We start from the raw sequence: 288358 nt of genomic DNA, 5'->3' as shown, positions 1-288358 counted from the left end.
CACTTGCTGGCATTGGGGGAGCAATGCATACTGAAAGTAGGTGGGATATGGGGGTGATGAAAACCCACTTACAGTGGTATCCTCCCCACCCAAGAGGAAGTTTGAACACCATCAGATCATCCTGTCTCTTTGAAAAGGCTTGAGTTTAAATGTGGGATAGCCAGGTGCACAAAAGCTCAACCCTGCAGACTGCACAAGAGAACTTTTATTGGCTTTCAGACGAGTTCCCTGCTATTAACAACAGCAAGAACTGACAAAATCAAAAGTGACAAACAGAAAACGTAAATTAAACATAAGGAAATGGAATAAAATGGACCCCATGTCATCCTTTTTCAAATAATAATGCTCATAGTTGAAGATTCCTATGTCTGGGGTTATTAACTAAGGGCTTGTCCTTGCTGTATTTGTTTCATCAGAGATGAAGGAGCCTCAGTTGAGGAAATAGCTCCATGAGACCCAGCTGTAAAGCAGTTTTTCAATTAGTGGTCAATGGGCAGGAAGCAGGGTGGGGGTTGCTACTCTCGGGGTGGAGGTCCTGCATTATCTCTCTGTATATGTATAAAGATACTTGACTGAGCAAGCCAGGGAATGCAAGCCAGTATGCAGCACCCTTCAATGGCCAATGAGTCAACTGCCCTGTTTGAGTTCCTGCCCCATTCTTCCAGGAACGATGTAGAAGTACAAACCAACTAAACACTTTCCTCCCCAATTTGCTCTTTGGTCATAATGTTTCATTGCAGCAAATAGAAACCCTAATTAGGACAGGCCTTGATTGCTTCCTGAACAGGTGAAAAGCAGGGACACAAGGCCACCACTCCTACATATTACCTTAGAACACCTTGGTCAATTGTTCTAAGTCTTCCTGATGTGACCCTGCAATACAGTTCTTCATTTGTGGAGACCACACCCCAACGATAAAGTTATTTTGTTACTACTTCATAACTATGTTTGTTGCAGTTATTAATCTAATGCAAATACTTTGAATGCAGCCTTTAAAGATGTCCTAACCAGAGGATGAGAAGTCTTCCTATAACGTGGTTGGCATCTTCTCTGGCTGCCCACAGTTCCTTGGTGACTCTGGGATGAGAGAGTTCCCAGAGAGTACCACAGACACTAGTGTTCCCCTAGCACACCCATGCTATACTGTAATATTCCCGTCCCTTCAAACACTGTCCACCTCCTCTAGCAATGCAATCAATGAACAGGTGAATGGGGTCAGCTACACCTTACACAAGAACAGAGAAACAACCATGGGACACATTCCTTACACGATTTCTATCTTTAACTCCTACAGACCCAGTATCTCCCACTTCAGGCCTGCAGGGGTGGAGGGAACTAGGTACAAGTAAGTGTCTTCAAAACATCTGGCTCTTTTGAGTGGGAGCCTAGGCAGTTTGGATGCTCACCTTACAAGACCTGGATAGAGGTGGGTAGTCCTTGGGCTTCCCACAGGTCAGGGAACCCTGATTGCTCTTCAAGCTGATGAGGGAGGGGGACTTGATCGGGGGAGGGGGAGGGAAATGGGAAGCGGTTGCGGGGGGGAGGCAGAAATCCTTAATAAATAAATAAATTTAAAAAAAAAATCTGGCTCCTCTCTGCTGTAACCTTTCCACTATTAGGATCCTGAAAAACTCATAGAGACCCATTTCTGTTGCTAAGGTTGTTTGTGCATGATTGTACTCCCATCCCTTGCGAGGTGAGGACATGAAGATCTATCTCAAGGTTGTCCTCTGAGAGAAAGCAAGTTGGAGGCACCTGCTACACAGAGTAGAATCCAGCATTTTACGGGGAAAACCTTCTGTTAGTACTGAGCTTGCTTTTTAAAATGTTCCATTCATATTTCCCCTTTACCAAATTCCTCCCAACATCTACCTTCATTACCCACCAAACTGTGTAACTATTTTCTTCAGAACCACCCCCCACCATGAGAAAGAAGAAAAGGACTAAAACACAGAAACCTAGAAAGCAAACAAAACGGCCATGGTGTTTGCTTTGTGTTGGGGCATCCTGGTCAGGGATCGATTGCTGGGGTGTTACTGATATATTCTCTGCTTGAAAATGTTTTTATATGAGGCCTCACTAGACCTAGAGATCTAGATCTTCATGCCTCTGAATTCATACAGAAAGAATATTCATGTTTAACACCAAATCTAGATTGACTTGTTGCCTATTTTTGCCTTTCCATTTTTGTCATATGCTTTGAAAATTTTCTTCGTTTTATAACATTTATTTAAAAATTCCTTGCAAATAAACCACACTTACTCTTCCATTTTAGCAGGCTCAATGTATCTCAGCTCTTGTAGCCACTCCATTGAATTTTACAGTTCACTGTTGAATAATTTTATACATCCATCATCCAAATCAAACAGACTCAGAACTAGAAAAACCATTCACTCTAAGGCCTCATTCAGGACTCAGGTAGATCACTTAACTCAGTTTTCCCTACTCCCTTACATTCAGGCTTCCCTATTCGGTACTAAGCATTTTATTTGTTTTATTATATATGCATATGATTGACGAGTTCCAACAGTTAAGGGAGAATATTCATCATTCATTTTTTTGAGATTGTTCCACTCCAGTTTAACATCCTATCTCCAGGCCCATCCATTTGGCACGCAATGTCATAATTTTACATTTCTTAGAGATAAACAACATTACGAAAATTGCAGGAAATGGTTGTATTTTCATGATCCTTAAAGAAAAATAACAGCTTTCCCAATGCAAAAGAATTTCAGTATCAACCATGCTAATACTGTTGCTAGGAGATTTTTCAAAAGAAATAGCCACAAGGAAAATGCACTGGCGTATTGGATGAAGTCATTCATAAGTGCTTTTGTTTCTAGCTCTAGAACTAGCTCTAGAATATTTTTTTTGGGAAGACACCTCTCATTCATTGTCTTTAAAATCATTTTTGAAGAGGTAAAATCATTTATTGTTTGTTGTTTGGTTTCCTGTTTCTTAGTGAAACACCAATAATGAATGCAACGATTGAAAGAATACAATATTAGCCAAAGTACCATACGTACCTGGGTAGCAAGCAGGTTTCCTGACAGAGTTACATCGAAGTGGTTGGAGATGTGCCTCCATTGGACACGGAGCTTCTCTGGAGCTAATTCCTACCAAATGAACAACAGATGAAGGATAAGAGAGAAAAGCAGGTGAGCATTTGCAGCAGGGAAACCCACTGCCTATTTTATCTACAGTAGGCTCACATCTAATCAATTAAAAATCTTAAGTCAAAGTTTCAGGAGCCTGGGAAATGGACAGATTCGCCGCTCAGCAAGTTTAGCATTCGCTTACCACAAACAACTCTATGAACTGAGTCCCAGGAAGAGTGTGCGAACCTTCCAAGATTCCAACAATTTCAGTAAGTCTCTGTCCCTCAAACCAGGTCCTGTGTCAGATGGGGGAGGGGATGGTGGGGGTTACTAGTCTCTTAGTTTAAAGTGAAAAACCACTCACTGGGAGGATCTAGGCAAGCTGTCGAAATCCTAAACATCTGTGAGCACCCCAAAATTCAAGATGCTGGCTGACCCGCGAGGTCTTCTTAGGAGTGAGGTTCGCCAGGACCTTACCGAACCCGGAGCTTGCTTGCTTGCTTGCCGCGGCAGCCATGCTGTGGCTTTTTTCTGCTTTCGCGGCAAAGAGTTCCCTCCTGGGAAGGAGCGCCAGCAGCTAGTTGTTTCCCTAGGAGGACGGAGATTCAAGAATCAAAATTCTTTCCCCGTGTTTGCCAAGAAAAAAAAAAAGTAAGGAGAAAAATGGCTTGAAAATTTATTAAGCAAAAAATGGGATGCAGAGACTGTGAATTCATTTCCTGTGGTCTTGCTCCACCCAAAGGACGGGTGAGCTTTCCTAGTCAACCCTGCCTGCTTCAGGGCACTGGATTTAAGCTTGCGCAGTGAGGGCTCATCTTTACAGTCTGCACAGCAGGACCTTTTTGTTTTTCCGACAAGCTTGGTCAGTAAACCGGTTTCCAGGCAGAACTATCTCAAACTGCTTAGAGATTTGCATTCCTTGTTGGCTGACCAACTCTGAGGCTAATTCCTACTGAAGTCACAAGAGATGAAAAAGAATGCGTTTGCGATAGCTACTACCATTACCTATTTTATCTTCACCAGGCACACATCTAACCAATTTTAAAACATTTTATTTTAGGTCATATTTTTGGTATCGTTCCGCGACTTAACCCAGGCAGTCTCTCACAGGACGAGGATTTGCCAGAAACTTATCAAAATAGAAGCCTGTTGCTCCGGAGGCCTTACAGCAGGATCCATGGTTTTTGCAGAAAAGAGCTGCGTCTTGGGGAAAGAGCCTCAGGAGCTAGCTGCTATGTACAAGCATGCAGAAGCCCTAGGATTAATGATACTGTATCATGTCTGACAAAAAGGTAAGGGGAGAAAAGGGATTGAAAAACTTACCTCTTACATTACTAGATTATTTGTGCTCTTAAGAAATGGATGCCTTGAAGGAGCTTCAGGGGTGCAACACATTCTGCTCCTAGTGGTGACCATGCAGGGTGCCAGGTGAAATTGTCAGGATTCCTCTGTGCCTAAGGCCAGGTCCCCATTTGCTGGAATCGGGGGTGCATTGCATATTGACATCTGGAAGAAAATGCAGGTGATGAAAATTCATTTGCAATAAAGTCCTCCCATCCCAAGAGGGAGTTTGAACAGCAACAGACAACCTGTGCCTTTGAAAAGGCTTGGGTTTAAACTTGGGATAGCCAGGTGCACAAAAGCTCATCCCTGCAGACTGCACAAGAGAACTTTATTGACTTTCACACAGACAAGTTCACTTCTATTAAGAACATCAAGAGTCGACAAACTCAAAAGTGACAAACAGAAACTCTAAATTCATCAGCAGGGAATGGGAAAAAACAGACTCCATGTCTGTTTTCAAACTGTAACACCCACAGTTGAAGATTCCTATGTCTGTAGTTATTAATTAAGGGCTTGTACTTGCTGTGTTTGTATCAACTTGACACAAGACACAGTCATTAGAGATGAAGGAGCCTCACTTGAGGATATGCCACCATGAGACCCAGCTGTAAAGCCCTTTCTCAGTTAGTGATCAATGGGTGGTGCAATGCCTAAAGTGGTATTCCTGGATCCTAGAAGAAAGCTGACTGAGCAAGCGGGCTATGCAAACAAGTAAACAGTATTCATTCTTCAGTAGCCTCTGCATCAGCTCCTGCCCCCAGGTTCCTGCCCTTCTTGCGATCCTGTCCTGACTTTTCCTGTTGGGAGCTGAAAAGCTAATTGGAAGTATAAGCTGCATGAACTCCAACTTGAGTTGTAGTCATGGTGTTTCGTTAGAGCAATAGGAACCCTAACTAAGACAGGCCTTGACTGCTTCCTGTCCATGTGAAAATCGGGTACCCAGAACCTCATGACCTTTCCCTTGGGAATCCTTCCTGGTGGTTTAAAACCATCCTAATGCTGTGATCCAGTAAAAGAGCTCCTCATGTGAGTGGAAACCATGCCCCAACCATAAAACTATTTGTTGCTACTTTGTAACTGCAATATTGCTACTGTTCAAATTATAATATAGATATCTTATATGCAACCCTAAAGGGGTTGTGACCTAGAGGTTGAGAATCCTATCTCTAACGTGGTTGTAATCTTCTCTGGCTGCCCACCGTTCCTTGGTGACTCTGGGATGAGAGAGTTCCCAGAGAGTACCACAGACACTAGTGTTCCCCTAGCACACCCATGCTATACTGTAATATTTCCGTCCCTTCAAACACTGTCCACCTCCTCTAGCAATGCAATCAATGAACAGGTGAATGGGGTCAGCTACACCTTACACAAGAACAGAGAAACAACCATGGGACACATTCCTTACACGATTTCTATCTTTAACTCCTACAGACACAGTATCTCCCACTTCAGGCCTGCAGGGGTGGAGGGAACGAGGTACAAGTAAGTGTCTTCAAAACATCTGGCTCCTCTCTGCTGTAACCTTTCCACTATTAGGATCCTGAAAAACTCATACAGACCCATTTCTGTTGCTAAGGTTGTTTGTGCATGATTGCACTCCCATCCCTTGCGAGGTGAGGACATGAAGATCTATCTCAAGGTTGTCCTCTGAGAGAAAGCAAGTTGGAGGCACCTGCTACACAGAGTAGAATCCAGCATTTTACGGGGAAAACCTTCTGTTAGTACTGAGCTTGCTTTTTAAAATGTTCCATTCATATTTCCCCTTTCCCAAATTCCTCCCAACATCTACCTTCATTACCCACCAAACTGTGTAACTATTTTCTTCAGAACCACCCCCCCCCCATGAGAAAGAAGAAAAGGACTAAAACACAGAAACCTAGAAAGCAAACAATACGGCCACGGTGTTTGCTTTGTTTTGGGGCATCCTGGGCAGGGGTCTATTGCTGGGGTGTTACTGATATATTCTCCGCTTGAAAATGTTTTTATATGAGGCCTCACTAGACCTAGAGATCTAGATCTTCATGCCTCTGAATTCATACAGAAAGAATATTCATGTTTAACACCAAATCTAGATTGACTTGTTGCCTATTTTTGCCTTTCCATTTTTGTCATATGCTTTGAAAATTTTCTTCGTTTTATAACATTTATTTAAAAATTCCTTGCAAATAAACCACACTTACTCTTCCATTTTAGCAGGCTCAATGTATCTCAGCTCGTGTAGCCACCCCATTGAATTTTGCAGTTCACTCTTGAATAATTTTATATATCCATCATCCAAATCAAACAGACTCAGAACTAGAAAAACGATTCACTCTAAGGCCTCATTCAGGACTCAGGTAGATCACTTAACTCAGTTTTCCCTACTCCCTTATATTCAGACTTCCCTATTCGGTACTAAGCATTTTATTTGTTTCATTATATATGCATATTGTTGACGAGTTCCAACAGTTAAGGGAGAATATTCATCATTCATTTTTTTGAGATTGTTCCACTCCAGTTTAACATCCTATCTCCAGGCCCATCCATTTGGCATGCAACCTCTTAATTTTACGTTTCTTAGAGATAAACAACAATATGAAAATTGCAAGAAATGGTTGTATTTTCATGATCCTTAAAGAAAAATAACAGCTTTCCCAATGCAAAAGAATTTCAGTATCAACCATGCTAATACTATTGTTAGGAGATTTTTCAAAAGTAATAGCCACAGGGAAAATGCACTGGCATATTGGATGAAGTCGTTCGTAAATGCTTTTGTTTATAGCTCTAGAACTAGCTCTAGAATATTTTTTTGGGAAGACACCTCTCATTCATTGTCTTTAAAATCATTTTTGAAGAGGTAAAATCATTTATTGTTTGTTGTTTGGTTTCCTGTTTCTTAGTGAAACACCAATAATGAAAGCAACAATTGAAAGAATACAATATTAGCCAAAGTACCATACGTACCTGGGTAGCAAGCAGGTTTCCTGACAGAGTTACATCGAAGTGGTTGGAGATGTGCCTCCATTGGACACAGAGCTTCTCTGGAGCTAATTCCTACCAAATGAACAACAGATGAAGGATAAGAGAGAAAAGCAGGTGAGCATTTGCAGCAGGGAAACCCACTGCCTATTTTATCTACAGTAGGCTCACATCTAATCAATTAAAAATCTTAAGTCAAAGTTTCAGGAGCCTGGGAAATGGACAGATTCACCGCTCAGCAAGTTTAGCATTCGCTTACCACAAACAACTCTATGAACTGAGTCCCAGGAAGAGTGTGCGAACCTTCCAAGATTCCAACAATTTCAGTAAGTCTCTGTCCCTCAAACCAGGTCCTGTGCCAGATGGGGGAGGGGATGGTGGGGGTTACTAGTCTCTTAGTTTAAAGTGAAAAACCACTCACTGGGAGGATCTAGGCAAGCTGTCGAAATCCTAAACATCTGTGAGCACCCCAAAATTCAAGATGCTGGCTGACCCGCGAGGTCTTCTTAGTAGTGAGGTTCGCCAGGACCTTACCGAACCCGGAGCTTGCTTGCTTGCTTGCCGCGGCAGCCATGCTGTGGCTTTTTTCACTTTTGTGGCAGCATTTGTAATGTGTACCCCACTACCGACTTTATTTTCAGTAAGCTCACATCTAATCAATTTAAAAATCCTTCGTTGTGGGTCTTAATCTGAAGTCAAAGTTTCAGGAGCCTGGGAAACGGACAGATTCATGGCTCCGCAGGTTTACCGCGCTGGGCAGGAACAGTTGTATGAACTGAGTACCGGGAACAGGGTGTGTCAGTGCCTTCCAATTTTCCAAAAATTCCAGTGCATTTCTGTTCCTCTGACCAGGTCCTCTGGGGAGGGAGCAGTGTGGGTTACTTTTCTCTTAATAAAAATTGGAAAACCACTCACTAGGTGGATCTAGGCAAGCTGTCCAAATCGTAATCCTCGGAAAGCATCCCAAATTCAAGATGCTGGTTGACCAAAAAGCCCTAGGTCTTCTTAGGAGTGAGTTTCGCCAGGAGCTTACTGAACCCACAGCTTTCTTCCTTGCTATGGCAGCCATACTTCAGCTTTATTGCTTTTGCGGCAAAGAGCTGCCTCCTGGGAAAGAGCTTGCACAAGCTAGCTGCTTCTCTCGGAGCATGGAGATACCCTGGAATAAAAACTATTACCCCATGTTTAATGAATTAGTTATTTTTATTTTGTGTACATTTGTGTTTTCCTTGCAGGTATGTCCTACTGGATCCCCTGGAACTGGAGTTACTGACCGTTGTGAGTTGCCATGTGTGGGTGCTGGGAAATGAACCTGGATCCTTGTCTTCTGGAAGAATAAACAGCCAGTGCTGTCAACCTTGGAGCCATCTCTCCAGCTCAAAGCTTTCGTTTGTAAACATGATAGATGGATTTATTGATGGTAGAATGTATTTAAAATGCTCCATATCGGTATTTTTCTGTAACCCATATGTTTCTTTTCAGTACTAATTGCTGAAGAAATGAAGTCATACTTGTAATAATTTTTTAGCTCTTTTCTCCCCCCTCCCTTTCTCCCTTCATTCTTTCCTTCCTTCCTTCCTTCCTTCCTTCCTTCCTTCCTTCCTTCCTTCCTTCCTTCCTTCCTCCCTCCCTCCCTCCCTCCCTCCCTCCCTCCCTTTCTTCCTTCCTTTATTTTTTCTGTTTTTAGAGACAACGTTTCTTTCTGTAGCCCTGGGTGTCCTGAACTTTGTGCTGTAGACCATGCTAGCCTGAAACTCACAGATCTGTCTGCCTCTCCCTCCCAAGTGCTGGGATTAAATGTGTTCACCACCACTACCAGCTAACTTTTTCAATTGCCATGTGATAGTATATAGATTTATAAGGAAGACTGTGATATTTTGAGACAAGTATATGCAGTGGTAAGGTCAAATCAGGGTACAGACCATATTCACCACTTCAAATAATTTTAAATGTTTATTTATTTGGTGTGCACGTGTGCACATGCACCTGCCACCATGTGTGTTTGGGAGTTGGTTTTTTGCTGCCACCTTGTGGGACTAAAGCTGAAACTTATTTTATCAGGCTTGGTCACAAGTGTTTCTTCCTGCTAAGCCAGTTCTCATCTCAAATATTTGTTTATGTGTGTTAAGAATGTTAGAAAATCTTTTCTAGTGATTTTGAAATATGCAATGTATTGTTACCAATAGTTACCCTACTGTCCAAATGGTGTATTAGGATGCTAGATACTGTTCCTCCTATTGGGTCTGGAATATTACATCCTTGGACCTACCCCTGCTGAAGTCTCCAGGGCACTATTTTATTTTGGATTTGGATGATGCCACTTTTTAGCCTCCTCATAGAAGTGAGGCATGCAGGCACTCTTGGTAGTTCACATCTGAAGTTATGCTACTGTTTCATAGCTTTCGGGAAGCTATGAAAACCGTACCTCCTTTCCTGATCCCCAATTCCCTTTGCAGCAGTACTCACATGTGGAAATGTACCTGGATACACTTTCACAGCACCCTGTCCAGTGCAACACATGACTTGTGCTTTCAGTTATTTTAGAATTATTTTGTTTTATGTGTGTGAGTGTTTTACCTGCATGTATGGATATACTCTACATGTGCAAATACTACTTGCAAAGATTAAAATACGGTTTTGGATCCCCTGTCATTGGAGCTATGGGTGGTTGTGAGCCACCATGTGGGTGCTGTGTATAGAAATCTGAGCCCTCTGCAAAAGAAACTAGTACTTTCATTTGGTGAGTCATCTTTCCAGGTTGCACTGCCAAATTTTCATTTAGAGGTTTGATTCAGACCTGGGTTCCATTCCATCATTTCTCTCGGATGGCTTGTAATACAAATCACAGTTATACTTCATTTGGGGGACTGTTGGTTGAGATAGTTATCACTACACTGAAGCATTAAGACAGACTTGTCAAAAATGCTGACCATCTATATCCATACTTGTACACACACATGGAAAAACAGGGCAGTGGAGGAATAGCATCAGATGTACTAAACTATCCAAGACATGGGTGATGGAGGAAGTGCTATTCACATGTTTCATAGGATTGAGTTTAAAATCACGCACAGTGATAGTAGTTGTGTGTTGCTATGTGAAGGATGAAGGGCCTTTCCATGTTCATTCCTGATAAAACTGTTCCACTGGGTAAACATTTGACTCCCCCCATCCCAGTTGTAATGTACATGTCTACCTAAAAGACATTATATTTTGGCCTTTCAAAAACATAAAAAAAAACCTGTCTTTCTGAAATAGCCTAATGCCAAATAGCAATTTATGCTTTGGGACTTGGAAGGTGCATCCCTCTGGGAAGCAAATGTATTGGTGTTAATTTCATTGATTGATTTTCACTTGCTTGCTTTTGTTTCTAATTATGTTTTGTTTTCAAGACAGGGTTTCTCTGTGTAGCCCTGGCTGACCTCATACTCAGAGAACTCCCTACCTCTGCCCACCAAGTACTGGGACTAAAGGCATGCGCCACCATCACCTGGCCGCATTTCTTTGATTGTTACCACCAGCTTTTCTTGTTTCAGGCAGCAGATGTAGACTGGTAATTTCTACTTTGGTCATCTTGCTGGTTTCACTCCTGATTTGAAGATTTGAAAATCCATATACCAGCAAGTCAGTGCTAGCCTCTGAAATAGAGCATCTTTATTTAGCCCCTGGCAAAGGTAGGGAACTTTCATTTCTGATTGAAAGCCTACGTGGATGTAATGTCCATCAACATGGAAATTAACTATGAATCTAAGTAGAAGGGTGGGTAGAGTATCAAAGAAAAGGTTTCTTTGTCATGAAAAATGATAATTATTTTAGCTTCCCCAGAACTCAAACGTTATAAAGTCTCAAGACAGCCTTAAAATTTCTCCAAAATTTTTAGGCTTGTGCTGTCCTCTAGTGGCAACATTTGATAAGGCAAGATGCTATTGCCTTGGTGGAAAGATTGAAGTAGCTACTATGGCAAAATTCTTTAGCAAGATAATTTGGAAGTTTACTGTTTTTGAGATTGGGATATCCAAACTTAGGGTGTCAGCAGATTTTGTGTCTGGTGAGGCTTCTCTCTGTTTTGAAGCCAGCCCCTTCTTGCCATAGTGGAGAGGGTCAAAGGGGCTTTTCAAAGCTTTCGCCTACTTTCCCTTAGGGTACTATTCACACTCACAAGCATAGAACCCTCACACAGGCCCTGCAATCCTACTATGATAACCCTGTAGATTTAGTTTTCTTTGGGCAGTGCAAGGCAGTCATACCATAGCATCTCTTCATATACAGTAAGGGCTGTGGGGAAAGGGCTGTGCTTCAGTAGGAAAGTGTGGGTTAGAATGCACATTGAGTACAATGTTCTGGTTCTAGATATTATAATAGGACTCTCAAGAGAAGCAGCCAATAGGACACATGCTTCTGGGTCTGTTTGTTATAATGGATTATCATACATGGCTGTTTTCACTTGGCATTTACCAGCCTGGGACCTACTTACTTCGACAGCATTTCAATGTCTTAATTGCATGACAGAGAAGAGTAATGCTAAAATTCTTCAAGGGTACTAGAGATCCTGAGACGTTTGTTCTTCAGTCATCGCAGAAGCCATGTGTCTGGACCTTCTCAAGTGGGTGTAATTACAAATGACAGGTGCATTTGAACATTTTTAAAATTGGTTTTTATGTTTAACTTTGCGTGCACAGATGACACACCTGTGCAGGTGCTCTGGGAGGCCAGAAGAGGGGTAGGATCCTTCTGGAGGCAGAGTTAACAGGCAATTGTGAGGTGGCTGATGTGGGTGTGAGGAACTAAACTCTGGTCTTCTAGAAGAGTGGCAAGGACTCTTAATTGCTGAGTTATCTTCTCAATCTGTCTTTCCCCACATTTTTAACATTTTAACTTTCTTAAGCTTTTAATTTCCTGATTCTATAATAAACAAAGGCAAATTTGGCATTTGTAGCATTTTCTTTTCCTGCGGACCAACTCTGGCTTCATTATTTTCTTTTCCTTATTTTTTCCTCAACATAACATCCTTATTGATTATTTGTTAATTTCACACAATGCACCCCAATCAAACTAACTTCCAATTCGTCCTAGGTCCACTCTCGTACCCTGTGGCCTTCCCTCTGCATTCACTTTTAGCCAATCAAGAATTAAAAGCAGCTCCTTTAACCTTAAAATGTTAGCTCTTGCCAGTAAATTCAGAGTCCTGTTTCTTCTACCATTGCCCCATATCCTACATACTTAGTTTCCATTTCTACAAGTATTTCTCATCTTTTTCTGTAGATAGTAGAAATTTAAGTCATTCTTTTTCTTACCTTCTTTCTTTCTTTTTTAGTTTTTTGAGGCAGGGTTTCTCTGTCTCTGACAGCTTCGGTGCCTGTTCTGCAACTGACTCTTGTGGACCAGGCTGGCCTTGAATTCACAGAGATCTGCCTGCTTCTACCTCCCAAGTGCTGGGAATAAAGACATGCACCACCACTGCCCAGCTTCAAGTCATTCTTTTTTTAAAGACATGTGTGGGTTTTTTGTAATGAATCCAGGATAAACTTTTTGATCATCTGCAGATTTATTTATTCATTTGAGGCATGGCTTCAGGTTCCCCAGTCTGACCTTGAAATTTTCATGTACCTAACTGAAGATGATCTTGAACTCCTGATCCTGCTACCTCTACCATCTGAGTACAGAGATCCCAGGTGTGTGCCAGTGCTCTTTATTTATCGTTTGCCAAAGATTCATCCCAGGGCCCAGGCATACTAGGCAAGTACCCTATCAACTGAATTATATCTATTGCTCCAAGTTATTTTAGAGACAGGGTCTCATGTAGCCCAGGGGGCTTGCTTCAAACTCACTTTGGACCCACAGTTGACCTTGAACTTCTTATCCCCCTTGCCTTCACCTTCCAAGGGCTGAGGATAGAGATGTGTGCCATCTCCTTGTGGATGACTCTTCAAAATCCATCTTTAGTGGATTGTGATGACTTAAATCTAGTTCTAGATTCAGAAGCAGAAAGAAGTATTAGAGTTGAGTCCCCAAAGGATTTGCAAGGCACTGTGGTTAGGTCATTTCAGTTTCTTCTGGCAATTCATTTCCCATACAAGACTTAGACTCCTTAGGGTAGAATGTTTACTAAAACATCTAGCATACTTTCCTTGCTTAATATTGTTTATGCTAGTTGAAATTCTAATCTTATACTTACTATCTGTTTCTAGTATATATAGTTTTGTATTGGGTTTGAAACTCTTTTATTTAAGAAAAAGGGGAGGCGCTGTGGGAGTTTCTTCCATTCCTTCAGCCAATAGACTTTAAGATACCAGGTTACTTGGGTGTGGTCTCTTATACTCACTATACTATACTATACTATACTATACTATACTATACTATACTATACTATACTATACTTAAATGCAGCTGTAAAGCATGTGTGCTCTCATTCTTGCTTCTGGCTGCTAGACTCTGTTCCTGTTCCCCATTTGTACAGAGGTCTGTGATCTGTGAGTCTCCCCTAAATAAATAACCCTTTATTATACATAATTCTGAACTAGTGTGGGATTATTTTGTGTCTTCCACCATCACATCTGCATCCACATAAACCCTGAGAGAGCTTGGGAAGTAATTCTAGACACAAAAGAATATAGTTAAGAACAGCTTATTGATAGCAGCATATTCTCGGGTTGGCTCTGTTTGCTAGAGGAAAGCACATCTCATTTAAGAGAGACTTCCTGGCTCAGCTTTAGCTGCAAAAACCTGCAGCTCTTCTAAGAGGCCCTGCCACCAAACACTTAAATGGTGTTTATGAATTACTGACAGAATTCTCTATGGTGTTGTCAAGGACCTTGAGACACCATATAGTTGTGGCAAGAAACTTGGCTCTGGCCAGTACCTCTGCCATGAGGCTAGACTCTTAGAAAGCTAAAGAATGTGGCTGTCAAAGCCACAGGCTTTAATCCTAGCCATATAGCTTAGCAAATTAAAGACTCGTGTTGTCAGAAAAAGAGGGATATACAGTAAAGGTAGAGTCAAAGGCAAAGAAACCTCTAAATGTTTTACACTGCATTTAAAAAAGTATGTAGGCTTTAGGAGGAACAGAAAAAGGATAAAGTCCTTAAAAGAAAAAAGACCTTTAATCTCAACACTTGGGAGGCAGAGGCAGGTGAATCCCTGTGAGTTCAAGGACAACCTGGTCTACAGAGTGAGTGCCAGGAGAGCCAAAGATACACAGAGAAACCTAGCCTCAAAAAACATAACTTAAAAATAAAAATAAAAGAAATAGAGCTTAAAATAAAGCCATATAAAGATGTAAAATGCACAGATTCTGAATACTGTACATTACTGTGTTGTCTTTGAACTGTATGAATACCGAGGAAGGAACGAAAGCTGCTATATTTGATTATAAATGCTGCTGGATTAATCCAACACATATCTTTTGAAAATGCCTTGACTTCAAAATTTAAGTCAAAAGGTATGCTATTTTGGAGAATAGGTTTTTCTTTTGTTTCCATAGGAAATGAGATTCATTCTGGGTTAAGAAAAATCAGGTTTGACCAAGGAAGAAGAACTGAGAAATCTCAGAAAAGAGTCTATGGCTAGATGTCTGAGTTTTACATCCAGAAGAGCCTCAAGGCTGCTGGCTGAGATGATCAAGCCTCACAGAATAGTCCAGTCAGGACTTGATCATAATTCTAAATTTGCTTTAAGTCTCCATAAGATTATTGGCACCCCCAATCAGCAGGAAGTAGCCTGGAAAACTATGCCCACATTCCCCAAAAATAGATTATGGATATTTATCTTTGTTTAGAATATCGGTTTAGAATATCCATAACAATTATGAATAACAATTAGAATATCCATATTGTTATGGATAATGGTCAGTAGAAAAGCTAAACAAAGGAGATTCAATTCGGAGTTCTTGTTTTAAAAAATGGGAAGTGCTGTGGGACAATGGTCTGTACCCTGTTACTTGTATTTTAAATAGAGTTTCACCATGGTAATTCTCTGAGAGAGTCAAGTCTTCAGTTTCATCAGCATTTTACTATGCATTCTTATCCCAGCATCCATGATCCCACTTCTTCACAGTCTGTTTCCTTACTTCAACAGCAGACAGCCCATGAGAGAACTCTTAGAAGATCTGTATACATTCACATACAGATATCCACAAATACAGCCATATACTTAGAAGAAATTGGCTCACCTGAAGAGAGAAGCCAATATATTTGAAATGATGTACTTATTTATCTGGAGAGCCAGAAAATTATTGGTTCTAGCCTGTATACAAACGCGTGCGAATGGGAGAGGGAAACATATAGCTTCAGTTTGAAAGTCAGATTTCATACCCATGATGATCTGATGTTCCAGTTGGAAGGCTGGAGAAGAGTGGCATCTCAGCTCTAAGGCACACAAACAGGAGGAATTCCCCTTCACTGAATGTTTGTTATATCCAGGCTTTCAACTGGATTCTATGATGCCTGCCTTATGATGAAAGATGTTATGCTTTATACATGATTTTAATAGTCCTGTCTCTTGCCATGTGACATCATACATCACCTCAAGACTCAGTCAGCAAGAAGGCTCTCACCAAATATAGACTTCTGATCATCAGAACCATGATAAGTTTCCTTTCAAATTCAACAAGTTTGTGATATTTTGTTATTAGCAGTGGAAAATGAAATGATGACAGAGGGCAATAATCTCATTCCAGAATACTCTCACAGGTACACATCATGTTAGATCAAGCATCTTACACTTTATAGCCTTCCAATTGACAGATAAAATGAACCCTCACAGGGTGCTTTCCTTTTCTTCATTGCCCTTCAATTCTTTCACAGCTTTTATGTTCTGGACTACTTATAGTAATATCAAATCATTGTGGTTTATTGATGCTTCATCTCCAGCTTGTGGTATTGATGGCATCTTTAAGTGGCGATACTAGTGGGACAAAGATTTCTGGGGGGGACATGATCTTAAAGGGGATAATGAGACCCCAGCCTACATTCGTTTTTTTCTTTGTTTCCAGGCCACTGTCTTGCTTCACCACATCCTGTCTTTTCCATGTACTGTCACAGCACAGGCACAAAGACAGTGTTGACAATTGACCATGGACTGAAATCTCAAAGTCTGGGATGAATAAATCATTTTTTATTTTTTTAATTTCCATTTTTAAATTTATTTAATGTTAGGAATTATATATAATTATAAATATATATAAATATATATTATAAATTATAATTAAATATATATTTTTTCTCTTTTTACTTAAAAATTTCCACCCTTTCCATTTCCCTCCCCATCTCCCCATTCCCTTCCCCATTCCCTTCCCCCTCCCTCTCCAGTCCAAAGAGCAGTTAGGGTTCCCTGCCCTGTGGGAAGTACAAGGTCCTCCCCCCCTCCATCCAGGTCTAGGAGGTGAGCATACAAACAGACTATGCTCCCACAAAGCCAGTACATGCAGTAGGATCAAAACCCAGTGCCATTGTCCTTGGCTTCTCAGTCAGCCCTCCTAGTCCAACACGTTCAGAGAGTCCGGTTTGGTCATATGCTCCATCAGTCCCAGTCCAGCTTACTTTGGTGAGCTCCCATTAGATCAGCCCCACCATCTCAAGTGGGTGGGTGAGCGCATCCCTCACTGTCCTGACTTCCTTGATCATGTTCTCCCTCCTTCTGCTCCTCATTTGGACCTTGGGAATTCAGTACAGTGTTCCAATGTGGGTCTCTGTCTCTAGCTTCATCCATCGCCAGATGAAGGTTCTGTGATGATATGCAAGATATTCATCAGTATGGATATAGGATAGGGCCATTTCAGGCTCCCTCTCCTCAGCTGTCCAAGGATGTAGCTGGGGACATCTCCATGGACACCTGGGGACACTTCTAGAGTCATGTCTCTTGCCAACCCTAAAATGGTTTCCTTAATTAAGATATATACTTCCCTGCTTTCATATCCACCCTTCTTCCATCCCAACTGTCCCATTCCCCCAAGCTCTCACCATCCCCTTTCTCACTTTTTTCTCCCAATATCCCCTTACACCCCCACCTGCAAGTTTCCAATTTTTGCCTGGCAATCTTGTGTACTTCCAATATACAAGAGGATAACTCTATGTTTTTCTTTGGATACACCTTCTTATTTAGCTTTTCTAGAATCATGAATTATAGGCTCAATGTCCTTTATTTATGGCTAGAATCCACTTATGAATGAATACATACCATATTCATAATTTTGGGTCTGGGTTACCTCACTCAGGATAGTGTTTTCTATTTCCATCCATTTACATACAAAATTCAAGATGTCATTGTTTTTTACCGCTGAGTAATACTCTAATGCTTACATATTGCACACTTTCTTTATCAATTCTTCCATTGAGGGGCATCTAGGTTGTTTCCAGGTTCTGGCTATTGTAAATAATGCTGCTATGAACATAGTTGAACAAACGCTTTTGTAGTATGATAGGGCATCTCGTGGGTATATTCCCAAGACTGGTATTGTTGGATCCTGGGGCAGGTTGACCCCGAATTTCCTAAGAAACTGACACACCGATTTCCAAAGTGCTTGCACAAGTTTGTATTCCCACCAGCAATGGATGAGTGTTCTCCTTTCCTCCACAACCTCTCCAGCAGAGGCTACCATTGGTGTTTTTGATTTTAGCCATTCTGACTGGTGTAAGATGATATCTCAAAGTTGTTTTGGTTTGCATTTCCCTGATTGCTAAAGAGGTTGAGCATGACCTTAAGTGTCTTTTGGCCACTGAATTTCTTCTGTTGAGAATTCTCTGTTCGGTTCAGTGCCCCATTTTTTAATTGGGTTGATTAGCATTTTAAGGTCTAGTTTCTTGTGTTCTTTATATATTTTGGAAATCAGACCTTTGTCTGTTGCAGGGTTGGTGAAGATCTTCTCCCAGTCAGTAGGGAGCCTTTTTGTCTTAGTGACAGTGTCCTTTGCTTTACAGAAACTTCTCAGTTTTAGGAGGTCCAATTTATTCAATGTTGTCCTTATTGTCTGTGCTACAAGGTTATACGTAGGAAGTGGTCTCCTGTGCCCATGTGTTGCAGAGTACTTCCCACTTTCTCTTCTATCAGGTTCAGTGTGTTCAGATTGATATTGAGGTCTTTAATCCTTTTGGACTTGAGTTTTCTGCATGGTCATAGATATGGATCTATTTTCATTCTTCTACAGGTTGACATCCAGTTATGCCAGCACCATTTGTTGAAGATATTTTCTTTCTTCCATTGTATACTTTTAGCTTCTTTGTCGAAAATCAGGTATTCCTAGGTTTGTGTGTTAAAACCCGGGTTTTCTATTCTATTCCATTGTTCAACATCTCTGTTTTTGTGCCAATACCAAGCTGTTTTCATTACTGTAGCTCTGTAATAAGAGTTTGAAGTGAGGGATGATAATGCCACCAGAAGTACCTTTATTGTACCTTTATTATTTGGCTATCCTGGGTTTATTGTTTTTCCATATAATGTTGATTATTGTTCTCTCAAGGACTGTGAAGAATTTTGTTGGGATTTTGATGGGGATTGCATTGAATCTATAGATTGCTTTTGATAGAATTGCCCATTTTACTATGTTGATACTCCCAACCCAAGAGAAGGGAGATCCTTCCATTTTCTTGTATCCTCTTCAATTTCTTTCTTCAAAGATTTAAAGTTCCTGTCAAATAGATCTTTTGCTCCCTTGGTTAGAGTTACCCCAAGATACTTTATGCTATTTGTGGCTATCATGAAGAGTGATGCTTCTCTGATTTCCCTGTCTGTTTCTTTATCCTTTGTGTATAGAAGGGCAACTGATTTCTTGGAGTTGATCTTGTAACCTGCTACATCACTGAAGTTATATATCTACTGTAGAAGTTCTTTGGTAGAGTTATTGGGGTCACTAATGTACACTATCATATCATCTTTAAATAATGAAACTTTGACTTCTTCCTTTCCGATTCGAATCCCCCTGATCTCCTTCTGCTGTATTATTGATATTGCTAGAAATTCAAGCACTATATTGAAGAGGTATGGACAGAGTCGACAGCCCTGTTTTGTTCCTGATTTTAGTGGAATGGCTTTGAGTTTCTCTCCATTTAATTTAATGTTACCTGTTGGCTTGCTGTATATTGCTTTTATTGTATTTAGGTATGACCCTTGTATCCCTATTCTCTCCAAGACCTTTATCATAAAGGGGTGTTGAATTTTGTCGAATGCTTTTTCAGCATCTAATGAAATGATCATATGTTTTTTTCCTTCAGTTTATTTATATGATGGATTACATTGATAGATTTGTGTATGTTGAGCCAGCCCTGCCTTTCTGGGATGAAGCCTACTCAATTATAATGTATAATTTTTTGGATTTGTTCTTGGATTTAGTCTGCCAGTATTTTATCGAGAATTTTTGCATGGTTCATTGTATGGGCAGTAAATAAATGCAAAGGCAGATATTAAAGAATATATGTACAGTTTTAATGTTTAAACAAACTTACAGAACTGAGGTTTGTGCTCAGCCGTTTCACAGGAGGCAGGAAAAGGGAAAAAAGGGGAAGAGCCGCCTCCTGTGCACCCATTTATTGGTATGCATTCGCTTGAGGCAAACCCTGCCCCCTAAAGGGGCTGACTTAACCCTACCTCTCCCCCTTTTGTCTAAATAAGACAGAATCAAACCAAATATAACTATAAACAATAATAACAAATGATAAATATAACAAACAATATTGAGAACAAAAGTTTTGATAGACATTCTATCTCAAGGAGTCTAAATAATGTAGAGAGTAACTACAATTAAATAATCTTCAACTCCATCAAAGATCTGAGAAGGGAATAAATATTACTTAACAAATGAGAGATATCCAAAATGTGCAACAAATGACAGAGACAACTGACTACCTGGGCAATCACCCAAAGTCTCATTTGCAATGTCGAGTCAACCAACTTTGGCTAAGGCCTAATATAACTGACATACCATTATTAAATGCAAGGAACTTTCTTAGAATTATCCTACCCTGTCTTGGCAAGATAATACAATCCTGTTTCATATCTTAGTCAGTAGTTGAGGTATGGGCTTTTCTTAACCCAAAGGCCAGTTCTGCCAAGAAGGCAAGCTCCCAGTGGAGTGTCTTTGGTGCTCAACATTCTCTCAGGAGTAGAGTGGTGTTGCCAGGAGTAATTGTGTCTCGTTGGCACAGAATTCTAGGTTAGATTAAAGGCCATTTTCTACAGCTATTCAAAGAGCCTGAAGATTATACTAGCTATACTAAAAGGAATCTCTATGTATCTAAAAGACCTGATTAACCTAAAAATAAATATGACAAACATACCTATCTAATTTGAAAACTAAGAGAATAAACAACTGTGCAATATATGAAGACAATGATCTTCACCTGTAAACAATGTCATTACATATCAAATGTAAACAATGTTATTACATAAATAGTACCAGAGGTAGAAATGTACATTGTGATATGATAGATGTATCCATACAATATAAGCATACTCTTATACAAAAATAGAGATGGGAACACTCACATTCAATATTCAATATATTCAAGAAACAGTACCAATATAATTTTCTAAAAACAATAAGTCACAAATACCAATCATCTCATCAAACCAGTTAATCCCCCCCTTTTTTGAATATACCCCTAATTCCATGCAATATCTCCCCATTCCCTCAACCCTAAACCAACCACTATAAGATGTCCCTAACCCTGTGGGCAAACTCTGTTGGGAGAGGGGACGTCGTCCTCTTAGATTGCTTCTAGCTGACATGGGGGCAACATTCTTCTTAGGGGCCCCTGTGAAAGCAAATGATGGTAAAATTCCCAAATTTACCTTTGACTTAAGAAAATTATAACTAGTCTCTGAGCGTTTTGAGAAGGTCCGGCCAGAGAGTTGTCAAAAATGTGCATCATTCGAAATTGTCTCTTGCAGTTGGTACCAAAAAACAGGTCTAATATTAGCGCTTAAAAAAAATTTATGGCTCTTTTGGCACATGGCATCACCCAGTCCAGCCTGTCTGGGCACTGGGTCTGAGTCCTCGGGGCACCCAGGCGGGCTGCAGTTCCTTTGTTTCAGTGGCCTGCCTGCACCAAGCAGGGTAGGCGCTTTGTTTGCGAGCTGCCCAACCAGCACAGAGGCCTGATCCCTCAGCGCCAGGAGACCCAGCATTGGGGTGAGTTTCTGGCCTGCGGCGCCAGCCTGGAATGGGGAGCTCAGGGGTTCCTTGGCCCGGCTCTCTGCAGGGCCTCTACTCCCGGGATACTGCCTCATTCTTCCTAGCCCACCCAGCTTCCATCCAGAGCCCTCCCCACTTCGGCCCCACCACCCTCTTTTGGCACATAACATCAAGCAGCCCAGCCTGTCTGCGCACTGGGTCCAAATCCTCAGGGCACCCAAGCGGGCTGGAGTTCCTTTGTTTCTATGGCCTGCCTGCACCAAGCAGGGTAGGCGCTTTGTTTGCGAGCTGCCCAACCAGCATGGAGACCTGATCTCTCGGTGCCAGGAGAGCCAACATTGGGGAGAGCCAGCGTTGGGTAGGTAAGGAGACCTGATCTGGTAAAAGAAGATCCATAAGGGAGCATTTGGAAGAAGAAATGGACAGACGCCAAGGCAAGAATTCGCCCAACAAGCTGAAAAGTAACATGAAGCCACCAGAAACCAGCGACCTCACAACGGGAGGACATGAACACCTTAATCAAGAAGAAGTAGAAAAGATTGACTTCATGAAAGTGATTGACGCCCTTAAACAGCATGTAAAAAACGCCTTTATAGAAATGGATGAGAAATATAACAGAAAGTTTGAAGAATTGAATAAATCAGTGAATGATACCCTAAAAACCAAGGAAAAACAATCAAACAGATAATGAAACAGTTCAAGACTTGAAAACTGAAATGGAGGCAAAGAAGAAAACACAAACAGAGGGCAGGCTGGACATGGAAAATCTAGGTAAACGAATAGAGACTACAGAAACAAGCATAACCAGCAGAATACAAGAGATAGAAGAAAGACTCTCAGATTCTGAAGATACCATAGAGAAAATAAACACACTGATCAAAGAAAACAGCAAGTCCAACAAACTCTCATCACAAAACATTCAGGAAATATGGGACACAATAAAAAGACCAAACCTAAGAATAATAGGAGTAGAAGAAGGAGAAGTATTGCAGCTCAATGGTCCAGAAAATATATTAAATAAAATGATAGAAGAAAACTTTCCCAACCTAAAGAAAGATATACCTATGAAGGTGCAAGAAGCATACAGAACACCGAATAGGCTGGATCAAAAAAAAAAATCCCCTCGCCATATAATTATCAAAACACAAAGCATACAGAATAAGGAAAGAATATTAAGAGCTGCAAAGGAAAAAGGCCAAATTACTTATAAAGGTAAACCTATCAGACTTACACCTGACTTCTCCATGGAAACCATGAAAGCCAGAAGGTCCTGGAAAGATGTACTGCAGAAATTGAGAGACCATGGATGCAAGCCCAGAATACTATACCGAGCCAAGCTTTCATTCACTATAAATGGAGAACACAAAATTTTCCAGGATAAAAACAAATTTAAACAATACGCAGCCACAAATCCAGCCTTACAGAAAGTAACTGAAGGAAAATCACTAACCAAGGAGTCCAACAAGGACCACAATAACTCAGACATCTAGAGACCCTTCACCAACACAAATCAAAGAAGGGAAACACACGAACTCTACGATTAAAAAATAATGACCGGCGCTAATAACCACTGGTCATTAATATCACTTAATATCAATGGACTCAACTAACCTATAAAAAGGCACAGGCTAAGAGATTGGATACGAAAACAGGATCCAACATTCTGCTGTTTAAAAGAAACACACCTCAACCACAAAGACAGGCACCTACTCAGAGTAAAGGGATGGGAAAAGGCCTATCAAGCAAATGGACCTAAGAAACAAGCAGGTGTGGCCATACTAATCTCTAACAAAGTTGACTTCAAACTTAAATCAATCAGAAGAGATGGAGAGGGGCATTTTATACTCATAACAGGAACAGTTCATCAGGATGAAGTCTCAATCCTGAACATCTATGCCCCTAATATAAAAGCACCCACGTACATAAAAGAAACATTGCTAAAATTCAAGGCAGCCATCAAACCGCACACACTAATAGTAGGAGACTTCAACACTCCTTTCTCACCAATGGACAGGTCAATCAGACAGAAACCTAACAGAGAAATAAGAGAATTAATGGAGGTAATGAAGCAAATGGACTTAACAGACATCTATAGAACATTCCACCCAAATAGGAAAGAATATACCTTCTTCTCTGCAGCTCATGGAACCTTCTCGAAAATTGACCACATAGTCGGTAACAAAGCAAACATCCACAGTTACAAAAAAATATTAGTAACCACCTGTGTCTTATCAGATCACCATGGATTAAAGTTAGAATTCAACAACAATGCTACCCCCAGAAAGCCTACAAAGTCAAAGTCATGGAAACTGAACAGTCAACTACTGAACCATACCTGGATTAAGGAAGAAATAAAGAAAGAAATTAAAGTCTACCTTGAATTCAATGGAAATAAAGAAACAACATACTCAAACTTGTGGGACACTATGAAAGCAGTCCTAAGAGGAAAGTTCATAGCACTAAGTGCCCACTTAAAGAAAACAGAGAAAGCTCACATTGGAGACTTAACAGCCCACCTGAAAGCTCTAGAAAAAAAGAAGCAGACTCACCCAAGAGGAGTAGAAGAATGGAAATAATCAAACTGAGGGCTGAAATCAACAAAATATCAACACAGAAAACAATACAAAGAATCAATGAAACAAAAAGCTGGTTCCTGGAGAAAATCAACAAGATTGACAAACCCCTATCCAAACTAATCAAACGGCAGAGAGAGAATTTGCAAATTAATAAGATCAGAAATGAAAAGGGGGACATAACCACAGACACAGAGGAAATTCAGAGAATCATTAGATCTTACTACAAAAGCCTATATGCCACAAAACTGGAAAATGTAAAGGAAATGGATACTTTCTTAGATAAATATCATATACCAAAGTTAAATCAGGACCAGGTGAACAATCTAAATAAACCTGTTAGTCGCAAAGAATTAGAAGAGGTTATCAAAAACCTCCCTACCAAAAAAAGCCCAGGACCAGATGGTTTCAATGCGGAATTCTACCAGAACTTCCAAGAAGAGCTAATACCTATACTCCTTAATGTATTTCACAATATAGAAACAGAAGAGGCACTGCCAAATTACTTTTATGAAGCTACAGTTACTCTGATACCAAAACCACCCAGACTCAACCAAGAAAGAGAATTATAGACCAATCTCACTCATGAACATCGATGCAAAAATCCTCAACAAAATACTGGCAAACCGAATCCAAGAACACATTAGAAGAATTATCCATTATGATCAAGTAGGCTTCATCCCAGGGATGCAGGGCTGGATCAACATACGAAAATATATCAATGTAATCCATCATATAAATAAACTGAAAGAAAAAAACCATATGATCATCTCGTTAGATGCTGAAAAAGCATTTGACAAAATTCAACATCCCTTTATGATAAAAGTCTTGGAGAGATTAGGGATACAAGGGTCATACCTAAATATAATAAAAGCTATATACAGCAAGCCGACAGCTAACATCAAATTAAATGGAGAGAAACTCAAAGCCATCCCATTAAACTCAGGAACACGACAAGGCTGTCCACTCTCGCCATACCTCTTCAATATAGTGCTTGAAGTTCTAGCAATAGCAATAAGACAACATAAAGGGATCAAGGGGATTCGAATTGGAAAGGAAGAATTGAAACTTTCGTTATTTGCAGATGATATGATAGTGTACATAAGCGACCCCCAAAACTCCACCAAAGAACTTTTACAGCTGATAAACAGCTTTAGTAATGTGGCAGGATACAAGATCAACTCCAAAAAATCAGTCGCCCTCTTATACACAAAGTATATGGAAGCAGAGAGGGAATTCAGAGAAGCTTCACCTTTCACGATAGCCACAAACAGCATAAAATATCTTGGGGTAAATCTAACCAAGGAAGTGAAAGATCTATTTGACAAGAACTTTAAGGCATTGAAGAAAGAAACTGAGGAGTATACCAGAAAATGGAAGGACCTCCCTTGCTCTTGGATTGGGAGGATCAACATAGTAAAAATGGCAATTCTACCAAAGGCAATTTATAGATTCAATGCAATCCCCATCAAGGTCCCATCAAAATTCTTCACAGATCTTGAGAGGACAATAATCAACTTTATATGGAAAAACAAAAAACCCAGGATAGCCAAACAATCCTATACAATAAAGGATCTTCTGGAGGCATTACCATCCCTGACTTCAAACTCTATTATGGAGCTACAGTGATGAAAACAGTGTGGTACTGGCATAAAAACAGAAAAGTCGACCAATGGAATCGTATAGAAGACGCGAATTTTAACCCACAAACCTATGAACACCTCATTTTTGATAAAGGAGCCAAAAGTATACAATGGAAGAAAGAAAGCATCTTCAACAAATGGTGCTGGCATAACTGGACGTCAACCTGTAGAAGAATGAAAATATTTATCACCATGAACAAAACTCAAGTCCAAATGGAATAAAGACCTCACTATCAGTCAGAACACATTCAACCTGATAGAAGAGAAAGTGGGAAGTACCCTATATCAGATGGACACAGGAGATTGCTTCCTATGTGTAACCCCAACAGCTCAGACATTAAGGGCAACATTGAATAAATGGGACCTACTAAAACTGAGAAGCTTCTTTAAAGCAAAGGACACTGTCACCAAGACAAAAAGGCAACCTACTGACTGGGAGAAGATCTTCACCAACCCCACAACAGACAAAGGTCTGATCTCCAAAATATATAGAGAACTCAAGAAACTAGACTTTAAAATGCCAATTAACCCAATTAAAAAATGGGGCACTGAACTGAACAGAGAATTCTCAGCAGAGGAATTTCAAATGGCCAAAAGACACTTAAGGTCATGCTCAACCTCCTTAGCAATCAGGGAAATGCAAATCAAAACAACTTTGAGATATCATCTTACACCTGTCAGAATGGCTAAAATAAAAAACTCCAATGATAGCCTTTGCTGGAGAGGCTGTGGAGGAAGGGGTACCCTCATCAATTGCTGTTGGGAATGCAATCTTGTGCAACCACTTTGGAAATCAGTGTCTCAGTTTCTCAGGAAATTCGGGATCAACCTACCCCTGGACCCAGCAATACCACTCCTGGGAATATACCCAAGAGATGCCCTATCATATGACAAGAGCATTTGTTCAACTATGTTCATAGCAGCATTATTTGTAATAGCCAGAACCTGGAAACAACCTAGATGCTCTTCAATGGAAGAATGGATGAAGAAAGTGTGGAATATCTACACATTAGAGTACTATGCTGTGGTAAAATACAATGACTTCTCGAATTTTGCATGCAAATGGATGGAAATAGAAAACACTATCCTTATTGAGAACCTTCATCTGGTGATGGATGGAGATAGAGACAGAGACCCACACTGGAGCACTGGACTGAGCTCCCAAGGTCCCAATGAGGAGCAGAAGGAGGGAGAACATGAGCAAAGAAGTCAGGACCACGAGGCGTGCACCCACCCACTGAGACAGTGGAGCTGATCTATTGGGAGCTCACCAAGGCCAGCTGGACTGTGACTGAAAAAGCATGGGATAAAACTGGACTCTCTGAACATGGCGAACAATGAGAGCTGATGAGACGCCAAGGACAATGGCAAGGGGTTTTGATCCTACGTAATGTGCTGGCTTGGTGGGAGCCTAGCCAGTTTGGATGTTCACTGTTTCTTTTATTCACAGATATGTACAGCTGAACACAACCTTGAGGAAACATCAATGCTTGCATAACCACTTAGCCTGTTGGAAGATTGCTGTGAGATTTGCCTTAGACTCTCAAAGATTTCACATTGGGTATGTATGATTGCACTGGGAAAAATAGCTGGATGCTAGTGCAGTGCCATTCTACGAACTATGACTGGAGCCCTGTGAATAAAGACATTAGGGATTTCCCATTTTCTGAAGGTAGTCTCATAACTTCCCATTCTGAGAAGAGGTTCTCAGAACTCCCCTTTTTAAAAGAGACCTCATATATACTTTGTTTATTGAAGTTTTCATGAGAACTACCCTGAGTCAGACTGGGCCATCGTCCTTCCCTCCATTAAAAATGTGTACTTACACTTTATCCACCTGTACAAAGGAGACTAAGAAGCGCCTTTGACTCTAGGAAACTCATGCATTCCTTTTATTCACAAGGTGATATTAGAGACATTATTTTGAATAATACTGCATTCTACCTTGTAGGATTCTATCAAAAATCCTCAAACATTCCATTCTGTCTTTGAAGTACCTCCAAAATATGATTTAAACAAAAATGATTTAAACCATTTATATTTGGCACTGGTGGCTAGGGAACTGCATTGCTCTACTCTAGGTTGTAAGCTGTGGTCCTAACTGTAGAATTAGAAACTGAATCCTAAGCTATGTTTTTCAATCCAATCACTAGAAATCAATGGGCCCCATCATTGCTGCCCATACATGGACTATGAAGACAGCCTGAAAAAAGAGGAGACCTCGCTGTTGACAGCCATCCTGGCACATCGAAGAATGCTTTTCTTGATGCCTGAACTCTCCAAGACTCAATACAAGATGAGGAAGCTCTAAAGAGGAGTTGGAACCTGAAGTGCACTAATGGGACCTTCCTTCACAGAAATAGGTAATAAGGATATTCACCTTCAACAGGATGGTGCATGACATATATTCCCTCTGTGAAAGGGTTTTCCAATTTATTCCCTTGCCCTAAACAGGTCTCAAAATCTTCCCTTTCTCACAAAGGGCCAGTGCTTCCACTCTCCTCAAGTTATCTTATTCCTTTTACTTCAGTGATGAAAATGTCAGACCTCCCTCCTAGGACAAAGCCTACTGCAGACTTTCCCCATTTGTCTAAGGTGGTCTCAAGTATTCATTTTGTGGTAAAGACCCTTAAACTGTACCTTTGAAAAAAGAGGCCTCAGATTAAATATATTTGCCCATGTTCAGTTCAGTGTAGTGAAAAAGGGAACTATGATTACAAACTTCAACCACAAAAATTACAAAGATCCCATTTTTGACTAAAGGTGGCCGCGATATTCCACAGTGATGAATAATACCTCAGGATTGGTTTCCATGATCAAAGGGGTTGAAATCATTCATTCTGTATTTAATTGAGCTTCAGGTCTAGCCACTGACCCTGGGAGGCCCTAGGGCATCCCCTTCCTTTGTAGACACATTTCACTTGACCCTTGGACTCATATTATCTTAGTGCCAATCCCAGAAGCTAAGATTGCTAGGAAAACATATTTGTAACCATGGGACCTCCCAAGATTCGTGATTTAGATCAGAGGGAAAAATATAAAAAGCTAAAACTAATAATCATGCCATCGGCCTAGAATGTAGCTGTCAGAAATGCAAAATATTCCCATCTTTCATGTAAACAAAAACTGTGCTTATGTTTCCCAACTGCCTAAACCCAAATAATTACACAGAAAATGTATTAATTACTACACCACTTAACCTATTAGCTCAGGCTTCTTATTAACTAACACTTACGTCTTAAATTACCCATTTCTATTAATCTATATATCATCACATGGCTGTGGCCTACTGGAAAGTTTCTGGTGTACTTCTCCTTCAGGAACTACATGGCTTCTCCTGGACTCCACCTAATCTCTTTCTATATCTCTTCCAGCCTGGCTATATTCTGTCCTGCCATAGGTCAAAGCAGATTTATTCATTAACCAAAAAAAGAAAAACATATAAAGAAGTACATTCCACATCACTTACATTGATGGATAAGCACAGATTCATGCAACCCTGAGGAAACATCAAAGTTTACACACCCACTCATCATGTTGAAAGAGTGTTGTACTGTTTCTTGTACTCTTCCCAATAGTTGATGTAATATATGGATCATGGAAGCTGGGAACACAGTAGGAAGCAAATGATGCTGAACCAAATCACTCAAGATAAACTGGCACTTTCCCTTCAGCACAATGGGGTGATTGGATCTTGCTATATGGTCAAACATAGTCAGGCACTTTCTCTCTAAGCAACACAGTTCAGAATGTCCTCAGAAGCTTCCCCTCTGAATATGGGTTTCCCAAACTGTTCCTATTCTCAAGGCATCTCACACTGTGCCTTTTTGATGACTGGTTATAAGAAGATCCCTTTGATTAAAGTAGCTGTCAGGCCTTTCTGCTACTACAAATAACACCCAAGGCCTTCCCTCTCTGTCTAAGGAAATTCATAAGAATAACTGGTTTTTACTAAAGTCATCTCAGAATTTCCATTTTTCTCAAGGTGACTAGGATCAAAGTATCCTCAGATCATCCCCTATATGCATATGGGCCTCAGAATTATCCACATAATGGAGGACCTTAGATCTTTGCCCTCTAACTACGTCCACTATGAAAATACATGTGTGACTAAAGGGACTTCATCTTGCTCTGCTTTGAGGTGACAGAGCTTGAGACTTAGGTCATCTTTGCTTCATTAAAGTCACCAGAATGAAGAGGTCTCATCCTTCATGTACCCACCAATGTAGCTGATGAGAACTGGAGCCTGCCAATCATGACTGCTGAATGATGTTCAGATTATTGCCAGGCCTGCCGCAGTGTGCCTGAAGATGTGAATCTTCTAAACTGTGATGACATCCTTCCTCCACTGCACAAGGTAGATTAGGATGCTCCCTTTTGCCTAAGTGGTATGTGACTTTGTTTCTCTCTTTAAGTCTGCCGAAGTCTTCCATGCCTAACCAAAATCTATTTCTGTCAATTAGACTTCAAATGCACACTCTGTAACCAAGAGGGCCTGATATCTATCCTGCATGACTTAGGGGGCTAGGGAAGATCTGTACCTGCCCAAGGCCCCCAAAATTTCAAATTCCAATCAAAAAGGCCTTCAAAACTTACCCTTACTTAGCAAGGATCCAATCATTCCCTTTTTGATGAAGGAGGGCTCAGACTTTCCCTTTCTACTTAAATATGTTTCACCTCCAATACATCATCTGAGAGGGTCATCATTATCATCTTTTATTCCAGGACCATCAAATTACTGCCCTCTGGCCAAGAGGTCTGAAAATGTCTTTCTTTCATAGAGGACATTCAGAACGTCTAACTCAGCAGATCACAGCATCAGACACTCTTCAGAAATACTTGGTCTTTCCCCTCTATCTAGGGGGAAATAAAATTTTCTCCCAAAGCCCAAAATGGATTGAAATATGTCCTCTTTTGCCCAAGGATGACTCAGGCCTACCAGCTCTATTATGGAACCTATAGATCTTGTTCTCTCAAATATATATATATATATATATATATATATATATATATATATATATATCTGTTATATTCCCAACTGTCTAGGATTGCTTCCAACTTTCTTCCTGCTACGTATAATCTAAGACATTACCCTCTGAACAGAAGAGCCTCGGGCTTATCTTATCTGACCAATGGCTTCTTAGACTGAAAATAACCATCCAATCACTTGGAAACATGCAATGATTACTGCACAGAATTTCACAAGCCCACAAAAGGTATGGATAGTTTCAATACTGAAAAAGATTTGCAAGTTGATTAGGCTGGACCAGACCTTCCTCTGCTACCCAAAGGATTTACTTTATGCTTAATGGAAAATTGCCTTTCCTATTTCAATGAACATTGCCATAGACTACACCTCTGACAAATAGGTGTAGACCTTCACCTGTGCACAAAATGTCTCAGAAGTTCTAGGTATGGCCAGAGTGCATTAATATTTCTCATTATTCCCATGAATTCTGCCACATTACATTTTTGATGAAGGGTATAATAGTCCTTCTATTTCTGTCCCAAGTACCAAGGACCTGCCCCATCTTACATAGTGAGATTTAGACATTCACTTCAATAATGAGTGCCTCATGCCTGCCTTGTGTGATCAAGGAAATTTCACAGTTGATTCCATACCTATAACTTCTAATTTGGGTGTCTTGGAAAGTACTGTTCTGACTAAAGAGATCACAGAGCTCTCTGGACCGAGGTCTGTTGTGATAGGAGCAGCGGGCTGAGCTGTGTCCCATCACCCGGCTAGCTTTACCCAAAATAATTACACGGAAACTATTCTTTTAAACACTGCCTGGCCCATTAGTTCCCACCTCTTATTGGTTAGCTCTTACATATTGACCTAACCCATTTCTAATAATCTGTGTAGCCCATGAGCTGGCTTACCAGGAAAGCTCTTAACCTGCGTCTGTCTGGAGTGGGAGAATCATGGCGACTCCTTGACTCAGCTTCTTTCTCCCAGCATTCTGTTCTGTTTACTCCGCCTATCTAACTTTATGTCCTATTAAAGGTCCAAGGCAGTGTCTTTATTTAACCAATGAAACTAACACAAAACAGAAGACTCTCCCCAATCAGAGGTCCCTGAACACAAGAGCAGCAAGATGGGGATAACTCAGAATACTGTCTTCACTCTAGTCTCTTAGACAGAGAATTCTTGTCCTACATGAAGAGGAATTTGTGTATGGACCTATACCAGATGAAGAAACTGAGTCACAGACTTCTGTCATGCAGCCTCATAGAAGACTTTTAAGACTGCTGACATGCCTGACATGGACATTCAAAAAATATCTATTCTAGATTGTGATTTCAAGTTTGGTGCTGATGAAGAAGTCAGTGCCTGGGATTTGCTATAATTCTCAGGGTATCATTCAAGTTTTAGCTTCTGCCCAATAGGGTCACAGACATACGACCAAGGGAGGCTAAGATTATTCCACCTAGTCCTAGCAAGCTCCTGACTCCTCCTTCTAGTTTAGAGGGTCTTAGATCTTTCACCTGCCCCCAAAGTGGTAGCAGGAATTCTTCTTCTGCCCACTTATGCTTTCCCTGCCTACCTAAGTTATGCTTTGCTATAGGTCCAAAACAGTATCTTATTTATTAGTGGTGATCACAGCACACAGAGGGACTCCTACATGACGGATATGCTCCACCTACCCAAAGAAGTCTGAGAGTATCCTCTCTTTCTTACTGAAGTGGCCTTTAGACTATCCCCTCTCCCAAGTATACCCCCAAGTTTTGTCTTCTTACCAAAGGGTTTCAGACCTGCCTGCTCTACTACAGAGGTACAGTCCACCAACATACAAAGGGTTCTCAGATCTTCTGAATATGACCCTGTGGGAGTACACTTACTAGGTCCATATAATTGGGCCACATACTCTTCTGATGTGACTAAAGGAGTTTCAGTTTACTGCCTATGATTTACCAGACAGCCTCAGATCTACTCATTCTGCAAGTTGTCTTCCAATAGGCCCCTTTGTCTAAGGAGAGCCTCACACTCTTCTCCTCTGATTCAATGGCCTCAGACTTTCCCCCACCCAAACACGAGACCATAGAATATTTTTCTTCACATAATGACTTCTTCAGACATCCCAGGCTTAAAGTCTCCAATTCCTGGTGTAGCAAGTAGAGTCTAGAACTGAAGCTCACTGCCCCAAAGCTGAAATCAATATAATGTTATCACCATCATTCAAACCTAGATCTGAGCAGCTGAACATATGCTTGAGAAGGAGAACCAGATTGGGACTCGCATGCAGACTTTTGGAAAACACTCAGTCTGCTGCCTCACCTACCACACATCCACTACAGTGGATGGATGTTCAAGATGTTCTGATGAAGGGCTGTAGACTGATAAGATAGTTCCTGGAGTGTAATGTGCTCTCCTGCATGAGGTGGGCTGGGACTTTGATCTCATGTCAAGCAGTGGGTATGCTGATTTCCAACTTTACCCAATCCAATATGTTAGTCTACATCTACAATAAACCCCAGATTTCCATACTCTTCACAAGACACCCTCAAACATTTCCCCAATTACCCTGAGGTTCTCATATTTTCTCCAGTGCTCTTGTTTTCCCCCTTCTTCCCCATGCACCTTGGAATGTTTCTGACATCTCACCCCTGACCCTTTGATCGCTATTCATACATTTCTGACTTATGTGGGGGATATTAAAGGTCTGAATATGAGACCTTTGATAGTGCTCCCATTGACCAAGGGTGTCTCATACATTCTCTTTTCCTTTAGTGGAGTATTCAAACTCCACATCTGGCCAAGAGAACTTCAAATCTTCCTTTTCTGTTATTTATGGTGTCTATACTAACATGCTTATCCAAAGAGCCTCTGGTTTTACCTTCTGACCAAGCAACTGTCTGACATTCCCACTCTGCTCAAAGACACACGTACATGAGGTAGACAGAAGTCTTAGGCACACTCCTTCTAATCAATAACATTCTTCCCCTCAAGATTGAGGCCTCAGAGTTCAAGAGTAACAAGGAGAGTCTGGAAAACAGCCATTAGTCTTCAGGGCATTCATCAGAACATCAGAAGTGGACTTCTTCCAACCTTAGTGCCCTAAACAGGATGACTGGACACCAACCTGTGAGGTGGAAAAAGCAACAGACACTAGCCACACTCTTGCAATAATGTTCAGATTGCTGCATATCCTTCTGAAGATGCCACAGATGATATTGTTACTTTGTTGTCATTGTTGTTTTGATTGTTGTTCTCTTCTTGGTGTTATTGTTTTCTTTTAAGTTTAGAAGAGGGCAACTGAATATTTTCTTGGTAGGTTAATTATCTACTGGCCTTAAAATCTGGGAAACAATTGTGTAAATGCTTCATATGTTCTACTCTGTTTGGAAACCACAACGTATGTACATCTTCCATCTTTTTCTATCAAAGACATATTGCTATGTAATTCTATTTTACAAATGTACCATTTTAGCCTACATTTATGCGTGTGAAAAACTGTTTCCTGTGCTATGTTAAGCTTTTACACCTAATGGTTTATTTTTTCAAAAATTAACTTCATTTATTTATTTACTTTACATCCCAGATGCAACCTCCACCCTCCCCTCCTTGTCCTATTCCATCTCCCTCTGTTCCCACCCCCAATCCACTCCTTCTCTATTTCTGTTCAGGAAAGGACAGGTCTCCTATGGAAATCCACAAAATATAGCAAACAAAGTCGCAGTAAGACTAAGCACCTCCCATGCACCAAGGCAGGACAAGGTGACCCAGAATGAGGATTAGGTTTCCAAAGCCTGTAAAAGAGTTGGAGATAGTACCTGTTCCCATAGTTAGGAGTCCCACAGTAGGATCAAACCACACAACTGTAACACATAGGCAGAGAAAATTTCATTTGATGCCATTTAGAAGATCTTTTCCTATTGATGTGTCCTAAAATAATAGATTTTAGAGCTTAGGATGGATGACTTATTATCTTTAGCAGCATAAGTACATTCAGTGTCATTGCTATTAGATGATTATAAATATAAATTAGAAATACACAGCAATAATTGAAGCAATGATAAAATGTAAGGAAGAATTTCAGGATATAAGTACCCCAAAATAGCCAGAAACAAAGGAAATCCCAGTTACTAATAAAATCTATGTATATCAAATGGACATTGAACAAGAAACTTGGTGTTTTGTATAGGTTTTTTAGAAGAAATTGTAGTTTGAATATCCAATCTTTAATTTTTTTAGTTGAACAGTTCCTTTTAATTTTTATTAATTAGGTTTTTGCCATCCTGATCATATTTTCCCCTCCCTCATGCCTCTCCTTCTAGTCACTCACCCCAATCCCTCCCAAATTGGAGGTAGTAAACTGAACATAGTGTGGGTATGAGAAAGACAGCGAGATTTGGTGTTTATCATTACATCTGTCTCTGTGTTTATCATGTATATATGCATGTGTTAATGTATGTATGTATGTGTTTATGTATGTCTGTATGCATATATATATATATATATATATATATATATATATATTGTGCTGGCGAAGTTGCATGACATAAATAAAGAAATGACAAGTACAAGTTGTGATATCTTTTCTTTTCTTCTACCATGTGCATCTTGGGGATCTAACACAGTTTTTCTGGAAGAGCTGCAATTACCTCTGAGCCAAATCACCAATACTAATGCTGTGTTTAAAAGTTAAAGGAATATTTAAACTGTTATTATCATGAGTACATGATATCAAAACTATTGCCCCTGTTATTAATTGAATATGATGCTTAAATTCTTATGTAAGGATTGTGATCCAAAATGCTGTAGTATGGGAATTAGGACCTAATTGGAGGGGTGAATGCTTTGAAAACTCACTCTTGGGAGTGAATTATTACTGACATCAATGGAATAAGTTATGTTGCAAGGCAATTCCCCTCTGGATTTTTCTTTCAGTCTTTTGTCCTTCTGGTTTCTGCAACAGCCTTTGCCAGTATGCCAGACTCTAGTTCCGGTTTGAGTATTTTTATTAAATTTGTTTCTAGACAGTTTTTCAACTGTAAACAATCCATACTGGCCACTCCCACCTTCCAGCTCCCTATGACACCTGCTGCATCAAGCCCCTTGATAATCTTATAACACATTCATGATTACCATTGTCCTGTGACTCACTCAAGTTAACCAGGGCTTTCTGTGTGACCATGGGTTTATAGATGTCTCTCAGAGACTGGTCAACTCAGCAGTGGGTACGCAACTGAAGACAGAGAAAGTATTGAAGCTAGAAAATGTTTTTTTCATAACATTTTATCATATCTTCTAGTTTTTACATGCCATGGCCCCTCCTCCTACAATTTTCCCTGAGATTTGAAGGATGTTATAAGTGCTCTATTCAGAAATAAGCCCAATACAACCCAGACAGCATTTTCTGACTATGAAAATCTTTCTGATAAATGCCAGTCCTTTCTTATGAAAACTGAGATTAGTTTTTCTCTCTGGATACAAGCATGGCTTTGTGCAAGAAAATTTGCTTTAGGGTTAAACTGGGATGGAATGAGCTTGTCAACTCTGAGACCAAGTGGAACAATGGTGACATAGAAGCACTGAGAAGAACCAAAAAAGAGGGAGGGTGAGCATGAGGAGCATTGCATGGAGGAGAAAACTCATGGATGACAGAAAGAGCAGGTCTGACCAGAGTCTCAGAAGGGATAAGCTGGGGCAAAGATACTGTGTGCAGCTATCATGAGGAGGGACCAAAGGTATGATTTGATAATGAAGGTCTTGGGAGGAGAGGGGTGACATAGATCTCAAGGGCTGAAGGACTACTGGATGCTGTCCAGAAGAGAGGCTAGGAAGAGTTTTTGTACCTATGGAGCTTCATTTGTGTCCTGTCCTACAAAGACGTCTATTGAAGTAGCACTCTTTAAAGAAGTAACCCTTTGATTTTGTTTCTCTGATAAAGGTGGGCTTAGAACCAATGGAACCTCAAACTTTCCCATGTTAATAAAGGGTGATACAGAATCATTGATACTTAATTATTACTTCCAGCTGGCTATAGACTGTGGTAGAATAAATTTTCCTCTCATTGTTGATAAAAAAAATCTATGGGATGTTTGCTATGTATGATTTGGGCGGGCAGAGAGAATGCTGGGGCAAATAAAGGTGTTATCTGCGAGCTGATGGCCAGACACAGAGGGAGCAGAGTGCTTACAAAGTGAGGTAACAAGTCACGAACCATTAGGCAGCACATAGATTAATAGAAATTAATAGAAATAGGTTAATTAAAGCTTCTGAACTAGCTAAAAACACACCCAAGCGATTGACTAAGCATTTATAATTAATAAGAAGTAACTGTGTGGTTATTTGGGAAAAGTCCGACTTCAATACACAAACACATCTCCTTGCTGTAACTTTCTAAAGAATGATGTGATATCCAGATTCTACAAGCAGTCAACCTGTTGGAGCAAAAAAGTAGTCAGGAACACGACAAGGCTGTCCACTTTCGCCATACCTCTTCAATATAGTGCTGGAAGTTCTAGTAATAGCAATAAGACAACATAAAGGGATCAAGGGGATTCGAATTGGAAAGGAAGAATTGAAACTTTCGTTATTTGCAGATGATATGATAGTGTACATAAGCGACCCCCAAAACTCCACCAAAGAACTTTTACAGCTGATAAACAGCTTTAGTAATGTGGCAGGATACAAGATCAACTCCAAAAAATCAGTCGCCCTCTTATACACAAAGGATATGGAAGCAGAGAGGGAAATCAGAGAAGCTTCTCCATTCATGATAGCCACAAACAGCATAAAATATCTTGGGGTAAATCTAACCAAGGAAGTGAAAGATCTATTTGACAAGAACTTTAAGGCTTTGAAGAAAGAAATTGAAGAGGATACCAAAAAATGGATGGACATCCCTTGCTCTTGGATTGGGAGGATCAACATAGTAAAAATGGCAATTCTACCAAAGGCAATTTATAGATTCAATGCAATCCCCATCAAGATCCCATCAAAATTCTTCACAGATCTGGAGAGGACAATAATCAACTTTATATGGAAAAACAAAAAACCCAGGATAGCCAAAACAATCCTATACAATAAAGGATCTTCTGGAGGCATTACCATCCCTGACTTCAAACTCTATTACAGAGCTACAGTAATGAAAACAGGGTGGTACTGGCATAAAAACAGAGAAGTCGACCAATGGAATCGTATAGAAGACCAGGATTTTATCCCACAAACCTATGAACACCTCATTTTCGATAAAGGAGCTAAAAGTATACAATGGAAGAAAGAAAGCATCTTCAACAAATGGTGCTGGCACAACTGGATGTCAACCTGTAGAAGAATGAAAATAGACCCATATCTATCACCGTGCACAAAACTCAAGTACAAATGGATTAAAGACCTCAATATCAGCCTGAAAACACTGAACCTGATAGAAGAGAAAGTGTGAAATACCCTACAACAGATGGGCACAGGAGATTGCTTCCTATGTATAACCCCAGCAGCATAGACATTAAAGGCAACATTGAATAAATGGGACCTACTAAAACTGAGAAGCTTCTGTAAAGCAAAGGACACTGTCACTAAGACACAAAGGCAACCTACTGACTGGGAGAAGATCTTCACCAACCCCGCAACAGACAAAGGTCTGATCTCCAAAATATATAGAGAACTCAAGAAACTAGACTTTAAAATGCCAATTAACCCAATTAAAAATGGGGCACCGAACTGAACAGAGAATTCTCAACAGAAGAAGTTCAAATGGCCAAAAGACACTTAAGGTCGTGCTCATTTTCCTTAGCAATCAGGGAAATGCAAATCAAAACAACTTTGAGATATCATCTTACACCTGTCAGAATGGCTAAAGTCAAAAACACCAAGGATAGCCTTTGCTGGAGAGGCTGTGGAGGAAGGGGTACCCTCATCCATTGCTGGTGGGAATGCAATCTTGTGCAACCACTGTGGAAGTCAGTGTTACGGTTTCTCACGAAATTCGGGATCAACCTACCCCTGGACCCAGCAATACCACTCTTGGGAATTTACCCAAGAGATGCTCTATAACATGACAAAAGCATTTGTTCAACTATGTTCATAGCAGCATTATTTGTAATAGCCAGAACCTGGAAACAACCTAGATGCCCTTCAATGGAAGAATGGATGAAGAAAGTATGGAATATATACACACTAGAGTACTACGCTGCGGTAAAAAACAATGACTTCTCGAATTTTGCATGCAAATGGATGGAAATAGAAAACACTATCCTGAGTGAGGTATCCCAGACCCAAAAAGATGAACATGGGATGTACTCACTCATAATTGGTTTCTAGCCATAAATAGGGCTCACGGAGTCTACAATAGGTGAACCTAAAGAAGCTAAGTAAGAAGGTGAACCCAAGGAAAAACATATAGTTATCCTCTTGGATAAGGGAAGTAGACAAAATTGCCGGGGAGAAAATTGGGATCTTGGGGGTGGGGTGGGATGGGGGTAAGGGGAGATGGGGAGAGAAAAGGTAGAAGGGATGGAGGGGGGACATGGGGAAAAAGGAGGATCGGGATAAAGGAAGGTTGGATAGGGGAGCACGGAAGCACAATTCTTAGTTAAGGGACCCACTTTAGGGTGGGCAGGAGACTTGACCCTAGAGGGGCTCCCAGGTGCCCAAGCTGAGGTCCCCAGTTAGTTCCTTGGGCAGCTGAGGATAGGGAACCTGAAATGACCCTATCCTAGAGCAATACTGACGAATATCTTGCATATCATCCTATAACCTTCATCTGGTGATGGATGGAGATAGAGACAGAGACCCACACTGGAGCAATGGACTGAGATCCCAAGGTCCCAATGAGGAGCAGAAGGAGGGAGAACATGAGCAAAGAAGTCCGGACCACGAGGGGTGCACCCACCCATTGAGACAGTGGAGCTGATCTACTGGGAGCTCACCAAGGCCAGCTGGACTATTACCGAAAAAAATGGGATAAAACTGGACTCTCTGAACATGGCGAACAATGAGGGCTGATGAGACGCCAAGGATAACGGCACGCGGTTTTGATCCTAGGCAATGTGCTGGCTTGGTGGGAGCCTAGCCAGTTTGGATGTTCACCTTCCTAGATATGGACGGAGGGGGGAGGACCTAGGACTTACCACAGGGCAGGGAACCCTGACTGCTCTTTGGACTGGAGAGGGAGGGGAAGAGGAGTGGGGGGAAGGGGAGAGGGGTGGGAGGAGGGGGAGAAGAGTGGGAGGAGGGGGAGAAGAGTGGGAGGAGGGGGAGGGAAATGGGAGGCTGGGAGGAGGTGGAAATTTGTTTTTTTTATTCTCCTTTTATCAATAAAAAAATACCAATATGCAGTTCTTTGAATGACATAGGGAACTAATAAGGAAATGCAAAGATTGAGAGACTAATGTAAAGTTGTACAGACTGGGATATAGCTTAAACAGGAGATTCAGTTCTCAGCATAGTCACCCTGAATAGGATTAAATATTTAATGATATACAAATATATTATCAGTAACTATAAAAAAGTGAACAAAATAACTAACAGACCAACTTCATTAAGATGCATTAAAATTTTTATCAGTAATTTTACTTGGTGATGAGGACATGTAACTTCAGCTACTCTAGAGATAAATGCAGGAGGGAAGAAAGTTCAGAGCTAGCTTGAAATGCTTACACAGACCTAATCTCAAAACATTTTGTTCGAATTCAAAAGTGCTAGGGATGTAGTTCAAAATTACATCACTCCAGTAATAAACAAAAAACACACAGTTAAGTAAATAGAGAGATTGATAGATTCTTAATAAAGGACAACTATGTTTTTAATACCAGCACTTTGAAGGGAGGCAAAGGCAGATGGATGTCTTGAGTTCTAGGCCAGCCTGGTGTACATAGCCAACTCTGGGACAGCAAACACTACCAAAGGAACCCTGTCTCAAAAAGTAAAAAAAAATAAAAATAAAAATAGCCATTATAATTATCACTATCCCTTTCTTGTGATGATGGGATCTAAACCCAAAGCTCAACGCAGGCAGCAATTTCTGCTTGGAAAGAAGTGTGATGAACTCGATTATTATCACAATCATGAAATGATTTTTTCCAAACAGTTTTGCTTGTATGCCCAAAACACACACTCTTTGAGACTGATGTCACGCTCTGTTTCACATATGAAAATAATTTATGTTTTTGCAGATGAGATGCATGGATTTATCTCAGCTAATATGTGAATTTGCTAAAAGTAAGCATGAGGGTCTCTTTTCCCCCTCTAAACGATAAGATAATTTTTCTCTCACAGCATTCAGTGTGACAAAGAAAATGATACAGATTATTGAATTCTGCTCCAAGGTCTGTGCACTTGTGTTTTCTTTGAACATCAAGGCTTGAACTTAGGAATAGGTACTGACTATTTCATTTTCCTGCAAGGAAAGCTATGATACTTATATTTAAGAGCATACTTTTGCTGATACAGTTCAAGAATATCACTAAATAATTTTAAATAATGATGTCTGCCTCTATGCCACCATGTTCCCAACAAAGATGATAATGGACTAAAACTCGGAAAATCTAAACCACCCCGATAAATATTTTCTGTTATAAGAGGTGTTATGGTCATGGTGTCTCTTTGCAGCAATAGAAATCATAAACAAACCTGTTGGCATAGCTTAATTGAAATTATTCCATCTTGGGGATTGATGTTCTCCCAAGGAAGTACAGACTTTAGAAAAAAAAAATCTGGTGCCAGCTGGGTGAATCATCTCTTTAAGTTTTGTGGTTTGATGTTTCAAGAGATTCTGCCAGAACAATACAGGCTATTGCCATTGGTCTGGTTGCCTACCAGAACTTGAGGATTTGAGCCTATTGCTGGGCTGGAGAAATGACTAAGCAGTTAAGAGCAATCACTGTTCTTCCAAAACCCCCAGGCACAATTCCCAGGACTTGTAAGGCAACTCACATCCAACTGTGTCTAGAACTCCAAATCCATGGGCTCCAATGCCCTCTCTCATCCTCCTCTGGCCTCTCTGGACACTAGCAATGCATGAGGTATATATGCATATATTCATACATACATGCAAAGCATCCATAGGAGTGTGGAAGCACAAAACTTTAATCCTTATTAAAATTTATTTAAGTTGGTTTTTTCCGTAAATGCTTTCAAGTATCTTGAGGGTTAATTTCCCACGGTGTGGTTCCTACAGTACATCCTTTGTCTCACATAATGGAATCAAATAGTTTCTAAGCAAATCTCAAAGAAACCCACATGGCATTCCCAGACCCACAGATCCCCGCCCTTTTGAAACTCCTGGGAGGATCTGCTCTAGCTCTGTTATCCCCTGGGCTAGGTCAGCACTCAGAGGGATAGGATTACCCTTCTTCCTTTCCTATTTATCCTGATCTAAGCATAGGGAGAGTGTGGAGAAGGCATAGAATGGATGCTGCTGGCGGTTTCAGCCTTCCAAAAGTTTGAAATTGGAGCACAGGACAGTCCGGCCTCGACCAGGTAAGATTTCTGCATCATCCGCAGCCACCCTGTTGTGCCTGAGTGTGTGACCCTGAGCCTGGGACCTTGGGCCTTGGAGCTCACTGGGAAAGCTCCGGGGGCTGGTGGTGGAGGCACCACTTGGGTTGGCCTAGTTCCTGAGTTTGGAAACACTGAAGATTTGTGCACCGGGCAGCATCTGGAAAGCCTTGGTGGAAGGGCCTCCTGGGGAGCCTGGAATCACTTCCCTGGGTCAGAGGACACTGCTGGAAGCCTGAGAGGGCTCAAGGACCTGCACACTAAGCAGGGGTCCCTTTACTCTCCTCCTATGTACCTCCAGAGAAGCGTGGGTGCTGTGGTAGGATGCTCAAAGCCATTGATAAAGCCTGTCTAAGCAATTGTTAAAGTGTCGCTGCCCTGTGCATGGTTTTGTTCCCCAAACTTACTGGTAAGGACTTTTAATATGAGGGATCTTTCAGGGATAAAAAAAGGCAGCAAAAAACAAACAAAACAAACAAACACAAAACCCCTGCATTACTGTTGTTTACTGGGCAAAGCTGAACCTCAGCCGCTGTGTATATTCAATGGACAGAAGACTATTAAAAATATAAAAATGCATTTATGCATGTCCCTTGGCAAGTTCACACAAAATCAGGACCATTAACTTTTTTTTTTGGTTTTCTGAGACATGGTTGCGTTGTTGTGTAGCCTGGGTTGTATTGGAAATTGCTCTGTAGACCAGGCTGACCTCCAACTCAGAGATCCTTCTTCTTAAGTCTCTCGATTGCTGGGATGAAAGACATACACCAAAGGGCATTCACACTTTCACTGATCCAGATTCTAGACTCTAGGGTTTTATGAACTAGAGAAGAAATGAAATTATATTCCTGAATATTTTACAGCACTCATTAAGGATACCAGCACTTTGCTTGTCATAGAGTCACACGTTCCCAGGGATCTTAAAGAGGTAATGAAAATTAAATTTTAAAATTTTAGAAAAGAAATAATTTCAGATACCAAACTTTATAAGAATACATAATATGGCTAGGTTGAGGAAGTCTTATTGAAAAAAAATTGCCAAAATGCTAATTATTTGCAAATGACAGAATTGTCTGTATTTGTAGGTACTCCTGTATATCCTTGCATTTCTTGTTAATCATCCTGAATCAGTAATCTCCAAAGCTGAATTATTGAAAATTTACAATTTCTGAATAGATACATATCCTAGTTCCTACTTTATTTACCATTCTGAATATCATGTACACATTTGTCCATTTTACTCCACCATAGAAATACTTCTGCTTCCTCTATCGTCTAGAATGATAAAGAAAGAACTAATATAAAAAAGCAATAGAAAACAAGATAGATCTCCATTTCAGTTTTGCAACCCTATAAAGTTTATCAAGGTTTAGTCTTTGAACAAGGCTTAAAACTTGAAACATTCCATATACAGCCTTGTCTCTTAAGTTGGTGCATACTCCAAGCTGAAGCTTTGTCCCTATCACCCTCCTGCTTTCATTGGACCAATCGTGAGAAAACAGGTATTTCTAATATGTCCACAACTGCAAAATTGTTTGTGTAAATTATTTTATTTTTGAAACTTATGTGTGTGAGCAGAAGGTGTGTGTCCACTCAAAGTCTATGTAAATGGAGTGCCTAAGCCACTGTATTAATGGGAGAAGGAGGACATCTTTCTGAGTTGATTGCCATTTTCATCCTTGTCTGGCACAGGGTTTCTCTTGATTCTGTATTTGCAGAGCACAATCAAAACTAGCCAATCTATTTATTCTTAAATTTATTCAGAACCCTTTTTGGATTCCTGTTGCTTATAAAACAAAGGAAAGACACTATCCAAGGATATTAATTTTTAGAAACTAGTCTTAAGCCGAGAGAAACACAGGTGAGGGCAGAGTGTAGGGCTGTTGAGGATTGGGGGTATCTTATGTGTGCTAGTATTTTACCATGGAGGTTAGTGGGCAGAAACATTGTGCCTATGGACACCTGTTTCTGGTCCATGGGTTCAAAAGTGACCCATGACGAGAGCGGTTTATGGGAACGATCCAAAATTGGCAGTACTGTTGTTATGATTGGTCACACTGGCATTTCTAAATAGTCAGAGAAGGCCACCCAACACAGCCATAGGTCCCATATCTTGGTGTTTTGTCATACAGGTTGGTGGGCAGATGCACTTTGTCCACATTTCTTTTCCATAGGTCTGAGCCCATTGGGGGAGGGATATGAAGGCCCCTGGCCGGTGGTCTGTGGATACAACTGGAATGAGTCCCCTTGATGCCTAGGCCCTAGGATGGCGGGTAGTTTGGGCATGAAGTCCAAGGTTTCCTGTGGCTCTTCTCCTCTCCCATTGGTGCATGGGACCCAAGGGACTATGGGACTCTGTTGTGGGAGCTGTGGGTTGCATTCCTGCCACCCTGCTCCCAGCCGCCTGGCTAGCTTATACCCCAAAATAATGACACACAAATTGTATTCATTTAAGCACTGCCTGGCCCATTATATCTACCCTCTTCTCGGCTAACTCTTTCACCTGGACTAGCCCATTTCTAATAATGTGTGTAGCACCCCAAGGTGCGCTTACTGGGAAGATTCTAGCTTATGTCCATCCTGGGTCAGAGCTTCATCGAGTCTGCCCGGGAGAGGGGAGCATGGCGTCTGAGCTCACTTCCTCTTCCTCCCAGCATTCTGTTCTGTTTACTCCACCCACCTATGTTCTAACTAACCTATGAGGGCCAAGCAGTTTCTTTACTTTTTAACCCTTCCTCCATCAGGACTCAGGGCTCAGGTCAGCGAAACTGGAGACCTCATGAATGCACAGAGCTGCCTGCTCATTGCCTTGTGCCCATCCATCCCATTGTCGCCTTCTGCCAGGTGGGAAGCCAGTGCTGGGGCTGCGGCCCCACTCAGGTTGGTGGTGGTCTGCTCCAGGGCATCTGCGCATCTTCCTTCGGGGCCCTAATTCGCAGACTGGGTCCACCAGTCCCTAGGTGCTGCCCTAGGAGCTTGGGGTCAGCCTGGGAGGCAAGCCCCTTCTTGGCTGGCCACCTTGACCTGGAAGCTTGGTTTTTACCCAGGTTTAATTTAAGGTGTCAGCAGACCCAAGGCCAACCTGGCAGCCTTCGTGTTCACACAGGGAGACAGGGTCAAGGAAGGTGATGCTGGATCTATAACAGGGGTGGGGGCGGCTCTCAGAATACTCTGGCTGCACAGCTAGGTGGTGACCCTGTGCTCCATGTTCTCAAGTCCATAAATTGGAATTTGATTCTGAGGCTCCTCCCCCATGGTCCAGATTGGCATGCAGTGGTTGTAGTGGCCTGCAGGTTGGCGAGCAGAGTTCCCCTGGAAAAAAATGCTGAGCCTTGGGGGGCTGGCCTAAGCACAAAGCCCAGTGTCTCAAAGCAGTGTGGTGGAGAAGCCTTTGAGGTCCATGAAGCCCATCTCCGCACAGAACTCCTCCACCCCTCAGAGTCCACAGGCCCTTGGATCCCCTGCAGCAGGCCTAGACACCCATCTCTGGCCAGGCCTGGCCCAGTGGGTTGGTCTGCGGTAGCCAAGACGACTAACTGGGCTTGGCTTTTTATTTTTTTCTCTTTGGAAAGGGCGGAGGGAGTGTACCCGTGCTCCGCAACAGTTGGCATTCTCGGTGCACTACTGCCATTAAGCGGAATTGTTTTGCCAATCTTGCCAGCAGCTTACCTTGCTTCCTTGAACATGGAGGCGGGCTGGATAAAGGGCAGCTCCCCTAGTAGTGCCCCCAGTGCTACTAAGATGGTCCCCCACAGTTTCCTTGACTCACGAGAAGTGTGGGAGCAAGCCGGACCTAGGGCCCCTCTCCCCCGAGCACCACCGCCCTTGCTTTGCTGGGCACTGGGAGCATAGCTTCCCAGGTCCTGAGGCCGCCATGTCTGGCAGGATCAGAGAACCTCTCTGCAGGGGATTCTGCATTCTGGGCTGCCTCTGGGTTCCTTTGGCAACCTTGGGGTGCCCACCAGCCCACGTCCTGTGCACAGTCCCGCCCAGGGAAACTAGCTTTTGGCTCAGCCTCCCAAGCAGCCCACACAGCTCCTGACTGAAACCGCAAATACTGCCCAGAATCCCTGGTCAGGTGCTCAGGGTCTCAGGGCCAGGTAACCATTATGGCAAAATGTCTGTCATCCACATAACTCCCCCCTGCCATGCTCTCTCCTCCCTTTCTTCAGAGCCCTCCTTTCCTTTGCTTTCTCTGAGAAATGCCTTTTTCCTTGAGCGGACTGGGCTCACAATTCAGGGACTGGGACCTGCCAGAAGAGGTTTCTGATTCACAGCTAATTCCCCAGAAACCTACAAGGGATCTGAGGGACATCATCATGTACCACCTGCTTTTGCATACCTAGTGGGCACCAAGCTCAATTCTATGTGATGGCACAGGGTGAATCTGAGTAGGCATATCAGGGTGTAGAATGTAGGCTGCCCAAATGGGGCCAGACAAGCCTGTGGGTACCATCCAGACCAGGTTTCATTGCACTTGCCTCCCTGAAAAACCCCCTCTCTTTAAGAAGGGGCACCCATGGAGGCGGCATACATCTGCCTTCTCCTGCCGAGGACACCCTGAGTAACTCCCAGAGAGATGTCACAGTATCAAGGCATCCAAAAGCCCCTTCTCCTGCTCTGCGCTGTCCAGGCATCATCTCAGCTACAAGGATACTCAGAGAAAACTCTGAAATTAACAGAGGGTACCACATGGCCTCCTTGAACTTTAAACTCTTGTGTGTATGTGTGTGTGTGTGTGTGTGTGTGTGTGTGTGTGTTTGGTTTATAATTTATCCGTGGCCAGGAGACAAGTCCTGTGAGAGGCCATAAAAAGTGCCTCAGAGGTCACAGTGTGTAACAGCTCTGTTGGTAAGCTCAAGGTTAAGGGTGTATGGCACGTTGGCATGTAGGTGCAGACTTTTAAGGCTCCATCCTTCAGTTCCAGCTCATGTGGTCATAAGTATGGCGTGGTCCAGTAAATGGTGCATTTTTGTGGGTTCAGGGGGTGTCTGTACGTGTTCTTTGATGGATGAGAGTAGTTTGTGGGAACCATCTGAAAGAGGCAGTGCCATCATTATCATTGGTCACACTGGCATTTCTTGGAACTCAGAGCCGGCCCCCCAACACAGACATACATCCCTGCAACCAACCCCCACAACACACACACACACACACACACACACACACACACACACACACACTCCCTGAGGGCTCTATTTCTAGCCTCAGAGCAGATGCCTCCAGGAGGCTTGGTAGAGAGGGAGAGTTGGAAGAGCATAGACATGGTTGTCTCTAGGAGGTAGGGAGAAAGCTCATCTTTTAGGTGTCTTCATTGATGTTCTCGGAAGTGTGGAAGTGTGGAGGTGGGCCTCTGTGTGCCCACAAGGGTAGGTTTCCTTTTGGGCATGAAAAGCATTTCCCAAATGAACACAGTATATCACCTGGTGTCCAGACAGATCCAGCTTCTTAGGATATCACGGATGGGACTGTGCCCAGGTGCCATGGCTTGAATCATTTGAGATAATGGAGGAGGTGGAGGCAGAGTAGAGGATGGTAGGTAGATTCATAGGTAGAGATAAGTAGACCAGATTTGTACTTGGCACCTAGTCTCTGTCTCATTTCTTGATCATAATCTCTCATCTACACTAGTATCTTTCTAATATATATGATTTTGTGAAGAGAGAACATGGGTGTGCAGAAAATATATGTGTCAATACACAAACTTTGTTAGTGTCTGTGAACTCAAATATGAAAACTCCAAATCATGTCACAGTTTTGTCTTACAGTTTGATGAGAAATCATATTGCTTTCAATCATGCTTGAGTAAAAATACTTCCCAACATAGAGTAAGATAGGATTTCCTTTGGTTCATAACTTCACCAACATTTATAGTTGATATTCATTTAAATTTTGGTGGTATATTCTGAATGTGCATATGATTTCATCATTGTAGGGAAATGTGGTACACTAGTGGTGTTGGGATATCCTGAAGCCAGGATATACTTAGAGCCACAATAGGACAGGTCTGGAGGGGTGGAGCCACAATAGGACAGCTCTAGAGAGGGTGGAGCCTCAATAGGACAGTTCTGGGGTAAGAGAGTCACAATTGTACAGCTCTACAGGCTGGAGCAGCAATAGGACAGCTCAGCCCTGGAGGAAAGTTGTCCTGACCATCAGGAAGCCAAGTTACCTACAGAGTGAGTTCCAAGACAGCCAAATATACAGAGAGAAACTCTGTCTCAAAAAACCAAAAATAAAATTAAAAATAAAAAAATAGGTTTTAAAATAAAGTTACTTGAAGACAGAAAATACACAAAGAATCTGGATACTGTATGTTATCATGCTGTCTTTGAATTGTTTGATGGCTGAGGAAGGAACAACCACTGCTAAAAACATTTGATTTTAAATGCTGCTGTATTAATCCAACCTATGTAGTTTGAAAATGCCTTGATTTCAAAATTTAAATCAAAAATATGATACTTGAGAGAAGAGGTTTTGCTACTGTTTCCACAGAAAATGAGAGGCTGTGGATTCATTCTGGGTTAAGAAAAATCAGGTTTGCTCTCTCTCCCTAACCCACCCCAGTTTGCACCCAGGAACCTCCTCCCTTCTTCCTCCCTTTTGCTGGGTCACAGGATCTGCCAGCTCAGCCTGTTTGGGTGCTGGCACGGGGTGCTGAGGGCTACGGGTCTGGCAGGAATTGCTTTGCTTCAATAGCCTGTCTGCAGCAAGGTAGGCCCTTTGTTAGCGAGGTTGCTGGCCACCAACGGAACCTGATCCTGTTCCGGGGGACCCATCAGAGTGGTTGGTGAGTGTGCTCTTGACCCTCGGCAGGAGCCTGGAAAGAGAGCAGGGACATTCCCCGACCCCCTTCACTCCCTGGTCATTGAGCAGGGGTTGCTCCCCTCTGCTGGGGCCTCTTTCTTCATAACCCATCCCAGTTTGCATGCAGGAACCTCCTCCCTTCTTCCTCCCTTCTGCAGGGCCACGGGATCTGCCAGCTCAGCCTGTTTGGGTGCTGGCACAGGGTGTTGAGGGCAATGGGGCCAGTGGGAATTGCTTTGCTTCAATAGCCTGTCTGCAGCAAGGTAGGCCCTTTGTTAGCGAGGTTCCTGGCTACCAAGGGAACCTGATCCTGTTCCATAAGATCCATCGGATAGCATTTGAAGGAAGAGATGGGCAGGCGCCAAGGCAAGAATTCTTCTACCAATCTGAAAAACAACTTGAAAACACCAGAACCCAGTGATCAGACAGAAGGTCTGGAACACCCCAATCCAGAAGAAGGGGAAAAAACTGACATTATGAAAGAGATAGAGTCCCTTACACAGCATGTAAAAAACACCCTTATGGATGAGAAGTATAACAAAAAGTTTGAAGAAATGAATAAATACGTAAATGATACCCTGGTAAACCAAGAAAAAAAACAATCAAACAGGTAATGGAAACAGTTCAAGAATTGAAAACTGAAATGGAAGCAAGGAAGAAAACACAAACCGAGGGTTGACTGGATATGGAAAATCTAGGGCAATGAACAGAGACTACAGAAACAAGCATAACTAATAGAATACAAGAGATAGAAGAAAAAATGTCAGACTCTGAAGCCACCATTGAGAAAATAAACGCACTGATCAAAGAAAACAGCAAATCCAACAAATTATCATCACAAAACAGTCAGGAAATATGGGACAAAATAAAAAGACCAAATCTAAGAATAATAGGGATAGAAGAAGGAGAAGAATTACAGCTCAAAGGCCCAGAAAATTTATTTAACAAAATTATGAAAGAAAACTTTCCCAACATAAATAAAGATACTCCTATGAATATTCAAGAAGAATACAGAACACCAAATAGACTGGATAAAAAAATCCCCTTGTCATATAATAATTAAAACACAAAACATACAGATTAAAGAAAGAATATTAAGAGCTGCAAAGGAAAAAGTTCAAGTAACTTATAAATGTAAACCTATCAGACTTACACTGGACTTCTGTGTGGAAACCGTGAAAGCCAGAAGGTCCTGGATAGAGGTACTGCAGAAACTAATAGACCATGGATGCAAGCCCAGACTACTATACCCAGCCAAGCTATCATTCACTATCAATGGAGAAAAACAAATTATTCCAGGATAAGAACAAATTTAAACAATACATAGCCACAAACCCAGCCTTACAGAAAGTAATAAAAGGAAAATCACAACCCAAGGAATCCAGCATTGACAACACTGCTATAATAACTCAGACAAGTAGCGACCCTTCACCAGCACAACTCAAAGAAGGGAAACATACAAGCTCTATTACCAAAAAAAATAAAAAAAATAACAACCGGAGTCAACAACCACTGGTCATTAATATCACTTAATATCAATGGACTCAATTCACCTATAAAAAGGCACAGGCTAAGAGATTGGATACGAAAACAGGATCCAACATTCTGCTGTTTACAAGAAACACACCTCAAACACAAAGATAGACATCTACTCAGAGTAAAGGATTAGGAAAAGGTTTTTCAAGCAAATGGACCTAAGAAACAAGTGGGTGTGGCCATATTAATTTCTAACAAAACTGACTTCAAACTAAAATCAATCAGAAGAAATAGAGATGGTCATTTTATACTCATAATAGGAACAATTCATCAAGATGAAGTCTGAATCCTGAATATCTTTGCCCCTAATATAAAAGCACCCACTTATGTAAAAGAAACATTATTAGAACTCAAGGCAGACATCAAACCACACACACTAATAGTAGAAGACTTCAACACACCTCTCTCACCAATGGACAGAAACCTAATAGAAAAATATGAGAATTAATGGAGGTAATGAATCAAATGGACTTAACAGACATCTATAGAACATTCCACCCAAATAGGAAAGAATATACCTTCTTCTCTGCAGCTCATGGAACCTTCTCAATAATTGACCACATACTCAGTAACAAAGCAAACCTCCACAGATACAAAAAAAATTTAGTGACCACCTGTGTTTTATCGGATCACCATGGATTAAAGTTAGAATTCAACAATGAGGCTATCTCCAGAAAGCTGACAAACTTATGGAAACTGAACAGTCAACTGCTGAACCACATCTGGGTCAAGGAAGATGGACAATGAGGGTTGCTGAGAAGCCAAGGACAATGGCACTGAGTTTTGACCCTACTGCATGTCCTGGATTTGTGGGAGCCTTGCTGGTTTGGATGCTCACCTTCCTAGACCTGGATGGAGGTGGGAGGACCTTGGACCACCCACAGGGCAGGGAACCCTGACTACTCTTTGTACTCGAGAGGAAGAGGGAGGGGAATGGGGCATGGGGAGTGGGGGAGGGGGAGGGAAATGGGAGGTGGGGAGGAGGCAGAAATTTTTAATAAAAACATTTTAATTAAAAAAATAACTCCACTTTTTCTCTGAATATCTCTAAGAGGGGAAAAATACCATAGAGCCATTTCTCAAATAGTGTTATAAAATTATCCTGAATTATGCTTTTTAAAACGCTAATTAGCACACATGCAAAATTAGAGGGAATAAATATGTATTAGTTATGGTACTATAAATAAATAAACAAGCAAATAATAATTTCCTACCCCCAAAAAAGAAAAATCAGGTTTTTCATTAAGTAAGACTCCCTGAGAAATCTCGTATAGGAATGGATTGCCCAGATGTCTGAGTTCTACATCTAGAACAGCCTCAAGACTGCTGGCTGAGCTGATAAAGCCTCAATGAATATTCCAGTCAAGCCTTGCCCATGATTATAAAATTTATTTAGATCCCCATAATATTATCTGCACCCCAATCAGCAGGAAGTAGCCTATAAAACTATGCCCACATTCCCCCAATATGGATTATGGATGTTTGTCTTTGCTTCGATTGTTGGTTACAAGTTGTTTTAGATAATGGTCAGGAAAATAGCTATACAAAGAGGAGTAGATTCAGAGTTTTTTTTAAAGGGGGGAGTGCTATGGAATAATGGTCTTGTACCCTTTAAAGATTTGTCACCTGTATTGGTTTAAAAAATGCTTATTGGGTGATAGCCAGTCAAGAAGTATAGGCAGGGCTACCAGAGTAGAATTTTGAGAATAGAAAATGCTCAGTCTGCAGTTATCATCCAGACACAAAGAAAGCAAGAAAAGAATGCCTCACTGATAAAAGGTACCGAGTCATGTGGCTAACACAGACAAGAATTTTGGGTTAATTTAAGATGTAAGAATTAGTTAGTAAGAATCCTGAGCTGTTGCAAAGAGAGGCTGCTTGTTTATACCAGCCACCTGGCTGGCTTAGCACCAAAATATACAAACAGAAACTGCATTAATTAAAGCACTGCTTGGCCCATTAGCTCTGTTTTTTTATTGGCTAATTCTTACATCTTGATTTAATCTGTTTCTATTAATTTGTGTTTTGCCACATGGCAGTGGCTTACTGGGTAAAATTCCTAGTATCTGTCTCCAATGGCTCCATGGCAGCATTTTGTTTAATTTTCCCCGCCTACCTAAGCTCTGCCCTATCAACAGCCCAAAACAGTTTATTTATTAACTAATGAAAGCAACACAAAGACAGTAGGACCTCCTACACCACCTGAGCTAATAGGCCAACGAATTTATAATTAATTAAGACCTCTGTGTATTTTTTGCAATGAATGGCTCCTGGACTGGGCAAGACAGAAAATTCTGTCACACACACACACACACACACACACACACACACACACACACACACCCTGTGTGTTTCTGTGCTAATTTTCTTCCATAATTCAGGTTGCTATGCTTGGGTCCAGTTCTGGCCTGTGCTGGTAGATAAAATGCTTCAGGCAAACAGGTTTTTGTAAATTTGTATCACAAAAGTTGTGTGCCAGATGATGCATGAATAATAAAAACTTAAAGACAGATATTGGGGTTCCACCTGAAGACCAGAAAAACAAAGCAGCTAGCCACTGGCTCTTACCTCGACATCAATATGAAATGGCAATCCTACCTCCAGAAATCTGAGAATGAGTCTGTGTTTATGAGCTGGCTCTTCCTGTTTTATGTTCTTTTCTAAGTCTGGGATTAAAGTGCATCCCACTGGGATTAAAGGCATACACTGCCCAGTTCTTATGGCAAACTAGTGTAACTACTGGGATTAATGGTGTATGTTACCACTGCCTTGTAACACTGTAAGGCTGGCCAGTATGTCTGTTTTACTTTTCTGATCATCAAGCAAGCTTTATTTATCAAAATAAAGGGAAAAGCCAGGACATGCCATAAAAACAAGTCCCAATGCCTTTATCAATGGCTTCTCAGTCAGCCCCCATTGTCATCCACAATCAGAGAGTCCTGTTTCATCACATGCTCGTTCAGACCTGGTCCAACTGGATTTGGTGAGGACCCATTAGAACAGGCACACTGCCTCAGTTGGTGGACCAACCCACGTGGTCCCGACTTCTATGCTTGTCTTCTCCCTCCTTTTGTCCTTCAACTGGAGCTTGGGAGCTCAGTCCATTGCTCTGATGAGGATCTCTGTCTCTATATCTCCTTCCATCGCTGGACGAAGATTCTATGGTGATATTTGAGATAATCATCAGTGTGATAGTGGGCCAAGGGCAGTTCAGGCACCTCTCCTCTGCTGTCCAAGGTCCTAGCTGGGGACCTCCCCATGGACACCTGGGATCCCCTCTAGAGCCAAGTCTCTCACCAATCCTAAAATGGAGGTATCTTCTTCCCTGCTCCTATATCCACCCTTACTCAATCTTCACCCTCCCACCCCCCAAGCTCTTGCCAGTCCTTCCTTTCTCCCTCCCTCTCCCCCTCTCCCCTTCCCCCAACCTCCTTCCCACCCCTCTCCCCATCCCCATGCTCACAATTTTTGCCCGGCAGTTTGGATGCTCACCTTACTAGACCTGGATGGAGGTGGGTGGTCCTTGGACTTCCCACAGGGCAGGGAACCCTGATTGCTCTTTGGGCTGATGAGGGGGGGGCTTGATTCGGGGAGGGGGAGAGAAATGGGAGGCAGTGGCGGGAAAGAGACAGAAATCTTTAATAAATAAATAAATTAAAAAAACATAAAAAAGTAACATGGCGTGCTCAAGGGTGGCATTGCCTAAGTCATAGTGAAATTAAAGTACTGTATATTGTGTTGCAATAAAAGTAGCATTTGAAAAAAAAACCATCCTTGGTGGAGCTTAAATATGTGATTTACCCTATCCCTACACATTCTGTGGGAGATGGCAAATCCAGAACAGTTTAGATCAGCAGAAAATGGCTAATATGCATGCAAAATTAAAACAAATGTTGTGAGAGGCAGGTAAGAGTGACATGATTTGTTTACTTACCCTGGATAAATTTATGATTCAACACAGCTTCACCTGGATACATATCCTTTATTCATGAAATGTTTTTAAAATAATTTACAATTGCAACAGTTTCACCTTGATATGTTTTCTTTAAGTATTAAATATTTTTAAAATAAATTATGATCCAATACATTTCACCTTGATATGTTCCCTTTAAGTATTAATTGTTTTTTCTTGATCCCATAGACTGAATATGTAAGGTTTTTATGTTGTATCAAAATATAGTTAAAAAATACAGGCATGTAACTGATTTTTATTGTGAATGCATTGCAAGCAGATACAGGACTTTCAGAGAATTTATGTGTCTCTTGACTATTGTTCTTGATAATGCCTCATCTTACCTACTAAATTTTAGGTAGAAGATGCTGAAAGTTCTACATCATGAAATCTTCACTAAGATGTACCTGTGGGTACTTGACACCAGACACGACACTCTACCCTTTCCTGGATATGGTTTTGGAGGGTAGTTATTGAAACCAATGCTTCTATCCCCTAAGTTGTGTTAATCTTCTCTATTTAAGGCCGTGTTCTATCTTAGAGGAAACCATATGGATTTAACAGTGAGAAAAAGAATCTACACACATTACTCATGGAGTGGCTCAGTTTTTCTTTATTTCATACTCATTTACCAAGGATTACAAAAATGAACAGACAAACAAGACAAGGTACCTGCCACTCAGAGGCTGAATATTTCTTTGGCTTGTCTGTTTATCCAGAGTGTATTAGTGCACAGAAGGAAGTTGTTTACCCTCTTGGAACACATTTTATTTCCTTTGTTCTTTTTTTTTTTTGGTTTTTCGAGACGGTTTCTCTGTGGCTTTGGAGCCTGTCCTGGAACTAGCTCTGTAGACCAGGCTGGTCTCGAACTCACAGAGATCTGCCTACCTCTGCCTCCCGAGTGCTGGGATTAAAGGCGTGCGCCACCATCGCCCGGCTTAGTTCCTTTGTTCTTGGTACATGTTCTGTTCATGACAAAGTGGACTCTATGACATTCAGTCTCTTCTCAACAGAATTCAAGGTTTCCATGTTCAACCATCTTGGAGGCTTTCTATCACATCTGTTTGATATTTGCCTTCGGTCTTTGTACAAAATGACTGACATAATAGACTATAGTAAGGAAAAGAATTTTGTTTTCCGGATTTAGATGTTTCACCATGCTTGTTTCATTGCACTGATTTGGAACGTCAGCAAGGCAGAACATGGTAAAGAGCTTGTGGCAGGGAGGATCCTGACGGTTCATGAAGCATGGAACCAGAGAGAGCAGGAGCCTTAGTTCTTATACAACCTTCCAGAGTGGGACTATACTGATCTGCGTCCTTGAATTAGCCTGCTCTGAAGTTTCTACCACCTGACCTGGAGCCATTCTTGAACTAGCCTATTCAAAATTTCAATCACCTGCCATGAGCCATCAGCTTGCGTCTATCTTTTATTGTATTAGATTAGGAAAACATTTAGGAGAAATGCATAATTCTTCCTTCATGTTATATGTGATTCTGATAGAATGTTGTGCTGCCAATTTTCTATTAAAGTTTCCATAATTGCTATAATATTGCATAGCAAATATGTACATGAAAACCTTCATATTTGGCACTCCAAAATGTGATTACCATACAGAGGAAAGCATGTTTGTTCAAGATATTTTAGAAAAGAAGCATATAAATCCAACCAATTAGTAATGTATTTATGTTCTTAATGTGTTGAATTGGAAAACATTGCATTGCAAGGACATAGGAAAAGTGTATAAAATTTCATTTGTTCTTGTCACATGCTGATATATCAACACCATTGCATTTTCATTACTTACTAAGAAAAAGAAAGAAATAACCATGTAAGCTTTTCTCTAACTTCACCTTTATTTCTCCCAGCATTCAGTTTTGTTTTCTTCACCTAGCTATATTACACTATAGCTCTTCTATAGGCCCAAATCAGTTCCTTTATTAATTAATTAAAAATTTCCACCTCCTCCCTGTAGAGGGAGCTGCGGGCTGCTTCCTGTTGCCCAGCTCCCAGCCACCAGCTAGCTTTACCCGAAAAAATTACACAGAAGCTATATTCTTTTAAACACTGCCTGGCCCATTAGTTACAGCCTCTTCTTGGCTAACTCTCACATCTTGATTAACCCTTATTTAATAATCTGTGTAGCACCATGAGATGGTGACTTACCAGGAAGATTCTAGCCTACGTTCATCTTGGGTCGGAGCTTCATCGTGTCTGACCTCACTTCCCTTCTTCCCTGCATTCTGTTCGGTCTACTCCACCCATCTAATTTTCTGCCCTATCAAAAGCCAAGGTGGTTTCTTTATTAACCAATGACCTTCCCACATCATTTCCCCTTTTTCTATTTAAATAAAAAGGAAAGGCTTTCACTTTAACAGAGCAAAATTACATATAACAAAACAATTATCAAGCAAGAATTACAGTTACAATATTTATATCTACTTTATCTTTTATCATAACAATGGAAAACTATAACTATAACTATCTATCTATTCTTCAACTCCATCAAAGACTCCAGAAGGATATAATAGTAATATGAGAAGTAAACAACTTACAAAACTCTAGAAATCACAGAGACATCTCGCTGCCTGGACAGTTATCCAAAGTTCCTCTGTACCATTGAGGCACCCATCTTCATCCTACAGGCCCATAGTATCCAACAGACTTTTCCATGAAGCAGGCAATTTCAAAAGCAGTTCAGTCACTATCTGCTGTGTCCTGCAGAATGTCTCGCAGACTCTTTCATAATTCAGGAACCCTGAAAGACCATCTCAACTTTAGGCAAGTTCAGCAGTCTGCAGGTTCTTTGTGTCCAGCCTATGCATCAGTCCAGGCAAGAGCAGTTTCTTGCCCAAATGGCTAACCACCTCCATAAGGAGCCTCTTCGATGCCCATCATCCTTTTGAAGTACATTGGTGCTGCCAGGAGCAGACGTGTCTCATTGTCATGAAAAGCCCTAAGTTATTAAAACATTAAATGTCATATTCTGTAATATTTGAAAGATATGAAGAATGTCTATCTAAAATATATCTATGCACATCTAGAAAATCTAACTAACATGACTACAAGCTTGACTATTATTAATGATTATCCATTAACAACCTATATACATTACATTTTTACATGAACTACACAATCACAATACCTTAGTCAAGGTCAGAAATACATATAACAAGATTGTATTTAAATTTATATCAATAAAGTCAAATCTATAACAATGTAAATTATTCATATCTCTATCATATCCCACTTTAAATGTAAAAGAACATTTATAAACAATATTTGGGAATATGGGCACAGTTATTTGTCTCCAAACTGCTTCATGCTGAATGGGGGCACTGTTATTCAGGTCTTTCATGGTATAACCTGTGTGCTAGATTCATCTCAGTCGGTAGCTGAGTGAAGTAAGTTTTTGAAGGTGTTCACAGCAACCTTTTAGGAGGGCGTGCTCTATCATACAATATTGGATAGAAGAAATCCATAGGGTCTCATCCTCTGTGAAAACAAAATAAGAATCTCTTTTTCCAAAGTATCATATCCTTAGATACAAATTTTGAAGTCAAAGTATTTTCAACATATCTATGTTGGATTAGTTCAGGAGCATTTATAAACAAGTATCTTTTAGCAGCTGTTGCTCCTTCCTCAGCATTCAAACAATTCAAAGAGAGCATAATAGTATACAGCATAAAGATTCTCTGTGTATTTTCCATCTTTGAGAGGCTTTATTTTAACCTCCATTTCGTTTATTTTTACTTTTGCTTTTTGAGACAGGTTCTCTGTATATCTTTGTCCTGGAATAACTCTGTAGAACAGGCTGTCCTTGAACTCTCAGAGATCCTTCTGTATCTGCCTCCTAGACATTGGTATTAAAGGTGTGTCCTGGCACACCTTGAAGTCACAGAGGTCAATCAACCTCTGCCCCTTGAAGTCTCAGAGGTCAATCTACCTCTGCCTCCAAAGTGTTGTGATTAAAGGTGTGCACCACCACAACCAACTACTTTCTTTCTTTCTTTCTTTCTTTCTTTCTTTCTTTCTTTCTTTCTTTCTTTCTTTCTTTCTTCCTTTCTTTTACTTTAAGAACTTTAATTTTTAGCCTGAATATATTTTTAACATGCTGTAAACCATTTAGAAGTTTTCTTTGTCTTTGAATCTTTCTTTACTCTATATCTCTCTTTTTCTGACCACATGAGTCTTTATGGAGAGAATTTAAGATGTGGCTTTGCAAGCTAGATCCAGCCCATTCATTAGCTTTCCAGCCTCATGGTACCAGCTGTAGCCATTTTTATTGCCACATCTCTATGGCATTTCAACATCCCTGCCAGCAAGCAAGCTGCAGCATTCTGCTCACAGACCACAGTCAGTCGGCCTGCCTGCCTGAGTCAGAGTTTGCCCTGGCAGGACGGCCCAGAAAGCCAGCATTTTTAAATGGCGCAGCTTTTTTCCTGCTGTGGTTGAAAACCAAAAAGTATGCAGTCCACTTTTCATCAACACTGTTTAAGTGTTTCGTGGCAGGACCTCTTAAAAGAGCTGCAAGCTTTGCAAGTAAAGCTGAGTCAGGAAGCCTCTCTTAGCTGAGAGCGCTTGCTTGCCTCTATCAGAGCAGACCCAAGAAATTGCGGCTACTAGGAAAACATGCTTTACTCTATTGTTTCCCAAGCTTTCTCAGGCTTTCTGTGGATGCAGTTATCCACATTGGGCAGCCATTTGTAGAGGGAGCTGTGGGCTGGCTTCCTGCTAGCTTTACCTGAAATAATCGCATGGAAACTATATTCTTTTAAACACTGCCTGGCCCATTAGTTTCAGCCTCTTCTTGGCTAACTCTCACATCTTGATTAACCCATACCTAATAATCTGTGTAGCACCATGAGGTGGTGACTTACCAGGAAGATTCTAGCCTACATCCTTCTTGGGTCGGAGCTTCATTGCATCTGACCTCACTTCCCTTCTTCCCAGCATTCTGTTCTGTCTACTCCACCGACCTAATTTTCTGTCCTATCAAAAGCCAAGGCAGTTTCTTTATTAACCAATGACCTTCCCACATCACCTCCCATCTTCCCATTTCCCTCCCACTCCCCCTACACTCCCTCCCCCTCACTCTGAAATCCTAAGAGAAGTCAGGGTTTCCTGCTTTATGGGAAGTCCAAGACCCTCTGCTCCATCCAGGTCTAAGAAGGTGTGCATCCAAACAGACTAGGCTCCCAAAATGCCAGTACATGCAGTAGAATCAAAATCCAGTGTCATTATCATTGGATTCTCAGTCATCCCTCATTGTCAGCCACATTCACAGAGTCCAGTTTGATCACATGCTCGTTCAATCCCAGTCAAGCTGGCCTTGGTGAGCTCCCATTAGATCATTCCCACCGTCTCCATGAGTGGACACACCAATCATGGTCCTGATTTCCTTGCTCATATTCCCCCTCCTTATGTTCTTCATCCGGACCTTGGTAGCTCAGTCCAGTGCTCCAAGGTGGGTATCTGTCTCTATCTCCTGCCATCACCAAATGAAGGTTCTATGGTGGTATGCAAGATATTTATCAGTGTGGCTATGGCAGAAGGCCAGTTCAGGAACCCTCTCCTCTGCTGCCCAGTGACCTATCTGAGGAAATCCCGTTGGACCCCTCTAGAGCCCAGAATCTTGCCAAGCCTAAAATGACTCCCTTAATTAAGATATCTTCTTTCCTGCTTCCATATTCACCCTTCCTCCATCTCAATTATTCCATTCCCCCAAGCTCTCCCCATCCTACCTTTCTCCCTTCTCTCTCCCCATTTCCCCTTCCCCCCAACCTACCCTCACTCCCTGCTCCCAACTTTTCCAGGTTATTTTGTCTACTTCCAATATCCAGGAGGCTAACTCTCTCTCTCTCTCTCTCTCTCTCTCTCTCTCTATATATATATATATATATATATATATATATATATATATATATATATATATATATAAACCTTCTTATTTATCTTCTCTAGGATCATGAAATATAGGCTCAATGTCCTTTGTTTATGGCTAGAATCCACTTATGAGTGAGTACATACCATAATCCTCTTTATGGGCCTGGGATATTTCACTCAGTAAAGTGTTTTCTATTTCCATCCATTTGCATGCAAAATTCAAGATGTCATAGTTTTAATGCTGAGTAGAACACTAAAGTGTATATGTACTACAACTTGTTTATCCATTCTTCTATTGAGAGGTACCTAGGTTTTTTCCAGGTTCTGGCTATTACAAATAGTGTTGCTATGTACATAGTGGAACAAATGCTTTTGCAGTATGATTGGGCATCTCTTGGGCATATTCACAAGAGTGGAATTACTGGATCCTGAGGTAGGTTGACTCCCAGTTTCCTGAGAAACCGCCACACTGATTTTCAAAGTGGTTGCACAAGTTTGCATTCCCACCAACAATGTGTCAGTGTTTCCCTTCCTCCACAATCTCTCCAGCATAGGCTATCATTGGAGTTTTTGATTTTAGCCATTCAGACAAGTGTAAGATGTTTTGGCTATCCTGGGTTTTTTATTTTTCCATATAAAGTTAATTACTGTTCTCTCAAGGTCTGTAAAGGATTTTGTTGGGATTTTGATGGTGATTGCATTGAATCTATAGATCGCTTTTGGTAGAATTGCCGTTTTTACTATGTTGATCCTCCCACTTCAAGAACATGGGAGATCTTTCCATTTTCTGGTATGCTCTTCAATTTCTTTCTTCAAAGACTTATAGTTCTTGTCAAATAGACCTTTCACTTCCTTGGTTAGAGTTATCCCAAGATACTTTATGCTATTTGTGGCTCTCTGCTTCTTTATCCTTTGTGTATAGGAGAGCAACTGATTTTTTGAGTTGATCTGGTATCCTGCCACATTACTAAATGTGTTTATCAGCTGTAGGTTTTCATTGGTAGACTTTTTGGGGTCACTTATGTACACTATCATATCTTCTGCAAATAACAAAAGTTTGACTTCTTCCTTTCCGATTCGAATCCCCTTGATCTCCTTATGTTGTCTTATTGCTATTGCTAGAACTTCAAGCACTATATTGAAGAGGTGTGGAGAGAGTTGACATCCTTGTTGTGTTCCTGATTTTAGTGGGATGGATTTGAGTTTCTCTCCATTTACTTTTATGTTAGCTGTCAGCTTGCTGTAAATAGCTTTTATTATATTTATATTATATTTATATATATTTATGGATACCCTCGTATCCCTAATCTCTCCAAGACCTAAATGATAGAGGGGTGTTTAATTTTGTCAAATGCTTTTTCAGCCTCTAATGAAATGATTATATGTGTTTCTTCAGTTTATTTATATGATTGATTACATTGATAGATTTGCATATGTTGAACCTGCCCTACATCTCTGGGATGAAGCCTACGTGATCATAATGGATTTTTTTTTGTTGTGTTCTTGGATTCAGTTTGCCAGCATTTTATTGAGAATGTTTTGCGTTGATGTTCATGAGTGAGATTGGCCTGTAATTCTCTTTCTTGGTTGAGTGTTTGTGTGGTTTTGGTGTCAGTGGCAATGTCGATTAATAAAAGGAGTTTGGCAATGACTCTTCTGTTTCTATTCTGTGAAATACATTAAGGAGTATAGATATTAGGTCTTCCTGGAAGTTCTGGTAGAATTCTGCTTGAAACCATTTGGTCCTGGGCTTTTTTTGGTAGGGAAGTTTTTGATGACAGCTTTTAATTCCTTGCAACTTACAGGTCTATTTAAATTCTTCACCTGGCCGGGCGATGGTCGTGCACGCCTTTAATCCCAGCACTCGGGAGGCAGAGGCAGGCGGATCTCTGTGAGTTCGAGACCAGCCTGGTCTACAGAGCTAGTTCCAGGACAGGCTCCAAAACCACAGAGAAACCCTGTCTCAAAAAAGCAAAAATAAAACAAAATAAAATAAAATGAATAAATTCTTCACCTGTTCTTGAGTTAATTTTTTTATATGGTACTTATCTAAAAAATGTCCATTTCAATTTTGTGGCATACAGACTTTTGTAATAAGCTCTAATAATTCTCTGAATTTCCTCTGTATTTGTGGTTATATCCACCTTTTCATTTCTGATCTTATTAATTTTCATGTTTTCTCTCTCCTGTTTGATTAGTTTGGAAAGGGGTTTGTCAATCTTATTGATTTTCTCTAAGAACCATCTTTTTGTTTCATTGATTGTTTTCTGTGTTTCTATTTTGTTGATTTCAGCCTTCAGATTGATTATTTCCAGTCTTCTACTCCTCCTGGGTGAGTCTGCTTCTTTTTTCTCTAGCACTTTCAGGTGTGCTGTTAAGTCCGTAATGTGTGCTTTCTTTGTTTTCTTTATGTGGAAACTCAGTGCTATGAACTTTCCTCTTAGCACTGATTTCGTAGTGTCCCATATGTTTGGGTATGTTGTTGTCTTTATTTTCATTGAGTTCAAGGAAGATATTAAGTTCTTTCTTCATTTATTCCTTGATCACAGGTGATTCAGTAGTTGACTGTTCAGTTTCCATGAGTTTGCAGGCTTTCTGGGGTTAGAAATGTTGTTGAATTCTAACTTTATTACATGGTGATCCAATAGTACACAGGTGGTTACTACAATTCCTTTGTATCTATGGATGTTTGCTTTGTTACCAATTATGTGATCAATTTTTGAGAAGTGTAGTGGAGAGGCAAGCAAGCCTGCTTTTATCCCGCCCAACTTTTGCATGGTTAGCTTAGCCTCAGAAATAACCGGGGAACTGTATTCTTTTAAACACTACCTGGCCCATTAGTTCTAGCCTCGTATTGGATAAATCTCGCATCTTGATTAACCCATTTCTAATAATCTGTGTAGCACCACGAGGTGGTGGCTTACCGGGAAAGATTCATCATGTCTGACCTGGCGGCTGGCTCCATGGTGTCTGCCTCTCTGCCTTCTTCCCAGCATTCTTTTCTGTCTTTCCCACCTACCTATGTTCTGACCTATCAGGCCAAGCAGTTTTCTTTATTAATTAACCAATGAAAGCAACAGATAGATAGAAGACCCACCTACATCAGAGAAGGTTCCATGAGATGCTGAGAAAAAGGTATATTCTTTTCTGTTTGGCTGGAATGTTCTATAGATGTCTGTTAAGTCCATTTGGTTCATTACTTCTGTTAGTTCTCTTATTTATCTGTTAAGTTTCTCTCTGATTCACCTGTTTATTGTTGAGAAAGGAGGTTGAAATCTCCTACTATTAGAGTATAGGGTTTGATGCATGCTGTGAGTTCTAGTAATGTTCCTTTTACATATGTGGGTGCTTTTATTTTAGGGGCACAGACATTCATGATTGAGACTTCCTCCTGCTGAATTGTTCCTGTTATGAGAATAAAGTGTCCCTCTCCATCTCTTCTGATTGGTTTTAATTTGAAATCAATTTTTTAGTTATTAGTATAGCCACACAAGCTTGTTTCTTTGGTCCATTTGATTGGAAAACCTTTCCCCAACCCTTTAGCCTGAGGTAGTGTCTGTCTTTGAGATTGAGGTGTGTTTCTTGTAAACAGCAGAATGTTGGATCCTACTTTCATTTCCATTCTCTTAACCTGTGCCTTTTTATAGGTGAATTGAGTCCATTGATATTAAGCTATATTAATGACCAATGGTTGCTAAATCTGGTTATTTTTTCTGGTGGTAGCATTTGTGTGTTTCCCTTCTTTGAGTTGTGCTGGTGGAGGGTTGTTTAATGCTTGTGTTATTATGGGTGATGTTGGCTTCCTTGGCTTGTGGTTTTTCTTCTAGCACTTTCTGTAAGGCTGGGTTTGTGGCTATGTATTATTTAAATCTGTTTTTGTCCTGGAATATCTTTTTTTCTCTATTGATAGTGAATGCAGGCTTTGCTTGATATAGTAGTCTGGGTTTGCGTCCATGGTCTCTGAGTATCTGCAGCACATCTATCCAAGACCGTCTGGCTTTCATGGTTTCCATTGAGAAGCCAGGTGTAATTCTGATGAGTTTCCTTTTATATGTTACTTGACCTTTTTCCCTTTCAGCTCTTAATATTCATTCTTTATTCTGTATGTTTTGTGTTTTGTTTATTATATGGTGAGGGGATGCTTTTATTTGAACCAGTCTATTTGGTGTTCTGTATGCTTCTTGTACCTTCATAGGAATATCCTTCTTTAGGTTGGGAAAGTTTTCTTTTATAATTTTGTTGAATATATTTTCTGGGCCTTTGTGCTGTACTTCTTCTCCTTCTTCTACCTCTATTATTCTTAGGTTTGGTTTTTTCACAATGTCCCAGATTTCCTGGATGTTTTCTGTTAAGAATTTGTTGGATTTGTCACTTTCTTTAATCAATGAGTTTATTTCCTCTATAGTATCTTCTGTATCTGAGATTCTTTCTTCTCTCTCCTGTATTCTGTTGGTTATGCTTGTCTCTGTAGTTCCTGTTCCTTTAAGCAGATTCCATACCTAGCCTTCCCTCAGTTTGTGTTTTCTTCATTGCCTCCATTTGATTTTTCAAGTCTTGAACTGTTTGATTGCTTTATCTTGTTTTTCTTGGGTGTCTTTGAGATATTTATTCATTTCTTCTACCTTTTTGTTTATCTTCTCCATTTCTTTACAGCAGTTTTTCATATGCTGTTTAAGATCTTCTATTATTTTTATAACGTTATGTTTAAAGTCGATTTCTTCTACTTCTTCTGGAATAGCATGTTCAATTCTTCTTGTTGTATGATCCTTGGAATCTGGTGTTACCATGTTGCCTTTTCAGTTGTTGGAGAAATTCTTGCATTGATGCCTGCCCATCTCTTCCTTCAAATGTAGCCAGGAGAGTCTTGGTCCAATCTATGCTGTGACTGACTCTGAGTCGATCTTCTCAGTACAGGAGCAGGAACAGTTCCTGGGGCAAGGACAGGTCTGGATAGTTGTCCTCAGCACAGGGACAGGACTCCCTTCTGGGTGGATAGCCTCAGTGCAAAGGTAGGCACTGTTCCTGGGCCAAGAACTTCGCAGACAATAAGGCAGGCTTGGGGGAGGCAGGGTCATGTGGAAGGAAGAAGTCCCTGCAGCAGGAGCTGAAGGGGTCCAGTACTCCTTTCCTGGATATTTCATCCCGCCCTGGGATGGCACCAACTCACCAGACTGAAAGATTGTCTTCACCACAGGGACAGTGCTCTTGGATGTCCAAGGACCCCAAAGAAAAAAGGATGAACTTGGCCGGGGAGGGGATGGTCATGTGGAACCAAGAAGCCCCTCAAGCAGTTTCTTTATTAACCAATAATATTCACCACATACAGAGGGAAATTCCACAACAAGTTAAGTAAAAACAAAAACAACGTTTCTCTATTACTTCACACTTTAAAAGGTAACATACTGGATTCCAGATCAACCAACAATAATATAGTTATAAATTGCAGAATTGTATTAATAGTTCCTACATATTGAGATGATATTGAACTTTATTTTAGAGATATACTAAATAAAAATACACCTACAAAACTGACGTTTGTATAATTACATTTACATGACAAAAGATTACCAAAGTCAAGAAGATATCACTAAAAACCACATTCAGTTTTCTGGCAAATTATTTATTTTTTTGAACTCACATATATGTGATTTTATAATAACATTTTTAAGAACATATACAACTTATATGTTAAAAATATTGATTCAAATTTAGAAGGTACATAGCAAAATAAAACCAAATCAGTTTGGACAAGGTATGAGAACACATGCTTTAATCCCAGTACCTGCTAGTCAGAGGCAGAGACATGCCTGTGAGTTCAAGGCCAGGCTGTTCTATCTAGTGCCAATTAAATAGGAAGAGAAAGATTTGATTAACTCCTAAATTCATGCTTCAATATTTTCTTTAATTAGTTTAATTTTTAAGGAAGAATATATTTTCTCTTTGTACATACCAATGCTAGTTCCTGCTCCCTAACCTCCTTCCACCCACTTCAACTCTCCCACCATCCACTCCTCAGAGAATGTGAGGCTTCCAATTGAAAGGCAACAATGTCTGGCCCATTGTTTGAGTTAGGACAAAGGCTCACCATTCTATACCTAAGTTGAGCATTGTATCCCTGCAAAGAGAATGGGTCCAAAGAGCCAGTACAAAAGCAGTAGAGATAAATCCTGGTCTCACTGACAGTGACCCCACAGTCTGCCGCAGTCATACAACTGTCACCCACATTCAGAGGGCCTAATTCAGTCCTACTCTGGTTCCTCTACTGTTAGGCCTGAAGTAGTGAACTTCCATTAGTTCAGGTATGCTGTGTCACTGGGTATCCCCATCATGGTCTTTACTCCTGTTATCATATTATCATTCCTCCCTCTCTTTGACTAGATTTTAAAAACTCAGACCAGTGCTTGCCAGTATATCTCTGCATCTGCTTCCATCAGTTGCTGGATGAAGGTTCTATAATGAGATTTAAGAGAGTTATAAATCTGATTACAGGGAAAGGCCAGTTCAGGCACTTTCTCCACAATTGCTAAGGGTGTTAGCTGGGTTCATCCTTGTGGATTCCTGGAAATTTCTCATACCAGGTTTCTTCCTAGCCCCACAATGACTCCCTCAATCTAGATATCTCTTTCCTTGTTTTCCCTCTCTGTCCTACCCCCATTTCAATCATTCAATTCTTTCATATTCTCTTCCCACTTCCGCTCCTCTGTTCCTCCTCCCCAGCTTCCCTCACTATTTCCCTCACCGCTATGTTCCCAATTTTCTCTGCTAAGTATGACAGTATAGCACAATCCCTGACAAACATATAATTAATCAACAACAGGAAGCAACCCTTTCCAGGGGAAGGCAATGACGATATTACTGACCTGATGTACAAAGTCACCTGCTTGGCCAGGATAAAGAACCTCACGGGCTCCATTGTTCTCCTTCCCCTTCCCTCTGGTTCTTCTATTTCTTCTACCTAAGCAGCCAGGAAATAAGTGAGGGACAAACAAAACCAGTGAAGTCTGGGCCTTTGACCCAAGGCTGAGTCCATCAGCATGCAGGTGGTCATAACAGGAGCCTCAACTGGGAAAGAATACTGGTGGTGCAGAGTACAGGGAATGGAGGCAACAAACTCCACACTGATGGTGGCCTTTCAAGGAATGTCTATGTTTTACAAGGGCATTGTGTATCAAGGCACCGGAAAAACTCACGCTAAAGCCAAGCTCCTTTCCAGGCACAGGACCAATGTCAAACTACCTAAAAATACGAACTGATAACCAAAGTATTCCAAATGTGGCTATTCTGATCCATTGTTTTATTTCTCTGCTTTTAAAAGAGTATTTACAGAAATTGTATAAAAGACTGTGAATTCAATGCAAGTTAGCTTCCAGGCTTTAAGTCCCAAAGGCTAGGTTTATGGTTTTGACTCCTTTGCTTATTTGCCTTTAGAATCTCAAGATTCATAAATTTGCCTTCTTTACAGACCACACTTTAAATTTTGAAAAACCCTCAACATATGCAGAAATAAAAAGCAGCATTTTGAAATTGGCTGAAGTCAACGCAAAAAAAAAAGAGTTGCAAGACTGCTGGTGTGGCTCAGCAGTTAGAGCCTGCTTGGCAATTCTGAGCATGGATTCCACCCCCAGCTCTAGATAACAAAGGCCATTCTAAATTATTCCTGTGTTGGGATTTCAGTGCCTTTACTCCTTTATTTTCTACCATGGATCTGGTCTCAATGGATACTCCTGAATCAGACATCCATAAGGAAAACAAATAAAGGAAATATTTTACAAAAGACCTTTTTAATTGGGCTTTTTTTTTTTTGTCTGTGATTCTGATGGTGTGACTCCATATGCTTTTGCTGATCCTGGAGACAATGCCCTGCCCAAGGTCTAAAGATAGTAAATACTCTTTGGAGTAGTGTCTTTCCCATGCAAAAATGCAGAAGCCAACTTGCCCTCCATCTCCACACACTTCATGAGTATTTCCCTAGCCCTAGTCTCCCCAGGGCCAGTTATCAGGTAAGTCTGGACTCACCCACTGAATTCATTCAAATTAACCAGTCTTTAACCTGTTCACCTAGATGAACACCCTTCCTACCCACACAAATCACAAGAAGCGGACTTTTCTATCACAATGTAATCCCGATGTGGCCAAATTCTTTCTTAGAACCTATAAACTATAAACTGTGTTCTCAGGAATCCCTATAATAGGATCTGATGCCCTCTTCTGGCATGAAAGAATATATGCAGTGAGCTTGATAAACGACACAGGGTTTAAGAGCCATTGCTGCTCTTCCCGAATTCCTGAGTCCAATTCCAGGGATGATATAGTGGCTCACAAACATCCGTTATGAGGTCTGGTGCCCTCTTCTGGCCAACAGGCAGACATACAAGTAGAACATTTTATCCATAATAAATAAATTAATGATAAAGAAATATATGAGTGAAAGAATTAATTAATTAATTAATAAAAGAGTATATGCAGAGGACTCATACATAAAATGTAAAATAAAATTTATCAAAATTGCTATCTCGAGAGATGGCTCAATGGTTAAGCACACTGGCTGCCCCTCCAGAGGGCCCAGGTTTAATTACCAGCACTCAGGTGGCAGCTGACAATGGCTTGCAATTTAGTTCCATGTTATCCCACACCACCATACAAATACATATGCAGGCAAAATAAGAATGCAGAGGAAATAAAAGTAAATTAATTAAAAAATAGGATTTTCCATGTCCTGAATTATCAGTTTCACTCTACCCCTAAAATAATAGATAATATTAAGACAGGGTGTGTGCTTGTAATTCCAGCAGTTTAAAGATGGAAGCAGGAAGATCAGGATTTTGAAGTGATCACAGACTCCATAGACAGAGAGTTCAAAGCAAGCATGAACTACAGGAGATCTTGTCTAAGGGTAAAACAACAAACAACCAAACAGAAGTGGCTTTATCTGGGATTGCAATGCTGGGACTAGAAGGACCTTACACATGCTAAGCATTCTTATTAACTTGGCTGGGTAGATTTTAAGTCTTTTTTTTTAAAAAAAAATATTAGATTTTTAAAAAAAATCAATTGAAATTTCCATGCCTTCCCCTCCTCCTATTCCCTCCTCCCACCCTCCCACTCCACCCTCATCTAATCCTAAGAGAGGGTGAGGCATTTTGTTTTGTGGAGGGTCCAAGGCCCTCCCTACTATATCTAGGCTGAGCAAGGTATACATTCAAAGAGAATAGGATCCCAAAAAGTCAGCACATGTAGTAGAGATAAATCCTGGTGCCATCGTTAGTGGCCCCTCAGTCTGCCTCAGCCATGCAACTGTCAACCACATTCAGAGGGACTAGTTTGGTCCTATGCTTGTTCCCTTGGCTGGGTATTTTTAATTCAATGAAATCATGTGGCAAATGAAAGAACAAGAGTAAAGTCCTATGACTTCTGTATTTCTGGACTGTCAAATTGACCATGAGGATATTTTAATGTTACTCACTTCTGGTCAAGGAATGAAATCATGCATCCAGACATAGTAGGCAAATACTGGTATCATTTGTTTAATTTTTAAAATGATTGGCAGTGCTGGAATGGAACCCAGAGCCTCCTGTAAGTACTCTAGCTACACCCAATACCAATGGTGGCCCTTGAAAAATTTTTGTGTGTTTATTTTTGTTTTGAGACATCTGGCTATATAGGATAAGCAGGCTTCTGCTGACTGTGCCTCTGCGGGCTGGGGTCACCAGGTCTACCTTACATAGATTTATCTACAGGACATTAATAAGAATTTAATGCACCTACACAGTGACTTGCCAACAAATAGAGTAGGAGAGTATGGAGAGATAATTCAGACCAAACACCATTAGAGTAACTGAGATAAGGTCTACTTGTACAAACAAGACAAAATCCCACAAGGATGCACAGTGAAAGGACCAACAGAACTTTCCTGGCCAGAGGTAGAATAAGAATCTCTCACCATGATGCCTTGCTGAATAAGTTACCAAGCCACATGGCTAACACAAATAAGAATAATGGGTTAATATAAATTGTAAGAGTTAATAAGAAGACTGAGATACTGGGTGAATCAGTTTATAACTAATGTAGAACTCTGTGATTTCTTTGGGACTTAGGGATTGGAGGAGATGAACAGGACAGGAACTTCAGTCAACAGTGCTTGTTGATTGCTGTGGGTTGAAGGTAGTGGTGTGGGGGATGGAGGTCTGTGGGGGAGAGAACAGATTGTGACAGAGCTGGAGGCAGTTCACAATGGTTGCCTGGCTATGCCTAGAAGATAGACAGTGCTAGGCTTGGGAGCCTGACAGGGCCTCATAGGCAAGGGGGCAGGTGGGATGGCATGTGTCTTCTTTTGATGTGTCCTTGTGCCCAAAAGAGGATCCTGGGAGGCCTGCCTCATGGTACAAGGTCGTGGATATCCCCAGGCACTTGCTGGCCACAGCTGAGGACAATGTGGGGTTGCAACCATCTGAAACTGGATGGCATGTAGCTTGGGCATGAAGTATAAGGTTTCTTGTGGATTTTCTCCTCTCCCATTAAAGCATGGTACACATGGGAACCATGGGACTTGGGGCCAGCAATGCTGGATTCCTCAAGAATGCACACAGCTGCTTGCCCTTAGCCATGTGGTCAACCCATTTCAGCTTTTTACCAGGTAAGAAGCCAGTGCTAGGCCTAGGGCCCCACTCAGGTGGATGGTAGTCTGCTCCAGGGAATAAGTCCATCTTCCCTTGGGAGTACTGGAGTTAGGGGACTGGAGGGAGGGAAAACTGTGGTTGGGATATATTGTATAGGAGAGTTTCCTTTGATTTCTAGTCAAAATTATTAATATTGTGTGCATTCCCTTTATGTCCTGACACATGCAGGTCAGGCACACCAGGTGTTGGCTCTACCCAAAACCACACCACACTAAGCTTGTGCTTTTTAAATTCACCCAAACAATTATAAATGTTATATAAATAAAAGCCTTCAATCTTTGCCTTTTCAAATCTTTATAGAACTAGAGTAAACTTAAAAAAACTTATTGATATCTAGGCCTAAATGTTGTTATATGTTCCTGTTTTGTTATTCTCCTAGTATGCCTGTTTCTATGGAAGACTTCTTTAGGCTTCTCCTTTCTCACTGTCTTTGCATTCTGTTACAGAATCATTTCTCCTATATATAGCCTCATGGTACATATGAATGTATATATGGCAATTAGCAACTCTCCTATACAGTTTTCTGTTCTCTACTTTAGATTATATGTTCAAAAATTTGCTAATCAATATTTCCCTTTAAACATATTCATCAGAGTTGCACAGATAGGCCATGTTTTCTCTTTTACTATTTACACAAGCTGCTTGAAATGCCCTACTCAGAATCATTTCCATTGCTTCCTCTCTGATTTTCAACCTATCACTGAGCCAGATCTTAAATTTAATGACTATACCCTGAAAGCATAAGTCACAAAACAATCCCAAACCAGTTTGGAATTATTATTAATAAAAGGATTATTTATTTAAAGGAAAAACTTACAGATCACCATCCTAGACAACAGCCCTCTGCACAACCAGGAAAGGAGTCTAGTAGCCAGAAGGGGAATCCTAAGCAAGAGAGAGATCTCATGGCTACTGCTGCTTTTTAAAGCAAAAGAGACCATGCCCAAGTGAGCTGGTAACTCAAAGGCTATTGGCTGAATGAGCAGAAGGAGCTCCCACAATACCCCTCTCTGTATCTGAATTTGTTTAAGTATACAATAAACACCTAGGCTGTTCCTGCACGTTTAGTAATAGCTACGATATATAGCTATATATATATCATATATGTGATATATAATTTATATTATATATATATAGGTATATAAATTATACCAATGCTCTAGCAGAAATGTGAGTTGGGTTTTATTTATTTAATTCAAATAAAATATTCTTTAACTCTTTTACTTGCCTGCAAAAGAACAGAGTCTGTCGTTATGTGAACCTCATTCTACTCATGTGTGGATATATATTATCTCATATAAACATATACATATATATGAGATATGTCTATGATAAATACACACATATACATGTACATGTGTATGACACACAAATATGTGCATATATGTGATATATATATATATATCACAGACAACACAGGCACCCAAGAACCACACACAAACACGCACACAATGTTGTTAGAGCCCCACTAAAAACCTAAAATTTGGAAAAAGCAAATCTCACAAGTTGTACTCGTTCACAGATACACCATTGTATGTGTTCACACCTTGTTCCCAAAACAAACACAAAAACATAAAAACCATTTCTCAAAAGAAAGAGAGAGAATGGTGTATCACCATTTCATCTCCAAAAGTCTGGAGGTTTTTTTTAGGGCAACACTAGTGTATATCTAAATTGAGAGGTCAAAGAATCTGGAATCTGATCTCTACAAGCAATGACCACAGGAACAGATGCACAAGTTCAGGAAGAGTGAGGCCTGTATGCAATAGTTTTCATTTTCTATTTACTTCTTAATTCCATGTAGGCTCCCAGTCTATTAAATCATTCTACCCAGAACTAGGGTAAGATATTCTCCTGTTTATCTACCAAACTTCTCTGTAAAAATAATGTGCAAAACAGTATCACACCACTTAGGATTTAAAGGGGTATTTATTTGGGGGATAAAACTTACAAAATACCAACCATCAGAAAAGGAGTCTAGTTGCCGGAGCAGGAAACAGAACCAATTGCCGAAACCAAGAGTGTGAGCTGAGGATTGCTCCTCTTTTTATAGAAAAATAGACCACGCCCCAGTGGGCTGGTATTTCAGTAGCTATTGGCTGCAGGAGGGGAAGGTGCTCTCACAGCACCTCCCCCTTTTGTTTAAGTAAGAGAGTTCTAAACCTACTACAAAATTATATACAATAAGAACAAATATCCTATCCTAACTTGCCCAACTCTTGCATAGTAAATAACTTGGGCAAGTCATGAGAAGAAAACAGCTACATTTATCTAATCTTCTACCCCATAGAAGATCCGAGAAGGAAAATAATGTTACCTGAGTAATTAGGAAGTGCAATCAAACAACTTCCAAAACATGCAACAAATCAAGAGAAAACAGGCTACCTGGGCAATCACCCAAACTAACGTTTGCAGCGTTGAAGCAACCAGCTTTGAATAAGGCCTAGAATAACTGACAGATTATTTTTAAGAGGCAAGAGATTTTTCAAAAATCTCTTACACTGTCTTGGAAAGATTTGACAGTTCTGCTTATCCATTTCTGGATACTTTGTGTTTTGTCAGTAGTTAAGGTATGGTCAGTTCCTTGCCCAGAGGCCGGTTTTGTCAAGAAGAAGACAAGTTCCAAGTGGAGTGTCTTTGATGCTCAACAATCTTTCAGGAATAGGTCGGTGTTGCCAGGAATGATTGTGTCTCACTACCACAGAACTCTTAAGATTAAATTTCTATAGTTCTTCGAAGAAGTCGAAGACTATTTATACAGAATATAATCTCTATGTATCTAAAGAACCTGATTAGTCTAACAATAAATATGACAGACATAGATGACTATTGATATACAATTCTTAATACCTATCTAATTTAAAGAATAAGAGAATAAACATCTGTGCAATAAATGAGGACAATGAACTCCTATTGTAAATAATAAATATCAATACATAAACAATATATAAGTATCTTAATCAGAGGTAGAAATGCATACTGCAATATTGTATACATATATTAATACAATTTATATATATATATAAATACGTAAAAATGTTTTAAACAGAGGTAGAAGTATACATGCATACAATATTCAATATAATTTAACTTTGTATCCATATACAAAAAATCATGCCAATGTAATTACCTATAAACAATAACTCACAAATACTATTATTACCTACCCAATTTTTCCTCTTTTTTTTTCAAAAAAAATCCCTGAGCTTATAAAATTCCTCTCCCCTAAACCCGAGGACAAACTTTGCTGGGAGAAGGGACATTGTCCTCGAGAATTACTTCCAGCTGTCATGGGGGCAATGTTCTTCCTGAAGGATACTATGAAAGTAAAATGATAGTTAAATTTCAAGATCAATGTCTTTTAAAATTGCAAGCAGTCTCTGAGTATTTTGTGGAGGTCTGGCCAGAATGTTGTAAAAGATGTGCACCATTTTAGCTAACCAAGTTGGAATCATCTGTGCAGCTGATGCCTAAAACAGGACTTGCAGTAGCGCTATCAGTATCATGACATCATATCAACCAGGTGGAGTTGTTATGGTGGCCCCATCTTCTTCCTTGAAACTTCAAATGTCAGTGCAGGAAAAACTCATTGTTCATTGTGAAAAACTTAAGCATTATATATTTTTTCCAATCAATAATTGATCAATTTCTACATTACCTTGTGCTAGAGGACCTGGCAGACACGTATGTGACTGGATGTGTGTTATGTACATTGGACAAAGCCTATTCCTGATTATGTATCATACCTGGATAAACAATGAAGTCAACTCTGTATCATCTGGTATAAATTCAGCGGTTTCAATATGCAAGATAACTCTTTCTGCATATTGTGAATCTGTAACTATATTAAGAGGTTCCTTAAAATCCCTTAGCACCATAAGAATGGCATTTAATTCTGCCTTCTGGACAGAAGTATAAGGCTTTTGTTCCACCTTACTCAATTCATCTGATTTGTGACTATCCTTACCTGATTTATTAGCATCAGTATAAAATGTACGAGCTCCAGTTATTAGAGCATCATGTACAATTTGAGGAAAAATTCAAGATGTTCTCTTTATAAGGTTAAGTCTACCAATTTTTAAATAGTTGCTATTAATTTCTCCCAAAAAATTAGCACAAGCCCTTTGCCATGGTTCATTGTCTTCCCATAAGTTTTTTATTTCATCAGTAGTGAAAGACACTATAATTTCTGATGGGTCTATACCTGCTAGTTGAGGAAGTCTCAGTTTACCTTTTATAATTAATTCAGAGACCTTTTCTACATAAGTTTTCAATTTTTCACTTGGTTTGTGTGGTAAAAAGATCCATTCTAAAATAGTATCTTCCCCCTGCATTAAAATTCCCAAAGGAAAAATTCTGGAAGGCAATGTGACTAGAATACAACTAAGATTTGGATCCACCCTATCCACATGTGCCTCCTGTAATTTTTCCTCAACCATCATCAGTTCCTTTTCTGTTTCAGCTGTTAACTCTCTGGGACTATTCAAATCTTTGTCACCATCTAAGGTTTTGTTTAAATGAATTATTAGATCAGGTGTTATCCCAACAGCTTGTCGTAGACTGGAAATGTTTCCTAACAATCTCTGAGAATGATTAAGAGTCTGTAACCAGTCTCTCCTTATTTGTGCCTTTTGTGTCCTAATTTTCTGTATACCTGTTCTGTAACCTAGGTAATTAACAGAATCTCCACTTTGAATCTTTTCAGGAGCAATTTGTAATCCCCATTTAGGCAAAATTATCTTTAGTTCCTCAAACATTCTTTCTAAAGAATCTGTTTGAATCAGATATCAAAATGTCATCTATGTAATGGTATATTATAGATTTAGGGAATTGCTTATGTATTATTTCCAATGGCTGACTTACAAGGTATTGACACAGGCTGGGGCTATTGAGCATTCCCGGTAGTAGTATAGTCCACTGGTATCTCCTAGTAGGCTGAGAGTTATCATAAGTACGCACTGTGAAGGCAAATTTTTCTCTATCAATTTCTTATAATGATATGGTGAAGAAGCAATCCTTCAAGTCAATAACTATAAGAGGCCATCATTTAGAACCTTATGATCTTGTACAGAAGCTTCTAGAGTTTTTTATTTTCCTGGTGTGACATGTCCTCCATGGTTTCTGGGAATAACTGGGCCACATTTGGCTTGCATGCCTGTGAGAGGCCCCTCAGGGAGTTTCCCGATGGTATCAGGTTGCCTTGTCTGTATGTTATTGATCTGCATTCATTCATCCAATTTTGTCCTTTATCACACCTCCTACATATACCTGAAGGCCGAGGTTTCCTATTCCTGCCATTCCCTGATGAAGTGTTATTCCTAGAAATACCTCGCCTGCAATCCCTTTTCAGATGTCCAAATTTAACACAATTAAAACATTTGGCAGGTTGAAGTTGATGGCCCCTCATCACTTTGGAAATTGCTTCTCCTACCCAAAATTTGTCATCATAATTAAAGATCTGAAAATTCATGGTATTCTGAATCCATTTATCCACATGTGCTGATCTAGAGCTTAAAGGCCCAATCATCTTTTTTCAGTCTAAATTTGCATTTTCAAAAGCCAGCACTTCAAGAATTAGTCATCTAGCTTCTGGGTCTGTCACTCCTGTGTTCAGAACCTTAATTAATCTTTGTAAAAATCAGTATAGGGTTTTCCCTGTACCTGCCAAACCCTAGTATATGACTGTACCTTTCTTCCTGGCTCTGGTAATGTATACCAGGCATTTAAAGCTGCCTCAAGGCATAAAGGACAATAATTCATCATCATAAAGAGTTTGGACCTGTGGATCAGTGTAAGATCCTACACCAAGATTTTGATCCTGTGAAACCTCCACACCTTTTGCTCTTACTTGCTGTTCCATATGTTTGGATTCTTCCCTGAAATAAACTCCAAACATCAAGGAAGGTCCATCATCGAGGACAGCTGAAGATAACTGTGAGAATTCATGGAGAACAACCCTGACATTAGAAGCCTAAATCCTTATCGTTGCCTTAACAAATGTAGAGTGCAAGGCCTACTTAATGATGGCTTAATTGATTTCCTTTAGATCCTTCATTTCTACAGGCATCCATCTAACTTCTTTGGCTCCCTTTGAGCCTTTAGAAGTTGATGCTTTGTCCGAATAAATTACAGGGTATGTCGCTAAAACCCTGGCAAAGCCAGTTCTAACAGCTGGTGGTAGCATTGTATCCTGTCCTTGTGCCTTCTTACTCTGTTCACCAGCTCCAATAATTTCTTCTATCATTTCAAATCTTTGTATCATTGTCTCTCTTAAATTCTGAATCTCCTGACCTGTATGTGTTTCTAGTGATTTCACTAAGGTATCAATTTTTTGGTCCCCATTCTGTACCTGTGATTCCAAGGTCTTAATGTTTCCTTTTAAAGATAATATCTGCTTCTTGAACTGCCCCTGGATATTATGTAAGTTGCCATCCTGGAGGTATATTCTGTCCGTTACCTTATCAAAACTCTGTGATAACTTCTGAAAGTCAAATTCAACAGCTTGGACCCTTTCAGGTAAGTTCCTAGTACCCTTAGATAAGGAGTCAATTTTGCCTATCATGGTATTAATTCTATCAATTAATGCCACATGCTTCCATAATGATATAACATTAAGAAGGAAACTGAAACCTAATAACAAGTAAATTGAGGTACTTCCATAGGCATATAGACCAATTGTGATTTCTACCAAAGTGTTAGCAAAAGCTGCAGCTAGAGTCCCATAAAAAAGAAACCTGCCTTGCTCGTGCTCTCTCTCCTTCTGCTCCTGATTTGGACCTTGAGATTTCAGTCCAGTGCTCCAATGTGGGTTTCTGTCTTTGTCTCCTTTCATCACCTGATGAAGGTTGATATTCAGGAGGATGCCTATATGTTTTTCTTTGGGTTCACCTTCTTATTTAGCTTCTCTAGGATCATGAATTATAGGCTCAATGTCCTTTATTTATGGCTAGAAACCAAATATAAGTGAGTACATCCCATGTTCCTCTTTTGGGGTCTTGCTTACCTCGCTCAGGATAGATTTTTCTATTTCCATCCATTTGCATGCAAAATTCAAGAAGTCATTGTTTTTTTTTACTGCTGAGTAGTACTCTAATATGTATATATTCCATACTTTCTTCATCCATTCTTCCATTGAAGGGCATCTAGGTTGTTTCCAGGTTCTGGCTATTACAAACAATGCTGCTATGAACATAGTTGAGCATATACTTTTGTTGTATGATAGGGCATCTCTTGGGTATATTCCCAAGAGTGGTATTGCTGGGTCCGGGGGTAGGTTGATACCAAACTTCCTGAGAAACCACCGCTCTTCTTTCCAAAGTGTTTGCACAAATTTGCATTCCCACCAGCAATGGATGAATGTACCCCTTTCTCCACAACCTCTCCAGCAAAGGCTATCATTGGTGTTTTTAATTTTAGCCATTCTGACAGGTGTAAGATGGGGTGCACCCACACACTGAGACAATGGGCATGTTCTATAGGGAACTCACCAAGGCCAGCTGGCCTGGGTCTGAAAAAGCATGGGATAAAACTGGACTCGCTGAACATAGCGAACAATGAGGGCTACTGAGAACTCAAGAACAATGGCAATGGGTTTTTGATCCCATTGCACGCACTGGCTTTGTGGGAGCCTAGGCAGTTTGGATGCTCACCATACTAGACCTGATTGGAGGTGGGTGGTCCTTGGACTTCCCACCAGGCAGGGAACCTTGATTGCTCTTCGTGCTGACGAGGGAGGGGGACTTGATTGGGGAGGGGGAGGGAAATGGGAGGAGGTGGCGGGGAGTAGGCAGAAATCTTAAATAAATAAATAAATAAATAAATAAAAAGAAACCTGCCATTTTACCTGTCAGCCACCAGATGGCAATGTCTCTGAGTTGCAACTGGAACCATTGCAGGCGTCATGACAAATCCTGTTTTAAAATCTGCTCTGTTATTTGTTTAAAAATTGGGGAAAATGTGTCGATTGAGGGGCAGATGTACACAGAGAGAAAATCCAGAGGCCAGGCACAGAGTACAAAAAGTCAAAGAGCTTCTAGTGGCCAATATACAAGGAGCCCAGTCCACCCCGCCCAGGCGCACCTGCCCTGCCTCTCTGTTCAAACCCGATGTAGAAGGTAATGACATTGCCACTGCGCTGCTACTAAAGAGGCCAAGTGTTGTGGGCCCCGTGTCCCTGTGCTGGGATTAAGGGTCACACTGCTTGCAATGCTCCCAATCAGTTATGACTCCCAGTCAGTTATGACGGGGATTTCAAACAGCATTGCTGGGACTTCAAAGGGAGATTTTTTTCCCTAAAAGGATTTTAGCTTCAGCAACTGCTGGTACTTGCACTGCGATCTCTGTGACTCACATTGTGAGGGGGAATTTAAAAACCCACTCAGGAATAGATCAAATTAGGCCGGCAGAGACTGTCCAAACCTGTGTATCCCGGGACACATAGAGATTACGGCTGATGGAGGGCTCATGCCAAGTCGAGCTGGCCAAACCGAACTGGTGGCAGGCAGGTGAGCCGGTGGCAGGCAGGTGAGCCAGTGGCAGGCAGACGAGCCAGAGACAGGCAGCTGAGCCGGGGAATTGGGGGGGGGGGTGAGAGGTGGTTCTAAAACCAAACGCTGGGCACCAGATAATGTGCAAAACAATCCAACACCAGTTAGGATTTAAAGGGGTATTTATTTGGGGGGTAAAACTTACAAAACACCAACCATCAGGAAAGGAGTCTAGTCACTGGAGCAAGAGCTAGAACCAAGCACTGAAACCAAGAGAGTGAGCTGAGGTTTGCAGCTCTGTTTAAAAAAAAAAATAGACCATGCCCCAGTGGACTGGTATTTCAGCGGCTTTTGGCAGAAGGAGTGGAAGGTGCTCCCACAGCATAAACACCTTAACATATGGGCCACACATGTGCTTTACTAATGCCTTAACTAATTCTCATTGCAGTCATTTTGACAATCATAATTTAATATTGTGGCACATAGCCACCCATTCAAGTACAGGAGGTATAAAGCACAAATAGACAGCTGTCTATCAACAAATAAAAGCATAAAGAAAATATGAGACATAAATATTAACTAAATATTCTTCAGATATCAAAAAGAAGTGAAATGCTGCCATTTTCAGAAAAGAAACCAAGCTGTATGCATCTCGGGGTATTTCATTAAGGGAAATAAGCCAGAAATCCCTGTCATATGTTCTTTCACACATACTGAAATAAGTTTAGAAGGATCTGAGTGTAGAGCATGTACTGAGGGAGCCATAGCTATGTGGGCAGAATGGAAGAAGCAAATGGTTAGATGGACTGGATAGAGGGTGGTCCTCTTTGTCATGGCAGATAATGCAAATGTTTGGATATGGCACAGCAAATCTCATTCATTTGCATAATTGACGTGTATATGCTTAGGTATAAAAATAAACAGAATACGTGTTTCATGGGTCCAAATCAAAAAGGAAAGCACATGGAGAAATTAGTCAGGTCTTTTCTTCCTGTGGGATTAATATATATTTTTTCAAGTGATTTTGTAGTTTCTTTTACTTACTAAAGGAATCTATTTAATTGAAATATCTCTATTAGACTGTGAAACAATTTTAAATTTATTAAATGCAGTGATTCCAAGGAGAGGTAATTATGGTACTTAATGCAAAGAATGTACAGCATAAGAAGAAAACCAACAGAATAATTCATGACTTAAATATATACACAGATAAACTTCTATACACACACACTGTCAATTTAACTAGAAAAACATAGCACTCTTGATAACATATCACCAAAGGGAAGAGGTGGAATGTTGAGATAGAAAGTTGAGTATATATGTACATAAATTAAATTCTGTGAATCAGCACTAAGGACGAGTGTCATTTACCAGCTAAACAAACCAAATAAATGAAAACTGGCTTCCTGGAAACACCATACCCCGCCCCAAGATAAGCATGGGAACTTTTGCTGTTAATGTTTTTCAGTTTGAGATAATTTTCACAAGTTTTATTTATTTTCTACAGACAAATATAAGTTGCAGTCAACAATTTCTATAAGGTCATCTAGTTAATTCTACCATTTACTTCCAAAAATCTAACTACTTTCCTTAGAGGATGCATTTCTATTTCTGCCAAGGGGCCCAGTAATTCCATATTTACAACTTTGTAATGATTTCTACTCACCAAAATGCTCAGTGCTTCTTGAAGTTTAAAAGAAGTGGAGTATGATGTGTAGCAAACAAAATAAAGATAAATCAATTATAATTTTTGGTAGTGCAGTGAATGTTGTGTGTGTGTGTGTGTGTGTGTAACATGACATAGGTTCACAGCTTTTTTTTGTAGTCCTCAGAGAGGAATGAAGACATCTTTCTACAGCACTTAAATCCTGATGTTACTGTTTCAAAACAGAGATATCAATAATTACTATGAGCATCTCTTCAAAGAACACATCAATAACATAACATAGATACTTATTATTCTGTATTAAATATAGACTGCTTATATTTTCTGCCTTAAGTTTCCTCTTCAAGTTTTCTATTTATTTTTTCACTGTCTTTTGCTCAATAGCATCAAGTCTTTGGTGATTATCCTCAAGAACTTTGATATTCTAAAAGAAAACAAAAGTCTACCTCGGTTGGAAATCCCCATCTTTCATATCCCATTCAAATCATTCAAAGTTCAAAGCTTTCAAATAGTCACAGGTAGGGGATGCTTTTTATGAATGCAAAACATGGTGACATTTAAGGAGATTTTCGTGCTCATGAAAAAGATTTAGGTAGTAGACGTGAGTGGAGTACAATCATAAAAAGAAAAAAATCTGTATAACTACTTGGAGAAAATAGGCTGGTGAATGAGCAGTGGAAAGTCAAAGGAAGTAGACCAAGAATAAGACTTACAAGAGTCTATAGTATGAAATACCATATTTCCCATCCCAGGTAATGGCTTAATATCAACTTAATGATGGAGCATGTGAAATAATTTCCTGTCAGATGCAATGAACCAAATGGATTTAACAGCCATCTATAGAACATTCCACCCAAACAGAAAAGAATATACCTTCTTCTCAGCATCTGAGATCACATAATCAGCAACAAAGCAAACATCCACAGATACAAAAGAATTTCAGTAACCACCTGCGTACTATTGAATCACCATGAAATAAAGTAAGAATTCAACAACAATTCTACCTCTAGAAAGCATACAAACTCATGGAAATTGTACAGTCAACTACTGAAACACCCTTGGGTCAAGGAAGAAATAGAGAAATAAATTGAAGTCTTTCTTGAATTCAACGAAAATGAATACACAACATACCCAAACATGTGGGACACTATGAAAGCGGTGCTAAGAGGAAAGTTCATAACACTAACTGCCTACATAAAGAAAATGGTGAAAGCACACATTACAGACTTAACAGCACACCTGAAAGAGCTAGAGAAAAAAGAAGCAGACTCACCCAGGAGGAGTAGAAGACTGGAAATAATCAAACTGAGGGCTGAACTCAACAAAATGGAAACAGAAAACAATCCAAAGAATCAATGAAACAAAAAGCTGATTCTTGGATAAAATCAACAAGATTGACAAACCCCTATTCAAAATAATCAAATGTCAGAGAAAGGAAATACAAATTAACAAAAATAGAAATGAAATGTGGGACATAAACACAGACACAAAGGAAATTAAGAAAATCATTAGATCTTACTACACAAGCCTGTATGCCACAAAATTGAAAAATTTGAAAAGAATGGACATTTTTTAGATAAATACCATATACCAAATTTAAATCAAGACCAGGTGAACAATTTAAATAGACCTATAAGTTGCAAAGTAATAAAAGCTGTCAGCAAAAACATCCCAACCAACAAAGTCCCCAGGACCAGATGGTTTCAATGCAGAATTCTACCAGAACTTCCAAGACAAGCTAATACCTATATTTCTTAATGTGTTTCACAAAATAGAAACAGTAGAGTCATTGCCAAACTCCTTTTATGAAGCTATACTTACCCTGATACCAAAACCACACAAACACTCAACCAAGAAAGAGAATTACAGACCAATCTCATTCATGAACATTGAAGCAAAACATTCTCAATAAAATGCTGTCAAACTGAATCCAAGAACACATCCAAAATATTATCCATTATGATCAAGTAGGCTTCATCCCAGAGATGCAGTGCTAATTCAGTGTACAAAAATCTATCAATGTAATCCATCATACAAATAAAATGAAGGGAAAAAAATATGATCATTTCATTAGATTCTGAAAAAGCACGTGAAAAAATTCAACACCTCTTTATGATAAAGGTCTTGGAGAGATTAGGGACACAATGTTCATACCTAAATATAATAAAAGCAATAAAAAGCAAGCCAACATGTAACATCAACTTTAATGGAGAGTAACTCAAGGAGATTCCACTAAAATCAGGTACAAGACAAATCTGTCCACTATCTCCATAACTCTTCAATATAGTGCTTGAAGTTCTAGGGGATTCAAATTAGAAAGGAAGGAGTCAAACTTTCATTATGTGTGGATGATATGATAGTGTACTTAAGCGACCCCCAAAACTCTGCCAAAGAATTCCTACAGCTATGTTAGAGCCCATGTCGCTCCAACACAGATAACTATTTTCCCTAACTTGACTGAAACGGAGACGCAAGGAATAATCAGACACAACTTACTCAGTCATCATGGAAGGGCTTCTCAGGGTTCTTTCTCCTGACGATCTTCCCATGTTTGTTATCCAAACAGCTTGTATACCATCACACAAAACTGAGCGGGAAAATACATTAGGCTGTCTCCAGGTGAATGGGCTTTTGTCACTTCTGCATCTACCTGTTTGCCAAGTATGCTAGCTGTCACATAGGCCTGAATTAGCATCTCTATAAGATATCCTCCAAATTACAAAGGAAGGAGCACCAAACATCCTGACCCTTAAGTCATCAGCTTCAGCCAACACCTCTCCTCAGGCGATCTACATTTATAACAAAAGAGACGGAGCAGCACATCCAGGCTATTGTTAGGTAGAGACAGCTTGTCAGCAGAGCTACATGACCCCCTCAGATGGGGCCTATGGTTTTGTCACCTGGCTTCCACTCCATACAGAAATCTGAGCCTACAATTCCACTCTCTCTTATTAATTTTAATAACTCCTGTGCTTCTGCAACAGGACAGATGGGTCGCGCCTGGCTTGAGCAAAGTCCTCTTCATTTACCCAAATTTTCCCGTCTTTGGAACAGGCATTTATATATATGCGAGCCCCTGTCTTAGGCATCTGGGGAGAAGAAGCTTCAAACCCGTCATTGACTGCCGACCTCTGTAAAGAGAAAAGATTAGTGGAAATATACATTTTAGGCCCTGTGATCAGCCATATCTTTTGTCAAGATATATCATAATGCTTTATGAATAATTATGCTCCCAGAGACTATATTCTCCTATTTTAAAGGACAGTAGAATCGCCTGAGTTGAAAATGTTTCTTCCACTGGTACAGCACATCATTTAGAGCTAACATTCTCAGCATACGTATCAATTCTCAACATTCATCATATCAACTCTCAACATTAATCGTCACAACCTCTCTTTTAGCAATTATCAATCACAACACTTCACAATCATGATTTTTTCACATTATCAGTCAATACCGATCCTCAAATTTTTCATATCATAATTTCATATTTAGCTGGTCAAAACCAGCTCTCCAAATTTCATAATTTCATATTTAGCCAGTCAATACCAGCTCTCCAATTATTCATAATTTCATATTTAGCCAGTCAAAACCAGCTCTCCAATTATTCATAATTTTATATTTTTTCCATAATTTCATATTCTTTTATGTCATTACTGATGTATTTAGCACCACTGTTCATTACCAGATTTTTCCCATCACCTTATATGCAGCTGTAAATATCAGGTCATTACCGTTAAGAGTATATACCATTTGCTGTTATTAAATCCCATTTTCAGTTACTGTGCAGCTGTTAAGCCCTTAGTCTGCCCCCTTGTTAAGTGAAGAGGGGTTTTAGTCATTCTTTATTTTGAGTCTTTCTTTCCCTGAGGGGAAAGCTTAGGTCTTAGGTTTAATATTTTATTCAAAATGAGTTCAATGTCCCATAAATGGAGAATACTCAAATGTTCAGTTTGTATCTTAGTTCTAAAGCAACAGGTTTTACACCACAGCCAGTTGCAGACACCGCAGTCAGCTCATCTCATAAGGATCTCTTTGTCTGAAGTCTCCCTGCAGCGATGCAAGTTGGCAGCTGCAGGTCTGGATCAGGCTCCTCTCTGTGGGCTGGGTTACTGCTTCCTCCTGGAGGTCTTCTCATTCCATTTCTTCTGCTGGGTGGTTGTCAGCTAAGCTGTCTTCAGGTCCGTTGTCCTTCTTCTGAGTGCACCGAATTACTCGCTCTAGAAGCCATCTGGCTTGATTTTCATCCTGTGAGAAAACACAGACATGCCCTCGACCCCATATTAGGATGGGATCGGGTCCTTTCCAGATTCCAGTGCAAGGGTCCTTCCACCTTGCTTTAGCAAATTGTACCATTATGCCACAAACTGTCTGCAGCTGATCTCTCATGGACATCTGTATTTAGAAAGTTTAGCGTAAACAATGGATGATTTAAGGCATTGTGGGGCATCTGAGGATACAATTTCCCTGTCTTTATTTTTTGAGTTGTTTTTAAGGAGTTATGTGCACACTCCACAATCCTTGTCCTTGAGGATTATAAGGAATACCAGTCTTATGAACAAAATTCTACTGAGTACAAAATTTTTGAAAAGCTTTGTTAACATATCTGGACCCATTGTCCCTCTTTATTAACTTTGGGGTTTCCATGCATGAGAAGCATTTTAAGCAATGAGTTATTACATGCTTGGCAGCTTCCCCAGTTTGTGCTGTGGCCATCATGAACCCTGAATATGTATCAATTGTCACATGCACATATTTCAATTTTCCAAACTCAGTAATGTGAGTTACATCCATTTGCCATATATGGTTAGAAAGCAGTCCTTGGGGATTTACCCCCAAATGAGGCACAGGTAGATATTTTGGGCATCTTTCACATTGCTTAACAATTTGACGAGTATCTTCTCTAGTCAGCTTAAATTGTTTTCTTAAACTTAAGCAGTATTGATGGTGCAAAGCATGTGACTGCTGTGCAAGTTCAACCTGAGATATAGCAATTATTTTTGAAAGTTTGTCAGCTAGAACATTACCTTCAGCTAACAGACCAGGAAGACTTGAATGTGCTCTAATATGTCCCACAAAATATGGTACCTTTCTACATTGTATGGCTTCCTGAATCTGCTGAAACAATATTTTAACTTGTTCATTACTAGTTCCTATATATGACACAGTTTCTAAGATATGCAATGCCTCATAAATATGCCAGCTATCAGTATATAGATTTAAAGCCCTATTATCAAAATTCTTAAATATCAGAGCTACAGCCCACAGCTCAACTATTTGAGCAGAAGCTGGTTCTGTCTGTGCCACGTGTCCTTTGCCATTGACTACATAAGCAGCTTTTCCATTAGATGAGCCATCAGTGAAAATCAACAAAGCATCCTTGAAGGGATTCTTTGCTACTATTTTCAGAAAAATGAATGAATGCTGTTGAATAAACTGCAGTAATTGGTCATCTGGGAAAAGATTATTAATATGACCTTGAAAACTGAGCAAACACAATTTCCCATGAGTCACTATTTTGAAATAACCATTCAATTTGCTGCTTAGTGTAAGGAACACTGATTACAGCTGGTTCTTTGCCAAAATATTTTCTAGATTCCATTCTGTTTTTCTGTGCTAGACATGCTACTGCTTCAAACTAAGGATTTAATACATTTACTGGTGATACAGGCAGATGCAGCCACAACAGTGGTCCATTCTACCATAAGACATCTGTAGGAGCCAGTCTTGTAGGTAAAATACATGCTTGCCACGTTTGGCTGTAATCAATATAGCACACCTGATGTTCCTGTATAATCTGCTCTGTCTGTGAGAGAGTCTGTCTGGCAGCTTCTAAAAGGTACCTGCTAGAATTTGGATCACTGTCTCCTTTAAAGATTTCATCTAAAGGCTCGATGTCTCCTTTAGGAAACCTTAAATAAGGCCTTAGCCATTGTATATTTCCTAACAACCTTTGAAAGTCATTAAGAGTTTTTAAGTCATCCTTCCTGATTTCTATCTTCTGAGGCTTAATTTCTTTGGGGTACAACATATGACTTAAATATCAAAAAGGCGGGTGCCTCTGTACTTTCTCATGAGTAATAATTAACCCTGCGTGGCTTAGGCTCTGTTGCAACAATCCATAAAGTATCCTCATTTCTATGAGCCAGCAGAATGTCTTCCATGTAATGAAGAACATAGACCTATGGAAACTGATTTCTAACTTCTTGTATAGCTTGAGCTATGGATTTCCGGCATAAAGTAGCACTATTTAACATGTCCTAGAGCAAACTATTCCTCTAATATCTCCTCATTGGCTCTCTGAAACTGAAGGAATTTCATTTATAAACAAAGTGAGTTTTGGTCTCTAAGGACCTATTGTCTGTACCCAAAATGCATCAGATGAACCAAATCCATCTTCTCCTCTCTTTTTCTTTTTAAGACCTCAACATAAAGCCAACAATACTTAACCTCATAGAAGAAAAATTCAGAATTAACATTTGAATGCACTGGCACAACTCTAACACAGCCTCCGAGAAAGAATTAATAAATGAGATCTCTTGAACAGAGAAGCTTTTGTATAGCAAAGGACATAACAAGACATAATAGCCTATAGAATTGGAAAATATCATTACTAATTACTAATCCACTTCAAAAAATATACACAGATCTAAGGGCATTAGTCATCAAAACAACAATTGATCCAATAAAAAAAAATATACAACAGACCAAATGTGAAAACTCTCAAAAATGAACTTAAAATGACTGAAAGACATTCAAAAACTGCTCAAATATAACATCATTAACCATTGGAGAAATGTAAATCAAAATAACTTTGAGACTCCATCTTATCTCTGTAACATGACTAAGATCAAAAACACTGCTCACAACCCAAAAGTATCTCTTCTACATACATCATAAATGAATCAGCCACAAATACCACAAATATCTTTGAGTAACTCTAATCACACAAATTGAAAAACCTGTATAACAAGAACTTTAAATCATTGAGGAAGTAAACTTAAGCCATTAGGCAATGGAAAGATCTCCTATTCTCTTGTAAAAACAGAACCAACATAGCAAAATTTATAATTTTACTGAAATCAATCTACAGATTTAATGCAAATACCCATTAAACTTATAACAAAATTCTTCACAGACTTTGAAAAAAACAATCCTCAACTTTATGAGAAAAGACAAAAACTCAGGATAGCCTAAACAATCTTAAAATCCTGTAAATCAAGGAACTTCTGAATGCATTACAATCTCTGACTTTAAACTTTATTACAGAGTCACAGTATTGAAATCAATCCACCTTGGATATGAATTCACCTGCCTACAAAAAGCAGACTTTTGACAAAGAAGCAAAATTGTGAAATGAAATAGAAGCATTTTAACGTGCGTATCTCAGAGGCTACCTTAATTTAAACCTGTCTTTTTTCCTTCAGTTGAAGCTGCGCTGCGCGGCAGGGGGTAAGAAGCAGGCTCACTTTGTCATACTGCTTTGCCAAGCTCTGGTTGACAGATTTTTAACTATCTTTTTTATTTTACCTTGTAAGTCATAAAATTAGGAGAATTTCTGAATCCTCTCCTCTGTTCTATAGATTGTGTGAGGTTAAATTTGCTGTCTAAACTTACTTTTGATCCTGCTTGCTTTTTATCCACATGTGGGTCAAATTAGTTGACTATGATGCACACGTGACACCTCAGTCTCAGCGGTAACTTGGTGATTCTTGGGTCAAAAATCATTTTTCCTTCATTTTCCTACTCATTTAGCAAGCAATAAAAGTGGCAATTCTGCATCTATCAGGCTTATAGATTCTCAATAACTCTGCCATTGTTCCTGCTCCATTATCACTCCCCTTAGTTACCAACATACCTTTTCATTATCCCATATATAACTTATTAACAAATTTTTATTCCTGATTTAAATTTTGTCCTGCTTTTCTACATTTCTTTCTCTATTCTACATCTCTAATTCGGAGAGCTCACTACACACGCATCCACCGATTTTTCTCGAGGGTTCCTCACTTCTTCCTTGCTTTTGGGGGTGCATGGATCAGCCCCACGATCTCCACCATCCTTTGCCTGATTTCTCTTGGGGATCAAGCAACCAGCATTCATGGTCTTTCTCGTGTTGTCCCTTCTCCGGGGTCATGGAGTTCATCGGTCAGCACCATGTAGTCTTTAATCTCGGGGTTCAGTGGTGCCGCATGTTGCCAGTGCCATTATGTTAGAGCCAGTGTCACTCCAACACAGATAACTATTTTCCCTAACTGGACTGAAACGGAGACGCAAGGAATAATCAGACACAACTTACTCAGTCATCATGGAAGGTCTTCTCAGGGTTCTTTCTCCTGACGATCTTCCCATGTTTGTTATCCAAACAGCTTGTATACCATCACACAAAACTGAGCGGGAAAATACATTAGGCTGTCTCCAGGTGAATGGGCTTTTGTCACTTCTGCATTTACCTGTTTGCCAAGTATGCTAGCTGTCACATAGGCCTGAATTAGTATCTTTATAAGATATCCTCCAAATTACAAAGGAAGGAACACCAAACATCCTGACCCTTAAGTCATCTGCTTCAGCCAATAACCCTCCTCAGGCGATCTACATTTATAACAAAAGAGAAGGGGCAGCACATCCAGGCTATTGTTAGGTAGAGACAGCTTATCTGCAGAGCTATTTAACCCCCTCAGATAGGGCCTATGACTTTGTCACCTGGCTGCCACACCATACAGAAATATGGGTCGACACAGTTGATAAACACCTTTAGTAATGTGGCAGGATACAAGTTCAATGCCAAAAATTTAGTAGTCCTCCAATACACGAAAAAAATAGCAGAGATGGAGTTCAGATCAGCATCACCTTTCACGATAGACAAAAATAGCATAACGTATCTTGGGGTAACTCTAACCAAGGAAGTGAAAGTACTATTTGACAAGAACGTTAAGTCTTTGAAGAAAGAAATTGAAGAGGACACTAGAAAATGGAAGAATCTCTCATGTTCTTGGATTGGTAGGATCAACATATTAAAAATGGCAATTCTACCAAAAGCAAGCTATAGATTCAATGCAATCACCATCAAATTCCCAATGAAATTCTTCACAGACCTTGAAAGAACAATAATCAACTTTATATGGAAAAACAAAAAACCCAGAATTGCCAAAACAATCCTATACAATAAAAGTACTTCCAGAGGCATTACCATCCCTGACTTCAAACTCTATTACGGAGCTACAGTAATAAAAACAGACTGGTATTGGCATAAAAACAGAGACATCGAGCAATGGAATCAAAAAGAAGTCCAGGATATTAACTCAAAAACCTATGAACACCTGATTTTCAACAAAGGAGCTAAAATTATACAATGGAAGAAAGAAAGCATCTTTAACAAATGGTGCTGGCATAACTGGATGTCAACCTGTAGAAGAATGGAAACAGATCCATATCTATCACCATGCACTAAACTCAAGTCTAAATGGTGTAAAGACCTCAATGTCAATCTAAACACACTGAATCTAATAGAAGAGAAAGTGGGAAGTAGTCTGCAAAACAAGGGCACAGGCAACCACTTCATACATGTAACCCCAGTAGCACAGACAATAAGAGCAACAATGAATAAATGGGAGCTCCTGAAACTGAGAAGCTTCTGTAAAGCAAAGGACATTGTCATTAAGACAAAAAGGCAACCTATTGAATGGGAGAAGGTCTTTGCCAACCCCTCATCAGACAAAGGTCTGATCTCCAAAATAAATAAAGAACTCAAGAAACTAGACATTAAAATTCTGAATACCCCAATTAAAAAATGGGGTACTTAACTGAATAGAGAATTCTCTACAGAAGAAGTTCAAATGGCCAAAAGATATTTAAGGCCAATTTCAACTTCCTTAGCAATCAGGAAAATGCAAGTCAAAACAACTTTGACATACCATCTTACACTTGTCAGAATGGCTAAAAAAACATGATAATCTATGCTGGAGAGGATGTTTAGTAATGGGAACAGTCATCCATTGCTGTTGGGAATGCAAACTTGCACAACCACTTTGAAAATCAGTGTGGTGGTTTCTCAGGAAACTGGGAGTCAACCTACATCAGGATCCAATAATTCCACTCTTGGAAATATACCCAAGAGATGCCCAATCATACTACAATGACAGTATGTCAATAGCATCACTATTTGTAATAGCCAGAACCTGGAAACAACCTAGGCGCCCCTCAATAGAAGAATGGATAAAGAAGGTGTGGCACATATACACATTAGACTTCTACTCACTGGTAAGAAAAAATGACATCTTGGATTTTGCATGCAAATGGATGGAAATAGAAAACACATTACTGAGTGAGATAGCTCAGACCCCAAAAGAGGAATATGGTATGTACTCACTCATAAGCGGATTCTAGCCATAAACAAAGGACATTGAGCCTATAATTCATGATCCTACAGAAGCTAAATAATAAGGTGAACCCAAAGAAAAACATATATATATATTTGTTATATATATATATATATATATATATATATATATATATATATATATATATTTCCTGAATATTGGAAGTTAACAAGATTGTCGGGCAAAAGTTGGGAGCAGGGGTTGGTGGTATAGATTGGGTGGAAGGGGAGATGGGGAGAGAGAAGAAAGAAGGGCAGTATTTGGGAGAGCTTGGGGGAATGGAATAATTGAGATGGAGGAAGAATGGATATGGGAACAGAGAAGAAGTTATCCTAACCAAGGGAGCCATTTTAGGATTGGCTATAGTCTTGGATCTAGAGGGATTCCCAGGTGTCCAAGGGGATTTCCCCAACTAGTTACATGGGCAGCAGAGGAGAGGGTGTCTGTACTAGCCTTTTCCTATAGCCACACTGATGAATATCTTGCATATCACCATAGAACCTTCATCTGGCGATGGATGAAGAAAGAGACAGAGACCCACATTGGAGCACTGGACTGAGCTCCCAAGGTCCAAATGAGGAGCAGAAGGAGAGAGAAGATGAGCAAAGAAGTCAGGACTGTGACAGGTGCATCCACCCAGAGATAATGGGACTTATCTAATGGGAGCTCACCAAGGCCAGCTGGACTGGGACTGATGGGGCATGTGATCCAACTGGACTCTTTGAATGTAGCTGACAATGAGGGCTGACTGAGAAGCCAAGGACAATGGCACCGAGTTTTGATTAAACTGCATGGACTGGCCTTGTGGGAGACTAGTCTGTTTGGATGCTCACCTTCCCAGACCTGGATGGAGTGGGGAGGACCTTGGACTTCCCACAGGGCAGGAGACCCTGACTGCTCTTAGGACTGGAGAGGGAGGAGGAGAGTAGAGGGAGTGGGAGAGAAATGGGAGGAGGGAAGGAGGTAGAAATCTTTAATAACTAAAAAAAGAAGGTAAACCCAAAAACATATTTATTCTCCTTGATATTGGATGTAGACAAGATCGCCAGGCAAAAATTGGGAGCATGGGGTTTGGGGTTGGGTGAGGGGAATTGGAGATTGGGAGAGAGAAGGGAGAAGGGGAGGATTGGAAAGAGCTTGGGGGAATGGAATGGTTGAGATGGAGGAAGGGTGGATATGGGAGCATGGAAGAAGATATCTTAATTAAGGGAGCCATTTTAGGGTTGGTAAGAGACTTGGCTCTAGAGGGGTTCCCAGATATCTAAGGAGATGTCCCGAGCTAGGTCCTTGGGCAGCAGAGGAGAGGGTGCCTATACTGGCCTTCTCCTATAGCCACACTGATAAATATCTTGCATATCACCATAGAACCTTCATCTGGCAAGGAATGGAGATAGAGACAGAGTCGCACCTTGGAGCACTGGACTGAGCTACCAAGGTCCAGACAAAGAGCAGAAGGAGTTAGAACAAGAAATCCAGGACCAAGATGGGTGTGTCCACCCATTGAGATGGTGTGACTAATCTAATGGAAGCTCACCAAGGCCAGCTGGACTGGGTCTGAATGAGCATGTGATCAGACCGGACTCTGTTAATGTGGCTGACAATGAAGGATTACTGAGAAACCAATGATAATGGCACTGGGTTTGATTCTACTGCATGTACTGGCTTTTTGGGAGCCTAGTCTGTTTGGATGCATACCTAATTAGACCTGGATGGAGGGAGAGGGCCTTGGACTTACATCTAGGCAGGGCACCCTGACTTCTCTTAGGACTGGAGAGGGAGGGGGGATGTGAGGGAGTGGGAGGAAATGGGAGGAGGTAGGAATTTTTAATAAATAAATAAATAATTAAAAAAAAGAATTCTCAGGGGACCATTCATGAGGACGCCTTCCTAGAAAGAGAAACGTCAGGGTGGAAAGGAGACAGCAGCTGTTATGGCTTTCCCCCAGTAATGCTCTCAGCCTACTTGTTTCTTCGAATATGCAGAAAGAACATTTAGAGAAACATAGTACAGTGTAGTAAGAGCCGCGGGCCTCTTCCCGCAGGCTGGCTCCTGGCTGCCTGGCTAGCTTATACCCCAAAATAACAACACACAAACTGTATTCATTTAAACACTGCCTGGCCCATTTCTATTAATGTGTGTAACACCGAGGTGAGCTGACCGTGAAGATTCTAGCCTACATCCATCCTGCTTCAGAGCTTCATCGTGTCTGCCCGGGAGAGGGGAGCATGGCGTCTGAGCTCACTTCCTCTTCCTCCCAGCATTCTGTTCTGTTTACTTCACCCACCTATGTTCTAACCTATCAGGGCCAAGCAGTTTCTTTATTAATTAACCAATGACCTTCCTCCACCATTTTCCGTTTTTCTGTTTAAACAAAAAAGTAAGGCTTTCACTTTAACATAGCAAAATTACATATAACAAAACAGTTATAATGCAAGAATTACAGTTACAATATTTACATCTACTTTATCTTTTATCATAACTAAGGAAAACTATAACTATAACTAACTATTCTTCAACTCCATTAAAGACTCCAGAAAGATACAATATTACCTAAGCAAACAAGAAATAAGCAACTTTCAAACTCTAGAAATGACAGAGACATCTCACTGCCTTGACAGTCACCCAAAGATTCTCTGTACCGTTGGGGGATCCATCTTTGGCCTACAGACCCATAGTATCCAGAGACATTTCCATGAAGCAGGAAATTTCAAAGGCAGTTCAGTCACTATCTGCTGTGTCCTGCAGAATGTCTTGCAGACATCTTCATGAAATAGGAACCCCGAAAGATCATCTCACCTTTAGGCAAGTTCAGTAGTCCTCTCTCTGCGTGTTCTCTGTGTCCAGTTTATGCAATAGTCCAGGCAAGAGCAGTTTCTTGCCCAAATGGCTATCAAACTCCATAACGTGCCTCTTTGATGCCCATCTTCTTCTTGAAGTAGATTGGTGCTGCCAGAAGCAGACGTGTCTCATTGTTATGAAAAGCCCTAAGTTATTAAAACATTTAAAATTCCATATTCTATAATTTTGGAAAAATATGAAGAATACTTATCTAAAATATATCTATGTACATCTAGAAAATCTTAACTAACATGACTACAAGCTTGACTATTATTGATTATCCATTAACAACCTATATACATTACATGTTTAAATAAACTACACAATCTCAATACCTTAATCAAGATCAGAAACACATATACATATAACAATATTAACCTTAAATTGAAATCACGAGAGCAAAATCCATATCAATGCAAATTATTCATACCTATATCATTTCCTTTTTAAATGTAAAAGAACATTTATAAACAATATTTGGGAATATGGGCACAGTTATTTCTCTCCAAACTGCTTTCTGCTGTATGGGGCGCTGTTTATCAGATATTTCAGGGTATAATCTGTGTGCTAGATTAATCTCAGTTGTCAATTGAGTGAAGTAATTTTTTGAAGGTGCTCATAGCAACCTTTTAGGAGGGTGTGGTCCATCATACCATATTGGGATAGAAGCAACCCACAGGGTTTCATCCTCTGTGAAAACAAAAGAAGAATCTCTTTTCCAAAGTATCATATCCTTAGATCCAAATTCTGAAGTCAAATTATTTTCAAAATATCTATATTGGATTAGTTCAGCAGCATTTATAAACAAATATCTTTCAGCAGCTGTTGCTCCTTCCTCAGCTTTCAAACAACTCAAAGAGAGCATAATAGCATACAATATCAAAATTCTTTGTTTATTTTCCATCTTTGTATGGCTTTATTTTAACTCTATTTTGTTTATTTTTACTTTTTGAGACAGGTTTTCTGTATATCTTTGTCCTGGAATAACTCTGAAGACCAGGCTGTCCTTGAACTCTCAGAGATCCGGCTGTCTCTGCCTCCCAGGCATTGGGATTAAAGGCCTATGCTACCACACCTTAAAGTCACAGAGGTCAATCTACCTCTGCCTCCCAAATGCTGGGATTAAAGGTATGTACTACCACACCCAACTACTCTCTTTCTTCTTCTTTTTTTTTTTTACTTTTAAGAACTTTAACTTTTAGCCTGCATATATTTTTAACACGCTGTAAGCAATTTAGAGGTTTTCTTTGTCTTTGAATCTCTTTTTACTGTATCTCTCTCTCTCTCTTTTTCTGACCACACGAGCCTTTAAATTACTGAGCAATATAGGTAGGATTAAAGCCATGGCTTTGCCAGCTAGATCCAGCCCATTCCTTAGTTTTCCAGTTTCATGGCGGAGGTACTGGCTGTAACCATTTTTATTGCCACCCTCTATGGCATTTCAAGGTCCCTGCCAGCAAGCAAGCTTTAGCAGCATGTGCTTGCAAACCACACAAACCCCCTGCATGATAGAGTCAGAGTTTGCCCTGGCAAGGCATTCTTGAAAACAGTTTATTTACCTTCAGTCACTGAAACAAATGATATTACCTTTGACAATGGATCTAAGTATCAAGGTAAATGTTCTGTTTTTCTTTGAGGTCACAGCTGTTTTTATTTGCTTAAACTGAGACTTAGAAATACTCTGTCCTCAGACCTTGCCAAGTGAAGCATGATGTAGCAATGTATATTTAAAAACAGTTTTCTGAAAACCATTTATTAGGTAACTCATTACAACACTGTTATTGATTATAAACATAGTGAACTGCTGTACTAAAGGGGAAAAGCAGACACCCTCACATGTGTGCTAGCAAACAGAAATGGACTCTTGAAGTTGACCTTGTTTTTTAAACAAATGGAAGAGATGTTTTAAATTCTTTTGTGAATGGAAATCATTTATAATCTGCCTTAGTTGATTTTTAAAATAACACATTTTTCCTGACTGACTTTCCTGTCACACTCTTACCAAAAGTATGGAGGACATAGAAGCCAAGCTTGAAGAGCACTTAGGGTCTTAAGATGGTTATGAATATTGCTCTCCAAAGTATTCTCTCTGAACATTGGTAACAGGCAGAGAGCAACATTGGTCTCTTTATCATGAGGATTTGGAAAACTGACTTAAAGTCATAGAGGCAGGTGATTAAAAACAAAATGTGTAAATGATAACCCTTCATAATAGACATTGACAAAAGCAGAGAATACTGGGTACAGAAATAAAGTTTTTCCAGAAGAAAAAAAAACCCATTGCTTAAGGTAACAGAGCTAAGCATTTTCCTACCTTGGAATGATTTTGATAATCATGTCCCTAAAGACTGAGTATCTCCTGGCACATTTCCTTATCAATTCTACGATCACCTGTTCCAACATTATCGTGTGAGCCTCCTCCCTCTCCCCAATGCCAACTCCATTAACATAGTGGTACAACTAATATGTTCTTTTCAGGGAAAGTGTTCCAGTTTCCCAACACAGCTCTCTTCAGTGTTACTACAAATAGCTTGTTGTTTTTTTAACTTGCTCAACTTGGTTTTCAGCACTAATAAATCTCAACATTGTAAGCTGTATGGAATAAAAAGAAAACACTGTAAACCTTCACACTAGTAAGCAGTTTAAAAAAACATTTGAAATATTCAAAGAAAATCAGGATTTATTACTTCCCCCTATGCTTTGAACAATGTAATTTCCAACATCATTACTGCATGAAGTTCAAAGTAGGTCTTAAAGACAGAAACTTTCTGTAATAAAGAAAAAGTGCAAAGATACATAATGAAATGTAAAGTCTTTTGCAAGAATAGGTGTTTGGATACTGGTGAGGAAAAAGATTTTCATTCTTCATTGTACACCTGACACCTATACGAACAACCTTATCATTAACGTCCACAACACTAGTAATATATAATGGTCATGGACTTGGTAAAATGAAAAAGTAACTCCCCCTATAAATACTTGTATCATCCTACAGAACCCAAGAGATAGGAGTGCTATTCGAAAGGGTCCACATGCACGTCAAAACATGGGCATTGTACTGAAGGCTCGAAATGGCAAGATGATTTCCAGTGTCTCTGAAGAGCTTCAACATCTGCATTCATAACCAGCATCCTGCTTGAGTTACCTCTGGCTTCAGCATTTTGCAAATGAGTAATATGTTTAGGGAGTTCAGGGAGGTACCTGTTGTCAGTAACTTCATGTTTAGAATATGTGTCAGGTGTTTTTGAGCTATAGAAAATGAAAACCCCTAAATTGGAACATTTTTACCGAGAGGAAAATGGATTTGTTTTTAGTTAATCAGGACTATCCTTCAGATCTGAAAACCATAGAAAGGTGACAAGGAGGCTCACAAATATAAAGGAATCCTGACTTTTACCTGGATAATTCTTTTAAAAAGATAAAAAAAATTTATTACATAAGAGCCATAAATAGTGAAACATGCTTATATTAAAAAAATAGGCTAAGCTTTGTTTGGACATTATTTCCTTGCAAGAGCAGTACATATCCTTTGTAAACAACTACCATATTTACAATTTCATTCCCTTGACACTTAGGTAGGAATGATAGCCAGAGGAAAACATGTAAGAATGAACTTTGAAATAATCTGTACTGCTAAGGTGGTATCAGTGAGGGTAAGCAGATTTGGGTAAAGCAGTTTCTAGAATCCCAGACTAGTCTGGGTAGTTAGCTCATTTGGTGAAAGGCCAGGGATGTGCCTGTCTAATCCAGCTTCTCTTCTGGCCTGGCAGCTTTTGCTGGGGAACCAATAAGGCTAATCTTAACCCCAATCAGTCTTAAAAGAAAAACCAGGCAAGGGTCCAGGGGCTATCACATTCTAGTCTTACCACTAAAAAAGAACAATGATGTGTGTGTCCATAGATGTGAGCTGGCCATCTCATCTTCAAACATGGGTAACACAACTAGAATTTGAATTTCAAATAACCCAACATGCCTCACTGTCAATAAAAGATAATCTCTCAGTTTATGAATATGTCTTTTAAATGTGGCACGTTGGATCTGCTAGGTACAGCAATGAAATATTGAAAAGTGTGCACTATTACCTTAGATGATAAATCTCGAAAACAAGCAAATCCGGGACTTTTCCAAAAGCACACCCATCTGTACCAACTAAAATCCCTACTTTAAAATTGGTTTAGAAGTCTCTTTCCTCCACTTTCTGTTTTTGAGCAGCAGATTGTAAAAACATCAATTTAACTTGTGCTAGGTGGCAGTGGTTTGTTTTTTAAACCAAAAACAGCTCTGCCAAATTTGTTGATCTTCTGCTTTCTCTCTTCAAGTGGAATACTGGGTCCAGCTGCTGTCGCTGTCATTGTAGGAAACCAGTTCAAGCCTATATCACTGTCATCATGAAAATGGTCCATTCTCCAGAGCAGTGCTCTTACCCTCTATCACTTCCTGTCAAAATCCAAGTTAAAATTCATTGTTTCCATTGGGTTTTAGGACAGTTTGATTCTACATGGTCCTTTCCTTTCCATGTCACAGTAGCTGTTCTCAAATACACCCTGGGATGCTACACACATTATTAGAAATGGGCCAAGCAGTGTTTATATGAATACAGTTTCCGTGTAATTATTTTGGGACATAAGCTAGCCAGGCGGCCAGGAGCTGGGCTGTGGGAAGAGGCCCGGAGCTCCTACTACAGAATGGCGCCCAACATGGGGCAGCAATTTCTCAGGTCTGCTCTGCTTGCTAGAAGCAAGCAAGCACTCTCATCTAAGAGAGGCTTCCTAACTCAGCTTTAGCTGCAAAACCCTGCAGCTCTTTAAAAGGTCCTGCCAAGAAACACTTAAACAATGTTGATGAAAAGCTGCAGGCATGCTTTTCGGTTTTCAGCCATAGCAGGAAAAAAGCTGCACCTTTTAAAAATGCCAGCTTTCTGGGTTGTCCTGCCAGGGCAAACTCTGACTGTTTGAGGCAGGAGGGCTAGCTACAGAGAGAGGACTTGAGTGCTGTCTGTGGATATGCTGTTGCAGCTTGCTTGCTGGCAGGGATTTTGAAACACCACAGAGTTGTGGCAATGAAAATGGCTCCACCAGTACCCCAGCCATGAGGCTGGAAAGCTGAGGAATGGGCTGGATCCAGCCATCAAAGCCACAGCTTTAATCCTACTGAGATTGCTTGGTAAATTAAAGACTCATGTGGTCAGAAAAACAGATCAAGATACAGTAAAGAGAGTATCAAAACAAAGAAAACTTCTAAATGATTTACAGTGTGTTAAAAATAAATGCAGACTAAAAGTTAAAGGTCTTAAAGTAAAAAACAAAAAAGGGAGAAAGAGAGTAGTTGGGTATGGTAGGACACACCTTTAATCCCAACACTTGGAAGGCAGAGGGAGATTGACCTCTGTGACTTCAAGGTGTGGTAGCACATACCTTTAATCCCAACACCTGCTAGGCAGAGACAGACAGATCTCTGAGAGTTCAAGGACAGCCTGGTCTTCAGAGTTATTCCAGGACAAAGATATACAGAGTACCTGTCTCAAAAAGTAAAAGTAAAAATAAATGAAATAGAGTTAAAATAAAGCCATACAAAGATGGAAAATACACAGAGAATCTTGATATTGTATACTATTATGCCCTCTTCGAATTGCTTGAATGCTGAGGAAAGAGCAACAGCTGCTAAAAGATATTTGTTTATAAATGCTGCTGAACTTATCCAACATAAATATTTTGAAAATACCTTGACTTCAGAATTTGGATCTAAAGATATGATACTTTGGAAAAGAGATTTTTCTTTTCTTTTCACAGAGGATGAGACGCTGTGGATTGTTTCTATTCCAATATGGTATGATAGACCATGCCCTCGTGAAAGGTTACTGTGAATACCTTCAAAAAATTAGTTCGCTCAACTCCCAACTGAGATGAACCTAACAGACAGGTTACACCATAAGAGACCTAATTAATAGCACCCCTATAGAGCAGGAAGCAGTTTGGAGAGAATTAACTATGTCCCCAATATTGTTTATAAAAGTTCTTTTACATTTAAAGGGGGGATGATATAGATATGAATAATTTGCATTAGTATAGATTTTGCTTTATTGATAGAGATTTAAGGTCAATTTTGATATATGTATATGTATTTCTGATCTTGATTAAGGTATTGAGATTGTGTAGTTTATTTAAAAATGTAATGTATATAGGTTGTTAATGGATAATCAATAATAGTCAAGCTTGTAGTCATGTTAATTAAGATTTTCTATATGTACATAGATATATTTTAGATAAGCATTCTTCATATTTTTCAAAGATTATAGAATATGGCATTTTAAATGTTTTAATAACTTAGGGCTTTTCATGATGATGAGACACATCTGCTTCTGGCAGCACCAATCTACTTCAAGAAGAAGATGGGCATCAAAGAGGCACCTTATGGAGTTTGATAGCCATTTTGACAAGAAACTGCTCTTGCCTGGACTATTGTGTAAACTGGAAACAGAGAACCTGCAGAGAGAGGACTACTGAACTTGCCTAAAGGTGGGATGATCTTTTAGTGTTCCTGATTCATAAAGGAGTCTGCGAGACATTCTGCAGGACACAGCAGATAGTGACTGAACTGCCTTTGAAATTTTCTGCTTCATGGAAATGTCTCTGGATACTATGGGCCTAAAGGCCGAAGATGGATGCCCCAGCGGTACAAAAGAACTTTGGGTGACTGTCCAGGCAGCAAGATGTCTCTGTTATTTCTAGAGTTTGGAAGTTGCTTATTTTTTGTCTGCTTGGGTAATATTGTATCCTTCTCGAGTCTTTGATGGAATTGAAGAATAGATAGTTAGTTATAGTTATAGTTTTCCTTAGTTATGATAAAAGATAAAGTAGAGGTAAATATTGTAACTGTAATTTTTGCATTATAATTGTTTTGTTATATGTAATTTTGCTATGTTAAAGTGAAAACCTTTTTTTTGTTTAAACAGAAAAAGGGGAAATGATGGAGGAAGGTCATTGGCTAATAAAAAAACTGTGTTGGCCCATTTGATAGGCCAGCCTTTAGGTGGGTGGAGTAAACAGAACAGAATGCTGGGAGGAAGAGGAAGTGAGCTCATACGCTTTAGCTCTGCTCTCTGGGGCAGACGTGATGAAGCTCCGACCCAGGATGGACTTAGGCTAGAATCTTCCCGGTAAATGCACCTTTGGGTGTTACACACATTAATAGAAATGGGCCAAGCAGTGTTTATATGAATACAGTTTGTGTGTAATTATTTTGGGACATAAGCTACTCAGGTAGCTGGGAGCCGGGCTGTGGGAAGAGGCCCTCAGCTCCTACTACAAAATATACATATGTTCTGCTCTCATCACCCACACACTTACAAAAGCAGCTTCACACTTTGTTTGGTGTCTTTGTTTTACTATGACAGCTCACAAAAAGCAGTTCTCATTTTTAAGCACGGAACTTTACAATTTTGAGTGCATTAATACAACAGTGCATCGGAAAAGTACTGAGCCTCTACAAAATAGCTTTATGTTTTGAAACAAACAAATTTGATTTTTTTTTTACTTACAAAAGCATAGGCTTTTTAATATTTCCACAAGATAAATATTTCAATGAAACTCTATGTTCACTCAATTGTGTGCCACATTGATGGGCTTAGGACAGTTAATACACTTAAGAGATCCTAACTGTTTAGTGTTATTTACACTGATATGTCCATCATCCCCTAATCTGGAAGGGGAACAAACAATACTCAGAATGTGAATGAATTTGCGTTAATAACTGGGAATGGTATAGTTTTAATTAATCACTTACTAAACACATAATGGAACTTAGTCTTGAGTGGGAATTTTCTTCATGCCCCTCTTATAGCTTGGGAAACCTAAAAAGAGCACAGTGTGATAAAGGAGCCCCTGCTAAGGCAGATCTTGTGGTAACAAAGGGAAAATGACAAGTGTACATGGGTAAATTATCGGTAACAGGTTAGCAATTATCTGGTATTGAAATCAAACACTGAAGCTGTAAAATGTTGCTTCTGAAGTATTCTTTCTATCCTGAAAGTGAAAGTAAAGACACGATTCCCTCAGAAAGCAACGATTCAATTCAGGTTGTGACTTTATATTTAAGCACTGCTCAAAAACATGGAAATAAAGCAAGGGATTTCTGTTTGACTGTCACTATTCCAGCTACACAGCTTCGAGAGTTCTGTTCTCATTACACCACCCTTTCTCTGTTCCCAGAAGATAAGACGGCCCTGCGACAAATGGGACAGGTGGTATTCTCCGATAACCAGCAGTCGATGCAGTGGATGTGGTACTCATGGGAGCAAGGTAGCTCACGAAGTTTGTCACCTTCTGTATATTCAGTAATGCAAATACTACATGTCTTCAATGCATCATTTTCACCAAAACTTCTCATTGCCAAGTTATTAATCTGTTCTTTGGTGAGTCCTCTAGGTTGGTGGTTGTCGTTATAGGGGTCAAGTCTGGTTCCTTCATTACCTCCTTCAAACATATCTGAGCTACGTTCTGCACTTTCAGCATTGGAGCTGGAGCCAGAAGCAGAGCTGTTACCACCAGAGCTCCCTCTTCCACTCCATGGAAGCTCACCAAAACGTGTCGTTCTCTGCCTTAACGTGGTGTGAATCGGAACAGATGTAGTTTCCCTTGATCCAGGATTGAAGATTGTAAGAGTGGAAAACCCGTCAGTACTCACATAGGTTCTCCCACCTGCACGTTCAGAAAGTGTAAAGGTGCGTATAAAACCTCCACGTTCACTTTCATAAGTGACCGGGTTGTTTGGGGTCTGAGACCTTGACCGAGTTCTGCTAGCAATGCTATCTCTCTGCTGGTATTCTCCCAGCAGAACTCTTGTTCTGACTTGAAGGTCTATGATTGGAGGTCTTTGACCAGATCCTGCTGCTTCACCAGTGGTACCCGTGTCTGAAGAACTTGTCCCCTGAGCGGCAGAATTTCTTGACCCAGAAGCCGTAAAAAGACCTCTACCTAGCAACTCAGGTCCAGTTATCTGCTGTCTCAAAGTCCCATGGCGAGGGGCTCTAGAACTTCCCTCGATCTCATTTACCAAAGGGTGCTCAAAAGTCTCAGATGAGATGCTATGATGCGATCTTCGTGGAATTTCATTTGCTGGGTACAGAGACCTACTTCTTTCAGCTCTGACTCTGGTTCTTCCCTGGTGTTCGGGTTTCCAGCTTCTTGCCCTCCTCCGACCTCTGGTGGATGGCACTTCTCTTAATGCTTCAGCAGAACTGCGTTCTGATCTAGGTGTTCTGGCAGATGATGTCTCAGGTGCTGAATTTTCCATTTGCCTTTGGCTGCTGCTGTCCATGTTTTCTACATTAAGACTTGTAGCAGATGGTTCATTTTCATTCTCTGGGGTTTGGCTTACATTATGATGGTTAACATTTGTCTCTAAACTGAATCTGAAATCACCACTGTTTGGATTAGTCTGGCTCACTGCCCCCAAGGACTGATTTCCTCTCTGACCACTTCTTGCTGTATTGGCAGTCTGTCTGCCAGAGTTAGGCCAATCTATTATGGAGTCACCATTGGATACGTCATCTGAAGAGTCTCAGCATCTATTTTCTTCTGAGCTCTTCTGTGGCGGCTTCCCCGCTTTAATTTGCTGTAAAATTTGTATAATAAAAATGGCAATTCTACCAAAAGCAGTCTATAGATTCAATGCAATCCCCATCAAAATCCCAACTAAATTCTTGGCAGAACTTGAGAGAAAAATAATTAACTTTATATGGAAAAACAAAAAACCCAGGATAGCCAAAACAATCCTATACAATAAAGGAACTTCTGGAGGCATTGCTATCCCTGACTTCAAATTCTATTACAGAGCTACAGTAATGAAAACAGCTTGGTACTGGAATAAAAACATAGAAGTTGACCAATGGAATCAAATAGAAAGCACGGATATTAACCCACAAACCAAGGAACACCTAATTTTCTACAAAGAAGCTAAAATTATACAATGGAAGAGAGAAAGCATCTTCAACAAATAGTGCTGGCATAACTGGATGTCAACCTGTAGAAGAATGAAAATAGATCCATATCTATTACCATGCACAAAACTCAAGTCCAAATGGTGTAAAGACCTCAGTATTAATCTGACCACACTGAACCTGATAGAAGAGAAATTGGGAACTAGTCTGCAACACATGGGCACAGGAGACCATTTTCTACATAGAACCCCAGTAGCACAGACAATTAAAGCAACAATGAATACATGGGACCTCCTGAAACTGAAAAGATTCCGTAATGGAAAAGAAACTGTCATTAAGACAAAAAGGCAACCTACTGAATTGGAGAAGATCTTCACAAACCCCACATCAGACAAAGGTCTGATCTCCAAAATATATAAAGAACTAAAGAAACTGGACATAAAAACTCCAATTAACCCAATTAAAAAATGGAGTACTGAACTGAACAGAGAATTCTCAACAGAAGAAGTTCAAAAGGCCAAAAGATACTTAAGGTCATGCTCAACCTTCTTAGCAATCAGGGGAATGCAAATCAAAACAACTTTGAGATACCATCTTACACCTGTCAGGATAGCTAAAATCAAAAACACCAATGATAGCCTTTGCTGAAAAGGATGTGGCGTAAGGGGAACACTCATCCATTGCTGGTGGGAATGCAAACTTGTGCAACCACTTTAGAAATCAGTGTGGCAGTTTCTCAGGAAACTGGGTGTCAACCTACCTAAGGATCCAAAAATTCCACTCTTGGGAATATACCCAAGAGATGCCCTGTCATACTACAACAGCATTTTTTTCATCTATGTTCATAGCATCACTATTTCTAATAGCCAGTACCTGGAAACAACCTAGGTGCCCCTCAATAAAAGAATGGATAAAAAAGGTGTGGCACATATACACTTTAGAGTTCTACTCAGTAGTAAAATAAATCACATCTTGAATTTTGCATGCAAATGGATGTAAATAGAAAACACTATCTTGAGTGAGGTAAGCCAGACCCCAAAAGATGAACATGGTATATATTCACTCATAAGTGGATTCTAGCCATAAACAAAGGACATTGAGCCTATAATTCCTAGAGAAGCTAAATAAGAAGGTGAGCCCAAAGAAAAACATATTTATCCTCCTGGATACTGAAAGTAGACAAGATTGCTGGGCAAAAGTTGGGAGCACGAGGGTGGTGGTTGGGGTGGGGAAGGGGAGATGGGGGAGAGAACTGAGAAGGAGAGGATTGAAGGGAGCTTGGGGGAATGGGATGGTTGAGATGGATGAAGGATTGATATGGGAACAAAGAAAAAGGTATCTTAACTAAGGGATCCATTTTAGGGTTGGCAAGAAACTTCCTCTAGAGGGTATCCCAGGTGTCCACGGGGATGTCCCTAGCTAGGTCCTTAGGTAACAGAGGAGAGGGTGCCTATACTGGCGTTCTGCCATAACCACACTGATGAATATCTTGCATATCACCATAGAACCTTCATCTGCTGATGGATGGAGATAGACAGAAACCCACATTGGAGCACTGGACTGAGTTCCCAAGGCCCAGGTGAAGAGCAGAAGGAGGGAGAACATGAATAAGGAAGTCAGGACTGCGAGGGGTGCATCCACTCACAGAGATGGTGGGAATGATCTAATGGGAGCTCACCAAGGCCAGCTGGACTGGGACTGATGGAGCATGTGATCCAACTCTGTGAATGTGGCTGACAATGAGGGCTGACTGAGAAGCCAAGGACAATGGCACTGAGTTTTGATTCTACTGCATGGACTGGCCTTGTGGGAGACTAGTCTGTTTGGAAGCTCCCCTTCCTAGATAGACATGTATGGATGGGGGGGGACCTTGGACTTCCCACAGGACAGGGAATCCTGACTGATCTTAGGACTGGAGAGGGAGGGGGAGGGGTGAGGGAAGGGGAGTGGAGGGAAACGGGAGGAGGGGAAGAGGTGGAAATTTTTAACAAAAAAAAATCTTGAGAACCTTAGGGACAATGGATCATGATTATTCAGGTGGGCAGCATTTTTATTAGAATAAATTACTTGAAAAGAAAAAAATTGAAAAGCAGTTAAGATACTTCTTACATCCAGGATATGAGAATTACCACTGAACCCATTGTGTTACCGAACTGGTCTTTCAAGTTTATAGTGTTGGGCTGTTAGTTGCTTCCGTCTAAGGAAGCTTATGCTTTCATAGCATTTTTAAATCATATTTATCCTTGCTTGATTTGATTTTTTATAAACATTAACAAATAAATACAACAACATGTAAATGAGTTCCAGATGCAACATCTCTCTTTAACCCTGCTCAGCTTTAACTAAATAGGAAGTCCAGATTCACCTCTTTTTTTGGGGGTGGGGGCCTAGGACATATTAACAGCTTTATTAAGGTACAGTTGTCATCCAGTAAATTGCACATATTTAAAGTTTGTACAGTAATTTTGACATGGGGTTATGTAAATCAACATTAGACTTACCCAAAGATGATAAATATAGCTAGGTGCTGGGTGTGTAGCTCAATAATAAAGCATGCACTGTACAAGGCTCTGGAGTTATCTGCTCCACAACACAAGAAACAGATTCACCTCTTTCTTCTCTCCCATTCCTTTTTTTCTCTCATCCCTATTTTATTTCTTGTGTTCTCTTTGACTCATTCTTGTTTCCATATTATCACTGATTTCAGTGGATGTTAACTTTTATGTAGAGCAGAATGAAACTGTCAAAATGATGGTGCCAGGTAAAATCAAGAAGCAAATGCTTCTTTTACTACCAGGTTAATTTCCATAGCAGTATAGTCATATAAAATTTAAGAGTAAATGAGTAGACTAGTATTTACTGTGACTAGAACATTACTAAGATGTCTTGGCTGATTCTGTTCTATAATTGTTTTTTTTTCTCTTTTCATAATAGTTTGAATTAGAAGAACAATTCTTTAGTATCAATAAAAATCTTTCAGGATGACATTTAAAGGATTTTCAACAGACATTCTTGCAAAAGTTTAAACATCAAATATAAGTTGTTTAGTAAAACTCTAATACACACATATATATAATTATATTCCTAGATGCATCTAATATAATGTTAGCATGTTAAGAAATTCAAAATTAATACAAATTTTACACAAATTTGTAAAATTTTAAATTTTTAAAATTTCCATAATTCAAATTTTATACAAATTTGATCTGTGATTTCATAAGTATATTTCACTTAGGTTTTAATAAAACGCTTATCACATTTAGATACATCTTATAATTCTGTTATGTTCTTTGCCTGGGATATGCTACAATTGTTGTTAGCATCATGTTCAATTCATTCAGATTTTGCCTTTTCTGGTGTCTTGTTGCTGCCTGCATTCCTATGATGGTTCCTTTTACCTTTTGAATGTTAGGGGGAAAAAAACCCTACCTTTCTTTATGAATTCTTTTCCTAGTTTAGTCTTCCTGGGACTCGAATGTCTGCTTAAATTTCTCTGTTTTAAAGGGACCTGTGATGATGCTGATGCCACTCAAATGACCCCAGGACAATTTACACTCAAAAAATGCAATACGAATATTCTGACAAATTCAGTTTTCTGTGTTTGAAAACTGAATGTGTAAGATTTTGGTATTAAAAGAGTATAAATTGCTTCTTTTATGTTTTTGGTATTGTAATTACGTTCCCTTTCCCTTTTTCCCTTCCAAATCCTCCCATATATTACTCTCTCTTTCATATATATATATGAAGAGGGGGTAGAAAGATTGTAAGAGTCTAAGGGTCAAGGGGATTGCTCTAAAATTCTAGGGATATTAGAAACACTTCTAAGTTGTCACCAACATGATAATCTAAAGATGAGCTGAACAAAGCAATCAATAGCCAGGGAAACTCTACAAGTCCTAATCTATACACAAATAAAAACTTCAGGAAACAAGCAACTAAGGAATACTGACAGTGGGAGAAATAGGCTTCCTTAGACATTTTTTTTTTGGTATGGTCATTGTGCTTATCCCACAAGTTATGTCTTCCATCTTCAAATATTGCCATAATTTCTTATATTTAACTCTAAGCAAGAAGATGACTTTCTACTAATTTCAATGAAGTGCATAAATTGAACCCTAAGTAAATAGCAGATGTGAAGAATTTAAGTGCAGTACTAAAATAATAAGTGTCCAGCCTTTTCAGTTTAAGAAATAGAATGCTTTGACTCTCGTGTGATGGCACAGGCTAGATGAGGAAGGAAAATTGCCAAGACTTACAGTTCACCTGCAATCCCAGTAACATTTAATCTCCAAAACATAAACAGAAAACAAAATAAAAATAAATATTATACTGTAAGGATAATTAAAGCCTATTATATAGCTATGCCAAATCATGTACCTCTAAGCTATTCATAGTTACAAACAATTATGTGGTAAATTAAGTAGTACATGTATCATTTTTATTTTACTTTTAGTGCATGCATATACAAATATTAAAGTCTTTTAATTTGTTCATTTTTATTTATTTATCCATGGTAATTTACTTTAAATAGCAAGATTTTCTGGATTTATTCATAATGATATTCATAGACATGTTCAACTTACTTTGTGGTTGTATCTTTTATATGTGAAGGTATTACAACTTGTTTAACTGTTCTTACACTTAATCATTTTTGACATTTTCTTATTCCCTTACTAACATGAACAAAATGTGTATGTGCTTTCTCTGATGTTAAAAATAAAGATTCCTTAAGACAAAAAAGTATGAAATTCTTAAATGAGATATGAAAATTTATTTTATTCAGAAATAAATATGTGGTGTTTAACAAAGAAGAGTTGAATTTTCTGAAACTGTCTTCTAATGACAAACAAACAGTAGTTTACACTTATTACCTCGCCTGCTGTTCATCTTGCTCTGATGAAGCACTGTCATCACAGATATCAATCGCGAGGTTTTCTACTACACTGAAGAGAAAGAAAATACAAAATAAGTTGTCTATGGAATTTCTAGGCATCCTAGACAGGAAACGTACTTTTAAATCCAGCATGTGTGTACAAGTGAGATTAAAACAGGTATGTGCTTGGGGATATTTTAGTTAGGCGTTTGTACAAGCTTCCGGGGTTAAAGTAATTTTAAATCTTTCCAGGAGACAAGCTGGAAGTGAGGATGGCTTGGGCTAGGAGTCCTGAAGTTAGAAGATCAAGGGGGAACCTAAAGTCAACAAACCAGTTTGGGATACATAGAAATACCCGTTTTCAGAGTTGGAAACATCCTGCAATCTGAAGCAATGATCCTGGGACTGAACTGCCCTTATGCACCACCTGCCAAGAGATCAGTCAAACTGTCCCCTGGGGTAGGTGCAGCCTTTCACAAAAACCTCTGATTGTACCTAGCCTTTGGGGAACACTGGACTTCAAGTCATCATCAAATTGAGAATCGGGAGAATCCCTCGGGCGCTTTGGAGTTTTGCTTGTAGACTTCTTCTCCTTGGATGGCATGTCTATTGTGCCCCGGGTTTTGTCCCAACTCCTAAACCTTGCGATTGCAACGACATACAAAATTCCCAGTAATTAAATGAGAGTCACAGAAACAAGTACCAGGGTCCATGGGAAGAGAGACAGGGCATCGTCTCTCTGTGCTGGAGCAGGGAGGTTCATGGAAGATTACAATGGTGTGGTACCCTATCTTGTCTCTTCTCCACTGATGAATGTGAAGGTGTCTCTGTCCTGCACACCTCCACTTCTACCGCTTCTGCTGGGTTCCTGCGTTTGGAAGGGAGTGGGGGCAGGCAAAATAGTAGCCTAAAGACCCATCTCTGGCCAGTCCTGGCCTAGTTGTTTATTTGGTGGCCATCTTGGAGTGTGGTGCACTGGATTTCCTTTATTTTTGCTTTGGAAAGGGCAGAGGGAGTGCACCCATGACCTGTGACAGTTGGCCTTCTTTGTGTACTGCTGTCATCAAGCAGCATTGTTTTTCTGCCCGCAGCTCCCCAGTGCTTCTGCTGACATGGCTGAGGGCTGGCTAAAGAGTAGCTCCCATAGTGCCCCCACTGTGCCTAAGCCAGTCTCCTGCAGTCTCTGTGACTCATGAGTAGTGTGGGAGCAACCAGACCCAGGGGAACTGCGTGCCCACCACAGCCCTTGGTATGCTGACCAAGGGAAGCACAGCCTCTCAGGTCCTGAAGTCACCATGTCTGGCAGGGTTAGAGAATTTCCCTGCAGGGGATTCTATATCCTGGGTTGCCTCTGGGTTCCTTTGGAGACCTTGTGGAGCCTGCCAGCCCACATCATGTGCACAAGCCCGCCCAGGGAACCTCTAGATTTTGATGCAGTCTCCCCAGCAGAACACACAACTCCTTCCCTGAAACCGCACACACAGCCCAGCATATCTGGCCAGGTGCTCAGGGTCTCAGGGGCAGGTAACCATTATGGCAAAATGTCTGTCATCCACATAACTCCCTCCCTGTTATCCTCTCTCCTCTCTTTCTGCGGGGCCCTCCTTTCTTTCCTTTGCTTTCTCTGAGAAATGGCTTTCTCCTTGAGCCATGCTGTGCTTGCAATTCAGGGACCTGTACCTGCCAGAAGATGTTTCTGATCCACAGCTACATCCCCAGAACCCTACAAGGGGTCTGACAGAAGGCACCTGCCACCAACATCATCATGTACCTCCTTCTTGTGCGTACCTAGTGGGTACCAAGCTCAATGCGGTGTGGTGGTTTAGGGTGAATCCAAGTAGAAGAAGCCAGATCAGGATGTCAAATGTAGGGTGCCCAAATTGACCAGGCAGGCCTCTGGGTACCATCCAGGCCAGGTTTCACTGCCCTTGCCATCCCTGACAAAGCTCCTCTCTTTGTTACGGGGCACCCATGCAGGTGGCATATACCTGCCTTCTGCTGTCTAGGCCACCCTACATAATACCCAGGGAGAAGTCACAGGGTCAAGGATTCAAAAGCCCCTTCTCCTGCTCTGTGCTGTCCAGGCATCATCGCAGCTACAAGAATACTCAGAGAAGGCTCTGAAATTAACAGAGGGTAATACCTGGCCTCCTTGAACTTTAAACTCGTGTGTGTGTGTGTGTGTGTGTGTGTGTGTGTGTGTGTGTGAGTGGTTTGGTTTATACTGTATCCCTGTCTTGGAGACAAGTCCTGGGAGAGACCATAAGAAGTTCCTCAGAGGTCACAGTGTGTAACAGTTCTTTTGGGCAGCTCAGGGTTAAAGGCGTATGGCACATTGGCACATAGGTGAAGACTTTTAAGGCTCCATCCTTCAGTTCCAGCTCATGCGGTCATAAGCATGGAGTGTTCCAGTACATGGTGCATGTTTGTGGGGTGGCAGGTATCTTTACATGCAGCTTGATGGATGAGAGAATTTTGTAGGAATCATATGGAAGTGGCAGTACCCTTGTTCTGACTGGCCTGCTTGGCATTTCTAGGAACTCAGAGCCCACTGCCCAACACAGACACCCCCCAATATATCCTGACAGACACACACAGAGGATAACTTAAGCTAGATAATCCCTCAAAGGCATGCACATAGGCTCCTTTTATTTATTATGGGTCCTGTTGGCAATCCACATAAAACATCACATCATATAAATTAAAATTATCAAAGAAATGCCAGATCTGGACTTGATGGTACATAGATTAGATTTAACACATACCTAGAGAATACTTTAGTAAATTGGAATGGCATACACGTTCTTCTTGGCACCCTATGGAATCTCTTCTAAAATATACCACATGTGTTGGTTTTCTCTGCAAATTAAATCTTAACAAATGCAAAACAATAAATACAGTTTGAGGAAATAAAAATAGAATTCAAAAAAAGCACAGAAACTATACAAATATGCAGATGATGAACATACAATACTTTATGAGGCTTAAAAGTTAGCATACAAAGTGAGATTCATTATGACATTTTTATTCACTCCCTTTTATTATTTATTTTTATGTGTATGGGTATTTTGCCTGCACATATGTCTGTGCATCACATACATGCCTGGTGCGTGAAGAAGTCAGAAGAGGGTATCATATCCCATTAGGATTGGAGTTACAGATAATTGTGAGCCAACATCTGGATCTGGAAATCAAACCCAGGTCCTCTGGAAGAGCAGCCAGTTCCCTTAACTGCTAAGCCATCTCGCCACCCTTCCCTTTTCCATGTTGTTCTTACTCCTGTAGGGACATCCCAGATCCCATGACTCCCTCCTACTGGTTCATTGCTTCGCTCAATAGTCATCCTGTGGTGGTATGAGTGAGTGACATGTCTCCTACAGTCTCAGGCATTTCAATACTTGGTCCCTAGTTTTGGATGTTTGGGGGGTGTTTTAGGAGGCATGACCTTCCTAAAGAAATTATGTCCCTAGGGGTATGTTGTTTTGAAAGCTGAAAGACTCACACCATTTCAAGTTCACTCTCTCAGTCTCTTACTTGTGGTTTGAGATATGACCTCTCAGCTCCAATTCCAGGTACCATGCTTGCTGATTGCTGCCATACTTTCCCTCCTTGATGGACTCATTTCCCTCTGGAACCATAAGACAAATAACTTCTACATTCCACAAGTGCCTTGGTTAATGTCTTTTATCTCAGTAATAAAACAGTAACTAGTAAGCACCCCTTTATGTCACATGTATTCTATTACACTTCTTAATTTTACCCCTGTAGATCTCTTTTCTCCTCTCATGCTTCATTTTCTAGTTTTATGTCCTATACCATATACCAACACATATGTATACTAATATATAAAAATTAAGTCTCAATTCCACCTATGAAAAAAAAACTCTGATAATTCTCTCTTTCCAAATCTGTACCTCTTCACCTAACATAAGAACCTGCAATTCTGTTTCCCTCCAAATGCCATGATTTCAACAATCTTTTCAGTAGAATAAAATTCCATTTGGGATATATATATATATATATATATATATATATATATATATATATTACATTTTATCTATTCATCTCATAATGGAAAGGAATGGTTCCATTTAACTATTGTGGATATTACGGCAGTAAACATGAATTGCAAGTATGCCAGATGTAAGACTTGGGGTCTTTTGAATATTTGTCTAGAAATGTTTTAGTTAGGTCTTATAATACTTTTTTTTATTTTTGAAAACCTATGTCCTGATTTATACAGTCGGCACCGGTTTACCAAAAGGAAAGGAAGAAGCCAAATTTTCCCTGTTTATAGATAATATAATCTATCCCTTAAAGTCTTCAGTAGAAAACTCACATATAGACACTTTCAGCAAAGTAGCAGGATACAAAATCAACATAAACATCAGAAGCTTTTCTATAGATCATGCTAAGAAAGAAATAAAGGAAATAAAATCAATTTTTAATAGCATTAAAATAATAGGTGCTAAGAGATAGTTCAGTGCATAAAGCACTTGCCATACATATGAACAAGTGTTCAACTCCGCAGTACCCAAATAAATGGTAAGTGTGGCTGCTCATCTGTACTTTAGAGACCAGAAATCACAAGGGACATGCTAACTAGCTAGACAAGCCAAATTATGTTTGTTTCAGTGAAAAAACATAATAATGTGTAGAGTCTTCAATGACAACCAAAATCAACATGGGGTCTCTACATGTGCATACACACATATGAACATATACCCATTCACATGTGCACTTACATATATAAAAACACACTACACATTCATGCCAACAACACACAAATGCAGGTATGCCCATGTGCATGTACACACACGCATACATGGACACACACACACACACACACACACACACACACACACACAAGGTGGGGTTAGAGGAACATAAGTAGGCACGGTAAACGAAGGCATGCTGCCTGAGATGGTGTCTTCTTGTTCCTAAAAAGATCCTGCCAGGAGAAATAGCGTGAAGGCACACAGGTGTGCTCTAACTGCGAAAAAGTGGCTTGTGTGAGAAAGATGCCTTGCGACAAGCTCAGGTAGAGAGTTTTTTTAATTGGAGGAAAGTGAATGGGAAAATGGGGTGGGGAGAGGGGGAGCCCGCCTTCTGGGGACAGGAGTAGCAGACAGAAGAGAAGAAAAGGGAGGGAGAGAGAGAGGGACAGATGGACAGATGAAAACAAAGAGAGAAAGAGAGAGTTAGGAGGTTGGCATGGTCCTTTTAAAAGGGAATGTAGTGAATGTGCACAGAAGGAGCTCTGAGTGACTACAGCTGAAGACATTTACCCCAAGCCCAGGCCAGTACACAAGCCGGAATACTAACAGGTGGATAGTTAGACAGGACCAATACTGGAAAGGAAAGGACCCAGGGGGGCTAGAATACATCCTTGCTAATAATAAAAGCATATGTATGAAACTGCTGTAGTGAAACTCACTTCCTTGTATGCTGACAAAATGAATAAGAAATAAACACTTTAGAAAAGAATGTTAATTACTGAGTTAAGTGCTACAAAAGTATACTATTCCGTTATTTTCATTATTAAATCTACTATACATTAAAGCTCTTGTAGTTGAACAACCTTATCAAAGTGAAACCTTAAAATCTCTTAAATAGTACGATTCTTTGAGCAGTCATTCATGTATGTATAAACTACCTTTGATAGATTATCTGAACTAAACACAGTCACTGTATCTTGAATTTAGAAAACTGTTTTGTTCTGATATTAGAATTGCCAAGAAAATTCTCACGAGGTATATATTACATAAATTGATATTTATAATTCTCTATCCATTGTAGCCTACACCAAGTTCTTCATGCCTAGAAGCATTATGCTGGTGTGCAAATTCAATGTCTCCAAGGACCTCAAGGGACCAACAGAAAATTCAGATAAATGGTTGTAAGGTATACGAGAGTTAAGATATGTGCTAGTATGCAGATAAACACGGTGAATGAGAAAATTCCTGAAGATAGATATCTTTCAAAATGAAATTAGTGAGGTAAATTAGGGCTAAAGAAAGGGAGTGATGAAGTTTTCAAAAATTCCAAGAGTAAGCACGTGCCAAATCACTAAGACAGTGGCACAGGAAGATAATTAGATGATAGAAAAGTGCCCCCAATGCTTCTGAAGCCATATTGTCTGGGTAGTCAAAGGGAGAGAGCAATCCTTCACAAAAATCAGATATAGCGCTGACATAAATAAACAAAAGCCTTTCATCCAGCAAGAACAAAAAGTTCTCAAAGTAAAATTAGAAAAATGTGCAATGAGCAAGTTTCACTATCAGTAAGATAATGCCTTCATCCATATCCTCAAATTTACACTTCTCAGTATATCAACTGCTTAATAAACATAACCTTTCAAATAATCAACTTCTCTAAGGGTTTCCAAAATCATTCTGTGTAATTATACTTCAGCTTCATCATTAGAATGGAAGTGAATGGCCCATGCAGAGCCACTAATGTGAGCTGTCAGTCATATTGTGACTTCAGGGAAATTATATGACCTTCAAAAACAATCAAATATGTAAATATTATAGCACCCAACATGTAAACCCAGACAAAGCAATTGCTTAAGGCCATAAGGGCTACTACATTAGGGAGTCCAACTGTGTCTGTGTTCTGAATTGGTGAATTTAACCAAAAGCAGATAAAAGTATTTGAAAAACAACTTGCTTTTGTACTATAAGTTATTTTTCTTATCCTTGTTTTCATATATATATATGTATGTATACATATACATACATACTAACATTTATATAATAATAGCACTGCAATAAGTACTATTAAGCAGTCTAGAGGTGCATTTCAGCATACAGGATGAGGTTCACAGGAGTTGTCACCAATTTACTAGAAAATGCCAGGATAGGTCATCCTTAAAATACAGAATACCTTTTGTAATACCAGTTCCAGACATCCTCTGCTCTATTCAAGCACTATTACTTATTCTTTCCCTAGCACAACCAGTGATTGCCTGGCCCTCACAGTCTCTGAAAAGCAAACGCCTGGATCACCTTTTCTCATTCAGTTATGAGGCTCAAACAGATCTAACTGCAACACTGACGACCTCCTGACAGCGGGACCAGACTGGTGTAAGAGGAACCCGAAAGCAAAGTCTCCCAAGCACCCCTTGCCTTCCGAATCATGTTGCCTCTTCAATAGTCCATGTCCTGGTCACTGACAGTGGGCACCAGACTACCTAGCACTCTCGACCCTAATGAAGAAGAGAGGGTCCAAGGTGCCCTCCTCATTCAGAAAGCTTGGGTGTTTGCCTGGTTAGTGCAGGCAGAACCGCCAGCCGAGACAGCTCGGGACTGGCCCGTGCAGGACCGAGGATATCCATTCCAAGTGCAGCTCTCGAGCTTTGTTCGATTTCTGAGGCCAACTGTCACTAGAGTACTGTGTGCTTGGGCTACCGGACGTGTCCACAGTTCTCAGGAAGGAGAGCCTCTCTCTGAGGATATTGCTTTGCTGCTGCTTACCGAGAGTCACCATTTTCAAATACATTCGCTGCAGCTTGCGAGGAGCAATTTCCCTTTTTATTTTTCAAGTACTTTATTGGCTAAATAGCCAAACCTTTGGAGAGAGGCCAGAAAGACCCAGCTGGTCCACCACACTCTGACCAGCGACCACAGCTTTCCCAGCCTCCCCGGCCTGGGACCCCCTTCATTGGACCCCGTCCTGGGTCCCCTTCTGGGTCCCCCAATGGTATCATGACAATCCTATCCCAATGGGGAAAGCGCTTGCCTCATAGGCCTGGGACCCCTTTCAGAGGCCGCCGGCCTGCAACCCCCTTCAGTGTCCACCAAGGTATTTATGACAGCGCACCCCAATGGGAGACATACTTGACCAGCACCAAATTCCCGAGGGACTTTGCACCTCCGGGGGTACTACGACTGGATAGGCACAAGCCTTATAAAGACAAAACAGTCAAAATCACCAACACTGGTACTGCAGATAGACTGTGGAGTCTTGGAGCTTTTATAAAGACTACATCCAGTAAGAAGACCCTGGACCCTTTAAAAGAGCTGAAAGAGATCAAGGAAGGACAAGTTCTACATCCTCCAGAGGTTCCTGACTGCAGAAGTAACCCACTGAGCAGGGTTACCTCCTGCCACTAGAAAAAGAGTGGCCTCAACTTCTGTGCACAGACCTGGGAAGGTGCAAAGAAGCCTGGATATGTCTATTATGTTTGAAGAACCTATGAACTTCGACCATTCTGGCACCAGAGTATCTGCAACATCTCCAAGACACTGTGCTGGAGATGCCAGTGAAAAGGTCAACGAGGATGACACAGTGCCTGGGCCATCTTCTGCTGACTCTTCCACTGACCAACGTGGACTGGTAATTTCCCCACAATTTCAAGATTCTCTGCAACCTTCCTCCCCTACCCAAGGAGCTCTGGGATATTCCACTTCTTCCCTAGATGCTCAGGGACTATCCCTATCCACCAGAGAGGTTCTGGGAGGAACCCAATGTGATCAAGGGTCTATGGGGAAGTCCGTATCTTCCCAGGCATCCCAGAAACCTCCCCCTTTGGCTGAAAGGAAAATCAAACATGTCTCCCTTTCTAGAAGGGTTTTTTTCAAAAGTCCATCCTCTAGCTGAGGGGTCACCAATCATTCCAATTGTCCACCAAAGAATTTTAGACAAGCCCCTTCTGATAAAGGAGGCCTACGGCAGGCCTCATTAGACAAAGACAGCTCCACGTGTTTTTATCCAAAAGGGGTTCTCACTGATTTCCCATTTTCCCAGAATGAAATGTGTCCTAACCCCTCTTCCCAGGGGAGTTAAACACCATTGAACGCGGCCAGAGATGACTGGAGAGCTATACCTTCTCATGAAGAGAACCAAGGCTGTTTTCCCTCTCCCCAAAATGAACCTAAGCAATCCATATCTGCTGAAGTGAGCTTGAGTCATACCTCCTCTGACCAAGGGAATTTTATATCTTCCCCATTAAAGCACAAGGGCTTTAAATGTCCTCCAGCAGAAAATGGGCTCGAATCTTCCCTTACAGCACAGGGGGGACCAAGCCCTATCACTGCTCCCCAAGTGAGCCTCACACCACTCATGCCTACCCAAGCAGAAACAAAACTATCTACATCTACATCTTGGATTACAGAACCTCTGCCATCTTCAGAATGGGCCCTAGAGAGTTCCACATATCTACAAGAGATGATAGGAACTCCTAAGTCTACCCAAGGGACCCTTGTACCTTCTAAACATACACAAAGGTCTCTAGCACCTGCATCAACTTCCCTAGGGGTTCTGAGTCCTTCCATTGCTGTCAAGAGGACTCCAGAATTGTCTACATCTAGAGAAGCAGGTCAAAGACCTATTCTCTCTCACAAATGGAAATTAAAAACTAATCCAGATATGAAAATTGACAATGGATATCCCCACTATAGCAAAAAGAGAAGGACAGATCCTCCTTCTGAGCAAGGTGGATTTCCAGTGTCCCTATCAGACCAAGAGGCATCTAAATATACCCTGCCAATCAAAAAGGCCCTTCTGATTCGTCATTGGAAACAAAATAACCAGAGATATGCCAAGAGAGTAAAGTGAGCCATGCATGTTCCAAAACTACCTGGGGTGCTAAGATAATACAGCCTTCCCTTCTTCCTCAGGAGTCTCTAGGACTTTCCACATGTGTAGGAGAGGAGGCTCTTGAAATTTATACATATACACCAGGATTACTAAGTGATTTACAACCTGTCCAGCATGTTTTGGTTTCTACCATATGTGATAAAGGGACTGTGAGACAGGATACATATGCAGAAGGGGTTCCATACTCATCCCCATCTTTAGAAATGACTCTTGGATGTGACACATGTACACGAGAATTTGTAGCAAATTTCACATCGAGAGAAGGGGATTCCTCAGATTCTCCCTGCCCACAAACACCCACAGGACCTCTTCACTCTTCACAGGAGGCTGTGGAAATTTCTCCACCTCCTCAAGGGTATCAGCAATCTGTCACAACTACACAAGAGGATATAGGCCATTCCCCATCTGCACAAAGGGATGTTTGTCTTTTCACATGACCAGAAGTGACTCCAGAACATCCAACAAATACCCCAAATGTTCTGAATTCTACCTTATCTTCCCAAAGGTAATTGGAACCTGTTTTGTCCAGCCACCTGTCTCTAGAACCTAACATCTCTATACAAAAGGCTTTATTACATTCTTCACCTGAAGAAAGTGTTCCTAAAACTTCCACATTTACACAAGGAGCTCCAGTAACTTCCTTAGCTGCCCATGAGAATTTTAGACCTACTACATATGCACAGTAAACTTTAGAGGATACCACACCTACACGGGTACTAGAAACTTTCCCTCATTCTGAAGCTGTAGTAAAAATACGCACATGTACACCTGACACAGTAGCAACTTCCCCTTCTGAGCAAGAGCCTCAAGGATCTACCACATCTCATGAAGGCACTTTACTATCTTCCCCATCTACACAAGAGAGTTTCATGTGTATCCCTTCTCAGGAGGGAAATATTAAACATGCTCCTGCTTCCCAAGTTGGCCCTGGGTGTTCCATTTCTACCAAAAAGAGGTCGAGAGATGATCCTTCTGATGAAGGGGAACTTCCTCATCTGGGGAAGGCAGTTTCATACTGCTCCCTTCCTCAAAAAGGGTATGTGCATCTTCTACTGCTCCAAAAGAAACATCAATCACTACAAGTACTTCTCAGGTAAGTACTACGCCTTCTATCTCTGTCGAAAAGAACCTGCAATGTTCCACATCTGAACAAAAGACTGTGGAACCTTGCTATTCTAACCAAGGGCCTCATGAACATTCCGTATCATCCCAAGAGGCCCAAGGGCCTTCTTTGTCTGTCACAAAGGGTCTATGTTATTTACCATCTGTCCCAGGCCTTCAGGGACATTCTCCATCTCTGTCAAAGGCTCCAGAAAATTCTACCTATACCCAAGCAGATCTGTCAATTTCTAAATCTGACTTGGGAGCCTTGAAATCTTCCTTATTTGCCAAAGGGTCTAAGGGAAAGGCCAAATGTAAACAAAAACGTCTTGAACCTTTGCCATTAGCACAAGAGGACCTGACGTCTCTTATGTCCTCCAAATCATCTAAAGATCCCTGTGCCTCCTCCTGCCTTCTTGCTGCAGAACACTTTCCATCTCCCCCAGAGTCTCCAGTATTATCAACATCTGAGCAGTGGTATCTAGGAACTTCACCATCTTGCCAAGGGTTTCTTGGACATTCACCATCTCCCCCAGGAGACCTGTGTTGTTTCCAGACTGCCCAGGGAGCAAAAGAACTTTTGTCATCTGCCCACAAGCCTCCGGAAAGTTTTTCACCTTCATTAAGTTATTCAGGACATTTGCCCAACCTCCTAGAAGATCAGGGAGATTCTTCACTGGAACAAGGGATTTTAGAACACGTCCCTCCTTCTCAGGGCTCTCTGAAAACTTCATGCTCACCTTGGGTATCTTTGCAAAGGCTCTTGTTGTCCCTACAAAGGCCTCTGGATCTTTCCATATCTACTCAGGGGGAATGCTGGTACTTCCCAATCTGCACAAGGGTTGCAAAGACTTCTACCATCTATGCACAAATATCTGGAAAATTCCCCTTCAGCCTTTGATCTCTTGAACAATTACCAATAGCTCCAAAGGCTCAGGGACTTTCAACTCTGTCTCAGAAAACACCTTACCCATTGTTGACTGTTCATGGAATTCTAGAATTGATGTGGGAGTGTCATATATCAATCTGTTGATTTCATTGGTTAAGCAATAAAGAAACTGCTTGGCTGGTCCTCATAGGTTAAAACATAGGTAGGCAGAGTAAACAGAACAGAAGGCTGGGAGAAAGAAGCTGAGTCAGGAGTCGCCATAATTCTTCCACTCCAGACAGATGTAGGTTAAGATCATTCCTGGTAAGCCAGCTCGTGGGCTACACAGGTTATAAGAAATGGGCTAGTCCAGGTGCGAGAGTTAGCTGAGAAAAGGCTAGATATAATGGGCCAAGCGGTGTTGAAAAGAATACAGTTTCCGTGTAATTATTTCAGGTAAAGCTAGCCATGGGGGCGGCCAGGTGCCAGGGACGCATCCCGCTGCTCCAATTTCAACAGAGTGGCACCCTACGTGATGGACTAAATCCACTTAAAAACCTGAGAAGGCTTAAAAATAAGGGAGAGAGAGTTTAACACAGATTTTTGCTATTTGTTGGTGGCATGCTGTAGAGAGATTTCCTGATTCGGCAACAGCAACAGAAAAAAAAAACGATGTGTCATTTTAAAGCGCAGCTTCTTGGGGCTGTGCTGCCAGCGTGAACTCTGGCTTTAAAGCATTTCAATGGATTTTATGGGACTGGATGTTTATGTTTGCGCTTGGGATCGGAAGAAGAGTGCTCTGAGACAGTGCTGAGCACTCCCTGCCTGCACCTGGGCAGACAGCTGAATCAGGCTTAGGCAGGCAGAAGGGCATGGGGTGTTTTCAAACTGGGCAGTGCTCTGCATGTCAGATTTGGCTGTAACTTGGATGAAAAGAATTTCTGTGCTGCACGTTCAGTCTCAGAATTAAAGAGCTGAGTGCCACTCCTACCTGGCGGCCCCAGAGCTAGCACAAAATGGTACGTCCTCCATTTTGAAATTTTCCTGATTCAGCAGCAGGAAAAAACTGGCTGTTTTAAAATGCCGGCTTTCTGGGCTGTGCCACCATTGTGATCTGTCTCCTGCGGGAGACAGAGCTTTTGAATGGAGCATTTGGAGTAAAGTGCTACGATTTGTTTGATGGCAACTAGACTGCTGTGTGCGTAAAAGGGGGACATTGCGTGCTGCAGCTCAGAGGCACAAGCAGCTCCGCCATGCTAGTGGTGCAATGTGCAAGGATCAGAGGCACGAGCGGCTCCGCCATGTTGGACTGGGTGGGGCCATCAGGCAGTAACTGTTTTTGACCTAGGAATGTCACAGCTTAGATTCTTAAGCACCTAGTGATTTAAAGGCGCAAATCAAAAGTGCTCCTGGATAGTAAAAAATTACAGATTCACAGTAGGACAGATTCAGACCACTAAATGAGTCACACTGTTGGACGAATGTACGTAGGCTTGAGAGACAGAAGAAAAAATATAGAAAATAAAGTTAATGGTTTAAAAAAAAGGTAAAGTCTTTAAAGAGGCACATTACAGATAGTTAAGAGATTAAAAGAAATAAAGAAAAATAAGCCACGTAAAAATGGAAAATTCTCAGATAGTCTGGATTATGTACATTGTGTTTTCTTTAAAATTTTTGACTATGAAGGAGCTAAGTACGGAGAGACATTTCAGTACATGGGCTGCCAAGCTAAACCAGAATGGATATAAGGGTATTATGATTTCAAACTTTGGGTCTAAGAATATGATGCTTTGGAGAGGGTCTTCTTTTGTTTTCACAGAGGACCAGACCCTGTGGATTTCTTCTATTCCAATTTGGTATGATAGACCATGCCTTCCTGAAAGGTTGTTGTGAACATCTTCAGAAAATTGCTTCACTCAACTGCCAACTGAGATGAAACTAGCACACCATGAAAGACCTAATTAACGACGCCCCCATTCAGCAGGAAGCAGTTTGGAGAGAAAAAACTGCGCCCATGTTCCCAAAATATTGTTTATAAATGTTCTTTTACATTTAAAGGGGGAAATGATATAGGTATGAATAATTTGCACTGGTATGGATTTTACAGTCAATTTTGTTATATGTATATGTATTTCTGATCTTGAATAAGGTATTGTGATTGTGTAGTTCATTTTTAAAATGTAATGTATAATTAGGAAATATGGGTTGTTGATGGATAATCATAAATAATAGTCAAGTTTGTAATCATGTTACTTAGATTTTCTAGATATATAGAGATATATTTTAGATAGGCATTCTTCATATCTTTCAAAGACTGCAGAATATGGCATTTAAAATATTTTAATAACGTAAGACTTTTCATGACAATGAGACATGTCTGCTCCTGGCGGCACCAATCTACTTCAAGAGTAAGATGGGCATCAAAGAGGATCCTTATGGAGTTTGATAGCCATTTGGGCAAGAAACTGTTCTTGCCTCGACTATTGCGTAAATTGGACAGAGAGAACCCGCAGAGAGAGGACTACTGAACTTGCCTAAAGGTGAGATGATCTTTCTGGGTTCCTGATTCATGAAGGAGTCTGCAAGACATTCTGCCGGACACAACAGATAGTGACTGAACTGACTTTGAATTTTCCTGCTTCGTGGAAATGTCTGCTGGATACTATGGGCCTGTAGGCCGAAGATGGATGCCCAACGGTACAGAGGAACTTTGGGTAACTGTCCAGGCAGCGAGATGTCTCTGTCATTTCTAGAGTTTGTAAGTTGCTTACTTCTTATTTGCTTAGGTAATATTGTATTCTTCTTGAGTCTTTGATGGAGTTAAAAAATAGTTCTAGTTTTCCATTGTTATGATAAAAGATAACATAGATATAAATATTGTAAATGTAATTTTTACTTGATAACTGTTTTGTTATATATAATTTTGCTATGTTAAGGTTAAAGCCTTACTTTTTTTTAAACAGAAAAAGTGGAAGTGATGTGTGAGTGTCATATATCAATCTGTTGATTTCATTGGCTAAGTAATAAACAAACCGCTTGGGCTCATAGCTTAGAACATAGGTGGGTGGAGTAAACAGAACAGAATGCTGGGAGGAAGAGGAAGTGAGCTCAGAGACGCCATTGTCTCCTCTCCTGGGCAGAAACATGCGATGATGCTCCGACCCAGGATGGACGTAAGCTAGAATCTTCCCAGTAAGTGCACCTTGGGGTGCTACACACAGATGATTAGAAATGGGCTAAATTAATATGTGAGAATTAGCCTAGAAGAGAATGAGCCAAGCAGTGTTTAAAAGAATACAATTTCCATGTAATTATTTCGGGTAAAGCAAGCCTTGCAGGCGGCCGGGTGCTGGGAACGCAGCCCCGCTGCTCCTACTACAACATAGAATTACCTCAATATGGCTCAGTGGCCCTACCATCAATGCCATCTGTACAAGGGCTTCAGGGAAGTCTCTCATCCTCAGAATGTAGCTTAGCTCCTGCACTCTCAGTCCAGGGGGCTGTGGAACATTCCCTATATGCACAAGAGCCTATAGAATTTTGCAAATCCACAAAAGCAACTCCAGGGCATTATCTATCTGCTCTAGATGATATGTCACTTTTCATATCTTCCCAGTAGACCCTGGGACCATTGTCCTCTGTGGAAGTGGATGTGGGAACATATTCACACAACACAGGATCTCCAGAACAATTGAAAAATATCTCAGGGTTTCCAGGATCTATGATATCTGATCATGATCCTCTTGTAATTTCCTTACCTGCACAAGGAACTCTCAGACATTTGCCATCTGCTCAAGAGGATGTGGGATTTTCTGTCTGCCAAAAAAGCTCCAGAACTGTCCACATTGGAACAAGGGTCTATCCAACATGTGGAAGCAGCAAAAGTGGCTCTGGTAATCCCATCATCTCCCAAAGGGGCTATCGGAAAATTTCAGTGTGACCAATATGCTTTAGAACATTTTCCACCTAGCAAAGGAGCTCTTGAACATTCTTCAACCTACCAGGGTACTCAAGAAAGTTTGAAATCTTCCCTAGAGTCTCTGGAAACTTTGTCATCTAACTCTGAACATGTCAAAACTTCTCTTTCTGCCGCAAGTGGTCTGGAATATTCTCTATGTGATCCAAGGGGCTTTGGACATATGCTAGCTGACAAACACCATGAACAACATTCTATATATGCACAGGGCTCTCTGTGTAATTCACTGTTTACCCAAGAGGCTCAAGAACACTTAGTACCTTTAATAGGGAATTTGAAACCTTGCCAATCTGGCAAGGAGGGACTCAAAACTTTGATACCTTCACAAATTGTTCTGGAAAGTACTTCAAATATTTTGGAGGTTCTAGGAGCTTTATCATCTGCTCTGGAGCATATGGGACTTGCCTCATTAGCAAATGAGTCACTAGAGAACTCCCAATATATTGAAAGTGTTGTGGAATCTTCTTCTTCTTCTGCCACTGGAGCTCTAAGAACTATGTTCGCCAAAATGTCTTTGGAACATTCTTTAGCTGGAAAAGGGATTAGGGAAACATTATCATCTTCCCAAGGGGCTTTGGAAATATTATGATCCACAAAAGGGAGAGTGGAAAATGTATCATCTCCTGATAGGTCAGTGAAATCTCTGACTTCTTTACAGGAGAGTTTGAGAACTTCTTCATTTATCCAAGGCCCCCAACAACAACCACCATTTGCACAAGGGCCTCTAGGACCTTCCAAAACTGACTCTGGCATACAAGGACCTTTATCAACTCCAGAGGCTGGAGGAAATTGATCAAGGGAGTGAGCTTCTTGGGAAGTTTCCCCATCGACCCCAGAAATTCTAGATCATTTGGAATCTGCTGAAAGACCTGATGATCTGTCCATATCAGCACATGGAATGTTTGATCCTTTACCATCTACCCAATGGAATCTAGGAATTTTGGTATATTCTACAGGGCTCATGGAACCATCAGAATCAGAACATAGGAAACTTGGGCATGTATCATCTGTGGGAAAAGATGGAGAAATTTCTCCATTTGAGAAACCAGCCAAATCAACTTCCCCATTGACTCCATATTTACCTTTCATCACAGAGGTTTTGGAATTTTCCTCAAGTGGTCTGGGATCTTTGGGGTCTCTGTCATCTGCCAGAGAAGATGCAAAAGTCACTCCCTCTGCACCCCATGCACAGGAATGTTCTTTATCTACTTCCCAGGCCCTAGAACATTTTGTAACTATCCAAGGGCCTCTGCAAATTAACACACCTGACAAACAGACTCTGTGCCCTTTGCCATCTACAGTAGAGAATGTAGAATATTCCATTTTTTCTTGAAGGTTTCCAAGAAGATTCTAAATGCTCCAAAATGTTCTTGACCATCTGGCCAGTAGTGGTGAATCTGAGGAATTTTCTCTCTCTGCTCCAGGAACTAAAAACATTTCCTTACTTGCTTCAGTAAGTAATTTAGATTACTTAAATTAAATTAAATTTAGAACATTCCTCCCTACAAGATGCAACTCAAACCATTTCCCCTTGTCCTCAAGAGGTGGTGGGATCTTTGCTATCTGTACAAGGGTCTTTGGGACAGTGTCCATCTGATCATGGTTCTCCGGGACCACTGGCATCTACACTAGGAGCAGCGGGACCTTCCTTATCTGAAGCCGATTCTATACAGCTATCTGCATCTGCACCAGTGACCAAAGTACATTTAACCTCTTCCCTTGGGCCTTCAGCATCTAAATATTAAGACCACATGAAGGTGGGAGTTTTGCCAGCTCTCAATGTAGATCTTGAATCTTCTCAATCTGATCAAAGGACTCTGGAAATGACCAAGTTTGCAGAAGGGGCTCTAGAAAATTTATCACTTGCTCAAAGAACTACAAAACTTTCAACTCATTCCCAGGATGCTACAATTCTTCTCTATCTGACCAAAGTCATCTATTGCATTCAGTATGTGTCAAAGAGGCTTTGATACCCACGTTATCTGATCAGGAAACTGAAGAATCATTGATATCCCCCTTAGAAGATACAGAACATCCACCATCTTCAGCTTGTATTCAGATGCAGGAACCTTCACTATCTACCCTAGGGCCTCAAGACTCTTTGCTAACTAAACAAGAGCCTCTGAAACTTTCCATATCTGTCTGTAACTCTCTGTGTCCTTTTCTATCTTCCATAGAGTCGGAGACTGTAGAGCTTTCCACATCATCTCCAGAGTGTCTGGAACCATCTCAATCTGCACAAGGGGAACTAGAATATTTTTCAACTGTAGGACAGTGTAAAGAATATTCTTCAACAGCCTCACAACCTACAAGAAAATTGTCCTCATTCCAAGTGTTTGAAGAGCATTTATCATCTGTGCCAAGTGTTCAGGAACTTTTCCAATCTGGCCCAGTGGATCTAGCAATTTTGCTTTCTTCCCAAGGGCCTCAGAAAACCTTTAAATTGATTCAAGGGTTGCTGCATCCTTCAGCATCTGCCCAAGAATCTCAAGAACCTTATGAATCTTCCCAAGATGTTGTAGGAACTCATGAATCCTCTGAGAGGATTCATGGATATATTTTCCCTAAAGTAGAGCCTGTGGAAACTTTTACATCAGTTTCAGGGATTACAGTAACTTCACCATCTACTCCACAACCTCTGGAACTTTCTTCATTACTACATGTGAATTCAGCAACTTCTCTAACTGAACAAAAGGTAGTGGGACCTAGACCACCTTCACAAAGATCTCTAGAAGTGTTGTCATTGGCACAAGGGACTCTAGAACCTTTGGAATCTGCCCAAGGGAATGAGAAAAATTCTCAGTTAGAAAAAGATACTGTGGAACAGTCTTTTTCAGTACAGGGTATTTTAGGATCATTTCCATGTACAAAAGGAGTTCTACAATCTACTCCATATGCCCATAAACTACCAGAAATATTGCCATGTACTCAGAAGGACTCCCTGTCTCCTAAAGAATCTTTGGTACTGCCCATATCTGCAAATGGGACTCTTGAGAATTTGCAATCTGATCATTGACTTACAAAACATTCCAATTCTTTTCAAGAAGCTTCTAGATCTTCTCTGTTGGTCCAAAGTCCTCTGCAAGATTCATCATCTGCTTCAGAGACTCTGAGACCATCTTCTAACTAAAGAATTCAAAAGTCTTTGTTGTATTCCTTAAGTGCAGTGAAAACTTTTTCATCTGCACCAGATGCTAATAAACGTCTCCAAACTACTCTAAGTAATCAACCAACTTGCCTATCTAATCAAGGGCATTGGGAAAATTCTATGTCTCTCCAGGGTACACTGGGTTCTTTTCCAGTGATTATGGGTCCATCAGTATCTTTCCAAAGTAAGCTAGGACACTTGTTTTGGACAGATACATCACCATCTTATTAAGGGCCTACATGGTCTTTGTCATTTCCTTCCGGGACTACAAAATATTTACAATATGGCACAAGATCTCAAGAATCTTCTTTATCAGCATCCAAAGATCTAGCACATTTTCTATCTGACCAATGTTACATGTCTACTCAGGGAACTCTAGCTTCTTCACCATATAGCCAACAATCACTACAACAGTCAGCATCTTCCCAAGGAATGTTGGAACCATGCAAGTTTGACAAGTGCTCACATAACCATTTTTCTTCTGTCCCAGATGATTTCAGAATGTCTCCATTTGTCCCAATAATTACAGGCACATTGCCACAAACCCCAATGACTCCAGGACCTTCCTCACTAACAGAAGCAAGTCTAGTTCCTTCCTCATCTTTGCAAAAAGATGATGAATTTTGCCTATCTTCACAAGCAACTCTAGAAATGAAGACATCAAGGCAGGAGACTCTGAATCCTTCACCAACTTCTTGAGTTCCTGAGAAAGCTTCTCTTTACACAAAACCCAGTTTGGTAAACCCCACACAAGCACAGAACCTAGAAACAACCTAGATGCCCCTCAATGGAAGAATGGATGAAGAAAGTATGGAATATATACATATTAGAGTACTACTCAGCAGTAAAAAACAATGACTTCTTGAATTTTGCATGCAAATGGACAGAAATAGAAAACACTATCCTGAGTGAGGTAAGCCAGACTCAAAAAGAGGAACATTGGATGGACTCACTAGTATTTGGTTTCTAGACATAAATAAAGGACATTGAGCCTTTAATTCATGATCCTAGAGAAGCTAAATAAGAAGGTTAACCCAAAGAAAAACATATAGTCATCCTCCTGGATATTAACCTTCATCAGGTGATGAAAGGAGACAGAGACAGAGTCCCACATTGGAGCACTGAACTACAACCCCAAGGATTATTCTTATCTAGACAAAAAAGTTAAGGATCTTTTTTGTCTTCCCCAGAGGACATAAAACATTCGCCATCTATTCCACATGCTCAGGAACAACCTCCATCTGTTCCAGGGACTTTACAACGTCCACTATCTTTTGAAGGATGTAAGAAACTCTCCTAAGCATCAGAGAAAACTTTACCTATGCAAAGTTCTTTGTCACCCATCTAGACTTCAAGGATTTGGGGACAATACCAACACTCCCACTGTACATTGGAGCATTTGCCTCATGGAAAAATGGACATCGACTCTTCTCAATCTTCTCCAGGGATTATAGGAGCTTTGCCATCACCTGTAGTGCCTGTAGAACATTCAACTCCTAACAAACAAGGTGCAGAATCCTTTCTCTTTGGTCAAGGGTATCTAGAAAATTTGAAACCTGACCAAGGGTCTCTGATGTCAGCCCAGTAAATGCTAAAGGAATCACAATATGCTAAAGGGACTCTACAATCTTCAGCATCTTTCTCAGACCTTTCAGAACCATACATAGGTTCTCTACCTACCTGAGGGATTGCGGGAGATTCTCATCTGGCTCTCTCTGTATCACCATCACAAGAAACTCCATTTTCTCATTCTGATGAAGGGGTTGTGGAACCTTGCTTTTCAGGACAGGGAACTCTAAAATTGTCCAAATCTGCACAAGGGACTCTAGGGTCTCTCCCAACTATTCAGTGCACTGAGGTCATTTCATATCTTCCCAAGGCAAAGCAGTGCAGTCCACATCTGCTAAACAGACTACAGGAACTTTAACATCAACTGCAGAACCTCTGGGGTCTACAAATAATGCCCATGTCATATTAGGGTCTGGGCCATCTTATCAAAGGCCTTTGAGAATTATTTTATCTGCCCAATGGTCTCCAGGGCCCCGACAATCTGCACTAGGGTCTATAAAGCTATCTACACCCACACAAGGAGATGTAGGAATTCTGTCATCTTCTCAAAGTACTTCACAACATCCAATTTCTTTCCAGGAGTCTCCAAAATTTTCTTCATCTGCCCAACATAATGTTCAAAGTTCAGCATCTTCCTCTAGGCCTACAGGACCTTTCCCATCTAGCCAGAAACCTCAAGCATCCTTTATGTCTTCACTATCACACACAGAAGAACATTCGCCATCTGCTCCAGGTGCTCAGGAAAATACTTGATCTAATCCATGGACTCTAGGACCTTTGGTATCTTCTAAATTGCCTAAGCAACTCTCCACAGCTACAGAGAAAATTCTGCCTGTCCTAAGTTCTTTGCCATCTATCAAAAGGTCTTCAAAACACTCAGTATATTCTTCAGGGATTTTGAGACAACACCAATACTCCCAGAATACCTTGGGGCATTTGTCATGTGTGAGAGATGGTGTGGAAACTTCTCAGTCTGCTACAAGGACTATACGAGCTTTGCCATAATCTCTAGTGCCTAGAGGACATTGAACTTTGAGCCAAGGATCTGTAGATTCTTTCCCTTCTGGTCAAGGGAATCTAGAACCTTTGAAACCTGCCCAAGGGCCTCTGAAACATGTTATGTCATCCCAGGAAATGCTGTATTCAGCACCATCTGCTGAAGAGACTCTGCAACTTTCAGCACCTTCCCAAGTAGTTCCAGAGCCATATACAAATTCCCCATCTACCCAAGTGACTAGGGGAAAGTTTCCATCTGTACCAGGGCATCCAGATCTCTTGTCATCAACACAAGTGACTTCACTATTTTCTCATGCTGATGAAAGGACTGTGGAAACATGCCTATCATCACCAGGAACTTTGAAAGTCTCTAAATATTCACAAGGGACTCCAGAGTCTTTTTCTGCTTCCCAAGGCATGAGGGAGTTTCTCTTATCTGCCAAAGGCACATTGGGTAATTCAACATCTGCAAAAAAGATTGTAGGATCTTTTCCTTCCATGACAGAAGCTCTGAGGCCTATCCAAAATACCCAGAAACTATTAGGATCTTTGCAATCTGCTCAGCGTTCTATGGGGTGTCTCAGGCTGCAGAATGGCCTATGGATCCTTCTTTATTTCCTCAAGGGTCTCTGGACTTATCTGTGTCTGCCAAAGGGACTCTAGCAACATTGCTATGTAATCAAGGAACTAGGAAACAGCCTGCTTCATCTATAACCTGTCAGAAAACATCTCAGTCAGCACAAAATTCTCCACAACATCCACCATCTGTCTCAGGACTTCTGAATCCTTCCCAATATGAACAGAGCACACTAGGACCTTTGTCCTCTCCTCCAGGTACTGGAATATCTGCCCCAGGTTCTCAGGAAATGTCCCAACTTTCTGCAATTCCAGAATATTCTGAACTTTTGCTATATTTTGGTTTGCCTCTGGAACTTTCTGTGTGTGCACAAGAAACTCTGTGTCCTTTTTCATCTCCTCAAGGAGAACTTGATTCTTTACATTGTTTCTATGGTAATCTGGAAACATCTCAACCTGCCCAAATGAATCTTAGCCATTTGTCATCTGTCAAAGAGCCTGTGGGAAACTCTCCATCTGTCCCTGGTCCTCAAGAGTTTTCACTATTTAACAAAGAGACTAGAGAACTTTCTACACATGTCCAAGGTGATTCAGCACCTCCACACTCTGCTCATCTCCCTCTAGAACTTAATGTATCTGTCCAGTGTTCGCTGAGTCCATCAGCATCTTTAAAAGAAAATCTAGAGTCCTCATTATCTCCTGAAGACATCCAAGGAATAGCCCAAAATACACAAAGTTATCATGGTCAATTGCTACGTGTAAGAGAAACATTGGATACTTCTCCATCTCATGTAGGAAGTTTAGTATACCTACCTTGTCCTCAGGAAACTCTGGAACTTTCATCTTTAGACCAGGGGAGTCAAGCAACTTCTCATTGTGCTCAAAAAGCTGTGGGTTCCTGCCTGTATATACAAGGGTCAATGGGACTGTCCACATCTGTACAAAGGAGTCTAGGACCTCCTCCACCTGCCCAAGGGATCTCAGGAAGTTCCTCACATAGATAACATACATGCTCACAGTCCACATCTGCACAGAGCACAGTGGCATATTCATCATCTACTCTAGTGTCTCAAGGATATAGCCAGGAAGCCAAAAAGATGGTAGAAAATTTGAATTCTGCCCCAGGGTCTACAAGAATTTTTGTCACAGCACAAGCATCTGTAGAACCTTGGCTATCTCCCTGGGAGTCCCCAAGATATTCATAATCAGTACTAGGTGCACAAAAAACTTCTACACCTACCATAGGACATGTGGTATCTGATGATATGCCTATGGAACTATCCATATCTTCCCAGGCTAATTTGAGTCTTTTCCATTCTTCCCTATGCCCTTTGGAAACTTCCCTGTGTGTAGAAGGTACTTTTCGTCTCCCTATACCTAGGCATGACACTGTAGGACACTCGGTTTCATCCCTGGGACCTGTTGGATCTTGGCAGTCTGCCCACAGGGTTCAACAAACAGCTTCAGACTCTTCAGGATCTATGCCTTCTTCAAAATAAAACAAAGACATTCCTTTATCTGGACTAGGGAATCTAGGACATACATTATCTTCCCTAGGTCCTTTGGTAATTTCATTATCTGTTCATGTGAGTTCACGTCCTTTAGTATCTTCCCAAGATGGGGGAGAACCTTGCCTGTCTTCCTGGGGGACTCTGGAAGATTCTACCTGCATGCATGGCAATCTAGGGATATCCAATTCTTCAATGGGTGAACTGGGAACTTCCCATCTAATGCAAGGACTCTAGGATCTTCTCCATCTGCCCAAGTGGATTTAATGTCTCCAAATGTGTCATGGACTCTGAGACCACCCCTGTCTGCCAGGGGTATTCTAGGAACATCGACACCTGCCCAAGGGGCTATGAAACTTTCATCAAATACTCAGGTAAATACAGAACCTTTGGCATATGCCCAAGATAATCTACAACTGAAGTCTTCTTCCCAGGAAAATCAGGGACCTTTGCAATTTGCCCAGGAAGAATTAAAAGTATTGCTATGTGCCCAAGAGGGTTACAAAACCACTCTGACTAATTCAGAGCCAGTAGAAAATTTCCTATCTACCTTGGGAACTCCTGGCCTTTTCAATTCTGTACTGCAAGATGCTGGAGGCTCTTCCTTATCCTCCCAAGATAGGGTGAGACTGTCCACATCATCACAGAAATGTGTAGAATCTGCACCATCTCATCAAATGTCTCTGAAACATTCTCCATATTTTCAAGGGTCTCTGAGAACTACCCCATCTTCACAAGGTACTCTTGTATATTCCTTATAAGACAAAGTGTAGCAGAAATTATCTGCTCTTGCCAAAGTGACTCCAGGACAGTCACCACATCAAGAGAGTTACGAAGGAAATATTTCATCTACCCAAGGAACTGTGAAATTGTCTCCATCATGACAAGAGTCTCTTGGACATTCCTCATTTTCCCAATTGTCTCCAGAATCATCCACATGTTCCCCAAAAGGTCTAGGCCCTTCTTATGACCAAGGGGCTCTAAAACAGGTTCCATCTGTCCCAGGAGCTGGGCATTCTTCTCTCTTGCCATGAGATACTCCAAAATTTATCATCTTCCAAAGTTACTCTAGAAACATCATCTTCTGTCCAGAGAGCTGTAGAAGCTCCATTAGATGAGCAGGGTGCTCTACCATTTAAGCCTCATTTGCAAGTGTGTCAGGGACCTTCCCAATGTACTCCAGGGACATTAGAATCTTTGCCATCTCACAAAACAGTTTTGAAATTTTTAGAATCTTCATCAGTATATCTAGGAACTATGACACCTCTCCCAGCAACTTGGGGGAATTCAATAACTGCTCATGGTGCTTTGTGCCCTTGTGACTCTGACCAACAGATTCAGGGATCATCATCTTCTCTCCAGGAAACTCTTCAATTTTCTCCATCATCTAAAAGTTCACTGGGACCTCCTCCATCTGTACCAGAGACTTTGGTATCTTTTTTGTCAAACCAATGGTATCCAGAATTGTGTATAACTACCCAGGGGTCTCTAGGACCTTTACCACCTCAGCAAGGGTGTTTAGGAGATTCACTTTTTTTCTCAAGGGTCTCTGGGATCTTCTGTATCAGTACACGAGTATGTACAACATTCAAACCCTGATCAAGAGACTCCAGAAACTTCTCCATCTTCCCAAGAGGATCTTGGCCTTTTTTTTAACCCAAGAGATTTTAGCATATTCACCATCTTCTCCCAGAGATTACAGATTTTCTCAAACTTCAGAACATTCTCTAGGAACATCACCATCTACCCATCATCATCTACCCATGATGTACTAGACAGACATCATCATCTGTCCATGAGTCTGTAGAACCAGCTCCATCATCTCAAAGTGTTCTAGGAATCCAGGCTCCTTTGGAGGGACCTCCTGGTCTTTCTGTACACTAAAGGCATCATAACCTTTGCCATCTTACCAAGAGCTCTATAAGACTTTAAAATCTGTCTCAAGGTTTTTAGAAACTTTGGTCTCTGTCCTAGAGTCACTAAGACTTTCAACATCTTCCCAAAGTGATGTGGGCTCTTCTATATGTGACCAAGGGATACTGGGATCACTAACATTTTCCAAAGAAACTCTGGAATGTCTCCATTTGAACAGGGATGTGTTAAATCTGCCCCATGTCAAATGGGGCCTATAAGACATTCACTAACAGAACAAGGATTAGAGCAAGTGTCTTCAGGAGGGAAAGTAACTCTGCAAGATTCACCATCTCAGCAAATCTATTTAGAAAATTCGTTGTCTACAAGAGAGGACCTGGGACCGTCCACATCTGCACAGGATTCTCTTGGATATTCACCATATTCTCAAGGGTCCCTGGGACATTCAGGATATGCCCGGTATTGTGTGGAACCTTCTGTATCTGAAAATAAAAATTTTGGACCACCAATATCTCCTGAGGAAACTCTGGAACTTTCTCCTCTTGACCAAGGATCTCTGAGGCCCACTCCACCTGCAAATAGGACTATGGTACCCACTCCCTCAGAACATGGTTATCAGACAGTATGTTCAAGTGTACAAAGAGCTACACAATCTCAGAATAGTTGTGGAGAAATTTCATTCCATTTGCAAGAGGGTCTGGGAGTATCCATACAAGTGCAAGGATCTCTTGGACATTCACCATCTGCTCAAGGTTCTTCAGATAATTCCTTGTCATCCCAACATGCTCCATGCTCTTGACTGGATTCAGGGCCCTTAGGACATTCACCAGCTGATTCAGGAGAAGTTGGAATTTTTGACTCTTTCCAGGGGACACCAGAAATTGCACCATTTACCAAAAGTACTCTAGAAAGACCATCTTCTACCAATGGGATTATAGAAGCTTCACCAACTTCCCAAGATGATCTAGGATTTCTACCTCCTCTGCAACCTTCCCCACTTAGTCCAATGAGAACAGAAACATTGCCATCTACAAACGAGGTTTATAAGCCTTCAAGGTCTGTATCAGGCACTCTAGAATCTTTTCCATCTGTGCCAGGGGCTTTGGGAGTTTTAAAATATAACCAAGGTGTTCTGGGACCTTTGGTATCTGACAAAGGGAATCTGGGACCATCAACATCTCTCCATCATACTCGGGTACATCCCAAAGGAGTCCAAGGTGGTTTCTGTGCCATCAACCCAAGAATCAGTGGGGCATTGCTTTTCAAGAGAGTTTCCAAGAATGTTCATTTGTGCCCATAACAACTTTATTTCCAAACCTCATGAAGACTCCCTGAGACATTTCTATTTTCCAAAAATAAGCTCTAGACATTCTAATAAAACAAAAAAAATGTCAAGACATGTCCCATTTCATGAAGTGGATATCAGATACTCACTTTTGGAGCTTGATGGCTTAATATCTTTTCCTTCTGTCTAAAGTAGTCTCACATCTTCTGTATATGTCAATAAAGACTCAAGTTGTACCTTTATTCCTCAAAGGAGCGCCCCACCCCCAACATCATCAGATTTGACCCTAACTAGTTCCCCTGATAAAGGAAATTTCAGTACCATCTTACACCTGTCAGAATAGTTAAAGTCAAAAACACCAATGATAGCCTTTGCTGGAGAGGTTATGGAGTAACCATTGCTGGTGGGAATGCAAACTTGTGCAACCACTTTGGAAATAAGTGTGGTGGTTTCTCAGAAAGTTTGGGATCCACCTACCCCAGGACCCAGCAATATCACTCTTGGGAATATACCCAAGAAATGCCCTATCATATTACAAAAGCATTTGTTTAACTATGTTCATAGCAGCATTATTTCTAATAACCAGAACCTGGAAACAACCTAGATGCCCTTCAATGGAAGAATGGATGAAGAAAGTGTGGAATATATATATTAGAGTACTACTCAGTGGTAAAAAACAATGACATCTTGAATTTTGCATGTAAATGGATGGAAATAGAAAACACTATCCTGAGTGAGGTAATCCAGACTCAAAAAGATGAACATGGGGTGTACTCACTCATAATTGGTTTTTAGCAATAAATAAAGGACATTGAGCCTATAATTCATGATCCCAGAGAAGCTAAATAAGAAGGTAAACCCAAAGAAAAACATATAGTTATCCTCCTGGATATTGGAAGTAGACAAGATTGCCGGTCAAATATTGGGATCTTGGGGGTAAGGTGGGATAGGGGTTAGGGGAGATGGGGAGAGAAAAGTGAGAAGGGGAGGATGGGGGGAACTTGGGGGAAATGGGATGGTTGGTATAAGGAAAGGTTGGGTATGGGAGCAGGGAAGTATATATCTTAATTAAGGGAGCCATATTAGGGTTGGGAAGAGGCTTGACCCTAGAGGGGTTCCCAGGTGTCCAGGGAGATGTTCCCAGTTAGTTTCTTGGGCAGCTGAGAAGAGGGAACCTGAAATGGCCCTATCCTATAGCCATACTGATGAATATCTTGCATATCACCATAGAACATTCATCTGGCGATGGATGGAGATAGAGACAGAGACCCACATTGGAGCACTGTACTGAACTCCCAAGGTCCAAATGAGGAGCAGAAGGAGGGAGAACATGAACAAGGAAGTCAGGACCATGAGGGGTGCACCCACCCACTGAGACAGTGGGGCTGATCTATTGGGAGTTCACCAAGGCCAGATGGACTGGGACTGAAAAAGCATGGATAAAACTGGACTCTCTGAACACGACAGACATTATCTCAGAATTTCCATTTTGTTCAAGGGGACAAGGATTAGAGGGTCCTCAGAGCATGTGCACATGTACCTCAGAATTATCCCACTAATGGATGACCGTAGATATTTTCCTTCTAATCATGACCACTAAGAAAATACATGTATGACCAAAGGGACTTCACCAAGCTCTGCTTTGAGTTTATAAAACCTAAGGCTTAGGTCATATTTCCTTCATTATAGTCACCAGAATGTAAAGGCTTCATTTTTCATGCACACAACAGTGTAGCTGATGATAGCTTCAAGAGCACTTAGAACCTGTGACTGCTAATCATGACTGATGGATGATGCTCAGAGCTCAGATTGCTACCAGCCTTGACACAGTGTGCCTGAAGATGTGAATCTTCTAAACTGTGATGAAGTCCTTCATCTACTGCAGAAGGTAGACTGGGACACTCTCTTTCCACTAAGTGGTTTGTGACTTTGCTACTCTCTCTAAGTCTACTGAGGTCTTCCACTCTTAAACACCATCAGTTTCTGTCTATTAGACCTCAAATACACACTCCTTAACTATGAGGGCCTGATATATAACCTGCATAATCAAGGAGGCTAAACAGCATACCTTCCTGTCCAAGGCCCCATGACTTTCCAATTCCAGTCAAAAGGGCCTTCAAAAGTAATTCTCTCTTATGAAGGATTAAATATTTTTCTTTTTGTTGAAGGAGGGCTCAGACCTTCCACTTCTCCTTAAATATGTTTCACCTCCAATACATCATCTGAGAAGGACTTCATTATGCTCCTCATGTTCAAGTGCCCTCAAATTCCTGCACTCTGGTCCATATGTCTGAAAAAGTCTTTAATTCACAAAGGGGATTCAGAGCCTGTCACTCTGCCTATAATAGACTCCAAAACTCCACATCTATTCATAATTACTTGGTTCCCCCCTCTATATGAAGGAAAAATAAAACTTTCTCCTAAAGAACTAGGTGACCTGAATTATATCCTCTTTTGCCAAAGGGGGACTAAAGACTACAATCTCTTCTATTAGACCCATAGATTTTTTTTCTATTGACTATGTATGTCTTCTGTATTCTAAAATGTCTAGGAATGCTTCTAAATTTCTTCCTGCTGGGTATAATCTAAGACATTACTCCTCTGAGCAAAGGAGCCTTAGGCTCATCTTACCTCACCAACCGCTTCTTAGACTGAGGTTAACCATCAAACCACTCAGAAAATGTGCAACGATTACTGTCAGGCCTTCCACTCAGCCCAAAAATGGTATGGATATTTTAAATACTGAAAAAGATTTAGAAGCTGATCAAGCAGTACTGGACCTTCCTCTGTTCCACAAGGTATTTACTTTTTGTTCAATGTGATATTGCATTTCCTATTTCATTGAATGTTGCCATAAACTTTATACCTCTGACAAATACGTGTAGACTTTTACCTTTGCACAAAATGTCTCTGAAACACAAGTTATGACCTAGGGCACATCAACATTTCTCCTTAATCCCATGGAGTCTGCCGCATTACTTCTTTGATAAAGCACATAATAATCTTTCCATTTCTGTTCAAAGGTCAAGAACTGTCTCAATCTTACAAGTGAGACTGATATCCACATCAATAAAGAGTGATTCTTACCTGCCTTGTGTGATTAATGAAAGTCCACAGTTGATTCCTTACCAATAATTTATAATTTGTGAGACCTGGGAAATACTTTCCTGAGTAAAAAGATCTCAGTGCACTCTGAACTGAGGTACTTGATCACAAGAACAGCAAAATAAGGGTAACTGTACAACTAATATTTATTTAGAAGTATATACATACCATGTTTGTCTTTCTGGGTCAGGATTACCTCACTCAAGATGATTATTTTTTTCTTGTTCCATCCATTTGCCTAAAAATGCTGTGATGCTGTTGTATTTAAATAATGAATAATACTCCATGGTGTATTTTTTTTTTAGTTAGTTAGGAAGAACTTTGTCACTACCTATTATCATTGTAATATCTCTTGTGGTTCATTGATCATTTCATTTTGCTAAATTCCCCCCTTTGTTTATAAAACTTTATATTTTAAACATCTTAGAGATGAGGGTGTACAATGAAATAAATATCAGCAGCAGAATAAAAATCTTCAACAGTATTACTGTCTAGTGGGTTAGAAATATCAGTTAGCACACAGTAGTAAATGAATTAAGACCAAAGTCTGAGGAAGAGATCAAGGGTGTAATTCCTGACAAGAGTCAGAAACTAAAGAAAGCCCAGTTACTAATCACATATTTGTGCATCAAATGGACATTGTATGTTTTTGGTATGTGTTTAGAAGACTTTGTAGTTTGAATCTTCATTCTTTGTGTGTCAAATGGGAGTAGTAAATCATGCTCAGTGTGGGTCTGAGTAGAGTACTACATTTTTGTGTATAGTTTATTATATCTAAATATGTGTTTGTACATTTGTCTACCATGTATACATGCTTGTAAGAATATATGTAGCTAGCTAGGTATGCAATGATGCATGCATCCATCCAGCTATCCATACTTCCATCAATGTATTTATCTATCTATCTATCTATCTATCTATCTATCTATCTATCTATCTATCTATCTATCTAGTTCATGAACAGTGTGTAATATATGTATGGAAATCAGAAATGCAGGTTGTACTGTCTTTTCATCCTCTTACCATGCATGTCTTGGGATTGGAACATTGGTTATCTGGCATTTATTTTACCATGCACATCTTGAGGAAGGAGCATTGTTAATCTGGCATAGTTGCAGTTACCACTTACTTACTCAACAAGTCCCAAAGCTGTGTTGAAAATCTTTCTTAAAGGATTATATAAAATCTTATTACCAGGTACACATTGTATCACCATTATTATTCCAGCTACCCAGTAAATGTGAACTCTTAATTTGTATGTGATTCCTCTCACCCAGTGTCCATGAAAGTCAACTAGTTCAGGGATAAACTGTGGGGCCCTGGGAACACTCCTGCCAATGAAAACAACTTATTTTTTTCTTTTAAAGTTTAAAATAGATTCTTTTCTAATATAAAACTAATTACAGTTTCCCCTCCATTTATTAATCCCAGTTCTTCCTCCAACTTCTTGCCCCTTGGGTTCCACTCTGTTTCTGTCTCCTATTTGAAAAGAATAGGCATCCAAGAATTAACAACCAAATAACAAAATAAGCTATAATAAGAAATAACAAAAATTGTCACATTGAGGCTGGACCAGTGTAGGACCATATTACACAGGCCACATATTTTTGCATTGTATTGGCAGGCAGGATCTCAAGCCACAATAGCAGCTGAGGTACTGAAGGCACTTTCAGACTGACTGTATCCTGAGGTCAGGATATGCTGATGTACTTCTGTTCCTTCTTTGTAATTATGAGAACTGCCTGGGAGGAGGTGTTACTTCCAAGCTAATGACAGAGCTGTGGATGTGACTTTAGTCCTGCTACCTTGGAAATAAAATGCTAATGAACTTCTCTCTCAGTTCACCTTGGGAGATAAAAACTGTTTTCAGAATAAATGCAGGTGATCTTCAGGATTTGAATGAACCCTGAGACTGCCTTCTGATTTTGCTGTGTGAACTGTGTCTCAATTACTCCCGCACCTCCACACCAGGCCAGATTAGTTTATGTTGGTGTTGGTCACTGCAGAAGTGACCAGAAGTATGGAGGATAAAATGAGGAATCCACGAGGGAAAGCTGCAACACAGGATGATATGTGAATAATGAGCACTAAAGAATAGAATTTAAGGAAGCATGGAATAAAGCAGGATGGTAATATCAGGAGTAAAATTTGTAAATATAGAAATATGGGGCAAGGAAAAAGCAATCAAATGGCTATACAGTTGATTGGAGAGATATTAAAGGAGAGAAGAGAGAGAATACAGCAGCATCAGATACAGGAATTTTTAGAATTTATGGAGGAGATATGCCCTCGGTTTTCAGAGTGCAGAACCTTAGATATTGGTGCATGGAAAGGAATAGGGATAAAGATTTACCAATGTTATTGTAATTATGGACCAGAAAGCATTTCTGGATGCTAATACAGGAAAGGTTGGACTTAAATCCTGACCAGCAGGAGATAGTTCCATCCACACCACCTGAGGAGTTGCTAGACGCTTTTATAGAACAGAGTAGTTGCAATCAGTCAGAGACTAATGATTTAGACTATAAAAGGGAGCCTTCATCTCCCTCACTAGCAACCAGCAATGCTGAGAGACAGGAACAGAATAATGAGGTTCAGAAGGAATTAAAAGGCTTGAGAAGGATGATAAACTCGCTATCGCACAGACTAGAAGCTATGCAGATCCAGGCCTCTTGTAAGAAGAGTAATTCTCTTCCTACCATCGTAGCCGATTTAGACCTGCCTATAATACAGAGCACTCCAAAAGTGAAGCAGATGCATAACAATAGTAGTTAATCTCCTCTACAAGCTTGTGTTAGAGAAACCACTAGCAGAGGGGAAGAAATGCAAGGGTTTCTATTCTTTCCCATAATAGGGCAAAGAGATGTGCAAGGAAACTTACTCAGGATACATACTCTTATATCATTTAAGTTACTCAAAGAATTAAAAACTGCTTGTGCTCAGTGCAGCCCCATGACTCCTTTTACACAGTTGCTGTTAGAGAATATAGCTTTAGAAGCTTTGCCACAAGCAGATTAGAAACAGATAGCCAAGGCTTGCCTGACAGGAGGAGACCAGCTATTGTGGAAAACTGAATTTTTAAAACAATGTCAGGCCACAGCTGAGAGAAACAGAGCTCAAGAGATTCCTATTTCATATGAAATGCTTGCCAGTGAGGAAACTTATTCAGGAAGAGATCAGCAGTTAGAACTGGATATAGCAGTGTATGCCCAAATTACTTCAGTGGCCAAGAAGGTCTGGATTAGACTTTCATCGTTAAAAGAACAAATTGAGGAGTTATCTGGTGTAAGACAGGGACCTCAGAACTTTGTTTCCAGAATAACACAGGCATCTAATAGGTTGATTGGAGACACAGAAGCAGGGCAGTTAATAAATAAACAGTTAGACTTTGAGAACACTAATGTTGTATATAAAGTGACTCTAAGACCTTTTAAAAAGCAGAATAACACTGCAGATAATATCCAAATTTGCTCGGTTATTGGCCATTCATATACACAAGGAATGGTCATAGCTGCTGCCTTGCAGGGACAGGCAATTAACGATATCATATCCCAGCAGAAAGACCTAGGCTCAGGGAGAATGCAAACTACAGGAATAGCTGCAGGCTGTTTTGGATGTGATCTTATGGGGCATCAGGTCAGATGATGTGCTGATAGAAGAGTAAGCCCGAGGACAAGAAGAGAACCAGGATTATGTAGGAGATGCAGGAGAGGAAAGCATTGGACTAGTGAGTGCAGATCAAAACGAGAAATCCCCTTTCAGAATATGGATGCATGTAGGGTTCAGCCTCAGTCCCTGAGACAAAATTATGGGGCAATCCAGCAATCTGTTCCCCCACAAGGAAATCTATACAGGACCTTTTCAGAGTAACCCCAAGAAGCGCAGGGCTTGACCTCAGCTCTTCCTTATACATGGTTCTGACACCCGAAGTGGGGATGCAAGCACTCCCCATGGGGGTCTATGGGCCTTTACAAAAAGACACTGTAGGATTATTGTTAGGGAGATGTAGCACAACTATGCAAGGGATCCTTGTCACTCCTGGAGTCATTGATGCTGATTTTGAGGGAGAGATCAAGGTGATGACTTATAAACTACAAAAGTACCTTTGCTAACACCAATAATATAGCAATCAAAGAAAAGTAATGTGCAGTAATATGACATAGCATTCAGGGATGTCCTGATGACTCCACTTAATCCCTGGAATCATGAATCAGCTACCACAAGTTGTCCTCTGACTTATACATGCACACATGAGCATTTGTATGCACACACAATATACACACAAAATACATAAACGTAATACATTTAGTTGTGCTTTGGGTTTTTTGTTGTTGTTAAGTCGGGGTTTCTCTGTAACTGCTCTGGACGTCCTGGAACTCACTCTGTAGAACAGGCTGGCCTTGAAATCACAAAGATTCTTCTGCCTCTGAGTCCCTAGTATGGGGATTAAAGGCATGTGCCACCACTGTAACTCATTGCAATATGTTTTTTTTAAAGGAGTAGGGCTGGAGAGATGGCTAAGCAGTTAAGAGAACTGGCTGGTCCATCAGAGGACTGTATTTACCAGCATCCATACAACAGGTCACAGCCATCTATCCTTTTGGTTTCTGGGCATCCAGTGCCTTCTGACCTCAGCAGGCTCATACACACAGTGATACACATGCACACACTCAGATGTGCAAACACATGCAGCATAAATCAAAGAAATATACATTTAAAAACAACAACAAAGCCAGCATGGTAGTATATGCCTTTAATCCCAGTACTTAGGAGATAGGTCTCTGTGAGTTCAAAGCCAGCCTGGTCAACATAAACAGTTCTAGGACAGCTAGGTGATAGAATGAGACCCTTGTGAAAAGAAAAAGAAATAATAAAAAGTAGTCTTTGGGACTTTCCTCTTTTGACTTGTTGAAGAGGAGGACTGAATTTATGAATTATTTTAACACATAGTAATCCTCATCTTTCTTGGTGTCTAGTGAGAACCAAAAGTGTAGGAGGTTGAAATTTTTGTCATCTATCTCCTTCAAAAGAAAAAAAAAAACAGGATCTTGATGGGGAACCTCCTTCAGCCAATGGCCTTTGAGAGGCTGGACTAAAAGGGGTGTGGCGTAGGCTCAGAGATCTCTTTGAAAAAAGGAAAATTAAATTGGATAATAGGTAGACTAGTGTGAATTTATAGTAATAATAATAATGCTAATATGATAATATAATAACACTAATAATAATAGTGAGTAATAGAGTGAATAATTATGAGCTATTTTATAGATTCTTGTATATTGATACAAATTGAAATTATATTTCTTATATTGAATATGCACCTATTTCTGTTTACAATATTTGTACACCTATGCAGCTATTTTGCTAGATTGTATGCATGCTTGTTTCTACCTCTGTTTAAGAGATTTGTATATTGATACAATTTTAGGATATATCTATCATAATGCATTATACACCTCTACCTCTGATCAAGATACTTATACACTGTTTACATTTTGAGGTCATTGTCATCATTTGTTGCACAGTTGTCTAAAGATAGTTTAATATTCTAACATGAAGTCTTAGTCTTTAAGTTATATAGGTACTAGGTATTATAGGTCAGTTGTTGTCAATGTTTGTCATACTTATAGTTACACTAATCAGGTTTATAACATACATAAAGACTGTATTCTGCATAGATAAGTAATCTTCGAACACTTCAAGGAACTGTAGAACATGGCATTTAAGTAACTTAGGGTTCTGTTGACATGAGATATGATTGCTCCTTACAGCACTGATCTATTCCTGAAAAAAAGTGTTGAGCATCAAAGACACTCCACTGGGTGCTTGTTTTCTTCTTGGAAAACCTGGCCTTTGGTCAAGAAACTGCCCATGCTTTGACTACTGGCAAAATGCATGTTGTCTAGAGTGGACAAGCAAGATACAAGAAAAAAAAAAGACCATCAAACCTTGTCAAGAAAAGGTAAGGCTGTTTTTAAAATTGTTCTGCCTCTAGAAAGGGTCTGTCAGTTACTCTAGGCCTTGGCCAAAGTTGTTTGCTTCAACATTGCCTATGAGACTTTGGGTGATTGCCCAGGTAGCAGGATGTCTCTGTCATCTACTGCACATTTTGGAAGCTGCTTGATTGCACTTCCTGCCTACTTAAGTAATATTATATCTCCCTTCTCAGGCCTTTGATGAGGGTTGAAGATTTAATAGTTGTAGCTTCCTTTCTCTTAAGATCTAGCCAACCCATTTCTAATACAAGTCTAAGAATTCTTAGGATAAAATAATTATTAAAACAGTTAGCATATGTTTCTTGCTTAATATTGCCTATACTGGTTTGTAATTCTAATTATTATACTTGATATCTTTTCTTATTGTATATAGTTTTGTATTGGGTTTGTAACACTCTTATTTAGACAAAAGGGGGAGGTGACGGGGAACCAACTTCAGCCAATGGTCTTTGAGAGGCTGGAGCAGGTGGGGTGTCACTTTAGTGTACCAAAAGGTTCTCAGGAGAGCCCACTCTGCCTCTTCCTGTGCACTACACTTGGATGGTGGACTCTGTTCCTGATTCCACTTTGTGATCTGTGATTTTCCCTATAAAAAAAACAGCATACTCTATTTGGAGCCAGTACGGGATTATTTGAATAGGTTTTACCCCAACTGACACGTTCTGCTTCAGGATCTCTAATAAAATCTACCAAGACTCAACTTCATTTATTCATGGGTCACATTAAGGGGTTTGGAGCTGGGCTGTACCTCAGTATTACCGTGTTTGTTCAGCATCTATGATCACTTGGGTTCAGGTTTCAGAACTGCCAATTTGAGTGAATTTTAATAAGGCCAAAATATCTCTGTCACTGATTCTGTATATTTGAAATATTTGTTTACATGTGCAACTTAATCTACTTTATTGAAAACCAAAAGATATTTTCTCAAGTGTGATTCTGACTGAAATATTTTCTCAAAACTTCAAAATTTATTTTTATTCTGTTTTATGATAACTAAGCTCTCCAATAAGCTTATTTATATTCTATATCATGACATAGACTTTTTATCTGTATGTGTATCATTCTTCTGTATTAAATAGTAATGAAATAAAAGTTTTTAAATGTCTCACAGTTAAAAAGGTAAAATAAAATAAATAATAAAATAAAATAAAATATATCCCAATGCTAAAATTCACTTTGGAACAAAGAAGCCCCTGCTTCAGGAGCAGGAGGTGCCCTGCACTCACTTCGCCAAATGTCAGTTTCTTTACAATTATCCTGTCTTAAATTTTAAATCACCTTCAGCAGAATCTTCTAGCATTGATGGTGGGAATAGTCCTCAGGCCCTATCCCTGTTAACCAACTGGTAATTGAAGGTTCCTTGGTGTAGGAGATCTACAATATTCTGGCTCTTACTGAAAAGTTCATGGGAGTTGATGCTACATTTGGGAGAAGTAATCTTCCGGCCCTATATCTTACTGAAAAAGAGTTGGTGGCAGTTGAAGATGCCAGGTATGTGGTATTCCACATCTCTATCTCTTACTTAGAAGATACTGGCAGTTGAAGCTCCTATGAAGAAGAGCTCTCCTATCCCCACCAATTACTGGAGATTGACTGGCAGTTGAAGTTGCAATATGGGATGGTGCTCCAAAAGGCCTTACCTTTATTGAGGAACTCAGGAAGCTGCAATGTGGAGCTTCTCTCCGAGCCCTGTCTATCACCTACTTAGGAGATATTGGCAAGTGAAGCTGCTATGATGGTGATCTATAGGCTCTAGCCCTTATAGATGTGTTACTGGAAGTTAATATGTCATGGAGGAGATAACTTAAAGGCCCCAATCCCACACTAAAGAGCTGTTTGCCATTGAAGTTGCCATGTGAACAGCTCTTCAAACCATAAACCTTACTGTAAGTAAGGTAATTTCCTTATCTACACAAGAAATTCTACAATCTGGTTATTCTACCCAAGGGACTCTAGGGGCTTCCCTCTCTGTCAAACCGTCTCTAAAACTATCTACACCCATACAAGGAATTATAGGAATTGTGCCATCTGTGTAAAATACATTGATACATCCAACTTCTTCACAGGGAGCTCCAAGATTTTCCCCATTGGGTCAACATACTGTCCAAGATTCAGCATCCACTCCAAGGACTACAGAAATTTTCTCATCTAGACAGAAAAGTTGAGGAACTTTTACTCTTTCAAAGAGGACATAGAACATGCTCAGGAACAACCTCTATCTGTTCCAGGGACTCTACTGATGTGGGAGTGTCATATATCAATCTGTTGATTTCATTCGTTAAGCAATAAAGAAAACTGCTAGGCCCATTGGATAGGCCCACCCTTAGGTGGGTGGAGTAAACAGAACAGAATGCCGGGAGGAAGAGGAAGTGAGCTCAGACTCCACAGCTCTCCTCTCCGGAGCAGACACCTCAGAGAGAGACGCCATGCTACCTGCTCCAGGGAAGACGCACGCTATGAAGCTCCGACCCAGGATGGACTTAGGCTAGAATCTTCCCGGTAAGACCGGTGCTACACAGATGATAAGAAATGGGCTAGTCCAGGTGCGAGAGATAGCCTAGAAGAGGCTAGATAGGAATGGGCCAGAGCAGTGTTTAAATGAATACAGTTTCTGTGTAATTATTTCGGGGCATAAGCTAGCCGGGCAGGGCAGGCGGCTGGGGTGTTTGGGGACGCAGCCCCGCCGCTGCCGCCCCTATTACTACAAATGGCGCCCACGTGATGGACTAAACCCACTTAAAAAACCTGAGAAGGCTTAAAAATAAGGGAGAGAGAGTTTAACACAGATTTTTGCTGTTTGTTGGTGGCGTGCTGTAGAGAGATTTCCTGATTCGGCAACAGTAGCAGAAAAAACGCTGTGTCATTTCAAAGCGTGGCTTCCTGGGGCTGTGCCGCCAGTGCAAACTCTGGCTTTATGTTTGTGTTCCCGCTTGGGATCGGAAGGAGAGTGCTCTGAGACCTTGACGATGACTCAGAGCTCCCCGCCTGCTCCTGGGCAGAAGGCAGAATCAGGCTTAGGCAGGCGGAAGAGCATGGTGGATTCCTGCTGCCATACAGAGACGTGTTTTTAGACTGCGCAGTGCTCTGCGTGTCAGATTTGGATGTAACTTGGATGAAAAGTATTTCTGTGCTGCACGCTCAGTCTCAGAATTAAAGTGCTGAGTGCCGCTCCTACCTGGTGGCCCCAGAGCTAGCACAAAATGGTACGTCCTCCATTTTGAAATTTTCCTGACTCAGCAGCAGGAACAAACCTGTGTTGTTTAAAAATGCCGGCTTTCTGGGCTGTCCTGCCAGGGCAAACTCGGACTGTTTGAGGCAGGAGGGTCGGCTACCGAGAGAGGACTTGAGTGTTGTCTGTTGTAGCTTGCTGGCTGGCAGGGACCTTGAAATGCTATAAACGTGGCTACAGCCAGTACCTCCGCCATGCGGCTGGAAAGCTAAGGAATGGACTGGATCTAGCTGGCAAAGCCACGCCTTTAGTCCTACTGATATTGCTTGGTAAAGTAAAGGCTCTTGTGGTCAGAAAAAGAGAGATATACAGTAAAGAGAGATTCAAAGACAGAGAAAATTTCTGAATGGTTTAAAGTATGTTAAAAATATATGCAGACTAAAAGTTAAAATTCTTAAAGTAAACCTCTGTGACTTCAAGGTGTGGTAGCACACGCCTTTAATCCCAGTGCTTAGAAGGCAGAGACAACAGATTTCTGTGAGTTCAAGGTGTAGTAGCAAACACCTTTAATCCCAATGCCTGGGAGGCAGAGACAGGCGGATCTCTGAGAGTTCAAAGACAGCCTGGTCTACAGATATACGCTCAAAAAGCAAAAAGTTAACTTAGGAATGTCACAGCTTAGATTCTTAAGTGCCTAGTGATTTAAAGGTGCAAATCAAAAGTGCTCCTGGATAGTAAAAAATTGCAGATTCACAATAGGACAGATTCAGACCACTAAAGGAGTCACACTGTTGGATGAATGTACGTAGGCTTGGGAGAGAGAAGAAAAAGAATATAGAGAATAAAGTTAATGGCTTAAAAAAAAAGGTAAAGTCTTTAAAGAGACAGAGTACAGATAGTTATAGATATAAATAAAAATAAGCCGCGTAAAGATGGAAAATTCACAGAGAGTCTGGATTATGTACATTGTGTTTTCTTTAAAATTTTTGACTGTGAAGGAGCTAAGTACAGAGAGACATTTCATTACATGTGCTGCCAAGCTAAACCAGAATGGATATAAGGGTATTACGATTTCAGAATTTGGGTCTAAGGATATGATGCTTTGGAGAGAGTCTTCTTTTGTTTTCACAGAGGACGAGACCCTGTTCATTTCTTCTATTCCGATTTGGTATGATGGACCATGTCCTCCTGAAGGGTTGCTGTGAACATCTTCAGAAAATTGCTTCGCTCAACTGCCAACTGAGATGAAACTAGCACACAGGTTATACCATGAAAGACCTAATTAACGACGCCCCCATTCAGCAGGAAGCAGTTTGGAGAGAAAAAACTGCGCCCATGTTCCCAAAATATTATTTATAAATGTTCTTTTACATTTAAAGGGGGATATGATATAGGTATGAATAATTTGCATTGGTATGATTTTAAGGTCAATTTTGTTATATGTATAAGTGTTTCTGATTTTGATTAAGGTATTGTGATTGTGTAGTTCATTTAAATATTTACTGTATAATTAAGAAATATAGGTTGTTAATGGATAATCATCGATAATAGTAAAGCTTGTAGTCATATTAGTTAGATTTTCTAGATATATAGAGATATATTTTAGATAGACATTCTTCATGTCTTTCAAAGATTACAGAATAGGACATTTAATGTTTTAATAACTGAGGACTTTTCATGACAATGAGACACTCTGCTCCTGGCAGCATCAATCTACTTCAAGAAGAAGATGGGCATCGAAGAGGATCCTTATGGAGTTTGATAGCCATTTGGGCAAGAAACTGCTCTTGCCTGGACTATTGCATAAACTGGACACAGAGAACCTGCAGAAAGAGGACTGCTGAACTTGCCTAAAGGTGAGATGATCTTTCGGGGTTCCTGATTCATGAAAGAGTCTACAAGACATTATGCAGGACACAACAGATAGTGACTGAACTGACTTTGAATTTTCCTGCTTTATGGAAATGTCTGCTGGATACCATGGGCCTGAAGGCTGAAGATGGATGCCCCAACGGTACAGAGGAACTTTGGGTGACTGTCCAGGCAGCGAGATGTCTCTGTCATTTCTAGAGTTTTGAAAGTTGCTTTTTTCTTGTTTGTTTATGTAGTATTGTATCTTTCTGGAGTCTTTGATAGAGTTAAGAATAGTTAGTTATAGTTTTCCTTAGTTATGATAAAGATTATTGTAATTTTTACTTGATAACTGTTTTGTTATATGTAATTTTGCTATGTTAAGGTTAAAGCCTTCCTTTTTTTTGTTTAAACAGAAAAAGGGGAAGTGATGTGGGAGTGTCATATATCAATCTGTTGATTTCATTCGTTAAGCAATAAAGAAAACTGCTAGGCCCATTGGATAGGCCCACCCTTAGGTGGGTGGAGTAAACAGAACAGAATGCCGGGAGGAAGAGGAAGTGAGCTCAGACTCCACAGCTCTCCTCTCCGGAGCAGACACCTCAGAGAGAGACGCCATGCTACCTGCTCCAGGGAAGACGCACGCAATGAAGCTCCGACCCAGGATGGACTTAGGCTAGAATCTTCCCGGTAAGACCGGTGCTACACAGATGATAAGAAATGGGCTAGTCCAGGTGCGAGAGATAGCCTAGAAGAGGCTAGATAGGAATGGGCCAGAGCAGTGTTTAAATGAATACAGTTTCTGTGTAATTATTTCGGGGCATAAGCTAGCCGGGCAGGGCAGGCGGCTGGGGTGTTTGGGGACGCAGCCCCGCCGCTGCCGCCCCTATTACTACACTCTACGATTTTCAGAAGGATGTAAGAAACTCTCCAAAGAGAATGTTACCTATGCAAAGTCCTTTGTCATCCATCTACACCTCAGGTATTTTAGGACAATACCAATATTCACACTGTACATTGGACCATTTACTTCATGTGAAAAAGGATGTGGAATCTTCTCAATCTGCTCCAGGGACTATAGAAGCTTTGCCATCACCTCTATTGACTGTAGAACATTCAACTCCTACCAAAAAGATACAGCATCTTTTCCCTCTGATCAAGGTTATCTAGAAATTTGAAACCTGCCCAAGCATCTCTGAAACTTTCCATGTCATCCAAGGCAATGCTAGAGAAATCTCAATATACTGAAGGGGCTCTATAATCTTCAGCATCTTCCTCAAAACTTCCAGAACCATACACAAATTCCCCATCTACCCGAGGGACTTTAGGAAATTCCCTATCTGCTTAAGGGTATCTAGGTCTCTCTATATCAGCATCACAAGAAATGCCATCTTCTCATTCTGATGAAGAGGCTTTAAAACCTTGCCTTTTGGGACAGGAGACTCTAAATTGCCCAAATCTGCACAAGGGACTCTAGGGAATTTCCATATACTCATGGCATTGAGGGTCATTTTATATATTCCCAAGGCCAACCAGGATAGTCCATCATGTGCAAAACAGTCTGCAGGACACTTAACACCAACCACAGAACCTCTGGGATCTGCCCACAATGCCAAGTTAATATTAGGATCTGTGCCGTCTTATCAAACGAATCTGAGAGTTATTTTATCTGGCCAAGAAACACTAGGATCTTGGGTATCTGCTCAAGGGTCTATAGGATCTTCACCATCTGCACCAGGGTCTTTAAAACTACACCAACACAAGGAACAGTAGGAAATCTGTCATCTTCTCAAAGGGCTTTGACATATAAAATTTCTTCTCAGGAGTCTCCAAAATTTTCTTCATCTTCCCAACACACCGACCAAAGATTAACATATTCCCCAAGGACTACAGGACCTTTCCAATCCAGACAGAAACCTCATGGATCTTTTTTTGTCTTCACTAAAACACATAGAACACTTTCCACCTGCTCCAGGTACTCAGGAAAATCCTTTAATCCATGGAATTTAGGACATTTGCTATTTTCTAAAGTGCCTAAGGAACTCTCCACAGCTATGGAGGAAACTTTGCCTGTTCTAAGTTCTTTGTCATCTATCCAAAAGTGTTCAACACATTTGGTATATTCTTCAGGGGTTTTGAGACACCACCAATACTCCCAGAATACCTTGGGGCATTTGTCATGTGTGAGAGAAGGTGTGGAAACTTCTCAGTCTCTTACAAGCACTATAGGAGTTTTTTCCATTACCTATAGTGCCAGAGAATATTTAACTTTGATCCCAGGATCTCCAGAATTGTTCCCTTCTGGCCAAGGGAATCTAGAACCTTTGAAAGTTGCCTAAGGGCCTCTAAAACATTTCATTTCATCCAAGAAAATGCTGCTTTCAGCAATCTCTGAAGAAGGGACTCTACAACTTTCTGCACTCTCCCAAGCAGTTCCAGAGCCATATACAAATTCTCCATCTACACAAGTGACTAGGGAAATATTTTCTGTACCAGGGCATCTTCATATCTTGTCAACAACACAAGCAACTCAACTATCTTCTTGTTCTGATGAAAGGACTGTGGGTTATCGCCCATCATCACAGGGAACTCTGAATGTGTCCAAATGTGCACAAGAGACTCCAGAGACTTTCTCAGATTCCCAGGGTACTGGAGAGATTTTCTTATTTGCCAAAGACACAATGGGAAATTCAACATCTTCAAAACAGACTGCAGAACCCTTTCTATCAATTACAGGACATCTGAAGTTCATCCAAAATACCCAGATGCTATTAGGATCTTTGAAATCTGGTCAGAGATTTTTGGGAGTGTCTCAGGCTGCAGAAGGGCATATAGATCCTTCATTTCCCCAAGAGCCTCTGGACTTATCTGTGACTGTTCAAGGGACTCAGTGACATTGCTGTGTAATCAAGGAACTAGGAAACATCCTGTTTCATCTCAAACCCCCCAGAAAACTTCTCAGTCAGTGCAAAATTCTCTAAAGCATCCACCATCTGTCCCAGGATTTCTGAATCCTTTCCAATTTGAACAGAGCACACTAGGATCTTTGTCCTCTCCTTCAGGTACTGGAATAGCTGTCCCAGGTTCTCAGGAAATGTTCCAACATTCTACAAGTTCAGGATATCCTAAATATTTGCTGTATTTTGGATTGCCTCTAAAATTTTCTGTGTGTACACAGGAAACCCTGTGTCATTTTTTATCTCCTCAAGGAGAACTTGATTTTTATATTGATTCTCTGGTAATCTAGAAACATCTCAACCTGCCCAAATGAATCTTAGCCATTTGTCATCTGTCAGAGAGCCTGTGGTAAACTCTCCATCTGTCCTAGATCCTAGAGAGCCTTCACCATTTAATAAAGTGCCTAGAGGACTTTTATCACATGACTCTAGAAATAAATGTATTTCCCCAGTTTTCACTGAGTCCATCAGCATCTTTCAGAGGAACTCTAGAGTCCTCATTATCTTCTACAGACATCCAAGCAAAAGTCTAAAATACACATAGTTATCATAGGCAATTGTCAAATGTAAGAGAAACACTGGATACATCTTCATCTCATAAATGAAGTTCAGTATACTTACCTTGTCATCAGGAGACTCTGGGACTTTCCTCTTTAAACAAAGACAGTGAAGAAACTTCTCATTGTGCTCAAGGAGCTGTGGGTTTCTGCCTATCTACACAAGAGTCTATGGGACTGTCCACATCTGCACAAAGGAGTCTAGGACATCCTCCACCGGCACAGGGGCTCTCAAGCACTTCCTCACATACACAACATACATGTTCACAGACTACTTCTGCATAGAGCACAGTAGCATATTCATCATCTACCCCAGTGCCTGAGGAATAAAGCCAGTATATAAAAAAATTGTGGTAGGAACTTTAAAGTCAGTCCCAGGATCTCCAATAAATTTTATCAGAGCACAAGGGATTGTAGAAACTTTTCTATATGCCCGAGAGTCCCCCAGGATATTCATGATCTGTCTCAGGTGTACATAGAACTTCTACAGCTACCAGAGGTCATGTGGTATCTGATGATGGGCCTCTGGAACTTTCCCTATCTTCCCAGGGAATCTTGAGTCTTTCAGTTATTCTCAAAGCCTTTTGTATCCTTCCCTGTCTGTAGAAGGGACTTTTGGCATCTCTATACCTATGCAAGGCACTCTAGGACACTCTGTTTTATCCCTTGGACCCCTTTAGCCTTGACAGTCAGCCAAAGGGTTCAACAAACAGATCCATCTGCTTCAGATTCTTTATGACCTATGCCTTTTTTCAAAAAGACAAATGGTTATTTCTTTATCTGGGCAAGAGATGATAGGACCTACATCACCTTCCCTAGGGTCTTTGGAAATTTTTCCTTATCTGTTCAAGTAAGTTCCAGACCTTTGATATCTTTCTAAGAAGCTGATGGAACTTGCATTTCTTCACAGGGTACTCTGGAAATTTCTACCTGTACACATGGAAATCTGTTGGTATCCAATTCCTCAAGAGAGGATTTGGGGTCTTCACCATCTACTCCAGTGACTCTGGGATCTTCTCCACCTGCCAAAGATGATTTAGAAATGTCCCCATATGGTTCATGGACTCTAAGACCTCTTGTGTTTTCCCAGGGTGTTCTAGGTACATCATCATCTGCCCAAGAAGTTAGGAAACCTTCATCAGCTAGCCAGTGGAAAACAGAATCTTTGCCATATGCCCCAAATGATCTGGGACTCAGGTTTCTTTCCCTGGGATCTGAAGGAAATTCCCAATTTTCAAAGGGGAATTAAAAGTATTGCCATCTGCCCAAGTGGGTTTTAAACCTGCTCTGTCTACGCCAGGGCCTGTAGAAAATTGCTATCTGCCACAAGGACTCAAAGACTAGCTTTTCTCTATCCTCCCAAAATAACTTAGAACTGTCCACATCTTCACAGAAGGTTCTCAAATCTCCACCAACTCCCCGAACATCTACTAAACATTCTCCATTTTCTCAAGAGTCTCTGGAACCTACCCTATCTGCACAGGTAATCTGAAACATTGTCTACATGAACAAGGGTGGCAGAAATTGTCTGCTCCTGCAAAAGTGACTCTAGGACAGACACCACATCAGGAGGGGTATGAAGGAAATTCATTATCTGCCCAAGGAACTTTGAGATTGTCTTTATCAGGACAAAGTCTCTAGGACATTGCTCATTTGAACAAGAGTCTCCAGAATCATCCACATCTTCCCACAAAGTGCAAGACTCCTCTTATAATCAAGAGTCTGCAGCACTGTTCCCATCTGTTCCAGGAGATACACATTCTCTCTCTTTGCCCAGTGAACTCTGCAAAATTTGTCATCTTCCCAAGTTACTCTAGAAACATCATCTTCTCACCAGAGAGATATAGAAGGTTCATTAGATATTCATGGCATTCAACAACTTCAACCTCATTCCCTAGAGTATCTGGGACATTCCCATTGTACTGCAAAGTCATCAGAAACTGTTTCATTTCCCCAAATGATTTTTGAATTTTCAGAATCTTCATCTGTTACTCTAGAATCTTTGCCACTTCTCCACAAAACTCTGGGACATTCCATATCTTCTCAAAGTACTGTGTTCCCTTCTGATTCTGACCAATAGATTCAGGAATCATCATCATCTCTCAAAACTCTGTTCATTTTTCTCCATCTTCTAAAGGTTCACTGAGACCTACTCCATCTCTACTAGGGACCGCCCAATCTTTATTATCAGCCCAATTGTGCCGAAAATTGTCTGTATTTTCCCAAGCATTTCTAGAATCTTCACCACCTCAGCGAGGATGTTTAGGAGATATTCATTATCCATACAAAGGGATCTTGATACTTCCATATCAGCACAAATGTGTGAAGGACATTCAAAATCTGATGAAGCTTCATTACAGCCACAAATAAAGAAGAGATCCCAACCTTCATACACACACCAATGTAGCTGATGATAAGTTTCAAGGTGTCTTAGAGTCTGAGACTGCCAGTCATGACTGATGGATGATGCTCAGATTGCTGCCAGGCTTGCCACAGTGTGCTTGAAGATGTGAATCTTCTAAACTATGATGAAGCCCTTCTTCTACTGCATAAGGTAGACTGGGGAACTCCCTTTCCCTAAGTCATTTGTGACACTGCTACTCTCTCTAGGTCTACTTAAGTCTTCCAGTCCTAAACATCATCAATTTTTCTCCATTGGACCTAAAATGCCCACTCTGTAATCAAGAGGGCCTAATATCTAACCTGGATGATTGAGGGGACCAGAAAGAATCTCTACCTACCCATGATCTGAAGAATTTCAACTTCCAGTCAAACAAGCTTTCAAAACAGACCCTCTCTTATGAAGGATTCCTCTTTTTTTTTTGATACAGGGTTTCTCCGTAGCTTTTTGGTTCCTGTCCTGGAACTAGCTCTTGTAGACCAGGCTGGCCTCGAACTCTCAGAGATCCACCTGCCTTTGCCTCCCAAGTGCTGGGATTAAAGGCATGCGCCACCACAGCCCTGCAGGATTCCCTTTTTGATGGAGGGTTCAGACCCTCCAGTTGTACTTAAAAATTCTCACCTCTAATACATCATCTGAAAGTGACATTAGAACTACTCCTTTTGTTCCATGGCCCTCAAATTCCCACCATGAGGCCAAGAGGTCTGAAAATGTTTTTCTTTCATATGGGGGGGGGTCAGTGCCTCTTGTTCTGTCAATCACTCAGATACTCCACTTCTATTAAAAATGACTTAGTCCTTACCATCTACCCTGGGAAAAATGAAACTTTCTAACAAAGCACAAGTTGGCCTAAAATATGTCTTCTTTTGACCAAGGAGGGCTCTGGCTTACCAGTTCTTGCAAGGGGCACAAAGATCTTGTTTTATTGACTAATTATGCCTGCTATACTCCCTACTGTCCAGGATTCTACCAACTCTCTTCCTGCTATGCATAATCTATTACCCCTCTGAACAAAGGAGCCTTGGGCTTATTTTACCTGAACAAAGACTTTTTAAACAGAGAATAACCATTCAAGCACCTTGAATATATGCAATAATTACTGCCCAGCCTTCCACACATTCCCCACAAGGTATGGGTATTCTAAATACTGAAAAAGATTTGGAAGTTCATCAGGCAGTAACAGACCTTCCTCTGCTCCACAAGGTATTTATATAAGCTCAATGGGAAATTGCCATTCCTATCTTATTGAACATAGCCATAGACTTTACTCCTCTGACAAATAGGTGTAGACCTTCACCTGTGCACAAAATATCTCTGAAATAACAGTTATGACCAAGGTGCATCAGAATTCTTTCTTATTCTTACAGAGTCTGCTACATTACTTCTTTGTTGAAGGGCATAATAGTCTTTTTATTTCTGTTCAATATGCCATGGCCTTTCTCACATCTCACATTGGGAGAATTAGATATTCACATCAATAAAGAGTGCTTAAGATCTGCTTTGTGTGATCAAGGAAATTCCACATGTTTGCCTTCTTTCAATGATTTTGTACCTACAACTTCTAATTTGGGTGGCCTGGAGAGTACTGTTCTGACCAAAGAGATCTCAGAGCGCTGTGGACTGAGGTTCCTGCATACAAGAGCAGAAAGATAAAGGGAACTCAGACTACTGTTTTCATTCTGGTCCCTTAGACATAGAACACCTGCCCTAGATGAAGACGAATATGTGGGTGGACAAAGACACTGAGTCAGAGACTACTGTTGTTCAGCCTCTTAGAAGACTTCTAAGACTGCTGAAAAGCCTAACATGGACATTCAGAAAATGTGTATTCTATATTGTGATTTCAGGTTTGGTGTTGGTGAGTGCCTGGGACTTTCTATAATTCTCAGGGTGTCATTCAACCTTCAGATTCTGCCCAATAGGGCCACAGATATAGCACCAAGAGAGGCTGAGATTATTCCATCCAGTTCTCAGAACTCCTGTCTCCTTCTTCTAAGTTACAGGGTCTTGGGTCTTTCACCTGCTCCCAAAGTGATAGCAGGAATTCTTCTTCCACCTACTCAGAACCTGGATATGACCCACCTACCCAAAGAAGTCTGAGAGTATTCTCTCTCTCTTGCTAAAGTGACTTTTAGATTATCTTGTCTTCCAAGTATACACCAACTCTGTCTTCTGACTAAAGAGTTCTCAGCCCTGCTTGCTCTAATAGAGAGGTACTATCCACCAATATACAAAGGGTTTTCAGATCTTCTGAATATGCCCCTGTGGGAGTGAACTTACTACGTCCATGTAATTATGTTTTGGATTATTTCATTGGGACCGAAGGAGTTCCAGTCTACTGACTCTGATTTACAAGTGGCCCTCAGATCTTCTCACACTTTCCAAGTTGTCTTCATGCCCTTCTGCCCAAGGAGGGCTTCACATTGTCCTCTTCTGACTCAGGGTCCCCCACCCAAACATGAGACCAAAGAATAATTTTTATACTTCACCGATAAGTTCTCTAGGACACCCAGGCTTAAAGTATCAGTACCCAAATAGAGCCTAGAACTGATGTCTACTAACTTAAGGCAAAAACTAATATAATGTGCCTCTCATCATTAAAATTTAGATATGAGCAGCTAAGCATACTCTTGAGAAGGAGAATGAGCTTGGGATTCTCATGCAGACTTTTGGATGAACACTTGAACTGCTGCCTCACCTACCACACATTCACTACAATGGACAGATGTTCGAGTCTCCAATGAAGAGAAGGCAGTTCCTGGAATGTGCTCTATTGCCTAATGTGGGCTGGGACCTTGATCTCATATCAAACAGTGGGCATGTTGATTTCCAGCTTTACTCAGTCCAACATGTTAGTCTATCTCTACAATAGCCCTAAGATTTCCATTGTTCTTATAAGAGGTCCTCAAACATTTTCCCTCTGACCTGGAGGGCCTTGTATTTTCTTCAGGGATCTTGCTTCCACCTTTCTTCCACACACACCATGGCAAGCCTCTGATCTCTCACCTTTGACCCATTGATTCCTATTTGTACATTTCTAACTTATGTTGGGGGGCATTGAAGGTCTGAATATAAAGCCTTGGCACCCACTTGGACAACTGCATCCACATGAAACCTGAGAGAGCTTGGGAAATAATATTAGACAGGAAAGAATATAGTAAAGCATAGCTTCTTGGTAGCAGCAATTTCTCAGATCTGCTCTGATTGCTAGAGGCAAGTGTTCTCATTTAACAGAGGCTTCTTTACTCATGTTTAGCTGCAAAACCCTGCAGCTCTTTAAGAGGTCCTGCAATGAGACACTTAAATGGTGTTGATAAAAGCTGACTGTGTGCTTTTTGGTTTTCAGAGATGGCAGGAAAAAAGCTGTGTAATTTTAAAATGCTGGCTTTCTGGGCCATCTTGCCAGTGCAAATTCTGACACTTTGAGGCAGGAGGTCCAGCTACAGAGAGAGCATTCGAATGTTGTTTGTGGACACACTGTTGCAGCTTGCTTTCTTGCAAGGAACTTGAAATGCCATAGAGTTGTGGCAATAAAATATGGCTCTGGCCAGTACCTCTCCCATGAGCCTGAAATTTCAGAAAGGTAAGGAATGGACTGGATTCAGCCATCAAAGCCATGGCTTTAATCCTCTCCATATTATTTAGCAAATTAAAGACTCATGTGGTCAGAAAAAAAAAGAGAGAGATACAATTAAGAGAGAGTCAAAGATGAAGAAAACCTCTAAATGGTTTACAGTGTATTAAAAATATATGCAGCATAATGCTTAAAGTCCTTAAAATAAAAATGAAAGAAAGAGAGTAATTGGGTGTGGTGGTACACACTTTTAATACCAACACTTGGTAGAAACACTTACTGTTTTCTTTTAAGTTTTGAAGGACATATTGATATTTTCTTGCTATGTTAATTATCTACTGGCATTAAAATCCAGCAACCAATTTCTTAAATGCTTCACATATTCTACTCCATTTGGAAATCACAATGTACACCTTCTTCCTTTTTGTTTCAACAACATACCATTATGTAATTCTATTTTACAAATGGAGTAACAAATATAATATTCCCATGAATATATGTTTTGTGCAAAATTATTTCCTGTGTGGTGTATAATATTACCCCACATACTGTATAGTTAATATTCACTTAGAAGTGTATATATATCATGATTATCTTTCTTGGTATGGGTTATCACTGACAAAGCATCAACTTCTAAAGGCTCAAAAGGATCCAAAGAAGGTAGATGTATACCTATAGGAATGAATGATCTAAAAGAAATTAAGCAACCTCTTGTACCTTATGGTTTGCATTATGCATTTGTTAGCAAGATAATAAAGACATGGACTTCAAGCGTTAAAGCAATGCCACATGATTGGATTCAGTTAGTTTCAGCAGTCCTGTATGATGAGCCTCAATTAATGTTTAGAATTTATGACAGACAAAAGACAAAAATTTTTGACCAAAAGGGAAAAGCAAAAGGCCTTGAGACTTTCTTAGACCAAATTCTTTGTGAAGGCCCTTATGCTGACCCACAGGTTCAAGCACTTTATGATGAACAAATCTTGCTCCTATGACCACAAGTCAGCCTTAAATGCTTATGACAGGATTTAAGAACTAAGAAAAAGAATTGAATCAAATACCAGGGTTAAACAGGGCCAAAAAGAAGCCTTTACTGACTTTTGCAAAGATTAACCTTGAATTTTCTTAACGCTAAAGAGAAAGAAACAGCAGCAGAGACAATGGATAATAGAAAAGTCTTCTGAATTAAATAAACCAGTTTATTTGAAGGATGTGTTAACCTCACAATGGATGTGAAGAGATTTCCTACATTGGGTAAGGGGTTTTCCTTGTTTCCACAGGAGAAGAAAAACTATGGATACCATCAAAATTAATAAGGATTTGGTTTGAAAAGGAGAACCTCTTGAAAAAGAGAAATGACAGCTCATCCACAATGGTGATAATCATACAGGTCGTAAGGAAATAATATAGGGTTGGGGCAGGGTTCTTTTCTTGTCTTTGCAGGAAAATACTCATCTTCAAAAATTTGAGAAACCCTGGATGTTTGGACCCTGAGAAGGAAAATTAACTATCCACTAAGGATCATTGAGGAAAAGGAATCTGATTTATGAGATCGAGTAATTGATAGACATATATTTAATCCATATATATATAATATAAATATAATATAAAAACATATAATATATATGGTTTAAATATATATAAATAATATATACAGGTATATATATATATATATATATATATATATATATATAGAGAGAGAGAGAGAGAGAGAGAGAGAGAGAGAGAGAGAGAGAGAGAGAGAGAGAGCTGGCTTTGGAGTTGAACACTGGCTCTGTCCCTCTCTAAATCCAAGCATGTTGTTAAAATAAAAATTCAGAGTTCCTGTCTCATATCAGGAGCCATGATATGGGACAGAAAGAAAAAGAATTTAGAAAAAAATATTTTCTTCATATCTATTTTTGTCTCTATCATACCTTTCATTGAATATATATGCCTGTATATGTCTATATAAATTATGTTTAAGTTTTCCACAATGAGCAATTTTCCTGCAGTAATCTTTGAAGTCCCCAGGAAGAAGATGGGGCCTCAGAACAACTCCACCTGGTTGATAAGATGTCATGTTGTCGATAGCACTACTACAAGACCTGTTTTGGGTACCAGCTGCTCAAGATTGTTCCAAATTGGTTAGCTGAAATGGTGCACTTTTTTTTTCTTTTTGGATTTTTTTAATTTGAAACAAATTTTTTTGAGACAGGGTAAAATTTGATCATATTCTAGCACAGGGTAACCTGGAACTTGTTATAACCTAAGCCAACTTCAGATTCTTTTTTTTTTTAATGGTGCACTTTTTTACACCATTCTCACCAGAACACCAAATAGGAAGCCCAGAAAAAAACCTACCAAATACTCAGAGACTATTGGCAATTACACTAAACAGTGAACTTCAAACTTAACCATCATTTCACTTTCATAGGATTTCATAGAAAGAATGTTGCCCTCATAACAGCTGGAAGTAATTCTAGAAGATAACATCCTTTTTCTCAACAAAGTTTGTACTCATGGTTAGGGGCATCATTTAGGGGTTGATTATAATTGGCATGGGGATGGAGGTTGGGAGGAAATTTTGTAGGCTCAGTGACCTCTTTGAAAAAAAGGGAAAATTGGATTAGATAATAGATTAGTATGAGCTTACTTACCCTATAATAATAGTGAGTATTAGAGTGAATACTTGTGAGTTATTATTTATAGGTGATTACATTGGTATAGATTCTTGTATATTGATACAAATTTAAATTATATTGAATATTGTATACATGCATGCTTCTACCACTGCTTAAAAATTTTTATATATTGATATGTATTTATCATATTGCAATGTACATTTCTACCTCTGACATTTTGAGGTCATTGTCCTCATTTGTTATCTGGTTGTTTATTGTATAATATTCTAATATGAAGTCTTAGTATTTAAGCTATATAGGTATTAATAATGATAGATTAATGGTCATCTATGTTTGTCATACTTATAAATAGACTAATCAGTTTCTTTAGATACATAGAGATTATATTCTGCATAGGTAGGTAACCTTCAACCACTTCAAAGGGCTGTAGAACATGGATTTTAAATAACTTAGGGTTCTGTTGAAGTAAGACACAATTGCTCTTGGAAGCACCAATCTATTCACAAGAGAAGGTTGAGCACCTAAAACACTCCATTTGGAGCTTGTTTTCTTCTTGGGAAAACTGGCATTTTTTAAAAAAAAACTGCCTCTGCTTTGGCCACTGATCCAGAAATGGATAAGCAGGACAGTCAAATCTTGCTAAAACAGGCTATGACGGTTTTAATATTTTTCCTGCCTTTGTAAATGGTCTGTCAGTTATTCTAGGCCTTAGCCAAAGTTGGTTGCTTCACCGTTATAAATGAGAATTTGGGTCATGGCTCAGGGAGTCAGTTGCCTCTGTCATTTGTTGCACATTTTGAAGGTTCTTGATTGCAATTCCTGCTTCCCTAAGTCATATTATTTCCCTTCTTGTGTCTTCGATGGGGCTCAAGACTACATAGTTGCAGTTACATTCCTCTCATGACTTGGCCAAGTTATTAATTACACAAGAGTTGAACTAGTTAGGATAGGATAATTATTAAATATATTTGTTCTTATTGTATATAATTTTGTATTAGACTTAGAACTGTCTTATTAAACAAAAGGGGGAAGTGATGTAGAAAGTCTTTTTTGTTTGTTTGTTTTTTTGAGACAGGGTTTCTCTGTGGCTTTGGAGCCTGTCCTGGAACTAGCTCTGTAGACCAGGCTGGTCTTGAACTCACAGAGATCCGCCTGCCTCTGCCTCCCAAGTTGCTGGGTTTAAAGGCATGCACCACCATCGCCTGGCTTGTAGGAAGTCTTACAGCCAGTGGTTACCTGCCCATTGCGATGTGGCCTCTTATACTATATATGCCAATGTAGAGCATGCGTCCAGCCTCTTTTCCCCCTGCAGGATTCAATTTCTGATATCTGTTAAACCAGAAGATTCTGATTTTGAGTCTAACCCTAAATAAATAACTGTCTATTTCTCAATTCTGAGCTAGTGGGAGATTTCCTTTAAGCGTCCTTATTTGGGTTACTTCCCTTGGGAAGATTTTTTTTTCTTTTTTCCTGCTAATGTCATGGTATCATTTTAACAACTAAATAATACTCCATGGTGTATTTATTTTTAGTTACATAGTAAGAACTTTGACACTACCTAACATCATTGTGATATCTCTTGTGGTTCTTTGATAGTTGTATCTTATTGAATTTCTATTTTGCTAATAAAACTTTGTACCCTAAAAATGATGTATCTTTGAGCTGGTGGTGTATGATGAAATATCATGAGCCTCATAAATACCTTCAGTAGCATTGCTGTCTAGTAGATTATAAGTATCAGTTAGTAAAACATGTAAAAATGGATTAATAACAAACTGTAAGGAAAATATCAAAAACATGGAAACAGCCAGAAACAAAGGAAAGCCATGTTACTAATGATATCTATGTGCATCAAATTGTCATTGAGTGTTTTATTTCTGTGTTTAGGAGAATTTATAGTTTTATATTTAGTCTTTATTTCTTAAATGAGAGTAATAAATCATGCTCAGTGTGTGTGTGAAAAGAGCACCATGTTTTTGTGTTTAGTTTACCATTATATCTATCTCTGTGTCTGTACATCCATCTACCATACATGCATAAACATATATAGCTAGGTATGTAACCATCTGTCTATCTATCTACCTATCTATCATCTATCTATCTATCTACCTACCTACCTACCTACCTCACTATTAGGAGACCTCATTAAGATCAGCTTCATATATTTTAGGAAATTTCCACTGAGCTAGGTTTCCATATCATAACTAAAATACAACTCAATTCCAGGTGCATTCCCTTCCTTGACCTTATCTCCCCTCCCCAATCCCACCTGATCCTCCAGTCCACCAATAAAATCTATTCTATTTCCCAATCTCACAGACATCTGGTCCATCTGTACCTAACCTCTCTAGGTTCACATATTATAGATTTGTCATCATTTAATTAATGAATAATATCTTAGTATTTCTATTACTGCAATAAAACATAATGACCAAAAAGCAAGTTTGAAAGGAAAGAATTTCTTGGCTTACACTTCTTCAATGGATTCCATCATTGAAGGAACACAGAACAGGAACCCAAACAAGGAAGAAACCCTTAGCCAGGACCTGATTCAGAGGTCATGGAGGTGGGTGTTGCTTACTAGCTAGCTCCTTATAACTTGCTCAGCCTGCTTTCTTATAGAGAACTCAGGACCATCATCCCAGTGATGGCACCAACTACAATGGCAGGGTAGTCTCCCATCAATCACTAATTAAGAAAATTGAGAATCAACCTACCTCAGGATCCAGAAATACCACTCTTGTGCATATACCCAAAAGATGCTCAATCATACTACAAAAGCATTTGTTCAACTATGTTCATAGCATCATTATTTGTAATCGCCAGAACCAGGAATCAACCTAGATTCCCCTCAACCAAAGAATGGATAAAGAAAATGTGGCACGTTTACATATTAGAGTTCATCTCAGTGGTCAAAAAACAATGACATCTTGAATTTTTCATGCAAATGGATGGAATTAGGAAACACTATCTTGAGTGAGGTAACTCAGACTCAAAAATACAAAGATGATATGTACACACTCACAAGTGGATACTAGCTATAAACAAAGGACCTTGGATCTATAGTTCAGGATCTTAGAGAAGCTAAGTAGTAAGCTGAACTCAAATAAAAACATATATATAGATCCACCTGGAAACTGGAAGCAGTCAAGATCACCTGAAAATAATGGGGCATGGTGTGTGGTGAGAAGGGAGGGTGGAAGGGAAACAGAATGGGAGACAGGGAGGGTTGAGGAGAACTTGAGGGAATGGGATAGTCAAGATAAAGGAAGGAGAGAGATGAGAGCAAGGAAAGAGATATCTTGATTGAGGGAGCCATTATAGGGTTAGCAGAAGCCTAATTCTAGAGAATTTTCCAAGAATCCACAAGGATGACCCCAGCTAAGACCCTATGCAACAGAGGAGAGTAGGCCCCATCTTGACTTGCTCTGTAGTCAGACTGATGAATGCCTTAAATATCACCATAGACCTGGAACCAGAGTCAGAGACACACATCAGAGCACTGGACTGAGCTCAAAGTCCAGTTGAAGAGTAGGAAGAGGAATGAGAATATGAACAATGGGGTCAAGACAATGATGGGTTCACCGACTGAAACAGTTTACCTGAACTAATGGGAGCTCACCAAATCCAGCTGGACAGGGAAAGAAAAATCATAGGACCAAACTAGTCCCTCTGAATATGGTTGACAGTTTCATGGCTGGGACAGACTGAAGGGCCACTGGCAGTGGCACTAGGATTTACCCCTACTGCATGTACTGGCTTTTTGGGAACCTATTCTCTTTGGATGTATGCCTTGCTCAGCCTAGACATACTAGGGAGGGCCTTGAACCTCCTACAAAGCAATGTGCCTTACCCTCTCTGAGGATTGGAGGGGGTGGGTTGGGAGGGTGTATGTAGGGAATGGAAGGAGGGAATGGGAATTTGGATTGTTATTTTCTTTAAAAAAAATCTAATAAATTTTTAAAAAAAGAAAAAGAAAATGGTAGCTAAAATAGAATCCAATTTCTTTTTTTTCTTTTTTTTTTATCTTTATTTTATTGAGAAAATGAGAAAAAAACAAGTTTCGACCTCCTCCCAGCCTCCCATTTCCCTCCCCCTCCTCCCACCCTTCTCACCTTCCTCCCACCCTTCTCCCCCTCCCCCCACTCCTTTCCCCCTCCCTCTCCAGTCCAAAGAGCAGTCAGGGTTCCCTGCCCTGTGGTAAGTCCTAGGTCCTCCCCCCTCCGTCCATATCTAGGAAGGTGAACATTTAAACTGGCTAGGCTCCCACAAAGCCAGCACATTACGTAGGATCAAAACCCCTTGCCATTGTCCTTGGCGTCTCATCAGCTCTCATTGGTCGCCATGTTCAGAGAGTCCAGTTTTATCCCATGCTTTTTCAGTCACAGTCCAGCTGGCCTTGGTGAGCTCCCAATAGAACAGAGAATTCTCAGCAGAGGAAGTTCAAATGGCCAAAAGACACTTAAGGTCATGCTCAACCTCCTTAGCGATCAGGGAAATGCAAATCAAAACAACCTTGAGATATCATCTTACACCGGTCAGAATGGCTAAAATAAAAAACTCCAATGATAGCCTTTGCTGGAGAGGCTGTGGAGGAAGGGGTACCCTCATCCATTGCTGGTGGGAATGCAATCTTGTGCAACCACTTTGGAAATCAGTGTTTCGGTTTCTCAGGAAATTTGGGATCAACCTACCCCTGGACCCAGCAATACCACTCTTGGGAATTTACTCAATAAGGTTTTTCTATGATGTCCTTGACCTCCATTCCTACACTGCAATCCTCCCTCCCTCTCTTTAGTGGGATTCCTCGAGTTGGGCCTAATGTTTGGCTGTGGGTTCATGAAGCCTGTGTTTAAAAAGGTGAGTAATACTTGATTACCCCAAATGTACTACATTGTCTTCATTAATTTTTCTGTTGAAGAAAACCTGGATTGTTTTAAATTTTTGGGACTTATGAATAGAGTATCTTTCATCATGGCTGAGCAAATGTTGTAGGATGAAGTGTTCTTTGGGTATCAACCCAAGACTGGTATAGTTAGGTTTGAGGTACACTGATTCCCAGTTTTCTGAGTAAATATCACATTGATTTTCATATCGGTTCTATGAGTTTGCATTCCCACCAGCACGGGAGGAGTGTTCCCATTGCTCCACATCCTCTCCAGCATGAGCTGTCACTTGTGTCATTCATTGCTCTTAGCCGTTCTGACAAGTTTAAAATGCAATCTCAAAGTAGTTTTGATTTGCATTTCTCTGATGGCTAAGGATGTTTGCCGAACATTTCTTTAAGTGTTTATCAACCATTTGAGTTTTGTTCTGTTCTATTTAGATGTGGACTCCATTTTTAATTGGGGGTATTTCTATTGTTTATATCTAGTTTGTGTTTTTATATAGTTTAAATATTAGTTCTTTATTGGATATGGAGTTGGTAAAAGTCTTTTTCCATTGTGTAGACTGCCCACATGGACCTGTTCGTGGTGTCTTGGACCTTTGAGAAGCTTTTCAGATTCATGGGATCCCATTTATTGATTTTTTTATCTTAGTGCCCTCACTATCAATGTTCTACTCAGGAAGTCCTCTCCTTTGCCAATGCATTCAAGGCTGTTCTCCACTTCATTTAACTCCAGCTTTAGTCTGTCTAGGTTTCTGTTTAAGTGTTTGAAACATTTGCAATTGAGTGGTACGCAGAGTGATAAATATGGAACTATTTGCATTCATTTACATGCAGACATATACTTTGAGCAGCTCCATTTGTTCAAGATGCTTCTTTTTCCAGTGTGACTTTTTTGGAAACTTTATCAAAGACAAAGTGGTCAAATGTCTGTGTATTTATGTCTAGTACTTTAATTTCAAGAGCAACATGTCCGTTTCTATGTTGTTCTTGTTTTTATAGCTCTGTAACACAACTTGAATTTGGGAATGGTGAGACCTCCAGCAGTGATTTTATCGTTCATGATTGTGTTAGCTATCCTGAGGTTTTCTGTGTTCCATATGAAGTTTAAAATTGTTTTTTGAAGACCTGTGTTGAATTTTGTGGGGAATTGAATTGAATCTGTAGATTGCTTTACATAGGAGATGGCCATTTTTACTATGCCAATCCTTATGATTCATGAACTTAGGTGATCTTTCCAACCAAGAGGTACCTCCTTGATTTCTTTCTTCAAAGAATCAGACTTGTTATGAATCATAAAACATTGTTATGAATCATAAAGCTTGGTATGAATCATAAAACATTCCCATACCAGTTCCAGAGTATGAATAATAAAAAAGTTATTATTTTAAGGGGAAAACTTATAGATTAGTATCCTAGACAACAAGCATCTGAGCAAATAGGAACAGAGTCTAGCAGCCAGAAGCAGGAGCCATAAGCAAGAGAGTGGGCACATGGCTATCTATGCTTTTGAAAGCAAAAGAGACCATGCCCAAGTGTGCCGGTATCTTAAAGGCTATTGGCTGAAGGAGCAGAAGGAACTCCCACAGCACCTCCCCTTTTTGTTTGAATAAGAGAGTTCCAAACCCGAAACAAAACAATATACACTAGGAAGAGATATCAAGTATAAGTTTAGAATTACAACCAGCATAAACAATATTAAGCAAGGAACATATGCTAAAAGTTTTCATAAACATTCTATCCTAAGGAGTCTAAGACTTGTATTAGAAATGGCTTGGTTAGATCATAAGAGGACAATAACTATGACTAATCTTCAACCCTATTGAAGGCCTAAGAAGGGAGATAATATTACTTGAGCAGTCAGGAAGTACAATCAAGTAGCTTCCAAAGTAAGCAATATATGATGGAGACAATTAGCTACCTGAGCAATCACCCAAAGTGTCATTTTGCAATGTTGAAGAAACCATCTTTTGCTAAGGCCTAGTGTAACTAACAGACCATTATCAGAGCCAGAAAAATTTTCAAAACCATTTTACCCTGTCGTGGCAAGTTTTGACAGTCCTGCTTACCCATTTCTGAATACTATGTAACTTGTCAGTGGTTGAGGCATTGTCAATTACTTGCGCAAAGGCCAGTTTGCTAAGAAGAAAACAGGCTCCAAGTGGAGTGTCTTTGGTGCTCAACATTCTCTTGGGAATAGATTGGTGCTGCCAGAAGCAATAATCTGTCATGTCAACAGAACTCTAAATTATTTAAATGCCATGTCCCATAGATCCTTGAAGTATTTGAAGAATACCTACCTAGACAGAATATAATTTCTGCGTATCTAAAGAACCTAATTGATCTGACTGTATGTACAACAAACATGAACAACTATTGACCTATAATAAGAATACATTTTCTCTCCCCCTCTCCACTTCCCCCCACTCCACCCCCACCGCCATTCTCCCAAATTTTGCCTGGCGATCTTGTCTACTTCCAATTTCCAGCAGGACCTATATATGTTTTTCTTTGAGTCCACCTTATTCCTTAGCTTCACTAGGATTGCAAGCTATGGGCTCAATGTCCTTGCTTTATGGCTAGAATCCACTAATGTGTGAGTACATACCATATTTATATTTTGGGGTCTGGATTATCTCACTCAGGATAGTGTTTTCTACTTCCATCCATTTCCATGTAAAATTCAAGATGTCATTGTTTTTTACTGCTGAGGAGAACCCTAATGTGTAGATGTGTCACACTTTCTTTATCCATTTTTCCATTGAGGGGCATCTAGGTTGTTTCCAGGTTCTGGCTATTAGAAATAATGCTGCTATGAACATAGTTGAACAAATGCTTTTTTAGTATGATTGGGCATCTCTTAGGTAAATTCCCAAGAGTGGTATTGCTGTATACTGAGGTAGGTTGACTCCCAATTTTCGGGGAAAGTGACACATTGATTTCCAAAGTGGTTGCAAAAGTTTGCATTCACACCAGCAATGGATGAGTATTCCTGTTGCTCCACATTCTTTCCAGCATAGGCTATCATTCATAGTTTTGATTTTAGCCATTTTGACAGGTATAAGATGGTATCTCAGAGTTGTTTTGATTTCCATTTGCCTGATAGCTAAAGAAGTTGAACATGTCCTTAAGAATCTTTTGGCCATTTGAACTTCTTCTGTTGAGAATTCTCTGTTCAGTTCAGTACCACAAATTTTGATTGGGTTATTTAGAATTTTAATGTCTAGTTTCTTGAGTTCTTTATATATTTTAGAGGTCAGACCTTTGTCTGATGTGAGGTTGGTGAAGATCTTCTCCCATTCAGTAGGTTGCCTTGTTGTCTTAATGACTGAGTCCTTAGCTTTACAAAAGCTTCTCAGTTTCAGGAGGTCCCATTTATTCATTGTTGTTCTTATTGTCTGTGCTACTGGGATTATAGGTAGAAACTGGTCTCCTTTGCCCATGTATTGCAGGCTACTTCCCACTTTCTTCTCTATCAGGTTCAGTGTGGTCAGATTTATACTGATTGATGTCTTTCATCCATTTGGACTTCAGTTTTGTGCAGGGTGATAGATTTGGATCTATTTTCATTTTTCCACAGGTTGAGATCCAGTTAAGCCAACACCATTTGTTATAAATGCTTTCTTTCTACCATTTTATAATTTTAGTTTCTTTTTCGAAAATAAGGTGTTCATAGATTTGTGGGTTAATATCCAGGACTTTTGATGTAGGAGAGTCTTCTGTTTTGTGTTGATTTCACTGGTTAATAAAGAAACTGCCTTGGCCATTTGATAGGCAAGCCCTTAGGTGGTTGGAGTAGACAGAACAGAATGCTGGGAGGAAGAGGGAAGTGAAGCAATCACCATGCTTCTCCTCTCGGGGTCAGACGTGATGGAGCCAGCCACCAGGTCAGACATGCTGAATCTTTCCCAGTAAGCCACTACCTCGTGGTGCTACACAGATTATTAGAAATGGGTTAATCGAGATGTGAGAACTAGCTAATAAGAGGCTAGAACTAATGGGCCAAGCAGTGTTTAAATGAATACAATTTGTGTGTTGTTATTTTGGAGCATTAGCTAGACAGGCGGCCAGGAGCCAGGTGGCAGGAATGCAGCACACTGCTCCTTCTACAGACATCAATTTGATTCCATTGGTAAACGTCTCTGTTTTTATGCCAATACCAAACTGTTTTCATTACAGTAGCTCTGTAATAGAGTTTGATGTCAGAAATGGAAATTCCTCCAGAAGTTCCTTTGTTGTATAGGATTGTTTTGGCTATCCTGAATTTTTTTTTTTGTTTTTCCATATAAAGTTGACTATTGTTCTCTCAAGGTCTGTGAAGAATTTTGTTGGGATTTTTATGGGGATTGCATTGAATCTATGGATTCTCTTTGGTAGAATTGCCATTTTTACTATGTTGATCCTACCAATCCAAAAGCATGAGAGATCTTTCCATTTTCTGGTATCATCTTCAAAGTTTTTCTTTAAAGCCTCACCGTTCTTATCAAATAGATCTTTCACTTCCTTGGTGAAAGGTGATGTTTCTCTGATTTCTCTCTCTGCTTCTTTATCGTTTGTGTATAGGAGGGACTACTGTTTTTTTTTTTTTAGTTGATCTTTTATCTTGCCACAGCACTGAAGGTATTTATCAGGTTTAGGAGTTTTTTGGTAGAGTTTTTGGGGTCACTTATGTACAATATCAAATAATCTGCAAATAACGATAGTTTGACTTCTTCCTTTCCAATTCCAATCCCCTTGATCTCCTTATGTTGTCTTTTGCTATTGCTAGAATTTCAAGCATTATGTTGAAGAGATATTGTGAGAGTGGACAACTTGTCTTGTTCCTGATTTTAGTGGAATGGTTTTGAGTTTCCTTCCATTTAATTTGACTTTAGCTGTCAGCTTGCTGTATATTGTTTTATTATATTTATATATGAACCTTGTCCCCCTTATCTCTCCGAGACCTTTATAATAAAGGTGTGTTGAATTTTGTCAAATATTTTTTGGCATCTAATGAAATGATCATATGGTTTTTGTAAGTGTATTTATATGATGGATTACATTGATAGATTTTCCTATGTTAAGCCAGCCTTGCATCTCTGGGTAAAACCTACTAGATCATAATAGGTGATTTTTCTTATGTGTTCTTGGATTCAGTTTGCCAGTATTTTATTGATAATTTTTGCATCAATGTTTTTGAGTGAGACTGGTCTGTAATTCACTTTCTTGGTTGAGTCTTTGTATGGTTTTGGTATCAGGGTAACTGTATCTTCATAAAAAGAGTTTGGCAAGGCCTCTCCTGTTTCTATTATGTTGAATACATTAAGGAGTATAGGTATTAGCTCTTCTTGGAAGTTCTGGTAGAAATCTGCACTAAACCCATCAGGCTCTGGGCTTTTTTTTTTTGGTTGGTTTTTTTTTAAGATTTATTTATTTATTATTTATACAATATTCTGCCTCCATGTATGCCTGCATGCCAGAAGAGGGTGACAGATCTCATTACAGATGGTTATGAGCCACCATGTGGTTGCTGGGAATTGAACTCAGGACCTCTGGAAGAGCAGCCAGTGGCTCTTATCCTCTGAGCCATCTCTCCAGCCCCCGGTTGGGAGGTTTTTGATGACAGCTTCTATTTCCTCATGTCTTATAGGTCTACTTAAATTATTTGCCTGGTTTTGATTTAATTATGGTATATGGCATTTATCTAAAAAATATCCATTCCTTTTACATTTTCCAATTTTTTGGCTTACAAAATGAGACCTAATGATTCTCTGAATCTCCTCAGTGTCTTTTGTTATGTCCCCCTTTTCATGACTGATCTTGTTAATTTGAGTGTTCTCTCTCTCTGTCTTTTGATTAGTTCGGATAGGTGTTGGTCAATATTGCTGATTTTCTCAAAGAACCAGCTTTTTGCTTCATTGACTCTTTCCATTGTTTTCTGTGTTTCTATTTTGTTGATTTGAGCCCTAAGTTTGATTATTTCCAGTCTTCTACTCTTCCTGGGTGACTCTTATTCTTTTTTTCTAGAGATCTCAGCTGTGCTCTTAAATCGCTAATGTGAGCTTTCTCCAATTTCTTTATGTGGGTACTTGGTGCTATGAACTTTCCTCTTAGCACTGCTTTTATACTGTCCCATAGGTTTGGATATGTTGTGCCTTCATTTTTGTTCAATTCAAAAAAGACTTTAATTTCTTTCTTTTATTTCTTCTTTGACCCAGGGGAGGTTCATTCTTGACTGTTCAGTTTCCATGTGTTTGTAGGCTTTCTGGGGGTGGAACTGTTGTTAAATTTTAACTTTACTCCATGGTGATCCGATAAGACACAGGTGATTACTCCAATTTCTCCGTATCTGTGGGTATTTGCTATGTTACTGAGTATGTGATCAATTTTTGAGAAAGTTCCATGAGATGCTGAGAAGAAGGTATATTCTTTCCTGTTTGGGTGGAATTTTCTATAGATGTCTGTGAAGTCTATTTGATTCATTACATCTGTTAGTTCTCTTACTTCTCTGTTAAGTTTCTTTCTGGTTGACCTGTACATTGGTGAGAGAAGAGTGTTGAAATCTCCGGCTATTAGTGTGTGGGGTTTGATGTGTGCTTTGTGTTCTAGTAATGTTTGTTTTACATATGTGGGTACTTTCAAATTAGAGGAATTGATAATCAGGATTGAGACTTCATCCTGATGAATTGTTCCTGTTATGAGTATAAACTGTCACTCTTCATGTCTTCTGATTAATTTCAGTATGAAATCAATTATGTTAGATATTAGTATAGCCACACCCACTTATTCCTTAGGTCCGTTTGCTTGGAAAACCTTTTTCCAATCCTTTACTCTAAGGTAGTGTCTGTCTTTGAGGTTGAGGTGTGTTTCTTGTAAATAGCACAATGTTGGATCCTGTTTTTCTATCCATTCTCTTAACCTGTGCCTTTTTATAGTTGAATTCAGTCCATTGATATTAAGTGATATTAATGACTAGTGGTTGTTAACTACAGTTCCTTTTTTGTTGGTGGTAGTGTTTGTGTTTCCTTTCTTTGATTTGTATTGGTAGATGGTTGTCAGATGTCTGTGATATTGTGGGTGTTGTTGGCTTCCTTGGGTTAAGTGTCCCTTCTAGTACTTTCTTTAAGGCTGGGTTTGTTGATACATATTTTTAAATCTGTTTTTGTCCTGGAATATCTTGTTTTCTCCATTGATGGTGAATGCAAGCTTTGCTGGGTATGGTAGACTAGGCTTGCATCCATGGTCTTTTAGTGTCTTCAGCACATCTATCCAAGAACTTCTGGCTTTCATGGTTTCCACTGAGAAGTCAGGTGTAATTCTCATAGGTTTACCTTTATATGTTACTTGACCTTTTTCCTTTGCAACTCTTAATATTCTTTCTTTATTCTGTATGTTTTGTGTTTTGATTATTATATGGTGATGTGATTTTTTTTTTATCCAGTCTACTTGGTGTTCTGTGAGCTTCTTTACCTTCATAGGAATATCCTTCTTTAGGTTGGGAAAGTTTTCTTCTATAATTTTGTTGAGTATATTTTCTGAACCTTTGAGCTGGCATTTTTTTCTCTTTCTTCTATCTCTATTATTCTTACGTTTTGTCTTTTCATGGTATCCCAGATTTCCTGGATGTTTTGTTAAGAATTTGTTAGAATTGCTGTTTTCTTTGATCAGTGTATCTATTTCCTCTATAGTATCTTCAGCATCTGAGATTCTTTCTTCTATCTCTTGTATTCTGTTGGTTATACTTGTCTCTGTAATACCTGTTTGTTTACACAGATTTTCCATATCCATCAATCCCTTGGTTTCTGTTGTCTTTATTACCTCCACTTCTTCTTCAAGTCTTGAACTGTTTCCTTTACCTGTTTGATTGCTTTTTCTCTGTTTCCTTGGGAATCTTTGAGGGATTTATACATTTCTTCTAACTTTGACTTCTCTTCCATTTCTTTAAGAAGTTTTTCACTTCCTCTTTAAGGGTCTCTATCATTTTCATAAGGTCACGTTTAAAGTCGATTTCTTCTACTTCTTTTGGGTTAGGATGTTCAAGTCGTTCTGTTGTGTGTTTGATGGATTCTGATTTTATCATGTTGCTTTTCAGAATGTTGGAGGAATTATTGCATTGGCACTGCCCATGTCTTCCTTCAAATGAGGCCAACAGAGTCTTGGCATCTTGGTCCAATCTTTGCTGTGGCTGAGTGTGTACTTGAGAGTTTTTCTTGGTCTTCCCTCTCTTAGTTTCCATCAGCACTGGAGCAGCCCCTCAGATACCCTCTACCCTGAAGCAGGCTGTGTTGCAGTATCCAAGGACCTCACAGATGAAAAGCAGGCTTGGGGGGCAGGGTGGAATGGGGTAAAGAAAGTGAGCTGCAGGGAATTCAACCCACTGGATGGCCAGAAAAGCTTAGGAAATTGGAAGGGGGCCTGGATTCAGTCCCCTGGGACTGTTCAACAGTGTAGCCACTTAATCACCTCTCTGGATACCCTCACAGCAGCAAGGATTCTTCCCATATTCTTGCCACCTTGCAGAAAAAAAGGTGGACTTGTAGGGCAGGGTAGAATGGGTACAAAGAAGCTACAGTAGCAGGAATACTCTCCACTGGCTCTCCAGAATCCTCATCCCTGAAGCAGGCTGTGTTGGGGGATCCAAGGACCTTGTAGATGGAAAGATCCATAACTTTTTTATTTCATCAGCAGTAAAAGGCACTATAATCTCTGCTGGGTCTATACCTCCTAATTGAGAAAGTCTCTATTTACCTTTTATAATTACTTCAGTGACTTTTTCCACATAAGTTTTAATTTTTTACTTGGTTTATGTGGTATAAAGATCCATTCTAAGATGATATTGTCTGTCTGCATTAAAACTCCTGTAAGAGAAATTCTGGAAGGTAATATGAAAAGAATACAATTAAGATTTGGTTTCACCCTATCTACATGTGCCTTCTGTAATTTTTCCTCAATAATCATCAATTCCTTTCTGCTTCAGCTGTCAATTCCCTGGGACTATTCAAGTCTTTATCAACATCTAAGGTTTTATTTAAATGAATAATTAGATTAGGTGTTACCCCAACATCCAGTCATAGACTGGAAATATCTCCCAATAATATTTGAAAGTCATTAAGAGTTCGCAACCGGTCTCTCCTAATTTGTGCCTTTTGTGTTCGAATTTTCTGGAAGCCTATTCTCCAACCTAGGTAATTAACAGAATCTCCTCTTTGAATCTTTTCAGGAGAAAATTGTAATCCCCATTTAGGCAAGACTTTCTTTACTTCAAACATCCTTTCTAAAGTATTTGTACTTGAATCAGATAACAAAATGTCATCCATATAATGGTAGATTATAGACTTAGGAAAATGCTTATGTATTATTTCCAATGGCTGGCTGACAAAGTATTGGCACAGAGTGGAGCTATTGAGCATTCCCTTTGGGAGGATTATCAATTGCTACCTTCTAGTAGGCTGGGAAATATTATAAGTAAACACTGTGAAGGCAAACTTTTCTCCATCCTTTTCTTGTAAAGGTATAGTGAAGAAACAATGCTGCACAGCATGACCCCAGTCTGGCTCTATGAGCTAGACTCCAGTTCGTGAGCTTCTGGCAAGGGGCTGGAGGTTGAGAACACAGACATAGAGACAGACTGACACACAGACTTTCAAACACTGGTACCAAAAGCCCCCCTTTATTAGCACCATGTAGGCTTAAATACACTGCAGTCAATGGCCAACTGATAAAAATCCCATCCTCTGATCCTCTAAGCTAGGCACAGCTTCTAGTAAATTTAATTAGAAGGTTCTAAGAGGGGAGAGCAGCTGAAGGCCAGGACTCATTAATCCCAACATCCAGCTGAAGGCCAGGGCTCATTAGTCCCAACAAAACAATACTTCAAATTAATGACTATGAGAGGTCATCTGTTTGGTAATAGAGAAGGCAGAGGAATTCCAGATTGTAGAGGGCCCATAGGTTGAATAACCTTGTTGATAGTCCTTAGATCTGTCACCATTCTCGATTTTCCAGATTTCTTTTTAACAACAAGTACAGGAGAATTCCAAGGGTTGGTAGATTCTTCTATATGTTGAGCATCTAGTTGTTCTTGTACCAGCTGTTCTAAAGCCTGCAACTTTTCCTCAGCTAGAGGCCATTGCTTAACCCATATTGGTATCTCAATTAATCATTTTAAAGGTAGGGCTGTTGCTACCTCTGAAGGTTTATCAATTGCTTTGTGTTCTCATACAGCCAGAACCGCTGGTGTTCATCATCTGTAATATCTTTTTATATCTTCATCAGAAACATAAGGTTTGGGGGCTGCAGGAATGTTAATCTGGGTATGCAATTGCTACAATAGATCACAACCCCACAAATTCACTGCAATATTGGCTATATATGGCCTCCTTAGTCTTCCTACTTGCCCTTCTGGCCCTGTGCATTCAAGCCATCTCATGCTTTGTTTTACCTGAGATAGGGTTCCAATTCTGAGGAACATCTACCTCTTGGAGAGGCCAACTTGGATGCTAAGATTGTGGAGTAATGATACTTACATCCTTACCTGTGTCTACAAGCCTTCAATAAAAACACCATTTATACAAACCCTTAGCTTTGGTCTTTGATCATTTATAGAAGTCTGCCAAAATACATGTTTCCATATTTATCACCCTGCACAAAACTCAAGTCCAAATGGATTAAAGACCTCAATATAAATCTGACTACACTGAACCTGATAGAAGGGAAAGTGGGAATTAGACTGCAACACATGAGCACAGGAGATCACCTCCTATGTATAACCCTAGTAGCACAGACAACAAGAGCAACAGTGAAATAATGGAACCTCCTGAAACTGAGAAGCTTCTGTAAAGCAAAGGACACTGACAATATGACAAAAAGGCATCCTACTGAATGGGAGAAGATCTTCACCAACCCCATATTAGACGAAGGTCTGATCTCCAAAATACATAACGAACTCAATAAACTGGACGTGAAAATTCTAATTGACCCCGTTAAAAAAATGGGGTACTGAACTGAAAAGAGAATTCCCAGCAGATGAAGTTCAAATGGCCAAAAGTCACTTAAGGTCATGTTCAACCTCCCTATCGATCAGGGAAATGCAAATCAAAACAACATTGAGATATCATCTTACACCTGTCAAAATGGCTAAAATTCAAAAACAACAATGGTAGCCTATGCTGGAGAGGATGTAGAGCAACAGGAATACTCATCCATTGCTGGTGTGAATGCAAACTTGTGCAACCACTTTGGAAATCAGTGTGGTAGTTTCTCAGGAAATTGGGAATCAATCTACCAGAGGATCCAGCAATACCATTTTGGGGAATATACCCCAGAGATGCCCAATCATACTACAAAAGCATTTGTTCAACTATGTTCATAGCAGAATTACTTGTAATTGCCAGAACATGGAAACAACCTAGATGCCCCTCAATGGAAGAATGGATAAAGTAAGTGTCAAATTTATACAAAGTATGACTCAGTGGTAAAAAAAATAATGACATTTTGAATTTTGCATGCAAATAGAAGGAAATAGAAAATACTATCCTGAGTTAGATAACCCAGACACAAAAAGATAAATATGATATGTACTCACTCATTAGTGGACTCTAGCCATAATCAAAGGACATTAAGCCTATAATTCACAAGCCTAGAGAAGCCAAATAACAATGTGAACCCAAAGAAAAACATATATAGATCCTCCTGGAAATTGGAAGCAAACAAGATTGCTGGGCAAAATTTGGAAGCATGGGGGTAGGGGTAAGGGTGGGATTGGGGGAAGGGGAGAGGGGGAGAGAGAAGGGAAAAGGGAAAGACTGGAGAGTGCTTGGGGGAGTAAAAGGGTGGAGATGGAGGAAGGACAGATATAGGAGCAGGAAAGAAGATATCTAAATTAAGGGAGCCATTTTAGGGTTGGCAAGAGACTTGGCTCTAGAGGGGATCCCAGGTGTCCACAGGCATGTCCCCAGCTAAGTCCTTGGGCAGCAGAGTAGAGGGTGCCTAAACTGGCCTTGCCGCACTATCACACTGATGATTATCTTGAATATTACCATAGAGTCTTGGTCCAATGACAGATGGAAATAGAGACAAAGTCCCTCATCAGAGCAACGGACTGAGCTCCCAAGGTCCAGTTGAAGAGCAGAAAGAGGAAGAAGATGAGCAAGGAATTCTGGTCCACCCACTGAGACAGTGCGCCTGTTCTAATGGGAGCTTACCAAATCCAGCTGGACTGGGACTGAATGCGCATGCAATCAAACCGGACTCTCTATGGTTGAAAATGGTGGCTGACTGAGAAGCCATTGATAAAGGCACTGGGACTTGTTTCTATTGCACGCACTGGCTTATTGGGACCCTAGTCTATTTGGATGCAAAGCTTCCTAGGCCTGGATGGGGGGGGGGCTTGGACTTCCCACAGGGCAGGGTAACCTGCCTTCTCTTTAGGAGGGAAGGGGGAGGGGGGAGGGTGAGTGGGGAAGCGGGAAGAGAATGGGAGGAGGGGAGAAATGTAAATTTTTGAATGAAAAAATAAATAAAAAATAAAACACAGCCTGGCCCATTATATCTAGCCTCTTATTGGCTTATTCTCACATTTTGATTCAACCAATTTCTAATAATCTCTATGTTACCATGAGGTCATGGCTTACCAGGAAAGATTCAGCATGTCCGATCTGGCAGCTGGCTCCATGACGGCTATCTCTGCCTGCCTTCTTTCTCCCAGCATTCTGTTCTGTCTATTCCACCCACCTAAGGGCTGCCCTATCAAAAAGCCAAGGCAACTTCTTTATTCAACCAATGAAATCAACACAAATACAGCAGGACCTCCTACACCACAATATTAGGTTTCAGGGTACAGGACTGAAAAAGAAGTGGAGATAGTGGAGATACCTGTGTCTCATTTTTTACTTAAATGGAATTGTTTCAAGTTTTTCTCCATTTAGGATTTTAACTATGAACTTCTCATATACAACCTTATTTTTATGTTCAGGTATGATCCTTCTAGTCCTACATTTCTGAGAGTTTTTACCATGAAGGCATATTAGATTTTGTGAAAGGTTTTCTATATCTATTAAGATAATCATGTAATTTGTATCTTGAAGTCCATGAGATTATGTTTATTGTTTTATTTACATATTCTGACATAATGCTATCAAAGCATACAGAAAAACAATTGCATTGCCAAACCAGAAGTTGGACTTTATTTTGAAATGATGATTAATTGCATGTGTACTATATTTCCACTATTCTTTTGTCAATTGTAGAACATGCAGGTGGTTTCAATTTCTTAAACATTGTAAACAGAGCAGCAATGAGCAAGTATCTGTAGGTATGGATGTCGTGCCATTTGGGTATATGCCAAGGTGTTGAATGAACGGCGGGCCGTTTCCCACAACGTGGCTCCCAGCCATGGGCTAGCTTTACCCAAAATAATTACACAGAAACTGTATTCTTTTAAACACTGCTTGGTCCATTAGCTCTAGCCTCTTATTGGCTAATTCTCCCATCTTGATTAACCCATTTCTAATAATCTCTGTAGCACCACGACATGCTGGCTTACCGGGAAGGGTCTTAACCTGCATCCATCTTGGAGAGGAGAGCTATAGCATCTGCCTCACTTCCCTTCTTCCCAGCATTCTGTTCAGTCTACTCCGCCTATTTAAATTCTGCCCTATCAGGCCAAGCAGTTTCTTTATTAATTAACCAATGAAAGCAACATATAGAGAGAAGACCCACCTACATCATTTCCCCTTTTTCTATTAAAAAAAGAAAGGCTTTAACTTTAACATATAAAATTACATATAAAAAACACTTATCAAGCAAGAATTACAGTTACAATATTTATGTCTATTTTATATTTTATCATAACTAAGGAAAACTATAACTATCCATTCCAAGGAGTGGTATAGCTAGGTAATCTGATTGATTTAGTTTTAGTTTTTTGAGACTCTCCACACTGATTTCGAGAGTGGCTTCACCATTCTGTAATCCCAGCAACAGTGAGTGGGTGTTCTCTTTACTCAACAACCCCTCCATTGATCTTTGCCATTCTATCTGTGTTTAGATGGATGACATATCAAAGCTGTTTTAATTGGTTTTTCCATAATTACTGGGGACAATGAACATTTTGAGTTATTTTTAGACATTTGTTTTTGTCATTTCAGATGTCACTGTTAAGATCCCAGGCCCACTTTTTTTTATTTTTGTGATTATAATATAATTACAACATTCATTCCTTCTGTTTCCTCCTTCCACATCTCTCATATCCCCTCTTGACTCACCTTCAAGTTCATAGCCCAATTTTCAAATGTGTCATTTGTGTCTTTTGTTGTTTTTATAAGTTCAAAACATATTATAGATATTAATCATCTGTACAAAGAATAACTGACAGAGAATTTTTCACATTACTTGAGCTTCCTCGTCACCTGGTGGACTTACTGCCCAGAAGCCAAAATGTTTTCATGATGTTCTATTCAGCATTAGTATTAGGGCAAAGAGAGTACTATTCAAAAAGACATTTCTATTGTTGGTTATTCATCAGGGAAAACTGCTCAGACATGGGTTTAAGCCAATAGAAAGTCTTTACTATCAAGCTGGCAACTAATGAGTGTTCAGGATCACAGTGTAACCGTGAATCATTCTCAGGGTGAACATTGAAGCCCAAAAACCATGTCCAGTGTTGACATACTTCAATTAACAAAAATAATCAGTCAGAAGCAGAACTACAGAAGTAAAAATGGAAGATTAGTACATTTATAGACTTTATTAGATCTATGGACTTTAATAGATAAGTTTTTTGTTTTTGTGAAGAAGGATGCTTAAAAGAAATCCCATAGTAGCTCAGAATTGAAAAATCAATGGCTATTTATTCAGGGGTAGACTCACAAATCAGAATCCCCTGCTTGAGTGGATATCAGAAACTGAATCCAACAACCAGAACAGAGGGGCCAGAAAAGAGAGTGGATGCATGCTCTACATCAGTGTATATAGTATAAGAGGACATACCCTGATGGCCAGGTAACCACTGGCTGTAAGACTTCCTATAGCACCCCCCTCTTCTGTTTAAATAACACAGTTCTAAGCCTAATACAAAATTATATACAATAAGAAAAAATATATTCGATAATTAGGCTATCCTAATGAGTTTAAGTCTTGTATAATAATTGGCCAAGTCATGAGAGGAAGGTAACTACAATTATCAGGTACTCAAACCCAATGAAAAATCCAAGAATGGAAATAATATTACTTGAGTAAGCAGGAAGTGCAATCAAGCAACTTCCAAAAATGTGCAACAAATGACAGAGACAACTGGCTACTTGGGCAATCACCCAAAGTCTCATTTGCAACACTGAAGCAACCAACATTGGCTAAAGCCTAGAAAAACTGACATACCATTTCAGAGGCAGGAAACTTTTCAAAACCATCTTATCCTGTCTTGGCAAGATCTGACAGTCCTGCTTATCCATTTCCAGATATCATGAATCTTGTCAGTGGTTGAGAGATGGGCATTTCTTTGTCCAAAGTCCAGTTTTGCCAAGAAAAAAACAAGCTCCAAGTGGAGTGTCTTCATGCAATTATCCCTCATTACTGGAAGGAGGCATTGCCTTGGGGCTTCTAGAGTATTCATGGGATTCAGGGGTGGGTCCCCATGTACTCCCCCCAAATAATGAATGTGTTAGCCATCCTTTCCTTTCTTCTTTTCTTCATCTTCCCTCTCTTTATCCTTGTTCTCTTTCCTTCTTCCATGCTTACATCCTCAGTATGTTCTGCGTACTTCATTGTCCCTCCTTCCCTGTCTTTCTATTTATTTTACCTTGGTACTTTTGCTATTCTTTCAGGAATGCTGCAGGTAGCATTCAGTTCCCTGTATACATAAACAAAGGGTTCAGCATGACAATCAAGTTGCCAGCAGAAATGAAGTGTTTGTAGAATAACTGAAGAATGGGGATGTGAGGGTGGGATTTTTGTGGGGACTGGTTTATGCAGAGGAATGGAGGTATGGAGTGGGGAGAGGTGGAGGAATCTTAGTTTTCTCAGCCAAGTCAGTTGATAGAAGTCAGACACAGGCAGAAGATAATGTCTGAACTGGGGATATTTATGACAACTGGACAGCCAATAAAGCCATCTGTGAGCTAGGAAATTCAATTAGGAAAATGGCTCCATGAGATCCAGCATTAGGCAAGCCTGTAGGTATTTTCATCATTAGTGATTGATGGGAGATGGCCCTGCCCATTGAGGGGGGGGGGGCTTCCCTGGGCTGGTAGTCTTGGGTTCTATAGGAAAGCAGGCTGAGCTCATGTGGAGCAGGCCACTAAGCAGCACTCCGCCATGGCCTCTGCATCAACTCCTGCCTCCAGGTTCCTGTCTTGGTTTCCTCCAATGAACAGTGATGTGGAAAAGAAAGCCAGAAGAAAACTTCCCTCCCCAGTTGGCTTTTTGCCTTGGTGTTTCCTCACAGTAACGATAACCTTAACTAAGATAGTGTCATACCTTACTTAGGGTCAGAGTAGTGACAAGCACAGTCCAACAAGGAAAGGAGATGTGAAGTAAAACTGGTACCCATGGACTGGTTTCACTACCAAGGCCTCATTGGCTAATCCTGTCAGTTGAAAAATGGACTTCTATGCAGGTAAGCATGCTCACATTATTATCCTCTGTTCTGAGGAGTGCCAGAGAACACCCAGGTTCAAGTTCAAATTTGGCTTCCACACAATGTGATGACTGTTGTAAGTGCAAGCTGGTCTGTACAACCAGAGGAATTATTGGTCAAGAAAAGCCCAACTTTTCCCTTTAGTAGAAATGAGGCTGTATTGTCCTAAACTTATGAGTAAACTGTAGTGTGCTTTTGTATATTACTCTGCACATTCTCAGTGTGTCCCCTGCTGAGGATGGACGGCCATAGAACAGTAGTTCTTAATCTGAGTCATGAACCTTTGCTGATAGAAAGACTCTTTTAATTGGGTCAACTAAGACCATTGAAAAACATAGATACTTACATTATGATGCATGACAGTAGCAGAATTAGAATTATGGAGTAATAACAAAAATCATATTCTAGTTGGGAGTCACCACAACATAAGGAACACTGTTAGAGGGGTGCAACATTAGAACTATTCAGAAACACTACCACAGAGTGTCCAGAAACCACAGCAAAAAATCCCACCTAAGTAAGGGTGGAAGAAAGTACCAAGCTCAAAAGTCGGGAGGCCAGTTGGTCGGAAGTATAAGCCCTTAGAGACTCAGCACTCAGCAGATGCACAAGTAAGCGCATCTGGAATGTAGTGCTCAGATCACAGAGTGGCATCATGTCCCTTCAAAGGTCTGTGTCATTGTTTTTGATGTAGTGCACAAAACCTTCCACTTTAAAGTGTGTGGAAGGTACCAGGCCCAGCCCAAAGGTGTGGGTGGCCTTAGGCCAGTAGAAACTTGTAGCAAGCCAGGCACAAGGGGTCTCGATTGTTATGGAAAGGGCTCTTTGACTTAGGAGATGGCAGTGATGTAGTGCATGAAAACACTAGCAGATTTGTCTCTAGTAGAAAAAGAACGGTCTTTCTTCCTTTGGGCCATTCAGAACTTCTCCACAGTAATGAAATGTCTACTGTAACGTCAGTCCTTAAGGAAAAGCAAGCTTCTGGTTGGGCTGTGAAAAGTCCATCCCTAGGGAAAATGGTAATTCCCTGGAAATCCAGAGGAGACCATACTTCAATTAGACTTGTCGTATGAATGATATTGTTAGAGATGGATTGTGTGTGTGTGTGTGTATATGTGTGTGTGTGTGTGTGTGTGTGGTGTGTATGTATGTGCATGTGTGTGTTTAACTCAGAGTCTCATTCTATCTCTAGTCTTAGGCCCTGTGTGGGTAGGTGTTGTCTGTTTTGTGCCAAAGGCTCACATTCTTCTCTATTCCATCCACTTTTCTGTCAGGAGCATCCTGTGTAGGTGTTGGGGGGGAAGGTCAGCTAACAATGAACGTGAAGCCTAGGGAACTCGTGGTTTTCCAGAACGTGTACAAACATGGGAATCCTGGACACATATTGGTTACCCTTAACCCCTAGAGTCAAGATAGTAGCTGAGGCTCCTGCACACATGTGCCAGTTAGCGTTTTCTCCTGGGCTCTGAGGGATAAAGGCTATATTCTGCCCTGAGTTCAGTGTCTGTCCAAAGTTTTGTTTCTGTGTCTTCTCATGACTCCTGCATCTAGTGGTGGTTTTCCAGTTTCATTTTCCTTATGGAGCTTATACCTTCAGGGTGTGACATACCCTGGGTTGAAGTGACTGAATATTGTGGAGTGAGGACCCTGGTCTGTGACATCCTCTCACCTGCTGTGGTTTAGATTGACTCTAAAGCCTACTTTAGGACAAACTTGTCCACCCTTGTCCTTTAGAGGAAAATTATCTCTTTTTTTTCCCCTCAGAGATGGCAGATAAAAAAAGCTGAAAGGAGGAAAGACAACTAAGCATACTTGGTACAATACTGCCATCATGCGGAACTGCTTTCGCGTTCCTGCCAACATCTCAAGGTACATTTTCTTTTCAGGTCTTGGGATGGCAGAATGCATGGGGACTCCAGACTGAGCAGTTGAAGGAGTCTCTAGCTAACATTCCAGCATCAGGAAAATTAAGGATTTAGGTCATTTGTGGGATACTCCCAGCTATCCCGTAAGGTTTGTCATGCTGCAGAGTAAAAACCAGAGCGACACAGGAAGTGCGGGTTTAGGTTTCCTGGGGCAGCCATTTTTGTCAGTGTTGGTAGGAGCTCTATTAGGACTCAGTGCCTTGGAGCACATATGTGGAAAATGTACTTGTTACTCCATTATATCCACATACCAACTTCAAGGAGCAGGTAAAGTGTCCCTGACTTCATGACCTTTTTTTTCCTGAACTGTAATCTATATCTACCCCTCATTTCCTGGAATAAAAAACAGCCATTGGGATTCCGACCTCTGTTCATGGCCTTGTAGATCCACAGAAATTTTACAGTGGTTTACATAAATATCAGTCCTTCTTTCGTTTCTTCATACCCTTCTTTCTCACTCAGCCTGTCCTTCCTCCATCCCTTTCTTCTTACCCATTCCATCCCCCTACCCATGCTCACATTCTCATTCCATCTCTCTGCTTCATTTTCTGTGCATCCAGTATATTTCTGGTGTGAACAACATGTTAGTGTGTGTGTTTGTGTGTTTGTGTGTGTGTGTATGTGTGTGTGTGTGTGTGTGTGTGTGTGTGTGTGTGTGTGTGTAACACTGCATTCCTTCTCTTCCCCACATGGACTTTATCATTTCCATGTATTCATATCCCAAAAAGAAAACAAGATGAAGGGGTAAGTTTCTTTTGAGTTTGTCTAAAATGTAATACCAAGCAAGGGACTGCTTGAGGAAAGGCTGCTGGTGTACTGCTGTGGGAGTAGCATCCTGGCAGGAGCCAAGAGGACACTGTTTGTTGTAATGTGTCCTGGTGTCCTTAAGTCTATGTAACTATATCAGCAGCTGTCCAGTGTAGGAATGGAGGGTTACAGACATGGGTACATGGCTGCATGCACATGGCAAAGAAAGGTCCATGTGCAAGACAAACTCTGTCCTTTGGATAAAGGAAATTGTGGCAAAAATTTTGTCTGTCAGTGGCTGTGTGTGGTAGAAAGAACTATTGATTACAGACAAAGAGATCATAATGTTTTCTGGGCAGACCCCAATAGGTGATCTGGGGCAACAGACCAGGACTTGACAGACTGGTAAATGCTGGATCAACTAATAGTTTCTTGACATTTTCTAGTCCCTAATGAGGGTTCTTGGGAAACAAATTTTCTATCCGAGCCTCAGGGGTCTCAACACAAAAACTCTTGTGATCTTGGAGGTGGATGATTTGGATGTCCATTTGGATGGACAGCCAAGGTCCTAGAGTGAACAGGTTAGGGTCTCTAGACAAGAAGACAAAAGAGTTTAGGTGACATTTAATTTTTTACTCCAACTCCAGTCCATGGCACAGGAATTGGGATCCTCAACATGGAAGCTAGCTGTGTGCTTTCCATCCTCGGTACAGCCTGGCCTCTCATTCTGCTGGATATAGATCTGTTGCTGGTCCTATGGCACGTGCGCATGTGTGTGTGTGTGTGTGTGTGTGTGTGTAGGTGATGTCTCCCTTGTGCAAACTGCCCACTTCCCTCTGTCCTATGTGCTCTCCCAGTCAGGAGTCTGGTATGTGAGTGTGAGCAGAGGGTCGGGCAACCTTGAAGTAGAAACTGGCTCGTGGAATGGCTATCCAATGTTTGCACACCCACAAGAGGACTGGGCACTCTATGGGTTACCCTAAGACCCATCTTCAACATTCCCCCTGAGTGCCATGGACATGTGGATCAGTTAACTTGTTCCTGGTAGGATATAGGGGGTTGTGATCAGGCTAATGTCTAGTTTCTGCCTAAGATTTTCTTTCTGTGCCATCTGCTGACTCATGCTTCTGATTTGAGGATTCCCAATTCAGTTTTTCTGTATGATCCTTAGTTCTTGAGAGCATGTCCTGTCCTTGTGTTGGAGTGGGGTCTGTGACTTCCCATACAATATCCATACAGGAAGATTCTAAGGCTTCAAGGCCCATCTCTGGCTAAAAGAGTCCAAGATTTACAACTTATTTGACTTTTTTTTTTTAATCAGAGAAGGGCGGAGGGAGATACCCAGGAAACCTGTTACCTTGACCATGTTGGTGCAATACTGCCCTCAAGCAGTGCTGTATTTCTTTACTGTTTCCACCAACACCTCAGTGTTCTTTCTCTCAAAAATTGAGGGGAGGAATTGAGTAAAGAATTTATCAAGGAACCTGTTCCAAAGAGTAAAGTAACACGGGCTTCAGTTAGCCCACTCCAGCTAACTGGTGACCACCTCACCATTGCCAGAGGCTTGCTGTACTGCAGAGCAACACCATAGCTACACAGGAAATACAGGCTTGGATTTTCTGTGGCAGCCATGTTTGTCATGGTGGGGAGGGGCTCTCTACCCAGGAGTCATCAGCCATAGTGCAGATGTGTGTACAAAGCATCCAGGATCAGAGACAGGTTGAGCACCAGTGAGTTCATGTTCCCCTTCTTAATTATTTTTTTGTACTTCACCTGTCCTCAAGTCCTGGAATAGACACTGCCCTTGGGATCCTGGACTCTGTTCATGGACTTGGAGGTCTCCAGAAATATCACCAAGAGTTTAGCTATTTCTCAGTCAGTCCTTCGTTCATTTCTTCATTCCCTTCTTTCTCCCTCAATCCATCGTCATTGCATCCCTTTCTTCTTTCCTATGATCCTTTTCCACTTCCTCCATTGCTGCTGACATCCCCAGTCTGCTCTCTGCTTAGTGTTCAGTTGATCCCTTGTGTCTTTCCTACATTTTCACTTCCTTTTTGTTTCCTTTAAAATCTCCTGTCATTGAGGAGGGCTTCAGATACAGCTCAGTGACATATACCTCTCTGCCCAGTGTTAAACATCAATATCAGGTCCCCAGTACAACTCAAGGTATGGGGAATAAACTCAAGTATGGATTTCAGGCATTCTTGGGTGCATTGCAGGTGGGCATCTTTGTTCTGTGAGCCAAGTGAATTGAGTAGAAAGGAGAAGTCAGAGTCCTTCCTTAGTATGGAACTAAGTCAATAATGAAGGTAGATGTGAGAGAGGAGAGCTGTTGATTATACTGGTTTAAATACCAGTGTCCCCTTTGCCAGGCCCAGTGGCTCCAGGATGATTTTATGAGCAGGTAGCAGCTTTTGGAGGACACAAACCATAAGACAATAATGGTTGCTAGACAAGAACAAAGTAAAGGCTTGGAGCCCCAGCTCAGGGCCTGATAGGCAGCTAACAGGTGTAAATGAGTGCAGTGTCTTCTTATGTCATTGTGTGTTTCCCAAATCAGGATTCTGGGGAGCCTCCAGTGTCAACAGAGAATGAGAATGCCTCTAAGCTATAATGTCCTGAGAGCTGTAGAAGATGGCTGACACTCTCCACTTGAAATCAGACTGGGTCTAGGGATGCAGCTTGGGTCCTTTGGACCAAATCCTCCAAAGGGTTTAAGCGGGAGCTGACCTCTGTGCTCTGACTCTTGGTCATGGAGTTATGGACTGGGGTTCTCACAAAGGAGACCTCCCATAAGATTTGAGTCCTCTGCCTTCCCTGAATCCTCCTTCAGTTAGACAACAAGCCATTGCTGGCCCTAGGACAGTTGGGTGAATGTCTCTCTCATGTCAATTGTCCACATCATCTGTCCTCTGCATACCTTCTGTTATCAGGCTGGAAGGCTATACAATATTGACACTCACCTGGGTACCTAGACACTAAATGTGACACTGTTGTCGCCCAGTCAGCTGAGGGCCCTGTGCATGTGTGCCAGTTAGAGTGTTCCTATAAGGCTCTGAGGGACAGGGTCAGGTTTAGCATGAAGACTAGTTTCTGCCCAAGATTTTACTTTTGGGGCTTCTTGACTCTTGCATCCTCATGATGGAGCTTGCAATTTATTTTCCCTGTATTGGCCTTATGCCCTAAGTGTGTGACTTGCTAAGAGTTCTCCTGTGCCAATGAGTTCAAGTGTACTTCCCACTTTCTCTTCTATAAGGTTCAATGTGGCTGGCTTTATGTTGAGGTCTTTGATCCATTTGGACTTGAGTTTTGTGCATGGTGATAGATATGGGTCTATTTTCATTCTTCTACATGTTGATATCCAGTTATGCCAGCATCATTTGTTAAATACGCTTTCTTTTTTCCATTTGATATTTTTTGCTTCTTTGTCAAAATCAGGTGTTCAAAGGGGTGTGGATAATATCTGGGTCTTCTATTTGGTTGTATTGTTCCTCCTGTCTGTTCTTATGCCAATACCAGGCTCTTTTCAGTACTGTAGCTCTGTAGTAGAGTTTGAAGTCAGGGATTGTGATGCCTCCAGAGGTGATTGTCTGCCTATGGCATGGTAGCTGGGACCTTTTGCTGAAAAGTATGTTCCGGAAGTAATTGTGAGTGTTCTCAGGTCAGTAAGAAGTCAGCCATAGTGAGTTCAATCGCCATCACAAAAAAAAAAAAACAACAACAACAAAAAAAAAAAAGAACATAGAAAATGTTCCTTAAGTGCGCCTTCAACTGGATCTTAGTAAAGATGGAGCTTCCAAACCCAGGCAGTGCTGTCTCAACAAGAAAGGGGTAGAGTCATTTTCAACTGAGCATTACCGACAGTCTCAATAATGAGATAGTGGGCCTCTGGGGGTTCAGTCCTGGACACTCTATAGGTGAGACTTGATGCCCAGTGTCAAAGGGACTGTGCTCATGTAACAGAGTGAGTCTGGCAGGACGAATGGTGCTGTATTTAGCCCTGGGACAGCTTTTGCTGAATATTTTTTCCCTCTGGCTTCTCCCAACTCTTGTATCTAGTGAAGGGGGTCCCTATTCAGTTTTCCTGTTTGGCTCTTATGCCCTGAGGCTAGGCCCTGTTTTTTTTGTGGAGGAGTGTCTCAGTACAAAGGTTTATTGGGTCTGAGACCTTCCAGGCCAGATCCATAAACTAAAAATCCAAACCCATCTCTGGCTATAAGGAGCCAAATTATAGCCAAGATATTTTGGAGTTTAGTGTCTTGTTGACTCTTTTCAGTATTTTTTTCCTCAGAGAAGGGCAGAGGGAGTGAATGTGAATGAAAGGTATCATTTACATTACTAGTGCTATACTGCTATCTAGCGGAACTACTTTGCTGTTCCCAAAATCAACCCAAAGTGCTCTTTTTCTGTATGTCTGAAAACCAGTATGTGAGGAATGTTGGGGCTTCTGGTCCAAATACTGAATTAACAGGGGTTCTAAATAGCTTGCTAGTTCTGGGGTAAGCTAGGGTTTGATGCCTAGGGTGGGATTCAATCAGTGCCAGCCTCCAAGGCAGCATGGATTTCAAAGTAGTAAAGCCCAGAATACGGGTTTTGCAATCTTGTGGCAGCCATATTTGCCACAGTGCTGAGGAATACTCCACCCTGGGATGCAGATAGGTAAGTAACTTGCTTGTTAAGATACAGAATCTAGCCAGGTGGTGGTGGCACACGTCTTTAATCCCAGCACTTCAGATGCGAAGGCTGGTGGATCTCTGTGAGTTCGAGGCCAGCCTGGTCTACAAGAGTTAGTTTCCGGACAGGCTCCAAAGGTACAGAAAGACCATGTCTCAAAAAACAAAAACAAAAACAAAATACAGAATCTATCCAATTTTTAGTCACGTACCTGAACAAATACTTCATTTCCTGGAATCAGCCACTGCCCAGGGGTCTGGTCTCTCTGCTTTAGGGTCCCCAGAAAATCAACCTAGAGGTCATAAATTTGTCAGTCCTTCTTTCCTGTTTTCATCCTTCTGTCCATCCACTTTCCCTTAATCCCTTCTTTCTCTCCATCTTTTGTCACTTCCTCCCTTGCTTTCATGCTTAGATCCTCAGTCTGTTGCCTAGGTTTCATTTTCTTCTTCTGGCTTTCTGCATTCCTATCTTTTGGATTTCTTCTTATTCCCTTTGTACATTTCCTGCCCTTCAGGAGTTCGGAAGGACCTGCCTTAAACCTGTGAGCCAAAAAATTAACAACAAAATCGGGTTCCCTGGAACAATGTAAGGGTATGGGAAATAAATGCAAAAGTGGGATACAGGGAGGACATTATTCCACCATGAAGCTATACCTTCAAAACAGGTGGGAAATTGGCCCAGGGGAGACAACCATCCTAATTTGTCTGATGACTTGCAATAGTATCATACCTGGAAGTAGACTCCATGGTGCACAGAGGAGAAAGGGCACACAGGAAGTTGCCATTATGAGTTGCACATCCCTAGCCATGACCAGGAATCAAAGTGGAGAGGACAGTTGCCAGTCAAACCCTTTGGTTTTCCTGTCCAGAGACCCCAGCTAACATCGCGTTTTGGCTGGTGGCATACTCAACCTCGGGTGAAAGAAGAGGCTCCCTGGAACCATGATCTGAAGATAAGAAAATATCAAAATAAAACCTTTATTTCATCTCAGCTTCAACTCGCCTACCAGCTCCTTTGAAGCAGCCCCAATTCATTTCCTTGGGCTTGCCCAGCAAAAATTATGATCTCACTGTGTGGAAACAATAGTTCCCTGTACCTGAGGCATCGATACCTGTGGTGGGATTTTGTTTGTGCTCTAATAAATAAAGCTTGTCTAAAATCAGAGGGTAGAGCTAGGATCTTGTTAGCCATAGAGGTCTGGACGTCTGTACAGACAGACAGGAAGTAATATTGCTGGGAACAGAGAAGAATATAAGGTGGATGGAGACAAGGCTTCAGCCCCCCTTTCTGTCAAATGAGTTAGCAAGGTAAGAGTTGGCTTTGGTTTGCTCCTTTGTTTTTCTGATCTTTCAGCATATACCCCTACATCTGACTTTGGATTTTTATTATTAAAACCAATTAGAAATTATAGAACAGATACCCAATCAAGATATCTGTTATTATTTCATTTCTCCAAAGGACACAAAGTCCCTCTAGGACTTGAAACTTTATGATGTGCATTCCATCCCATTTCTAAAGAACTGTACAAAAATAAAGGAAGGATTTCTGATGAAAGTCCCCAGTCCTTTTGGTTCCTGCTAAGATGCCGGCACCATAACAAACCTAGGGGCAAATTCAAAAGAAACTCATGACTTGCCTTCATCTTTAGACCCAGAGCACACACAGTACAGAGGGGCATCCAGGGACAAAGTGAGTATAGGTATCAAGTAAAAGAAGGTGTTTTATTACCTGCCCCTGTGTAGGCATGCACGTGTGCATGTGTGCGTGTATGTGTGTGTTTGTGCATGTGTGTGTGTGTGTGTGTGTAGATGGAGCTCACTGCATTCCTGAAGTGATGAAGGAAGGTCATTGGTTAAATAAAAAGAAACTGCTTGGCCCTCATTGGTTAGAAGATAGGTGGGAGGAATAAACAGAACAGAATGCTGGGAGGAAGAGGAAGTGAGCTCAGACTCCACAGCTCTCTTCTCGGGAGCAGACGCCTCAGAGAGACACCATGCTCCCAGCTCCCAGGCAGATGCATGCAATGAGGCTCCGACCCAGGATGGATATATGCTAGAATCTTCCCGGTAAGCGCACCTAGGGGCGCTACACAGATGATTAGAAATGGGCTAAATTAATATGTGAGAATTAGCCTAGAAGAGGCTAGATAGAAATGGGCCAAGCAGTGATTAAATGAATATAGTTTGTGTGTTGTTATTTTGGGAATAAGATAGTCAGTCAGCCAGGGTGCTGGGGACACAGCCCCGCTGCTCCAATTACTACTACACTGAAGAATTATCACTTCACCTAGCATGTGTTCTTCACTACCCAACAAGAAGCCTTCTTGTCTTAAGGGCTGAATTTGTACAGCACAACGTCGTCATTGTTGAAACTTTGTGGATTACCCAAAGGAAAAGGCTAGCTCTCACTTCTTCCTCCAGAGTAATCTGCCCTTGCTTTCAATGTGTCCATCTGTATGATCTCCCAGATGCGGGTTACAACATGATTTATAGAAACCCAGAGACAGACAATGGGGTTCAAGCTGAAGATCAGAGAAGCAAAGCAGACAAACCACCAGAGAGACCTTCTACCTCTACCAGATCTTCAGAGGTAAAGGGTGAGATTCTGTCTCCACGAAAACTCAGACTCCACACTCCAGTGAGTTCCTTTCTCTTCCCCTTTATAGTCCTCTCTCAAACCAGCCATATCACTTCTGTCTCCACCTCCCTAGTTCTGACATTAAAGGCATGGGACTCCCAAACACTGGGATTCAAGTTGTAAGTCAATCTATAGATTCAATGCATTCCCCATCAAAATCCCAACACAGTTCTTCATAGACCTTAAAAGAACAATACTCAACTTAATATGGAAAAACAAGAAACCCAGGATAGCCAAAACAATCCTGTAAAATAAAGGAACTGCCAGAGACATTACCATCCCTGACATCAAGCTCTATTACAGAGCTACAGTAATGAAAACAGCTTGGTATTGGCATAAAAACTGTGATGTGGACGAATGGAATCAAATTGAAGATCCAGATATTAATTCACACATTTATGAACACCCGATTTTTGACAAAAAGCAAAAAAGATACAATGGAAAAAAGAAAACATCTTCAACAAATGGTGCTGACATAACTGGATGTAAATCTGTACAAGAATGAAAATGGATCCATATCTGTCACCATGCACAAAACTCAAGTCCAAATGGATTAAAGATCTCAATATAAATCTGACCACACTAAACCTGATAGAGAAGAAAGTGAGAAGTACCTTCAATGCTTGGGCACAGGAAACCATTTCCTAAATATAACCCCAGTAGCATAGACAATAAGAGCATTAATAAGTAAATGGGACCTCCTGAAACTGAGAAGCTTCTGTAAAGCAAAGCAAACAGTCAATAAGACAAAAAGGCAGCCTACTGAATGGGAAAAAAATCTTCACCAATCCCACATCAGACAAAGGATTGATTGATCTCCAAAATATATAAAGAACTCAAAAAGTTAGACATTAAAATTCTAAGTAACCCAATTAAAAAGTGGTGTACTGAACTAAACAGAATTCTTGACAGAAGAATTTCAAATGGCCAAAAAATACTTAAGGACATGTTCTTCTTCCTTAGATATTAGGGAAATGCAAATCAAAACAACTTTGAGATACCACCTTACACTTGTCAGAAAGGCTAAGATCAAAAACACTAATGATAGCTTATGCTGGAGAGGTTGTGGAGCAAGGGGAACACTCACCCATTGCTGGTGGGAATACAAACTTTTGCAACCACTTTGGAAATCAGTGTGGTCGTTTCACAGAAAACTGGGAATCAACCTACCTTAGAATCCAGCAATTCCACTCTTGGGAATATACCCAAAAGATGTTCATTCACACTAAAAGAGCATTTGTTCAAGTAGGTTCATGGCAGCATTATTTGTAATAGCCAAAACCTAGAAACAACCTAGATGCCCCTCAACTGAAGAATGGATAAAAGAAGTGTGACACATCTACACATGAGAGTACTACTCAGAAGTAAAAAATAATGACATCTTGAATTTTGCATGCAAATGGATTGAATTAGAAAACATTATCTTGAGTGAGGTATCACAGTCCCCAAGAAATGAATATGGTATGTACTCACTCATAAGTGGATACTAGTCATAAACAAAGGGCAACGAGCCTATAGTTCAGGATCCTAGAGAAACTAAGTAATAAGTTGAACCCAAAAAAAGCATGTATAGACCCACCTGGAAATTGGAATCAGACAAAAATTTGGGAGCAGGGGGGCATGGGGTAAAAGGAAGGGGGGAAGGAAGTTTGAGGAGAACTTGAGGGAATGGGATATTTGAGATGGAGGAAGGACAGATATAAAAGGAAGGAAAGAGATACCTTAGTTGAGGGAGACATTATGGAGTTAGCAAGAAACCTGGCTCTAGAAAAATGCCCTAAACCCCACAGAGATGTCCCCAGCTAAGACCCTAAGCAATAGAGGAGAGGGTGTCTGACCTGACCTTACCCTCTAATCAGACTGATGATTATCTTAAATGTCACCATAGAACTTTCATCCAACAACAGATGGGGAACAGAGGCAATGACCCACACTGGAGCAATGGACTGAGCTTCCAAGATACAGTTGAAAAGTGGAAGGAGAGTATGAGTAAGGAACTCAAGACCATGAGGGAGTCATCCACTGACACAGTTTGCTTGAGTTAATGGTATCTCACCAACTCCAACTGGACTGGGAGTGAATGAGCATGCGAACAACAAAGCCCCTCTGAAGAGGGTTGACAGTTGGGGCAGACTGAGGAGCCACTGATAGTGACACTGGGATGTGTCTTTACTGCATATACCAGCTTCATGGGATCCTATTCTCTTTGGATGTAAACCTTGCTCAACCTAGATGTAGTAGGGAGGACCTTGGACTTTCCACAGGGTGGGGTGCATGGCACTCCCTTAGGGTTGGAGGGATGGTGTGGGAGGGTCTGAGGAGGAAGAGGGAGGGGACTGGGAGGAGGGGAAGGAGTGGGAATTTGCATTGGAAATTTTTAAGTAATAAAAAAATAAAGGCATGAGTCACAAGCACCATGATCTCTTTTTGGATTGATTTTGTGCAAGCCTAGGGTGGCATTGAACAGAGATCTGTCTGCCTCTGTTTCCTGAGTCCTGGGTTTAAAGGCATGAGCTGCCACTGCCTGGCCTCTATGACTAACTAGTGGTTTAACTCTGAACTCTTATTATTATTTCTTTATTGAAATACAAATAAAACACTACCTTTCCCCCTTTTGTATAAATAAAAAGAGAAAGCTATAACTAATATAAGAAAAGCTAAATATAATAAGTATAATAACTATATACAATATATACAGGCCATAAGTACATCAGCAAGGTCTAGTCCATTTTCATTTCAGAGAAATTACTCCATTATCTATCCTATCTTGGTGAGTCCAAATCTTGTACCTAAAATACTTTATGTCATAACTTGCATTACCATCCAAAACTATTATTTCATATCTCTCAACCTTATACACTTTAGAACTTTTCAGGGAAATTCTTTTCTGTGTCTGATAAATAACGAAAACTATCTAGTCTTCAAATTTCTCAAAGACCCAAGAAGTAAATAATATGAACTGAGTAAGCAGGAAGTATGAGCAAGCAACTTCCAAAAATATGAGAAATGACAAAAACAGCTTGTATAGTTTGGACAACATACTATCAGCAGTTGAGGGAAGGGCATTTTCTTACCCAGTGGCTTATTTTGGCCCCAAAGAAAGTAAACTTCATGTGGAGTTTCTTCAGTGCCTATTATCTTCTCTGAAGTAGTTTGGGACTGCCAGAAGCAGACATGTCTCATTGTCATAAAAAAGAGCCTCTGTTATTAAAATATCTTAAATGCCATATTCTGTAGATCTCTAAATTGTTTGAAAATGACTTGAGTATTTAAAATATATCTGTTTCATTTTGAAAATGTACCTAAAATGTCTACAAGTTCTATTGTAATAGGTGACTAATTATTAACCTGCATTTCTTTATTATCCTAAAGAGTAAGTAAATATAACTTTCAATTACAAGAAATTTGTATTATATTGTAAAATAAACTGTATAGATACAATATCTTGAACAAGCTTAAAAACATGTAGGGCATGTTTTATCAAAATTAGGATCAAATTTGTATCCATGTACAAAATTTTTACACAATATGCAAAAGTTCAATCCAATGTAAAACATGTAAAACTAGTAGTTGCTTTTTAAAAGTAATTTCAATAATCTATCATTTTATCTTATCAAATCTCTATTCTCCCTTTTTCTTTTCAGAGTAGATTTAATAATCTACCCTTTTATGCTATCATATCTGTATCCTCCCTTTTCTCTTTTCCAAACAAGAACTCTGTATCTTATCTCCTTTCTTCAACTTTCTTCCTGACTGTAACCAATAACAAGTTGTAACTGAGGCCCCTAAACAATGACAAATATTCATAACCCATTCATTGAATGACCAAAAACAACCCACTCTACTACTTGGGAGTGGGCGTTGTCTTCTTAAATTTACTTCCTGCTATCTTGGGGTAACAGCATCTTGAGGGAAGCCTGAAAAGAAAAACTTGGGTTAATAGTCTAGTCCTGAGAAAGGTAGCTGTATTATTTGTTGTCCAGATTCTGCATAATGGGAAAGTGCAGGGCTTGTCTCAAGTCCTAGCTAGAGTAATCTGTGAGGCTAGAATATCTCGGTTAGTCACTTCAAAATTGTTCTGAGCAGTTTATAGTCCAAAGATGACGTTTAGGTGGTGTTTTTCAGCTTTATGGTCGTGTTATGGTCCTGAAGGAATCATTGTGGGGCACTATCCTCCTTTTGGAGACTTCAAAGGCATGCTCATGGTTCACAGCAGAAAACTAATACAGACTCAAACATGAAATCATGCACAGATAGATAAAAGAAGCCCTTTTCTAGAGTTAGTTAGTACTCTATATGACCATTAATAGCATGACAAAACCTTTAAAATACTACATATTCATCTTATAAATTATAAATTTTGAGATAATATTTTGGCTGTTAGAAAAGCTATCAAATATTCAAAATAAAACTATAAGATTATGACATTAGTGGCAATAAAATAGTCCTTAAATTTTTATTTTTCTTCGGTCCCATGTCCGGTGGCTCTTCTGACATGAGACAGAGATATTGGATTTTCCTTTCACAAGCATGCTGGCTTTAGAGAAGGAGAGAGCCACAATGTAAGTTCAAAGGCAGCTTTAATCTGTAAGTGGACTGGGACTACAAAAAGACCATTTGCATTATATGTCTGTGGAGGATGACAGAAAGAAATGTTTGCAAAGATTTCTGAAATTTTATGCTGTTGGAAATATGATATACCAATATGCCAATATACCCTTTTTCTTGGGACATTTTTCTGGATGATTTGTCCTTTTCTTCCTATGTCTCATTTATCCAGTGGTTTTCAGATTCCTTAGCTGGATGCCTTTATTCTCCTAAAACGATAGACACAAAACCGTTCCCAAACCCTAATATTTTTTTGAGTGTGTGGGATTATCTTTGGAAAGTTACAGCTGTTCAAATGAAAAGCATTTGTTGGTTTTATATGTTAGTTTAGATTAAATGTCCATGCTGCTTGATGAACAATCATTTCTTCTACTTAAGAGATTTCTTTTGTTCAAACTGAGTCTTTTTCAATTTTGATGGCATTGATAGCTTTTCTTCTCCTGTGGAAACAAAAACAAAACCCCTTCACTACCATAACACATATACTGGCTTCCATACTGAGGTCATAACATTTTTAAAGTATATTGACTGATTTAGTTCCCTAGTTATTCTACAATTCAATGTCTCTCCAGAGTTGTTGTTTCTTTCTCATTAGTATTTAGAAAATTTAAAGTTAATAAAGCATCATGCAATCTATTTCTGGGTGTCTTTATTATTCCTTTCTGTTTATTTAGCATATCCTTTAGAGTTTTATTCTGTTTTTTTTTATAACTGAGTACCCTGTAGAATTGTGTGGCATACCTGTAATATGCTTTTTTTTTCTTAATAAGAGAAAACTGTCATTTTCTTAGAGACATATGCTGGAGCGTTGTCTCTCTTTATTTGTATGGGTATACACATGATGGCCATAACTTCTAGCAAATGTATGATAACCAAATCAGCATTTTCTGAGCTAAAATCCGTTGCCTATTTAAAATTCAAGTAACTATCAATGTTGTGGTGTACATATTCTCTTTTTGGAGACTTCAAAGGTCACTGTGAGGTATGCCCATGGGTCACTGTAGAGAACAAACAGAGACTCAAACCTGAAATCATGTACAGATTAGAATTAGTACTCTATAGGACCATTAATACCATGACAAAACTTTAAAATACATATATATTTATCTTATAAATTTTGACATAATATTTTGTTTTAAGAAAAGCTCTTAAAAAGTCAATATATATAAAATCAAGGGATTATGGAATTAGTGGTAATAATTTTTTTTATCTTCTGTCCCATATCAGGCGGCTCTTCTGGCATGAGACAGAGATTTTGGATTGTACTCTAACGAGCGTGCTAGGCTTTAGAAAGGGGAGAGATTCACAACCCAACTCCAAAGACATCTTTAATCTTTAACTGGACTGGGAGTCCCAAAAGACCATTTGCATTGGTTGTAGAGAACAACAAAAGGAAATATTTGGGAAGATCTATGAAATTTTATGCTGTTGGAAATGTGATAAACCAATAGGCCAATTTACTCTTTTTCTTGGGACATATTTTTTCTGGATGATTTGTCCTTTTCCTTCTGATGTCTCATTTGTTTAGTGGTCTTCAGATTCACTAGGTGGATGCCTTTATTCTCCTGAAAAAACAGAAAACCCTTTCCCAATCCTAATTTTAGAGTGGTTCTCTTTTGGCAAGTTATATCTGATCAAATAAAAAGCATTTGTTATTCTTATAGTTCAGTTGAAATCAAATGGCCATGGTGCTTGATGAGCAATCCTCTCCTCTAATCAAGAGATCTCTCTTTGTCAAATAGAATATTTATCAATTTTGATGGTATCCAGAGATTTTCTTCTACTGTGAAAACGAAAGAAACTACTTCTCCAACATAACACATATCCTTATTTCCATTTTGAGGTCAAAACATCTTTAAAATATAAAAGCTGATTTAATTCCATAGTTTTTCTATTATACAATGTCTCTCATCAGCTTACATTCTTTTCTCATTAACATATATAAAATTAAAAATTATTGAAGTATGACCTGATGATACTCTGGATTTCCTCAGTGTCTGTTGTTATGTCCCCATTTTCATTTGTATTTTGTTAATTTGGACATTCCCTCTCTACCTTTTTATTAGTTTTAGTAAAGGTTAATTTATCTTTTTAATTTTCTCAAAGAACCAACTCTTTGTCTCATTGAATTTTGTATTGTTTTCTTTGTTTTTGTTTTGTTAATTTCAGCCTTCAATTTGATTATTGCCTGTCATCTAGTCCTTTAGGGTGAGTTTGCTTCTTTTTGTTCTAGAGCTTTAGGTGTTCTGTTAAGTCACTAGTGTGAGATTTCTCCATGTTCTTTACGTAGGCATTTAGTGCTATGAACTCTTCTCTTAGCACATGTTTCATAGTGTCCCATATGTTTAGGCATGTTGTACTTTGATTTTTATTGAATTCAAAGGACTGAAAAAGGTCTTCTGAATGGGAATGACATTTGTGTGTCTTGGGCAGTTTGTGGGGCCATTATTAGTGGAACACTTGATAGCAGAATAAGATTTATCCCTAGTGCATAATCTAGCATTTTGAAGGCCATTCCCTATGGAGTGATACCTCAAGTGATAAGTGATATGACAGATTTTGGTGACTCTCCATGGGAGGCCTCACCCTCTCTGAGGAGTGAATTAGACATTGGAGGAGTGGGGGGAAGGGGGGAAGAGGAAGCGGTGATTACTATTTAAATATATAATTGTTTAATAAAATAAAATAACATATAATAAAGAAATTCAAAGTTAATAAAGCATTGTGCAACCTATTTCTTGGGACTTTATTAACACTTTCTGTTTATTTAGCATATCCTTTAGAGTTTGATTTGATTTTTCTATAACTGTCAGACCTGTAGGATGGTGTAGTATACCTGTAATTTGCTTTATAACAAAATAAGCAAAGAACTGTTTCATTTTCTTAGAAACATATGCAGCAGCATTATCTGTCTGAATTTATACAGTTATAACCATGATGACTATAACTTTGAGCAAATGTGTGCTTACTGAATAAGAGTTTTCTGAACTCAAAGCACTTGCCCATTTAAATCCTAATTAGGTATCAATGGTGTGCTTTTAATATTTTAGTTTTACAAATTCTACCAAATGGAACACGTCCATCTGCCAGACTTCATTCCTTTGAGTACCTTTTTGTTGCAGAGTTTGGTTGTTTTAAAGAAGAAATAGGACCATTTCCTTGTAATTTATTTGGCTTGTTGCCACGTGATGGAAAATATTTTTCTTAAAAAAAATTGCTATTTATATGATGTGGTTTTTCTAAATTCTCAGACTTGCAACAGATTTCCTGGTTCACTTATTCAAGCCGTGAATGTTCGCTGTTTGACAGTGAAAAGCATTTTACAAGGAAAAGTAGTAATTTTCCAAAAATCCAGTGAGGTTTATCTTCCCTGGACACCTGTGACATGATATTAATGTTGGTGTGTGTATGTGTGTGTGTGTGTGTGCCCACTTCAAGTGGGCATGGGAAACAGACCAAAGTTCAAACATAGAAGTTAAAGTCCTTAGAGACTCAGCCCTCAGCTGAAGCAAAGGTAAGGGCTGGGATCATAGAGGTGTGACATCTGGTTGTCTGCTTTGGGCAGGGTACCTGGGACCTTTGGCTGGAAAGTTTGCAGACAATTCCAGAACCAGTCCATAGTTGTGAGTGGTCTCAGGCTAGTGAGAAGTCGGAGCAGACCTGTCACAGGAGTTTAATTACAGTCATCAAAAGTGCTCCTTCAGGTGCCACTTGGTAGAGATGGAGAATGTGAAAATTCTGGCAGGGTTGTCTGGAGGAAAAGGGTTTGGGCCCTTTTTCTTCTGGGCAGTCCAGACTTTCTCTATAATGAAGATGGCACCGATGCTCTATGGGTCACACTTGAACCTTAGCATCAAGATGCCAACAGAGGGTCCTTAACACGTGTTCCAGCTAGAGTGCGCCTGGCAAGATGAGTGGCCTAGGAACAATTTCTAGCCTAGATTTTGTTTCTGTGTTTTCTCTTGAATACTATATTTAATAACTGGTTTCTGAATTAGTTTTTCTGTAGAAATCTTATGCCTTTGTGGAGCTTCAAGAGGCTAATGTTGAGTCCTGCCACCTTGGAGTTTGGTGGAAAGATTTTTTTTTTTTACGCAGTGAAGAGTGGGGAGTAGGCCTGGATACCTTGGCATTCTTGATGTAACACCACCATCAAGCGGAATGACTTTCCTATTCCTGCCAACACATCAGTGTGCTGATTCTCAACAGGTCTGAAGGTGAGAGTGAGGATGCTGGGAGCCTCAGGTCCTAAGACTGAGATGAAGGGCTCGCAGGCTAGCTTGCCAGTCCTAGAGTTCACACGCCCCATGTTGTCCCCAGCCTGTACCATTCCCTGAGTATAGCTAGACACCAGAGCAATATATTCACCTACACAGGAAGTAGAGGTATTGAGATCCTGTAGCAGCCATGAATGTCAGGGTGGTGAGGGGTTCTCTGCTCAGGAGTCAGCACTTGGTGTGAAGATATGTGGGAAATTTGCAATGCCCTCGTAACATCATAAAGGAGAGTCTACCCAAGTGCTGTAAGAACAACAGGGTCCCTGATCCTTTGGGTTTCTCCCATTTTTTGGCTCCCACCTTAACAACCCCTCATTTCTTAGATCAGAGTACGGCCTCTAATACAAGCCCTTAAATAATACACGTACAAGTAATATTTTATGGACTAAGAAGGTTGTGTTTATATATTTAGGTCAACAACGAAAGAGGCATAAATTTGAGTGCTGGGAAGCAGGGAATAGTGTGACCTGTTAGAGAGGGCACTGGAAGGAGGAAACAATTTAATTATAGTTTAATAGTTTTAATTTTAAAAATAAAGGAAAGTATGTTTTTTTAAATATTTATTGATTTATTTATTATGTATACAATATTCTGTCTGTGTGTATGCCTGCAGGCCAGAAGAGGGCACCAGACCCCATTACAGATGGTTGTGAGCCAACATGTGATTGTTGGGAATTGAACTCAGGACCTTAGGAAGAGCAGGCAATGCTCTTAACCTCTGAGCCATCTCTCTAGCCCCCGGAAAGTAATGTTTTTGAAGGTTACCCTACTCAGTCTCTGGAGTCACTGAGACTAACTCTGGATGTGGTAAACTGAGGAGACTTTGGGAGGTCGATATCCCCATAGGTCAGAGCCAAAGCAAAGTTCTTACTTAGCAAAATGAATGTCAGATTTTTACTCACTTACTATGTGACTTAGAAACCAAAATGGTGGGTCTTAACTCATGAGAGTTGATAGCTGGTAACGCATTGGGGACGTTCCTCACTTTTTACATTGATTAAAACAAACCAAAAACAAACAAACCAAAGAAACATGAAGATAGGGGCCATGTTATGTAATTCTGGATATATATATTCTGCAATAAACTATTGTAGACCAGGCTAGCCTCAGACTCATAGATCCAGCTGCTGCCAAAATCCTAGAATTAAAGAATACCATACCCATCAATAAATAAGGAATCTTAAAGAAAATGTCTTAGTGGTTAAATAAAAAAAATTAAAGAAGAGCTTGGTGTCCTGAGAAATAGACCATATATTTGCTTTCTTACTGACCAATTGTCTCTTTCTACTCCATTTCTACCTTCCGTCCTTCCCTCCTTCCTTCCTTCTCCATTTCCTATTTTTCCCTTCTCTCCTTCCCTCTTCTGTCCTTCCCTTCCTCTCTCCCTCTCTGAAGGCTGACATGGTCACTGTGATGACTCTACATCGCTTTCTATTTCTCTTTGCTTTCTGTCTTCTCTGTGTTTTGGGTCTCTTTGTTCCATTTATACTTTTAATGTCCTTCCAGAGTGCTGCACCTATCAACAGCAAAGGTTCATCATTAAAGCCGAGCCTTCAACATGACCCAAGTCTACAGAGGATAGCTGCAATGATGGCATGAGGGTGGGGCATCTCGGCTGGCTTAGCCAAGTGGTGTGTAATAGCAAGGAAGAAAAGGCAGTGTCCTTCTTTACGGTGAATCTGAGTAGAGACAACCACAGTCAGCAAGGAAGGAAAACATCAGAGGAAAGGTACCATGTGGCCAGCTTTGACTACTGGTGCCTCCCTGGGTAAAGCCTCTAGCTATACACACTCACAGGCAGGTCACCACTCTGGAAAGATTCTCTGTGCTAGGCCACCTTGCTCAAGACTCCCCAAGAATATGCAGGGTAAAAGCCCAAAGTCAAGATTGGCTGTACCTTATTGAACTGCAAGGCTCAGGTTCTCCTTAAAATGATTATGAACTGCCCCCCCCCTCTCTCTCTCTCTCTCTGTGTGTGTGTGTGTGTGTGTGTGTGTGTGTGTGTGTGTCCCCTGCATTAAAAGCAAGGTCAGAAAGGGTGCAGAAGTCATGGCAGAGTACACTGCCTCTGTAATCATTATGACAGACAGACCTAAGTTCAAAGCATGAATGGCTGTGGCTCCGAGGTGTAAGTCCTTTAGGACGGTACACTCAGCAGAAGTTTATGAGGGAACATCTGGCAGGGAGAGCAGAGAACAAAGAGAAGGAGTATCCATTTCTGTCAGTTGGTGAGTATCTCTGCTTGTGACAAGCTGGCCTGGACCTTGGCTGGAAAGTACATGGAAGGTAGTAGATGGCCTGGAGCCAATAAGAAGTCAGAACATCAAGTCACATGAAACCTTAATGCCATCCTCATCCTAAGAAGTGCTTTCTCAGCTTGAGGTCAGCACAGATGGAGAATTTGAAATCACTGACAGGGCTTCTTGGTGAGGAAGAAAAGAAGTCCTTTTTTTCTAGACAATACAGAAAGTCTCAATAAGGAGGAGGACAGCCTATGCAGGCTCAGTCCTTCAGGACAGGAAGGCTTCCTGTTGCATAGTTAAAACCATTTCTCAAGGGAAAATGTTAATTCTACAATAATCCAGCAAGATCTAGCCTCTATGAATACATGGGGCATGAAATCTACATTATGGGTGTGTGTGTGTGTATGTGTGTGTGTGTGTGTGTGTGTGTGTGTGTGTTTGCCTACTGGTAGTCGTAGCCAGCCAGAAAAACAAATTCCTTTCCCAACACCTACACACATTTAGTCCTGAGTCATGTGTTCAGATCCTGGGGGAAATATCTGAAGGAAATTTGTGTTTCTGAGTTTGTCCCAATTCTGCCACAAGTGACTACCTGAGGCAGGGGTGCTGGTAGTCTGGTGTGGTGTTGACATCTTGGTAGAGGTAGTAGAACTAGGAACTCTGGGAATGTGTCTAGATGTCTCTCAGTCTATGTAAATCCCATTAGAGAGCTTTCCTTTGCCTGCCTTGAGAGACACAGAAATGGGTAGCTGGCTGGATGCACCTGATAAAGAAAGGTACAAATACAAGAATGATTCCGCACCTATTGCCAACAGGAAACAGTGGGAAAATAATAGTTGAAAATGAACGTGTGGGTTAATAACAGTGCTTGATTAAAAATAGTCAGATCATAATGAGGGCTGGCCAAGTCCGAAGAAATGATTTAGAGTCCCAGCCCAAGGCCTAGTAGGCAGGGAGCACTTGGGATGTAGGAAAAGTTGTTTTGAAATTTTCTTGTTCAGAAATCAGGATCCGGTGGAGCCCTACCTTTCAGCAAAGTAATAGGAGGAGTCAACCCAAACTCATGCATGATGTGGAAGATGGCCCAGAGCATCCATTTGAATGCACAGCCAGGGTGATCAGTCAACAGGCTGAGGTCTCTACACAAGACGACCAAAGTGTTTGGGTGGTAACTGCCTGGCTATGTTGGTCCTGGCTGTGGTGTAAGGAGCTAAGGAACTCACAATGAAACTTCTCGTGTAACTCAGTCTCATTTCTCTAGATATGAATCCATCCCTAGTCTTAGGCTCTGTGTGGGTAGGTGTTATCTGTCTTGTGCCAACGGCTCATATTCTTCTCTGTCCCATGCACTTTCCCTGTCAGGAGCATCCTGTGTGCCTGTTAGAGGAGGGGGTCAGCTAACCTTGAATGTAAAGCCTAGGTAAGTCATGGTTTTCCAGAACCTGCACAACGATGGAAAGCCTGGACACATATTGGATACCACTGACTCTAGAGTCAGGATCTTAGCTGAGGCTCCTGCACACATGTGCCAGATAGAGTTTCCTCCTTGTCTCTAGAGATACGGGCCATGTTCCGCACTGAGTTGAGTGTCTGGCCAAAGTTTTGTTTCTGTGGCTTCTCCTGACTCCTGCATGAAGTGTTGGCTTTTCCAATTTAGTTTTTCTATATGGCGATTATGCCTTCAGGGTGTGACATACCCTGCGATGAAGTGACTGAATATTGTGCAGTGAAGACCCTGTTCTGTGACAACCTCGTCTCCCCTGCCCCTTCTCCCCCTTCCTGTGAGAGCATGGGATCCTTACTGAAAGACTCCAAGACCCACCTGGGCACAAATGTCCAAAATTGAATTCAGCTACATTGAACTGGAGTAGAAAGGAGTTGGCCTTTTTTTTTTCTCTCAGAAAAGGGTGGAGGGAGAAAAGCTGGAGGAAGTACACCTAAGCACTCTTTCTGAAACACTGCTATAATGCGGAATTGCTTTCGTGTTCCAGGCAACACCTCAGAGTGTGGTTTCACCTCAGATCTTGGTATGAAGGAATAAGGGGGCATGGGGACTCTGTTTCCCAGACTGAGGTGAAGGAGTCTCTAGCCAACATTCCAGCACTAGGAAAATCCAGGGTCCAGGTCATCTGTGTGGCTGTCTCAAACTATCCCCTGGGGTTTGCTATGCTGTAGAGCAATAGTCAGAGGTATGCAGGAAGTGTAGGCTTGGATTTTCTATGGCAGCCATGTTTGTCAGGGTCCAGAGGATCAACTTGCCAGGAGCTAGCTGCTTTAGAGCAGCTAATGTGTGAGACCAGCCTGTGACTCCTTCACATCCTCTTATGACCGTCAGTGAGTGAGGACAGCCCAAGTGCTGTGGGCACAACATGGTACCTGGCTTCATCATTTTTTTAAATTCTTATGTGCATCTACCACTTAATTCCTGGAATAAGATATGGCTTTTGAGTGTCTGGTGTCTGCTTATGGGCTTGGGAAATGTCCAGATTTCCACATGTCTTCATATTTGTCAGTCCTTTCCTTTCTTCATTTCCTTCTTTCTCCATAAGTCCTTCCTTATGCATCCCTTCCTTCTTTCACATTCTGCTTTTACACTAGCTCTTTCCATCCTATGCTCCCATCCCCATTCTGTTCTCTATGATTCATTTTCTTTGCTTCCACACAACCTATGCTATGAAATACACATTACTGTGGCCATGTGTGTATGTGTGTGTGCGTATGTATGTATGTGTGTGTATAAAATTACTTTCCTTCTCAAAGGTTCACCCGTAGCCAGAGTTGTCCAAGATTGGTCTATGTCATCTTGAAGTCTATCATCAAATCCTTGACATGCTTCTTTCTATTTTTTTCCTCAGAGGAAGGTAGAGGGTAACAATGAGAAGAAGGGTCCCTGGCGTTGTTGGGGCAATACTGCCATCAAGTGGAATTGCTTTCCAATTTTTTTAATTTATTTATTTATTAAAGATTTCTGTCTCTTTCCCGCCACCGCCTCCCATTTCCTTTCCCCTCCACCAATTAAGTCCCCCCCAGCCCGAAGAGCAATCAGGGTTCCCTGCCCCGTGGGAAGTCCAAGGAACCCCCACCTCCAACCAGGTCTAGGAAGTTGAGCATCCAAACTGCCTAGGCTCCCACAAAGCCAGTACGTGCAGTAGGATCAGAAACCCATTGCCATTGTTCTTGAGTTCTCAGTAGTCCTCATTGTCCGCTATGTTCAGAGAGTCCGGTTTTATCCCTTGCCAGCATCTTGGGGATCTGTTTCTTAGCATGTCTGCTGGTGAGGGAGCTAGGAAAGAACACATGAGGACGCTGGCTTAAATTCTGAGTGAAGGGGACTCTAGCCAGTCGTGAGGTAACCCATTGTCCAGGTAACTGCTACAGCTGCTTCCTTGTAAGCCTCTGAGGATTACCCTGCCTCACAGCAATATCCAGAGCATGCAGTGGAAGGATGTGTCCTGTTTTTGTATCTATTCTGTTACCTTCTGTCATTTATAGGCAAATTGAATCCATTGATACTAAGGGATATTAATGACCAGGGACTGTTAATTCCTGTTATTTGGGGGGTTTATTGGGGGTGGTGGTAATGTGTTGTGTGTTTCCCATTTTTGGGATTTGCTGGTGTGAGCTTATCTATTGTCTGTTTTCATGAGTGTAGCTAACTTCCTTGGGTTGAAATTTTCCTTCTACTACTAGAAGTAGGGCTGGATTTATAGACAGGTATTGTTTCAATTTGGTTTTGTCATAGAATATCTTATTTCTCCTACTATGGTGCTTGAAAGCTTTGCTGGGTATAGTAGTCTGGATTTACATCTGTGGTCTCTGTAAAATGTCTATCTAGGATCTTCTGGCTTTCCTAGTCTCCAGTAAGAAGTCCAGGGTAAGTCTGACAGGTCTGCCTTTATATGGTATGTGACCATTTTCCTTTGCTTAATATTTCCTTTCCTTGATATTCTTTCTTTATACTATTGTTTAGTGTTTTGATTATGATGTTGCAAGGGGACATTTTTGAAGGGTTCAGTTTATTTGATGTTCTGTAAGCTTCTTGTATTTTCATGAGCATATTCTTCTTAAGGTTGGGAAAATTTTCTTCTATGACTTTGTTGATTATATTTTATGTCTTTGAATTGGAATTCTTCCTCCTATCCCTATTATTCTTAGGTTTTGCCTTTTCATGGTGTTCCAGATTTCCTGAATGTCTTAAGAATTTGTTGACTTTAGGAGCCAATGAACTCCGCCAGAGCAGGCCTGAGCCAGCAACCTCCACAGGAGCAGGTACAAGTGAGCAACCTCCCAGGATTCAGCCAGTGGCCTCCACAGGACTGGGTCTCAACTAGTGATCTCTCCTGAGCCAGTAGAGGCCTGACCTCTCTGGGACCAGGCCAAAGCCAGCAACCTCTGCAGAACGGGGCCCAAGCCTGAGCCAGTGACCTGCATGGGATCAAACTCAAGCCGGCGACCTCCATAGGACTGGGATCAAATCAGTGACTTTCACCAGGGAAGGACCAAGCCAGCAACATCTGTGGGAACAGGTATGAGCAAGAGACCTGCAAGGGAGCAAATCTGAGCCAGCAACCTCTGTGGGACCAGCAACTTCTATGGGAGCAGACCAGAGCCAGGAACCTCCATGGGAGCAGGCCCAAGACAACAACCTCCTTGAGAGCAGGCCCAAGTGAGTGGAAACAGGCCTGAATGACCTCCTGGATTTCAGAGAGAACTCCAGGAGTGCTGAGTGACCTACGGGAATGCCAAGTGACCCCTGGGAATGCCAAGAAACATCTGAGGTGACTGAAATCATGGCCCTGACTCCACTATGAGGAGCAACCATCTGAGCCTTGGCTCCACAGGATCCCGGAAGAGAAATCACAAGAGACATAATGCCAACTATACCAATCAGAGGAAAAGATGGGTAGACAATAAGGTAAGAGCATACTCAATACCACAAAGACCAACATGGCACCAGCAAAAACTTTTGGCTCTACAACAGCAAGACTTGAACTGACCAATACAGATGAAGTAGAAGATATTGATCTAAAAATAACTTTAGGAGAATGTTTGAGGCCCATAAAGAGGAAATGAAAAATTCTCTCAAAGAAATCAAGGAAAGGGCAATCAAAAAATTGGAAGAAATTAAAAAAAAGAACTTAAATAAAACCAGGAAATACAATCAAACAGGTGAAAGAAATCATTCAAAATTTGAAAACTGGAAAAGAAACAATAAGGAAAACATAGTACAAGAGAAATCTGGAAATGGAAAAAAATAGGAAAATGATCAGGAAGCACAAATGCAAGCATAAATAGCAGAATACAAAAGATGGAAGACAGAATCTCAAGCTTTGAAGATACAATAGAAGAAATAGGCTCATAAGTCAAAGAAAACATTAAATCTAGCAAAAGCATAGCACAAAATATACAGGAAATGTGGGACAACATGAAAAGACCAAAGCTAAGAATAATAGGAGTAGAAGAATTAGAAGAAGTTTAACTCAAAAGCACAGAAAATATATTCAACAAAATCATAGGAAACTTTACCAATCTAAAGAATGATATGCATATGAAGATACAAGAAACTTACATAACACCAAATAGACTGGACCAAAAGAAAAGGTTCCCTCACCACATAATAATCAAAGCATTAAACACACAGAACAAAGAAAGAATATTAAGAGCTGCAAAAGAAAAAGGGCAAGTAACATATAGAGGTATACCTATCAGCATTATACCTGATTCTCAATGGAAACAATGAAAGCAAGAAATTCCTGGTCAAGCATTATGCAGACATTAAGAGGCCATGGATGCCATACCAGACTAATATACCCAGCAAAACTTTCAGTCACCATAGACAGACAAAGCAAATATTCTCTGACAGAACCAGATTTAATCAATACTTAGCCACAAACCCAGCCCTACACAAAGTACTAGAAGAAAAACTCCAAACCAAGGAAATCATTTACATCCACAAAAACACAAGCAATAGATGATCTCACAGCAGCAAATCCCAAACCATCCACAAAAACACAAGCAATAAATGATCTTACAGCAGCAAATCCCAAAGAAGAAAAAAAAATACACACACAATAACATCACCAAGTCGGGCAGTGGTGGCACGTGCCTTTAATCCCAGCACTTGGGAGGCAGAGGCAGGCGGATCTCTTTGAGTTTGAAGCCAGCCTGTCTACAAGAGCTAGTTCCAGGACAGGCTCCAAAGTTATAGAGAAACCCTGTCTCAAAAAACAAACAAACAAATAAATAAATAAATGAATAAATAAATAAATAACATCACCAACTATGAAAACTAAAATAACAGGAACTAGCAATCACTGGTCATTAATATTCCTTAATGTAAATGGACCCAATAGCCTATAAAGAAACACAGGCTAACAGATTGGATACAAAGCAGAATTCATCCTTCTGCGGAATACATGAAACATACCTCAACCTCAAAGACAAACATCACCTCAGAATAAAAAGTTGGGAATTTTTTTTCAATTAAGTATACCTAAAAAACAAACTGGTAAGCTATACTAATATCTAACAACATAGACATTGAACTAAAATCAATCAAAACACACAAAGAAAGACATTTCATATTTGGCACAGGAAAAATCCATCCAGAGGAAATCTCAGTATTGAACATTTATACCACAAATACAAGGGCAGCCTCATTTGTAAGAGAAAAAAAAAACCACTACTAAAGCTGAAATCATACATTAATCCCCACATACTAACAGTGGGAGACGTCAATACCCCACTCTCACCACTGGACAGGCCAACCAGGCAGAAAACTAACAGAGAAATAAAGGAACTAACCGATGTTATCATTCAAATGTATCTATCAGACATCTGTAGATCATTCCATCCAAACATAAAAGCATATACCTTCTTCTCCCCAACTCATGAAGCCTTCTGTAAAATTGACCACATACTCTGTTACAAAGAAAACCTCAACAGAATAAAAAAAATGGAATAACCCCATGCATATTATCAGATCACTATGGCTTAAAATTAGAATTCATCAGGAACACTAATTTCAGAAGACTCACAAGAACATGCAAATTAAACAATGCTCATCTGAATCACCAATGGTTCAAGAAAGAAATTAAAGACTTTCTAAAATTCAATGAAAATGACCATAAAACATACCCAAATTTATGGGACATGATGAAAGCAATGCTAAGAAGAAATTTCATAGTACAAAATGCCTACATAAAGTACCTGAAAAAATCCCATACATTTAGAATAACACCAGAAAACTCTAGAACAAAAAGAAGTAAACTCACCCAGGAGGACTAGACGGTAGTCTAAGGTAACCTCCCCAGTAATGGATCTCTTTCATTTTAGTTGATAGATAGACTGGTGTGGGACATTTTATGTATTCTCTCAATCATATTTTAAATAAACACTGATTGGCCAGGCAGGAAGTATAGGCGGGAAAACCAGACAGGAAGTAGCGGTGACAGAAGAATTCTGGGAAAAGGAGGAAGTTGATTCCTCCCAGTCCTGCACAAACCACCAAGGAAGCAGGATGTGACCTGCCAACTGAAAAAGTACCAAGTCATATGGCAAAAACAGATCAGAATAATGGGTTAATATAAGCTACAAGAGCTAATAAGTAGCCTGAGCTAATGGGCCAAACATCTTTATAACTTATAGAGATCTTTGCGTGATTTTCTTTGAGACTTGCCAACTGTGGGGAACAGGGCAGGAAATAAATCCCAACAATCAGGCCCTCATGTTACAAATGGTGCCCACGTGGATAACTGCATCCACAGAAAGCCTGAGAAAGCTTGAGAAAGACTAGAGTAAAGCATTTCGGTTTTCAGCTGTAGCAGGAAAAAAGCTGCACTGTTTTAAAATGCTGGCTTTCTGGGCCATCCTGCCAGGGAAAAGGCTGACTGTTTCAAGCAGGTTTTCCCAACTATGGAGCTATGGACACACTATTGCAGCTTGCTTCAACAACCTTGAAACGCCATAGAGTTGTGGCAAACAGCATGGCTACAACCGGTCCCTCCACCATGAGGGTAGAATTTCATAAGCTAAGGAATGGGCTGGATCTAGTCGTCAAAGTCACGGCTTTAATCTTCTCCATATTCCTTAGCAAATTAAAGACCCATGTGGTCAGAAAAAGAGAGATATACAGTAAAGAGAGATTCAAAGAGGAAGAAAACCCCTAAATGGTTTACAGTGTTAAAAATATATACAGGCTAAAGGTTAAAATTCAGAAAGAAAAGAGAGAGAGAGAGAGAGAGAGAGAGAGAGAGAGAGAGAGAGAGAGAGAGAGAGAGAGAAAGAAAGAAAGAAAGAGTGAGTGAGTAGCTGGTTGTGGTGGTGCAGGCCGGTAGAATTTGCCTGGGAGGCAGAGACATACTTTCCTGCTAACTCACCATTAGGTGTAGGAAATCTCATTCTTACCATGTACCAAGGCTGGGTTCTGTTTTCCCAAATATTCCACTGGTGGGATAGTCATCACAAAGGTGGAGGGGTCCTTTCTTGAACTGGCCCTGGGTGTTCTCTGGGACTACTGAGCAAGGTAGCTACGGAAAGAGACACCTTTAAGAGTAGTGACTTGTTTGTATGTAAGTTTTTACAACTCAGTTAGTTTTGCTAAGAAGGCTCTGGCAGTGAAACCAAGGGCCTCTTTTGCAGCTCACATTTGCTTGACTGTGGCTTTCTCTACTCAGATTCACCTTAAGAAAAAACACTGCCTTACATTTCTTGCTGTTACACACTTGAATCACAATACAAAGATACCTGGCCTGATCCCCATATCTGTAGTTATTACCTATATCTGTGGGCTGTATTTGGGTACTTAGTTTTGTTAGTGAACTCTTGGATGACAGGTTGTGGATGGAACTCTACCTGTCACAGTCCTTTGGAGCCCCCTTCATTTCTGTATTTGGGCCAGAGTCCCAAGCATTCCTCATCACCTCACCCAGACTTGCTGAGAAAAATCACATTAAGGTTTTGTCAAAAGCAGCAACACAGTTCTGATGGATGGCCGTATTAGATAAAAACATTGCTTTCTTTGGGATTCCAGTGGTGGGAAAAACATTGCCAAGGTAGACTGTTACCAGGGCTGCTCCCTCTGTCCTGCCATGAATGAGAGCAAGAGAGAGAGAGAGAGAGAGAGAGAGAGAGAGAGAGAGAGAGAGAGAGAGAGAGAGAGAGAGAGAGAGAGAGATGGTTGAAAAAGATATAATAGAAATGATAGAGAAGGAGGTGATAGAGATGATAGAGAAAGATTATAGATAAAGAAGACAGTGATGATAGGGAAAGAGATGGTAGGTAGATGAAAGAGAAAGAGTTGAAAGAGAAAGAGATGATAGATAGACAATATAGAGAAAGGTGGTGACAGAGATGATAGAGATAGGTAATAGAGATGATACAGAGATAACAGAGAGAGATGATAGATTATGATGCTAGAGATGCTGAAAAGACATGACAGAGAAAGATCGAGAGTAGAGATAGAAACAGATGGAGCGAGAACTAGATAGATATATATATAGAGAGAGAGATAGAGAACAGCAAGCAACATGCCATGCTACCTCAAGGTAATGGAGTTCTATCCTGGCCGCTATTGCCAGATATAGGTCTTGGAACCTTACCCTTGAGATCTGGCCTACTCTGTTTCACTGCACTGAGATACTCTTCCACAAGGACAGGGCCCTCTCTAAAGGCATAAGAGGCACACAGGAAAATAAATTAGAAGTCTCCTCACTATATACAAGAGTCAATAGAAGCCACAGAAACAAATTATTGGGTACAGACTGGTTCTAGGGCTAAGCAAAGTATCCCACATATCCACCAGAAACATTTTAGATGGCACATGTATAGAGGACCCTCAGCTGTCAACTTGACTGGGGGCTCAAGACTGATGTACGGAGAATATAAGACTGAACTTCCAGAAACCAACCTCCTCATGATTGAGACTTTCTATACTGCCAGACAAAAAGGACTCTTCCCCTTTAATTCCATAAAGTCCCGACAGAGCTTTCAAACTTTCCATCTCTTCAAAGCTCCAGATAAAGGAGCACTTTAATGATGGAAATTGAACACTTTGTGACTGGACTGATGTGACCTCTCACTGACCCGAGGTCACCCACACATATGCACTGCTCCTGGCACCTTCAACATATATACTTTCTAGACAAATATCCCAGGAAGCATATCACAGACAAAGATACCCACCTCATGAAAAGACTACATTCACTCCTCTACAATGCCAGGATTTCTGAATAGATGCACCTACTATCCTGAGGCCTGAGTGCATAAAGAGCTTACGGTTCAAACCATCAGCCTTCAAGAACTAGTAGATACAAGATACTCTGCCACCATGGTGTCTGAACCACTATGGTAATAATTCTTCTGCAGGGTAAACACTTTTAACATACAAACCCACACATATACCACCTTAAAGTGTAGTGAACCATAGCCAATTTACCAACTGCCAAAAGAGGTACCTGCTTTACCCATAATTCCACTGGTTGGATTCAAACCTGCTTCCCACTTAGGGCAGTCATCAATGGGAGAGAAGAATGTTACTTAAGATTTAACTAAAAATTTTATGGGACTTGGAGCAACGTTTCTAGGAAGGAGTGGCCTCCAAGAGTGGTGACCTCCTTATAAGACAGTCTTGCAGCCAGTGGGTTTGGTCAAGGAGGCACTGGTAGTGAAAGCTGTCCACATGGCAGCTTTCCTGTCTCACATCTGCCTTCCTTGTTGACTGAGCTTCCTACTAAAGAAGAACTTGGCCTTCACCTTCTTTCTGCTCACTCATTGGCTCACATGACAAAGATGCCCACCTGCATTTCACCCGTTAATGCCTGCAATTCACATTCGAGTTTGTTCCCCACACCATAGATTTTGCTGGGCACCTGGTTTTGATGCTGAACACCTGACTGGGAATTATAGCACACTGAGCTGTAACTGAAATCCTCAGTGACAGGAGATAATAAAGAAAACAAAAAGAAAGTCAAAATTCAGGAAAGACACATGGAAGCAACTGAACATGAAGCAGAGAGCAGACTGGGGATGTCAGTAGTAAAGGAGGGAGTGGAAAAGGATCATAGGAAAGAAGAAAGGGATGCAATGACGATGGATTGAGGGAGAAAGAAGGGAATGAAGAAATGAAAGAAGGACTGACTGAGAAATAGCTAAACTCTTGGTAATATTTCTGGAGCCCTCCAAGCCCATGAACAGAGTCCAGGATCCCAAGGGCAGTGTCTATTCCAAAAATTGAGGGGCAAGTACAGGTGAAGTTCAAAAAATATACAAGAAGAAGGGGAACATGAACTCACTGGCGCTCAATCTGTCTCTGATCCTGGATGCTTTGTACACACATCTGCACTATGGCTACTGACTCCTGGGTAGAGAGCCCCTCCCCACCCTGACAAACATGGCTGTCACAGAAAATCCAAGCCTGTATTTCCTGTGTAGCTATGATTGTTGCTCTGCAGTACAGCAAGCCTCTGGCAATGGTGTTAGCTGGAGTGGGCTAACTGAAACCGCTGTTACTTTACTCTTTGGAACAGATTCCTCGATAAATTCTTCATTCAATTCCTCCCCTCACTTTTTGAGAGAAAGAACACTGAGGTGTTGGTGGGAATAGTAAAGAAACACCGCGTGAGGGCAGTGTTGCACCAACATGATCAAGGTATCAGGTTTCCTGGGCATCACCCTCCACCCTTCTCTGATTAAAACCTAATAATAATAACAACAGTAAAACAATATGCCATTAGATTCCAAGATGGGTGAGTTCAATCTTGGACTCATTTAGCCAGAGACAGACCTTGAAGCCTTAGAATCTTACTCTATGGGTATTGTATGGGAAGTCACAGACCCCACTCCAACACAAGGACAGGACATGCTCTCAAGAACTAAGGATCATACAGAAACACTGAATTGGGAACCCTCAATGAGAAGCATGAGTGAGAAGAAGGCACAGTAAGAAAATCTTGGGCAGAAACTGGACATTGGCCTGAACACAACCCCCTATATCCTGCAAGGAACAAGTTAACTGACCCACATGTCCATGGCACTCAGGGGGAATGTTGAAGATGGGTCTTAGGGTAACCCATAGAGTGCCCAGTCCTCTTGCGGGTGTGCAAACATTATATAGACATTCCACAAGCCAATTTCTATTTCAAGGTTGCCCGACCTCTCCTCACACACACACACACACACACACACCAGACTCCTGACTGGGAGATCACATAGGACAGAGGGAGGTGGGCAGTTTGCACAAGGGAGATGTCACCTACACACACGCGCCATAGGACCAGCAACGTTAGGGCTCCACCTGATCCTGATTTCTGAACAAGAAAATTTCAAAAGAAGAACCTTTCGTCCATCCCAAGTGCTCCCTGCCTACTAGGCCTTGGGCTGGGACTCTAAATCATTTCTTTTAACTTATCTAGCTGCCATTAAGATCTCACTATTTGTAATCAATCACTGTTATTAACCCACACATTCATTTTCAACTATTATTTTCCCAATGTTTCCTGTCTGCAATAGGTGCGGAATCATTCTTGTATTTGTACCTTTCTTTATCTGGTGCATCTAGCCAGCTACCCATTTCTGTGTCTCTCAAGGCAGGCAAAGGAAAGCTCTCCAATGAGATTTACACAGACCGAAAGGCATCTAGACACATTTCAGAGTTCCTAGTTCTACTACCTCTACCAAGATGTCAACACCACACCAGACTACCAGCACCCCTGCCTCAGGTAGTCACCTGTGGCAGAATTGGGACAAACTCAGAAACACAAATTTCCTTCAGATGTTTCCCCCGGGGTGTGAACACATGACTCAGGACTAAATGCGTGTAGGTGTTAGGAAAGGAATTTGTTTTTCTGGCTGGCTACGACTACCAGTAGGCAAACACACACACAACATAATGGAGATTTCATGCCCCATGTATTCATAGAGGCTAGATCTTGCTGGATTATTGTAGAATTAACATTTTCCCTTGAGAAATGGTTTTAACTATGCAACAGGAAGCCTTCCTATCCTGAATGACTGAGCCTGCATAGGCTGTCCTTCTTATTGAGACTTTCTGTATTGTCTAGAAGAAAAGGACTTCTTTCCTTACTCACCAAGAAGCCCTGTCAGTGATTTCAAACTCTCCATCTGTGCCGACCTCAAGCTGATCATGCCCTCCTTATGATGAGGGTGGCATTAAGGTTTCAAGTGACTTGATGCTCTGACTTCTTATTGGCTCCAGGCCATCTACTACCTTCCATGTACTTTCCAGCCAAGGTCCAGGCCAGCTTGTCACAAGCAGAGATACTCACCAACTGACAGAAATGGATACTCCTTCTCTTTGTTCTCTGCTCTCCCTGCCAGATGTTCCCATAGAAACTTCTGCTGCGTGTACCGTCCCTAAAGGGCTTACACCTTGGAGCCACAGCCATTCATGCTTTGAACTTCGGTCTGTCTGTCATAATGACTACAGAGGCAGTGTACTCTGCCATGACTTCTGCACCCTTTCTGACCTTGCTTTTAATGCAGGGGACACACACACACACACACACACACACACACAGAGAGAGAGAGAGGGGGGGGGCAGTTCATAATCATTTTAAGGAGAACCTGAGCCTTGCAGTTCAATAAGGTACAGCCAATCTTGACTTTGGGCTTTTACCCTGCATATTCTTGGAGAGTCTTGAGCAAGGTGGCCTAGCACAGAGAATCTTTCCAGAGTGGTGACCTGCCTGTGAGTGTGTATAGCTAGAGGCTTTACCCAGGGAGGCACCAGTAGTCAAAGCTGGCCACATGGTACCTTTCCTCTGATGTTTCCCTTCCTTGCTTGACTGTGGTTGTCTCTACTCAGATTCACCATAAAGAAGGACACTGCCTCTGCTCCTTGCTATTACACACCACTTGGCTAAGCCAGCCGAGATGCCCCACCCTCATGCCATCATAGCAGCTATCCTCTGTAGACTTGGGTCATGCTGAAGGCTCGGCTTTAATGATGAACCTTTGCTGTTGATAGGTGCAGCACTCTGGAAGGACATTAAAAGTATAAATGGAACAAAGAGACTCAAAACACAGAGAAGACAGAAAGCAAAGAGAAATAGAAAATGATGCAGAGTCATCACAGTGACCATGTCAGCCTTCCGAGAGGGAGAGAAGAAGGGAAGGACAGAAGAGGGAAGGAGAGAAGGGAAAAGTAGGAAATGGAGGAGGGAAGGAGGGAAGGAAGGGAGAAATGGTGTAGAAAGTTGGCAGTTGACCAGGAAGAAAGCAAGGACTGATTGAAAAATATATGGCCTATTACTCAAATTTCTCAGGACACTCAAGTGCTTTATTTTTTAATTACTCACTAAGATACTTTCATTACAATTCCTCCTTTATTGATGGGTGTGATGTCCTTTAATCCTAGGATTTTGGAGGCAGCTGGATCTAAGACTCTAAGGCTAGCCTAGTCTACAATAGTGAATTCCAGATCATCCAGAATTACATAATAAGACCCCTATCTTCATGTTTCTTTGGTTTGTTTGTATTTGTTTGGTTTTGTTTTAATCAATGTGAAAAGTGAGCAACATTCCCAATGAGTTACCAGCTGTCAACTCTCATGAGTTAAGACCCACTGTTTTGGTTTCTAAGTCACATAGTAAGTCTATAAAAATCTGACATTCATTTTGCTAAGTAAGTACTTTGCTTTGGCTCTGACCTATGTGGATATCGACCTCACAGAGACTCCTCAGTTTACCACATCCAGAGTCACAGTGACTCCAGAAACTTATTATGGCAATCTTCAAAAACATTCCTTTCCTTTATTTTTGAAATTAAGATATAATTAAATTGTTTCCTCCTTCCTATGTCCCTTCTAACAGGTCACACTATTCCCTGCTTCGCTACTCTCAAATTCATGGGCTCTTTCATTGTTGACCTTAATATATAAACACAACCTTCTTAGTCCATGAAATATTACTTGTATGTGTATTATTTAAGGGCTTTTATTAGAGGCCAGACTCTGACTCTAAGAAATGAGGGTTGTTAACTTGGGAGCCAAAACATAGCAAACCCGGAGGATCAGGGACCCTGTTGTTCTTACAGCACTTGGGTAGACTCTCCTTTATGATGTTAGGAGGGCATTGCAAATTTCCCACATATCTTCACACCAAGTGCTGACTCCTGAGCAGAGAACCCCTTTCCACCCTGACATATATGGCTGCTACAGGATCTCAATACCTCTACTTCCTGTGTAGGTGAATATATTGCTCTGGCTTCTAGCCATACTCAGGGGATGGTACTGGCTGGAGCCAACATGCGTCATGTGAACCTCAGCTAACTCTAGAAATGGCAAGCTAGCCTAAGTGTCTTTCATTTCAGTCTTGGGACCAGAGGCTGCCAGCATCCTCACTCTCACCTTCAGACCTGCTGAGAAACAGCACACTGAGGTGTTGGCAGGAATAGGAAAGTGATTCTACTTGATGGCAGTGTTACACCAAGAATGCCAAGGTAGCCAGGACCACTTCCCCATTCTTCACTGATTAAAAAAAATCTTTCCATTAAACTCCAAGGTGGCAGAACTCAACATTAGCCTCTTGAAGCTCCACAAAGGCATAAGAGATCTATAGAAAAACTAAATGGGGAATCCTGTCATTAAATAGAGAATTCAGGAGAAACCACAGAAACAAAATCTAGGCTAGAAATTGTTCCTAGAGCTGAGTACAGCACCAATCATCTTGCCAGGCACACTCTAGCTGAAACACATGTTCAGGACCCTCGGTTGGCATCTTGACGTTAAGGGTCAAGTGTGACCCATAGAGCATCGGTGATTGAGACTCTAGAGGCCACCTTTATTATTGAGAAATTCTGGACTGCCCAGAAGAAAAAGGACTCAATCCCTTTTCCTCCAGACAACCCTGCCAGAACTTTCACATTCTCCATCTCTACCAAGTGGCAGCTGAAGGAGCACTTTTGATGGGTGTAATTGAACTCCCTGTGACTGGTCTGCTCCGAATTCTCACTGGCCTGAGACCACTCACAACTATGGATTGGTTCTGGAATTGTCTGCAAACTTTCCAGCTAAAGGTCCCAGGTACCCTGCCCAAAGCAGACAACCAGATGTCACACCTCTATGATCCCAGCTCTCACCCACCTGTGCTTCAGCGGAGGGCTAGGTCTAAGGGTTTTAACTTCAGATCAACAGCCCCCTCTATGTTTGATCTTTGATCTGTCTTCCATGCCCACTACAAGTGAGATGCTTTGCCATCATGTCTGGACCTTCAATGACCTTTTCTACAAATGACACCCTCAGAATAACCTCTCTTACATGCAGATGCACACACCAGCATACCATCAAGTCCAGAAAAAGCATAGTCATCCTCTACTACTTGCTAAAGTTGAGCCTGACTGTACCCATAATTTCTCTGGTTGATGACAGAACTCCTTCCCATTTTTGACAGCCATCACAAACTATGTGTGGGGAGGAGCTTTCTTGATCTTGATCCTGGATATTCTCTGGCACTCCTGAGCAAGTTGACCTAGGGGGAAAAAGTCTCCAAGAGGGGTAACCTGCTTTATGTTCATTTTATAGCTAGTGGGTCTGGTCAATGGGTCACTGGCATTGAAACCAGTCATTATGGCACCTTTTTTGTCTCACAAGTACCTTCGTTTTGACTCAGAACCACCCTAAGGAAGAACTCTGCCCTCCACTTTCTCTTACATAATCGGTTGTCTCACCGATAAGAATGCTACACTTGAGTCCTATCCTTGCAGTTATTTCCCATACAGTTGGATTGTGATGGGGTCCTGGCTTTAATGGTGAACTCTAAGCTGATAGATAAAGGACATTGGATTCTCAGTGCAGAATTCCTGGAGACAGCAAAGTACAAAGTACAAAGGGAATGAAAAGAAGGCCAAAACACAGAAAAGATGAAAACAAGGAGGAACAGGGAGGAAAGGAGGCAGAGAGGAACAGCTGAGGGAATCAGAATTGGGAGGCAGGGAGTGAGGGAAGAAGGACAGAAGGAAGGAATGGAAGAAGGGAGAGTTGGAGGGAGGGAGGAAGAAAGGAAAGAAGGATTAAAGGTCTGACAGACAGATGACCTCTTGGCTGCATTTCTGTGGGTCCCCCAAGTCCATGAACAGAGATAAGATCCTCAAATATTGATTCTGATTTCAGGAAATAGAAGCAAATACAGTTGAGAGTTCAAAAACTGTCAAGAAGCCGGGGACCCTGTTGTAACCTTGCGCATAGAGACAGACTCTGCTCCTTGATGCTAGGAGGATATGAGAGAATCACAAGCAGGTTGTTCACTTATCTGCTCCAAGGCCACTGACTCCTGGGCGGAGAGCTCCTTACACCCTGACAGACATGGCTGCCACCGAATATCTAAGCCTGCAATTTCTGTGTTGCTGTGATGATTGCTCTGGGATACAACAGGCCCAGGGTCTGGCAATGGTGAGGCCCTCACTCATTAGCTAAACTGGGATAATGGGAAACCCCTTTGGTTCTGTCTTTGGAACATAGTCCCCATTTATTCCGTACTCCCTTACCCCTAGACCTGCTGAGAAAAAGCACACTGATGTGTTGGCAGAAGCAAGAAAACAATTTTGCTTAATGGCAGTGTTATACCAAGAATGCCAAGGGACCCTTCTTTCAGGGTTTCTTCCTCCAGCCTTCTCTGAAGGAAAAAAGGTCAACAACTTCCCACGAGATTCCAAAATGACAGTTAAGTCTTGACATCTTTTGATCAGAAATAGGCCTTGAAGTCTTATTATATGAATACTGGGCATGGGGGGCAGGGTTGGTTCACAGACCTCACAGGGTCCTTAACCCCATTGTATGAAGATCATTAAGCACCAGAGGCATGGTCTAACCTCAAGGTCTAAGTGCCAGACAGGAAAACTAAACTTGGAACCCCAAAACTGGAAGCAAGCATCAGGAAAAGCCACAGAATCAAACCTTGGGCAGAAAATGGGCCCAGGGATGAGTACAGGCCCTATCATAGCTTGCCAGGAATAGTATAAATGGCAAATGTGTGCAGGGCACTCTGATACCGAGGTTTAAGCGTAACCCATACAGTGTACAAGTTTTCTAAGGATGTGCAGACATCGTATTTCCATGACACAACAAGGCTTCAATTTCAAGGCTACCTACCCCATATAAGACATAGGTGTAAATGGACAGTTGGCACAAGGAAGATAACCTCCCAGTCACACAGGGCCTAGACTCAGCATTGCAGTTGTGCGTAGCAGAGGGGACTCATCCTTATACAGATGACAAAATAGTACAATTTCCACTTTGAGAGTCCCAGTTCCTCAGCCACAGATAGAAATCAGGATAATGAGGAAATTTGCCTCCCTTTGATCTTTTTGTCCAGAGACCCAACCTGTGCATTCCAGGACCCTGTCTGTGCAATCAAGTGTTTGTCTGCTGGCCATTTTCCAAGCTCATGTGAGCTTTTGTGTTGAAGCCCCTTAGCCTCTGATGGAAGATAAGGTTCTCAGGGACCCTCATCTGGAGACTTGAAAATATCACAGACAAAATATTAGTACATCCAACTGCTACCAGCCTGTCAGATTCTTGGCTGTGGCTCCAATCATCTCGTTGAGCTTGCCCAGCCACTGTATGATCTCATTGGTGGTACACAATTGTTCCCCTTTTCCACACAGCTGCTGGATGTCAGGACAGTGGTTTGTTTCCTTTCTCCAAAGGTCACAGAGTCTGTTTGGTATCTGGGTCTTTCGATCACCTGCATCCACATCCAGTCCGGTAAAGATGTCTGTAACCCGCCATGGATGCAAAGAAGCCTGTCTAGTGGCATTTACACAGTCTGAAAGGAACTCCATGTAATAGAGAATCCAGGCTTCTTGGCTTCTTTCAGCATGTCAACACCACACCAGTATACCACCACACATTCCTCAGGGTATACCCCCTTTGTGCTGCAATGGGATCATATTCAAATGGAGCCTACAATTTACCATCTTTTCTCTCAGGAAGCTAGACACATGACCAAGGACAAAGTGAGTGTAGTCATCAGAAGAAGGAATTTGTTTTTAAACCCGACTGTCACCACAAGTGGGCACACACACACACACACACACACACACACACACACACACACTGATACCAACATTAATGTCATGTCACAGGTGTCCAGGGAAGATAGACGTCACTGGATTCTTGGGGAATTACCACTTTTCCTTGGAAAATAGTTTTCACTATCAAACAGGGAGCCTTCATGGCCTAAATGACTGAACCTATAGAGGCCCCCATCCTCTTTGTTGAGACTCTTTGTGATGCCCAGGGGGTGGTGGGTATGGCTGGTCTCTGTTCTCCAGAAAACCCTGTCAGTGCTTCCACACTCTCCATCTCCATAAACACCCTGATAAGGGAACCCTTCCCAGGATGGAAATGGTCTTCTTCCCCTGCGACTGGCCTACTCCAAATTCTGACTGGCCCCAGGCTACCCATATCTATGGATCAATCAGTCCTGGCACCTTCCGCATGAATATTTTCCTGCCAAAGGTCTTGAGAACCTTATTGTAAGAACAGACCCCTATTTCCTGACAAGACTGCATGCCAGTACTCTGTGATCCCAGCACTTTCTGCCAGATGTATACACTTGTGTACTTCTGCTGAGGGCTTACAAAATTCATGCCAATAACTTTTCCAGGTTTAAAAAGAATGGATGTGTTACAAACCTTCTAGAGGCAGGACGCTCTACAATGGTTTCTGTACCCTCTATGGCCTTGCTTCTAACATAGAGGAAACAAAGAATTACATGTGTGCACGCACGCACACACACACACACACACAGGCAGAGAGAGAGAGACAGAGAGACAGAGAGACAGAGAGAGAATATATAGAATATACCAGCTAACTGCCAAGTTGAGTAGAACCATAGATTCATCTATTGCCACATGCCTATGTTGGGCCATGACCTACATATTATTCCACTAACTGATCACAGACCAGCTTCCTAACTTCTATTACCTAATAGGCCAGCTATCACCTGGGAAGGGGCAGGGAAACTTTTCTTGACCTTGTCCCCGAGCACATTCTGGGAATACTGTGGGCTAGTGCGGAGTACACTCCAAGAGTTCTGAGCTGCTTTGAGTCAGGTTTGTTGTTAGTTGGTTTTCCAGGGAGACTCAGGTAGTGAATCCTGGTCTTGTGGCATGTCACCTCACAACTCTACCTTCCGTCCGTGACTGAGGCTTCCTCTGCTCAGGCTCACCATGAGGATGGACACATTGCACTTTGCTCCTTGCTGATACGTACACAATAGGCTCACACAATCAGGAGGTTCCAAGTATATACCTCCATTGTAGTAACTCCCTATACCCTGTGATTATGCTGTGGATATAATTTTTATAGCAAAATCATAGACTGATCAGTAGAGGACACTCAACTCCAACTGCAGCAGTCCTGAAGGAGAGTAAAAGTCAAACGGAAACAGAAAGAAATGAAATGGAGAAAAATAGGAAGACAAGATAGAGAGGAAAGCAAAGTGAATAGGCTAAGGTTGTCAGTAAGCAAATGAGCAAGGGAGGATGAAAGCAAGAAAGGGAGGGAGGGAGGAATCAATGGCCATATGGAAAGAAGGAATGAACTAAGAAAGGATTTACAAGTCAATGACCTCTAGCTGGAATTTCTGGGGACCCCGAGTTCCTGAGAAGAAGCAGTGTCCCTGGTGCAATATCTGGTTCCAAGAAGGGAGGTGTGGGTATAGGTAGGAGACAGGAAAAACAATCAATCAGCCAGGGACACTGAGTGTGGCCACAGGTACTTAGACAGACTCTGTCCCTTGCTCCTAGGAGGACACGAAGGAGTCAGAAGCAGTCTGTCCACACACCTGAGCCCCATGTGATGATTCCTAGGTAGAGAACTCCTCTCATGTATGTCAGCCATGGGTGCCACAGGATCTCCTTGTCTGTACTTCCTGTATAGCTGAGGTCTAGAGCCTTGCCTTCTTCAGGAGCTAGACTGGTTGGTGCTTCACATGGGTCACTGGTATTCTGGCTACCCCTAAGGTTGGCAAGCCTGCTGGACCCTCCTCTCTTGCACTGTTTGGACTAGAGTCTCCCTCCTTCCCATTTCCTCACCCTCACCCCCACCCAGACCTAATGAGAAAACCTGGAGTGTTTGGTGCAAACAGCAAAATCATTCCACTGGATGGCGGTATTGTACTTTGAATGCCAAGGTGCTCTTGTCCCAGGGCCAGTCCCTCTGCCCTTCTCTTGCCACCAGACTCTAATATGGCTGTCTACCCTTGTAACTACTTCCTGTAATAGATGGGTCTCTTAGCTGAACTCAAGGGATCTGACTCCACATGATCCTCATTCTCGCCGCCAAATTGAGACATTACCTTCCCAGCCATTGTACCCTCTCAAGGTACTAGGACCCTTATCGGAAACTAGATGAGTCAGGGTAAACCACAGAACCCAAACTTCCTAAGCCTATGACTAACCATCGCTCCCTCTCTGTCAGGGACATTGATCAACCTTTCAGCAGGCCTCCTCAGAGTTCTCAGAAGACCTCAGCTGCCCACTTGTCAACACAGCCTGCCACATTTCACATAATTTCTTGCTATTTGTCAACAGCTTTACCATTCCATAGCAAGGGCTGCCCAGCTTACAACCACTGGACTAAGCCAAACCACTATGAATGTTTGTTCTTCCTCCAGTGTTAAGTCTCAAACCCTTGGTCAAATGGCTGAGGGGCAAACCTAACATATTAAAGTGGACAATGGCCACCAGGTTCTCCCAGCATCCCTCAGACTCTACCTGGCGGGCCCCTTATCCATAACTCTCAAGCCCAGGGCTGGGCTGCCCTTCTCCCAGAGGCTCTTCTCTATATAAATCAGCCATTTTGGTTCCCCTCCCTCCCTTTTTCCTTTCCCTTCCTTCTCTGCCCATATGGCCCAGCTCAGGCTGGTCATGTGCACTCTGAACTCTCCCAGATGTCCCTGCCTCTGGCTTTGTTCTCCCTTTTGTCTACAATGAATTTTCTCCTCTACCATATTTAGGGGAAGTCATGTCATTTCCTTTTTTATTTCTTTTTTTCATTCAAAAAGAAACCTTGCCATCCTTTCTCAATTAGCCACAGAACCCACAAAAGTCCTGTTGTAGTCAGGTGGGTGTCCATGGCCTTTGTATTTTGTCCTGAAGTGCAGGATGATGTGGGATTCCCTCCACATGCTGTGAATATGTTTCATTACCTCCATTTGCAGAAGGATACTGGCTTGAAGTTCTAGAGGCCGATGCCAATCTTACGTGGTTCTATCAACTAGAATCTCACTTCCCAGCTTTTTCTACTAGCCGTGGTTGAAACTACACAAGATAGTATACTACTGCTCCATTCAAGATCCAACTGCTTTGTTATCCTCTCCACCAGCATGGCCATAGAATCAGACAGAGTACTTACCTGGAACCCCAGGATGTAGTGATGATCAGAGACTGTAGTGGAAGCCTTTGTCACACTGTTCACCCTGGAAGGAAACAGCAGAATATCTTTCAGTTCATGTGGGACTGCCAAAAAGATGGTCAAAATGTGACACTATATTTCTCGCTTGGCCAGACTAGAGAGGAAATTCAGGTTATAACGTCAGGTTTCAGGTACAGTATAGTTTTTGAAGAAAGTATGCCATGAAATATAATTCTACTCATCCTTTGGAAACCTCACAGGTATTAAGTTCAGGTTAAATAATTTAATCTTTAAGGGTTATTTTCTTTCTTTCCCTATCTTATTTATTCTTCACCGACCCTCCACCTGATCCCTCCTGTTTCCATCCCCACCCAACTTAGTCTATCCTCAAAAATATTACTCACGTTTTAAAAAAATATCATGAAAATTGCAGGCAAATGAATGGAACTAGAAAATAAATCATCCTGATGGAGGTAACCCTAACCCCAAAATACAAACATGGTATGTATAAGCAGACACTTATAAGCAGACACTAGTTGTTAAGTAAAGGTTAGACCATGAACCAAGACAGGTTAAATATCAAAGAGGCTTCAAGGAGGGAAGCATGGATCTCCCTGGGAAAAGGAAATAGAAGAGATACTTTTTAAAGAACATTAAAAAGCAGCTTTCATGAAAGAGTCCATTGAAGACACAATTAGCATAAAATATCTTGGGGTAACTCTAACCAAACAAGTAGAAGACCTGTATGACAAGAACTGTAAATCTTTGAAGAAAGAAACTGAAGAAAACACCAGAAAATGGAAAGATCTCCCATACTCTTGGGTAGGTAGAATTGACACACTAAAAGTGGCAATCTTACCAAAAGCAATCTACAGATTCAATGCAATGCTCATCAAAATCCCAGCAAAACTCTTCACAGACCTCAAAAGAACACTACTCAATTTCATTTAGAAAAGCAAAAAACTCCGGATAGCCGAAACAATCATGTACAACATAAGAACTTCTGGAGGCATCACAATTCCTGACTTCAAACTTTATTACGGAGCTACAGTACTGAAAACAGCCTGGTATTGGCATAAAAACAGCCAGGAGGACCAATGGAAACAAATCAAAGACCTGAATATTAATCCACACACCTACAAACACCTGACTTTTGACAAAGAAACAAAAAATATCATATGGAAAAAGAAAGCTTATTAATCAAATGGTGCTAGCATAACTGGATATCAACATGTAGAAAAATGCAAATAGACCGAAATCTATTACCAGGCACAAAACTCAAGTCCAAATGGATCAAAGACCTCAACATAAAGCCAGCCACACTGAACCTTATAGAAGAGAAGAGAAAGTGGGAAGTATACTTGAACACATTGGCACTGGGGACCACTTCCTAAATATAATTCCAGCAGCACAGACACTGGGAGAAACAAAATAATTAGGGCCTCCTGAAACTGAAAAGCTTCTATAAAGCAAAGGACATGGTCAAGAAGACTATATATATATATCCTCGAGAAATTGGTCATCAAAAGAACAAATAATCCAATAAAAAATGGAGTATAGACCTAAACAGAGACCATTCAACAGAGTACCCTAAAATGGCTGAAAGACACTTAAGGAAATGCTCAACATCCTTAGCCATCAGAGAAATGCAAATCAAAATAACTCCATCTTATACCTGTAAGAATGGCCAAGATCAAAACCATTGATGACAACTTATGCTAGAGAGAATGTAGGGTAAAGGGAACACTCCTGCATGGCTGGTGAAAATGCAAACTAGCACAGCCCCTTTGCATATCAGTGTGGTGATTTCTCAGAAAATTAGGAAACAACCTTCTTCAAGAGTCAGAAATACCACTTTGGGGTATATATCCAAAGAATGCTCAATCATGCCACAACGACATGTGCTTAACTATGTTCATAGCAGCATTAATTGTCAAAGCCAGAACCTGGAAACAACCTAATTGCCTCTTGACTAAAGAACGGATAAGAAAAATGTGGTACATTTACACAATGGAGTACTATACAGTAGAAAAAAATGATGACATCTTAAAATTTTCAGGCAAATGGATGCAGCTAGAAAACATCATACTGAGTGAGGTAATCCAGACCCAGAAAGACAATTATCATATGTACTCACTCATAAGTGGGTTTTAGACTTAAAGCAAAGAAAACCAGCCTACAAATCACAATCCCAGAAAACCTAGACATAATGAGGACCCCAAGAGAGTCATACAACATGGATATAATCTACATGGGAAGTAGAAAAAGACAAGATCTCCTGAGTAAATTGTGAGCATGGGAACCATGGGAGAGGGTTGAATGGGAAAGGAGAGGCAGGGAGGAGAGCAGAGAAAAAAATGTATAGCTCAATTAAATCAGTAAAAAAAGAAAAAGAAAAGAGAGTCCATTGAAAGCTGAAGGATGCTCTCTTCTAGGATCACTTTCTGGAGAATGAACCTTTCATCTTGCCACTTACTCTTTTTCTTAGACTGACAAAGTAGATCAATGAGTAAAAGTGTTTGCTATACAATCCTGAATACCTAAGTTCAATCCCCAGAACCCATGTAATGGTAGACTTTTGCCAACGTTAAAAATGTAGCTTTCACCTTAAAGAAAATAAGAGATAGTTTACTCTGGATCCAGTATAAATGATCATGGTTTGGTAAAACAGTTTTAGGCCACACCAAATTCCATGTAGGTAAATCTAGATACAGCAACCATCAGACAATGTTCTGTGTCCCCTTTATTGCAATCACCAGCCACACTGCATCCTGGTCTTACCTAGGAACTTAGATTGCCCAAGACTGCCACAGTAATCTCTACCCAGGGTCTCCATAGGTCTACCAAACCTCACAAGCCTGGAAGAGTCCTTTCTGTGTCTTTCTTGAACCAGAATCCCTCCCAAGCAGGCCAGTCTTCCCTAGAAAAGTACAGGGAAGTGTTTGCAGAATCTATAAAGCAATTCTCCTTGATGGTTGTATTGTAACAAGAATGCAAAGGTAGCCACATTTTAGGGCCATTCCCTCTAACCTCTGATGAAGCGGAAAAGCCAATCAGTTGCTATCAGACTCCAAGATGGTTTCTCACTATCTAGGTCACTTCTGGTATGACAGACTGAGTCAGTGAATGTGGCCTGTGGTGTCTTCAATTCTGCTGGACTGAGATAGTTCACTACTGAGACATGGTACCCTCTCGATGCACAGAGACCATACAGGAATCCTGAAGGAACTTCATTCTATTTTGGAGAGAGATCTAAAACCTCGGCAACAAAACCACCAACAATGGCTCCCTGGGATGAGCCAAGGCCCTTTCACTGCCCAGAAGAAACATTCTGACTTGGACATATACACAGAAACTTTAGAAAACAAGTTCTAGGAAAATCACTGGTCAATGGCAGACTTGGGGGGTGGCTGAATGATAGCTGCAGAGAACACACTTCCACTTCTAGAACCATCTAGGCTTTGTCATCTTCATCTTCATCATCTGGTTCTTATTTTTTTTTCCCCGTGTGGTCATTCTTAATCTTTGAGTAGAAGTCTCCTGAGCTTTCCTTACTGTATGAAGGGAATGAGAAATGCATTTGCGTCTTACACTGCACTTCCTTTTTAAGCTATGATCTTATGCTTACATTGTCTCACTTTGTTCTGGGGTGGGTGACTGAACAAGTTACAAGTTGTCTTTATTTTTAAGAACAGAAAACAGATTTTTAAAATAAAGTGAGGAAGAACTCCCAAAAGTAGAAAGGACTGCAAAGGAAGAATTCACTGACATTCATTTTTAAAAAGTTTTTGTATTACATTTTAATTGTGCACATATGTGTGTGTGTACATGCATATAGGTGTAAGGTGCCTCTGGAAGGCAAAGGAATCAGACCCCATTGTAGATGAAGTTACAGGTGGTTGTGAGCCACCCAATGCAGGTGCTGGAAAATGAACTCAGGTTCTCTGTAAGAACACTATGTGCTCTGAGCCATCTCTCCAGCTCTATGATGTTCACTTTAATGGTGTATTAAATATGTTTAGATGATGAAGTCCTACATTTTTGGCTGTTTTGATGATTAAGGCTTGATATTATATAACTCTTACTGGTCTTCTACTTAAAGTTGTAAGTTTTATAAAGTATAGTCAAGTTTGTGTGTGTGTGTGTGTGGCAACATGAGTGTGACTCTGCGTGTGTAAGCATGCATGAGAACATGTGAGTAACTGTGCCTGTGCTTTTGTGTTTATGTATGTGTGGATGCAGGGTCTCTTCATTGGCCTGAAGATCTTTGATTAGTTTAGACTGGCTAGTCAGGGAGCGCGAGGATTTATCTGCCTGCCTATGCTTCCCTAGTTCTGGAATTGTAAGTGCATGCACCATGCATGCCTGGCTTTTTCAAATGTGAGTTCTAGGTACCGTACTCACCCAGTTCACCAACTGACCTGTGGCTCCATACCTGCTTTATTGGTTTATAATTTAAATTTCCTCTCTCTCATGTCTTGTGGGTTGTTTTTCCCTCAAGGACTGAATTATCGAGTCATTTCTCGAATCTGTGATGTGGTCAATATAAAATTGAATGAAATATCATTGCCCAGATCTGGCTAGATCTGGTTCTTCTCAGGGCCTGAATAACTTCTAACCAGAACATTTTGGTTTTCATCAAAGAGACAGAGTTCTGAGCCTTTAGAAATAATGTGCAAACAAAGAAATGTGACTATGACCACTCATGGGGTAAAGGGTCGCCAATATGCAGAGTGGGAAAAAGAAACACCAGCTCTACCACCTGACAATTTTTGGTTAGAGTTCTGGCTATAATTGGCAAAGAAACAAGTTCCAAAATATTTTTTTTTCTTTGGGGCTTTCAAAGTGTTAAGAAATTGAATGTACATCACACGTACAACCTTCTTTCCCTATGGTCTTTATTTGGTCATCTCTTGCTGTCTCTGGATATGCTGTATCTCATTTCTATGGTGGATTTGGCAGATACTGTGAAATCGAGTTCTCTACTCTTTTCTGCCCTCCTCCTTTTTTTGATGTGGAGTCTCATATATCCCACTCAGTCTAGCCTCAAATTGCTGTGCAGCTGAGAATGACATTGAGTACCTGATCCTCTTCCTTTCCATCCCAAGTGCTGCAATTATAGGTGTGTGCCACCATGCCTGGCTGACTCTCTCATTAGGAACACCATTTAGTCCCTGCTATATTCATGATTTATTTTCTTCACAACAATGTAAACTTTGAATTATTGATGAGACAGGATTTCACTCTGTAGCATTGGCTAGTCTAGAATTCATTATGTAACCCAGGTTCACCTGGAACTTTGGACAATTCTGTTTCAGCCTCACAACTGTTGATATTATAGGTGTGAACTGCCACGCCTAGCAGTGGCAAGTAAACTTGTTGGAGGAGGTATAGCTTGTATTTCTTTTTCGACTTTATGAACCACTTGTTCAGTGATTGACATAAAGAAATAGGCACTGATAAATTTTAAGCTAATCATTCTAATAATTTTATTCTTGTCTGAGGAGCTAGGCTGTCAGCTACAGTGTTAGGAAGACTGATGTCATCTTTCAGCTATGGTGCCATTCTGATTCACTCGCAAACTGCTGGAATTTTCACTTAATAAGGAAGTCATCAAACAAATAATGAAAAATATTAGTAACACAATAATGAGGTGTCAATCATGACTCTAGTCCGGGGAAAAATGTCAAATTCCATAGGTGTTGAAATTAGCTCGATAGGGAAATAACCAGGATAGCTAAGGGATAAAACAATTCTATTCTTATTTATTATAAGGAGAAAACTCATGAAACAGGAACGATAAATCCAGGCTCAGCTGTGCCCCACCGGAATCACATGGAGAGAATGCACCTGAGCAGTGCAGATGTTTTCCCCGCTAACAAGGTTTCTCCATCACATAAGGAAAAAGAAATCCAGAAATGACTTTGTTAGATTGCAAAAGTTTATTTCTTGAAGCAAAGAAATAATCATAGCCAATTGCTCCTTTTTATTTTTAAAGAATGTTCTAATAAGAAAAATATGAAGATAAAGGAAATGTGCTGGACAGCTAATTTTGACAGCAGATTTTTCCTGTGCAAGCCAGAACAAAGGTCAGATTGGTGCAGCTCCTCACTGACTCCCGTCTCAGCAATTTCTAGGCAAGTGCCCCTGATAATCTGCTCATTGTATTCTCACTTCTGAAATGTTGCTGTCTTGAGATAAGACAACATTGCCTTCTACCAGATCCTCTATGATGGTCTTCCTCACACTTATCTTGCTTAAAACTGAAAATCACAGGACCAGAAGGGCCCTTGGGATGCTGAGCAGGAAAAGATAGTTGCTGCTATGTCTAATGAACTGAGGCCAGTACCCCCATCTCACATGGTAGGAGAGAACCAACTCCAATAATTTGGGCTGTGTCTTCTATGCTTGTGCCATGGCTACAGAACTCTTAAACACATGCACGTGCACACACACACACACATACAAAAGTAAATTGTAAAGCAAGTTTCATCAAAGCATATGGACTGAATAAAAGTGAAAGACACAGACTAGGAACACAGATAGGATGGAAAAGAAAAGAAATTAGGAAGGCCCAGAGTGAACACATGGACATGTTTTTTTATAAAACCTTTTGTAAAATAATTTTATTCCTAGCTCGAGAAAAATTGTTATAGGATGACACCTCTTCCCAATTGCCTCGTAAATTAAAACTGGTCTTTCAGGAGGTAAAAATACTTATTCATCTTCGCTGATTGGTTTGTTTTTCCTTAGTGAAAACCCAATGAATAAATAAGTAATTTAAGGAAAATAACATTAGCCACAGAATCAGAAGTACTGGGGCAGAAATCAGGGCTTATGCAAGAATTATCTCAAAGTGGTTGGAGATGTGCATTCCTTGGAAACTGAGCCTCTTTGGGGCTAATTTCTACTGAAGGCACAACAGATGAAGGAGAATGGAGAAAATCCAGACTAGGATATACAAGAGCGTTCCCCACTGCCGACTTTATCTTCAATAGGCTCACATCTAATCAGTTTAAAAATCTTTTGTTTTAGGTTTTAAACTGAAGTCAATGTTTCAGGAGCCTGAGAAATGAACAGATTTACCATTTGCTCAGCACAAACCACTATATGAACTGAGTCCCTGGGAAAAGAGTATGGGGGAACCTTCCAAGGTTACAAAAATTCTGGTACCTTTCTGTCTCTCAAACCAGGACCTCTGGTACTGGCATGTGAGGGAGAGAGCTGTAGGGGTTACTTGCCTCTTAGTTTAAAGAGGAAAGCCACTCTCTAGGACGCTCTAGGCAAACTGTCCAGATCATAAACCTCAGCGAGCACCTCCAAATTCAAGATGCTGGCTGACCCAGGAGGTCTACTTAGGAGTGTGGTTTGCCAGGAGCTTACCAAACCCGGAGCTCGCTTGCAGTGCCAGCCATACTGCAGCTTCTGTTGCTTTTGCAGCAAAGAGTTGCCTCCTGGAAACGTGTAGCCACAGCTAGCGGCTAGCCTATGACCATGGAGATACCCTGGAAGCAAAATATTGCCTTGTGTTTGCCAAAAAAAAAAAAAAAAAACCAAAACCCAAAAAGAAAAAAAAAAAACAAACGAAAAACAAACAAACAAAAAAAAAAACAGTTAAGGAGAAAAATGGCTTGAGAAATTTACCAGGCTGAAAAGGGGAGGCAGGGACTATGAATTCATTTGCTTTGCTCTGCCCCACTCGAAGGACACGAAAGCTGTCTTAGTCAATCCTACCTGCTTTCAAGGTCACTGGATTTAAGTTTTGGATACACAGGCACACAATAACTCATCCTGAGAGGATACACAGGAGAACTTTTTTTTTTCAGAGGGACTTGGGCAGTAAGCAAGTGTCCTAGGGGAACTATCCCAGAGCTTTTGAGGATGTGCCTCCCTTGGTGGCTGAGCCTCTCTGGGGCTAATTCCTACTGAGTACACAACAGATGAAAGAGAATGGACAGAAGGCAGTCTAGCACTTCCAACAGCTTCAACCACTTACCGATTTTATCTTCAGTAGGCACATATCTAATCAATTTTAAAACACTCCTTTTAAGATCCTAATCATTCATAAAGTTTTCAACAAGCCAGGACAGGGAATGGATTCCCTGCTCAGGATATTCAGGAGACTCTCAGTGCATACAAGCTCATGGGGGGAGTCTCTGTCACCAAAGAGTGTGGCGATCCTCAGCCCCCCCCAACAAGAATCTAAGAATTCAAGTAATTGAATTACTTGTCAAGTTTTCTAGTCATTTCAAGTGGAAAGTCACTCTCTAGGAAGTTCTATCCATGCTGTCCACAACCTTAGTAAGCATGCCTAAACACTCAAGAAGCTGGCTGACCCAGGAGTTTTCTCTTAGGAGGGAAATTTAGCAGGAGCTTAGTGAGCCTGGAGTTCGCTTGCCATGGAACACATTGCAGGATCTATCCGTTTTCCACAATGAGTTGCCTCCTGGGAAAGAACAGCTGCAGCTAGCTACTAGCCTACAGGCATTCAAATGCCCTGAGATTAAAAACATTTTACCATGTTGCAAAAAAAAATGAGAAAACTGGCTTGAGGTACTTACCTGACATAACTGACATCTTACAGTAATGGATTCTTTGTGCTCTTAATGAACTAGCCACCTGGAAGAAACTCCACACTAGTGTAACCCACCCGACCCCAACTGTAAGCCTGCAGGCTCCCAGTTTAAATTGTCAGGATTCCTCTTTTCCTCTACAAAAGGTTCCCATTTGCTGGCATTGGGGGAGCAATGCATACTGAAAGTAGGTGGGTTATGGGGGTGATGAAAACCCACTTACAGTGGTATCCTCCCCACCCAAGAGGAAGTTTGAACACCATCAGATCATCCTGTCTCTTTGAAAAGGCTTGAGTTTAAATGTGGGATAGCCAGGTGCACAAAAGCTCAACCCTGCAAACTGCACAAGAGAACTTTTTTTGGCTTTCAGACGAGTTCCCTGCTATTAACAACAGCAAGAACTGACAAAATCAAAAGTGACAAACAGAAAACGTAAATTAAACATAAGGAAATGGAATAAAATGGACCCCATGTCATCCTTTTTCAAATAATAATGCCCATAGTTGAAGATTCCTATGTCTGGGGTTATTAATTAAGGACTTGTCCTTGCTGTATTTGTTTCATCAGAGATGAAGGAGCCTCAGTTGAGGAAATAGCTCCATGAGACCCAGCTGTAAAGCAGTTTTTCAATTAGTGGTCAATGGGCAGGAAGCAGAGTGGGGGTTGCTACTCTCGGGGTGCAGGTCCTCCTCCATTATTTCTCTGTATATATATATATATATATAAATACTGGCTGAGCAAGCCTGGGAATGCAAGCCAGTATGCAGCACCCCTCAATGGCCAATGAGTCAACTCCTGCCCTGTTTGAGTTCCTGCCCCATTCTTCCAGGAAAGATGTAGAAGTACAAAGGAACTAAACACTTTCCTCCCCAATTTGCTCTTTGGTCATAAATGTTTCATTGCAGCAAATAGAAACCCTAATTAGGACAGGCCTTGATTGCTTCCTGAACAGGTGAAAAGCAGGGACACAAGGCCACCACTCCTACATATTACCTTGGAACACCTTGGTCAATTGTTCTAAGTCTTCCTGATGTGACCCTGCGATACAGTTCCTAATTTATGGTGACCCCACCCCAAAGAGTTATTTTGTTACTACTTCAAAACTAAGCTTGCTGCAGTTTTTAATCTTAATGCAAATACCTTGAGTGCAGCCTTTAAGGTGTCTTGACCAGAGGTTGAGAACTCTTCCTATAACGTGGTTGTCATCTTCTCTGGCTGCCCACAGTTCCTTGGTGACTCTGGGATGAGAGAGTTCCCAGAGAGTACCACAGACACTAGTGTTCCCCTAGCACACCCATGCTATACTGTAATATTCCCGTCCCTTCAAACACTGTCCACCTCCTCTAGCAATGCAATCAATGAACAGGTGAATGGGGTCAGCTACACCTTACACAAGAACAGAGAAACAACCATGGGACACATTCCTTACACGATTTCTATCTTTAACTCCTACAGACCCAGTATCTCCCACTTCAGGCCTGCATGGGTGGAGGGAACTAGGTACAAGTAAGTGTCTTCAAAACATCTGGCTCCTCTTTGCTGTAACCTTTCCACTATTAGGATCCTGAACAACTCATACAGACCCATTTCTGTTGCTAAGGTTGTTTGTGCATGATTGTACTCCCATCCCTTGCGAGGTGAGGACATGGAGATCTATCTCAAGGTTGTCCTCTGAGAGAAAGCAAGTTGGAGGCACCTGCTACACAGAGTAGAATCCAACATTTTGCGGGGAAACCTTCTGTTAGTACTGAGCTTGCTTTTTAAAATGTTCCATTCATATTTCCCCTTTCCCAAATTCCTCCCAACATCTACCTTCATTACCCACCAAACTGTGTAACTATTTTCTTCAGAACCCCACCCCCCACCCCATGAGAAAGAAGAAAAGGACTAAAACACAGAAACCTAGAAAGCAAACAAAACAGCCATGGTGTTTGCTTTTGTTGGGGCATCCTGGGCAGGGGTCGATTGCTGGGGTGTTACTGATATATTCTCTGCTTGAATATGATTTTATATGAGGCCTCAGTAGACCTGGAGATCTAGATATTCATGCCTCTGAATTCATACAGAAAGAATATTCATGTTTAACACCAAATCTAGATTGACTTGTTGCCTATTTTGGCCTTTCCATTCTTGTCATATGCTTTGAAAATTTTCTTCATTTTATAACATTTATTTAAAAATTCCCTGTAAATAAACCACACTTACTCTTCCATTTTAGCAGACTCAATGTATCTCAGCTCGTGTAGCTACCCCATTGAATTTTACAGTTCACTGTTGAATAATTTTATACATCCATCATCCAAATCAAACAGACTCAGAACTAGAAAAACAATTCACTCTAAGGCCTCATTCAGGACTCAGGTAGATCACTTAACTCAGTTTTCCCTACTCCCTTACATTCAGACTTCCCTATTCTCTACTAAGCATTTTATTTGTTTCATTATATATGCATTTGATTGACGAGTTCCAACAGTTAAGGGAGAATATTCATCATTCATTTTTTGAGATTGTTCCACCCCAGTTTAACATCCCATCTCCAGGCCCATCCATCTGGCAGGCAGTGTCGTAATTTTACATTTCTTAGAGCTAAACAACAATATGAAAATTGCTGGAAATGGATGTATTTTCATAATCCTTAAAGAAAAATAAAAGCTTTCCCAATGCAAAAGAATTTCAGTATCAACCATGCTAATACTGTTGCTAGGAGATTTTTCAAAAGAAATAGCCACAGGGAAAATGCACTGGCGTATTTTGATGAAGTCATTCGTAAATGCTGTTGCGTCTAGCTCTAGAAATAGCTCTAGATTTTTTGTTTTTTTGGATGACATCTCTCATTCATTGTCTTTAAAATCATTTTTGAAGAGGTAAAATCATTTACTATTTGCTGTTTGGTTTCCTGTTTCTTAGTGAAACACCAATAATGAAAACAACAATTGAAGGAATATAATATTAGCCAAAGTACCATACGTACCTGGGTAGCAAGCAGGTTTCCTGACAGAGTTACATCGAAGTGGTTGGAGATGTGCCTCCATTGGACACTGAGCTTCTCGGGAGCTAATTCCTACCGAATGAACAACAGATGAAGGATAAGAGAGAAAAGCCAGGTGAGCATTAGCAGCAGGGAAACCCACTGCCGAATTTATCTTCATTAGGCTCACATGTAATCAATTTAAAAATCTTAAGTCAAAGTTTCAGGAGCCTGGGAAATGGACAGATTCACCGCTCAGCAAGTTTAGCATTCGCTTACCACAGACAACTCTATGAATTGAGTCCCAGGGAACAGTGTGCGAACCTTCCAAGATTCCAAAAATTTCAGTAGTCTCTGTCCCTCAAACCAGGTCCTGTGTCGGATGGGGGAGGGGAAGGTGGGGGTTACTAGTCTCTTAGTTTAAATTGAAAAGCCACTCACTGGGAGGATCTAGACAAGCTGTCAAAATCCTAAACATCTGTGAGCACCCCAAAATTTAAGATGCTGGCTGACCCAGGAGGTTTTCTTAGAAGTAAGGTTCGGCAGGAGCTTACCAAAGCCGGAGCTTGCTTGCGTGCCAGGGCAGCCATACTGCGGCTTCCTTGGCTTTCGTGGCAAAGAGCTGCCTTCTGGGAAAGAGCGTCAGCAGCTAGTTGCTTCACTAGGAGGACGGAGTTTCTAGAATCAAAAATTTTGCCCCGTGTTTGCCAAAAAAAAAAAAAAAAAAAAAAAAAGTAAGGAAAAAAACGGCTTGAAAATTTACCAAGCAGAAAAGGGGAGGCAGAGACTGTGAATTCATTTGCTGTGGTCTTGCCCCACCCAAAGGACAGGGAGCTCCCCTAGTCGATCCTGCCTGCTTTCAGGGCACTGGATTTAAGCTTGCGCTGTAACAAATCATCTTACAGGCTGCACAGCAGGACCTTTTTGTTTTTCTGATGGGCTTGGTCAGTAAACCGGTTTCCAGGCAGAACTATCTCAAACTGCTTAGAGATTTGCATTCCTTGTTGGCTGACCAACTCTGAGGCTAATTCCTACTGAAGTCACAAGAGATGAAAAAGAATGCATTTGCGATAGCTACTACCATTACCTATTTTATCTTCACCAGGCACACATCTAATCGATTTTAAAACATTTTATTTTAGGTCATATTTTTGGTATCGTTCCGCGACCTAACCCAGGCAGTCTCTCGCAGGACGGAGATTTGCCAGAAACTTATCAAAATAAAAGTCTGCTTCCTCTGGAGGCCTTAGAGCAGGATCCATGGTTTTTGCAGAAAAGAGCTGCGTATTCGGGAAAGAGACTCAGGAGCTAGCTGCTACCTACAAGCATGCAGATGCTCTGGGATTAATGATTCTGTACCATGTCTGACAAAAAAGGTAAGGGGAGAAAAGGGATTGAAAAACTTACCTCGTACATTAATAGATTATTTGTGCTCTTAAGAAATGGATGCCTTGAAGAAGCTTCCCGGGTGCAACACATTCTGCCCCTAGTGGTGACCATGCAGGGTGCCAGGTGAAATTGTCAAAATTCCTCTGTGCCTAGGGCCAGGTCCCCATTTGCTGGAGTTGGGGGTGCATTACATATTGAATTTAGGAAGAAAGTGCAGGTGATGAAAATCCATTTGCAATAAAGTCCTCCCATCCCAAGAGGGAGTTTGAACAGCAAAAGACATCCGGTGCCTTTGAAAAGGCTTGGGTTTAAACTTGGGATAGCCAGGTGCACAAAAACTCATCCCTGCAGACTGCACAAGAGAACTTTATTGACTTTCACACAGACAAGTTCACTGCTATTAAGAACATCAAGAGTCGACAAACTCAAAAGTGACAAACAGAAACTCTAAATTCATCAGCAGGGAATGGGATAAAACAGACTCCATGTCTGTTTTCAAACTGTAACGCCCACAGTTGAAGATTCCTATGTCTGTAGTTATTAACTAAGGGCTTGTACTTGCTGTGTTTGTATCAACTTGACACAAGGCACAGTCATTAGAGATGAAGGAGCCTCACTTGAGGATATGCCACCATGAGACCCAGCTGTAAAGCAGTTTCTCAATTACTGATCAATGAGTAAGAGCCCAACCAATTGTATGTGGTGCAATACCTAAAGTGGTATTCCTGGATCCTAGAAGAAAGCTGACTGAGCAAGCTGGCTATGCAAACAAGTAAACAGTACTCATTCTTCAGTAGCCTCTGAATCAGCTCCTGCCCCCAGGTTCCCGCCCTTCTTGCGATCCTGTCCTGACTTTTCCTGTTGGGAGCTGAAAAGCTAATTGGAAGTATAAGCTGAATAAACTCCAACTTGAGTTTTAGTCATGGTGTTTCGTTAGAGCAATAGGAACCCTAACTAAGACAGGCCTTGACTGCTTCCTGTCCATGTGAAAATCGGGTACCCAGAACCTCATGACCTTTCCCTTGGGAATCCTTCCTGGTGGTTTAAAACCATCCTAATGCTGTGATCCAGAAAAAGAGCTCATGTGAGTTGAAACCATGCCACAACCATAAAACTATTTGTTGCTACTTTGTAACTGCAAGATTGCTACTGTTAAAATTATTATATAGATATCTTATATGCAACCCTAAAGGGGTTGTGGCCTAGAGGTTGAGAACCCTATCTCTAACGTGGTTGTAATCTTCTCTGGCTATCCACAGTTCCTTGGTGACTCTGGGATGAGAGAGTTCCCAGAGAGTACCACAGACACTAGTGTTCCCCTAGCACACCCATGCTATACTGTAATATTTCCGTCCCTTCAAACACTGTCCACCTCCTCTAGCAATGCAATCAATGAACAGGTGAATGGGGTCAGCTACACCTTACACAAGAACAGAGAAACAACCATGGGACACATTCCTTACACGATTTCTATCTTTAACTCCTACAGACCCAGTATCTCCCACTTCAGGCCTGCAGGGGTCGAGGGAACTAGGTACAAGTAAGTGTCTTCAAAACATCTGGCTCCTCTTTGCTGTAACCTTTCCACTATTAGGATCCTGAACAACTCATACAGACCCATTTCTGTTGCTAAGGTTGTTTGCGCATGATTGCACTTCCATCCTTTGCGAGGTGAGGACATGAAGATCTATCTCAAGGTTGTCCTCTGAGAGAAAGGAAGTTGGAGGCACCTGCTACACAGAGTAGAATCCAGTATTTTACGGGGAAAACCTTCTATTAGTACTGAGCTTGCTTTTGAAAATGTTCCATTCATATTTCCCCTTTCCCAAATTCCTCCCAACATCTACCTTCATTACCCACCAAACTGTGTAACTATTTTCTTCAGAACCCCCCCCCCCATGAGAAAGAAGAAAAGGACTAAAACACAGAAACCTAGAAAGCAAACAAAACAGCCATGGAGTTTGCTTTGTGTTGGGGCATCCTGGGCAGGGGTCGATTGCTGGGGTGTTACTGATATATTCTCTGCTTGAATATGATTTTATATGAGGCCTCAGTAGATATGGAGATCTAGATATTCATGCCTCTGAATTCATACAGGAAGAATATTCATGTTTAACACCAAATCTAGATTGACTTGTTGCCTATTTTGACCTTTCCATTCTTGTCATATGCTTTGAAAATTTTCTTCGTTTTATAACATTTATTTAAAAATTCCTTGCAAATAAACCACACTTACTCTTCCATTTTAGCAGGCTCAATGTATCTCAGCTCGTGTAGCCACTCCATTAAATTTTGCAGTTCACTGTTGAATAATTTTATACATCTATCATCCAAATCAAACAGACTCAGAACTAGAAAAACAATTCACTCTAAGGCCTCATTCAGGACTCAGGTAGATCACTTAACTCAGTTTTCCCTACTCCCCTATATTCAGACTTCCCTATTCTTTACTAAGCATTTTATTTGTTTCATTATATATGTATATGATTGACGAGTTCCAACAGTTAAGGGAGAATATTCATCATTCATTTTTTGAGATTGTTCCACCCCAGTTTAACATCCCATTTCCAAGCCCATCCATCTGGCAAGCAATGTTGTAATATTTGGTTTCTTAGAGCTAAACAACAATATGAAAATTGCTGGAAATGGATGTGTTTTCATAATCCTTAAAGAAAAATAACAGCTTTCCAAATGCAAAAGGATTTCAGTATCAACCATGCCAATACTGTAGTTAGGAGATATTGTTGTGCCCAGATTACGACCCCCAGAGAGAGACCACCAGAGAGGCCAGACTGTATTAAGCAAGATTTAATTAGCATAATACAAACATGTTTGGAACTCATCTCCATCCCTGTTACAACAAGGTAGAGAGGAATTCTATCTCCTCTGTGGGGTAAGCTTTTAAAGACATAACTACAAAGAGAATCTTTGAAGATGCTTTGGCATGAGTACAAGGAATTTTGCTCCTTCCCATTCTGTTAAGTCAGCTTTTTCCTTGTTTTTAGAGCAAGACCACTGTTCTTGAGTTGGGCCATCTTTATCAGCCTGTATCATGTGGCTGGCTGGGCTGAGCTAAGTGACCTTGTGCTGGGAATCTCCTGGGTAGGAGAGGGGAAGTCCACTATCTTCCTGGGAAGACATTCTGCTAGGAAATTTCTTCTTGCCCCTTTGAGAATAAGGGGTGAGGGTCCCACATTCCCCACTCCTCTTGGTCCTAAGAATCAGCTTAATCATGAGCTGGTTTTGCTAACTTTGGGCAAATTGTCTCTTTAAATTAGAGTCTTTTTATGTTTCTTTTGACTTAGCATTTTAGCCAGGGATTATTGGATGATGTATTCTTTTAACTTCTTCCAGCTGACTTTGGGGCATCGTTGTCAAGGGTTAACAGAGGTGAAATGCTAGTCAAAAAGAGAAAATTTTAGAAACATTTGGTTTGTGGACTTTGTTGAAGAGCCAGGGAGCGTTTATATCGGCTAGATTGACTGGTCCACATCACTTTTTTTTTAGCAAGTCCACGGTCCACAGTCATTTGGAGCAGGTTGTAGTCAGCAGTTAATGTTTGTTTGTGTCTGCCAACCAAGGGGAAACGTGTTGAGACAAATTTAAACTAGGAACAGAAGTTAATGCATTTGAAACTTTTAGGCCCATATTAAAATCTGTATTATAGAAATAGCAAATAACAGATATTTATAAAACAGGAAAAATAGACTTACACCTTTGAGTTCCAGGAAAAACAGAAAATCCTGAACTTGTAACGTGAACAGTATGTAGTCATAGTTTTATTGTTTATTAGTACTTTCTTAAATTATTTTTTTAAACCCTTAATGTTTAGGAACTTTTATATCCTTAGACCTTTATATACAATGAGCTAACAAGCTGGCTATAGCTTTGTGGAAGGATCTGGATATCCTTCTTGCTCTTAAATTGATATTAGAGCTGGCCTATCCATTAATACAATCAGAGATCTTAGAAGGATAAATAAATTATATTTAAGTACAGACAAAACAGAAAAATGACAGAGACATGCCCATATACAGTCATACCCAGGTCTCCATAGCATTGGAGGCAGAAGTATCAGACCCATAAGGTGATTGGTTTCTGTGAAAGAGGGACATGGAAAAGAGGACCTTATTTTGTCTAGGCAAAAGTGGTGCAATCAATTCTCCAAGGTCCTACTGTTTGTCCACAGTTTGGGCTGGGTCCTGGCAGCAGGTTGTAGTGCTGGGGCATTTGCCCAGTGGTCAGCATTGTCGTTATCCAGGTGGAGACATTGTGGTGTCTCATAGTCTTCTTTGGAGACCTTGGGTCACTGTTAGGGTCTCAGAGTCTGTCTGATATAAGATTTTTAAACATTATTTTAAATGCTATTTTTATAGATCTCTGAAGTGTTTAAGGCTGTCCAGATATCTCTGATTAGACAGACTTTATTATTAAAAATTACTTGTTTTAAGCTTTAAAACATATATAGGGGACTAAATAAGGCTTATCACTGTACTCATATCAGTACTTTAAGGATGACTGATTATTAATTTGTATTTTTATCAGTCCAGAACTATATACTATATTTTTTTCAGATTGAACCTTTAATGATTTTAGCAAAGACAATGAGGCTAAAATCTAAATATTAACAATATGAAACATTTTATAAGCATATGTGTTTTATAACCTACTTTATTATAGTTGACACTTTTGGTGACTATTACCTGGCATTGGTGGTTTTCTTTGTAGCTGTTTTTTTTTTTTTCCTTTGGGAGTCTAATCCCAGCTATTCCCAGTGGTAACTGACATTCTTGTATATCAATAAAGAATAGCACAAAACAGTTTTAACATTGTCTATATCAAAAAGACATCCAAATTTTTGTGAACCCGAATCTAATGACCAGAGTTCAGAGAAAAATTACTAGTACAAAACTTATAATTGCCGAAGACTAATTTTTTAACAAAATAAACATATATATATTTTTAAGAAATAAACATGACCCTTTAACAAGACAAACAAAGCTTTTTAAAACCAGAATTAAACATTAAACATTTAGGTACAAGAAATTATAGCAAACATCTTTTGGCCTTTTATAATTTTAAGTCTGGCTCACTTTTTTAATTTTTTTATTGGTCAATTTTAGACAACCATTTTTATTATTGTTACTATTTTAGTCTTTTGTCTTTTATGTTTTTTGGACAATATAAAGACCTCTATTAAAAACCTTTTTAGACAATATGTAAATTTTTATCAAAGTCTTTTTTTTGTGATTTTATTTAGCAGAACATTGAATAAAACAAAAGCAGAAATATGTATCTTAATTAAAGGTGATAAGTATTTGTAACCCATACATTTTTTTTCTTGTGGAAACAAAAGCATTTTTAAACATAATGTATCTTTTGACTTTACTTTAAAATCAACATTTTTTAAAATGACAGGTTGGTATAATTGAAATCTTCTTATAAGCAGTATCAGGACAGGAAAGTGTTAAGACGGGAAACTGCTGGCCAGAAAAGAGAGTGTTATCATACTGAAGAACTTGGCTCAGGAAAGAAAAGAGGGGGCAGCAGCAGTGGGCACAGTGTCCTTGGCTGTCAATGCTTTCTTAATAAGTTTTCTTGTTAACTTTTTTTCTGACTATGTTCTCAGATTTTTTTTGTTTTACATTTGTACAGTTTCTTAATTGTAAGCGGTCAATTCCCTGCCACCTGCGTGTAGGTCCCTCTCTCCTGTCTAAGGCAAAGACCCTCAAGATACAGAGAGAGAACAAGGGTGAGTGGGCTGCCCTGTTCTGCTGCAGCAGGCCTCTCTCAGTCACTAGCTCCACCGCCTGCCTTTTGAAGAGGCATTCCTCTCCCCTCAGCTGGGTTCATGATGATTTCGCCACCTGCTCCATCTCAGGTGTCCTTGCTCCCTGGCCTCGGAGCCCCCAAGCCCTCACCCAGATCCTCTGCCATATTGCATTTTCCGCAGTCTTCAGTCTCAGCATCCAGACAGTGTATTCTCTTGCCATCAGACCTGGCTTAGCGCTAGGGATACAGACCCTAGATGGACTGCTGTCAAGTCATCTGCATTTTACATTTAAGTTTTGTCTTATTTTTTTTTAGTCCTCATCAATCCAGTCTTAAACATAATAAACAAAGAGACAACAGTTTTCTGGAATTCCAGGGGATCACCATGCACCCAATGTAGTGGGGGCCCTAAAGACATTCCAAGTCCCAGGCATGGAATCCCTACCCTCTCTGTGCCCAGTTCCTTTAGGGCCCTCTCCAAGATTTTGCCTCTCTCATCTCCATTTCTAACAGCTGGGAGGAGGGGACTGGGGCTCTATAGGAGCCTTAGGACCCTTAAGGATGGAAGTCCAGAGAGAAAGAAAACAAAGCAACAATTACCATAACATAACATAAAAGGACTTTGACAAATTCCTGGGACAAGACACATTTTCTCCCATGGTGGGAGAAACCCAAACATTTGTCTCTGAGGTAGCTGCAAATGACCCAGGGCCTATAGGTAGAATGCTGGCCCCTGTCTAATGCCCTAGGAGCAAAACTCCCTGTCTGAAAATGACCCGGGATTGGGAGAATTCTCATCCCTGTCTGGAAATTTCTTCTTGCCCCTTTGAGAATAAGGGGTGAGGGTCCCACAATATTTCAAAAGAAATAGCCACAGGGAAAATGCACTGGCATATTTTGATGAAGTCATTCGTAAATGCTTTTGTTTCCAGCTCTAGAAATAGCTCTAGATTTTTTTTTTGGGGGGGGGAGACACCTCTCATTTACTGTCTTTAAAATCATTTTTGAAGAGGTAAAATCATTTACTATTTGTTGTTTCATTTCCTGTTTCTTAGTGAAACACCAATAATGAAAGCAATAACTTAAGAAATATAATATTAGCCAAAGTACAATACGTACCTGGGTAGCAAGCAGGTTTCCTGACAGAGTTACATCGAAGTGGTTGGAGATGTGCCTCCATTGGACACTGAGCTTCTCGGGAGCTAATTCCTACCGAATGAACAACAGATGAAGGATAAGAGAGAAAAGCCAGGTGAGCATTTGAAGCAGGGAAACCCATTGCCGATTTTTTCATCATTAGGCTCACATGTAATCAATTTAAAATCTTAAGTCAAAGTTTCAGGAGCCTGGGAAATGGACAGATTCACCGCTCAGCAAGTTTAGCATTCGCTTACCACAGACAACTCTATGAACTGAGTCCCAGGGAACAGAGTGTATGCGAAACAAAACGCCTATGGTGTTTGCTTTGTGTTGGGGCATTCTGGACATGGGGCTTTTCCTGGGGTATTGCTGATATATACTTTGCTTGAATATGTTTACACTATGAGGCCTCAGTAGACCTGGAGTTCTAGATCATTTTGCCTATGAATTCAGACAGAGAAATTTTTCATGTTTAACACCAAGTCTCACTTGACCTGTTGGCTCTTTTTACATTTCTATTTTAGTCATATGCTTTAATAATATCTTTATTTTATAACTTTCATAAAAAATTTCCTTGTAAATAAACAACAGGAACTCATCAATTTTCCCAGACTCAATGTATCTCAGTTAGTACAGCTACCACACTGAATTTACAGGTTCACTATTGAATATATTTTAAACATCTATAATCCAAATCAAACAGACTTGAACTAGCAAAACAATTTTTTTCTCTGGCCCCTTTCAGGACTCATATAGATCATAAGTCTTTTTCCATATTCCCTTGTATTCTCCCTTCCCTATTCTCTAGTAAACATTTTGTCTGTACATGCAGATATATTTATTTTATTACACATGCATATGATTGTCTAGATCCCACATTTAAGGAAGAACAACCATTATTCAGCTTTTGAAATTGTTCCAACTCAGTTTAACATGACATTTCCAAGTCCATCTATCTGGCAGGTATTTTCATAATTTTGTTTTTTAGAGCTAAACAACAATATGAAAATTGCAACAAAATGGATGTTTTTCATAATCCTTAAAGAAAAAAATAGCTTTCCAAATACCAAAGAATTTCAATATTACCCATGCCAATATTGACATTAGGAGGGTTTTCAAAAGAAATAACCACAAGGACAATACACAGGCATATTTTCATGAAGTTGTTCATAAATGATTTTATTTCTAGCTCTAGAAATTTTTTGGAAGCTACCTCTCATTCATTGTCTTTTAAAATTATTTTAGAAGAGGTGAAATCATTTACTGTTTGTTGTTTGGTTTCCTGTTTCCTAGTGAAACACCAATAATGAAAGCAATAATTTAAGGAATAAAATACTAACCAAGGAACCATACGTATGTGGTGTGTTTTTGTGAGTGTACTCTACTTATGTGCAGGGGTCCTGAGGGTGATATCGAAGATTGTCTTCTGGCCTTCACACATTTTTATACCTGCATACACATTTGTACCTTCAAACACATAAACATGTGTAAAAAATAGATAAAGTACTTTGATATTTATTCATGTACAACTAGATAATGGTAGATGATGGAGGCATAATATTGAATTATGGAGGCCTTAACAATTCATAAATGGGGAAATAGTTTTATATCCTATAACACAAAGCACACTAAATGACTGTCCATAGTAACAGTTGTACTTTACATATGCCATGATTTCTTAATTGCTTTAATTAAAGATTTAATGTTATTTTTGTGTATGTGAATGCTTTGCTTCAATTTTGCATATATTTGACATCTTACCAGCCTCTGTGGGAGGTCTCAAGAGGGGAGCAGAGGAAGATATTCGGGCCTTTAGTTTGAGTCCTCAAGTCCTTTCTCAGTAGTAATTAGACCCACCCACTGGGCCACCTTACCAAGCAGCATATATATATTTTTTGGTGGGTGGGGGGGTTGAAACAGTTTTTTTTGTGAATAACAGCTCTGACTGTCCTGGAACTTGCTTTGTAAACCAGGATGTCTTCGAACTCACAGAGAGTGTGCCATTACTGCCCTGTACCAGCATGTTTTCTTAATTCTTTGAATGTCGTTGCATTGGGATTTCATTCCTCTTTGCTCTAGAGCCTTGTTCTTTGCTGCACCCTCCCTGAAAGGGATTGTAGCTGAGGCTGTAATCCTTCCTCAGTTGGGGGAGTGGAGAATTAGACTTTTGAAACATACTATGCCACAGATGCCCTGCAACCCTGCATGAGCTTTCTATGAACACCACTTGTGTGTAGGCACTCACAGAGGCCAAAGGGCATTGAATGCCCTGGAACTTAAGTTACAAGCAGTTGTGAGCCACCCCATGTTGGTGGAGGGAAGTGAGCATAGATTCTCCACAAGAGCAGTAAGTGCTCTTCAACAGTACACATCTCTCCAGCGAAGGGGAATCTTTTTTCCCTTAGCTATAGGAATTATTGTCCTCATTATGTTTAGCAAAGGAAATAATCTTTCAATCATAAGATCTGATTCATACATTTTTTTCTTGGCATAAGGTATGGAGGATTCTCTTTTATAAGCATGCCAATATTCTGCTTCTGTCTGGAAGTGTTGCTGCTACCATCCTAAGAGTAACTTCTTCTAAAGAGCAATTTAGCCCAGTGCCTCCACTCTAACAAGGAGATTTGGTCATAAGGATGCTCTTACTTACCTGGATTAAAAGTCAGTGAAGACAATCAATATTTAGGGGGAGGTAACTATCAAGGACTAGGTCTGCCAAAGATTAGGTCTGTGATGTTCATAAAGATTATGGATCCATTGGAATGGTTTAATTTTATGTCATGAAGGGTGGATCTTGTGCTGGGAAGTTGGCTCAGTGGGTAAAGGTGATGGCTATGCAAACACTAGGGCTTGGTTTTGATCCTTGGCACTCATATGTGTGTGATGGTACTCATCTGTAGCCCCACATCCTGTGGTACAGAGCCAGAAGGAGTTCACAGCTAGTTAGTTTAACCATGTGATGACCGCCAAGTTCAATGTGAGACCCTGTCTCAAAAGTTAAGGTCACGGTAAGTGTAATGGATTTTTGGTGGAAGGTAACCTTGGAGGGTTGGGGCCAAATGGCACCACAAAGTCACACCATGCAACCGAGCTCATAGGTGAGTTTATAGGGTGGTACAGAGAAGACCTCTCAGCAAAAGCAGAAGGAAGAGAGAACAGGATGAGAGGGGCTTGCTTTATATAAGAGTATATAGCACATGAGCATAGAGAGAGTGGTGCTGAATGTCCCCCTCTTGGCTTCTGCTTTGTCCTGCTAAGTCCCCAAGGGCAGGTCAATATAAAATGCCTGAATTCTAACAGAAAGTGATAAAGAAACCTGAGATTAACCTCTGGCCTCCACATGTGTGCACACAATGGCAAATGCAGCATCACACACATGGACCACACTTGCACACACGACCACCATCAAAAATAATTTGGCAAACCTGACGAAGCTACCCTTAAACTTGAATTCAAAGGGAATTCCTGAAGGGAGTGCCACTTAGTTACTAGTTTCTTTTACATTTCATGAATACTATCCAGACAGTTTTCAATTATATCAATGTAGCTGCTCACCAAATAAAAGGACCAACATACTGATAGTGTCTACAGAAAGAATCTGTCTGGACAAGCCATTGCATTCAAGATTAGGGAATCTTGAATTAGCAGACTCTAATAGGCCACATGATAGGCCATACAAATCCTAATTAGCAAAGGTGATGAGAGAGGGGTTTCCTCGTAATTAATACTAAGCTTTCTTTTCCCTCTCCTCCTCCCTCCCCATCACTCTTCAAGGCAGAATCTTGCTGTGTTGTAGGCCAGTATGCCCCCAATACCATCATCCTTCTCCTTCAGCTTTCCAAATACTGTATTACAGGCATGCACTATCATGCCTGGCTTAGGAATAAATTTTTCCATCCCATTTCTTTTGTTTGTTCATCTGTTTTGTTTGCTAGTTTTTAGAGAAACAGGGTCTTGATAGATCAGCCAGGCTATGCTTCAACTCTTGCCTGGGATTAAGCAATCCCCTGGGTGAGTCTGCTAGGTAGCTAGAACCTCAAGCAATTTGCCACCATGCCCACTTTTATGTATCACATTTATCTATTTTGTGAGTTCTTCATGTGCCTCCTTTGGTTACCCCTTGGAGAACAGCTAGACTCCTTTGTCTCAGAAATTTTGCACGGAAAAAAAAATCTGTCAGCTGGCTAATCACAAAAGGAGTGAGTGAGCTGTAGGCTCATTATTTTCTGAGGTTTCAGCAAGTTCTCCTTAGCTACAGTCAAGCAACCCTGGCTGGCTGATTACACAGGATGAACACTCCAGAACATGCCTGCAAGGATACCCTCTATCTGCAATTAACTTAGATAAGTGTGCCCAGTGCTCTGAGCCCTGCCTGGCCATGTGTTCTTTCAAAGAACTATCTTAATTCAGGAGAAACTCGAAGTAGTAAAATTGATACTATAAAGGATTTACTAGTAATCTTGCCTGGGAACTATTAATTTACATACACTAGGATTTGGCTAGAGGCCTCACTACTTCCATATAACTGTAAGGTAAGTAGGGAACTAACCACGTTTGTTAAAAAAAAAAAAACTGTGAGTAAAATTTGTACTACAATGGGAGTTTAGGGTTGCTGAAGAAGTTTCTACTAATGTTTATGCAAGAAGATTTTCTTCCAATTAGGCTCCATTGCCATAATAAAGGAATGTCAGCTATTAAGTCTATCCTTGTAACAAAGAATATGGCAGACAAAGGGCAATGTCTCAACCATCTTTAAGTCCTGGTCTGTCATTTAAGCTCCCTGTAGTCTTATCAGGACAGCATAATTCTGCCAGGTGGGCAAGATGAACCTGGGTTACAACTATTAGGAAAGAACACTGCTCTGCTGTACTTCTTTTATGCTGTCCTGTTTGGTTGATATTCTTGGGAGACCTGCTCTTTTCTGAAGGTAATGGAGGAGTAGTGGGTCTGGGGCAGGGGAAGAACTGAGAGGAGTGAAGGGAGGGGTGGCTGCACTTGGGATGTATGTGAAAACAATAAAAGAAAACAGAAGAAGAAGAGAAAGAAATGATTCTGATAATTGTTGGATTCAGGGGCGTTGTGCAAAGATGGAGACAGACCACCAAAGTCTGATAAGCCAGAAGTAAACATTAATTCAGAAACCATGCTGCAGGAAAAAATAAAATAAATAAAATTAAAAAAATCTCCATGGAACATAAAAAGCTTATCAACTAGCTGAGACCACAGCCAGAGATGGATTTTGTAAGGCTGTGGCAAAGGCTGGTTTTTGAGCCCACCTTTTTATAGTAGGGACACAAAGCATTGGGAACTTTGACAATTTCGAGGTAAAACACAGATACAGATTGCCTTACTTTACCATCTCCATTAACAGAGTATTTCAATTAAACTAGTGTTTGTACTTAATCTATTGTATTCGTTGGTACTTCGAGGCAGTGTTTACTGGAGCTGTGCTCTCCCTTTTGATGCTGCCAGTTTCACATAGTGATAACGCGTAACCCAGGGGTCATACATCTATCTTCTAAAACTTAGCTCATATCCATAATTAATCAAGGATGGCCGGGGGTGTTAGACTCTCAGTTTGCAGAAAGATGTTTCAGCCTGGTAAATAGACCTATGGGTTGTAAAGCAGAGTAATCCACTGTTAACAGTTAATCCCTAAGCTGCTGAGAATGAGAATGCTGTTCTCATTCTCTTAGGCTTACAACTTTATATTTCTTTATTTCTGCATTCTTATTTCTAGAATCTACTTTTCTATATTCTTAATCTTGGACCCGTCAATAATATGGTTGTTTTATAAATCTTCCACCTAAGTGGTCAGACTTGTGACTTCTGTGTCTGTTTCAATTTTTCAAATCCTGGGGTGGGGATCTGAATGAGATATAAGGATGCCAGGATATATGGAATACATAACCTAAGGTGCATATATGTTAGTAAAACCTTCTATTTATAGTTGGCTCCTCTTTGCATGCTCGTCAGCTACTACCATACAGTTTTAGAGTTTTTAGAGAGGTACTATTAGAGAGTTTTCCTTTATTAACCTCTGTGTGTCGTGATTTCTCACTGGGAAGGCAGATAAATTCTCTAATGCTACTGGCACACTGGTACCCTGGCCTGAGAGCCTTGTTTCAGAAACTCAAAAGTTCTCTCGATAAAAATGCAGACAACAATGCTAACACAAACACTCTGTCCTCCCTCATCTTCCTTTGCCAACTTTTAGCAGTGACATTTTTTTTCATCTCTTGTGTAGAGACTTTGTTGTATCACTCTTAGCCAACAGCTACACCTTTTTATACTGACTGTTCACCAGGATGGCAAAAATCTCTCGCAATTTAGGGCCCCTTTAGACACTAGAACTCAACATTGTTGTGCACAACTACCCTATTAGTTTAAAAAAAGATATCTTTAGCCAGGTATTGGGGTACATTCCACTAATTCCAGCACATAAGAAGCCAAGGGTAATAAGATAATGATTTAAAGGCCAGCCTGGACTACACAAAGAATCCAAAGAAAGGCTAAGAGAAATACAAAGTTCTGCAATATATTGTTGATTGCCTTGGCGGGCTACTCAGTCTAGGGTTAGTAGCCCACCTGGCAGTTCAGTTATTCCAGGGTCACGGAGAGGCACTACCTGGAAGATATGGGCTAGGAGACAGGAAGAAGGCCATGCAAAGTTTGTCAAAGCCTCCGTTTATTACAGATGGGGTGCAGCTTTATATATGGTAAAGAGTTGGGGGATGGGCACAGGGTTCTGGGCTCTTGCCGCGTGGTTCACGTTGGTCACATGGTCCTCGTTGGTCACGTAGGCAGGAGGTTATCTTCAGTCAGGTCACTGTAGGCCTGGAAGTTGACACAGCTAGCTCCCTAGATAGTTTGGAATGCGGGGTGGGTTCCGTTAACAGATAGCTCTCATTAACAGCCAATTTGGGTGTGGGGTAGGCTCTGTCAATAGAACCATTCTTAACACAATTAGGGGTGTGGGGTTCTCTGCAGACTCCCCAGGGTGATGGTTCCTGTAATGATTTTAGGAGGAAATTGGCTCCTGACAATATATAATCTGGGTTTATAGTAAGACACTGTTCAAAACAAAAGAAAACAAAAGCTGGGAATGATAACACATCCTTTAAATCCCAGTACTTGCATAGTTGAGGCAAGCAGATCTCTATGAACCAACCTTGTCTACATTGCAAGTTTCAGGCCAACCAGAAGTAAAGTACATCATTTTAAATACAGGGCATAGAGAGAAACACATTGGGAAGATCAAATTCTCTTAAATAGCTCAGCATTCTTTTTTAAATCAAGCAATTGTCAGTAACGATCACCCTGTGAATCCTTTATTTCCCTCTATAGGAAGAGATGCTCTTTCTCTTTTGCCCATGCTTGTGGGATAAACCCAAGTCACTGACTCTTCTAGGGTATGTCCAATGGGTCAGAAAAAGAATGTGTACCTCTCCAACAACTATGCAGGGTAGTGAATGTTCAATAATGTTGCTATTGGTTAAAACAAGGTACCAGAAAGCCTGTGCTTATATTTCGTTATTTGGGATATGGTAATTATTATAGTTATAAGAATAATCATTTCCACTTCTTCCTCCCCCAGTGTTTGGGGTGGAACTCGGGACCACATATGTGCTAACTAAGCATTCCACTATTGAACTAAACTTCCTTACTGCCAACCATTTTCCTTTGAATCACTCCTGTTATTCCAAAACTTATGCTGGCTACCAAAAGTGATATTTAAACTATTGGGTATCAAACTAAAATCATAAGTCCTTCCCAACAAAGCTTTCATTTTTATTATTTTATTTTTTAAAGATTTAGTTATTTTTATTTTGTGTACATTTGTGTTTTGCTTGCAGGTAAATCTGTGTGAGGGTGCTGGATCCCCTGGAACTGGAGTTACAAACCATTGTGAGTTGCCATGTGGGTGCTAAGAAATGAACCTGGGTCCTTGTTTTCTGGAAGAATAAACAGCCAGTGCTGTCAACCTTGGAGCCATCTTTCCAGCTCAAAGCTTTTGATTTCAAACATGATAGATGGATTTAGAGATGGTAGAGTCTATTTATTTATTTTTATTGAGAAAAGGAAAAAAAAAGAAAAAAGTTTCCTCCTCCTACCAGCCTCCCATTTCCCTCCCCTCCTCCCACTCTTCTCCCCCTCCCCCCACTCCTCTCTCCCTCCCTCTCCAGTCTAAAGAGCAGTCTGGGTTCCCTGCCCTGTGGAAAGTCCAAGGTCCTCCCCCCTCTGTCCATGTCAAGGAAGGTGAACATCCAAACTGGCTAGGCTCCCACAAAGCCAGAACATGTACTATGATCAAAACCCCATGCCATTGTCCTTGGCTTCTCACCAACCCTCATTGTACGCCATGTTCAGAGAGTCCAGTTTTATCCCATGCTTTTTCAGTCATAGTCCAGCTGGCCTTGGTGAGCTCCCAATAGATCAGCCCCACTGCGTCAGTGGGTGGGTGCACCCCTCATGGTCCTGACTTCCTAGCTCATCTTCTCCTTCCTTCCGCTCCTCATTGGGACCTTGGGAGCTCAGTCCAGTGCTCCAGTGTGGGTCTCTGTCTCTATCTCCACCCATCAACAAACGAAGATTCTTATTATTTAGCTTGTTTAGGTTCAACAATTGTAGACTCCGTGACCCTTATTTATGGCTAGAAACCAATTATGAGTGAGTACATCCCATGTTCATCTTTTTGGGTCTGGGTTACCTCACTCAGGATAGTGTTTTCTATTTCCATCCATTTGCATGCAAAATTCGGGAAGTCATTGTTTTTTACCACAGCGTAGTACTCTAATGTGTATATATTCCACACTTTCTTCATCCATTCTTCCATTGAAGGGCATCTAGGTTGTTTCTAGGTTCTGGCTATTACAAATAATACTGCTATGAACATAGTTGAACAAATGCTTTTGTATATTCCCAAGAGTGGTATTGCTGGATCCAGGGGTAGGTTGATCCCGAATTTCCTGAGAAACTGCCACAATGATTTCCAAAGTGGTTGCACAAGATTGCAGTCCCACCAGCAATGAATGAGGGTACCCCTTCCTCCACAGCCTCTCCAGCAAAGGCTATCCTTGGTGTTTTTGACGTTAGCCATTCTGACAGGTGTAAGATGATATCTCAAAGTTGTTTGATTTGCATTTCCCTGATTACTAAGGAGGTTGAGCATGACCTTAAGTGTCTTTTGGCCATTTGAACTTCTTCTGTTGAGAATTCTCTGTTCAGTTCAGTGCCCCATTTTTTAATTGGGTTAATTAGCATTTTAAAGTCTAGTTTCTTGAGTTCTCTATATATTTTGGAGATCAGACCTTTGTCTGTTGCAGGGTTGGTGATGATCTTCTCCCAGTCAGTAGGTTGCCTTTTTGTCTTAGTGACAGTGTCCTTTGCTTTACAGAAGCTTCTCAGTTTCAGGAGGTCCCATTTATTCAATGTTTCCCTTAAATCTGTGCTGCTGGGGTTATACCTAGGAAGCGATCTCCTGTGCCCATCTGTTGTAGAGTACTTCCCACTTTCTCTTCTATCAGGTTCAGTGTGTTCAGATTGATATTGATGTCTTTGATCCATTTGGACTTGAGTTTTGTGCATGGTGATAGATATGGATCTATTTTCATTCATCTACAGGTTGACATCCAGTTGTGCCAGCACCATTTGTTGAAAATGCTTTCTTTCTTCCATTGTATGCTTTTAGCTCCTTTATAAAAAATGAGGTGTTTATAGGTTTGTGGGTTAAAATCCGGATCTTCTATACGATTACATTGGTCGACTTCTCTGTTTTTATGCCAGTAGCACCCTGTTTTCATTACTGTAGCTCTGTAATAGAGTTTGAAGTCAGGGATGGTAATGCCTCCAGAAGATCCTTTATTGTATAGGATTGTTTTGGCTATCCTGGGTTTTTTGTTTTTCCATATAAAGTTGATTATTGTCCTCTCCAGATCTGTGAAGAATTTTGATGGGACCTTGATGGGGATTGCATTGAGTCTATAAATTGCCTTCGGTAGAATTGCCATTTTTACTATGTTGATCCTCCCAATCCAAGAGCAAGGGAGATCCTTCCATTTTCTGGTATCCTCTTCAATTTCTTTCTTCAATGCCTTAAAGTTCTTGCCAAATAGATCTTTCACTTTTTTGGTTAGAGTTACCCCAAGATATTTTATGCTATTTGTGGCTATCGTGAAAGGTGAAGCATCTCTGATTTCCCTCTCTGCTTCCATATCCTTTGTGTATAAGAGGGCGACTGATTTTTTGGAGTTGATCTTGTATCCTGCCACATTACTAAAGGTGTTTATCAGCTGTAAAAGTTCTTTGGTGGAGTTTTGGGGGTCGCTATGTACACTATCATATCATCTGCAAATAACGAAAGTTTAACTTCTTCCTTTCCAATTCGAATCCCCTTGATCCACTTATGTTGTCTTATTGCTATTGCTAAAACTTCAAGCACTATATTGAAGAGGTATGGAGAGAGTGGAAAGCCCTGTTGTGTTCCTGATTTTAGTGGGATGGCTTTGAGTTTCTCTCCGTTCAATTTGATGTTAGCTGTTGGCTTGCTGTAAATAGCTTTTATTATATTTAGGTGTAACCCTTGTATCCCTAATCTCTCCAAGACTTTTATCATAAAGGAATGTTGAATTTTGTCGAATGCTTTTTCAGCATCTAATGAAATGATCATATGGTTTTTTTCTTTCAGTTTATTTATATGATGGATTACATTGATAGATTTTTTTTTATGTTGAACCAGCCCTGCATCTCTGGGATGAAGCCTACTTGATCATAATGGATAATTTTTCTAATGTGTTCTTGGATTCGGTTTACCAGTATTTTGTTGAGGATTTTTGTGTCGATGTTCTTGAGCGAGATTGGCCTGTAATTCTCTTTCTTGGTTGAGTCTTTTTGTGGTTTTGGTATCAGAGTAACTGTAGCTTCATAAAACGAATTTGGCAATGACTCTTCTGTTTCTATATTGTGAAATACATTAAGGAGTATAGGTATTAGGTCTTCTTGGAAGTTCTGGTAGAATTCTGCATTGAAACCATCTGGTCCTGGGCTTTTTTTGGTAGGGAGGTTTTGGTACCAGTTTCTAATTCTTCGCGGCTAACAGGTCTATTTAGATTGTTCACCTGTTCCTGGTTTAACTTTGGTGTATGGTATTTATCTAAAAACGTGTCCATTTTTTATCCACTGAGCCAACTCTCCAGCCCAATTGTCCATTTCTTTTACATTTTCCAGTTTTGTGGCATACAGGCTTTTGTAGTAAGATCTAATGATTCTCTGAATTTCCTCTGTGTCTGTGGTTATGTCCCCCTTTTCATTTCTGATCTTATTAATTTGCATATTCTCTCTCTGCCGTTTGATCAGTTTGGATAGGGGTTCATCAATCTTGTTGATTTTCTCCAGGAACCAGCTTTTTGTTTCACTGATTCTTTGGATTGTTTTCTGTGTTTCTATTTTATTGATTTCAGCCCTCAGTTTGCTAATTTCCAGTCTTCTACTCCTCCTAGGTGAGTCTGCTTCTTTTTTTCTAGAGCTTTCAGGTGGACTTTTAAGTCTACAATATGTGCTTTCTCTGTTTTCTTTAAGTGGGCACTTAGTGCTATGAACTTTCCTCTTAGGACTGCTTTCATAGTGTTCCATAAGTTTGAGTATGTTGTTTCTTTATTTTCATTAAATTCAAGGAAGACTTTAATTTCTTTCTTTATTTCTTCCTTAATCCAGGTATGGTTCAGTAGTTGACTGTTCAGTTTCCATGAGTTTGTATGATTTCTGGAGGTAGCAATGTTGTTGAATTCTAACTTTAATCCACCGTGATCTGATAAGACACAGGTGGTTACTAATATTTTTTTGTAACTGTGGAGGTTTGCTTTGTTTACGAGTATGTGGTCAATTTTCAAGAAGGATCCATGAGCTGCAGAGAAGAAGTTATATTCTTTCCTATTTGGCTGGAATGTTCTATAGATGTCTGTTAAGTCCATTTGATTCATTACCTCCATTAATTCTCTTATTTCTCTATTAGGTTTCTGTCTGATTGACCTGTCCATTGGTGAGAGAGGAGTGTTGAAGTCTCCTACTATTAGTGTGTGCAGTTTGATGGCTGCCTTAATTTTTAGTAATGTTTCTTTTACGTACATGGATGCTTTCATATTAGGGGCATAGATATTCAGGATTGAGACTTCATCCTGATGAATTGTTCCTGTTATGAGTATAAAATTTTCCTTTCCATCTCTTCTGATTGATTTAAGTTTGAAGTCAACTGTTAGAAATTAGTATGGCCACACCTGCTTGTTTCTTAGGTCCATTTGCTTGATAAGCCTTTTCCCACCCCTTTACTCTGAGTAGGTGCCTTTCTTTGTGGTGGAGGACCCAGCAGAATGTTGGATCCTGTTTTCGTATTCAATCTCTTAGCCTGTGCCTTTTTATAGTTGAGTTGAGACCATTGACATTAAGTGATATTAATGACCAGTGGTTGTTAACTCTGGTCACTTTTTTAGTAGTAGAGTTTGTGTGTTTCCCTTCTTTGAGTTGTGCTGGTGAAGGGTCTCTAGATGTCTGAGTTATTGTGGTCATTGTTGGACTCCTTGGTTAGTGATTTTCCTTCTATTACTTTCTGTAAAGCTGGATTTGTGGCTACGTATTGTTTAAATTTGTTTTTATACTGGAAAATTTTGTTTTCTCCATTTATAGTGAACGAAAGCTTGGCTGGGTATAGTAGTCTGGGCTTGCATCCATGGTCTCTTAGTTTCTGAAGTACATCTATCAGGACCTTCTGGCTTTCATGGTTTCCATAGAGAAGTCAGTTGTAAGTCAGTACTTCTATCCAGGGCCTTCTGGCTTTCATGGTTTCCATAGAGAAGTCAGGTGTAAGTCTGATAGGTTTACCTTTATAAGTAACTTGGCCTTTTTCCTTTATGGCTCTTAGTATTCTTTCTTTATTCTGTATGATTTGTGTTTTGATATGCCGAGGGGATTTTTTTTTGATCCAGCCTATTCGGTGTTGTGTATGCTTCTTGAACCTTCATAGGTACATCTTTCTTAAGGTTGGGAAAGTTTTCTTCTATAATTTTATTAAATATATTTTCTGGACCCTTGAGCTGCACTTTCTCCTTCTTCTACTCCAATTATTCTTAGGTTTGGTCTTTTTATTGTGTCCTATATTTCTTGAATGTTTTGTGATGAGTGTTTTTGGACTTGCTGTTTTCTTTGATCAGTGCGTTTATTTTCTCTATGTTATCTTCAGAATCTGAGATTCTTTCATCTATCTCTTGTATTCTGCTGGTTATGCTTGTTTCTATAGTCTCTATTCGTTTACCTAGATTTTCCATGTCCAGCCGGCCCTCTGTTTTTGTTTTCTTCTATGCCTCCATTTCAGTTTTCAAGTCTTGAACTGGTTCCATTATCTGCTTCATTGTTTTTCCTTGGTTTCCTAGGGTATCATTCACTGATTTATTCACTTCTTCAAACTTTCTGTTATACTTCTCATCCATTTCTATAAGCACGTTTTTTACATGCTGTTTAAGGGCCTCTATCACTTTTATAAAGTCAATTTTTTTTCTACTTCTTCTTGATTAAGGTGTTCTTGTCCTCCTGTTGTGAGGTCGCTGGGTTCTGGTGGTTTCCTGTTGTTTTTCAGATTGTTGGGTGAATTCTTGCATTGGCGCCTGCCCATTTCTTCCTCCAAATGGTCCTGGATCTTCTTTTACAGGATCAGGTCTCCTTGCCCACTGATGTACCTTCCCAGTGATGTCACTCCCCAGTGATGGCTCTCCTGGTGCCTAGATCGGATCTCCGTGCTTTTTGGGTAGCTCGTAAACGAAAGGGCCTACCTTGCTTGCTGCAGGCAGTCTATTAAGACAAAGGAACTACTGCCCTCCCCGTTGCCCTCCCGATTCGGATTCGGTCCCGGTCAAAGTGCCTGCCCGAACAGGCTGAGCTGGGAGATCTTATGTGGCCATAGAGAGGAGGGAGGCAGACAAGGGGGCAGGTCTGGATGCAAGCTGGGCGGGCTATGAATAAGGAGGTGGTATGGGGCAGTATAGCCCCTTCAGGATGACCAGGAATTGTAGGAGGGATGAGGAACATCTGAGTTCCCTGTTCTGAGCTGCTCCTGCACTCACTCACCCCAATGGTGGTTCCCCTGGTGCCCAGATTGGATCTCCATGCTGCTTGGGTAGCTCGTAAACAAAGGGCCTACCTTGCTTGCTGCAGGCAGGCTATTGAGACAAAGGAACTACCGCCCTCCCAGTTGACCTCCCAATTTGGATTCGGTCCTGGTCCCAGCACCCACCCGAATAGGCTGAGCTGGGAGGTGTTATGTGGCCAAAGAGAGGAGGGGTAGAGTCTATTTAAAATTCTCCATATCAGTATTTTTCTGTAACCCATATTTTTTTCAGTAATAATTGCTGAAGAAATGCAGTCATATTTGATTATAATTTTTTAGCTCTTTTCTTCCTCTCTCTCTCTCTCTCTCTCTCTCTCTCTCTCTCTCTCTCTCTCTCCCTTCCTTCCTTTCTTTTTCTGTTTTTAGAGACAATGTTTCTTTCTGAAGCCCTGGGTGTCCTGAGCTTTGTGCTGTAGACCATGCTAGCCTGAAACTCACAGATCTGTCTGCCTCTCCCTCCCAAGTGCTGGGATTAAATGTGTTCACCACCACTACCAGCTAACTTTTTCAATTGCCATGTGATAGTATAGAGATTTATAAGGAAGACTGTGATATTTTGAGACAAGTATATGCAGTGGTAAGGTCAAATCAGGGTACAGACCATATTCACCACTTCAATTAATTTTAAATGTTTATTTATTTGGTGTGCACGTGTGCACATGCACCTGCCACCATGTGTGTTTGGGAGTTGGTTTTTTGCTGTCACCTTGTGGGACTAAAGCTGAAACTTATTTTATCAGGCTTGGTCACAAGTGTTTCTTCCTGCTAAGCCAGTTCTCATCTCAAATATTTGTTTATGTGTGTTAAGAATGTTAGAAAATCTTTTCTAGTGATTTTGAAATATGCAATGTATTGTTACCAATGGTTACCCTACTGTACAAACGGTGTAACAGGATGCTAGAAACTGTTCCTCCTATTGGGTCTGGAATATTACATCCTTGGACCTACCCCTGCTGAAGTCTCCAGGGTACTATTTTACTTTGAATTTAGCTTCCTCATAGAAGTGAGGCATGCAGGCCCTCTTGGTAGTTCACATCTGAAGTTATGCTACTGTTTCATAGCTTTCGGGAAGCTATGAAACCCATACCTCCTTTCCTGATACACAATTCCCTTTGCAGCAGTACTCACTTGTGGAAGTGTACCTGGATACACTTTCACAGCACCCTGTCCAGTGCAACACATGACTTGTGCTTTCTGGAAGGCAAGTTGTGAAATTCCTATGTAGAGTTTAGTTTATAGGACTCAAAAACTAGCCATTTCACAGCCAACTCAAAAGTTATTTTAGAATTATTTTGTTTTATGTGTGTGAGTGTTTTACCTGCATGTATGGATATACTCTACATGTGCAAATACTACTTGCAAAAATTAAAACACGGTGTTGGATTCCCTGTCATTGGAGCTATGGGTGGTTGTGAGCCACCATGTGGGTGCTGTGTATAGAAATCTGAGCCCTCTGCAAAAGAAACTAGTACTTTCATTTGGTGAGTCATCTTTCCAGGTTGCACTGCCAAATTTTCATTTAGAGGTTTGATTCAGACCTGGGCTTCCATTCCATCATTTCTCTCAGATGGCTTGTAATACAAATCACAGTTATACTTCATTTGGGGGACTGTTGGTTGAGATAGTTATCACTACACTGAATCATTAAGACAGACTTATCAAAAATGCTGATCATCTATATCCATACTTGTACACACACATGGACAAACAGGGCAGTGGAGGAATAGCATCATATATACTAAACTATCCAAGACATGGATGATGGAGGAAGTGCTATTCATATGTTTCATATGATTGAGTTTAAAATCACGCACAGTGATAGTAGTTGTGTGTTGCTATGTGAAGGATGAAGGGCCTTTTCATGTTCATTCCTGATAAAACTGTTCCACTGGGTAAACATTTGGCTCCCCCCATCCCAGTTGTAATGTACACGTCTACCTAAAAGACGTTATATTTTTGCCTTCCAAAACCATAACAAAATCTGTCTTTTTGAAATAGCCTAATTCCAAATAGCAATTTATGCTTTGGGACTTGGAAGGTGCATCCCTCTGGGAAGCAAATTTATTGGTGTTAATTTCATTGATTGATTTTCGCTTGCTTGCTTTTGTTTCTAATTATGTTTTGTTTTCAAGACAGGCTTTCTCTGTGTAGCCCTGGCTGACCTCATACTCAGAGAACTCCCTACCTCTGCCTACCAAGTACTGGGGCTAATGGCGTGCACCACCATCACCTGCCTGAATTTCCTTGATTGTTAACACCAGCTTTTCTTTTTTTCAGGCAGCAGATGTGGACTGGTAATGTCTACTTTGGTCAGCTTGCTGGTTTCACTCCTGATTTGAAGATTTGGAAATCCATAAGCTAGCAAGTCAGTGCTAGCATCTGAAAAAAAAAGAGCATCTGTATTTACCCCTGGCAAAGGTAGGGAGACTTTCATTTCTGACTGAAAGCCTACGTGGATTTAATGTCTATCAACATGGAAATTAACTATGAATCTAAGTAGAAGGGTGGGTAGAGTATCAAAGAAAAAGTTTCTTTGTCAAAAAAATATTTATTTCAGTTTTCCCCGAACTCAATAAAGTCTCAAGACAGCCTTAAAATTTTTCCAAAATTTTTAGGCTTGTGCTGTCCTCTAGTGGCAACATTTGATAAGGCAAGATACTATTGCCTTGGAAAGATTGAAGCAGCTACTATAGCAAAATGCTTCAGCAAGATAATTTGTAAGCTTACTGTTTTAGAGATTGGGATATCCAAACTTAGGGTGTCAGCATATTTTGTGTCTGGTGAGGCTTCTCTCTATTTTGAAGCCAGCCCCTTTTAGCTATAGTGGAGAGGGTCAAAGGGGCTTCTCAAAGCTTTCACCTACCTTCCCTTAAGGTTCTATTCTTACTCACAAAAGTAGAACCCTCCCTCAGGCCCTGCAATCCTACTATCATAACCCTGGGGATTTAGTTTTCTTCGGGCAGTGCAAGGAAGTCATACCATAGCATCTCTTAATATATAGTAAGGACTGTGGGGAAAAGGCTGTGCTTCAGTATGAGAGTATGTGTCAGAATGCACGTCGAGTACACTGCTCTAGTTCTAGATATTATAGTAGGACTCTCAAGAGAAGCAGCCAATAGTACATATGCTTCTGGGTCTGTTTGTTATAAACTTGGCGTTTACCAGCCTGGGACCTACTAATTTTGACAGCCTTTTGTTGTAATAGGAGCGGCGGGGCTGCGTCCCCAGCACACCAGTCGCCTGCTAGCTTATGCCCCGAAATAACAACACACAAACTGTATTCATTTAAACACTGCTTTTCCCATTAGCTCTAGCCCTTACTGGCTAATTCTGATATCCCGATCAACCCATCTCTAATAAACTGTGTAGCACCGGGAAAGATTCAGCATGTCTGACCTGGCGGCTTGCTTCATTGCGTGCATCTGTCCGGGAGAGGGGAGCATGGCCTCTGCTCCAGAGAGCAGAGCTGTCAAGTCTGAGCTCACATCCTCTTTCTCCCAGTATTCTATTCTGTTTACTCCGCCTATCTAAATTCTGCCCTATCAGATGGGCTAAGGCAGTTTTTGTATTATCCAATGACCTTCCTCCATCAGCCTTTCAATGTCCTAATTGTGTGACAGAGAAGAGTAATGCTAAAATTCTTCAAGGGTACTAGAGATCCTGAGACGTTTGTTCTTCAGTCATCGCAGAAGCCATGTATCTGGACCTTCTTGGGTGGGTGTAATTACAAATGACAGGTGCATCTGAACATCTTTTTTAAAATTGATTCTTATTTTTAACTGTGTGTGCACAGATGACACCCCTGTGTGGGTGCTCTGGGAGGCCAGAAGAGGGGATAGGATCCTTCTGGAGGTGGAGTTAACAGGAAATTGTGAGGTGGCTGATGTGGGTGTGAGGAGCTAAATTCTGGTCTTCTAGAAGAGTGGCAAGGACTATTAATTGCTGAGTTATCTTCTCAATCTGTCCTTCCCCACATTTTTAACATTTTAACTTTCTTAAGCCTTTGATTTCCTGATTCTATAATAAAGGCAAATTTGTCCTTTGTAGCATTTTCTTTTCCTGTGGACCAACTCTGGCTTCATTATTTTCTTTTCCTTATTTTTTCCCCAACAAATCACAGAGACAACTAGCTACCTGGGCAATCACCCAAAGTCACGTTAGCAGGGTTGAAGCAACCAACTTTGGCTAAGGCCTAACATAACTGACATACCATATTCAAAGGCAAGAAACTTTTCAAAACTATCTTACCCTGTCATGGCAGGATATGACAGTCCTGTTTTATCCATTGATGCATGCTCTGTATCTGTGTCAGTGGTTGAGGTATGGGCATTTCTTTGCCCAAAGGCCGGTTCTGCCAAAAAGAAAGGCTCCACGTGGAGTGTCTTTGGTGTTCAACATTCTCTCGGGAATAGAGAGGTGTTGCCAGGAGCAATTGTGTCTCACTACCACAAAACTCTGAGTTAGATTAAAGGCCATTTTCTACAGCTCTTTGAAGAAGTTGAAGATTATCTATCTATACTGAGTATAATCTCTATATATCTAAGGAACCTGATTAGTCTAATTATAAATGACAAACTTAGATGACTATTAATCTATATAATTCTCAATATCTATCTAACTTAAAGACTAAGAAAATAAACGACTGTGAAACAAATGAGAACAATGACCTCCAAATATAAACAATGTACAAATATACATTGCAGTAGGTAAATATATATCAATACACAAATATTATATAAGTATCTTAATCAGAGGTAGAAATGTACACTGCAATATGGTAAATATATACAATATATATATATATATCAATACAATATATGTCAATACATAAAAAATGTTTTAATCAGAGGTAGAAACATGCATGCATACAATAGTCAATATAATTTAACTTGTATCAATATACAAGAATCTATACCAATATATTTGTCTAAAAACAGTAACTCATCTATTATCAACAGTATAACAGTAACAAATCTATTATCCCATCATCCCTCTTTTTTTTTTTCAAAATGATCCCTGAGCTTATAAAATTCCTCCCCCAACCCTCAATCATATACTAATTATAATCAACCCCTAAATGATGTCCCTAAACCCAAGGGCAAACTTTACTGGGAGAGGGGACATCGTCCTCTAGAATTACTTCCAGCTGTCATGGGGGCGATGTTCTTTCTGGGGGATCCTATGAAAGTAAAATGATGGTTAAATTTCAAGATCAATGTCTTTTAAAATTGCAAATAGTCTCTGAGTATTTTGTGCAGGTCTGGCCAAAATGTTGTATATGATGTGCACCATTTCAGCTAACCAAGTTGGAACTGTCTTGTGCAGCTGGTACCCAAAGCAGGTCTTGTAGTAGCGCTATCAGTATCATGACGTCATATCAACCAGGTGGAGTTGTTGTTATGGGGCCCCATCTTCTTCCTGGAAACTTCAAATGTCACTTCAGGAATAACTCATTGTTCATTGTGAAAAACTTAAACATTAATCATATATATATATAAAGGCATGATAGATATATTCAATGAAAAGTATGATAGATATGAAGAAAAGCAAAGATGTTTTCTAAACTCATATTTCTTTCTGTCCCATATCATGGCTCTTGACATGAGACAGAAACTCCAGAAACTCTGGGTTTTTCTCTTACTAACAGGCTTGGAATTGGAGAGGGACTGAGCCAGAGTCCAACTTCAAAACCAGCTTTATAAATTTAGAAATATGGTTTAATATATTTTACTTATATAACCCATTCAGTTTTCTTGATATTTTCTATTGGGCAGATATTTTTCCATCTGTCAGTATCCAAACATCCAGGGTCCCTTGAATTTTTCAAAGATGAGTGTTTTCCTGTGGAGATAAGAACAGAACCCTGCCTCCATTCTATATGTTTTGCTTACCACCTGTATGAATATCTTCATTGTGGATGAATTGCCATTTCTCCTTTCCAAGTGGTTTCTCCTCTTCGAATTGAACCTTTATTAATATTGATGGTATCCACAATTTTTCTTCTCCTGTGGAAACAAGAGCAAAACCCCTTCCCCAACATAGCACATCTCCTGGCTTCCATTGAGAGGTCAGCACATCATTGAAATAAACTGGTTGATTTAGTTCAGCAGACTTCATTGATCCAATGTCTTTCTGCTGTTGTCATTCCTTTCTCATTAGCGTTAAGAAAATTCAAGGTTAATAAAGCATTATGTAATTTATTTCTGGGGTATTTTCGGTCCCTTTCTCTTTGTTCAGCATATCATTTATAGTACGGTTTGATCTTTCTATAACTGCCTGACCTGTAGGATTATTTGGTATACCAGTAATGTGTTTTATATTATAATAAGCAAAAAAGTGTTTCATTTTTTAGATACATATGCAGGACCATTATCTGTCTTTATTTGTGCTGGTATACCCATGATGGCCATAACTTCCAATAAATGTGTGATTACTGAATCAGCCTTTTCTGAGCTCAGGGCAATAGCCCATTGAAAACCTTAATACGTGTTTATGGTGTGGTGTACGTATTTTAATTTACCAAATTCCATAAAGTGGAACACATACATCCGCCAGATTTTCATTTCTTTGAGTACACTTTGGGTTACTCCCTGCAGGCAATGGTGTTTGATTATAGAAAGAACAAGTAGGACATCTCTTTATAATGTCCTTAGCTTGTTGCCATGTAATGGAAAATTCTTTCTTTAGGCCTTTACTATTAACATGATGCTTTTTATGAAATTCTGAGGCCTGCAACACGCTTCCAATCAATAATTGATCAATCTCAGCATTACCTTGTGCTAAAGGAGCAGGCAGACCCTTATGGGACTGGATGTGTGTTATGTACATTGGACAAAGCCTATTCCTGATTATGTCTTGTACGTGGATAAACAATGATGTCAACTCTGTGTCATCTGATATAAATTCAGCCATTTCAATATGCAAGATAACTATTTCTGCATATTGTGGATCTGTAACTAGATTAAGAGGTTCTTTAAAATCCCTTAGCACCATAAGAATGGCATATAATTCTGCCTTCTGGACAGAATTATAAGGGCTTTGTTCCACCTTACTCAATTCATCTGACTTGCAACCTGCTATCCCTGATTTATTTGCATCAGTATAAAATGTATGAGCTCCAGTTATTGGAGCATCACGTACAATTCTAGGGAGAATCCAAGAAGTCCTCTTTATGAGGTTAAGTCTACCACTTTTAGGATAGTTGCTATTAATTCTCCCCAAACATTAGCAGAAGCGCTTTGCCATGGTTCATTGTCTTCCTATACCTTTTTTATTTCCTCAGTAGTAAAAGGCATTATAATTTCTGCTGGGTCTATACCTGCTAGTTGACGAAGTCTCAGCATACATTTTATAATTAATTCAGAGACTTTTTCCACATAAGTTTTTAATTTTTTACTTGGTTTATTAGGTATAAATATCCACTATAAAATAATATCTTCCCTCTGCATTAAAATACCTGTTGGAGAAATGCTAGAAGGCAATATGACTAGGATGCAGCTAAGATTTGGGTTCATGCTATCCACATGTGCCTCCTGTAATTTTTCCTCAATCATTGTCAGTTCCTTTTCTGCTTCAGCCGTCAGTTTTCTGGGACTATTCAAATCTTTATCACTATCTAAGGTTTTGTTTAAATGAACTATTAGATCAGGTGTTATCCCAACAGCTGGTCGTAGAGTGCAAATGTCTCCTAATATTCTTTGGAAGTCATTAAGAGTCTGTAACCGGTCTCTCCTAATTTGTGCCTTTTGCGTTTTTATTTTCTCTAACTCTATTCTGTAACCTAGGAAATTAATAGAATTTCCTCTTTGAATCTTTTCAGGGGCAATTTGTAATCCCCACCTAGGCAAGACTTTCTTTACTTCTTCAAACACCTTTTCTAAAGTATATTTATTTGAAACAGACAACAAAATGTCATCCACGTAATGATAAATTATGGACTTGGGAAATTGCTTATGAATTATTTCCATTGGCTTACTTACAAAATATTGGCAGAATGTGGGACTATTGAGCATACCCTGTGGGAGGATAGTCCATTGATATCTCCTATTAGGCTGAGAATTATTATAAGTAGGCACTGTGAAGGCAAATTTTTCTCTATCCTTTTCTTGTAATGGTATAGTGAAAAAACAATCTTTCAAATCAATAACTATAAGAGGCCATCCGTTTGGTAATAGAGTAGGCAAAGGAATTCCAGATTGTAGTGGGCCCATAGGTTGAATTACCTTGTTGACAGCTCTTAAATCTGTCACCATTCTCCATTTACCAGATTGCTTTTTTACAATAAACACAGGAGAATTCCAAGGGCTGGTTGATTCTTCAATATGGCGAGCATCCAGATGTTCTTGCACCAGCTGTTCCAGTGCCTGTAATTTATCTTCAGCTAGAGGCCACTGTTTGATCCATACTGGCTTCTCAGTTAGCCATTTTAAAGGTAGGGCTGTTGGTACCTCTAAAGGTTTGGTATTTGCTGTATATTCTTGGACAGCCTGAATGGCTGGTGACCTTTTTCCATAATACCTCATCATATCCTTCCCAGAATTATGAGTTTCTGAAACTACAGGAATGCTAATTTGGGTATTCCATTGCTGTAGCAGGTCATGGCCCCATAAATTTATTGCAATATTGGCTATATATGGCTTTAGTCTTTCTATTTGTCCTTTAGGCCGTATGCATTCAACCCATCTTGTGCTTTTTTTTTTTACATGAGATAGGGATCCAGTTCCCAGGAACTGAACATCTACCTCTTGAAGAGGCCAATTCAGATGCCAATATTTTGGAGTAATGATACATCCGCACCTTTGTCTAATAAGCCTTCGTTCTGCAACTGACTCTTGTGGACCAGGCTGGCCTTGAATTCACAGAGATCTGCCTGCCTCTGCCTCCCAAGTGCTGGAATTAAAGGAATGTGTCACCACTGCCCTGCTTTAAGTCATTCTTTTTTAAAAAATATTTATTTATTTATTATGTATACAATATTCTGTCTGTGTGTATGCCTGCAGGCCAGAAGAGGGAGCCAGACCCCATTACAGATGGTTGTGAGCCACCATGTGGTTGCTGGGTGATGTGGGAGTGTCATATATCAATCTGTTGATTTCATTGGTTAAGCAATAAAGAAACTGCTTGGCTGGCCCTCATAGGTTAAAACATAGGTGGGAGGAGTAAACAGAACAGAATGCTGGGAGGAAGAGGAAGTGAGCTCAGAGATGCCAGGCTCCTCTCTCCTGGGCAGACACGATTCAGCTCCGACCCAGGATGGACGTAGGCTAGAATATTCCTGGTAAGCACACTTTGGGGTGCAACACAGATGATAAGAAATGGGCTAAATTAATATGTGAGAATTAGCCTAGAAGAGGCTAGATAGAAATGGGCCAAGCAGTGTTTAAGTGAATACAGTTTGTGTGTTGTTATTTCAGGCATAAGCTAGCAGGCAGCTGGGGTGCTGGGGATGCAGCCCCACTGCTCTTATCACTACAGCTGGGGATTGAACTCAGGACCTCTATGAAGAGAGGCAATGCTCTTAATCTCTGAGCCATCTCTCCAGCCCCAAGTCATTCTGTTTTTAAAGACACATGTAGGTTTATTTGTAATAACTCCAGGATAAACTTTTTGTTCTTCTGCAGATTTATTTATTCATTTGAGGCATGGCTTCAGGTTCCCCAGGCTGACCTTGAAATTTTCATGTACCTAACAGAAGATGATCTTGAACTCCTATTCATGCTACCTCTACCATCTGAGTATGGAGATCACAGGTGTGTGCCAGAGCTCTTTATTTATCTTTTGCTGGAGACTCATCCAAGGGCCCAAACATATTAGACAAGTACCCTATCAACTGAATTATATCTATAGCTCCATGTTATATTTGAGTCAGGGTCTTGTGTAGCCCAGGGGGCTTGCCTCAAGCTTACCTTGGAGCCACAGTTGACCTTGAACATTTCATCCCCTTGCCTTCACCTTCCAAGAGCTGAGGATAGAGATGTGTGCCATCTCCTTGTGGCTGACTCTTCAAAATCCATCTTTAGTGGTTTGTGATGTCTTAAATCTTGATCTAGGTTCAGAAGCAAAAAGAAGTATTAGAGTTGAGTCCTCAAAAGATTTGCAAGGCACCGTGGTGAAATCATTTCAGTTTCTTCAGGCAATTCATTTCCAATACAAGACTTAGACTCCTTAGGATAGAATGTTTACTAAAACACTCTCCTTGCTTAATAATGTTTATGCTGGTTGAAATTCTAACCTTATACTTACTATCTGTTTCTAGTGTATATAGTTTTGTAGTGGGTTTAGAGCTCTCTTATTTAAGAAAAAGGGAAGGTGCTGTGGGAGTTCTTTCCATTTTTTCAGCCAAGAGCCTTTAAGATACCAGTCTACTTGGGCATGGTCTCTTATACTATACTATACTATACTATACTATACTATACTATACTATACTATACTATACTATACTTTACTTACATGCAACTGTAAAGCTTGTATGCTCTCATTCTTGCTTCTGGCTGCTAGACTCTGTTCCTGTTCCCCAATTGTACAGAGGTCTGTGATCTGTGAGTCTCCCCTAAATAAATAACCCTTTATTATACATAATTCTGAACTGGTGTGGGATTATTTTGTATCTTCCACCATCACATCTGCATCCACATAAACCCTGAGAGAGCTTGGGAAGTAATTCTAGACACAAAAGAATATAGTTAAGAACATCTTATTGATAGCAACATATTCTCAGGTGGGCTCTGTTTGCTAGAGCCAAGGACATCTCATTTAAGAGAGGCTTCCTGGCTCAGCTTTAGCTGCAAAAACCTTGCAGCTCTTTTAAGAGGCCCTGCCACTTAACACTTAAATGGTGTTTATGAATTACTGACAGAATTCTCTATGGTGTTGTCAGGGACCTTGAGACACCATATATTTGTGGCAAGAAACTTGGCTCTGGTCAGTACCTCTGCCATGAGGCTAGACTCTTAGAAAGCTAAAGAATGGGCTGGATCTAGCTGTCAAAGCCACAGGCTTTAATCCTAGCCATATAGCTTAGCAAATTGAAGACTCGTGTTGTCAGAAAAAGAGGGATATACAGTAAAGGTAGAGTCAAAGACAAAGAAACCTCTAAATGTTTTACACTGCATTTAAAAATATATGTAGGCTTAGGAGGAAAAGAAAAAGGATAAAGTCCTTAAAAGAAAAAAGACCTTTAATCTCAACACTTGGGAGGCAGAGGCAGGTGAATCCCTGTGAGTTCAAGGACAACCTGGTCTACAGAGTGAGTGCCAGGAGAGCCAAAGATACACAGAGAAACCTAGCTTCAAAAAACATAACTTAAAAATAAAAATAAAAGAAATAGAGCTTAAAATAAAGCCATAAAAAGATGTAAAATGCACAGATTCTGAATACTGTACATTACTGTGTTGTCTTTGAACTGTATGAATACTGAGGAAGGAACGAAAGCTGCTATATTTGATTATAAGTGCTGCTGGATTAATCAAACATATATCTTTTGAAAATGCCTTGACTTCAAAATTTAAGTCAAAAGGTATGCTATTTTGGAGAATAGGTTTTTCTTTTGTTTCCATGGGAAATGAGATTCATTCTGGGTTAAGAAAAATCAGGTTTGACCAAGGAAGAAGAACTGAGAAATCTCAGAAAAGAGTCTATGGCCCAGATGTCTGAGTTTTACATCCAGAAGAGCCTCAAGGCTGCTGGCTGAGATGATCAAGCCTCACAGAATATTCCAGTCAGGACTTGATCATAATTCTAAATTTGCTTTAAGTCTCCATAAGATTATCGGCACCCCCAATCAGCAGGAAGTAGCCTGGAAAACTATTCCCACATCCCCCCAAAATAGATTATGGATATTTACCTTTGTTTAGAATGTTGATTACAAGTTGTTATGGATAATGGTCAGGAGAAAAGCTAAACAAAGAAGATTTGTTTCAGAGTCCTTGTTTTAAAAAAATGGGAAGTGCTGTGGGACAATGGTCTGTACCCTGTTACTTGTATTTTAAATAGAGTTTCATCATGGTAATTCTCTGAGAGAGTCAAGTCTTCAGTTTCATCAGCATTTTACTATGCATCCTTATCCCAGCATCCATGATCCCACTTCTTCACAGTCTGTTTCCTTATGTCAACAGTGGACAGCCCATGAGAGAACTCTTAGAAGATCTGTATACATTCACATACCGATATCCACAAATCCAGCCATATACTTAGAAGAAATTGGCTCACCTGAAGAGAGAAGCCAATATATTTGAAATGATGTACTTATTTATCTGGAGAGCCAGAAAATTATTGGTTCTAACCTGTATACAAACGCGTGCGAATGGGAGAGGGAAACATATAGCTTCAGTTTGAAAGTCAGATTTCATACCCATGATGATCTGATGTTCCAGTTGGAAGTCTGGAGAAGAGTGGCATCTCAGCTCTAAGGCACACAGACAGGAGGAATTCCCCTTCACTGAATGTTTGTTACATCAGGCTTTCAACTGAATTCTATGATGCCTGCCTTATAATGAAGGATGTTATGGTTTCTACATGATTTTAATAGTCCTGTCTCTTGCCATGTGATGTCATACATTGATGGAGGAAGGTCATCTGTCTATGTGTTACTCTCATTGGTTAATAAATCAACTGCCTTGAATTTTTGATAGGGCAGGACTTAGATAGTTGGAGTAGACAGAACAGAAGGCTGGGAGAAAAAAGCATAGTTGAGCAGAAACCATGGAGCTAGCTGCCAGGGCAGACATGCTGAATATTTCCTGGTAAGCTATCACCTAGTGGTGCTACACAGATTATTAGAAATGGGTTAATTATGATGTAAGAGTTAGCCAGAAGAGGCTAGATATAATGGGCCAGGCAGTGTTTAAAAGAATATAATTTGGGGCTGGAGAGATGGCTCAGTGGTTAAGAGCACAGGCTGCTCTTCCAGAGGTCTTGAGTTCAATTCCCAGCAACCACATGGTGGCTCACAACCATCTGTAATAAGATCTGGCACCCTCCTCTGGCGTGGAGACATACGTGGAGGCAGAATGTTGTATACATAATAAATAAATAAATCTTAAAAAAAAGAATACAATTTGTGTGTTGTTAATTTGGGTGTAAAGCTAGCCATGTAGGAGCCAGGTGGGATGAAAAGCAGGCCTGCTTGCCTCATCACTACAATACATCACCTCAAGACTCAGTCAGAAAAAAGGCTCTCACCCAATATAGACTTCTGTCCATCAGGATGATGATAAGCTTCCTTTAAAACTCAACAATGGAAATGATGACAAAGGGCAATAATCTCATTCCAGAATACTCTCACAGGCACATATAGAATCATGTTGGACCAAACATCTTACACTTTATACCCTACCCTATTGACAGATAAAATAAACCCTCACAGAGTGCATTGCTTTTCTTCACTACCCTTCAATTCTTTCACAATTTTTATGTTCTAGACTATTTATAGTAATGTCAAATCATTGTGGATTATAGATGCTTCACCTGCAGCTTGAGGCATTGATGGCATCTTTAAATGGTGATACCAGTGGGACAAAGATTGCTGGGGGCAGGGTGTTAAATGGGATAATGAGACCCCAGTCTCCATTTGTTTTTTTCTTTGTTTCCTGGCCAGTGTCTTGCTTCACCACATCCTATATTCTTCATGTACTGTCACACCACAGGCACAAAGACAGTGGGGACAATTGACCATTGACTGAAATCTCAAAGTCTGGGATAAATAATTGTTCTAAGTTGATTAAGTCAAATATTTTATCACAGCAATAGAGAGCTGACTAACAATTTATAAACAAAAATTCTGGAATGTGATTAACATTTCATTAAGTAGATTTAGTTAAGTAAATTGCCTGATGTGGTAGTTTATTTTCCCTATGCATACATTTTGTATACAAGTTCAATTGCTGAGGCTGGAGAGGTGGCTCAGCAGTTAAGAGCTTTTCCAGGGGACTTAGGTTTAATTCCCAACCAATACTCCTAAGGCAGCTCACAAACATCTGTAATTACAGAAATCTGTCATCCTTTTCTGGTTTCTATCGGCACTACATGCATGTGTTTCACTGACATTCATGCATGGTGTGGGAGAATTGTCTGTATTCTGTCAATCATATTTTAAATAAATGCTGATTGGCCAGGCAGGAAGTAGAGGTGGGGTGATGAGAACAGGTGTATTCTGGGAAGAAGGAAGCTCTTCCCCCATTCCAGCCCAGACCATTGAGAAGCAAGATGTAACCTACCCTGCTGAAAGGTACCAAGCCATGTGGCTAACATGGATAAGAATAATGGGTTAATATAAGCTACAAGAGCTAATAAGAAGACTGAGCTAATGGACCAATCAGTTTATGATTAATGCAGACTCTTTGTGTGATTTTCTTTGGGGCTTGCTGGCTGTGGGATACTGGGCTGGATGGAAACTCCAATGAGCAGGACCTCATGTTACACATGCAGTTTGTAAAAACACATAATATAAAATAAATAAATCTAAAAATATTAATTTGAAGTTGAGTGATGGTGGCATATGCCTTTAGTTCCATTACTCGGGAGGCAGAGGCAGATGGATCTCTGTGAGTTTGAGGTCAGCCTAGTGTACAGAGTTGAGTTCCAGGACAGTCAGGATTGTTACATAGAAAAACCATGTCTTGAAATACCAAAACCAAAATTAATTATTTGCCTTCTTTATCCTGTGATAAAAGCCATTTTTATGCATTCAGTTCAGTGCTCTAGATGTACAACAGTCCACATCACCCCAGTGTCTTGATTCTTCTTTGAATTAGTCTGTGCAAAACAATGTTAGCTGCTTTAAAAAAGTGAATCATTGTCCCCTTATATGAGAAATGTTTAAACATTCTTTGATGCACAAATCTTTTTGGGGACTGGAGAGTTTGAGACAAGGTATCTCTGAGTAGCCCTGGCTGGTCTGGAATCAAAGGCATACACCACCACCACCCATCTTTTAAACATATTGTTTTTTAAAAATACACTTTAGTATCCTCCAAAATTGATGAGAAATATGGCTTCTCTGAGAAAAAAAAAGCAGAAAAACCCTAGAATAACATTTTGATATAGTAGATGACAAGACAAAGCTATGTCCTCAGGCTTTGTTTATTTCTACAATAGCTTGCATCTTTGTTCAGAAATTTGCTGAGGCTCTCAGGTTGAATAATTTTTTCCACATTTCTTCACACTCTATTGTCACTTTAAAAAAAATCGCAACTTCCAAAAGTGAAAATTAGTTCTCTGATACGTTCAATGATGTATATAGCATTATTAACTTGAGTCACCATGTTGGGTAACAGATTTCATAATTCATTTAATAACTGAAAATGTGTACCATCTGCCCAACATTTTCTTACTATTCTTCCATCCACACCCTTGGTTACCATTATTCTACCCAGTTTCTATGGTGTGTGACTAGCCTTATATAGCTTTTCTCTTTTACCAAGACATTTATTTTCATTTTATGTGTATGCCTTCATGGATATGTATATATCATATGCCTGTCTCTGAGGAGGTCAGAAGAGGGTGTCTGATCCCTAGAAACTGGAGTTCAGAGAGTTGTGAGTTGTCATATCAGGGTTGGGAACTCAGGTACTCAGCAAAAGCAGCAAGCACTCTTAGACACTGAGCCATCTCTCCAATCTCTGTTGGAATTTTTTTAATGACTGATTCAGTCTCCTCGTTCATTGCTCTATTTGGATATTCTATTTCTTCATAACTCTGTTATGATTGGCCTGCTATTTCTAAGATGTTATTCAATTTGTTGATATAAAATTGGCCATAGTCTTTTCTCATAATGCTTTGTATTTGTAGTATCAACTGTATTTTTCTCCCATTTTATTTATGATTTTATTATGAGTGTTTGAGGGGTAAAAATAGAGTAAATAAATAGATAAAAAAAATTCCAAGATTCAAGTCAATTGCATGCTATATATAAGAATTCACTTTATGGGGCTGGAGAGATGGCTCAGCAGTTAAGAGCATCAGGTCTTCTTCCAGAGGACCGCTTTTCAATTCCCAGCACCCACATATCAGCTCACAACCATTTGTAACTTCAGTTCCAGGGGATGCCACATCTGCACAGAGATATACATGCAGAGAAAACACCAATGCATATAAAATACAAACAAATAAATTATTAAAATTCACAAATAAATTAATAATTATAATAATTGTAATTACAATACAAACAAATAAATTATTAAAACTCACAAATAAATTATTTTAAAAAGAATTCACTTTATGTTGGACATGATGGCACCCGCTGTAATTCCAGCACAGAGGAAGCAGAGAAAGTATCACTGAAAGTTGGTTTTAAAAATAACTAAAGCAAGCTTAGCAGTGGTGGCTCATGCTTCTTAATCCCAGCATTTGGGAGGCAGAGGCAGGCAGATCTCTGTGAGTTCGAGGCCAGCGTGGTCTTCAGAGTAAGTTCCAGGACAACTAGGAGGGTTATACAGAGAAACCTTGTCTCAAAAACATAAAACAGCAAAAAACCAAACAAACAAAAAGTTAAATCATGGGGGACAATTGTATGAGAGGGGAGTTAAAAAGAAATGAATGAATAAGGGAAAATTGTGACATCTAAATAGAATATGATAATAAATTACTTTGTATGTTAACATAAAATAAATTTTTAAAAAATTTTAAATTAATTTAGCTAATCAAACCAATAAAAAAGAATACTTAATTACTCATTTAAAGAAATAAATAAGAGTAATTTGGCCTGGGAGATGAGTCAGCAGGTAGAGAGATTGCCTCACGATCCTAGTACATTTCAGTTCAATTTCTGGAAGCCATGTAAAAGTGGAAAGAGACAACTCATGCAGCAAATATGACTCTGACCTTTAAGTGGGACTTGCATGTATCCCCTTCCACATCAGCATACACAAACACACACACACACACACACACACACACACACACATACACACACACACACAGACACAAATGGAAAATAAGATGAAAAAGGAGAAACTATAGTATGTGTGTTAGTAATAAAAAAAGGAACATAAAGACCTATTATTAAGACATTGCAAAAGTGAAAAGAAACCAATACATCCTAGAAACATACAACTTACTTAGGCAAATGGACCAGTGATTCAACATTATTGATGAATTCTATTGTATGTTCAAATAGAAATTAAGGGTTGAGAGAGATGGTTCAGTAAGTAGGAGCACACGTTGCTCAAACATGAGAACCTGAGTTTAGATAGGAGAAACCTGAAATTTCTGACTGCAGTGTGGCTGCAGTCAGACCTGCAGCCCCAGTGCTGTATGGGTGGAGGTGGGAGGACCACTGTGGCTTTCTAGCCATAAGCCCAAGCTCCATATTCAGTGAGAGAGCTTGCCTCAGTGGAATAAAGCTGAAGAACAAAAAGATAGAGAAGGACACGAGACATCCACCTCTGGCCTTCAGGACTATACGCACATGTAGATATACCAAATATACATGCACCACACTTACAAATGCACAAGTGCACATACACTAACATACCCACATAAAAAGTTAAAAGAGAATCAGGTCCAGTTCTTAAATTCTGTCAGGAAATGTCAGTAGAGGGAAACTATGTAAACTCATTTCATGATATTGGCATAATGCTGGTACCAAGGAAAATTAGCTTGACACAAATCATAAGGAAAATACCTAGAACTGGTGAGATGGCTCAACAGGTGGAGAAGCCTGGCACCAAGTCCTATGACTTTGCTTGGATTCCTGGAGTATACATAGTAGAAGAGAATTGACTCCTGTAGCTGCCCTTTGATCTTCATGTGTGTATGTATATATCCCTCCACAACAAAATAAGTAACTAAATGAACAAGATTTAAAAAGAACACTAGAGTCCAATAACACTAATGATGTAAATGCAAAAGTCCTCAATAAAATACTAACAGACTGAATTCCACAGCCCTTCCAAAAGATTACACACTATGATGGGGTGCGATTTATTTTGGGGATGAAATGTTACATGTTCATCAGTCAATTTGACACACCAAATGAACAGAATGAAAGACAAAAATGGCATGGTCATCTCAAGATGCTTGACAACTTTCAGTTTCCATTCACGATAAAAATTCTCAAGAAAGGAAATTTCCTCGACATAAATGCCATTTGTAACAAGTGCACCACTAACATCATATTCAGTAAGACAAACGAAAGTTTGACCTCCTAGGTATATGGCAAGAATGTCTACTTTAAGCACCCTTACTTTTAATTTAAAGTTTTTTTTCTCATTTGAGGTTATGGTTACTGATAGTTTTCATGTGCTTCAATGGATGGCCCCACACCCTTTAATGGTTATCACATGTACACAAATGACATGAAGTTAGTGGGGACCATGTTGTGTGAGACATGGAGGGAGTTAGAGGAAGAAAATGGGGGACAGATAATAATAATATTTCATTGTATACATGTATGAAATTCTCAATAATGAAGAAAACTTAAAAAAATTGACCTTTATTCAAATTAGTTCTGAAATTATTAAAGCAAGCAATCAGACAAGAGAAATAAATAAAATGCATTCATTTTTGAAAGAAGCAGATGAGCTGTCTATGCTATCAGATGATATACTGCAATATGTAGAAAATATGAAAAGACTCCATCAAAAAATTTATAACCAAAAAATATTTTATTGCATTTTAGGACACAAAATTAACAGATAGCATTTAGTTGCATTTCATTTTCTTCTACTGTGTGCTACCACCCACAATGCTGAAAAGAAGACTCAAAGTTTCATGCATGGTAGGCAAGCATAGAACCAGGTGAGCTACAGCCCCAGCAGATATGATGAAAATGTCAAAATCCTGTTTTCTAGCATTATAAAATATGCTAGAATTTTATTATTACACTTAATCGCCCACTGATGTCTTACTCCTCCCAAAAGAGATAATTACAAGATACTAACCACTAGATGAGTAAAACATTTTAACATTCACTCAAAAATAAAGACTGCTTTAAAAAGACATTAAAAAGATACATTATACAAATAAAAAGTATGATTTTAGGACCATTTTCACTTTGAATTGATTAAACTCAAAATTATGTATGCATGCCAAAAGTATATTTTTCATTGTCTTAGAAATTCATTATTTTCACGTGTTTGGGTGTTTTGCCTGTATGTATTGTTTGGTTGGAAGTATCAACCCAGCCACTGGCATCCACATATCCAGAGTCTGGAATGTTTTGGTGGAAGTTTCATCCCAAGCCCCCTTCCCTGGGAGTTGCCTCAGTCCAGACTCCACCTCTGAGAAAACTCACCAAATGATGACCCTTCCCCAGAGATGCTCAAGACCACTCCCACCGGGTATTTAAATTGTACCCTAGAAACCACACATGTGGTTTTCTTCCTGTCCTGTCTCCTCACTGGGTGGCTAGAAGGCTATCCGGGAGCATTGGTATCCATTAAACCTGGTCCTTTTCTAATTAAGATTGATTTGGTCTGATTTGGATTATTGCGTCAGTGGATAGGTTTATCGGGGTGCAGAAACTTTTCATGTATGTCTGTACACAATGCCTTCAGAGGCCAGAAGACAATGTTGGAACCCTGAGAAATGAGGTTATGGATGGTTAGAACTCAACATTTATGTTCTGGGATCCAAACCTGGGTCCTCTGGAAGAGCAGTCAGTGCTTTTTATTCCTGACCCATCTCTCCAACCCCTCTTTTTTCATTTTTTTATTTGCACATATTAATATTGCTCAAAGTTAATTCATATAGCACTTCCATACCATGGGGGCCAGCCATGATAAGCTAAGTATGGGCAGGTCACCCAAAGGAAGTTCTTTACTTCTCACCATTATCACCTGCTAGAGAAGAACTCAGCCATCCATAAATTTATTAAGAGGCCTGAGTCTCAGTAGTTTACCCTGAGGCAATACCTGGCTGCAGGAGGAACCACAAGCTGAGATTACCTGATCACTGCCCCAAAACAGACCATTCAAAGGAAATGCCTAACATTCCAACCACTGTAGATAGGATCAGCTGCCAGTGCACATTCACCAGGACACCCCTAGGCAAATGTTAACCAATCAGAGGTCCTGAACCTCAGAACCACCACCCCTCCCCCCCCCGTCCCACCTTTACTACTATAAAAACCCAATTCTAATTGAGCTTGGGGCTCTTCAGTTATTCCAATACGTTGAGCATGCAGAGAAACCGAGTTTGCAAACTTGATTAAAATAAAGGCTTTTATTTTTAACATACAGGACTCGGTCTCCTTTTTTGCTTTTGCAGGGACTTTGCACATTTGGGCATAACATACATGCACAGAAGTGCTTTAGTCCCCCATTACTTTTTAATTCCTTCCAATCTGCCCTTCCTGCAATGGTCCCCCTTTTAATTTCATAGGCTTTTGTTAGACTCAGATTCCAAATAAGACAGAAAAATGACTCTATTTGTTTTTATGGGAATGGCTTATTTTACTTAGCATCTATTTTCCTGAAAATGATATATTTTCATTCTTTATGGCCCAGACTAATTGAATACTTTTGTTCTTGTTAATTACCCAGACTTAAACAGGGGGATGCAGGAGAATACAGATGACTTGCAAATCCACAGGGAGTCTAACTTCTAGGGAAGATAACCCACAGACCAAGCCTTCCAGGAAAGCAGGTGGACTCCCTCTGTTCTTCCTGATCCAATCCCCAGTCTTATTCCTAGCTCTGCTGCAGAAAAAACTGCTGAAGCCTTCCCTTCCCCAGTGCCCCATCCCTTGTGTCTCCCACAGACCTTTCCTTTCCAACAACCTTCCAGCCCCCAACTCCTGCAGGTGCACCCTGCTAATCCACAGGCTAGGCCTGCCAGGGAAACAGGTTGGCTGACTGCAGCTATTCACCTCTCCTGCTCTTCCCCATCTGTCAGTCTCATTCCCAGCTCTGTAGACCACCTGCTGGGCTCTCCCTTTTCTCTCTGACCCCATCCCAATGAATCACAAAGTTCCTTCAACCTTCCTTTTCCCAATTTATCTCACTATCCCAGTCTCCAAAAACAGCAGGGATTCCTTGTGAACACACCAGCTGAGAAGATCAGGGAAACAGGTAAACTGACATTAGATCCTCACCTTTCTCTCAATCCCCAGTCTCATTCCCAGCTCTGTGGGAGAACACATGTGGCCGCCCTCCCCCAAGTCCATTTCTAGTGAATCCTAAAGACTTTCCCCTCTTAACCAACCAACCTCATTCCCTCCACTTATTGCTTTATCTCAGCCCCCAATTCCAGCAGGCACCCTCTGCTAACACACAGGCCCCTCCTGCCTGGGAAGCAGGGGGGCCGAATGCAGAATTTCACCCTTTCTTCCCTTCCTCCAGGTCCAATCCTCTAGTCTCAGCCTTGTCTCTATAAGAGATCTTCTAGCATGACCTCTCTCCACTCTCTGCTCCAATTCCAAGGAGCCTAGATAAGCAGATCCTGTTGGAACACTCTGATTTCCTCAACCCCTAGCCTATCCCCATTCCTAAATGTCAGTTGCTAATATTCAGAAACTCATTTTACCTGGAACCCCCAGAGACTATCAGATGGACAAAAAATTTCCCACCAAGTAAGACACAGCTACCATACTCTAAAACAAGAGAGGAAGGAGAAACCAAGGGGGAAAAAGCACTCACCCAACAAAACCAACCAGATTTTATCAGCATCTACAATTATATTCTTACCAATCTCTGATGTCTAGATGCCAGTATAGAAACACAATAATCTCTAGGAAAATATGAAATCTCTTCTCCAAAATAACATACCTTTTGATTTCAATCTTGAAGTTTGAAGTCCAGTTATTTTCAAAATACCTATCTTCGATTAATTTGGCAGCATTTATAAACAAATACCTTTTAGCAGCTGCTGCTCCTGCCTCAGCATTCAAACAATTCAAAGAGAGCATAATAACATATAGTATCAAGATCCTCTGTGTGTTTTCCATCTTTATCTGGCTTTATTTTGAACTCTATGTTGTTTATTTTTAATTTTTGGCTATTTGAGACAGGGTTTCTGTGTATCTTCATCCTGGAATTTCCTCTGTAGACCAGGCTATCCTGGAACAAACAGAGATCCACTTGCCTCTGCCTCTCAAATACTTGGATTAAATGTGTCTGCCATTACACCGTGAATTCACAAAGGTCTTTTTGCCTCTGCTTCCCAAGCTTTGGGATTAAAGGTGTGTGCTACCACACCTTGAACTCCAAGAGATCTGTCTGTCTCTGCCTCCCAGGCATTGGCATTAAAGGTGTGTGCTACCACACTTTGAACTCACAGAGATCTGTCTCTTTCTGTCTCCCAAGTGTTGGGATTAAAGGTATGTACCACCACACCCAACTATTCTCTTTCTTTTTTTTTTTATTTTAAGGGCTTTAACCTTTTTTCAAGCCTGCATATATTTTTAACACATTTTAAACCATTTAGAAGTTTTCATCATCTTTGACTCTCTTTACTGTATATCTCCCTTTTTCTGACCACACGAGTCTTTAATTTGCCAAGCAATATGGGTAGGATTAAAGCCGTGGCTTTGATGACTGCATCCAGCCCATTCCTTAGCTTTCTGTGATTCCAGCCTCGTGGCAGATATACTGGCTTTAGCCACATTTATTGCCACAGCTCTATGGCATTTTAAGGTCCCTGCCTGCAAGTAAGCTGCAACAGTGTGTCCACAAAGAGCACTCAAATTCTCTCTCTGTAGTCGGACCTCCTGCCTCAAAGAGTCAGAGTTTACACTGTCAGGACAGCCCAGAAAGCTGGCATTTTAAAACAGTGAAGCTTTTTCCCTGCTACATCTGAAAACCAAAAAGCGTGTGTTCAGCTTTTCATCAACACCATTTAAGTGTTTCATGGCAGGACCTCTTAAAAGAGCTGCAAGGTTTTGCAGCTAAAGCTGAGTCAGGAAGCCTCTCTTAGATGAGAGTACTTGTTTGCCTCTAGCAAGCAGAGCGGACCCGCGAAATTGCTGCTACCAAGAAAACATGTTTTACTCTATTCTTTTTCAAGCTTTCTCAGTTTTTTTTTTTGTGGATGTAACTATCCACATGGACACCATTCTGTAGCATGAGGGTCAGGCTTGTTGGGCTTTATGTCCTGCCCAGTTCCCACAGCTGGTAAGCCCCCAAAGACAATCACACAGAGAGTCTATACTAATGATAAACTGATTGGCCCATTAGCTCAGGCTTCGTATTAGCTCTTATAACATCTATTAAGCCATTTTCCTTATCTATGTTAGCCACATGGCTCAGTACCTTTCTCAGCGGGGCAGGTCACACCTTGCTTCTTCTGTGGTCTGAGCAGGACTGGGAAGGACATAAACCCCAAGAAGCCTGGCCCTCATGCTACATAATCATCAATAATAGTAAAGCTTGTAGTCATGTTAGTTAGATTTTCTAGATATATAGAGATATATTTCAGCTAGATAGGTATTCTTCATATCTTTCAAAGGCTACAGAATATGGCATTTAGAATGTTTTAATAACTTAGGGTTTTTCATGACAATGAGACATGTCTACTCCTGGCAGCACCAATCTACTTCAAGAGGAAGATGGGCATCAAAGAGTCTCCTTATGGAGTTGGTTAGCCATAAGAAAGAAAGAAACTGCTCTTGCTTGGACTGATGCATAAACTGGACATGAAGAACCCGCAGAGAGAGGACTGCTGAACTTGCCTAAAGGTGAGATGGTCCTTTGGGTTTCCTGCTTCATGAAAGAGTCTGTGAGACACTCTGCAGGATGCAAAAGAAAGTGACTGAATTGTCTTTGAAATTTCCTGCTTCATGGAAATATCTGCTGGATACTAGGGGCCTGTAGGCTGAAGATGGATGCTTCAACATTACAAAAGAACTTTGTGTGACTGTCTAGGCAGCAAGATGTCTCTGTCAATTCCAGATTTTTAGAAGTTGCTTACTTCTTGTTTACTTAGGTAATAGTATATCCTTCTGGAGTCTTTGATGGATTTGAAGAATGGTTAGTCATAGTTACAGTTTTCCTTTGTTATGATAATAGATAAAATAGATATAAATATTGTAACTGTAATTTGTGCTTGGTAACTGTTTTGTTATATGTAATTTTACTATGTTAAAGTGAAAGCCTTTCTTTTTTGTTTAAACGGAAAAGGGGAAAATGGTGTAGGAGCTCCATCTGTATTTGTATTGCTTTCGTTGGTTGAATAAACAAACTGCCTTGGCCTCTTGATAGGGCAGTCTTAGTAGGTGGAGTAGACAGAACAAAATGCTGGGAAGAAGGACAATGAGGAAGATGTCACGAATCTCTGGCCTGAGATCGACGTAGGTTAGAATCTTCCCGGTAAGTCACAGTCACCTGGTGATACACAGATTCAATAGAAATGGGTTAATCAAGATGTGAGATTAGCCATTAAGAAGCTAGAGCTAATGGGCCAGGCAGTAATTTAATTAATATAATTTCTGTATGTTTATTTCAGGGTTAAGCTAGCCTGACGGTGGGACGCAGCCCACTCCTCCTTATAATAGTCAGATATCCACAGAGTCTTCTTTGCAACCATTCTTGGCAATATAGATAATTATTTACAGAATAAATAGTAAAACAGCCACTTCTATTTGTAGACAAACAAAATTGGTTTGAGTGTATATTAAAATCTATTTGTATATGAATAAACACATAACCAACTTCTTTACATATTTATGCATATATACATAAGTATACATGATAAACTGTGAATTGAAATGAGCACTAATTTAGCAGAAGATAATTTTGGTCACCTAGTTACTGTATTCCTGATATTTGATCTCAATATTATATAAACCATCACAAATAAAAAGGTAAATCTATCCAAAAGTGATCACATCATTGCTGACTTGGAAAGATAAAATGATAATACATCAAATTAACTGTGATTAAAGAAAAAAGAATGACCTTATAGCCCCTGACTCTAATGCTATTTAGTTTATGATCTACTAAATAAAGTTTACCTGAAGATCTGAGAGAAACCAACCACTAGAGAGCTCTTACCTTTACAAAATCTTCAGACTGAAAAGAGAGAGAGTTCTTATGTCTTTCTCCCTTATATTCCTCTCTAGCATTGGTATTAGAGGCGTGCACTGCCTCTGCCTGGCCTAGTGTGGCTGCTGGGATTAAAGGTGTGTGCGACCACTGTCTGACCTGTATGGCTGAGTAGTGTGGCTAACTTTGAACTCCGATCTTCAGGTAAGCTTTATTTGTTAGATCATCAGTAAGATATCACAATACATGACTTTTCATATTTGGTCACCTATGTGGCATATGAAGACTCACCAAAACTGCAAGAGATATGCTTGAAAGAAGATGGTTAGGGTCTTCAACTTATCCCAGTCTATAGGTAGAAATACTAGTTCCAATACAATCCTAAAATACAAAAATGTATCCTAAAGATAAAGGGAGAACCAAAGTTTAATGTAGCAATTCTCTGCTAGTAATATTTCCTAACATGAGCTCCCTGCCGACACAGAATTCCCAATCATGCCAAATCAAAAGTAGCCAAATTAAGAAATATCCAGGTTTAATGGGAGTTCTGTGCTCTCAGGTGGCCAGGAGGGGGAACCAGGAAGGCGCATGAATGTGAACCCTGGGAGGAAGAAAGGGAGACCATGAGTTTCTATTTTGGGAGATCACTTAAATAGCCTGGGGGTGGGGGCAGGAAGTGGCCTGCTGGGATTTGGAGTCCAGACCAGGCCTGAGGGCTGGGATAGATATGAGGGGCTGGGGCCATATGCTCTCAACTTGACATTTGGCTCCCAACCCATGATGTCCAATTAAATCCTTACATTTTCTTCTTTATGTGGACCATCAGGGACCTGCCACCTGGGACCATGGTGACATCTGGGCACAGGTTGCTGCTTATGAACATGTCAGGGGCTGTGGTCCTGCCACAGTCAGGGTTTGTATGAATATCTGTGACCCATTTTGCCACCAAAGACCACATAGATGCCCAGGGTATGGACTGCAAAAAAAAAAAAAAAAAGGAAAAAACACTGACCAGTTCTAACAGGAATACAAATGGTCAATATATGGATTCAGCAGCTTAACCATCACCATTAAATAAATGTTCATCAAAAGCATACTGAAATTATACCTTCTCCAGTCAGAGAGGGGAAAATCAAGAAAAGAAATAAGAACAAATGTTGAGGTGAATGTAGGAATAAGGAACAGATGCACAATGATGTTGAGAGTTTCAAGAGATAAATATAGCATGTGTTTTCTCATATTCAGTATTAAGCTTAAATACCTATTTACACACAAATATGTAATATATAATGTATATAGATATACACATAATGGTTCTCTACTTATATTGACTTTATTATGTTCTTTTTTCTCCACCCATCTTGTTTTTCTACAATCCCTTTATCCAATCAGTCCTTATATAGTTTTTATCACACATATACATTATATATAATGTATGTGTGTGTGTGTGTAAGTGAAATAAAAAAATGTAGTTCTGTGTACACTACACAAACATTTTAAATGAGACATATCCAAATTGGCAGAGATTTGGAAATTATCCCTGACCAGAAATCTTCAAATATGTTGAGTTTACAAAGTTCAGTTATGATTGAGGAATTGTCCTACTAAAATTGACTATGGAGAAATGATGACTAAATTCACTGAGTTATCTGAATGGAATCCTAGAATACAATGACAATTTTACTTGAATAAACCATCAAATTCAAATAAAATGCATAGTTAACTTATTATCACTTCAGCAATGTTGATCTATTTGTTTTTGGTAATTTTTTAGATCCACAAGTTATCTATACTAGGCAAAGCTGGGTGAACATTTTCTTGTGTGCTTAAAATTATTTTAAAATTTAAAGAATAATAATAGGCCATCTTCGGAGATACGCATTTGTAATACCATCACTAAGGAGACAGAAGCAGGCAGATCATAAAGGTCAGTGAGCCGTTACATAGTAACAGTGTCTGACAAAGTTCCAATGCATTTCCAAAGTTCCAGAGCTAATTATATTAAATGAAATCACACTTGCTTATAACAATTATGAAACATAAGTACATGAGCATGTCCTTGCTCTTCAGATGTGAAAACCAAGTTAAAATAATTACTGCAGAAAGAGAAACACACATCTACTCTACAATTCAGTCCTTACAGTTTTAAAGGACTCTCATATAAAAGACATCTCAGCACGTTATCCCAGGTTGATGAAGAATTCCAAATCCTCATACCAGAGCTGTGGAAATGCCACCAAGTCTTTCTGAGGAATATAAATCTTTGAAAAGGAGGAGGAAGGATGTATGGAGAAGATTAAAGAAGTAGTAAGGAATAGCTAGTCACATAATTGAAGCTAGCACCACCTCAGGAGAAGACACTACCACCTGAGAAATTGGCAGCTCAAAAGATACCTATGCCACATGTGACTGATTTAGAACCACTGAGCGATCATGCAGGAAGATCAAAGATTAATCCCTCTACCAAGGCAATTTAACTCCAGTTTAACTTATTAAAAGAGAATACT

General features: G+C 40.4%; 2 protein-coding genes across 14 annotated transcripts in view; both read right to left on the bottom strand.

Moving 5' to 3' along the window:
• The window catches only part of LOC142840792 (E3 ubiquitin-protein ligase RLIM-like), a 216899-nt gene extending 213072 nt beyond the window's left edge, over positions 1 to 3827 (bottom strand). Inside the window, exons 1-2 of one of the 5 annotated variants that reach the window (XR_012908969.1) lie at positions 3463 to 3567; positions 3027 to 3116 (exon numbers count right to left, since the gene is read on the bottom strand). The gene's annotated coding sequence lies outside the window, so the exon portion shown is untranslated. Of the gene's footprint in view, positions 1 to 3026; positions 3117 to 3462 lie in introns of all 5 variants that reach the window. The other 4 variants (XR_012908967.1, XR_012908966.1, XR_012908968.1 and 1 more) reach the window with 4 other exon arrangements.
• Positions 3828 to 98843: 95016 nt separating this feature from the next.
• LOC142840680 (E3 ubiquitin-protein ligase RLIM-like) lies at positions 98844 to 240946 on the bottom strand. Of its 9 annotated transcripts, none has more exons than XM_075957254.1 (7): positions 239036 to 239645; positions 238761 to 238854; positions 238485 to 238574; positions 226941 to 227004; positions 109220 to 109291; positions 101726 to 104023; positions 98844 to 98963 (listed from the first exon to the last, which is right to left on the bottom strand). In XM_075957254.1, exon 6 carries the CDS (start codon positions 103724 to 103726, stop codon positions 102593 to 102595), a length of 1134 nt encoding a protein of 377 aa, XP_075813369.1. In that variant the 5' UTR covers positions 103727 to 104023; positions 109220 to 109291; positions 226941 to 227004; positions 238485 to 238574; positions 238761 to 238854; positions 239036 to 239645; the 3' UTR covers positions 98844 to 98963; positions 101726 to 102592. The 9 variants fall into 9 exon arrangements, 3 of the variants coding, with proteins under 3 accessions (XP_075813369.1, XP_075813370.1, XP_075813368.1); XR_012908953.1 differs by lacking the exons at positions 98844 to 98963; positions 101726 to 104023; positions 109220 to 109291; positions 238761 to 238854 and adding exons at positions 182424 to 189938; positions 191012 to 191092; positions 191530 to 191746; positions 212972 to 213093; XM_075957255.1 differs by lacking the exons at positions 238761 to 238854; positions 239036 to 239645 and adding an exon at positions 239889 to 240946.
• Positions 240947 to 288358: the final 47412 nt, after the last annotated feature.

This window comes from Microtus pennsylvanicus, chromosome X (assembly GCF_037038515.1).
Source record: "Microtus pennsylvanicus isolate mMicPen1 chromosome X, mMicPen1.hap1, whole genome shotgun sequence".
Taxonomy (NCBI): domain Eukaryota; kingdom Metazoa; phylum Chordata; class Mammalia; order Rodentia; family Cricetidae; genus Microtus; species Microtus pennsylvanicus.
Note: the sequence above shows the minus strand (reverse complement) of the source record. Positions and strands in the feature narration are given on the sequence as shown.

What these genes read in the sequence shown, in the direction of transcription:
- LOC142840680 (XM_075957255.1), bottom strand. Translation starts at nt 103,726, where the DNA reads ATGGACAGCAGCAGCCAAAGGCAAATGGAAAATTCAGCACCTGAGACA.